At 38.5% G+C, this 288,358-nt stretch overlaps 3 protein-coding genes and 1 non-coding gene across 12 annotated transcripts; 1 reads left to right on the top strand and 3 right to left on the bottom strand.

The window, feature by feature from the left end:
• Positions 1–30,441: 30,441 nt before the first annotated feature.
• PSAT1 (phosphoserine aminotransferase 1) lies at positions 30,442–48,718 on the bottom strand. Its single transcript, XM_054054766.1, has 9 exons — positions 48,577–48,718; positions 46,410–46,470; positions 45,189–45,258; positions 43,878–44,083; positions 42,120–42,292; positions 40,947–41,116; positions 37,393–37,521; positions 33,047–33,184; positions 30,442–32,438 (listed from the first exon to the last, which is right to left on the bottom strand). The coding sequence occupies exons 1-9, from the start codon at positions 48,634–48,636 to the stop codon at positions 32,333–32,335; spliced, it is 1,113 nt and encodes a 370-aa protein (XP_053910741.1). The 5' UTR covers positions 48,637–48,718; the 3' UTR covers positions 30,442–32,332.
• A 4,670-nt stretch (positions 48,719–53,388) lies between these two features.
• CEP78 (centrosomal protein 78) lies at positions 53,389–83,179 on the bottom strand. 9 transcript variants are annotated; one of them, XM_054054544.1, is made up of 18 exons: positions 82,992–83,052; positions 80,589–80,675; positions 80,154–80,426; positions 79,752–79,927; positions 79,089–79,161; positions 78,511–78,614; positions 77,574–77,748; positions 76,054–76,167; positions 75,762–75,826; positions 69,520–69,628; positions 68,871–68,888; positions 67,689–67,824; positions 66,689–66,734; positions 65,394–65,537; positions 59,848–59,925; positions 57,934–58,100; positions 55,766–55,919; positions 53,389–54,254 (listed from the first exon to the last, which is right to left on the bottom strand). In XM_054054544.1, the coding sequence occupies exons 3-18, from the start codon at positions 80,404–80,406 to the stop codon at positions 53,703–53,705; spliced, it is 2,364 nt and encodes a 787-aa protein (XP_053910519.1). In that variant the 5' UTR covers positions 80,407–80,426; positions 80,589–80,675; positions 82,992–83,052; the 3' UTR covers positions 53,389–53,702. The 9 variants fall into 9 exon arrangements, with proteins under 9 accessions (XP_053910519.1, XP_053910520.1, XP_053910522.1 ...); XM_054054545.1 differs by lacking the exon at positions 82,992–83,052 and adding an exon at positions 81,872–81,886; XM_054054547.1 differs by lacking the exons at positions 80,589–80,675; positions 82,992–83,052 and adding an exon at positions 83,089–83,179.
• Positions 83,180–109,693: 26,514 nt separating this feature from the next.
• On the top strand, positions 109,694–247,761 carry LOC104058397 (guanine nucleotide-binding protein G(q) subunit alpha). The gene is made up of 7 exons (XM_054053895.1): positions 109,694–109,882; positions 148,143–148,327; positions 210,889–211,043; positions 222,636–222,764; positions 223,675–223,804; positions 236,863–237,016; positions 240,144–247,761. The coding sequence occupies exons 1-7, from the start codon at positions 109,747–109,749 to the stop codon at positions 240,332–240,334; spliced, it is 1,080 nt and encodes a 359-aa protein (XP_053909870.1). The 5' UTR covers positions 109,694–109,746; the 3' UTR covers positions 240,335–247,761.
• Positions 185,820–185,931, bottom strand: LOC128850571 (U4 spliceosomal RNA). Its single transcript, XR_008448019.1, has one exon. It is a non-coding gene; the product is annotated as a U4 spliceosomal RNA (small nuclear RNA).
• Positions 247,762–288,358: the final 40,597 nt, after the last annotated feature.

The raw sequence follows: 288,358 nt of genomic DNA, 5'->3' as shown, positions 1-288,358 counted from the left end.
TGGTTAGTATGGAAAAAACAAGGAAGTATGTTCTACCTATAGTAAATAGCCTTAGTACCGAGTATCATCGTGCTGGAGTGTTGATATGCAGGGATATTAATTATGTCCACTTGATGTACAAGCCTTTAGGTAAATACAATTTATAACACCCTAGTACCACAGTTTTAACATTTTGCATTACAGCTCTTCAGTGTGGCCATAGGACAGAGTGACATCTGCAAGGCACTGACTGTGAACCACTGGGAATTCTCAGGATGGCACTCTTATTTCCATGATTCCAAACAAATCATTTTTGTGATTCAAAAAATATGCACGAGAGAAAGGAAAATATCTTCGATGAGTTTATTCTGACAAAATGATCTAGTCATAATGCTCACTTTTGCCCTCTGAAATCTGGAAATGTCTCAAAATATGCAAAATCAATCACATAAAATACAAAACCCACAGGCATGCATTTGTCTTGCTCTATCCATAGGAATCTGTCACTGAACAAAGGAATCGAAGAGAGGGGAAGAGGGAAGACAATATGACATTGGAAGAAAAAAAAGGCGATACAGACACACAAACCAACAAAAGCAAGGAATTTCTGAATCCAGGTCACTGCAGAGTCCTATACACAGGCTTATTGTGTTTTGATGCAGGAGCAGCCCATATGGTCTTCCATTAGAGGGTCTCAAAGCAGTGGGCAATGTTACCATACCATATGTGCTGATTGGAACAAGTGTGATAATTTATGTTTGCATGCATAAGGATTTTTTTCCCTTTCCCATCTTGTTTCTTATTCATGTTTTGTTAGAGTCCTAAGAATGGACAACATTGTCATTATGGGTTTCCAGCTTTAGTTCTAAATTTGTCTCTGAAAAGAACTGAGCAAAATTATTCTTAGGCCAACACTGCAGGAACATGTGCTTAAGAGCAAGATCTCTATCCTGGAACTACATGTTTCCACCAAATAAAAGATCCCAGTTTCTATTTTGGCTTCACACTGCTTCTAATCAATTTTCTGCTAGGAAACAACAAAAAGGCAATGGCCAAAAATGAACCAAAAGTGAATTGGCAATCTACTCTCAGAGGCTGATCTTGACAATGCAGGTTTGTTTCTCAATTTCACCTTTTAAAACAAAGCAACTGAAAAGAAAAATCAATCAAACATTAAAAGTTATATCAGTGAGTAAAAAAAATCTGCAAGCAACAAACAGTAATGTAGCTCAACAAAAAAAAAAAAAAAGCCAGCATCTTCTCTCATTTCCTCAGGAGTACAAACCAGAGCTACCCATGACTGTGTTACCACGGATCACTTCTGTATATAAAAATTGCCACACAACAGCAGACAAATGTGCCACTGAGTCCTATATCCTGTTCTGCTGAGTACTGCAGACATCAGGGAAAGACCATAGAAAAGACAGAACAGCCCAGTAATGAGGAACAGATTTCTTTTTCCTTTCCATACTGTTACAGTTCTACTACCCCACCACATTGAATGTCTTTGCTAAGTGTATGAACTGCAAGGTGTGGATTCAGGTCACTATTTACAGACTAAACTAGTTGAATAATTAATTCAGCTAACAATTTTTTAGTTTCCATATTTATAAAACATAAAGGAAAAAATGGCTTAGGAGGAGATTTCAAGGGCACAAAGTCAGGAGATACTCAATCCCTTATAAAAGGTTGGGCAACTGCCAACCAGCCATAGCAATCGTTCTCCTTCAACTCCATAGGACTCAATTTTCCCTACAGTTTTTTAATGAATCTCAGAGGAAAACTGGGTGCTGCAATGTCATATGATGCTCTAAGTCATTAGAGCATCATGTGATCTAGAACACACACACACACAAAAAGTACTTTGACAAAACTCACCTGGTCATATGTACATACATTTTTGTCTACAGTTGTTTGTGGACTCTATGTATATGCATGCTCACATAAGTATATGAGTTACTGGAAGTTTCACAGATTATTTCTTTATCATCACTACATTTTCCAATTTCCCATACACGATGGAAATTAAATCAGAAACTAAATAAATATATTCAGATATGTCCTGGAATGGGATAGCTAGAGCAAAAGAAGGCCTTGTCAAAAAGCCAGTGGCCAAGAGAGCCCAGACAATGAACCCAAGAAAAATCATGGGGGTCTCTGTTAGAAGCAGGTGAACTGAGGCTGGGCAAAGCAGAACAGACAGTAATCAAAAAAAAGGGATAAAGCTGGAAAAGAACTGGTCACCTAGGAACCTAGAAGCATGAAATGCTCAGGGGCAAAGTGCTGGCTATAAAGTCAGCCTCCTTACCACAAGCAAAGAAGCAGATTCACCTCATCCGGTGAAGTAACTTCATGAGCCTTCCATGTAAATAATGTCATTCCACCAAGTAACACTGAACCTTCCAACTACTGCTCTTAAAGGGAGCATTAACTAGTTGTGTTTTGAAGTTGTTTAAATCTTGACCATGCGGTCTTCGAAGTGCAGGATCTCAGGAAGCACAGAGCTTATTTTCAGTACACGATGGGGGATGACGTGCTTGAGAGCAGCCCTGCAGAGAAGGACTTGGGGGTGCTGGTCGATGACAAGCTTGGCATGAGCCGGCAATGTGCGCTCGCAGCCCAGAAGGCCAACTGTATCCTGGGCTGCATCAAAAGAAGCATGGCCATCAGATCAAAGGAAGTGATTCTGCCCCTCTATTCCTCTCTCCTGAGACCTCATCTGGAATAATGCACTCACTTCTGGAATCTTCAATGTAAGAAGGATATGGAGCTGTTGGAACAGGCTACAAAGGAGGATTGGAGCACCTTCCCTATGAGGACAGGCTGAGAGAGTTGGTCTTGTTCAGCCTGGAGAAGAGAAGGCTCCAAGGAGATCTTATAGCAACCTTCCAGTACCTGAAAGGGGACTACAGAAAAGCTGGAGGGGGGCTATTCATAAAGGCTTGTGGGCATAGTGTGAGGGGGAATGAGTACAAACTGGAGAGGGGCAGATTTAGACTAGACGTTAGGAAGAATTTCTTCACTATGAGAGTGGTGAAACCCTGGAACAGGTTGCCCAGGGAGGTTGTGGATACCTCATCCCTGGAGATGTTCAAGGCCAGGTTGGATAGGGTCTTGGGCAGCCTGAGCTAGTGGGACATCCCTGCCCATGGCAGGAGGGGTGGAACTAGGTGACCTTTAAGGTCTCTTCCAACTCAAACTATTCTATGATTCTATGATCATTTACTGGGAGAGTGGAGGACAGCACCAGATGGATGCAATGAACTCAACAGAAATATCAAAGCATGGCTCCATGACTTATCAAGCAGTCCTTAATTTGGCTACCCATTAAGTAGAGTCAGTCCAGCCACAAAATAATTCTTTAATCCATTTTCATATTATGACAGAATGCTTTACAGGAAGGCCTAAATAAGCCCATTTTATGTGTTCTTAAAATACAGTCAGATATCATGCAGAAGTTGATGAACCAAGAAAAGAACAGCAGTAACCAAGCTGCAAAAAAAAATTTTTTTTTCCCCATTTTATTTTATACTAATCACTCTTGTGCTATAGCTGGTCAGTAAACATAGGATTAGAAGATAAATAAATGCATTCAGCAGCCACTGTGGTACTTTCTGACACATAATCACAAAACAAATGGCAGATTACCTTAATAATATTCATTAGCATCTAATTTCGAAACCGAGAGAGTTTCCTGTTCAATGTTGAGCTGTTAGTAAATTTTGTATTTCCACCCTTTAGCTATGAGAAGAGTGGGGGGTGGGGGAGACCAAGCAGTTAACCCTTTCTCTCTTGGCCATGTCAGAGATTGATATTTTGTTCCCAAGTCTTTCTTCTAGTCCTCAGGGAAGGAATGATTAATGGAAAACCAGGGCCTCTTTTCAGGCATTATTGTTCTCCTCACCCCCTCCCTTCCTTTTTTTCAAATTATCCTAAGTAAGGATTTTAATGATATTCAGAAATCATAGCTGTCTTGCTGAATCGCTGTAGGACTGACCTCCCTTGACAGTTCTTAAATTATTCAGCTATCAAGGGCCTGCTAAACATTAAATTAAGCATCCTCTCTCCCCTGTCCTAAACCATTAAGTTATGCAAATGCACAGATAATGGGGCATATGACAGCTGGAGGCATTAATCAGGCAGCTCTGTCTCTGGGCTGTTGTTATGTAGAAACCGCATCTGCCAACAGACAGAAGAGACACAATTAGATCTCACTTAATGGAATAAGAAGAAAGTACAGAGCTCTCTACACTCCTGTTATGTTGTAGACCTGAGAGGGAATAAGACACTTGGGAAATCTCACTCGCTCCCTGTTTCTCTCACTCTCCTTTTTTTTTTATACCTGTTCTTCCAATTGAAATGAAAAATTGCCTGTAATTGTTATCATTTGCAAACAAAGCCTGTCAGAAGACCCACCCGCTGTTTACAATAGATGTTTTCTTGTTCCCTACTAAGGTTCTTTGGGGAATTTTCCTTCATTTGTTTTTTTAACTAATGCTCTGTCTTTGGAGGGCAGGAGGAAGAAGCAAACAAACAGATTTCCCTTTACACCATTAGAATTATCACTTTAAAAATGAATCTGCATGCTCAGTCATAGCAAAGAAGTATATTGTTGAGGCACGAGTCGGTTTGCCATTTGTCCATATGTGACTATTTCTTCCCTATTACTTGCTAATTATTGAAGACAAGTGTTTGCACTCAGTCTCTTTTCTCCTGTCACTTTTAGCATATTTCTTTCCCCTCTGCTGGGGGGTTGCAGAGTGTATCGCCAGAAATTGTAGGGTGTCCTATGAATTTCCTAAAGAAGTTTAGAAAACAGTCTGAATATTTTAAAGCAGTTTACCTCAAGGCTGGCTTCAAAAATTCTTGTTATTCAAAATTTGGGTGGTGGCAGAAGGTGCAGAAAAATACTATGCTGGGGTAAGTATGCAAATACTCTGTTGGAAAGCAACATTTCTCCTCTACAGACTGATTTAATGTTCTCTGTTGAAATTTCTGAAAGCCTTCATTAATTAATCAAGTATCTTGTGATAGAATTTTCTTTTCACAAAGTTCTTCTTTCACATTCTCCCTGAAATAATACCAACTAAAACAAATTCGATAAAACCTTTAGACGAAATCTGTAATATAGGCTTTTTCCTGTGGAGAGGCTTGGCTTTTAAATCAGGTGATGCATTAACTTGTTTAATAAAAGCAAAGAAAATCTATCTCATCTGATACCATATTTGATGGTATCATTTTTTGGAAGACAGTGTGATAGGAAGTTCTGGGCCTTACGTTAAGAAGAAAATGTTTGTGAAGTAGTGGAGCAGATTAGGGAGCATAAATAAGTTTGCACACTGCTACTCCAATAAGCCCAGTATGTGCTACGCACAGTCCACACTACAGATCTTTTTTTGCCTAGCTGCTGTGATCAGAACTTCTGCTGAAAGTTTCACAATTCAGACTGTTATCTAAACATATTGGTTGAAATCACACACACACACAAGCAAAAAAAAAAAAAAAATTGCCCTTCAGTGGCCACTGAAAGCCTAAGACCCGATGAGCTTAACTGCCACCTACAGCTGAGCAAAACTAGAACCCCATTATCAAGGGGAAGACAACAAATCGCAAAGCCTCCAGAGCACTGAGCTATTCCTCAGCCATCCTCATTGAAAAAAAAAGGAAAATACTAGGACAAACATCCTAGATGCCCACAGCTGCTGCAATTCCACATTTCGAGAAAGCAGGAATGATAGGAAATGCAAGCTGCTTTTATTATGCCTGTGACCGTGCCTATGACAGACAGATGGAGACCTTAAGACTGTGTATTGTAAAGCATTATTAAAGTAATGACATATATTTTCTAATGACTTTCAGTTAATTTTACCTTGCTCTGTTCATACTATCACAGATATACTGGGAATTTGGCCCAATAGATATACTTCATCTCTATGCCCACATTTCAGGCAGAGGACAACTTTTTCCAGTGATACTAAAGGCAGGAAAATGGAAGCCAGAAATAACACTTCCAAATCTTCTTCATTGCATTTTGATTTCTGACAAACATGCTGCTTCAGACAAGACTTCAGCTGCATGGATTTGGTGATATGCTTGTTCCCAATGATCATATTGACACAGCTATATTCTCTCTTTGTTTCCAAAGTGCTCCTAGAAAGCTCTTCAGAAACTTCCCAGACAAAATATCACGTGCAAGCTATATAACGCTTTCGTCATTGTTGAGGTGTGTCAACCCGTTGATTTGGGTTGACAAATCTTCACTGGCATGTTTTACTTTAAAGACAAGTTATTTCTAACTAACACCTTAGCTCGTTTCTAAGTCTGTAAGTATTGTGACAAATCAGCCATATATACTATATGTATAAATTGCATTAATTCCTGAAACTTGCACTAGGGAGGATGGGACAGAGGCAGATAACCAAACCCACTGTTTGTTCCAATTATACACTTTGTGATACTTCCTACTGCCACTTTGAAATTGTGCTGCCTTTGAAGCAACCACCCATTAGCAACAAATGCCTTTGTCAAGTTCCTCCATGCCAAATCACACTAAGGTTTTATAACCCTTCTTCAGTTTTCCAGTCATATTTTTTGGAAAAAGCTAAATAGAGGGACCTGACCAGTCTGAGCTCTTGTTCTAGGCTAGGGACATCCCCATCCCACTAGATCAGGCTGCCCAAGACCCTATCCAACCTAGTCTTGAACATCTCCAGGGATGGGGTATCCACAACCTCCCTGGGCAACCTGTTCCAGGGTTTCACCACTCTCATGGTGAAGAAATTCATCCTAATGTCTAGCCTAAATCTGCCCCTCTCCAGATTTTAGCCATTCCCCCTTGTCCTGTCACCACAAGCCCCTCTCCAGCTTTTCTGTAGGCCCCTTCTCTGCAGGGCTGCTCTCAAGCATGTCATCCCCATCGTGTACTGAAAACAGGGATTGCCCCGACCCAGGTGCAGGACCTTACACTTGGCCTTGTTGAACTTCACGCGGTTCTTACAGGCCCACTACTCCAGCCTGTCCAGGTCCCTCTGGATGATATCCTATCCTTCCGGTGTGGCAACTACACCACTCAGGTTGGTGTCATCTGCAAACTTGCTGAGGGTGCACTCAATCTCACTGTCAATATCATTGATAAAGATATTAAGCAGCATCAGTCCCAGTACGGACCCCTGAAGGACACCACTTGTCACAGATCTCCATCTGGACTTTGAGCTATTGACCAGTACTCTCTGAATATGACCATCCAACCAGTTTCTTAGCCACTGTACCGTCCACCCATCAAATTAATATCTCTCCAGTTTAGAGACAAGGACGTTGTATGGGACGATGTCAAAGTCTTTACAGAAGTCCAGACAGATCACATCTGTTCATTTACCCATGTCTACCGCTGCGGTTACCCTATCATAGAAAGCCATCAAGTTGGTCTGATAGGACTTGCCCCTGGTGAAGCCATGCTGGCTGCCATTAATCACCTCCTCATTCCCTATGTGCATAGCTTCTAGGAGGATCTGCTCCATAACCTTCCCAGGTCCAGAGGTGAGGCTGACAGGTCAGCAGTTCTCGGGGTCATCTTTTCTACCCTTTATAAAAATGGGCACAATGTTACCCTTGTTCCAGTCACCAGGGACTTCTCCTGATTGCCATGACTTTTCGAATATCATGGAGATTGACTTGGCAACCACATCTGCCAATTCCCTCAGGACTCTGGGGTGGATCTCATCAGGTCTCATAGACATATATGTTCAGGTTCCTCAGGTGTTCATGAAACTGATCCTCCTCTAATGTGGGAGGGAGTCTACCCTCCTGCACCATCTCGCTGTCGCATGATCCAGGAGGGGTGAGGAGAGTGGTTATCCATGAAGACTGAGGCAAAAAAAGTTATTGAGTACCTCAGCCTTTTCCTCATTTGTTGATACATAATCCCCATTTCCAGCCATCAGTGGGGGTACGTTCTCTTTGATGGTCCTCTTTTGATTGATGTACCTGTAAAATTATAACCATTCAGAAATATGTCTAAAATAATCCTGGCCTATGGTACTGCTTACAGTTTAACATGATATTTAGACCACAAACTTATTTATAACAAGGTATTTTTCTCTGGTCACTGCTTATGTGTTACTTAATATTTTGACCAGTATATGTGGGAAAAATTTCCTGCTTGAACTCTGTGCAAAAGATAAAAGATGTGTACAAAGACGTATATATATTGGATTCTATTAGCAAAGTATTAAGCAAATCGAAAGATAAAATATTTAATGAGGCAAAAATATTTTCATACACACTGGCATCATACAGAAGCTAGGCATCATATAGAAGCTAGACATCGTAGCATACATCTGTTGTTATAATAAATAAGAAAGTGCATGCACATTTTATTATTGTTATTTGTAATGGCAATTATCAATTTTAAACAACACAAAATATTAAAAAGGAGTTAAGGTTGCAGCAGCCAAAGACAGACATTCAAGCAGCCACCTTTGTATTCATTCATCCCTGACAGAGTTGAAACCACGCAGTGCTCTCTGACTGCTTCAAAAAGGAGTGTGATAGCATTGTCTTTACAGTCCCTCCTAAGGAAGAACTTGTATTCAATAAGACTTCCTTAAGTGAAACTAAACAGCGAGGAAAGCAACTCTAAAATTGTTGACATGATTTGTGGAGCAGCTATCCCAATGTTGTTCAAGAAAGCTTGCCCTGACAAGTTATTTTATTTTGTTTTCTTTGATAAGCACTCTTAAAATCAAGTATTATGCCAACATCTGTGAACATTTGGCATTTTTAGTATTTAATATGTAAAAGAAAGCTGTACTGCCATGTGCGTTTTGCACTACATATATAGCCACATTTGTTTTGAAAAGAATTAAAAGTGTAACATTCTTAAAAGGGGCAAGTGCAAATAGTTAGTTTCTTTAACTATTGTATGATAAGAAACAGTGACAAACATGGAACTATTAAGGTTTGATTTGTAATTTATATCAGCAGAATTACTATTTTAATCTTCCATGATAACCTTCTTTCTGATTCTAGTTGTTTTTTTCTCACAGGCCACTAAGGATAACCTAATACTGCTTTCTGTGGTGCTTTCCTTGATTGCTTTTACTGATTACCTTCTTCACTGTTCAGTACAACCTTTTCCTCAAAATATAAGAAATGTCTCTTTGTCTCTACTCATTTTGCACGCTTTCGGTCCTGAACATGATACTTGTCAACTTAAGTTCATTTTCTATTGCAGAATATTTTGTCAACATTTCATGCAGGTTCTTATGTCTATTAGTAATCACTGATGTATTTGGTTTTATTGTTCTGAAAGGAAATACCTAGTTTTGCCCACATCATCTGTCTACAGCTGCTCTTGGACTTTATTTCATACCGCTCATGTACGGTATTTTCTTTTCAAGTCTGCTTTTAGCTTGGTCTTACAAAAAGTTAGAGGTTGAAATCCTAGTCCCTGAACATTTTTGGCTATGTTTTGATGAAAGGTTTTCTCAGCATCGCTTATCAATTTACCTGAATTTACCTTTCCATGAGTCCATTCTGTCCTCACCTTTACACCTCCTGTCAAGGAGCGTATTTCCAAAGTGTCAGGGAATGGCTTCCTTCCTTTGTCCACTCTTTTTGGGGACTGAGCCCTCACCTGAGTACTCGTGACCCATCTGCTTCCAAATGCATGTGAAGTCCAGACTAACCCACAGTTTGTTATCCAAAACAAGACAGTATTGGGCATTGCCCAGTTTGGACAGGAAGAACAAGATTGTCACTGGTGCCCAGATCTGTGTACACAGACACTGCGCCCAGGTTTGCCTCAAGACTTGCACAGTGTAAATGCTTCCCAGATGCCCTCCAGCAGAATTCCCATCGCGTCAACATCTGCATCCTTCTCAGGATCATGTTGTTGCTGGCACTCTGCTTTCTCTGGTCATCAGTCAACAGAAAAATCCACTGGACTTCTGCGTATTGGCAATCCTTCATCAGTCATTCAGATCAAACCAAACAGATCAAGCAAGACCAAACACTTTTTTTCTGTCTCTAATCAGGAATGAAATTTGGCCATGTAATTAGCAAAGTTTTATTATACCTAATTTCCAGTGACAACAAGTGAGTTCTTCACGTCTTCTACAAAATATGACTACTTTATGTCTTTTGTACAATTCCTAATATTACTCAACAGTGAGAACTCTATCACAGCACCTTCAGAGCTGCAGGGGATTTTTAAAATAGTCTGGTAGTCTACTCATGTATTTAAGGACAACTTACTCAAGTGTCATTTTGTAGAATGTGATGAGTGTATCTTTTTGCAATTGGAGTGTAAACTTACTCAGAATTATTTTCAGAGTCTCTAGGTTGTCCATGAAACTTTTACAAATTATTTAAAGTATCCAGCAGTCTTTCAATTTCTATTTTCACCTGTCTGATTGATTTTTAGAACACCTCAGGCAACAGCAGTTTTCTAGTAAAAGCAAACTAGGTTATATCATTTATTTCACTCACTTCCTCAAGACCACTTACTGTTTTCCCTCCTCGGATTGTTTAATTTCTGATCATATCAGAGGTTGTGATTTTATATATACAGAGATATATATAAGATATTAATATAATTTATATAATAGATATGACTTAAAATGTATATATTTCAGATAAGATGTATCATATATATACTTACATTATGTATATGAATACATTTTGCATCCTGACACTCAAGGTCATTAGATAGATATCACCACTTCTTTTGTGAAGAGAGGTTGAACTCTAAGCCCCAGACCTTCCTAAGTCCTGAGGCACACTGAAAATTATAATAACCCACGGTTTGTTTTGCCGTATTATTTAATTAATCCAGCTGCTCTAGAACTGCATTCTTCTTTCACTGGATATTAAACCAACTTGTCAATTGTAATTGCAGAGCTCCCTTTTCTCTTTTGATCTCATTTAGAGCAGTTCTATTGAGTCTATCTTTTCCCTGTATTCTGTCTCTTTATTTCAGTCATTTTTAGTCTAAAGGAAATGCATGTTATAAAGGGTTGAAATAAAAAAAAAAAGGCTATTACATTTATGAAATCATAATTGTAATTCAAAAAGAAACTTAATGTTTTAAAATATTTTCATTATAAGTATTGTAAAAGTTATTTCCTTAGAAATGTAGTGGAAGTCTTCCACTCACACAATAGCATATAGTCTGCTGTGTTGTACAGATAATTCTAACATATGAATAATAAATAATTTCAAGTTGTAAATAAGTTTACACTCCATTGTGTAAAAGATGCATTAGCCTGTTAAAATGGGCTCAGTGTAACTGCTACATGCACAGGAAAATTAGTACTTCTGAGGAATATCAGGTAACATTAAGTACTTACAATATTGCTTATTTCTCTGTGCACAAGGACACACAAAGTTACTTTTTAAAATGTAGGTGCATAGCTTTCTTTTCTCCTTTTAATTTTGCTTTCCCTCTTCTATTGACACTGAACAGGAAAATAGATGGAGAAGGTGATACAAAGAAAACATGAGCAGTGTTATAACGAAATAAAGTAAATTAAGAATATTTCTCCCTCAGCACTTAAACCACAAGAACTATCTAACTTCACTATTCCTGCCCTTCTGAGAGATGTAGTCTTATCATCATTTGTGTTGTTTTGCCAAAAAAATTACTCCAGAATTGAGGGCTGTGAGCAGCTCCCTTATAGTCCACAGAAGTTCAGCCTTTACCATTACTGAGAGTGAGACCAGGCCCAACTGAACAAGCAGACCTATACACACACAAATTTGCCAGCTAGAGACTGTAAATGACCCTCAGTTTTTCCTGTCATTTTCCCAAAACAGTCTCCATTTTCATATCTTCTTGAAAGATGTGGGCCTCACATGTCTTTTCTCTGTATGTCTCTATTTGTTTGAAGTTTTACACAGTTAAGTTTTTGTTCATCTCCCAGGGAGCTTAAACCTGAAGACTACTGAATGAATATGATCTTTTCTTCTTTATCTCTCTGCACATTTGTTTTTATTATTTTCTTAAGGATATTTAGTGTTGTGTGTCTGTGTGGAGTATTATATTTTTTAAATAATGCAATATTGCTGACATGGGTTGCATGTTGGAATCATGTATATTGATGTGACAGCCTTGATGTCTCTCTGCATATTATTATGACGTATATCTGCAGTGATGCAGAAGGCAGTATTCTTGATCCCCTCTTCACTTTACATGATTAGTTATGCTGACCTAAACCAAATCTTAATTCACTCTGAATAGTGACAGTGATCTTGACAATCATTAACATTCATCCTCAGCATGAAATCCATTCACAGACTTTTCCTTTCAATCTCATTTTTATGAGGCAGTAATCTGGTCCAGGCAGATACCTGCAGTACATATTTGAATTGTCTGTCATCCAGACAATATGCATGCAGCCAGGGTACCCTAGCAGTGCAGAATGAGTGTGCCTCCACCAGGCACCAGGAAGTACCAGAAAGGATGAGAAATAGACTTAAGCATCAGCAAAAGGAGAGAACAGTTAGGTGCATCATACAGAGTTTTCTTAATACATCTCAGGTGTGCCATCTCAGCTACAGCTCAGAGCCATTCCATCTAGCAAGAGAAAATTCCTTGTCTCAGACCAGACAGTACAGCTGTTGGGAGTGGTTCTGATCCTGTGAAACAGCCTTCCTGTCTAGCAAAGAGCATGAGAAGGCAGCAGTTGTAACTGCTGTAAGTGTAGCTCCAGGAAAGGAGTTGCAGGCGTTGGACTAATAGCCCAGAATAAAGGGCTCTGCATCCTCTTGTCCATCTTCTAAGCCATCTAGTCCCACCATCTCATCCAACAGCACTAGTCTTCATTTAATACTTTCATTTCAGCCATCTCAGTCTTTGAATACTGTTCATCGCCTTGGGCATTGAAATAGGATGAAATTCTTAAGAGACTTATGCTGCTGGAATCCCCATAACTGTCTTGACAACTGCTTAAAGAACTAACAGAAAGAGTCTAAAGCTGTTCCTGCCATCTTCCAGAGATGATGAACTATGCCATACACAGTTCCTGCACAGGAATTTATAATAAATCAAGCTAGTAGTCTCATGTCTGAAGAAGGCTGTCTCAGCCTGAGAGCACAAATAAAATTTCGACACCAAGTTTTTAAGCTATGTTTCAAAGTTGCTACCAGTGAATAAGCTGCTGTACTCCATTCTCAGCCTCCTTGTTAAAAAAATAAATTACAAATGCATGTACTTAACTAATTTTCAGAGCAAATTAAAATGTGTTTACAGGTAGAATTCTCATTTCTATCTGAAAGAAGGACCACCTTCCACTCTGCCAACCTCTAAGGCACATCATACACACAGAGCATAGAACCTAAAAATGAACCTCAGTGTATTTCTCTTCCATTTTCTGAGATGTTCATGGCCCTGAATTAAATTTAGCCTTTTTCAGTAAAACCTTCTTTTCTGCTTCAAGGCAACAGAATTAGTGGCCACAGAAACACAGAGCTAGAAAAGCAGGCCACACCATTGTCATAGGTAGAAGAATTGCAGTGAAGAACCTACCAACAGCCACTAGCTGTGTGTATAACTACATTTTCTTAAGTTGTCCGAGTGATGCAATGGTCTTGTATCTCTGTCGGCTTGTCAGCGGCTAGGTTTTTTGAGCTGCTTAGAACTACCCAGTTGACTAAAACTCCAGTGGTTTATGCTGTGCCAATCACTATTGCCAATGAAGACCTATTGCAAAGCTGGCATTTCAGTCACATCATTTTAGAAAAAGGGCAGTAGAGAGGAGAACACCACACAGCCCAGGTGGCTTTTCCTAAACCGAGAGAGCTCCTTTTGGTGACTGTTTTAGAGCTCCTTTCAGTGACTGTTTTAGAGCTCTGGCTATGCACTGTTCCAGCAACAATAGTTATTAAATAGGTCAACAACACTCCTTGTTTGTGCCTATCAACTTACAACCAAAATTTTTCATATTTAAGGAACAATTCCTTGCTGGAGTACAATAACTTTCTCTACAATAAAAGAAATCATTTTCATGTGGTTTTACTGATCTAAAGTCACACAGATGCTGCATCTGTATAGTCTAAGCACATACTTTCATTAAACATGTGGTTTGCATGTCCGTTTTAATAGCATAGAAGTTCACCATGTTTCATGAGGTTTTAAATGCCTGTTATGGTATGCCTTTATTTTATTTCTGTATATTCCTTGCTACTTTCAACAGCGTAGGAGTGAGACAGCTTGGATGCAGTTTGGAAATATTGTTTATCTAGTTACAACCCATAATAACGTGAAGAGAGCTGGGTGATTCTAGGTCTGAGAGAAGGATATAAAGTCATCTACTTCTAGTTATCAATCAAGATTTGGGTTCATACCTAAAGTACAGAGAAGTACTGACCAATTTACTCAACTCATCATCCCCTGAACTTAATTGCACTTTAAAGTATTAATTCCAAATCACATGGAATTACTTTTGCGCATTTTTAATCTGTCAAAACATAAGGATTAATTGTTGTTTTCATTTTAAAATGTTGCAAGCATGTATAAGACACGAAAGCAATGTTACAATGACAGGGCAGCCAATGTGGTAAACCCCGCATGGCTAACTACTCCTACTGCTCAGAAGTTCATCCATATTATCACTTTGCTGCCTTACCATATTCAGTTCTTTCCAACCATCTTTAAGACAGATGATAGCATGCATTTTTAGACAGCTTTATTTTCTTTCCTGTATGGTTCCAACGCAAAGTCCATCCACTCAGTCTTTGATGGCCAGTGTAAGCAGCCTCAGTTCACCACTCAGCAAGTAGGAAGCCGTATCAGCTACCAGAAAAATGAGCAGATTTTTAGTCTCAGCAGACAGGCCTCAAGAGTAAACGGAAAATTAATGGCAGGGAATCTACTTCAGAGCTTCAGTTGACTCATATTGGCAAGGCCAAGCACTTTTTTGTACTTCCACTGTAGAGAAAGAGGGCTTCAGTCTACCAGCTATCAACCAGCCAGCAGGTTTTCTCAGCTCTGCTTTCACTGCAAACTACAAAAGACTTGCAAGGGTAGTGCAGTTGTGGTTTGATAATTTTTTATGTCTAGAAATTCTGGAAGAAAATTATTTAAAGAATCAATATCATGTCTGAGAGTACTCGAACGAAAGCACTGCAAAACTATATAAGCATATGCCAAATGGTGTTACATTTAAAAGACAAGAGAATTAAAAATAAGTGAATCTTACTCCAAACATCAGTGGTGCAATCTGCAGTGAAAGACAACACAGCTTTTATATGATTGAATATTATAGGTACAAACAGCAAGGGAAGACTCTCCGTGATACAGCTTCCAGAAACAGGCTGAAATTATTGTTCTAGCAGCTATCAGTAAAGAAAAAACAAAAAGGGGGAATTGTTTCTCAATGATTAATGTTAGGTGGCAATTTAGAAAGCAATACAGCATGTAAGAAAAGAAATTATTCTTAATAATATACAATACATGTAAATCACCGGCTGTATTAACTCTACATGTTTCTTTCCTGAAGCTTAGTTTTTAAACAGTTCTAGCTGAAAAGATAGAAAAAAGACATCTGATACCTGCGTCTAAGTCTGTCATATTAACCAAGTCTTTGTCTCCCTCCTGTGTTCACAGCCTATAGTTAACACGAAATGGAAAGAACCATGAATGAAGATCTCTTTCCTGTATTTACAGGTACTGCTTTAACCTCTTTTTTCAAGTCATAAGCGAAGCAACACAAATATTTCTCAGATAAAGTAACTACTTTCTAGATAAACAGAAGTTCACATCTGATAAAAGCAGGTCAGAAAAAATTGCAAACTAGACTGAACAAAATAAATGTAGTCCCTTTTTGATTTGTGATTGATTTTTTTTTTCCCTGCTAAAATAATGCATCTAACATTTTTTGATAACCTGCAACACAATATTTCACAAAAACTTATCCAAGACCTCTAAACCTTTCTTCGAACTGCCAGGCTACTGAATTTACACGATCTCATCAAGCAATGACTTTCAAAAGCATTAACCTCAGAAGGAGGAGAAATGATTAATGCACAGATGAAACATACCATTAAATCTTAAACTAATCAACTATTAAATTCTTCAATATCTTAGTAAAGCTGCCTGGTTTTATTTCCAAAGGAAATATATAGAGCTCAGGTGGATATATATCATACACTTTTGATGCACATACACAACTATGCCTCAACTCATTAAGTGGTGCGAGACTCCTTTACTGATACTACCACATGGGAAAGACCTTGAAACACATGATATAAAACCTATCCTTTCATCTATTTTCCTCTTTCCCATATTTGCAATGACCAAGACAACCATCTCTGTGAAACACCTACTATGCATTTTATTGCTATATTTTTAAGTTTTCCAGCACTGAATATGTTCCCCTTTTTAATGCAATTTGTACAGCAGAGACTTTGGCTTTCTCTGTAAGAGAACAAATTTGCTGTTTAAATTGTCACATTTCTTGGAAGTCACATCATCTGATACATAAACATTTGAATCTCTGGGATAGAAGACTTTCTTCAGAAGAATATGTATATTTTTGTATGAACCTTAGAAATTTGTAGAAGGATGTTCCTAGCATTTCCAAGAAAAAATATGACACACAGAGACATCTGCTATGGAGTCATTTGCAAGGGGAGAGGGAAATGGCCATAATTTTAATCAAATAGAAGTCTGGAACAAACCCACAACATTTCAGCTGTTGAGTTATGTCTCTTACTTGCTATAAGCATATCTCACCAGTAACAGCTTGTAATCTTCCATTTCTCTTTGCTGCTAGCTATCTCTACCTTTCCCAGAGGAGAACAAAAACCTTAGGCCAAATCCTTTTCTCATGTATGCTTTAGTCACACTTATGTCAAAATCAGGCCTGGTAGACACCTTTCAATAAGCTGAGGTAGATGATCCAATCTTAGCAGTATTCAAAGCGTAAAACCTCCACCTTTTTAATGAGAAGAATGTCTTTTGTAGCTGTTTTGTAGAGCTTGCATGTATATGCTATGATTTTTTTTCCCTGTCTCCTCAAAAGGTTGTAAGTATCTTCCAAGTAATTCTTGTTGTGGTTTGATAAGGTAAGTAAGAATTGAATACAAACTTTAGGCAAAGAGTCTTTTAATTTAGCTATGAGTCTATAAATAATTTGATATTACATAACTAATTATCTAAACCAATTACACGTTCTTACTATTATTGTGAGTCACTTGGAAGACATTAAATTATTATAAAGCTTTTGTGGGTTGTACCCTAAAATGCTACCAGGTGCTTGGTTTTGACCAAATGGAGGGGTCAAAATTTTTCTTCTTTTTCTAACTCTCAGTTACCCTTATAGAAAATATTGGAGGTTTTCAAATCCTCCCACAATTTCCGTTACAGGAATTCTCTCTTATTTAGCAGCCTGTTATCTGATTTGCTATAAACCTCTACTTCCATTGACTTCAGCAGCACACGGCTCTCTGAAGTTGTAACACACCACCCTGTTACATTCTCACCATCTTTATTTAAGGGAAAAATTAAATAATGTTATCAGTTTTATGGCCCTGAAAATCTCTCCAATAAGAGCATAGAGAAAACATCAAAGTATGCCTCATAATAAGCTTTTCTCACTCTGCTAAAGATAAAGGCAGTATAGTAGAGCTAGAACAAAGTTGCTTCACACAGCTTCTTCGGCAGTTATCCTCTTTGTCATACCTGCATTTCAGTATTTTCTGTCTGCCCAGCTCTTTGCTTTCCTCCTTCTCCATCTTCTTTTATTCAGACAGCAAATACAACCATAACAGTATTTGTAGGATTTGTAACCTATTCTGAGGGTGCTAAGTGATATGCAGATCACAAGAAGATGCTCATGGTGTGATTTGTCTGTGGGATGAGGAAGAGCTCCCACAGTTGTGTCAATTCTCCTTTCTAAAGCAATGTGATCAAATTATCTTGGGCCAAAATGTAGTGTCAAGTCAAATTGTCCTCAACCTTCAGTGAGGATTTTGCTGAAGTGATGAAGTACTTAGCCCACAGCTCAATAGTTTCCAGTAGGAACATTACTGAAAATTAGTTTTGAAATGGCAGTAATATTAGTGCTTTGGCATTAGATGCTGCGTGAATTCAGCTGCAGTTAGGGAAGTCAAGCTTTCAGTTACCGCAGACACGATAGTGGAAAGAGGACCAGCATGTGGGCAGTAATTTCCACTGTTTCTTTTACTCCTGTATCCTTTGATAGCTAGCTGGTGATGGATGGGAAGCAGTGGAATGTTGCAGCCTCCTTCTGAAAGGTCTTTTGCAGCAATCCAGATAGTAATAAAACCTTGTGAAACACCACATTTTTATGAACCGCTGAAGTGATATGACTCTTATATGCTGATAATGATAAATTGAAGGGGTAATTTGCAATAATTTATTGCCTTTTTCCTTGGAAGGAAATTACTCAAATGGCTAAATGCTACTGGTATATTATGAAAATTAAGTTATTTCTTCCCAGGGCATTCTTCTTACAGCTTGAAACCACGTCTGCTACTTTTATATCCTTCACTGTGTCCAATTCTGAACTCCATGTGAAAAGGACTCTCTTCTTTTTGTGGTATACATAATGCTATGACACAGACAAGTATCACAAGATTTAAATCTTCTAGCAGAAATAGTAACAACAAGGAGATTGACAGGAAACATTTCTTTATACAGCACATAAAGATACAGGATAATTTCCTGAACAGGTCGCTGATACAAGGTAGTAATGCAACAAATATCTCACTGAGAAAAAAAAAATATAAATTAATTAAATATGTAGAAAGAGAGAGTGATCTGAATATTTAAAAAGTCATCCTGAGTTATACAAAGCATACAACAGAACATCTTCAGACCTCATTTCTGAAAACACATCAAAGATTACCTGCTTGGGATGAGAAGGAAATTCATTAGATTAGTAGCCATGCAGAGGAACCATTCACACTAACAAAATTTGCCTACTGTCAAGTCATGATCAGAGACTTGCATAAAATACATAAATAGCACGCAATATCCTTCAAAGAGCCCAAGGAAAGGCATTGATTGCCACATGTCTATTGACAATGGCATGAGCTCCTGAGTATTCTTTTTTATAGGCAACATTTAATTGCTCTTTATTGAGCAGAACCTTCTGCTTGTAAAAGAAATTATTGCTTTCCCCCTCTGGTTCAGTCAGAGGAAGTTAATAGTCCCTGTTTCTTCTGGCAGCAGAGACAGTTAATGACTGGGAGACTATCATAAGCAGGGTTTATTGCCCAAATTACAATCCAGTTCCTAACCAGCCTTCTCTGTTTAGATTGCCCTCCTGGCATTTTGGAAATTTTCTTACTTATTTTCTGGTTCACAAAGGCAGTTCTCTGATATTTTAAAAATTTAATTTGTCTCTTTTTTTTTACAGTATTCACAGTATATTGCTGAAAATCCTTAAGTGGATTGTGATGTGTGTATTTATTAACTTCATTACACTCGCCAAAATGGTTCTCAGCAAAGGTAATTTTTCAGTGTGCAGTAAAACTGATGTTAACATACACAAAATAAACTTGTTCTTTCTCTGCCCTCCAGTTGTTCCTCTCACTGTAATGTCTAAGTGCTATTATTAAGACATAGGTATAAGCAATGTATATGCACATATTTGCAAATTTTTAAGGCACAAAAATTAATACAGTTCTGTATATGTGATAATTGTTCTTAGTATGACATCATAAACGCACATAGAGATTTGCTGTAAAAAGACTAAACTCCTCCCTTTATACTATGATCAAAGGCATCTAACATAATGACCAGGTGCAGCTGGTATAGTTGGAACACATCATGGAATGATGAGACTGAAATAAATTTTAAGGTAGATTTCCTCCAATTATTTAGCACTTTAGAAACCAGAGAAGTGGTATACAAAACAGAAGTTAAGAAATGGGTTTTTTTGAGGGTGAGATTTCAGGAAGGAAGATGTAGGGGCTACATACTTGAGAAGTTCTTTGCTATTATGCTTCATAGTTATGTCCCAGATATTTGAAACAGTTAGATATGTAGCAGACACTAACTCAGAGTGAAATACAGCAGCAAGAAATTTAAAAGCCAGCTTCTTACCAGGACAAGGAAATCAATTAAAACACTATAAACTCAGCCACTGACTTACAATATCCTAGATGGTCAGCAGGAACAAACTGTGCCAAGATTGCAAGCTTGAAATATGAGCAAGTCTCACCATGAATTCCAAATGCTATTATTGTCATTGTATCCAACAAGTGTCCAAAATTTTGCATCATCTTAAAAAAAAACAGAATACACAGAAAATTAACTAAGGGATAAAGGATGAGTCTTCCAATGTTTGCTTCTTTTCAGCTGTTATGACAAGCAGAGATGTTAAAAATAAATACAATATTTCTAGAAGGCATGGAGCTCTCTGAAATACAGGATTTTGTTTAAGTCCAGTTTCAGCCTTGCTTTATTCTTTCCTTAATGTGCCAGTACTCTCTTTGGCTCAGAATCTCATTTCTGAAAGGGTGAAGTACAGAATAATAATGCAAAAGACTGCAGCTGATGACAAATCCCTGAACATTTTTATTTCATGTTAGCAGTGTGCTATGAAACAGGTGATTTCGTGAGTCAGGTACAATGCTCTTCAGGGACCAGAGTACATGTAAAAATTCTCCAGAATTGCTGCCCCACTCTCTAGTTTCTTCTTGGGACCTGGAGGCTTTTCCACATCAGCAAAAGTTGCACTCCGTCCTACAACAGTTACATCAGTCTGTGAGAGGAACAGCACTTTAAATTAGCCCTGCTGAGTGGCACAACTTTCAAGGAAGCTCTCCTAATAAAAGCCATCAGACATGAAATTTGTGGCTCTGTATCTTCAGCAATCAAGTGCTATCATTTCATGTTGACAGCAGACAAAGGGATTAGTAGCCTCTTTAAAGAAAATCAAACTGACATCCCTTAAGTGGTAGATGCAAGTAAAATTGAGGGCTGAGCTGTTGTCTGCAGCAGTTGCTTATTTCGACAATTCCAGCAATGGGAAAGAGAAAAGGGATTCAGAGCCCAAAATTAGAGCCTTATAATAAGACAAAGCAGCTACTTCAGCATTCCTGCTAATGTGTCATCTTAAGACCTTCAATCTTTATTTCAACTTGACTGAATCCTGAGTGCCTTCTCCAAGTGACAGTGAAAGCCACAGCCCTCCTAGGAGTGGCCATCATTTATTTATTCAGAAGCCAAGAAGTACCAGTCATGATAAAAGCAAATAAAAGATGAGTCCTTGTGTCCTACAAAGCCTACATGGAAAGAGAAACATAACTGAGGAAGAAAACAAGGGGTCTATTCATGGAATAGAGAATCAATGCTAAAATGGCAAGGTTTTGTTCGCTTTGCTGACTGTACATACAACTCATGGGTTTGAAGGTGACTGGCCTTGCATGACATGCTCCCTGTCAACCAGAGCTTCACCTCTCTTCATTTTTGCAGGTTCTGTCATCACTAAGCTCAGTGACAAGAAATAAATTTCCTAACTTCATCCTGCTCTTTCGCTAATTATCAGTTCTTTTGGGGGCAATGCATGTATTAAATATCATCAACAATGAAAGTCTCATATTTGGATTACAGGTAGATGATAGCATAACCTGGAAATCATAGCCTAACGTGGGAAGGAGCATGATAAAATGTGGGCACCTGCAGAGCACCGCTCAGGACAAAACAGCATTTTTCAGATTCCACTGTCTGAGCATGACATTCGTGCATTCAGTCCCATGTTATGCTTCCTCTACTCTCAAAAAAATATACTAACATTCCATGCACCTGCAACACAGGCATCTGATAATTCTCTCATGCTGCAAGCCTGTAATATACGAGAAGGATAACCTGAGGTTGGAGGGTTTGCCTCTGCTTAAGGGGAAACATCCACTGGAGCCACCTAGCATCTCAATACCTGTGCTGGCAGTGAAACTCCCTATTATGGTCTGGGAACCAATAGGTTGTCAACATGGTAAACTCAGTAGCCACGACCTCTGATCATAGGTTTTAGAAAGGCAGACCATATCTTACTTTGTACAGTTGCTTTACACACACTTTTTAATGGGCTCTTTATTTTATAAGTTAAACAATTTCAAAACATTAATCTGATCCCTGAGCCTCATAGGTACCATCTGTTGAATGAGGAGATAACTGGTTTTGAGTTCCAAGAACCAGATAAATTCAATTTATATCCTCTTATTCCCAAACCAAAAGGAGATGTACAGTTTAAAAAATAAGATATTACAAAGCATGCTTTAATGGGCTATTAACAGAAGCATGGTATAACTGTGTGGCAGACAGCATTTACTTTCTATCACTAAACATACTGCATTAATGACCAATTAAAGAATCCCCTGAACTGGCTCATTTGCTGATACAGTTAAGCTTTTAAACTATATTTTAGAAAACTAAGTTGTTATCTTGCAACATATTGGAGAACAGTGTGCGGCAAAAAAAGAAATATGCCCGTCGTAATAAGACCGTAAGGTCCACAGCCATTCACTCAGTTATACTTCAAACAGTACCCAACACTACCTCAGGAAAATCAGATCTGGAGAATTAAATGCTCCCATTAAAGCAAACGACAGAAGCATTACAGCTGTGGATAACAGGGGCACCACAGTGCAGGCTGCTAGGGGATAGCGGACTATCTGTTATAAGGAAGAAACTGAAATAACTTTGTGCAATAAAAGCCACTACCTTTTCCAAAGCCTCACTTCACTGAAATAATATCACTTACACTGACATGCGTATGCTTAGACTCAAGATTTTGGCTGATTCTAGGGTACTATGTCAATTATTGTCCAAGTGGCAGGGTACAAGATGGGCATCACTGGTTAGATGTAGGACATGGACACTACCCACCTCCACCTCTCCACAAAACAATGGCAGCCTCAGCTGTAAAAGGGTCTCAGCTGGGAAGCTGAGCTATCTACCCTTTGGCCCTTTTAGCTTATCTGCAATTGCCACAGATGAAGAAAGAAGGATGAGAGCAAAAGGAAAAATGCATTCTTCAGTCTGTTTTGTTTCATTTGATCCAAACCTCTTGGCTCAAGTCCCACCAATAAGGCTGCTGGGCTACAGGCTTCTGCAGGCCAGGTTTCTTCCAGGAGGGCCCCTCAACCTAAAGGTACATGAGCCGTGGAGGAGCTATGGGAAGTAGCCAAGCTGGAGTCTGCTGTGTTCTCACAGAGACATCTTGACTGATGGGAAACACCTGCCATCTTAATGCAACCCTGCAAAGAAAGATATGTAAATTTTCGTCCTTTAACACAGAGCCTCACCACCTCAGCCTGCTCATCAGCATTTGGCTTGTGAGCATCTAGTCCACCAGTCAGCAGCAGCAGTGGCATTTGTTGACACTAGTGCCCAAGCCCTGGCTTCACACCCATCCCACTCATGCCTTCTCTTTTATGCTTCACTGTTCCCACACCACAGCCATCTAGCCTTCAACTTCCCACACTGTTTTGATCTACCGCTTTGCAAAGGGCAGACTCTCTGGGGAGTTAAGACACCAAAACCAACTGCCTACTAAACATGTGCAGGTGTGATTTCTGGGAGATTTATAGCATGGCCAAGTTCAGGTAGGGGGCTTGAGCACATCGTTGCAAGAATTCTTTAAACTCCTGCTCCAGCATATGGGATCCTACCAGTTAAGTAATTCTGATCATGTCTTCTTCCTCATTGGTGACAGATCTACCTTCTTTCAGGAACTTAGAAATGGCTGAACTATTTTCCCAGATTTTTGTTCCTGAAAGGTTAGCTTGAGGCAGGTATTTAAGAAGGAAAATATCTACCTATAAATTTAAGCACAAGTACAATGTTAGCGAATGTGAGCTTTTACAATGGGAAGTTTCAGGCAAGTTTGGTACTGGTGGTGTAACCATTTCTGTTCATAGAATCATAGAAAGGTTTGGGTCAGAAAGGACCTCAGAGATAATAGAGTTCCAGTCGCAATCACCACCTTGTTTTGGGGTTAATGGGAATGACTTCAGAGGAGGTTTAAAAATGTGTTTGCCTGTGAATTGTTTCATGCTTGAGCAGTGGACAGATACAGAGAAAGCAGAACAATCCTGTCCCCGGGACATTTTCTCAACAAGGATCACTTTCCGACTGGGTTACAAAAGCAGACATGCTACCCATATGAGAAGTTTGCCTGTGCTCTTCCTAGCAAAAGGAGTTTGTGTCACCATGAAACAACTTTCCAAACAGAGTACAACACCATCTGTGACATGTGCACAGTGCTGTCTGCACCAGGGCCTGAGTGTCCACATTTGTAACATGCCCAACCTCCGCCAATTAGAGGGCAATGATTGAAAAGACACTTTTTACTCTTGCATTCTCACCCGTGCTACTATTCCCAGCTCTATCTCTCACTCCCTGAATTTCTCTTGCCCAGAATATTTTCTCTGTGTGAATCCAGCTAGCTCTGTTTTCAACACCTCTTATTGAATAGTATTTTTGTAATAGGATGACAAACCAGTGCACCACATTTTGTTATAAACAGCATGTGTTTCATATTAATTGTCCCTCAGCTAATGCAAACTACTTTCCTTTCTACTTTATACTAGCATGGGACACATAGATGGCCAGCCAAGTTCTGGCTCACTTGCTCTCCTTTTGTCAGTCCTTTCATCAGTCCCACTCAATAGACAAAATGGTGGCATCAGCAGCGTTAAAAGCAGCTGCACAGTTTCTGGAAGCATTGTCATCTATGTTACGAACTGTGGAGCATCCTGCAATACTATAACTAATAGCCTGCCACCTTCAATCAGCTAACCTGGCTGACTGAAGCTTTGAACGAGGAGAGATTAAAGAAGTGCCATTACTCAGAATGTGCCTGGAATAGTACATATGAGGGCCCACTGGCAGTGAGGTCTCTGGCTTAACTAACATAACTTGTTGCTCTAACTATCTGACACCACTTCTCCTTAATAGCAGTGTAAAACGGAAGTAATCCCAATCAGTTAGCTGCAATAATAGAATAAGGGTCACAAAATCCCTTTTTAGCCTACATTTTCACAGTAATTATATTATTTTCAAAGAATAATCACTGCTTTCTAGAACAGAGCTTTTAATAATACTGCAAGATTTAAATATAGGATCTGGAATTTTTGAGACTTTAATTTAGATGACAGAATACCTCTTACACACAGAAAGAATTTTAAAGTAAACATTGCTTTAAGAATAAACGTGAAGCAGCCCCCACACTTGGGAGCTTGGGAAATTTTGTCCCATAACCTTCTGTAGATCACAGGTTTTCCAGGGGTGTACATGATGTATATAATCTGTAAAACAGCCTGAAGATACTCTGAACATAGTCAGTCAGACAGGTAACAGCCTATTCACCGCTCTTTAAATCCTTAAATTAAATCAGTTTCTCTTTCACAGTTCCGTGCTGCAGTATCAGGAACTCATGATTTCTCAAATATGTACTGCAAATTGTCCCCAGTTGCCTACGGGAACTGGAGCCAGTACGCTAAGGTGAGGCAAAAGATTAAGGCCTTGCAAGTCATATCAGAGCTGCAGCCATCTCTGATGGCCTTATTCAAGTAAAATACTGCTCATCTGGCTTTTCACTCTTGTGCAACTTAACAACTTGTTTCTGGTTTGCATTCTCTGATCTCACCTCTAGATGAAGCTAGATTTCTTACTGACCTGATCTACAATTTGCCCTCTGAAATGAAAGTGTGCTAATGAAAGTTTGTTAAGCCTTGTAACATGCTAATGCATTCACTTACCTTTTATGATCTGGCCTGGAGTTGAACTTTCCAGACTTACTTACACCTAGGAATTGATGATTTCCTTTTACATTTAATAGGTTCAATGTTTTTTGCACACAGACTCACAAAGTGCTAGCGAGCAACATGGGGCACTCCAGAACAGTGAGAAGCGCAACACCATGGACGACTGATCCTCTGCCCTCGGGGATCTTTACCATCATTATCTCCTGAGATGGCGAGAAATTTCCGGCCTTTCATATTTTCTACATGGCTAGTCTGTTTGATTCACTCAATACCAAATAAAATACAGCTGGCTGAAATACAATGTTATTATTTGCGTTTAAAAGACATAACAAGGAGCCTTTCACATTCTCTTGGGGTTAACACAGAGAATAATGGGTATCAGCTGGTATCAACTCTGGATTGTTTATTTGCTTCTCTTAGAGGCATCTTGCTCTGCAAATATAGTTTTAGTCTTCTATAAAGAATATACTTCCTGTCTACTTCTGACTCAGCCTTATTGCAGGACTAAACCTCTTAACAAGATGCTTTTGTGCAAAATATCCTCCCTTTCACAGACAGGGAGAGTCACACAAAATGTATGCTCCTTCGTATCGCACCCGCTGACACCTGAGCCTTTAAGTAAATTCCTCAATGCCTTTCATTGTGCATAAGCATTCCTAATAAAATAAGCTCCACATTTTCTGTAATCAGGAATGAGTATCTTAAGTAAACACAATTTTTATGAAAGTGAGAATTGGAAGCAAATATACTGGGTCCAACAGTCTTCTGATGCTGTTCTTTTAGCTTCAGTAAGGATTTAGCAACACTCAACAGCATTTTGGCTCAATATTTGCAGGTGCTATTTCAGTATCATTACGCAAGGCTATTCTGATCAGTGAAATACACCTGTTACTCGTTTATCCCCTTCTCAGCATGCATTGTCCATCTTGCTAAACTTCTACCATTTGGCAATGTGTAGAATGGATTCAATGCTGGTACAGATCTTCACTTAAAATTTACACTAGCTTTACTCCAAAATAAAAGATTTGTGTCATCATAGAGTGGTTGGGTTGGAGGGGATCTTCAAAGATCAACACCCTCTGACACAGGCAGGGACTGCTTTCACAAGATCGTTTTTGTGGCTTTCCTCTGGACTCACTGCAACAGGTCCACGTCTTTCCTGTACTGGGGACTGCAGAGCTGGATGCCGTACTCTAGGAAAGGTCTTACAAGAGCATCATTTCATACAGGACCAATACAGAATTTTTTGTTATATGGATGTTAAGCTGACCAAAATGTCCATGAAAGAACTAGAGCTGTATCTAATCATGCAAATCAACATAATCAGAACATAAATTAGAACTTCAAAAAAACAAAGGTACCAAATATTCACCCATACATTTTTTTTAAAACTCAAAGGATATGTGTCTGATTTGGGGATGTATTCCCTCATGTGTGTAGAAAATAGGGTGGGGGGGGGTGTCCATTCAGATATGGTTTAGAGCACCTACCAACCAGTAGAGATCAAGCCAAACAAAACTCAGCAGAGAGCTAGTGTCAGAATCTTGGATATATGGGTTGCCTTCTTTGTGCCAAATGCAGTAGGAGTAGAAGTAGTATTCTGGCTTAGTGTACACACATAAATTTGTGTATTTTGCATGAAAATGTTAATGGTTTGCTGGTAATACAGTGGATTATTTTTCCACTTACTGAAATGTACTCAACTACCAGTTAAAGTTTGGTTGGTGCTGTAAAGCAATTTCCTTTCAAAGAAATGCTTTGAAAGAAATTAAAACTAGTGTTAGAGGACATTTGGAACACAATGGGATTGTTTCTCTGATTGTAACAGAGATGTAAAGAAGTAATTGAACAGATCATTTTGTTCATCTGCGGCTATCACTACAATATGGATCAAGTAAATTATGCATTGGGGATACATTGTGTGGTTGTGCGTGCAAAGCAATAGTGTAGTTCTACCCTCACATTTAGTTGACATATATGGGTGTGTTCTGCCATGGTTCCTGTTCTAGCCACATTTTTGCTACATCCCTTATGGTGACATTGGTAGTCAGGGAGCCACAGAATAAGCAGTAGAGGGCAGGGAAGGAGGTAGAGGTACCTCTTGCTGCTCCAAAATAACACCTTTATCTTTTCTTACCCTCTAAGCATTTTTCTTCGCTGTTTCTCTCCTTTAGTTTTACACAACTTAATTCCAAAGCCTTGCAATATATGCTCCTATAAACCAGCTGTCACCCAGCATTTACCACTAACTTCATTCAGTGTTTCCTACACAAGTCACAGAGCGTACGGCTCTGCTGTCAGTGTCTTTCACGCCTTTTCTTGCCACACCATAGGACCCTTCACACTAGAGCAATATCCTGTCTTACCTCAAACTACTTCACATCACCATGCAGATTTAGGGAATTGAAGAGAAGCTTCCATGCCGTATCAAGAAGGTGGGGTTACAGTTTAGATGGCTGATGGAAATATCTATTCAGCCAAAACCTCTAATTACAGTCCTGATAGAAGGACCAGACCTGACATACAACTTAAGAGTACTGGTACAGTATGTGAAGCACAATCACAGCTGAGACAAGGATTAACATGCCTAGGACTGAGGCAGAAGGCCTGTTTTCACAATACAAGTGTCCAAAATCAGCATGAATGGGGCTGCCCTAGTAGTGAAGAAAAGTCACGAGTCACTGTGACACTACCCGGGCAGGGCACTGCCATCTCAAAAGATTTTCAGCTTTTGTAATTCTTTAGTTCTGGTTTGCCCAACTCCAAAACCTAGCACCTGACTTTGAAAGTCTTATACAATTTGTGTCAAGTCTAAAAACTACTGCTTACACTACAGAAAAATATTTATTCAGTTATATAGCAAAAAGTGTTTCTTACTACCATCCCTAGTTTCAGCAACATGCCTCTCAACTGTCTGTTTACATCATGGAACTGTAACAAAGAATTACACTTGGATTTGTTCATTATACTATAGATTTTAAGCAGTTTAAAAGCAATTTCTAATAGTTTTAACAAATTTCAACCTTTCTCAAATGATTTCTTCATATCTTTTGTGTAATTAATCCATTTCTAAAATACTCAGTTTTTGCTTTTTATGCATACTGCAAAGCTGGAGATTGAATTCAAATTTCCTGAGATTTCAGAAACTGTACAGATTTGGTTTTGTCACATCAAAGACACATTTATTCCTTAGCTACTTAAATAAATACATCTTCACAAGCTACCAGCTCTTCTGTATATATCCTTGCATCTCTTTGATCATGCTCCTCCAAACATTCAGTAATCCATCCATAATTATAACTTCTTAGCTTCTTTAGCCTAAAAGGGACCAATTTATCACAGACTGTCATGAATCCTGGTTTTAAATTATCTAGAGTCCAATTACTAACAGGGATGGGGATACCTCTTTGCAATTAAAGTGACTGATTTCATGTAAAACCTTGTAACATTTCACTTTTTAATTAGGTACATCCTTATCAATTACAAAGAGATTCACCCTCATTTTATTTCCTATCTAGAGAATGAAATACAGCAAACATTAATCATACACCAATATAGTGCCAAATCTAATAAAGCTTTCAGCATAGACAACTTCTAATCCATCAGTGTATGTCATCTTTTATTCCTGTTTCATTCCAAATGCTTACTTGCAAGTGAAGAATAGGTGTGTAAACTGGCACAGGCAGGACACGGGGGCAATCACAAAACCACAGATGAAATGCAAAGAGTAAATTTATTTTTGTTACCTCTCCAGACAGGGGATCCCCAAAAGCAGCACCTGTGGCAGAGAAACACAAGTGGGCATGCAGACACTGCGGAGCTCAGACCACGCTAGACAATCACCAAACTTGCTGTTTTCACCTGTATTTCAAGGATTCACGCAGGCATAGTTTACCACTATGCATAGTTTACCACTAAGCATGTTCCATACGGTGCCTCTAAGTCTGTGTTATCTGCGCATAGATATCACAGGCCTGTGTTATCTGAACACAGATGTTCTACTTGTCCAATACAAAGCTAAATAACAATTAGTATGATGGGCGGTTTTCTACACCTCAGCTGCAGGTCACTGTCTTGCCCATGGACTCCTGTCAGTGGCCAGGGACTTCTATACTACAAACGAAAGAGAACGCTAGCAACTGCTTTTGGGAAATCAAACACAAAGGCTAAGGAGGTATAATAAGAGACAACTCGCCAAAAGAATTGAAAGCACTGTTCACCAAAAAAAAAAGCTCATCTTACAATTCACTCTCTAAATGCACAAACTCGGATGAGACCAGTATTTTACTTCTGTTTTTCAACAACTCTGAATGCCTCAGGATATCACCAAGAAAAGCCCTACTTCCAAACATGGTAATTATTGACCCAGTTTCGAAGTGTTGACACAAGAGAAAGACACCAGGACTCTGAGCAAGCCCTTTCTGAAATTCCTCCTGCTATTCAGATGAGGGGAAGTGGAATTTCTCTGTCCACCATGGCTCAATACCCCTATTACACCTTTCAGGGATGTAGCCTGGAAGGATAGAACCGTTGCATGGATGAATCTGAAAGTAACTTCAAGTAACTAATTAATTCAGCATATGTTCCAGTCTTCCCAGCGTTCTTGTGTTACCCTCACAATAGTCAGTCAGTCACTGCCTGCTAATGTAGTCTTCACTTCGTATTTTGCTATTACACGATTCTTCCCTTCTGGGTAGCGGAAAAAAAAAAAACAAACAAACAAAAGAAAAAAAGAGTCTTTAATTGACAAGATGTTAGGCACAATTGAGAAGCAGCAAAGAGATCCCTTGTTGGTATCATGCATCAGCTGCATACAGCACTACATGCTTTTTTGTAATCACACACAGAAGTGTGACTGCTAAGGGGAATGCAAGGCTATTATAAAATAGAAAGGTTTTCTACCTTTTTGAACAAGGGATAAGCCACAGTTACTGTTGAAAACAAGTATGCAAAAATTCAGAGGAAGTAGAAACTTAGAAAGTTAAAAAGCAGATCCAGAACTGAATCTTCTTGATTGGCAGAGCAAAAAGAGTTTTCAAAGCCTCCCCACAGTAATGCTTTTGTTCCCATGCTACTTGTAGGAAAGACTATTTCAAGAAAGAAATAAGATATAAATGAGGGAATCTTACTTTTCAGGGATAAGAACGATACTGGAATTTAAAATTATAATACATATTACGCATGACTTTTCATACTTCTGAAACCAACAAAAACACAAGCTTCAGACACATTGGTATTTCACAGTACATTGCGATCAGGTTTTATTTTCTTCAACTACTTTGACTTACAAAGTGGACAAAAGTTGTCAAAAATCTCAAAACAGTAGTCATAAAATGATGACTTTTCAGATTGGAATGTAACTCAGCCCTAGTAGAACTCCATTGATTTGCCATGAGGTTCCACTAAGAAAGGGACAATCCATCATTATCATTATTAAACTTTTGCTACACTGCTGGTGTTACACCAAAATCCAAAAATCCAAGTCCTGTACCAAAGAGTTTACAGTCTGAAACCAGCTGCAGTAATGCTAAACACTATGATTATATGACACTACTGTTAATATTTTGTTATCACCAGTAAATTTACAAGCTGAGAAGGAAAAGTAACTGAAGGGTACCATTAATAGAAGATCTTCTGTTTGCGTAACCCGTTCCTTCTCTAGCCCAGAGTATCAAAGTCCAGAATAAGCCAGAAGGATCAAGCACGAAAATTGGACCAAAAGTGTGATGTAATGTCAGGAAAAGGCAGAAAAGTCAAGGCTTCTACCTACTGCAGCTGGGCAAATCCACACATACAAAAGACTACAGAACTGAAGCAGTGAGAAAGGCAGAGAAAACTAGATTGAGCATGTTAAGAAATTAAAAACTAGTTTTTGGCGGCAGCAAACATGCACATTCTAAAATAAGAATATAGAATTAATAACCTAGAAAAGTGTAATAGACAAAATGCACACTCGTGTATCTTACCTTTAAACCAATAAACAATAATAGCAAAAAAGGCCCAGTCCTACAGACTAACTACAATGCATTGCTGCATGGAAGAGTTATGACAGTACTGCAAGAATGGGAGCAGAAGTCTGAAGGCAACATCCTCAAAATAGGAATGTAGATATTAACTCCCACATATTGCTGTTGGTATACTGCTTGAATATATCTAATAAACCAAACAGATATCCCCAAAGAACACTTGGCATTAGTTCTAGCTTTACTGTGCAGTCACAGAATATTTGTTAAGCATTACAGAAAACTTATGACAAAATTTGCCTCCTGAAGTTCACTGAAAACAAGGCACAGCTGAACTCATTTGTGAGTAAAATCAAGAAACAGACTCTGATCAATAGCACCTTACAATGATACTCATGTTTTAGCTACACAATTAAGAATACTGTTTTGTGAATTTTGGAACCAAATTTGATCAGTCTAGACATCCTCATATTCAGTGAAGCCAAGACTGCCAAGCCATTGCAAGATCAAGCCTCAATCCCATGCAGTTAACTAAAATAGCTACAGGAACTAAAAGAAAATGTTACTTGTGCGCTACAGCTGTACACAAAAGCTGTGAAAGCCTTTTAGCTTTTATTTCACAGATGTGCAGCATGGTTCTAACCAACAGGGTTTTATGACTGATGCATCTGCATGAAGCTTCTCATGAATGTTGCAAGCTTCTGAACATCTTCTACAGTCACCGCATTATATAAAGAGGCACGGATTCCTCCCACAGATCTGCATTGAAAAGAAGAGGTGAGAAAAATAGAAAATTTTTTAATATTCTAAAAAAATACATTAATAACACTCATAGACATTTAAATTACCCCTACTCCAAACAGGTAAAACTCACATTTATGTGAATGAGAAGCAACATTTAATACTTCAAAGCAAGCTTGCAATCTAGATAAACTCAGTACTTAATAGTTATTTACAGCTCCAACACTGTAGCCCTGTGACACCAAAAAGCTACCTTTTTTAATCCCACACCACCACTGAACACGGGAAGAAACTGCTGCAACCAGGCAGACAAGCCATTTAATGGAAGGCTTTATACAATGACAGAATCAAGAGTCATCTCTACATTTCAACAGAGTCAGAATTATCAAACTGGAGAAGATAGTAGAATTAAGGAAAACAGTCCCCAAGTCCCACCACACCTAAGCAGCAGTTGAGCCAAGAGCAGTCTGATTATACCCTCCAGATTGCTATTGCCAACTGATGCCAAACCAAAAACAACTTGTGAGTGAGAAAGGCTGGTAAGTCAATGGACAATGCCTGCTGCTGTATCACTATAGTAAGAGTTTATTCTGCACAGGAAAACAATGTATGTGATTAATACTTACCGATGGCCTTTCAGAGATATCATATTAAGTTCCACAGCTTTCTCAAGAAATTTCTTTTCCAGCGCTTCATCACCCTTGACACTGCCAATACGGAAAGGGACATTCATTCTGCTTCGGTTGTTTTTCTCCACTGGGCATCTAGAAAAGTTGCAAAATTTAATTATTAACCTATTCTGTGCTAAATTTATATTTTCAGCTATACACAATTTCAGAAACTGTGTAATTACATCTGTTTAACACCAAACCCATTCATCTATAATTCAAAAGATCATTATGTTCTGTGAAAGAAAGCAACATTCCTTTTTTAAACCAAGTATAATAGGAGAAACAGTAAGTGGAAGATCAATTAACCCTTCCTGACACACTCAAAATTTTTTTTAAACTCCTGTTTACAGGAGGCTTATACACAGATTAAATTTGAAAAAAAATGTAATAAAACCCACCACCCCACCCACACCAGTCTCAGTTACATTCCATAGGGTGAGGTTAGTTACAGCAAACTTTGACTAAATCTCAAGCAGTTTCTTCTCTTTACCTTCAAAGACTGACAGACAATTTTACTCAGCCAAGTGCTACCAGAATTGAGCTTAACTCAGCTAAACAGAGCTAAAGGAAGTATAAGAACAGGGCATAAGGAAATTTCCATTTAAATAACTGTAGCTACACTATAGTTTTTAGAATATTCAGCTGCTATTACACAATCTGATGTTACTGAGCTAGTGCACAGGCTCTGAAAAGCAAACTGCAAGTGGCACACAGCGCTTTACGGAAGAAGATCTCCTTTTGCTAAATCGTTTGTCACACTTCTTACCCAGTGAAGAGATTAGGTGGCCATTACAGTTGGGAAGGCAGCTTCAGATAAGTCTTCCTTTTAGTCATAGATACAATTAAAAAAAAAAATACACAGTCTTAACTGTATTTCTTAGTAAAATGCATACAGCTCAGTTAGGGAAACTTGCTTTGCCTTCCCTACTGACTACTTACCATCCAATCTGCATTTCATTTCCCACGCACGGCCTTACAGATCAGCTTGCCAGAAACAGATTTCTATTTGTCATAAAATATTTTTTCAAGGCTTCATTTGCTTACTGAGGTTTATGAAAACCCTCAGGACTTCAGTAGAGTATGATCACAATCGTGATCTTGACAACAGTAAAGACAATGTTCATTAACTAAATGGATAAAGAATGCATTAAATATTACAACGAAACTATATCCATGCCAATTAAGGTTGCAGCCAGTTTAATTTAAAATCCAAATTTAAGTAGTCCTATTCTAACTTAGACATGAAAGTTAATTCAGTCCCAAAACTGTTGATTTCATACTGAAGGTGAAAGAAAATATTCTGCACTTTCATAATCAATTACTAGTTTTTGAGCTTGGCGAGTATTAGAATTATTCCAAAATACAACATCAGCTTTTAAATATACATATTTTGAGTCTTGTGAGCTCAAAAATATCTTCCAACAACATGTAAAAATCAGAGGGTTAAATCTCTTTGGAAAACCACGAAAAATAATTGAAGACAATAAACTGGTGATCATCAGTGCAAGTGAGTTAATCATTGACAGCAAGACTGGAGGCAGCCTGGGCTGCAGTGATCATGCAGTGGCAGAGTTCAAGGTTCTGAGGGATATGGGATAAGGGAGGAGTATAATCAGAACCCTTAATTTTAGAAAAACAAACTTCCAGGTCTTCAAGGAGTCAGTCAGTAGGACCCCCGGTCCTCTGGGACAAGGGAGCAGAACAGAGCTGGAAAATATTTAAGGATGCTTTCCATAAAGTGCAAGAGCGCTCAAGTCCTCAGATGTAGGAAATCAGGCAGGGGAGGGAAGAAATCAGTGAGGCTGAGTCAAGACCTGCTGGTCAAACTGAAGAGCAAGAGAGAATGGCACAGGCAGTGCAAGCAGGGACAGGGAACTTGCGAAGAGTCTAGGGATGCTAACAGTTGTGCAGGGATGGGGTAAGGAAGCCCAAGGTGCAGCTGGAGCTGAATTTGGAAAGGGAATTGAAGACCAACAAGGGGGCTTCTACAGGTACGTCAATCAGAAAAGGAAGGTTAAAGAGAATGTACCCCCACCGATGGATGAAAATGTTGACCTCCTATCAAAAGACAAGAAGGCTGAGGTACACAACAATTTTTTTGCCTCAGTATTCACTGACAACATTCTCCTCACTCCTCCTGGGCCAATGGACAACAAGAAGTGGGCAGGGGGGTAAAGCCTTCCCACTATAGGGGAGAATGAGGCTCACGACCACCTGATGAACCTGAACATATATAAGTCTATGGGACCTGATGAGATAAATCCCAGAGTCCTGAGGGAATTGGCTAATGTGGTTGTCAAGACACTAAGATATTTGAAAGTTATGGAAGTCAGCAATCCCTGGTAACTGGAAGAAGGGGAACACTGTGTCCAATTTTTAAAAAGGGTAGAAAAGGAGACTCAGAACTACTGACCTGTCAGACTCACCTCTGTGCCTGGGAAGATCATGAAACTGATCCTTCTAGAAGCTACGCTAAAGCACATGAAGGTGATTAGAAGAAGCCAGCATGGTTTCACCTAGGCTAAGTCCTGTCAGACCAACCTACTGGCATTCTATGATGGGGTAACCACATCAGTGTACATGGGAAAAGCAATGAATGTAATCTATCTGGACTTCGGTAACGCCTTTGACATGGTCCTCCACAACATCCTCCTCTCCAAATTGGAAATATATGGATTTGATGGGGTTTGACTGTTCGGTGCATAAGGAATTGGTTGGATGGTCCCATTCAGAAACTACTGATCAATGGCTTGATGTACAGATGGAGATCCATGACAACTGGTGTCCCTCAGGGATTCATACAGGGACCAGTGCTGTTTAATACTTTCATTGATGATATCAACAGTGAGATTGAGTGCAGCCTCAGCAAGTTTGCACCAAGCTCAGTGGTGCAGCTGCCACACTGGAAGGGTGGGATGTCACCCAGAGGGACCTAGACAAACTGGAGAAGTGGGCCTGTGTGAACCTCATGAGGTTCAACAACAACAAGTGCAAGGTCCTACACCTGGGTTGGGGCAATGTGTGGTTTCAGTACAGGATGGGGGATGACATGATTGAGACCAGTTTTGTGGATAAGGACTTACGGGCGCTGATTGATGAGAAGTTCGACATGAGCTGGCAATGTGCACTCACAGCCCAGAAGGCCAACCATATCCTAGGCAGCATCAAAAGAAGCATGGCCAGAAGGTCAAGGGAGATGATTCTGCCCCTCTACTCCACTCTCGTGAGACTCCACCTGGAGTGTCGTGTCCAATTCTGGAATCCCAAACATATGAAGAATATGGAACTGTTGGAACAGGTCCAGAGGAGGGCTACAAAGATGATCAGATTGCTGGAGCACCTGCTATGAGGACAGGCTGAGAGAGCTGGGATTGTTCAGCCTGCAGAAGAGAAGGCTCCAACGAGACCTTATAGCAGCCTTCCAGTACCTGAAGGGGGCCTACAAGAAAGCTGGGGAGGGACTTTTTACAAAGGTTTGTAGTGAAAGGATGAGGCGGAATGGCTTTAAACTGGAGAAGGGAAGATTTAGTGTAGACATAAGTAAGAAATTCTTCATGATGTGGGTGGTGAGGCACTGGAACATCTTCCCAGGGAAGTTGTGGCTGCCCCATCCGTGGAGGTGTTCGAGGCCAAGTTGGATGGGGCCTTAAGTAGCCTGCTCACGGCAGGGGGATTGGAACTGGATGATCTTTAAGGTCCCTTCCAACCCAAACCATTCTATGATTCTATGAAACTGTAAGTAAAGAACATGTGTTACATTTTGACCACGCCTAGGTCTGATCTTCCTCCTCCTATTTCAGAAAGTGTTTCAGAACTTAGCACAATTAGCTAATAAAAATGCTTTGCTTGACAGAGACAACGCATAGTCTTTGTCTACTGAAAGGGATGGTAGGAAAAATACCATGCAGAAGTGGTCTCTCCAACTTAACTACTTAAACACTTTCTCTGTTTTGGCCTGTACTTCCCAAAAAGGTTAGTAAGTATACAAATCATCTGCGTATCTGATTCTTGTATACTCTTCTTCTAGGCTCCTGAGCTTTATTAAGTTTAGAACATATGTTATTAATATGCTTCATAACTGATCCATACAGGGTGACTTGAATTAACTTCCCACTGGAATGAGACTCATCCTCGGATAATTACCAAGGAAACAGTTTGCACATATAACTCCTGTAAGACTGTATAGACTACATACTGAAAAAAGTAAACTAAAAAATATGCTGCAAACAGAGTTTTAAGGGTTATTAAGATGCGGCTCTGCAACAAACATTGAAACAAATAGGAAAAGTGTAACAACTTACACATAGAATCCATTAGATTTGTCTATAATATCATAAATCATTCGTGACTTGATTAAACTAAGTCTATCCATAGCTGCAGCTCCACCATTATTCTTTATCCATTCCAGTACCAATCCCATGATATAAATACTGCAACAGGAAAGGAAATTTTTCAGTCAGGTTATTAAGAAAAACCCAAACAAACAACAAAGCAAAGCAAATAATAGTCCTGTTCAACAGTTCAGAAAATGTTTCAGCAATATAATCTTCTGTTTGGTTTTAGGGTATTCAAGATGAACAACCCAATCTGGACAATTTTACAAATTATGAAAATTTGAGGCAGCTAATGATCCTTGGACACAGATGAAGTCTTCTGAAATTCAAAAGCTACATAAATATGTTGGACCAAACTTAATCCTTCGTATCACAGAAGGACAAGTCCTGCATGTTTCTTGCAGTCCTACAGGGCTCCCAAGGATGCTCCCAGACACACTGCATGGACTGTCAGTTCATCGACCACACAACTGCCTGTCAAGTCCTAGAAAGAGCATGAGTTAGCACAGAAGTTAGCAGTATCCACCCAGTTCATCTGCTTTAGCAAAGATGCAGGGGTGATACTCAAATGTATGTACATTAATAATGCTAGAAATCTAATCCCTTTTTCACAAATGTTAAAAACTACAATTCCCTTTCTGTACCTAAAAAGACCTTATTCCTAGTGACGTCTGGCAGAGCAAACAATGATGCACTATACTTATTCACTACCATCAAGTGCTAAGTAGAGATCTGAAAGCTTACTGTCATCATGTGGCTTGCTACCAAGTATTTCAATGCTAGTTACTAAGTGCAACATAAAAAAATCCACACACACACACCCCCACCACCACCACCCCCCCGCCTTCTGCCTTTGTGCTTTTGCTACAGAGCTCTGCCTGTTCAAGTTCAGGTTATTTCCCACACTACAATACTTTACATAATAAACAGTCCACAATTTTTTACGGCATATTTCCATCATTTTGCTTTTATTAATCCCATCATTATAGTTTCCAAGGGAGTGCTTTGAGAGCATTACCCTGCTAGTTTCCCTAAAACAAGTCTTATGGGAGGTGGTGTAAATTTTGCTACTTTTAATTTCTCAGGGGATGCCAGCATCAAACCTTTGAACATTGAAGAAAGACTACAAAATAACTAAGGTTTCATATCACCTTTTATACAAAGCACCTTACAGCTTTGAGAGCATAATCTTGCCACATTTATTATTTAAAGCATTTAAGTGAAACACAGGCTAGGCCCTTGCCAATTATAGAGGGTCACATTCACCTCTTGCCCTCACTTTGGACAAGTAACGTTTCAAGAAGCCAGCCTTAAAGTCATCCACAAAACTGGCCAGCTAAAATCTTTTATCCTTCTTTCATATCAATCAAAATAATGTTTCTGAAGCAATCTTAAATGTAAGGTAAACCTTCGGAGCTTGAAAATGAGATTTTTATAGCAAATTCACTGTCAATTTTAGCAGAGCAGATTAGGGTCAAAGAGTCAAGCTCTGTAGCACCAAGAGGCTAAAACCATTAGCATCACCTTAATTTAATTTAATATCCTGCTGAAGTAGCTTTTGCAAATTCAGTTAATATTTCCTGCCTGTTTGCCAGCAAACCATTAGAGAGAACAAGGAAAAGAGCAGAGAAAGAGAGAACTAAGAAGCTTTGCCAGTTCCTTGCGAAAACTGGAACAGGCATTTAGAGCTGAGCCAAACAGATGTGCACCCTGCCAACATTCTGGTCTGTGTTACATTCTGCATTCTGGAGTGTACTCCAATGTAGGTTTGTAGCACGAAGTAAAATTTGGCAAGACAGTGACTAGGGAGAAGAAAGATTGCTAGTTCGACCATATTTTCAGCTCCCTTAATTTCCAACTACCCTATTAAAGTTATTGGCAGATACCAAGTTACAGCTAAAGCAGCACCTTCTCTTCAGAATTTCTCAGTGGCTAAAATAAAACTGCAGAATTTGATCTGTTTCACTTTTCATACCAGAGGAGCAACACTGTTATAAGTGTTGAGACTAAGTAGAGCTCAGGTTTTCAAATGGAAATAGGCTTGTACTTGGAAGACATGAATGGCTGGATTTAAAACTTGGCACATTCAAGTACCTAGTGACTAGGCAGTGAGGAAAACAACCAGTCATGAAACAGAGGCTTTTAACAATCACTAGGAAAAAAAACAAAAGGCACACCTATCACCTGTTACAAAGCTACACTGAAAAAGAAGATAAAAATCTTGAAACACTGTAAGGTTAGTTCTTGTCTTTTAGACATGCATACTCCTCAGGAAAACTAGTTGAGCATTGTAAAGTCTGTAATAACCATACTCACAAGATTCACTGTTCTTTTGATAAATTAAGATAACTGCCTCTGTCATTGCAATAGTACACTCCATCGTTAAAATCAGCAGATTCAGAGATACAATTAGTATCACTTAAAATTCTACTGAATTTAAGCAACTGATTGCATTAAGACAGGCTCTATACACGGGAATCACTGTACTTTACGCCAATACATTGCATTTCATATCAGCTGGACATCATTAGTTAACTTAAGTTTTGAAAGTCTAGCATGTATGGAAAAGCTAAAAGACTTCAGATTAAACAAAAATAATACAAGATAGCATTACCAAATTACCTAAATCAAGAAGAAATCCTATCTTTAAAAGTAGAAATTATTCTTTGCAAAATAATTAAAAAAAATGTTGGGGAAAAAAAGGGTACCTGGTTTGAAGATTTTGTTTTTCAAAATAAGCATTTCAGTGGATGTTGGTATGAAAATGCTCAACATTAGGAACAGGTAGGTATTACTTACTCAACATCTGAATATTCTAGTAGCAAAGCATCATTTCACTATCTATAAGAAGCTAAGAGACAGTAATTTTCAAAAAAGCAAGCTGTAGCCTTTTGTTTCTTGCACATATGAAATCAGCAGGTATAAGCCAATTTTATAATTTTGATTGCTAGCAATGCTAATGAAGCTAGGCCAACTTTATTTTTGGATAACAAACACTGAGGCAGAAAAATGGAAAATTTTACTAGAGAATAGAAGGACAGCAATAAGTGAAACACCATTTTTAAAAAGTTATTTTACGGGGGCGTGGATCTGGAGGCTCAAATGCTGAGAACAACCTCAGGAAGATATTAAATCAAATTGTACTGAGTGGTCAAGAAGCAAGACTAAATGCTAAATTACCTACTTGCAATGGTAGAAGCATCACCACTGAACTGACTAGACTTGTGTTCATGTAAGTCAGAGCTGGATCCTGAAACTTCTACAATGATACCACAACATAAAATATTTACTTCTAAAAATACTATGTCCACGATGGCCGAGTTCTATTAGGCAACACCAAAGCCTAGTACAGTCATGTGGCTGGACACTTCCCATGCTCTCACGCGAATCCTGTGAATTACTCCAACATATCAGTGAATTGAAGGCAAATAAACAACTTCTGAAACTTTTCTCGATAAAAGCAGCAGATAGCAGTGCAGTAGCTTTCTGAGTAAGAGATACTGAATACGGGAGTAAATTACCTGTAGCATGGTGGAGTGTTATACAAAGAGCCATTCGTTACTTGTGTCTTGTAATCCAGTACCACAGGGCACTCCTTCAGTGCAAATCCCAGCAAGTCCTCACGTACTATTACAACAGTAACTCCTGCACAGCCAACATTCTTCTGAGCACCAGCAAAAATCACACCAAACTAACAGAAAGAAGAAAAGAAGGACTTGCTTACATGCACTCACTAGTAGACCTTATGACTGAGTAATAAACCATCATTATACAAGAGGCATAAAACTCAGCTGAAGAGCTTGGAGCGTGTCTTGAAAATGAGCAAGCTGCAGGTCAAACAAGAGTTAGAAGAAGTTCTGATTTCAAAGCGCACTTACAGCTACAGTTATTATCCCATGCATGCCTGTTATCAGAACTATGTATCTTCATTCATCTGCGGAAGATCATCACAACAAATACCCTAATGATTTGCTAGATACTTATTTATGTGTCACAAATAATTCTCAAGGCAGGCTCTCCCTATTTCACACTGCTCCAAGCAAGCTTACCTTAAATTAACACAGATTGTAGTGTTTTCAACCAATGTGGTAATTCAGAACAGATATCATACAATCCACCAGTTTAAAGAGGCACATAAGGAAAGCCCAAGATGAATGCACTAGCAATTGCCCCTTCTTTATGCCCCTTCTCAGATAAGAAAGGTCAAATATGCTACTTTGCTAGTCAGTAACATCTCCCACTGGTAACACATTTTACAAACATAAGAAAGTACTATGATCTCCTTGTGTAATATACCTATGAAACAGACACAGTAATTGTGAGGCACAGGAAGCTTTAGCAGCTAAAAAATGGTTACAGATTTTCCATGTAAGAGGCAGGATCAAAAATTCTCCTTCATAGTACTCCGCTCTAGACATATACACTATCTACAGACTAAGTAGGATTCCAAACATATCTTTCTCAGATACAGCATCAGTTAAGAACAAATTAACAATTTGGACAACAGACAGACATTGAAATCTCAAAAGCTAAATCTCAACATTTCATTTCACTATCAAACACCAAGTTAACAAAATATGATTTTCTTCATTTCACTGATGCAGATTTCCAGTCATCCTGACATTTCAAACTGCCTAAATCTACACATTCAAGTTTGAAAACGCTTTGTACAGCCACTGTGTCTAATACTGTACCTTCGAAACATCCACAGGTCTGGACAGGAAGTTTGATGACATATCACAAACCAAGACTGCTCCTTTGACATCAGGTACAAAGTCAAATTCCACACCATGAACAGTCTCGTTAGCACAGTAATAGACATAAGATGCATTTGGATCAAGATTCCAAGTGCTTGGGTCAGGAATGTCTGAGACAGACAAAAAAAAGGAAAACCAAAGGTCACTGGAGACAAGTAATTTCCCTGGCGTGCAATTTTACTTAACATGAGACTCGAGTGCAAACCCAGAATGATTTTTGCCGTATGAAGTACTAATCATACAATTTTTCTGCAAGGGAAAAACACAGTGCATTCCCAAACTATGTGGTGAACCATCATTAAGCTGGCATACAGCCTTCTGGCTTTCACCTCATATTCCTCAAGCAATTTTCAGCAGGTTTGCAATCCCAGACTACAAACAACTCTATTAACAGTCCAAGGCAGCATGTCAGAGGAATTCAGGCACTGGGTGCAAGAATCCTTCTGATGCCTTTAGAACCGCTGAACCATCCAAATTCTCACAGGCAAAGTTCTGTAACGCTGCATTTCTGTGCAGCTCATGAAGTCTTGCACAAGCTGAACACAAGTTTACCCACCTACGTCTCCTTTACACTTTGCAATTGATTTACAAAACTAAGATTTCCTGTCAACAGGCAATATAGAGGCATGCTCTGGCAGCTCAGAACAGGTTTTGCACAGAACAAGTGGTTGTTCTTCCCTTCTTCTCTCCTCCAAAACATGAGGGGGAAGAAGTGCTGCTACTGCCTCCACCATTATTTGCTGCCTCTGCCCTGATCTTCAGCTGCCAAATGGTGAATACACTCCCCTAGACTGGGAGGTTATAGGTTCAATTCCTCGCTTACATACAATTTATCTTCCAAGCTACAGTCCTAACGACCAGTTAATATACTAACTTGTACTGGGATATTCTTCATCTCTTCTGTCCCCACTCCTCCCAGCTCAAATGCTATTATTTGGGTTCTTTTGAAAAGAAAAGTAATCATGACTAGCAGGAAGAGAAACCTGAACTCAGGTGTCCCTGCTCTAAGAATTATTTATGTATATCTACTGATCCAGTGACACTTAAAATGTTCTTGAAACAGATTCCCTTGTAGAAATTCCCAATGCCTCAATCAAATGTAACGTTTTTCTTCCTTAAGCATTGTGGTCATTCATATTATGTCATGTCCAGTAACAAGCTTAAAGAGGAGGAGCTGAAAATGGCTGTTTTATTTGAGAGCCAGCTGCCTGACATGAGTGGCAAAGTTAAGCATTTGGGAACCCTTGAGAAAAAAGGTAATAGAATGCAGGCCTCCCAGCCCCTGGGCCAACACAGTTAAGATTTCAGACACGCTTCTAAACTTCAGAGCAAACTCTTTAAGTATACCTGAAACTTAAATACCCCTGCAAATAACATAAGAACTCAGTTAAATAACAAAAATAAATAAAAATCAGAGACCCCAGACCATTTCCCTACCAATACATTCGCTTCTTGCCACTTATTTTCTCAGTATGCTCAGTCTAATTTCACAGTTCTTTCCCGGTGGAAACTTTTAAGCCATCTAACAGATCTCCCACTGATGAACATTGAGAGATGTGGCAGGCAATCTTTTGAGTGCTAGGCAGTGAACTCTAACTAGTTAACATTCAATAACCCACTAGTTGAGTTGGAACAATTTTTAGCGTGATTCAAAAAGCTAAGTATTCACATGGATGGATGTAATCATCAACTTACGCGTATAGGATCCTAGTTTTGGATGAACAATATTCACTTTGGCATACTTCTCTGCTTCTTTAGCTGCTTTTGCTGACCAAGCTCCAGTAACCACATAATCTGCATGTCTTCCCTCCTTTAAACCAATAAGATTAAGTGGGATTGCACTGAACTGACCAGATCCACCTCCTTGGAGGAAAATAACTTTATAGTTTTCTGGTATATTTCTGCACAAAAGAAATAATCATTTGTGTTATTCTCAGAAGATACATGATGCATATTACTTGATGTTACACATTTAACAGTAACTCAGGAAGAAAACTCTCAGTTCAGAAGACAAGTGGTTAGCCTAAATCCCATTAACTTCGCTCAGCACGGGTCTTGAGTAACAAGTTAAGTATTCAGAGTAATGCTGTACATTTAATCAATAAAAATTTCCTGAAAGCAAACTTTTTTCCCCCTTCAGATAGCATTAAACAAATTCACTCCTGAGTGGCTCTACTATCACAGTGCACAAACTTTAAAGATAATACAGCAGAATTAATACTCACTTTAATTTTGTCTATTGGTATCTTCATGGCTTTTCTGTCATGCTATGGACTTCACATCAAAGTGCTCACAGGAGAATTCAGCTTTTAGACCCTTCAATTTAAAAGTGCAACTGTATGGTAAATGGTACTTGCAGTGCAAGTGCCACAAGGAGTTGTTCAGACAGTTGCAAAAATTACTTGTTCAAATTATTCATTAAAACCCCTCCGTCAATCATTCTGGCAGTACCTGAGAGTCAAGCTCTTATATGACATGACCGTCATTAACTACAATAAGAACATTAATTCTTATTCATACACAATAAATATATCTCAAACATTTTTAAATGTGCTTTCAAATAGGAAAAGGGTTCCTGATCAGCGTTTCCAAAACACATCCACAGAGCTTACGGTAATAAAATCAGATCAATAAGTAATGTACAGATCACCTCTGTGCCATTAGAGAAAGGATTTCTCTTCTCATTTATTTCTTCAAGAAAGCTCCTGCCCTTCATGAATTGTATGAAGGTGATAAAAATTAACATTTCAGAAGGAAGTCAACTAGTCAGTGTGTAGTAGACACATGAAAAGCAACTTAACCTAGTAAAAGGCCTTAGTCATATTCAAATGAATCAGCATCAGACAAATGGAAGGCCAGTGCTCTCATGAAGATTATTACTCTATCAGACATGGCATCTAAACAAAAATCCCTACACAAACAGCTGCTTTCAAGGAAAGGTCTCCACATCAGTCATTATTAGTGTAACAAGCACAAACAAAAATAAGTAGGATGTAAATCACTTACAGCAATTCACGCAAGAGATTTTCAGCTGTATTTAAAATTTTTGTGAAATCCGAGGTCCGATGGCTCATCTCTGTGGTGGAAAAGAAAGAAGAAATAACATGAAACAAAACGATAGCACATTAATGCAGTTTAAAAACTGTGTTAAGCTTAAAATGTCTTACACTATAGGCCCAAAATGCCTGGAGGCTCCCATTCCCAGCTGCAACTCCTATTTTTTTTTATGAGCCTTCCTAAATACCCCCATAAAATTTATACCTCCAGGTTTGTACAGATCCAGACAAATCCAGTCCATCCATATTTGGCACCCACATGACCTTACTACTCCCAGGAATAACTAAACCTCTGTGAAAAATACTCCCTAGGAAGGTGTAAGTTTTCCTCACTCTGAGAGTGCTCTCTGCTACTAATGCTGTAGCAAGTACAGAGTAAGATAGAGTGCTTTGTCTTCTTTTATTTTTAACAAGGCTTTTTCATGCAGTGATCCTAACTAAACATTAAGGACACTTTAATACTAACTCCTTTTATTAAATCCACATTGTTTCTTCCATTTGCAAAAGTGTACAATTCAAACATGAATCTCAACCCAGCAGAGACTGCAGCACAGACTACTTTTAGCAAACAAGCAGTTTCACAGCACTAGTAAAATGGTGACCACCTTCTTGTGTAAAAGTTCTATGCAACTGGGGCTGAAAAGCCAGTTACTTATCCATTATGGCAGAGAAGACACCTCCTCTTTATGACAGGACAGCACTGCATTCCCAAAGGGAAGGATGCTGTATATCAAATACATCTGAAGGGGGTTGCCCGCAGTATGTAAGACACTACATGTGGTATCTACATTCATATATACACACATACAGAATGTGTGTACCTGTGTAGAGTATGTGTATGCTTTTTTATATCACTTTTATACATATATATACACACACGCACATTCATCCCTGTCCAAAGACTCAAAACTACTAATGCTTTGCATACGATTAGTTATGTTTTTTGTCTCTAGCCCTTTGGTTTAGATCACCAAACATCTGGCTACCTATCATTTTATGGGCTCCTGATAAATAGCAGAAAAGCAGTATGAAAACGTATTCCTTGAACATACATGTTACCAGAATAAGGTATTAGAAAAGGAGCTGAAATACCAAGATCAACAATTCTTATTATAAAACAATCTAGTTAAACATCTAGATTACAAAAAACACAGAATTTTCAAAGTCTTACCAAGAACACTTATACCAAGTCCTTTATAGTCCACCAATTCTTTCTGTGCTTCTAATAACACCTGACAAAATAAAAAATCCACAAATAAGGGAATTTTCCACTACTTAGAGAAACTGATGTATCATTCACATTGCCGGCAACTCCGTATTGTAGTAACCTCACACTTGTCAAGTGAGATTAAGAGAAGTACAGTCACCAATGTAATATCATTGTACCTAGCAGCTGAAAGCTTTTCTTAAGACAGCATAAATAAGTCATATGCTTACACTCAAGACCAGGTTTTAAGTTATTATCTCAACAGTTACATTTCCGGATTTCAGAATCATTTATAGGTGCAGGATGGAAATCCCGAACTTTTACAGAACGCTTAATGTTTGCACATGTACTCTTTCTAATCAAGCATCTTAATTTCCCACACCTGCAGCCTGGGTTCTTTCACTTGACTTGTGCGAACAAGACAACCAAGGTATTGAGTAAAACAAATTTTAAAAAATCAGCCTAGGATTTTGGATACCTCAAACTGACCCAACAGGACAAGGCCCAGTTTCACAGGATGAAGTCCCTTACTTATTGAACACGAGCGCTCTCTATGTTATTGAAAGTTAAGAAAGAAATTAAGCAAAATTTGAGACAACTGAAAATTACAGGTCACTCCTAGGAGCTCTAGCAGAGTAATGTTGCTTCAGCCTTCCATTCTTCTTTCTTCTCCCACAGCTCTCGTTTATCAACAAAGTGGAACGAGATTCTAACCTGGATCTGCAGATTCTGATTTCAGTGAATTCTTGCATGAGAGTGAAAAGATTGTTATTTCCTCCCAAAGGAAGCAGGAGGAGAGGGAACCCAGCAGGAAAGCCAGCAAAAGAAACGCTGTATGCATGTGCCTCAGAATCTGTGAACAAGATGCAGGAACAAGAAACCTGCTTTGCTGACAGGGCACCTGCATGGCCTGCCAGCTGTAACAGCTGGTCACAAAGAGCGCTGCTTCTGATGTTAGCGATCCTTAAGTTTTAAACACTGTTTCACATGCAAACTTATTCATGCCAGAAAGGGTGAGAGAGATAAACTGAACACACAGACTCTTAGAAAGTGCTTGTTATAGTGCTTGATAAAATCCAATTCTGTTAGTAAGTCTTTAGCTGACAATCTGCACACAACAGTCATTTAGGAAACGCCTTATAACAGCCGTGAAGAGCTCTCTCCATCTTCTTGCTTCAGTGAGTCCAAGTGATTCATGTGTAGTATCAGTCCACAATCAAAGTGAAACAATCAAGTTGGTACAGCGGCCCATTGAAGAGGAGTGCCGTTCAAGAGAGGAAAACAGATTAACAGTAGAGTTCATCTATGCTCTCCTCAAGCCCTGAACCCCGTTCTCAGCACTGCCTGCTGGAGAGCTGGATCCTGCAGGAGGTTTGGAGGTAAGGCTTCCAGGCAGAACAGCAAATTTCTCTGCACACAATATGCAAAGGCAGCTTCCTAGGGAAGGGGAGGGGAAAGCTGCCATAGAGCAAATCTGTTCACCTAAGAAACTGAAATAACACAGAAGATAATGAAGAAGGCTAAGAAGGAAATGGAAAAAAAAAAAAAAAAGAAAGAAAGAAAAAAAGTTTCTGTAATGCACAAGTTGGAAGCCAGATGAGTGCAGCCCAGCAGAACCAGTCCTCCCTCCATATGGAACTGGATAATCCGTGCCTCCTGATGCAACTTTCCAGAGGGCTGAGCTTAAGCTGCATCCACCGACACTGTTTAAATCAACACGGGTTTGACCCGCATAAATGACCCCGCATTTATCAGCGGGCAAAGCGCATCCCCTGCGCCCGCGGCTCCGCTCCGTCCCCAACCACATCTTGATGAACGACCACGCGCTCACATCCAGAAAACAAAACTCTGGGAGAGCAGCCCTAGAACGAAGGTGCGTTTCCAAAAGAAACCGAACCATCGGGACATTCAACTCGGTGGGAGGCGGAGCAGGCGCGCAACCTCGCTGCCGTGTGGGCAGTGACTGCGACAGGCGCTTACCCGCGCTCCCCCCGCGGCCACAGCGCACCCCTGGCGGCACCGGGCCCCTCCCAGCACAGCACCCCCCTCATGCACAGCGCCCCCTGCCGTAAGGGAGGCACAGCCCTCCCCCGCCGGCACGGCCCCCACAGCGCCCCCCGCCGGCACTCACGGAGCGCGGCAGCTTGGCCGGTCCGGCCCCGAAATTGGCCACCTGCCGCCCGCCCTCCATCTCGCTGGCTACGGGGATCGCGAAGCCGCTGTACCGCTGCGCGCTGGCCGCGCCCGCCGATATAAACCCGCCGCCCGGGGGCCGCCCATTGGCCGCGGGGGCGCGGGGCGGGGCGGGGCCGGAACGCAGGGCAGCGATTGGCCGCGCCATCGGGTAGCGGGGGGATGGCGAGAGCGAGTCGTGTCCCGTGTGGGGGTGGGGGCACAGCCCGGTTGTGGCCGCGGCGGCTGCCTCCGGGCTGCAGAGGTGTCTGCAAAAGCATCCGACATCAAAAATAGTGACCTATACCTACGCTGGAATTCAGGCGGTAATTCCTCTTGGAAGAGGTGGTTTCACAATACCCGAATGTCTTCGTACTCGGTGTGAAATTCCTCGCGGAGGAGCAGGATCCCGGCAGGCTGCTTGGGTTCCACGGAGAGGGAGAGAAAGCAAGAGCACTGTGAAAATCAATTAACTTTATGGAATGGATGAGGTCTGCCAAAGGTCCTAGGCTAATATCATAGAATAGCTTGGGTTGGAAGGGACCTTAAAGGTCATCCAACCCCCCTGTGATTATATCTCTGAATGTTAAACCGTCCTTTCCACAATACCTTGATGTCAGTTCACTGCAAACGCAGAGTTGGTACAGTTAAACTCTTGTAACAAAGACTTAAGCTAATCCAGTTTCTTCTCATTGTTCTACTGAGAGACGTACAGCTGTACATCAATTTTCAGAAGTTAAAGGCAGTAGCAGTAAATCAGTTTTGACCAAATGAACCATTACATGTGACTGAAAACAGAAGGGGTCGATGAAGTCCCATAGTTCCCAGATATCTTAGATACGAACCATGATTTTCACGTGCAGCTGTATAAAGCACAGCTCCTTAATACCACACTCCACACAGTGCTACCTCTAATGTTGGCCATACTTTAGTCCAATGCATGTTCCCCAAACTCATCATCAACATTAATTGTCTGGATACCAAAACTGCATTTTTATCAGAAATGAAAGTGTTGATGATCTACTTCGTGGATACCAAGATTTATATAAAAGGTTGTTTTTCATTACAAATCATTTCACTGGAGAAATACTGACTACTGAAATTTGTTCCTTCTCTGGTCCAGCCAGGTCAAACCTAGAACAATAAAAAGAATGTACAGGTTACAGCTTGATCTGGTACTTAGTTAACAGAATTCAAGTTATTTTGTTTTAAAAATTGTAAACAGAGATAGTGGGTTTAGAGCATAGATAACCTTCATTCCAGGTTCATAAAGGCTATAGCTTCAGAAAAAGCTATCAAACTCGCTTTCAGACACAGAACCCTCCTCAGCTCTAGAGATAATAGTAAACTTCACAGACATTACAGGATGGATAAAATTTCTTCAAAGCACCAAGGTTTTTTTTTTTTTAAGTATATCTGAGACCACAACACCCAGAACAACTACGTTACTTCTAATTATTAAAATTAGTTCTAATTAAATAGAAGACTAAGTGCCCAGGAACAACACAGAGATGACTGGAATGTAACTGGTTTTACAGGAGTCTCAAATAGAACCAGGCTTCAGAGATGCAGGCTCCTCATATCAGCTTTTCCCAATGTTAAACTCAGATTACCAGCATCTGCCCAGAGAGACAGCTTCGAACTCCAGCCTGTTCGAGTAAAAGTATCATCAGTAGGAAAGGGCAATGGAAGCAGTCGGAGATAGTTTAGGTTGATGGTTCAGGTGAGGAAGCCTGGCCACTACTACAGGGAAGTGATTTGACATCCAAGCAAGATGAGTCTTGAATCCTGACTGTATGGCACAAACCACAAGGTAAATTAAAACTTTCAAATTAAAAATGTTATTCCGGCACTAAGAGCTAGAACACAAATAGAAATTAGGTATACTGGTGCTGGTATCAGCCCAGAGCACAGGAAGTAAATATCCAGCTTATATAGTTTTTCACTTCTGGAAGCTGCCATCATGACAAAGGATCAAAAGCAGCAGCTCCTGTAAGATCACAGGACAACTGTGTGGGAAGCCTTGCCACACAGCGCTTTAGGAAATCAGTTTCAGGTTGTGCATTGATGGGTAGTAAGTAAAGTTGGTAAGTATGCATATAAACCAGAAAGTTTCCTGGACACAGAGCAGTCCACTTTTGCTACATGCAAAGGATTATTATGCTTTTGCAGTCAGAGTGAATGAAGAGGAATAGTAAAGGTCATGTCAGTGTTTTGTTTCTATTGAACTGAGATTTTGCTAATTTTAACATTTTGCTACCAGCAACTGTAATTTAATATTTTCATTTCATCAAAACCCATAAATTCATTATATCAACATTCATGGTCACCCTATAAAATACCCAGTATAAAATATAAACCTTACGAAGCCAGAACTTCCAAAAATGCCTCTGATTTCCAGCTTTTTACAGAGAACCTGACCCTTCAAGTGCCACAAATCCCAGTAGGCAAAATGTGGGTTTGTTTAACTTACAAAACCCCAGAGAGAACTGTATTTACTACAATGCATAACAGGAAAGACAAAACAAAAAGCAGATAAAACTGTAATATTTAAATAAACTTCCCGAATGTTCAGTGAACTTTCATTAAGTTCATTGTGACTTTATGTTATGCTGGACAGAAAAACCTTCATCGACTAATACTGGGAAAAAATCAGCTCACTCAAGGAGACACAGTGCACACGCGTTCCCTGTCTGGTACAATAACTGACCAACTGACGTCATTATTAAAAGACAAATAAAGCTGACTGCATAGCAAACTGGCAGCTGTTTCAAGAGGCAGCTGGGGTGTCTGGTTCAGCAAACTACTCAGCAGCAAATTTTAGTGGGACTTAAATCGCACTGCAGGTAGTTCAGAAAAGGGCTTGGGGTCATTTTGGTTTTCAGAGATTTGGCTCCAATTATGGCAGTTACGATGTGTGAAAACTAATAATTGAGAAGCGCAAATGAAAAGACAAAAAGTGAGTTTTATAAGTAAACATGTTCTCTATCAAATAGCTGGCCTGTTGATTTCAGGCTTTTATGTCAAACAAGAACAGAGACAAAAGTGTAAAACATTAACTAATAGCAAGAGGTTGAAACAGGTTATACCCAAATTCAGGGTAAAATGGTTTCATAATCATTTAAAATGTATGTATACATACACACAAGAATACTTTTTCACTTTAATATTATTAAACTCCTTTAAATATATTTTATGCACAAAAGAATTTTTATTCCTATACCAATTTTTTTTAAAAAAATATATTTTTCGACTGTTAGTAAAACCCTTTAAGTTTCTGAAATATTCAACGTAGTCTTAGAAAATAATTCTCCCTCAGGTAACTTACATGCACTAAATCTACTGACTTCAGATCCAAAATTCAACTCTATGTAAAAGTGTGCGCTCACAGTAAGAGTGCTACACAACAGCACCAGTGATGAGATGGAGAATCCTTTATGTTTCTGATTTAAAAAAAAATAAAAGTTAAGTAATAATTTCACTGAAAATATTTTGCACAGAATTCACACTTCAAACCAAATACCAGCAGTTTTAACATAAAATGTATGCTCGTGGGCATACAATACATTAACAGTTTTAAGTTCTTTAAGGTATTTTTAAGGACAAATAACAGATTTATAATTCCTAACCTCAGAAATCTGAACAATTTTGAAGCCACCACTTCACAGTGATTAGCTTAAGAGCTGTAGTTTTAAAAAGAGAACACAAAGCATTCTGGAGAAACTGATTCACATAATTGTTCAATCAAACCAAAATTGCAAGGAAAGTTCATAAGTGAAGCGAAAGTCCTCAAATGTTTGAGAGATATAAAAAATAGCATAGATTAATATATTACCTGCATTATTCCAAAGTGACAAAGTCTGTATAAATAGTGTACTTTCATTGTGCAATTACTTGTGCAGTATTGCAATACCTAAGCTAATCTAATGCTATTTGCTCAGTAGAAAATTTCCATTTGAGGATTCATGAATTTCTTCATAATTGTCATGCAGTTGGAGTCAGCAGTTTTTACAGCTCTTCTGTGTTCCACAACTCTCATGGCCAATGACAGAGCAAAAAGGTTATAAAGGTACTACCCAATCGCCTAGAGTTGACTACTGCAATTTCAGAAATTTGTTTTAAATCAGGACTGACAAGCACATGGATGTGAAAGTCATAGAAAGAAGTTATTTGAAGGAAATAAAATTGACTGGTTCACCCAAAAGCAAAATTCACTCCCATTGTTGAACCAAATTACTTAAACTCTAAAATAGAACAGTTTAGGTGGTTTTATTTTTCCAAATGCGAATTTTATGTTGCTTATAAAATTTGCTTGGATGTTTAACATATTCATCATCTCTACAACCCCTTCTAATAAGTTTAATTTCACAGAACTCCCATTTATATACAAAACAGTAGTTAGTGACGGAAATATAACCATTATCCTAGGCTCTTCACTGATAGCTTTCTCATGGCACTCAGGCAAGCGTACAAATATAAAGATACTGTTTTATTTTTTAGGGCTGTACTGAAGTTTATCATGTTACTATTCTTGCTGCAAAATAAAATTATTTTCTGTGCCATTAGACAAATAAAAAAGGAAGAATGGCTGTATATAAGTATTTCTTTTAGAGATGTTTCTGGTTTCATTTTCTAATCTGAAAATTCCACTACTTTTGGGAATGTCATACCTATACACTGCTAGGCATGAACTGATGTTTGCCATAAACCCATTATTTCCCCACTTCCATTGCAATAAACTGGAAACAAACACTAGAAAAAAATTGTTCTCAAATTATTAATTTATTAGCTCACAAAGTTTACATTCTATAATGAAATCTGTGATACACAATAAAATCCATACACAAGGAATTGTTTGCATGCAGTACAAACTGAAAGGTGACATTCTACCAGTACATCCTGTGTTTCCAAAAATGTGACAAGTGATGCAAACATGAAATGGGCACACGAAGCAAAATGCAATGCTTTAAAATGCTATGAAGTCTACATTATTTTACAAAAAAACCCAGAAACTCTACTAAGGCATCCAAAACTTATTTTTAATCTTGCAAGCATCGAGAACAGACTAAACATTTTAGAACCATTTCAAATGCTCGTAACACTTTGGATAATTTCTTGTATTTCTGAGGCAGTTCCTATAGTATCAGTTCCAGAGCCACTTATTGTCTGCAGTATACATTGATCTCCTCTTGCTCCATCATTCAGAATTGCCATTTCATTTGCTCGAGGAATGTATTTCTTTGAGGAACAATTTTTGCTTTTTTCACCAGAAGCACTAGTGGATGTTCTGCTACCACTACTTTTAATACGTGCACTGGAATCAGAAAATGAATGCAGACTGTTAAATAATTGCCTTGCTGAGGGATGTCCTTTTGCTTGTTCATTTTGTTTGACTCCCCTCTCAGAAAATGTTGGAGTACTACTTCGAGGCTTATCCTCTTTAGTTTGGTTAATTGTTTGAGCCTCATTTTCCTCCCATGAGCCTGGTTCATGATGCTGCCCAGCAGTCTGAAGTTCCTTTATTTCTCTAAGAGCAGAGAAGGCATTATTCATAACCATCTGGGATTGAAATGTGCCAGGATGAGAAATCTGGATGTCCCCAGCTCTGTTCTGAAATAAGAGATTCCAATGCAGATACTGATGTAACAGAAAAAAAAATCATGTATATACTAAAAATACACCAAAAAAAAGTACTAAAATACTTAAAAATACTTAAATCTGCAGAGTAAAATAAAGTCTTTATATAACATAGAAAAAATTGATAGATAATAGCAGTCACACAACCTTTATTACCTTTCAAAGCAAACAAGTTTCAGAAGATTGTTAAGGTAATAATGACACAGAGTAGTCATCCTATGGTTTCATATCTAGCTTGAACATTACACTACAGAAATGCATCAGTTATACTGAAGCAGTCAAAGCCTAATCATATCTATCATTCTGAAATACCTGCAATTTACATTTGCTCACAGTTAACAGTAGCGTGGTCCCAACACTCTATCCCACAATATGTAGCTGCTACAAACTAACCAGTACTAGGAGGTAAGTATGAGAGTAGTGTTAAGTGTTAGTTGAAGATTTTTGTAGTCATCATTTTCCAAGTGTACTTAAATGACATTTTAAACTCAGGCGTCTAAATATAGTAAATTACACAAACAATGGCTCAAACAATCCATGTGAACAAGTTAATGTCGTAGTGCAGAAGACTGAAAACACTGTGGCAAGCCAAACTACAACAAATGTTGAAGAACCTATAACAAGAATTGCTCTAGCACTACAAATAATTTTAGCAGATTCAAACTGCAAAAACTGTAAACTGTTTTCTGCACCATTTAAAACCCACCACGCTTTTTACCATCTTGTTTTAGAAGCTCATATTGTTCTTAAGGAATTTGGAACACGATGTGGAAGACATTGGATATAAGAAATACACTGGAATGCAGAATGATTCTTAGCATGGCAGTTTCACCCAACCTGAACAACCATTGTAGGCTGTCAATATCTTAATTTTTAACTGCCTTAAAAACTTACAACTGGTCTTTTTTTTTTTTTTTTCCCCCATGGAACTTTAGTCTCCCTTGAAAAATCCAGAAGGTTTTCTATTTATTAACTTTGGAGTAGAAACTAAAACCTTGTCTTGATAATACTGAAGATTTGTAGTTGAAATTCATGGCTTGGCCCATGTAGAAATCTAACATGATTGGATACGTACGGAGAAATTACTTGGAAGAAAAATTGTGCGTTTCAATAGGCACTTTGTACTACCCTCTACTATCAGACTAGGTTTATTTTAAACTATTAAAACCATAATTAAATGCTTCCAAAAAACCTAGTCATGGCATTTTCCATTTTTAATGGATGCATATCACTACTGGAACTTCATATTTCAAAATAAGAAACATTATTACTACCGACTCTCTCATAGTACAAAATACTATGGTTTCTGTTCCAAACGGTAATCACTTAAAAAGCTTACATTAACTATTTAATTATATGATCTGTATAAATACAGCTACAACAAAAGATTGCAATAATAACTTTATGGATTATTTGGTAATCATTACTTTCAGTCAAGGGGGGATAACAGCTGAAAAATACATTAAATAGCATGAAGTACATTGCCACTAGCATTCCCTCTATAGACTTACTTTGCTATTCTGGGTATGTTCTTGTCTTTCTTCTTCAAAGGACTTCTCCTTTAGCATGTTAGGAGGGTTACTGAGAGTAGAATTCATTGATGGATGCCCCAAAAGTCCAAAATCTGACTGGTCTATCCCAGCTAACACAGCAAGTTGTCCAAGTCTGTAAAATAATTTTTAAGAGAAAATGACACTTGTTAGCCGTGTGAAAGACCTAAATGTTCAAAACCAGAAGAATAAACAGAATCTGTTTGAAACTTTGAAGACAGTTTTTCCATTATACACAAAATAGCTTAATAAAGATGGAAACAAATAGCTAAAAGGTATTTTCCTGTCTTTGCACAAATTAGTCTGCAGGTTCAAAACTGTCTGTCTTCACTTGGTATTATGAGGCTAAGGATTTAGTTCTCCCAGTTAGCATTGATCTCGGAGCAGGATGTTGGTGAGTGGATTCTCTGCCAGGCAGGGAATTAAATATTAGAACAGAATGGCAGAGGAGCCGAATGGCAGGGGTTGGAAGGGACCTCTGGAGATCATCTAGTCCAACCCCAGCGTTAAAGCAGGTTTACCTAGCGTAGGTTGCACAGGATCACGAGAAGGCAATCCTACAACCTCTCTAGACAGCCTGTTCCAGTGCTTTGCCACCCTCAAAGTAAAGAACTTTCTCCTCATGTTAAGGTGGAACTTCTTGTTTTCCATGTGCTGCCTCTTGCCCTGTCACTGGGCGCTGCTGAGAAGGGTCTGTCACCATCCTCTTGCCCATTAGATATTTATAAGCATTGACAGGATCCCCTCTCAGTCTTCTCCAGGCTTAAACAGACCCAGTTCACTCAGCCTCTCCACATATGAGAGATGCTCCAGTCCCCTAATCATCTTTGTGGTCTTCCACTAGACTCTCTCCAGCAGTTTCTTGCCTTTCTTGAGCTGGGGAGCCCCAAACAGGACACAGTACTCCAGATGGGGCCTCACTATGGCAGAGTGGTTGGGGAGAATAACCGCCCTCGTTTTGCTAGCAGATCGTTCAAGCACAAGACCAGTGCCCATCTCCCAATCTAGCATAATCTATAACAGCCAAATCCAACTACCTGCTTCACAAATACAGTCACGTTGTGTCACCAGCCAGCTTACAAGTTGGCCAAACCTACCATTTGGATGAATTAAAGCCTCTTATAAGAGTGGGAATTTGCAGGCATCAATTGATAGCACAGCACACTGTATATAGAAACTTATAGAAAAGAGCAGTCTTTGTGACTGGGATTCTGTAACTTTCATAGCAGTTCCCTATTATCATGAAGGTGTAGAGCCCATTTGAAAAAACGGGTTTTGTGTAGTGAAAAAGCATTTTTCCTTTCCTCCTATGTTTGAAATTAATTTTTAAGTAAAGACATTCTACCAACTGATTGGCACAAAATTAGAGATCACAGCCTCAGGGTGATGTTTACGTTAGTTACATTATTACAATTCAGAAGTGGATAGAAGTACAAGGCAGGGAAAAACTTTCGTGGTTCTTTCTGAATATGCAGAATAGACTACAATATATGTTTTTATCACTCCTTCATTCTCCTGGGCAAGATTCCTATGTCTGTTTACATAAGCTTTACCAAACAGGTCTAAGAACTTAACTCAAAATTCTTTGAAAAATGAGAAGGATGAACCATCCTTTAAGAATCTGCAGGTACAGTGGTAGAGCCTTCAGACAAACTTTAATCGATTCTCTCTAAAATATTTGAATAATAAAATCCAGAATTTAACTACAGAGGCCAGATACATCCATTTACATTTCTTCACTTTAGTTAGTAACAGGGAACCCAAAGCAACAGGACACTTCCTGAAGCCACTTCAAATGTATTTTAAGCCTTTTATATCAAGGGAATACTAAGAACTACAGAGGATCCGATAAAGACTTGGAAACATGCTTTAACAGAAGCTTTCTCCTCTTTTTGGATGGGCTTTTTGAAAGCCTTTCCCGAGGACAAATACCTGAATTCAGTTGGGCAGTGCTGGATCATGTTTTTCTTTCCCCACTGAGAAAAGACTAAACAGTAAAGACATACTTATGCTCCTTCTATAGAGCCCTAGAAATCTTGTGGGGAGAAGGTAGCGTATTTCATTGGGAAGATAATTTTGGAAAGAGAACTCAGTAGAAAGAGTAAGACTTAAGTAAAGTGACAACCTACCCAGCATCTTTAAGGAAGTCTAAAAATGCATGAAACTTTTGGAAGGAGTTCTCAATGCTGCCTAGAACACTTTCATCTTCCAAAATCATGTTGGTTACTGACTGTGCACGAAGAATCTCAGACAGGGAGATATTTAGATTCCTTAATCTTGCGTTTTCAGTTTCCAGCTATGAGGTGGGGAGGGGAAGGAGAAAAAGGTAAAAGTGATTTCCATCATTGTCAGTTAAAAAAATCCTAAATACTCAACCCCACCTTTACCTATACAGCAGTATCTCAAAGATAAATACCCAGGTAACTGATATAGAGCTTCCTGTACCATAAATATTCAGGGCACAGTTGTGAGCTCTGTGCAGGTTTCTTCATCCATGGCTGCAATTCTACGCTGCCATAGTGAAATCGCTGCAGGCACTCAAAACTGCTGGCTCAGCACTGTCTTCAGTATGCGCAGAATGTTGCAGGGCAAGTGCAAGCAAAACATTAGCTTATATATCATGTTATTTTGCATGTATTGTATGACACATTAATTGTTTTACTTGTAAAAAACCCTAATGAAGGCCAATGCTCTATTTATATTCACCCCTCTCTATCAGAGAGCACACATACTACCATCTCTCTCCTTTGCACTGTGCAAAAAGTTTAAGATGATCTGATTTTTCTCCACATTGAACATTAGTGAAATTAATGACAAACTGAAAGCTGAATGATAACCGTGGGATATACAGGGGGTTGTGTTTGACAGAAACATCAATTCAGACACACCTTTAAGATTACAGGTATGCAATCACTGCTACCACAGGCTTTCCTTCTTTCATCTTTTGTGAGAGAAGGACAAAAAATTATAGATCTGGGTAGTGCACTGTAGCTGTTAAACTAGCATCAGAAAGAACATTTTAGAGATCTACTGCTACTTAGTTTATCCCTTCTCCTCAGACAAGTTGCTAAGTGCAAGGAGTCTAGCATGACAGAGGAAGATTTCTTGCCCTGGTATTTAGCCTAGAAAGCATTTAAGTATTCAAACAACAAAAATCTGCAGCAAAGTCCACTGGCGCACTTCACAGGAGGATGGGGATGGCTGCACCAGAGGACTACAATGAACCTTGTAGGGTGCAGAGTCCTCTGTGAGCATCTGCTCCCTGTACTGTGGGCACCACTCGCTGCTCAAGTTCCAAAGGGTACCAACACTTTCATTCCTCTCCAGATCACATCTAGGAAACAAGTCAATTAGTTTACACTATCTTACACTCAACTCTATTACATGAAATTCTGCTTACGATGCAAAGGGCTCCTTTCAGGTCAGCAACAATATACGGAGGGGAAATAGACCTTACAATTTAACTGTGAATGGTTGGTTGTTAGGTCCTGTTATAATTCAAAACTGTTTCTCAATAGCTGACAGCTATGGCCAACATGCTATGCACAAAACCATCCAACATTTTTATTGCCTGCAGAAACAAAACTTAGAAATCAAATGGAAAGAATCAGCAAAATTAAACAACATTTGCAACAGGCAGCTTTTTCAGTGCAAGTCATAATGAAGAAGGTGGGAAAATTCAAAGAACTACCCATCTGCTGCAAACTGCAAACAGATTTAATCATTTTCTCAAGAAAAACAAACATCAGGATGCCCTAGATCTTAAGTAATATGTAAATTCACCAAATGAATGAAACACATTGAAACGGTAGCTTGACCTGGAGTTCAAGGCTATGGAATAGTATCAGGAGAACAAACACACATTACTAAATGCAGATTTCATCACTGCACTTGGGCTAATAGATGATTCATATGACTTTGAACTGAAACTCTGGAAGCTACCACTTTAGAGGTCATCGCTAATTACTCCTAACTAAGCAAGTGCACAGTTTATTTGGTGCCTCCTTTAAAAGTAAAGATGATTAACAGTTAATTATCATTACCTCCATTACCCGTTCCTCAGCCTTTACTCTGGCTCTTTGTTCTTCCTTAAATTTTTCAATACATTCTTCCAGCTCCAGCTATCACAACATAGATAATTATCATGAAATTTATCTCAAAATGTCACATCAACAAGAAATATTATACAAAAACTCAACAGGTCCAATTAACAACTACCACACAGCATTCCAAGCAATAACATACCTTCTACAAGAACAGATCACAGGTGTACCAGTACCTAACTCTAGCATGTAAAAAATTAACACAGGAAAGTGGAAATAAGTGTGATTCACTTAACAAATCTGCTATACAGCAATATGTAACATGAGATTATAGAAAAAGTCTCTTGGGCCTATGACATTAGCATCATGTACATTCTTCTCTATTTCTCCCTCTTCAACTTATCAAACCTCATTTTGAACTAAACACAGCTAACCTTTTATACACATCTTACCAACCAGTTCTACAGAGTAGCAAAGATCCAAAAGGTACTGAAAATCTTTGTTTACTATCAAAAGCTTCTTCAAGAGCATAGTACTGCACTTCATACAAGCAATCAACTGAGAAAATTGATGTGGAACAGAATGCATAGTAAAACTAATCTTTCTACAAATGCAAAATGGTCTTCACAGGTCTTGTAGGATGCAAGGGACTTCTGCATCTGATTCTGAGACACGGGTTCTAAAATATTCTAGATATAGCCCTTTCAGTGACAACCACTCAGGGTGAAGATGCTGGGTCTGTTACTACTATCCAGTGAGGCCCACTCCTAAGATCCCTAAACTAGCATCAACCAAGCTAACCTTCGTACTAGAAAGCTAGTCATATCTTTATCACCTGAACACACAATAAAGACTGTCAGATGCCAGGAGACACCTGAAAACCACACTTCAAAGACAGCATTTGGAAAGAGATCCAACAGCATCTAACTCCCATGGTGTAACAAAATCACTTCCATGCATGGGGTGTGTGTGGAAAATCTCTAAGGAGAACCCTCACAAACACAACAATTGTAGTCTACCTTAGAAGGCATGGAAAACCTTAGAAGGCATGGAGTTAGAAATCTTTTTATAGATACAGAAGCACAGCAAAGAAAAAAGACACAATAACATTCTATATTCACAACTTGACATTTAAGCTGGAATCCTGTAACATAGCTTTGAAGAGCAGTCACAAGTACTATATAGACTTCAGAATTCTTACGGTTCTATTTATAGTGTGTGTGCACATATGTATATAGGTATTTTAAAGTTTCTAGGGTGTAGGTTTTTTTGGCAAGCAACTCTACTTTAAAAATCTTAGTTATGTGTTATATTTGTTGTGGATGTATTTTAGACAATTCTAAAGATGACAGGGCTGACCTTTTTCTTAAAGTTGCTAGTTTGTATTTTCAAAGGGCAGACTTAGAAAATAGTTAAAATATCAAGATATTAAAGAGAAATTCGGAAGTTTTGTAGTTTTGTTTAAACAATTTATCACACTGTAGATGTACACAATATTTGATGGTTATGGACTGACTTCACAAAAAAAATGACAAGAACTACAGCTTCATTTCCTCATAAGCAGTATAAGAAGCCCACATTTAAAGGCCGCTACCTTGCATTTGGTACTATTAAATTACAAGTGTATGTATGCTTTATTCTTGTATTTGCTTTTGAGAAATTAACTAGCTTACAAAATCTTCTAGTATTTCTGCAGAAAAAAATGATTAAAATGTACATCCAAGCGACAAGACTGAGCCTTCTAGTAGTGTTGTCCAGAAAGATAGCACTGACAGCCTTCAAGATGAAGTTGAATAGAAAATCTGTCTGTAGTCCTTAATTACTATATGCAATATCATAGAATCATCAAATAGTTTTGGTTGGAAGGGACCCTAAAGATCATCCAGTTCCAACTCCTTTGTGATGGGCAGGGACACATCACACTAGATCAGGCTGCTCAAGGCCCCATCCAATCAGGTCTTGAACGCCTCCAGAGATGGGGCAGCCACAACTTCCCTGGGCAAGCTCTGCCAGTGTCTCACCACTCTAACAGTAAAGAAATACTTCCTTATGTCTCGTCTAAATCTGCCCCTCTCCAGTTTATACACACTGCCCCTAGTCCTATCACTACAAGCCTTTGTAAACAGTCCCTCCTCAGCTTTCTTGTAGATCCCCTTCAAGTATTGGAAGGTTGCTATAAGAGCTCCTCACAGTATTAATGTGTAGAGCTACCCTGTTTATTACATTAAGGATGAACTTCACCATTTATATCCTTAGTTAAAATTTCAAAATCTGGGAGTTTCCTAAACTACATTCTTTGTCAGGTAATTATGACCTTTCTGACTCCCTCTAGTGGACAGAAAGAATATTTATCAGTTCTTATTTTTCATTTAAGCAGAATTAAGCTTTTTGTTAGCCAAGGGAATTTTTTTTTTAAAAATGAAACCACAACCAACATTATCAAGTAGTACACCTTTGAGCAAAAAGGTGCAGAGAAATTCTTAATTCTTAACCTGCATACTTTAGTTAAAGTCTTCTCACTCAGTGACATCAAGAGATGTTTGGAGAGCTTTTCTGGCACAGTGACAACTGAAGGAGTTCCCAGCTCTTACTGTTTATTCCCACTCTGCTATCCCATCATTGTTCTAGCACAGCTAGTTCCAACACTTTACTGAAAGGCTGTGCCAAGATTTGCTACAGCCAAATATCCTGGATTACTTTTCAGTTAGATCAGTTCCTCAAGTCAGCTCCTTACTCAAGCAGTTCCCTACTCAGCAGGAAGAGCTGTGTAACCACTGTACCTAAGCCCAATTAACAGAGATAAAAAGTGTCTTCCACTTCCCCCCTCACAATATCAGCCATAGACTTACTGTGCTCTGGTTCTGGAACTTACCCAATTACATCAGCCAATATGAGTCATTAAGATGGCTGAAAACTAACTTGGAAAAATACTGCATAATCACAGAGTAGTTGGGGTTTGAAGGCACCTCTGGAGGTCATCTGATTCAAGCCCCTGCTCAAGCAGGGCCACCTACAATAAGCCACGCAGAACTGTGTCTAGACGTTTTTTAACTATCTCTAAGGAAGGAGACTCCACAACCTCCTGGGGCAACCTGTGGCAGTGCTTCAGTCACCCTCACGGTGAAAAGGTGTCTCCTGATGTTCAGAGGGAACCTCCTGTTTTTCAGTTTGTGCCCACTGCCTCTTGTCCTGTCACGAGGCACCAATGAAAAGAGATGGGCTCTGTCCTCTTTGCACTCTCCCTTCAGGTATTTATATACACTAATAAGATCACTCCCTGAACCTTCTCTCCTTCAGGCTGAATAGTCCCAGCTCTCTCAGACTTTCCTCACAGGAGAGATGCTCCAGTCACTTAACCACTCTTGTGGCTCTTTGTTGGACCCCCTGCCAGTATTCCCATGTCTCTTGAACTGAGGAGCCCAGAACCAGACACTGTACTCCAGGTGTTGACCGATCAGCACTGAACATAGCTTGTCAACTCCCTAAGCCTACTGGTTAAACTCCTCCTAATGTAGCCCAGGATGTCATCCACCTTCTTTGCCACAAAGGCACACCATTAGCTTGTCCACCAAGACCCCCAAGGCCTTTACTGCAACACTGCTTATGAGATGGTCTGCCCTCAGCAAATACTGGTGCATGGGATTGTTCTTCCCCAGATGCAGGACTTTGCACTCATCCTTGTTGAACTACATAGGTTTGCTCCATATTGCCTTACAATCAGATAAACATGAAAACAGACACAGTAAAGAAAAAGACTGAAGCAAAAAGTGGAAAAGTACTAGTGAGAGTAAGGGAAATAGACCTTATAATTCAATGGTGACAAGTTGTCCCTTCTGTTCTGACAAAATGTGAAAGTGTAACAAGAAGGATGGGTAAGGCACAGAAACAGTTCCAGGCCGTAATGTCAGATACGTTACTATGGCCTAAAAAAGGATTTTTGCTTTAAAATTAAAAAAAAACCAAAACAAAAACAAACCAAAAAACAAACAAACAAAAAAAAAACCCAACCCAAACCAGGGATATCAGGACCTTTACAAACACAGGAAATTTAGAACCACTTTTGGGGTCGGGTCCTAAAATCTGTATTTTTACCTCCCAGGAAAATAAAATTAATCACAAATTACTCCCTTCTTACAGTCACCCTATACATAATACTACAGGTAACACTAACCATACAGGTCAATACGACAATCTTTCCTCAAAGCACAGAACACTGTCTGCTCCTGTGGTGTGTCCTGAAAGTAATATTCCTCCCTCTCCAGACTGCAAGGATAAAGATACTGAGTGTTTCCTGAAAGCACCATACTTCCTGCACAGAAGTTTTTGGCACAATACACACATGACATAGAATTCCATGACTCCAGATGCAATGCTCTTGATGAGAGCATTGAAGCCATTGTACAGCACCATGTCAACACACTGCACATAAACAGTAATACGAAATCACCCACATAAAATTGCATAGCAACTTTCTTCTAAGTCCCAGCAACATATCAAAACCTTGGAAACCTTCCTGAACAAAAGTTATAGAGAGAAGAAGTATAGCCATAAACAAAAAGTATATACCAGCTCAAAAAAAGGCAGGTAGTCTTTTATACAGTATTTGTACAGTCCTCTTGCCCTTCAACAGTAACCCTAAGCCACCTTAACTCTCCCATTACATCGAGAGCTGAAACAAGTTAAGTTTTGACTTAATTTTGCTTACACAAAGACACATATGTGTCTTAACATTTATACACATGAACAGTTCATTCACCCTGTGCAGTGCTCTCATGACCACCACAAAAATCAGACTGACTAGAGGTATTATTTCTAGTAATACTCACTTGGACACAGTGCAAATTGTCCAAACAAAATTCAAATTGCAACACTTCAGAAACAACTCAGCTATTCTGCCTGAGGGCGCAATGCTACATTACCTCAGCACTGTTACTGAGCCACCAAAACACACCCTTTGTCTTTCATTCCTTTTATAAGAACATTACTTGTCAAGACATTTGCAAGTCTCACCTCTGCCAGCTATTTGGAACTATCAAAGTAGGAGAGGTAATAATAAAAAGCAAATTAAAAGAGTTTGTTACCAAGGTCAATTATAAAATGGAGCTTTAACACACTATCAGTTATTTTTAAAATTATTTTCATACAACAATCATTACAATATTTAAATTATATATATGAAATATTTGGAATGAAATACTACAGGCAATAACACTGATCATAAGATTTGTGAACCATGATTCAAGACAAGAACAGAAAAATTATGTATATTGCAGCTGTGTGTATTAAGTGAATTTCTTCCTTACTACGGTCCTGATTCAACGGTACACTTACAATGTACACATCTTTAGAAGTATTCAGAGACTGGAAATCCTGTGAATATTTGACACACACCTTTTGAAACTGAAGTCTGTGTCACATAATGGAGGATAAATATAAGTTATTCAGAAATCCTGCTCCATAACTGGTTATTAGCCTAGTTTTCCGAATAAAATATGATTTAATTGATTTGCCTTTATGAAGTTTAATGAACACAACAAGCTTCTTACCTGTAATTGTTTATTCCTTGTTACATTAATCTTATCTGATGATTTTGCCAAATCAGGATGATGGATAACATCATCTAAATCTTCTGTGTCTCCAGTTTCAGATGTAGAAGCACCTTCTACTGTCACTTTCACAGGACTATCTGTCTAATTACATCAGAGAAGAAAAACATACTCACTTACCGCATTACACTGTGCAATAAAATCAAAGATTAAATAGTACCAAAAGCTTAAATAAAATGTGTTTCCCAGAGCCCATTACAACGCATTTGCATTGTCAAGCTATACCATTTTGAAATAAATTTGCATAAAACTATATAAAAATGGCACACGTGCTTATACTGGGTATACGTGGGAAGGATTTAGCAGCAGGGCCTAACATATAAGAAGCAGCCAGGGCTGCCCGGTGCCAGACATGGCTGGTTCCAGCCAGCTTGAACTCGGGCCCAGCAGCCAAGACGGTGGTGTCTCAGAAGAAGCCCATTTAAAACAGGGCAAGAAACACAAGACAGGCAGGAGGGGGAAAAAAAAGAACGAGAAAGAGCAGAAGAAACACCAGGTTCAGAGGAAGAGTTCCACGTTGGAGTCGACACTCACACTCCAGCCCAGAGAAGACACCGTACCAGAGCAGAAGGACAGGCCGAAGGAACTGTGGCCAGTGGACGGCCTGCACTGTGGCAGGTTTTCCCAAAGTACTGCTGCCCATGGGAAGTCTATGCCAGAGCAGGGGATAAGTGTGCTAGCTTCAGCAACCATCAGATCCTTCTGCGAGCCAATTTAGTTCATTAGTACACACTGAAACAATTTTCCAGCTTTTCTCTGGTGAATGGGGTGGGTTCGGGGAGATGGAAATGAGATGTGGAAAAGAAGGAAGAAAGACAGCTTTTTTTTTCCCCCTGCTGGTACATTTACCACAACGGTTCACAGGTAGGTGCAAACACAAGTATGTAGTCCAAAAGCAAAAGGAGGAAAGAGAGGAAGGGGGAGCAGAACCTTTCAGAGAAAAAAATGCTGTAAATTCTCCTTATTGCCTCAGGAGGGATTGTGCCCATACTCAAACTGAGCTTGCTCCTAAACCTAAGAAACCAAAAGACAGGAATACAGAAATGCGAATAAACTAAGTTACCAAAAAAGTTTCAACCAAATGCTGTAGTAAACTACTATTTTGCACTGCTACGAAAGAGAGACTTTAAAAGTATGTTCCAGACTTAACCTTCAGACAATAAGATTCTAGAAGAATACTTTGATCTTTTTTCAGGCATTCATCTACTAAATAAACCATCACATGAGAGGAATACCTGAATCTTCACTGGTAATTCTTCAGTACTATCCACTGGCCCTCCTCTGAAGTGAAAAAAAAAAAAACAAAACAAACCACTTTTGAGGAAAGTAAGCTTATAACGTAACCACTGCTACTTCCATTTCCAAACAGAGGATTCCAGGAGTAAGTGTAAAGAAGCAGACACTGCATTGCATCCCTTTAACATTCCTTTTATGTCCTTATTTTGTTCTGTTAGTACCCCTACTTAATCATGAATTAGAGCATCATTACAGTATGTTAATTATTTCAATAGGCATCTTGCTTAGTTAATTATTATGAAGATCAACAAGAGAATATGGTGTTTAGCATTTTGAAAAACAAGTTTAATAAAAATAGTTATGATAAAAGTAATTTTTTGTTTTAAAGTTTATATAGCCTCCCTTTTAAAAATCCAGGGTCTATGGAATACACTAAACCAAAACCTGTTTCAAAAGGAAGCACGATAATAATACAGCTCACATATATAACAACTTTTTATTATTTTACCTCACAGGGCTTAGACGATCACAATAATCCTGTTGGCATTAGGGGAAACAGCAGAAAGGAGAGGTGGAAAAAATACCTAGGCATCTCATACTGGATGCTAAATTAACTATACAACAAGCTTAGAAAACTAAATTGCATCTTCAGCTATAAGTCTGATAAATCATTAGTAAGAAAAGAACTAGCAAGCAAGATGGGTTTGGTTGTGTGGGGCTTTTTTTTGCTACAGCTGGATAGTCCTATGGCCATCAAATTGGACCTTTCTATGTATTTTAAAAACTTACTGGATTAGAATTTATGTAACAGCCTCAAAATTTATAAAACCAGAAAAAACTACAGATCCAATATGAAATTCTGTAACTTTAAAATATCTGTGTTAAAAAAACAAATGCTGCTCCCCACTACACTTATGCAGGTTTTATTTTTCTTTATGCAAATTCCTTTGTATACAAATTTATACACAAATTTCCTTTTAAATACTATGAAAACCGCACCTGCATCTCTTTGCACGTTCTGCAGTTCGCCAAGGCAGGAAGCCTTTTGTGCCTGGTGGTAGTGGTTTTGGTGAGTAACTGTCTTTCACTGATGCCTGTTTTCCCCCAGGACTTACAGACTTTTTAGATGTTAATCCTGCATTGAACAGCAAGGAGAAAAGATAATTCCTCATACCTAGATATTTACATATAAATTAACAGCTTACTGTTCACAGATAACATCTTGTATGGAATAAAAGGGACTGCATGAAACCTACCTTTCAGTCTAATTTTGCTAAAAGGTTCAAAAACTCTTGCTTTGCTTCTCAGAAACGCTGAACAACTTATCTTCTTGCAAGTATAAACTGATATACTTAACTGTTAGGTTGATGTAAGTAAGACATGATGTTATTCAAAAAAAGGAAAAGGTTTTCTAGCTAAAGAGGTATATTCACATTATTAATTTCAGATATCTAACTCTTGTCTCAAGTGGGAGCTTAGACAGTCCAGGAAGACAAGGCTACCTATGTGCTTCAATTTGCCCTCTAGTGGCTTCGGTTTGAAGAATGTGGGTTTTGTAACTGGCAAAATGAGTCCCAGCTCTAGCTTCAAGCATGTAGATTGCTTCTACAGAACACCAGCAATATCTTCGCTTAATAGGAACAATAAAGAAAAGTCATGTTCACTAGTCCAGTCTTTTGCTGTTATTTAAATCGTACACTATCACTTAATGTAAATTCAGAATAAATACCTAGTGTGGATAATCAATCTGCCCCAGATTCTCTGAGTCAGAAGCAAGCCCAAAAAACTGTTCACTTAGTATTTTATACAGTTAAACTAGTGAGAACTCAGGTTATTGTTTCTCTGAAGTCAATAAAATAACTAATTTTATAATGGCAAAAAAGGATAACTGTAGTGCTGGAATTCTAGATTTTGTTCCATTCCCAACAAGTAAACAGGATATAGAATAGTTTTCACCTCCTGATTCCCTACCTCTCTTCAAAAACGCCAACCAAACAAAAAAATCCACACACAGTATCACAGGAAAAAAAAGAACCAAAACCCACCACAAACACAGAAACACACCAAAAAACCCCATAAAACCAAAAAACACCTCAACTATACTTAAGTCATGTATTTTCTTCTGCCATCACCCTGATCACAGCTTATTTGTATGAAGACTTCAATTTGACTTATGCTTACCTCTCTGCCTCCAGATAACTAGAGCAAAGATGAAAGACAGTAAAACATATTACAGTGAAAATTTTAGGAACTTATTGAAAAATATATAGTGTTTCACAGGTATCAGTACTGAACTACAAATATTTAAGATATCTACATTATTTCAAACATACTATTTATAATAGGTTTACATGAAGTTAAAAAAAAATACAACTTAGAACATTTCATACATAAGTAAAAAACGTATGCTTGTTTGCTCTGGCACAGGACAGTCTGCTACAGAAAGGTTACAACATTAGAACTAGACAACTTACTACCACCAAGCTTTCTAGAAGTGAAAGCCCAGGGGGAAGATGCACTTAGAATAAATATGTGCAATGCTGCCATATATTTAAGTCAGCATATCCAACCATTTTTCCAGCCAAATGAAATGAAAGGAAAGGAAATTAAATTAATTAGCACTAAAAAAGCAAGTTTCTTAGAGACACCACTGATGGTAGAAGACACCTCACTGAACTGAGAATAAATAGGATTTCTTTTAAGACAAGTATTCTGCAAAACACTGACATTCAGACAATGTATATTTTATAATTAAAGCTCTTAAACTTTAAAAAAGAATATTTTGTAGACAGAATTTACTACAGTCCGAGAAAAGAAAAGACAGTATTACCAATACGAATAGTAGCTTTTCCTTTTCGACCACTTCCTAGGACAATAGTTCTTTTCTTTGGTCTAGTTTTCAAAGCATCCTTAGAAGACGGAGACGTCAGCCACATATACTGGAGGTTTTTTTAAAATAAAGACAAATTGGTTTAGTGACTGGCATATAAAAAGGAGTTCATTTAAGGTGAGAAGGTTTTTTATCAGGTATACGGAGAACATTGCTAGTTTCAGAAAGCTTAATAATAACACGTAAAATTAAGGAAAAGCAAAAATCCCACAAAGCCCCAATTCAAACACAGATTCAATGACAGGCTGAGTGCTACATTATCAGAAAATGTTCCCAGACTACTATTATAATATCCCATCCAACACTTTCCTTTCTCCTGTGCAGAACAGTTCTCCTTTTATAGTAAAAACAGGAAAAAAAAAAAAAAAAAAAAAAAAAAAAAAAGGAATCAGCCCTATAAAAAGGAAACTGGTTCTTGCTTTTCATTCTCAGGAAGTTGGCTTGCTAGGAATGACTGGCTCAGGCCACAGTTCTCCAGAGTAGTAAAAGCTTCCCTAAACATGACTTTGTATTACCAATAAAGTTAGTATTTCAAAAAAATACAGTTTAATTTTCACTGCCTGTAATGAAAATTCATCCTTACACAGTTGAAGTCTCCAAACTAAAATTAAGGCATAGTGATAATCAAGGGCAATTGCTGTACTTCAAACTCCATTTCCTTACAGCAACAGTTCTATTCTTAAAGATTTCCCATTCCCCAACAGAAGTTATATTTTTCAGGCAGATATTCTTAAGTTACACTGTCACATATTTTTCAGTGTGCATCAAGCTATAGCTAGCACTGAAGCAGCTGTCGAAGAGAATGCAGTCAATTTTAACATAACGCTTATCTCAGACAGCCCTAAACTCCAGATGAGAGTACTAGGAACAATTTACCAAAGTTATTCATACCCAACACACATGTAAGAACCATTGCTGTGCTCTAAGTAACCAAACTTAGTCCAAGTTTATCATTGACAAGAAAAACGGGTTTTTTTCTTTTTTAAGCTTTGGACTCAAATAATCCTCGTGCAAATTTTGCTGGGTCTCAGGAGCTAGATTCAGCTGTAGACAAGTGAACTGTTCATTTTAAACTAAAAAAAAAAGTAAGAATAAAATTAAACTATTAACTTTAAAGAGCAAGAGTATCTCAATTTTGCTTTACTACACACCTAAAGGAGCAGTTGTACTAAGTTAGACCTAAAGTTTATCTAGCTTAGTAGCCTGCCTCTTGTCCAAGTGCCTGCTTCTGTTCTACAACATCTAAGTATGAATCACAGAATCACTTCGTTGAAAGAGACCTCTGAGATCGAGTGCAACCGCACCTGTCCACTACTAAACCATATCCCTGAGCACTTAATCTACTTGTCTTTTAAATACCTTCAGGGACAGTGACTCAACCATCTCCTTGGGCAGCTTGTTCATTCCAGTGCCCTATTACTCTTTTGGTGAGGAAATTTTTCCTGATGTCTAATCTCAATCTCCCCTGGCGCAACTTGAGGCTATTGCCTCTTGTCCTATCACTTGTTACTTGGGAGAAGAGGCCAACACCCACCTCACTACAACCTCCTTTCAGGTAGTTGTAGATAGTGACTAGGTCTCCCCTAAGCCTCCTTTTCTCTAGGCTAAACAACCTCAGTTCCCCCAGCTGCTCCTTTTAAGAATCTTTTCTCCAGTCCCTCCACCAGCTTCATTGCCCTTCTCTGGACCCGCTCCAGCACCTCAATTCTTTCCTGTAATGAGGGGCCCAAAACTGAACACATTATTCAAGGTGTGGCAGACATGAAGACAGGAAACATTAAGAGAGTTGAAAAATTACTAATTCCCAAGACCAAGCAGAGACTATGAAACTAACTTGTTTTATAGACACTTTCAGTGGATTTTTCTCTTTAGTTGTTCAGTGTCTCACAGAATCTGCACAAGCTTTCACCACCTATTACACCCAATAGTATCTATGACTACAATCCACCATACAAGCTACACAGTGCTGCTAGGGTAATACAACCTTTCTGTGTTTCAGCTGCCTATCAAATTTAAAGACATCAATTAGTAGCAGGCACCTCTTCTTTCAAACTTGAAACACAACCCAAAAGGCAAGCACCTATACACACTATTGAAAATCAAAGCAAAATAATCAGTTTCTATGCAGAATAGGATGAAAGGGCTACTGTGACTTGTACCCAGTAAGTAAGTGGTGATAGTATATTAGAGGCTATTTGTGGCAGCCAAGACATACTCTTCTGTAGTTAGGGCTTATTATTATGAGGCTATTCAAAAGCCCACCAAACTTTTCTTTGTAAAACACCTTATCATATTCTCTGCATAAGCAAAACCATAGAGTTAATACAAGAGGTGCCATGATGAGATGGCACAGGTGTAGCTCTGCCACTTCTTAGATATAAACAAATTTGACACTTTGCTGAGTTTTAATGACAGCCTTTGGCAGGATAAAAATCTGAAATGAGGAGTAGATGAAACTGGAAGAAGTAGTAGGGATGATGATTCATGCAACTACATTTATCTGTGGGTCAAACATAGTATTTACTAGGTCACTTGCTTCAAGAATGACAGTTGAAAAACAATCCCTACTACATCAAATAATTTCAAAGACAGATATCCATGCTTTTCTCCACTACAAAAAATGGACCAGTAAATCCTTTTAAAACCTCAAAGGTTTGGAGGCAGTACATAGATGACAAAAGAAAGCAAAGTACATGCTAAATGACTGTATTCCGTTGACAAGCTTGAGCTACAAGTAATAAACATTGCTTCTTCCAATCTGTGAACTCAGTCAATAATGGATGCTCCATAAAAAAAATCATGGAAGATCTGGAAAAAAATACACTGAAATTTTTTAATTATGCTAAAACTTGTTAAAAATAGAAAGAACCAATGTTAGTTACATCCATAATTTAGAGTACGTCCCTAGCACTCTCGCAAATACACTCTTAAATTGTTTTTACTTATAAGCTGTTGTTTTGGTTTTTTTAAATCATACAGCTGAATTTTGACTAGTGACAGAATAAGGAAACAGTTCTTGCAACAGAGTATAATGACCAACTGTTTGTCATCATTAATTTGTCCTCATAATTTACTCCCCAATTTTGAATTTCCTAAAAAAAGCCAAGAACCCCACCCCCCCAAAAACAACACATTACCAACACCCACACATAACACAACAAAACCCCACAGGGCTTACTTTCACTGTAGAGCACATCAAGACACTACCTCAAAGAAACTTAACTGAGGCTTTTTTTAACTGGGCTCAAAAAACAACTCTAAATCCTAGATCAGGGTAGTGAATGTTTCATTATTAAAAGAATACTAACCTCAACATCAAATGTTAGGATTCATCTTGCTAAACAGGTGGATTATCCCTTTTTTGAGTGTCTGCACTGTTCCCATGATAAAAAAAAAGTGCTATTTACAACAGTCTACACATAGAGTTTATGAAATAATGTATCTAGGCTGTTTTTATTCATGGAAGAATTTATTTAACAAACTAATGCCGGTCCTTTTTCATTCCTGTTGTTAACTAAGTACAGTGAATTACTACTATAATCAATAAGACACAGGAGACTGCACTACCCGGATATATATAAAACAAATGTCTCAAACTGAGAGATCTCAGCCTATGGGAGCTGCTTCTTTTCACAGTTCAACTTTCTAATCATCTTGAGCATTCACAAGTCTATGGGGCCAGATGAGATCCACATGAGGGTATTGAAGGAGCTGGCAGACGTGTTTGCCAAACCCCTTTATATCATCTACCAGCAGTCCTGGCCGACTGCAGAAGTTCCACTTGACTGGAGGCTGACTGATGTTCCACCCATTTACAAGAAGGGTCATAGGGAGGATCTGGGAAACTACAGGCCTGTCAGTCTGATCTCAGTGCTGGGGAAGGTCACGGAACAGGTGAGTGCTATCACACATCACATGCAAGATAACCAGGTGATCAGGCCCAGTCAACACGGATTCATGAAAGGCAGGTCCTGCCAAACTAACCTGATCACCTTCTATGACAAGGTGACCTGACTACTGGATGAGGGAAACGCTGGGATGTAGTCTTCTTGGACTTCTGTAAAGCCTTTGGCACAGTTTCTCACAGCATTCTGCTTAGGAAACTGGCTGCCACTGGCCTGGACATGTGCACGTTCTCCTGGATGGAAAACTGGTTGGATGGCCGGGACCAAAGAGTGGTGGTAAATGGGAGTTCCCCAGGGCTGAGTACTGGGTCCAGTCCTGTTCAACATCTTTGTCAATGACCTGGAAGAAGGCATTGAGTGCACCCTTAGCAAGTTTGCAGACAACACTAAGCTGGAAGGATGTATCGATCTACTGGAGACTGGAGGGTAGGGAGGCTCTGCAAAAGGATCTGAACAGGCTGGATCAATGGGCTGAGACCAATGGCATGAGGTTCAATAAGGCCAGCTGCTGAGTCCTGCACTTGGGGCATAACAACCCCAAGTGCAGTGCTACAGACTAGGGGAAGAGTGGCTAGAAAGCTGCCTGGAGAAGGACGTGGGGGTGTTGATTGACAGCCGACTGAACATCAACCAGTAGTGTGCCCAGGTGGCCAAGAAGGCCAATGCCTTCTTGGCTTATATCAGAAATGGAGTGGCCAGCAGGTCCAGGGAGGTTATTCTGCCCCCGTACTCGGCACTGGTGAGACCGCACCTTGAGTACTGTGTTCAGTTCTGGGCCCCTTGCTACAAGAAGGATGTTGAAGCTCTGGAGCATGTCCAGAGAAGAGCAACAAAGCTGGTGAGGGGCTGGAGAACAAGTCTTAAAAGGAGCAGCTGAGGGAACTGGGGTTGTTTAGCCTGGAGAAGAGGAGGCTGAGGGGAGACCTTATTGCTCTCTACAACTACCTGAAAGAAGGTTGTAGAGAGGTGGGTGCTGGCCTCTTCTCCCAAGTGACAGGGGATAGGACAAGGGGGAATGGCCTCAAGCTGCGCCAGAGGACGTTCAGCCTGGATATTAGGAAGAAAACTTCCACAAAAGGGGTCATCAGCACTGGCAGGGGCTGCGCAGGGAGGTGGTTGGGTCACCACCCCTGGAGACATTTTAAATGTCGGGTAGATGAGATGCTCAGGGACATAGTTTAGTCAGGAATGGTTGGACTTAATGATCTATGAAGTCTTCTCCAATCTAGTGATTCTATGACCTTGGGGAGATGCTATTTTCCTGTGATCCCTGCAACATTTTGCAAGAATTGACTGGGTCTACAAAGGAGAAATGGTATTCCTTTATAACCAACCTCAATTTCTCTCAAAGAGTTTTCAAGAAACTGAAGTGGGGAACTGTATTAATCCTCAAGCAATTCTACACACATGCTTCCCAGTTTATTAGACAGTCCCTACAGATCCACAGCTCCAACTTCTAAGCCTGTTCAAAATCAAAAGAGCAATCAGTAAGTACCAGAACAAGAAACAGGATTGTCACAGCTTTGTAAAAGCATGAACAAGAGTACACTGATTTGTTTGCTGTCTCTTTTGGGAGTTGAATCTGATTTCTGAGTTGTAAATAAAAGACTCAGTATTTAAATTGTGTATATAATCATAAGTGGTCCAGATAGTTTATGCGCACTTCTGTAAACTCTATCTATTAGATAACGATGGCAAGGGGTACTGTAAATATATTCTGATTTCTTAGATGTATAGTATCAGAAAGGACAGTCTCGAGTAACTTAAAGAAAACTTAACATTGTACATTATTGGCAAGTAAATAAGTTCCAATATAAATTAAGTTTAAAATTTTAAATTGCAATTTCCTTTGCTTTTTAATGAAATGTTATTATTGCCTTGATAACAAGAAACTCATGTGTAGTAGAAAGCCTTCCAGTAGTTCAGCAGCAATATTTACTTGATTTTCTATGATAATGCCCAAGTATATAAGCACACATTTCCATTTTTCTTTTCATTAAATGGATATCCTGATTTTATGATTTATTTCATCTTAAATTAAACAAGAAATCATACAAAATGCCCAATACAATAACAGGTTGCTGCTCCTGTGTTTAGTTTTTCCCCTTCACAGTGTTTGTTTTCTAAACTGTCGAAGAGTCAGACTTCTGTTTATAACCAGAAGAGCTGTTTCAGATTTATTCTGAGCAAAGCTGTCCTTTAAAAAAAAATAAAATAAAAATACAACAGCAGCTACAAAGAGAACTCCAAATTCACTCCAAAATGGCTAAGACATACCTCTGAATTAGCACTAGTTCCGTTCATAAGAACTCTTTCAATAACGTTTTTCATCATAACGTGATCTAGAATAAATTAAAATAGCTAATTAAGAACTTCCTGCATAAAACAAGTATTTATGCAAACAGAGAGTTGAATAGGCTTTACCTACCCTGCTCCCTTCCCCTATTTTAAAAATATTTAGCTAAATACTGTTGTGGGTTTTTTTCCTTAAAAGCAGTTCATTTTTCCCCCCCGGTTACTGAAAAAAAAAAAAATCACAAAGAGGACAAATGTAGATACACATACATACCGACTAATGGGTTTTTTCTTATGTCAAGTACCACTAATGTTGTATTAGTTTGAAGAGCATCTAATAATGATCTTGCTCCTTCATTGGATATTCCACACTGCTGCAAATCAAGTGCTAAAATGTTTAAGGAGGTAAAAAAAAATATTCAGTGGCACATTCGGCAGTCAGTAACTAACACAGTTAATCCACACTTGCTGAAAACATCCATTTTGTAGACCATGAAGCATGAGAAAAAGAGGACATTATGATAACAGCCACGTGTAAAGACAAGAACACCACTTTCAAAGAAGAAAACTAGAAATTTGTATCAGTATTACTGATGAACATTAAGAAACAACTCAAACAACTGCAGAGGAAGGAATATAAAAATCACAGTTAAAATCACTGTTATTGACAGAACCTAGTAGACATACTATTTCCAGACACCAATTAATTTAACTGCCCAAGGTAACATACACAAAAACACATGACTCCAGTAAAAGAAATCCAAATTAATGCTTCTAGAAATTCGTTGTTTGCACATATCAGTTAGTTACGCGGTCACCATGAAACAGTACTATCATAGCTTTGGCATTTATTTCATGTTGTGCAGGCACAGTATCACAAAACGGCTGAGATTGGAAAGGACTTCTGGAGGTCAGCTTGCTGAATGTCCCTGCCCAAGCAGGCTCTCTTAAAGCCCATGGCCATGTCCAGACAGCACTTAAAGACCTCCAGGGATGAAGACTCAACAACAGCTTTAGGAAATCTCTGCCACTGTTCATCACCCTCACAGTTAAGAAAACGTTTCCTGAGGTTCAGAAGAAATCTTCAGTGTTTCAATCTGTGCCCATTTCCTCTTGTCATGTTACCAGGCACCATGGGAAAGAGCCTGGCTCCATCTTCTGTACAGTCTTCTTCTGCTTGAGGAGACCCACCCTGAGCCTTCGCCGGGATAAACAGCCCCAGTTCCCTCAGCCTCTCCAGTCCCTTCATCCTGCAGCACCTCCAGGTCTCCTGTACAGAAGAGTCCAGGTGTGGCCTCGCCAGTGCCAAGCAGAGGGGAAGGATTACCTCCCTTTCTCCACCTGTTTGCAAGTCTCTGCCTACTTGTTGATGCATCCCATCAGCACCTGTGGACTTCTTGACATTCTGTTTGCTTAAGTATTGTCTAATCTGAACCACTTCCATCAATATGGATGTTATCTGTACACTTGGCTCAAGCAATAAAACAATTTCAGCAGGTATTTGATTCCATGTACAGAATGCTATGACTTACACCACCACCATCAGTCATTCTGTACAGATATACTATAGAACAAATTACTTCTCCAAAATACTAGTGGACAATACTAGACTACACAATAGTATTCAGACAGTTACACAATTCGAAAGAGGAAGAGATATTTTTTTTGAAAAAAACTATTACACTTTTCTAGCTAAACAGTGAGTTACCCTTCTGACCACATTTGCTATAACTGATGATTTTAAGTTTTCTGCCTCCCACTGCCATTGTCTTAAGAGTCAATATTTCACAATACCTTTTAGCCAAAGGTCCTCTCCTAGACAGTCTGCAAAGGCACTCGCTCCTCCATCTCCAACAAGCATGTTGCAGTTGAAAGTAATCCGTCTCAAGCCAGTCATATAGTCAAGGTCAGGTCTCCTGTAACGCAGGCTTTCAGCCCAAGCTTCACCATGTCTTTTCATTGCCTGATGCTTTGCAAACAAAGACGCTGTTAGGCAATTGCAAAGGCAAAGCCATTATTGATGACAAGATCACAAGTTATTTTTGTTTGAAATTGACGTTTAATAGCTTGAGTGCTGATATAAGAAGCAGTTATACCAGTTCTAAGTTCAAGAAACACAAGTAATTTTTAAACATTACAGTTCAGTCATGTTTGTTCTGATCATCCAATATGCAATTAAATGTCTACAAAACATCTTATTATGTTCTTTCGGCAGATAAGACACTTTCAATGCATCTAGAATAGGGAATAGACACTAGGAAATAATGTGCTTTCATGCAAACTAATGTTAACATTAGACTATTGTACTAGTCGCAAGCTTACTGATCAGTTAATTAGTAGCTTCTAAATGGTAAACTCAAGTATTTTTAACCAATGCTTAAGAATACTTAAGACATTCTTTCAAAATCTGTGACAGTGAAAGAAGCCCTCCCCTAAAGGTTTCAGACATTTATACCCCAATCCCCATTTATAGAAATAATATTAGTCCAAATTGTTATTTGTTTAACTGATATTTACTAAGAAATACCACATTTAAATTCCACACCACTAAACAAAGCTACTTTTGGCACACAAAGTCACAAAATTTAGAAGGACTGCTCACATACTTAACTGCAGTACTCACATATGCTGCTCACAAAGTGCTTTGATTGATTTAAAGCTTGAAAGTAGCAGAAAAAAATATATTTAAGTTCTTGTTAAGATTTGTTTCTAAGAAAGCTGATTAAATTACCTTCAATACATTTGCTATATGTTCTGCCCCTCGCCATGTGAGGTTGCATCCTGTGAAGTTTACGTATCTGATAGTAGCTGAATTCTTTATACTCTGACAGATTGCTGAAAACAAAAGCAGGCATGTTATCTACACACATCACAGCCAGACTATGAGAACACACTGTTTCACTGCCACATTAAGAAGCTGAATCAGCTTTAACAGGCAAAAGCCTTGACAAAGAACTTGTTATTGAAATACAAAGCATGTTTTAGATAAAGTTCTATAAGACCATGTATATCTAACTCAAAAGTTCAGCAAACACTATCTGAACAAGCCGGAACATATTTTATTTCAATTTGTTGTTTTAAATAAAATATAAACATCATTATGAAGTAGTATGGCTATTTACTAGCACCAAGTGAGAAATCCAAGTCTCTATATGTAGTTAAGTCATGTACAATAAAGTGATGATTATTTTAATTATTTTAATCACTATATACAAATTTTAAACACGAATGGAAATGCTGAAAAAAATAACTATCTAACAGACTGAAAAAGAGAAAAGCATATTTACACACTTTCAATTCTGAACTTACTTTCTAATCCTCCATCTCCAATCGGACAGTGGGCTAAAGAGACACTCTGTAGAGATGATGCTGTGGCCAAGCCCTTCGGAATAAAAAAAAGTTTGTTAAGTGGCTTGAAAAGAAAAAAAACCACAAAATTAAAGATCAAGTCATCAAAACTATTCAGAACTCTCTATACTCCCTGCACAAAACTCTAGAAGGTTCAGAGAAAGGTCAAAACAAGCCAACCTTTCATCTCTTTAGCACAAGAGGAGCCAATGCCTATGGGCAACAAGCGGCAACCTCCTTTACCAGAACCCACTCACAAATGAACTGCAGTCTTCCAATAACACATGTTGAAGACCTGGTTTTACGTCCTTGCTGTTTCAAAACCTTCCTTCCGTCATGTACATGTACAGTAGTTTCAGTCACAAGTACAAGTTACACAGCCCAATCACATGGCAGAGATATTGCTAAGACCCTAACAATAAAATTCTTCACGCATCAGGGCAAGAGAGGGTTTTGACAGGTTCAGCAAGACTAGGTTATATTAGATCTCTCAGCAGAGTCACAGTACAAAGATATCTTAGTAGAGAACATTCTCATCGGTGACAAATATTTATAAAATGAAGTTCCTACTTCTCTACATTCTAAGCATATTTTCCATTTATTTGTATACTAATATACTCTCACCTTTGTTAAAAGCATTAGATCTCTCTCCCTCAGAAGCAAACCCTGCAGTTCTAATTTTTTTAGTACATCTGATATACTAAGACAGCACTTGAGAGCTTTGCACAGTTGGCCAGTCAAGTCTTTTGATCGAATTGCTGGAATTCTTCTTCTAAAGTAAGTTTTGTATCTTTCAACACCTAGTAAGCAATAAAAATTACACATCAGTAAAATCCAGTCCCTATCAACTTAAAAGCCATCATAATCACTCCTTGGTTTTTTGCTGCTTTTTGAAAACAGAAATATGTGATTCCTCAGGTAATACCATTCCTTCCCCCAGTGTATGCTATCACACAAAACTTTTCTGCAACAACTTCTGACATGCATACATCAACATACTTATATTTTACAGCCGTGACTACAAACCTGATTCTCCAAGACTCTGTTGATGAAAACTTCTTATTCCAATAGAAATCAGAGTCTTATTAGGCCTGATAGCATTCAGAATTGGCACCCAATCAGCAGCTTTGATGCGATCTACAATTATATCAAGAGCACCCTGAGTCACGTTAGCCTTCACAGCTTTCAGTGGGACAGAGCCTTCAAGAGCACAAAGATGTTCATAATGCGAGTAGAAATCCAGCATGCACTGTCTTCTTATTTTTACAGATTCAATCATTTCTTTTATGCGATGTCACTCTAAAATGAGGGGGGGGAAAAAATTCCAATGTAGAATTGATTTTGCAATACAGTCTCAATTCAACATGCATACCCAAAACACAAATAACGTTCATGTGTATTGTATAGCATTTAAACATCTTTGATGTGGCAGCTAAAACATCGATGCCTTGTGATGCTCACCACGTGTGCAAGTACAGCTGGATGAATAAGGGTGTGAAAGCCAATCAACACACCTGTATTTGTATCCTCCAACACAAATAAGTATACCTAAAAGACAAAAGGCCCAACGTTCAAGCATTAACTGCTGTAAAGTTCTTGTTTTCCTTGTAAAATTTAATTTTGTAGTATCAGGGTTTGCAAGCTCCTTAAAGCCTTCAGCACTCCCGGATGCAACACCAAGGGATACAATTGACTATTCCATACAGAACTAGTTGTGAGTTTCTCTTCTACTTCAATGTAAAGTCTAAATACTCATACTGAATGAAATATGCATGTTTTCCTAAATATTTTTGCTATCTCATACTTTATATACTTATCCTAGTAAATTTAGGAAAGCACTTCTCAGGTATATGTTTTTGTTACACGTTAGTATCCATGCAGCAAAACAATACTAACTCCCAACTATAATCTCTAAATATTGCTATGGTACAACTATTAAGAGTAAATAATTCCATGGTCTCAATAGGAATATTCACCAGTATATTTAGAGGATCCATTTATTTATCTATTTATTTATTTACTGCTCAAGATAACATGAAGTATCTCATATGGGTATCAAACATTGTTCACATTGCAAACAGTCCTTCACATTGTCACAGACTAGAAAGCTTCAGGTGATCTTCTGAGACACTCTGTATGTCAACATGGGATAAGAATTACTGGATATGCGCAAATATGTGAGGATAAACATTTTTAAGAATTTAGAAAAAAATAATCACATTATTCATATTTGGATTACTGAAACTGTAGTAGGAATTGGAATAGAAACTCTAAATGGTTCTTCTATGCCCTTTTATTTCATTTATTTTAGCTCTGATTTACCAGCATTAGATAACAAACATACTGTGGCCACAGGAACAGAAACTACTAAATTAAAATCCAACATGATTGATGGCCATTTTCTGAAGCTGAAAAGTGCCACTGACATCAGGGGACGTATCAATGCACAACACATTACCCTTTTCTCTCCAGAACTTAAGCAATATTCTTTCACAGTGGTTTTCACTACATCACCAGAATACCACGCCTCCAAATAAAGTAAAAAAAGCAGCTTCTAGCCCTAGCACTTAAACTTAACACACTTGCAACAAGAAAGGAAAAGGGCCAAACTAATCAGACCCATAAAAACTTCCAGTTGAGAAACAGCTATGTAAAGTAGAACTGTTCCACATGGAAGTTCATCTGGTACAACCTCAGAATACCCAGACTGGCTGTGTGAACTTACACAGGGGATGATAACTTACTATCTCATTCAACACAGACGGAAGGAGACATCAAATGATATTACCTGGTGACTAAACTATAAAAGTATAAAAAGAAACAAAGCACATAGCAAAACTGAGAAATCTAGTTCCATGCTAGGAGTTTTTAGAAAGCTGTAAGTTTATAGTGATTAAAAAAAAACCACCTGCTGGGCAAATTTACAGGGCAGCAAAAGAACTCAGATCACAGAACAGCATCCTCACCAGAACAGCTAGACACATGCAGAAACCTTTGCTGTGCACCGCTTGTACACTTAATAAATATCAAGCACAGCTTGGTGCTATGCTGAGTCTAAACACAATTTCATTTAATCTGCTGGCCCACTGTATTTAACTGTATAACACAAGCAAATAAACAATTCTCGTTATAATGGCGGTAGAACTAGGTTTTTACATTTCACCCACTTGGTATTGCCACCAACTCAGGGACCTACTTAAGCACTCTACTTCCTCAACAACGCGCACCACTGAACCGGCACCAGCTGGGCATTGTGCTGCTTGCCATCAGCCACCAGAGAACCACAGAATGACCTGAGTTAGAAGGGACCCATAAGTATCACGAAGTGCAACTCCTGTCCCTACACAGGACACTCCCGAACTTTACAACATGGGTCTGAGTGCATTGTCCAAATACTTCCTGAATATTGTTAGGCTTGGTGCCAAAACTGCTTCCCTGCGGAGCCTATTCCAGTGCTCCACCCTCCCTCTGGGTGAAGAACCTTTTCCTAATATCCAACCCAGACATCCCCTGGCACATCTTCCTGCCATTCCCTCAGGCCCTACCGCCGCCCACCAGCGACATCAGTGCCTGCTGCTCCCCTTGTGAGGAAGCAGCAAAATGCTATAAGGAGCTCCCTAAGTCTCCTCCAGGCTAACCAGACCAACTGACTCCACCAGGCCACAGAGAAGCCTCCCGGGGGGAGGGAACGGTGACACAGACACACACAGTCTCTCAGTCACACGCACAGACACACAGTCGCACAGACACACAGTCGCACAGACACTCTCTCTCCCCCCACCGCCCGGTCCCACCTATCCCGAATTGCTCTCCCTCAGCCCCCTACTCGCCCTCCCGGCCCTGCGGTGACTCCGCTCCCCTCACCGGCCGCTACCACGGCTCCGCGCCCCCGCCCCCCGGCCTCCTCCTGCCTTCCCACATTCAAAATGGCCGCGCCAACAGCAGGGCAGCCCCGTCCTACCCCAGCCGTCGCGCGCCGGAGGCGCGGCGTTGGGCAGGGGAGCAGGCGCCGCGCGGGAGGGGCGGGGCATCCCGCTGCCGGGCGCCCCGCGCGCCCAGGAGATGCCGCTGCTGTGGCGGCGGGCGGGAAAACGCTGGGTTCTAAAACACGCGAGGAGAGGTGCTCCGGTGGGGGGCGGCGGGAAAAGGTGCCGTTTGAGGCAAAACACCGCAGGTGTCCATGCGCTGACCCCAGAATCATTTGTGGATAGGGACATCAGCTGCTTAAGAGAGGGGTGGCTGCGAGCTGATGAGCGAGTTGGTTACTTTAAAAGTTCTCTTTTCAGAACTTCTAGGCACGTCCCTGTTTTATTTGGAAAATTAATCTAACATGTTTGGTATGATATTTTAGAAGCAGTAACTTGGCTGTACATTTCAAGCTATGAAAAGAAGCATCTGTGAAGATTCCAGGATGGACAGACCTGGTGTTTGCAGACATCGTATATTGGAGACTCTCCATCCTTGCATTTTGTTGTCAATTTCAGTATCAATTATGCTGTTGTCTGTAGAGACCAGGATTTCAAGATGAAGTTTTAATTACAGCAGCAGTGTCACTGCCATGCAAATGAAACATTTATCCGTATGCAATTGATTAGTCATGTGTTGTGCACCAAGAATAAGCCTGAAATAAAAGCAGGATGAAGAGTGATTAGACTGTTAATATAGCTTTTGTTATTTTGTGGCATGTCAGGACTATTATCTGTGTTCTTTATTGGATATAGCCTTGAAACAATCACACTGGTTTTCTAAAACAGCAGACTGCATAGATCACAATTACATTATAATTAAAAGAGAATTTGTCTTGTCAGCAAATGGACATCTCCAAAGCTGAAATTCATAATATTGCAAAAAGCCTGTGGCAAGTTGTTCGCTACTGGACTTTGTTTTCTTTGAAAAATAATACTAAGTGCCCCTTTCCTGAGCATTGACTCATTGGTTTTGCTCTTGATTCTATTTACTCCTCTAAAGTTTAATTTTTTTTTTTTTTCTAAGTCAAATTTTGGTACACACAACACAGATCTGCCAAAAGGGCTGGCTACTAAAGAAGTATAAAAAATTTTCTCTGCATACGAATCATTGCGTAAGCTATAAATTCAGGCTTTATGCAGTAGGCAGCTGTAATATGTGTAATGATGAATGTATAGCTGATGTATTATTCTTCATTCTAGTCTTTGTAGGGTTTTCACAGCAATTGTTTGCTTTGAAAATAACATAAAAGTTTGGATATTTGATCAGTTGCTAAAATATTTAATAAAATATTATCATCCAAGAATTGTACTAGATTTCCAGGAAAAAAAAAAAAAAAAAAAAAAAACAACAAATGAGGAAGCTATGACTACTTCAGCCTGAACCACACTGTTATGTGAACAGGGTATGTACTACACTCTCACTTATTTTGCAAATGATAAAAAAGACATGTTATCTTTCTAACATTTGAAAGGATTCCATTCTCATCGGTGCTCACAGACTTTCAGATAGTTACACTAGTCTCAGGTATTCAATGTAGAAAGAAGATGGAAAATAAATGTATTGGACAATTAACTGTTTGCCACAGTTGAGATTTAACAATACTCAGAACACTAGAAAAGGGGCTGATTTACTCTATTAGTGGCAGACAAGATACTAATACAATGCATTTTTAATAGCCTTTCTTCATTTCTTGCATCTATTTGTTGCTCAGTATAGAAGCAATAATTAATACTCTTTATTTCTTAGTAACTCTCTACAGTTAAAATAGGATTTAAATATTTTTAAGCATGTAACGTATATTAGATGCTTGTAAAAACATATATTTCAGGGTATGGAATAAGCCATTTTGCTGTATTTCATTTATTCATGTTCAGTCATTCTCTGCAGAGCACTTCTGACAGTATTCTGACAACATTTTGAAAGCTATTTACTTAATTTTGTCAGTGAAGCCTTAAAAAATGAGATTTGTACTTTTTTAATGTAGTGATCTATGTTTTCTCTTTGGCTAGATTTCTCATTTGTGTGTAAAATATCCTGTATTTTGTGATCATGACTATGACCATTTCTTGCTTTCCCAGTCAGAAACAGTTGCCATTACTGTTTTAGATCTTCAAAAATATTAAGTGATTATGTGATATACCAGCTGTCTATGCTTTAGAGAGCAGTTCCGAACCAGACCTAATTCTGTCACTTTGGCAAATGCCATCTTCCTCACCAGTCATCATATTGCTGAATTTCTTAAACTAATTCTTGTTCTCACTGTTTTCTTCCTGTATCTTTCTAGGCCATATGCTCTTTGGATTTTGTTTGTTTAATTTTAACTTTTTTTTTAATTTTTTTTAAATTTTAATCTAATTTAACACTAGAAGCTTTTGTCAGTCTCACTGTAGCCAATGTTAGCTTTCTTAGAGGCATCAGTAAGAAAAAAAATAAAGGGCTCTGCCCTGTACCCTATCAGTGAGCAGGCAGCAGATATTTTCTCTTGGCTTTATGAGTACGCCTAGCAGATATCCTGCTTGGCTGGTTTTCTTCCACGTTATCCCCTACTGCAAAGAATATGTTAAAGGAACAGCTTAACATTTTGTCGTTTTGGTTTGGTTTGGTTTAAATTTCTGTATCTAGCCTTTTAAAGTCTGCTTCCAAGACTGAATAGCTAGCAATTTTCCTCTGTTATGCAGAATGCCAGCTGGCGTTGAATGCTAAGTGGAAAAAGGACAAAACCAAAATTTCCAAAACTATTTGGAAAAGCTTTAAGAGCTGCTGCTAAGGCAGTTCTTTATAGCTTTTGTCCAGAAGCCTGAGAGGATACTTTGTTGCTAGGTGGCAATGTTCCTCGAGCAAATACGTATTGGTAGAGCTGGTAAATCTTTTGCTTAAGGCAGGGAGGAAATAATTATTTAATTGTGTCATCAGGCAGTTTTATCATATTTTTCTTGGATGCATATGATTGTATAATGGCAAGTGCACAGTGTTATTTGCACTATACTGTAACAGGACATGGCTCTTTAGCCCATATGAAACATGTACAATGAATCACAAATTCTGAGTGTCTGAGTCAGGGCACTCCAGAGGCATGTCAGGTTAAAAAAAAAGAGTCATTGTGAATTTTCACAGTAAGGCACACTAAGAGATCCAAAGAGGTACAAAGCTTGGTATAAAGAAAGAAGTTCTTCTGATAATAAGCAATTCCTGAAAAACTCTTGAAACATGGAGTGGGCACTGAGGCTGAAGCAGTATTACAGAAACACACTTTGGACAGCCTGAAAGCAAAGGAGAAAGTAGGCTACAATGTAAGCATAAAATACTTACAGACTAAGGAGGGGAAAAGAAAAATGCTGAGAATGCAAGAGTAAATATTCTTTGGTTTAGAAGTCTTGAGCTGGATATAGACCAAATAGATTCAGTTCTTTTCTCCCTGCAATACCCAGCCAGGCCATCCATTCCATGGACTGGCACCCTTTTTCAGTAGAGTGCAAGCTCCAAGTCCATGTGCTGAAGTCTGAATGCAAAGCAGAAATTGTTTAGTGGAGATGGGGTTTTTATCCTTTTGCCTACCACTAGCTTTCTTTTGTGTTCTCAAAAGCTCAGTTTCTGGCCTGCAGTATAATTTTGTTACTTCTTTCCCTCTCACTGTCAGATATGTACAGAAAACCTTTTCTCTGTCTCTACTTACCATTCATTGTCTCCCTTTTAATTTTTTTCTTTTCTGTTTTCAAAATTGCTTTTTAACAAAACCAGCCATCTAGGTACAAAAGTCTTAGAAAATAAGTCATTATTCCCCTCTAAGCTGCACTGACAATCATGTAAGATCGGTTAATCATATACATACTGACAGTCATATATTACAACTTTAACAAGAAGCTACAGTGTAAAAATACTCTGAAAATTAAATGCCCTAAAGTTAGGAAATAACTAGAAAATGAATGTGAAGGATATAAAAAGATAGTGTGAACAAAAATAGCAACATCATTTCCCATTTTCTGAAATATATGACATATTAAATAACACCTATTTTATATATATATTATAAAATACATAACATATATGTGTATAATTATACAATTGTATCTATAAGAATATAAATAATTGTATATGTAAGAATATGAATTAAATATGTAAAATAATATATGTTAAATAACATCTTTTTTTTCCTGTTGAAACATAATTAACTAGGTAAAAGTTATGATACAATGAATGTGTGAGAAAATAATGCACTTTCAGCTGACTGTTACTGACCTTAGTTTGTCTCCTAGCCTGAGAACCATTTCCTAGGCTTCATTGCACAAAGCCAGTCATGCTGTTTTGATTCACTATAAAGACCTGCACAGACTGAGATGCCGGAGTAAGTTATAGTAACAGCAGTAATTACTTTATACTAATTTTGAAATATATATTAATTCTGAATATCAGTGCTGAAGAAGAATAGAAAACATAGGTTTTCATTAGAGTAGTTTTCAGATATACTTTCTATCTGCTGATGAAACGTCACTCAACACTCAATCACGTAGAATTAAGTGGTTGAAAGGAGGAATACTGTCTATCCTCATTCCTACTTTGCAGTATTAATGCATGAGATAGTATTGCAAGGGGATCCTAATGCCTTAAGAACATAGAATTTTCCAGATAAAATGTCTCCCAAGAGGCATAGATGTGAACCAAGATGTCCAGCTAGCTAATGTACTTGGCACTGCTTGGCACAACCAGATATTCCCGCTGAATGCCTGCACACCTTTACCTGAAGATCAGGCAGAGAAATCTAGGAGCAGCAACAGGATGAAGCAGGATGTGGTTCTTACGTAGCTTTCATTGCCAGACATATACTTAGCTATACAGGGATTAAGCCAATTAAGCCAATGAAATTGAATTAATGCATCAAATATTTAATGCATGATTACAATAATAAATGTGTTCTGTTCAGCTTTCCATCATTCCTAGTTTAATCACTTCTGACATTTTACTCAATATATAATGATTTTCTGATTGTTTGTTAATGGCAAGTCCCCATGTGACATTAAATGCAGCTTGCTCAGACTCTGAATTTTTGCATACTTGCATAGTTCCTCTTTGAATTTGACAGATTTTGTATCAGAGTAATCCAAACCATTTTATATTTATAGATACAAATTTCTATCAAAAGGAGAGATCTAAAAGATCAACAAAGGTATTTGGAACTGGATGAATGTGCACTTGGTTTTGATCTGAAGTAAAGTTGTAATGTTAATTTTATTAAATTGCAGAAGGCCTGTATTGAAAGTTCATAACAAAACAATGAGACATTCAGAACTTCTTTAGAAAATATTGCCTAATCTTCTGAAACTTCATGAAAACAATTGGAAAGAGTATCTATTATTTTGTATTGAGGTAATATTATATACATATTTTACTATCATTTCCCATGGATGAACTAAAGTTTCACCTTATTAAGTTTTTATTTAGTTTTATAGATATCCATCTATACTTGCACATAAATTTTAAAGTTTAGAGAAATGTATATTTATGGCTTTAGATCAGGATCTTTTGGGGAGACAACCCACTGTAAAATCTGGATTATATTTTTTCAACAGGATTCCATTACATAGTCCCAATTACGCTAAAAGTTACATTGTTTTAGTGAGCATTTGCTGTTATTTTCCTTTTTTGTTTGTTCTTACATTTTCCTTGCAAATCACTTTGTGTAAATAATTCAGCTAAATTGGAGGTCATTCTTTGAAAACCTTGGATGAAATCCAGTGAAAGGACAGGAAGTTTTCCTTGTTTTAATCAAATTCTAGTGTATCTCAAAAGCATTGAAATTGTCCTAATCTAGACATTTCTATAAAAACAGTTCTTTCAGGTAATGCTTACGAATTTCCACAAGAAAGTAAATTCTCAAGGTACATTTTTCTTCTAAATTAAAGATAACATTTGCGCTGTTTTTACTGGGTTTTTAAACTATACATTAATTTCTTAATAAGCATATTTTTTATTTTGATTATTTTTAAAGGATCTTCCTAAAGCAGCTTTTGCACCTGTCATCTGAGAAAAATGGTTTGCTAGTACATTATACTTATGAATGTCTCCCCAGATATGCATCCTCTAAGCACCAAACATGTAGAAATTCACTCAACTTCATAAATATCTAGCCAAGGCACTGAATCAGGCACTGAGGTTTCTAAAATGCAAATAAGAAATCGGTAACTTCCTAATGGTTATAAAAAAACACAAAAAGAAAAGGAAAGAAAGCGTGATAATTCTGCAAGGCCAAAGAGAAAAAATTACATATATCAAGGAACCTTTTATGTTTTACAAAGCCAGTTTTCTTTCCCAATATAAAAGCAGTTTAACTTTCATGATGTGTAAGACATAAAAGCAACAAAAGAATGGAATTACGTACTTTTAACCCAAATTTAATACATTGCAGACTATATTGTAATGACAGGGAGAATATTACTTCCAAATATAATACTCAGAGAACGAGCAAATCTTCAAAAGGCAAAATTAATTTCACTTCTTGAGAGAAGTTGTTTGCTAACAAATCATAGCAAGTCTATCTAACTTAGAGCTAGATTCATATTTTTTTTGGCACAGTAAGTTCCAGCTAAAATTAGGTAAGGTTGGATAAGTAATGGAAAGATAACATTTTAAGATAGGATTTCAAGAACAATGAAGCACATATAAAGCAAAACCTAAGCCTGTTTCATACAGTCTACTCGAACTTCTAAAATCTCCAACTGAGATTTCAGTACTGTCAGGGATCAAATATTTTGAAAATTGAATAAAATTTATCTTCAGAAATGAATAAGAATCAATAACCAGTCATCCCTCACGCTGAGAACACAATTGTGTAGGCACAAAAGCCTGTCCCTTGTCTGTAGTCTTCTCCCCTTGTACTCTCCCAGCATCCACAGATGTTTTATTAAGCATGTTGGGGAGAACATTTCACACCTTGCCATTTTGCTGTCCATTACTTACCTGTTGCACAGTACTTTGTGTAATCCATTTTCTGAAGTTGTTCATGTTGTCTGCCTGTACAAGCCTCTGGGCAGCAAGTTCCACAAATTCAATACCTGCTATGTAAGAACTTTCATTTTATACACAAAATTTCCAGGTTGTTTCATAAAATGTCCCTTAGTTCTGCAAATGGGGGATTTAGTACGCAACAGTTCTGCATGCACTTGGGCAACCACCTTTGTAATTTTGTAAAATGCAATCATACCCTCCACCACGCCTATCTTCTTCAAACTGAAGTCCTCATCCTTCTAATTTGTGCTTGCAAAGAAGCTGTTCCATTGCATGGCTGTTTTAGTTGTCCTTCTCTGAGCTTTCTCTAACTCCACTACTTCCTTCTTGAGATGCAGAAAACAGAATTGGACATGGTGCATACAACCCACAGGCTCACCTAGGTTTCAGCCACAAGGAGATGCCTCTACCCTATTTTCAGCACCTTTTGGTGATTAGCAGCATCCTGTTGTACTTTCAGCTGCAAATTCGCTCTGGTCCAGTGATTTCAAAGAGATACCTGTGATGACTCTCAGAACTCCCTCCTGAGTTGTAAATTTGAGTTAAGCGTTATAAAAGCATTTGCATTTAACTTGTGTTTTCGTGTATCAATCATTCTGTGTTTTCAGTGCTGAATTTTCTTATACTTCTGCAGTCAAACAGAATAAAAGTCCATGAGTGCTAATTTTAAAGCAGAACACAGAATAGGAAATAACCTACTCTGTGGCAGTCTGCACCATTGGCATACATTTCATAGAGAGCCATTTGTATGAGTTCAGTGGAACTGGATTTGCAGAAAGGAAAGCACAAAATGACAACAGAAAAGCTTCTAATATATTATAGAATGGGGTTTCTTAGTATAAAAGTTATTCTTATTATTTTTCTTTTTATTTGCCATGAATCTCTGATATTGTGCTGGCTGCTGATTCAGAGGCCAGACAGCACTACTCAGTGTATCAATCTAATATATGTAACTATTTAAAAGAGTCTGAAACAGCACAGTTTTGGATTCACTTGGCTAGATGAAGCAGTTTGGATGAAGTAGAAAATTAAGGAAGAAATTTAATATTATTAATGTTCAAGATCCTCGGAGGGGTTAAGTTTTTCGGAAGCCAAAGCTGGTATTATTAGTACTTTACATATATTCAATACAATCCAAACTGAAAAACTGAGCACAAAATAGATAAGGAGGCTTCATCTGTTACAGTAAGAAAAGGAAGTCTGGAGTTCTGCTTGAATTTTCTCAAAATGACTGTCATATAGGAAACTGGAAGACTGGGACTTTAGCAATTAACTGCAGTGTATATATGGTTGGTGGCATTTAGAAAACACTAACAGAAACCTCCCATTTTCCCAAAACAGTTACATTTTTCAGAACTGTAGCCAAGGACAAACACATTTTCATAACAGTGACATATAAAGACACAGTAACATTTGCTTGATTCAGAAAAAATAGTAGTCTGGCAGCCAGCCAATCTTAGGCTCATTGTTTGACAGATGTTAAAGGACAAATCCGGCAGCACAGTCAGTGCACGTGGAAGAAAGAGGGGGCTGTAACAAATGAGTGGGTGTATAGAAATATGAGTCTAGGAGTAAAGAAATATAGGAGTAGGAGTATAGAATATACTGTCCTAGTTTTGAGATGGTGTTTGTTTGATCGTACCTAAGAATTGCCTATATAAATATTTTTGATCAACAAGTAAATATTTTTTCCCCTGGATTTCGCTGCCAATACTGTCTCAATTTGGAAGTAGATTGTTCTGTTCTCACAGATTTTTCCACTGTTTTCCCGAACATCAGTTCATGCCCTTTTCTCCTGCTTGCAGCTCCAACCCTCTATTTCAGTTTTCTCTAGAGAAGTCATAAATAAATCATTGTACTGGCAGAAAAAATAATCTAACACAAATGGTGTTTGTGTTTTCCAACATGTGTTAGCTGCTGAATATAAATTCACTATATAATCATGTACCTTCAGTGTTTTTTATGCTACTTTATTAACATTATTGAGCACCAGCTTGTAGTCTGCAAGTTCAGCTCCCCTACCCATAAGGAACACTGGAGATACAAACCATGCTGACACTGTTTCTTATGCAGTTTGATCATATAGTGACGCAGGAAGTTTTAGCCATTATTTAATTATTTAGTTTTTATATACAGTGCCGCTCATTTTGCAGTATCAACGGAGAAGTCTAATAAAGACCTAAATTTTACTGTGGCATGTGGCCTAGTGCGCTATGCTGTATGTAGTGGGTTGACCTAGGCTGACTGCCAGATACCCACCCACCCAGCTGCTCTTTCCTCCACAGTAGGACAAGGGGAGACAAAATAAGAAGGAAGATCTCATAGGTTGAGATAAAGACAAGGCAATTGCTTGCCAGTTACCATCATGGGCAAAACAGACCCAGCAGGGGTAAGATTAATTTGCTGCCAATTAAAAAAGAGTATGAAAGTAAGAATCAAAGACAAAAGCTAAAAACACTTTCCTACCCACCTCTCCTTCTCCCCAGGCTCAACTTCACTCCTCCACTCCCAACTCGTCTATGTCCTCCAACCCCAAGTAGCACAGGGGAATGCGGGTTCACGGTCAGTCCAGAGCAGCTAGCTCATGTCTGCCACTCCTTCCTCCTCATGCTGTTCCCCTGCTGTGGCAGGGGGTCTCTCCTACAGGACACAGTCCTGCATTAACTGTTCCAGTGTAGATCATTCCATGTGCTACACTCCTTCAGAAAAAGACTGCATCAGTGTGGGTCCCCCACAGGCTGCAGCTCCTGCCAGAAGCTTGCTCCTGTGTGGCCTCTCCACAGGTTGCAGCTGCCCTCAGAGCACAACCACCTGCTCCACAGACTGCAGGTGGGTATCTGCTCCACTTTCATCACTGACAGTGATGAACAGAGGGACAACCTGCTCCACTGTGGTCTTCTTCACAGGCTTTAGGGGAATCTCTGCTCCAGCTCCTGCTTCACCTTCTCCCCTCCTTCTCCACTGGTCTTGGTGTCTGCAGGGCTGTTTCTCCCATGTTTTTCTCACTTCTTTCACAGTTTTTATGCAGTGTTTTTTACCCTTTCCTAAACAGGCTTTCCCAGGTGTGCTGTTGTCTCAGTTGCTGTGCCCAGACCTGCCCTGCAGGGGTTCTGTTGGAGCCAGCTGGAACCAGTCATGTGTGGCACTGGGCAGCCCTTGCCACTCTTCACAGGAGCCCCACAGGCCCCTGCTGCCAGCACCTGGGCACTGAACCCTGTAGAACATGGTGTAGCCCCTGCCTCAAGAAGTGACGTGGCACAATACACGTACAATTTGTGCCTCGTGGATTTGGTGGCCTTTTATAATGGGGATAGAGCATTGGCGGATAAGGGAAGAGTAACTGACATCATTTACAGACTTGTGCAAAGCATTCACCACTGTCCTGCACAACATTCTGGTCTCTAAATTAGATAGGTCTTTAAATTAGGGACATATGGATCTGATGGATCCACTCAGTGGATACTGAATTGGCTGGATGGTCACACTCAAAGAGTTGTGGTCAATGGCTTGATGCCCAAGTGGACGCTGGTGAGGTCAGTATTGGGACTGGTGTTGTTTAACATCCTTGTTGGAGACATGGGCAGTGGGATTGATGTACCCTTAAGCAAGTTTGCCGATGACACCAAGCTGTGTGGCACAGTCAACACACTGGAGGGAAGGAATGCCATCCAGAGGGACCTTGACAAACTTGAGAGGTGGGCATATGAGAACCTCGTGAAGTCCAACAAGGCCAAGTACAAGGTCCTGCACCTGAGTCAAGGCAATCAAGCACAAATACAGGAGAATGGATCAAGACAAGCCCTGAAGAGCAGGGCTTGGGGTGCTGGTGGATGAGAAGCTCGATATGAGGCAGCAATATCCTGGGCTGCATCAGAAGAAGTGTGACCACTGGCTCAAGGGAGGTGATGCTGTCCCTCTGCTCTGCTCTTGTGAGAACTCACCTAGAGTACTGCGTTCAGTTCTGGAGTCCTCAGCACTGGAATGACATGGATCTGTTGGAGAGGGTCCAGTGGAGGACCACAAAGATGATTAGAGGGTCACAAAAATGATCAGAGGCCTGAAGCACCTCCTATATCAGGACAGGCTGTGACAGTCGGGCTTGTTTAGCGTAGAGAACAGAAGGCTCCAGGGAGAATTTATAGCAGCCTTCCAGTACCTCAAGGGGCCTATGGGAAAGCTGGGGAGGAGCTCTTTATCAGCAATTGTAGTGATAGGACAAAGGGTAATGGTTTTAAGCTGAAAGATAGGAGATTTAGATCAGATCTTAGGAAGAAATCTCTTACTGTCAGGGTACTGACGCACTAGAACAGGTTGCCTGGAGAAGTCAAGGATGCTGCACCCCTGGAGATGTTCAGGGCCAGGCTGGATGAGGCTTTGACCAGCCTGGTCTAGTGGGAGGTGTCCCTCCTCATGGCAGGGAGAGTTGGAACTGAATGATCTTTAAGGTCCCTTCCAAACCAAACCATTCTATGATTCTGTGATTCTAACTATCAGGATAATAAAAAGCACACAATGCTTCTCAATCTTGAATGGGTTTATTCTGAAAACTAAGCACAAATTTGGGTTTTTTTAACTGGCCATGTATTCTTAAAGATAACTGTTATTACCTGAATAAAAATTAGCCTAACAATATTCAAGAAGCATTTGGACCATGCACTCAGATACATGGTGTAAATTTTGGGGCTGTACTATGCAGGGATAGGAGTTGAACCTGATGATCCTTGTGGGTCTCTTCCAACCCAGGTCATTCTGTGATTCTGTGAATAACAGACACAAATAGATAGCAGGAACAGTGTTCCCAGAGACAATATACAGCAAGTGGTAATAATAATGTAATTCTCTCTGAAAGGAACAGGCTTATTGAGAAAACAGCTATTGAGCATTGTATTTCTAGCCAGGTCAGAAGAGCAAAGCAAACTTAGAAATACAATGAATGACCAATATAGAAAGTAAATAGCAGTAACAGCCTGATTTTTTTATATAAAATGCTCTTGACAACAAGGTACGTACAGTTGCCATCACAGTTAGTTCTAAGAGATTGTATTGCTAATGACTCAGTGAGTGCATATCCAGAACAGTACAAGGTAAGGATATCCTGCACCAAGTACTAAATAGAACCTGGGTGTTTTTCAAGTGATGGTTTCATTAAAAAAAAAAAACAAAACCACAACACAAAGCAAAGATGGGAAAGATGGGAAACTGCATGTAGAGATAGCATGCAACCCTGAGAAGAGTGGGAGAGAGCAATGCGGGAATGAATCAAAGCACCTGAAAAGTGGTTTGAGTGAGATGGCTCTTGTCGCGAATATATAGCTAACATGGCCTCTTCCACTGTAACAGCAGGACTTCCTTGTGAAGTCTAGTCCCAGCAGTCACGGACCCAGGATCAACTGCTCTAATCTGAGTGTTTCAGAAACTCTTGGGGAAACCCAACCCAACTGTGGGGGAAACCCCACAGGCATGCCTGTTTGGAACCATATTTGCTCAATACTTGTCTTTCAAATTTGTCTTTCATCCTATTTCACTCTTTCTTTAATGTTAAGTTTTCTTTCTAATCTTAGGCTCTAGTAATCAAGTTAGTTGAGAGACTAGCATTTGATTTTGTGGCAAATCAAGAGCTTTACCCTGCTTATTTATCGGACAGCTGACAGTAACTGTTCAACTTTTTTTTTCCTGAGGTCTGATGATAAGAAATATTCCTTTTGTTTTTATGCAAATTAATCAAACTTATTATTTGTTTTGGTGCTGCAACTGTGATTTACTATTTTAAAAAATGCCTTCCTGTACCACCAAAAAATAATGCAAGCAGTATCAAAAGCAGTATGTTCACTGTGTTCAGACATTTTCCTGAACAGCAGAAAGATGCAGAATTGGGGATTTGGCCAATATTTGTCCAACACTGGAGAGCTAGTTCTATTGATCCAAATAACTGCCTTTCAAACAAGAAAATAAATTAGTAGAAAACAAATACTAATTAAAAGTTATAAGAAAGTACCTTAAAAATGGATCCAAAGGAAGGTTCTGGACAAGAACCTGGAGTAGAGTTCTGAGGAATCCCCATGCCCCCTATGTGGTGAATAAGCAGCCAATGAACAAACACATTTAGGCTGGAACCTTAAAGGAAGCCTCTGGCCATTCAAGCAGCCAGATACTGGAATCTGCTTCCAGCAGTGGAGGCAAAAATTATTTGTTACACATTGGAGCATCAAGTACTTATGAAAGGGGTTACACTGAATCCGCAACAGCAACAAGAGCCTACATTGTGATCCTGTGACTGATGTTCCCAGGAAATAACCCCTATCTACATCCCTATCTCCATGTCCTTATATTCAGAATTAGCCTAAGGAAAGAAAGGTATTTTCAGATGAAGATTTACTGCCTGCTTTTTAAACTATCCAACTTGCGTTTTCTATGATTAGACTCCTGTTTTTCAGAGTACAGCTAGATTTAAGACCCACAGTCAGGCATTTAATTTAAATTCTTCTGTATCTACACGGGATGAGTTGATTGAAAGACAAGACAACCTCTTTTGCTTTGGCTTTTTTTTTTGCAGCTGTACTTCTTGAGCTGAGTGAAGTCTACAGCTAAGTGCTTTGCAATTTTCACATTGTAGCTAGTACTTCATATTTTTATGAAGAGACAAAAAAACAGAATAAGTGAGATTAAGAATAGCAGCTTTATCATATATAATAAAATAATTTTAAAATACTGAAGTCCTCACATTTCCATATTAATATTTTAAAACAAGTTTGTGCTGCTGTTCATTGCTACTTAAGGAATAGATCGTCAGGATTTCTGAACAGACATATCAATTAGTCCTTGTTCTTAGTGGGAGAAAAAAACCACATTCAGTTATGGCTTGCATTGAAGTAGTTTATAAAATGCTCCATATTTTGGGGTACAGAACATGTTCTGAACATATCTTAAACTCTGAAATCCTAAACTGTTCATGCTATTACAGGTAGCAGGAAAGACACTATTGGTTGAATCACCTGTTTTCCTAGGTTTCAAAATATTTTTTTTTTATTTCAAAGGTAAAGCCTTTGTGAGTCTCTGTGAGGCTTTAATCAAAAGGTAATTCAGCACACTTGAAAAACTGGTCATTGTGGAGAGTATTACAGAATGTGTCTACTGAAAATGCTCCTTCAAAGGAGAGAGCTTGTTAGAGAGAGTGAAGGCGGTAGGTGCTAAAAGGAAATAAAAAAAATGGGCAGCCAGACGTAAAATAGATCCTAAATGCCAGCCAGGGAAACAATGTCCTAAATCAAACAAGTCACGTTTGCTTAGTAATAACAGAGCTGCTAACCAATGGCAACATTTTGCTGATAGTGATGCTTTTATAAATCTTAGAAGATTTACTCTGTTCTTATTTGTAGCATAGATGAAGTTTTCTCTGAATTCAGTCTGTATTCCTGTTGAGGTGGCATACATGAATAAGACAGGTCTTTGCCATGTCAGTGAGAAAGAAATGTACCTGTTAAGAGACCTCATATTGTTAAAATACCTGTATTAGCAGGGAGGGCTTCTCAAATGTGCTGCTCTTACACCTACTACCAATTAGGGCTGGAATCCCAGTGTACTAGACACTAAATACAATCACAGAGAAAAGGAAATACACTCCTAAACTGTTAATTGCTGTCTATCCACATACATTACAAAGCAGATCTGCTTACTAACATATAAAATGATGTAACATTAACAAGACAGCCAAATGGGGCAATGAAGACAAAAATGGAACGTAACAGAGATTAAGCAAACTGTACTAACTAGGGTCTTCAGTTCATAACACAGAATTCTAGTAACAAACAGTACTCTCAGCTTACAGCTATAACTGGCTGTTCTCAGCATGGTCAGCTGTTTAAGTGGTATATCAGTTCTAAAGCTCAAGGAAGGACTTGATAAAGCTTTTGTGGAGACTGGAACTGGGTTTTTTTCCATTTATAAAGGGAAGAGAGAAAGGGATAGCAATCATAAACGTAAAAGAAAAAGATTAACTAGGTACTTCAGCGGCAGAAAAATGGAATTAAAACTGCAGTTAAATTGCACTTTAAGTAATATAGGGAACCAAAAAACTGTGACAGATCTGAGGTTAAAAATAAATGTGTTCATGAATCTTGGAGAGCTAGCTCTCTAGTAAGACCACAAACTGGGAGCAAAATCAACCACTTTGGTTTAGCTGGTTTATTTTTTCATTTAGTAGCACAAATGACTTGAAGAAGCAACATGATGGCTTTGGAAAGAGTGCAAGAAGGTACTGCATTGGAGGCCTTGTGGAAGACATTGTACTTGAGGAGTCAGTGGTCTTGAACAGGCCATGTCTGCTGTACTGCAAATTGTACTTGAGAAGCCCGTATGTTATCAGTATCATCTGTGAGTTATAATACATATTGGGAAAGGTAAACTATTTGTGGATCAAGGGGTAGAATGTATTGATGCCAACTGGATGGTGACTGGACGCTGCAGCTACAGTGGGCAGTCACTGCACAGCCAGCATGGCCTTGAGTCTGCACTGTGCCATGCTGCATGACTCCCTCGGCCACAGGACAGACCCAGCCCACATAAGGCACTGGAGCAGCCTGCAGGCAGCTGCTGCTTGGCATCGTGGTTACACCCTGTGCATGGCTCTTGCCCTTACCTAACAGTGCACAAGTTGTGATGAGAACACCCTTTAGGGACAGAGTTGTTTTCTCATAAGGAAATTATACATAACCTTGAATAGGTAAAAGGTAGATTTTCTCCCCACTGACAGGATTTGCTCTGTGCAGCATGCCATGTGAAAATCTATCGGGGATCATTCGGATGCTGAATGAACACAGAATGCCCATCATTTGAAAGGATGTAAGATGTTACTCACTACCTATACTCCTCTACTTTGTCATTTTGAAGCAGTTATCTTATGAAGTCATTTGTTGTGCCTTTCTTACTGAGATTCAGAAAGATCCCTGCACCAGCTCACTCTCACCTCACCTCTCACCCCAGTACAGAACAGGTGGTATTTGGTGTTACGCGGCATTTGCTGAACTGTTTCTTGGAAGTCAGAATAGTAAAAAAAGGAAGGTGATTTCATTATAATAATTTTGAAATGCACAGAGAACCTTCAGCATAATTCAATATGTGTGATATACTAGAGAATTTTAACTCATTCTTTTTGTGTACACACTACCACCTTAAGGTCACTTAAGAAGAGTCTAGCAGAAACTTTATGAGGATGGGTAGAGTAACAATGCTTGAGATAACCAGCACATCAGTATTTTGCAGCTGTTAAAAATCATGAAGGCACAGAAACCCAAATAAAGCTCAGTCTACATGAAAAGATAGGTTAACCTGGTTTTGTTACAGAAAAATTAAAATTAATTCTTATTTAGCAAAGAACATTCTAATAACCAGACAAACGTTCTTTCTTCGTGACTGCTGCTGATGATGATCCTGAACTCAGAAATAATGTTGTAAACAAATCTGGCCACTATGAGATTACAAACTTAGATTTAGTGAAATGTATTTTATTTTTAATGTGAATAAGTATATGGATCAGATGTCTAATTGTTATGTATACTCTTGGTTACTTACCATGACAATAACATAAAGGACCTCAAAAAGTAGATTTGCAAATAGCCATTTTATTACAAATTGCACTATGTGGGTGTCCCCCAGTCACTTCTCTGAAAAAAAAATATAATTCTTTTCCCTGGAAAGTGCCAATGAATGCTTGTTCACTTGTTCAAGTGTTTACTATTCTTTCAGTAAAAACTACACAACTGTGAGTTTAGGTCTTGCAAATTAACAATTTTGAATATTTTATATTAAAATATTAACCACTGCTCCTCTTATTCAATGACTACTTAGTCTTTATTCAAGAAAGTTTGATCCAGAAAACAATGTCTATGCTCATTCATGTATCAGGACAGACAGATAAGTAATACTCTTGTCGTTTGTCTCTTTAGCTGTTTGTAATATAATTTAACACATACACAGAGTGACAATAATTTGTCTGTTTAAATCCCTATTTGTTTTGATTTGATTTAATTACATTAAATTGTATATTTGGTTAGAGTTGTTTTTCAGACAAGGGAAACAAAGTGCGACATCTTACAGAAGATTCAGTTGGGTCTTACTAAGCGGCTGGTATTAAGTGAAAAGAGGAAAAAAAAAGTTTTGGCTTCAGGATTTTCCTTTGAAATATACACCAAATATTTTTTCTGAATGCTGTTGCTCTACTAGGCATTGTACACAGTTTGCTTAACATATTGGATGGCACGTTTTATTTATCAAGTGAAAAAGAAAACTAAATGGCACTATTAACATAAAAATTATTTTTTATCTGGATTTATATTACATAAATAATTTCTAATAGTAATGCTGATGTTTCAAATTAAACCCACCCACTGTTCCCTTCCCCAGACAGTTAATCTACTGCAGTTACTTTGCTGTACCTTAGAACAGTTTTCTCAGAATCTGGTGTTGCTGGAAGAAAATAATGATGTGACTTATACATGTTATATTCTTTATATCTGTAAAAAGGCAAAACCTTTAGGAAAGGATAACCTCTTTCATTACAACATCTGATATGTGCAGTTGAAAAAAGGTAAGTTTTGGGCTTAGACTCTAAGTTTGAGCATGCTGAAGATTACACTGCTTTTTTAAAGACAATGTAATACAGGGCTTAACATTTGCCAAATAAAGTTGCCAGTGGTGGTTCAGTAAAGCAAATACGTACCATGATCTCCTTTACAACAGTTTAAAGACAAATAAAAAAAAAAAAAGCTGACACACAACTTCACTACTGCTTACATTATTTCCTGTCTTTACCCATAATTTACACACTGAAGAGCTCAATTAATAAAAAGATAAACAGTCAAGAAATTAATAAAACAAGGCAAATTGAATAGAAAAAATCAGTGTCTAAAGGGAAGAGTACTATACAGTGCTAAATTGTGTGTCCCCTCCTCTTTAAAGATTCTGAATTTAAATTCCACTTATTTTGGTTAGATGATATGTTTCCATTTTGATGTTTCAGCATCCATTGTTTGGCTACTCCTAACAAAACAAACAAACAAACAAAACTACCTTAAAACCTAATCATGGTGCATAAAATCATGAATTGGTATTGGTATCACTGATATGCAAGCCAGAACATATTTAGGATAATTTTAAGTCACACTTTGGGCCTTTTTCTGTGTGCCAGATCATTCAAGGTCATTAAAAACAGAATTTGACTCAAGAACATGAGGAAGTAAAGGGGAAGGGTAGCAGTTTGTAATTATCTGAAACAGGGTAACACTGACACTGCCACTTCTGTGAAAAGAAATGAAATATGATGTTTCTTAAAGGCATTGAATTAATTCTTACATGTGTCTTTAGCTTTTTCCAAGCAAGGTGCGAAACTACAACACAAATGGTTGTTGAACTGTTGAACTAAGCCTTAAAAGGCCAACATCAAGGCCACTGGTCTGACGCATTTAGATTTCCAGGCTCCTAAGGACAAGTTAATTCTGAAGATGTTTATGTAGGTAAGCAATTCTACAGAAATTCAACTCACATTGTTTAACAGTTTCCTCATGGGCACGCATGGTATCCCTGCCATATGATACTGGTGTCACAAGGCTTCTGATCCTCTCTGATTTCATTTGAGTGTGCATCTAGTTAGAATTATGCAGGGGAATGAAGGGAGGAGAAAAAGAGTCCCTGTTTAGCAATGTCCAGTGAAACATGTACACTCCCATGCACACAATTCAGCAGTGCCTTTTCCTTTCTTATCTGTATGTTTTTCTGTGTCTTCCATGCATCTGTGAAAACAGATGTCAGTGCTGCATACACACAGAAAAATACTGGCTTGCCTGAAGCAAAGGAAGTAGCAAAGGAAGTCTCTATTGGTGTTTACTTAAATTTCTGTTTTCGTTCTCTGATTTTCTTGCAATACCAAAAATACACCCATGCTGCTTTCTTGTTGTCCGTATAGCTGCATGACATAGCTAAGCATTGATTTTGGAGGAATAAACTCGACCTTGTTCTCAGTCAAACCCAATGGTTCAGTCTAATTTATTTGATTTCTACCCAAAGCATCTGTAGAGAGAACAGCATTAGTGGTTTATTAACTAATCAGCGTCCTTCAGGCATGCATGTGCACATACATGTTGTCAGATTATTATTGTAAACCAGAGCTTATCACAAACTTCAGAATTTACAATTATTAACATGTCATTAATTCTTAGAATAATTATCTATTGTAAAACTAAAACTTCATAATAAGATGCATCTTTTTCCTTTAGCATCTAGGATTCTCTTCATGGACATGTAAATGGAATAAGATTATGTATGCATGCACAAACATTAAATTCTATCTTTGCACAGGGAACTTGGAAAAATGTTAAATGCCAGAATATACATGCTCATGCACACTATGCTGTAAATGACAAAAAAATGAGAATAGTAAATACATGGAAAACAAATCAAATACTGTAGTTCTCTCCACTGTTAATAGCAAGTTACCAGAAACTGGAAAATAATACCTCATTATCGTTAATTTTTGGTTTTGACTGATATTTTATCATCGGAACAAAATTCAAGTTTTCTAGTGACTTGTATGCAGTAGAACAGCAGAGGGAGCTCAACACCGTTTTCCTGGTAAATCTTACAGAATCATGAATACTTTCCTAGCATAAGCAGATATTAATGGCAAAACTTCTCCCCTCACCCCCCATAAATACAAGAGGTTTGAATATGCACTGTAATTCAAATTATAGCTACAGTTCTCTATCCAATGTAAAATTTAACCACTGATTTTTCTGAAAATTTTCCAGTCTCTTCAATGTTGTAGATCCATTAAACATTGTTTACTTTGAGGTAAAAAATTAACTTCTTGCAGTTTCTTTAAATATATAACCACCAAAACAAAGCCAAAATTTCAAAGCCTTTTTGTTCAGATTCTACGTAAGGTAATGCAAAACAACATTTCAAAATATAACTCTATTAGGAACCAGGCTAATAGCAATAGAGCCCCCATAAAACCTGCACCGTTATTATATGACTACCACAGTAATAAAGCAGGCTTTATCCAGATATGTATTTAAACCATCTTAGAGTCTCTGTATATGTCCAAAGCAGCATTTATAAGTGCTGAAAAGTCTCGTTTCTCTGTCTTTTTCTAACATGTCATCCTTTTCCCTACTCATTAATTTCCATAATCCCCCAAATATTATTATAGATTCACCAATCTTCAATAAGCAAATAGAGCACTATCTAAATTCAATGTTAAGTGCAGGGGAATTTGACTAATATGCAGCAGTCATTATGCTACTGCCATTAGCTCTGCATCTCTGGCATGAGATTTTTTTTTCATTTCTGCCCATATTCAGGTTCACAAATCACTCCATACTGGCTAGGGCAACATACTATCTGGCTATCTTATAGACTGGGGTTTTATAGCTATAACTAAAGTTGTATAATTAAAGTTATAACTATAGTTATAAACTGAGGTGTACAAGTTCCACATTTTTACTTCAGTATGTAACTGAGTGCCTCAATTCCTGCATATGTATCAAATGGAAGCCAGTTATTTGCTACCTTCTAACTCAGTTTTCTCCACTACTTGAAATACATTTGCAGGAATCCTTCTTTCCTCAAGTATGTGTGACGGCTCTACATAAGACTAAAGGAGAATAATTTTTTCTCAATACTACAAGCCTTTCTAATGGATTGTCATATACAGATCGGAAGATACCTACATTGCTACTGCACTTCCACTTAAAGGAAGTCACTGATCAGTTGCTATCTTCAGATCCTCCTCTGCACTCACTTTAAAACAATAAAGTCTGGAAACAGTCTCTTGATAGACTTCAGTTATTATTTCATAAAATTATATATAGCAATAAAAATCACTTAATTGCCTATCAAAAAATGCAATTGAGTAGGTCATATTTTTAATCCTTATGTCACTTAGACATTTGCCTTTGTTTTACATTGAGAGATTCGGTAGTAAAGTGCAAAAGACATTGATGCTCCTGTTAATACAAGACATAAAGCATATCAAAGTACAGGATTCATTGCTGAAGCTTGCAGATTCTTGCAGTGAATTTCTGTTTGAATTGCATACTGAAAAGATGATTTTAAGAAGTGCTATGACATGAAAAGGAGTATTTATTTTCTGTTCATATTCACTGGAAAAATATCACAGATTCATGATTTTACATACTCTCACTAGATGTGTAAATTCTGTGGAAAGAAGTATTTGTAGTTTTCTAGCTGTGAATTGTCATTTTGCATTCACATATTAATTTTTACACTGAATTTTCTCCATTTACATTTGTTTGTTTCTATGTTTGTTACCATTTAAGACCACCAGGTGAAAATACATATATAAATGTGAGAGAACTCAAATGCATTGTCTCTTTAAATCTTTTGCTAATGCCAGACTCCCTTTGATTGTGGAATGGCACCTGAATCTGTTATGACAGTGTGTGGTATCTACTGGAATTGCAACAAGAATATCTAATTATTAGTTACTTTGCTATGGAATTATTCAGGCAGAACAAAATACAAGTATTTTTACTTCCAGTGTTGCTACAGTGGTGATCACTTTATATACACAGTTACATAAAGTATATTCTGTGCTATTAAGTACTCAATCCCAGCTGCAATGCTTTCTTTGCACTGAAAAACAAAATTACTTTTGAAAACCCCAAATCTTACTGTATACCCATCTTTTGAGTATGCATTGCTCAAGTAATGCAACTGAGGAAACAACATAATGCAAGATGAGGATTTTTCACTCCACATACTAAATTTCATGTAAGGTTGTGAAAAATATTGTGGTGTACTTTGGTTTTAGATTCATCTTCCATTATAAAATTACAGCCAATGAGATAATTATCCACAGTCATCCAATGCCGTACTTTGGACTGCAAAAAAGAAACAAAAAAACCAACTTCTGCAGATACACTTCTTGGATGACGGAAGGAATTACGAATAATACTTTCCAATAAAATATTAGAACTACTTCCATCTGCGTACTGTGTAAGTCTTCTCTCCCCGTCTTGTGACACAGAAAGGAATAAAGTTCTTTCTTCCTGGTTCTTCTAGGAACCATGGCCTACCAGACTATTCTAATGGTTAGGCTGCTTCTGAGGATGTATGAAGAAATATTTGCTGAACGAACTGGATGGTTTGCCCCATTACAGTGTATATTTTTAAGATCTTAAAGGGAGTTCAGGGTCTGACACTACTGTGCATGATGACGAATAACGACATAACGCCACTGGAGATGACAGAGTTATAATAGCATATACCCAAGAGCAGACTGTAGCAGAAGAGTAAAAGTCAGAATAGGAAAAGAATGCTTGAGGTCTAGACAAACAATCCAAACATCTAACATTATTAACACTTACAACCCAGCAAAGCATCAGATGTCCTCGTGACTGGAAATTAACTAGGCATTATACTAAGTCTCTGGAAGTTAGTAATTATGCATGATGAAATAGTTAAGAGTAACTTATTTCAGTGTTGCATAAAAAGAGAAATGCCATAAAGAATAAAAGCTGTCTTGGAAAGAAAAAAAAAAAAAAGCTAATTCACGAAGCTGAAAGAAAAGTGTGCTTGATCGTGAAGAACACAAGAAACAAGCATAAAAGGTATCTTGACTGAAATAGCAGTAATTCCTGTGCTTCCAAAATACAGATTAATAATTTAGGCTACAGAGGAGGTGTATCCCACAGACTGGGAGGAAAACTTTGCTGAAACTTTTTGGAGATTTTCATCTATGTAGTTAACAAATAACCAAAATGCAAATACAATAGCCTGGATATGTAACAGACATCCACTTCATGATCAAAACAGTAGCAAAGAGAAGGTCAGAAGTCATTGCAGAGATAGCAGGTGCTAATATTCAACACTTTAGTGTCCGATTTTGCTGATCTGCTGCACTCACACTCTACCAATGCAATAATGTAATTTGCATTATACGGCTGTGCCGAGCGGGGTTGTTCTGGGCTGGAATTTACGATGCCGCTCGGCCAGGCCTGTGCAAACTGTGTGGGAACAGCCAGTGGAGCTAATCCTGCAGTTGGATCCTCGCCGTCACACAGGTGGCCTGGACCACCCTGGCCGCTCCCCTGGAGCAGGCTCCAAGTGTCACCTCAACCTTTGGGAAGCCAGTGCGGGTTTTTAAACAAACAGCAAGCTCATTCAGGGGTAAAAAACCAAACAACAGAACAATCAGAGCAGTTCCAGCCAGAGTGAGGGAGCTGGATCAGCTGGAAGTGATGCTACAGGCACTGCATGTCCCTCCACTAACACTGAGAGAAAAAATTGGTAGGATCCAGAGAGCACGTGAAGAAGAAAAGGGTATCAAATAATTCTTGCATTTCTATAGAAGTAAGTCATCATCAAGAACCTTGATATGAAAACAGGTAAAAGGAAATATTTTTTAAAAATTTTAAGTCAAGCAAACAAACAAATAGGCTTTTCTAACCTAGTCATTAGTTTACACCTTAGGACCCTGGCAAACAGCTTTTGCTTTGAAATAAATAATACTGTGAAACTTTCAGAAGATGATTCGTCAAAGCAACACATACTGGAACAAACTGATTATATCAGTTGATGGAAATTGCAGATACTGGGTGTTATTCATTTAACAGTTAGAGAACCAGCAGACAGAATTTGTTTGTTGTTTTTTTAAAGAAAAACCAAACAAATCCCCGATTAGGAAGGCATACTGGAATGATAATTTGCTCTACTCAGACATACTGATGGCCTGTAAATTAACTGCAAGCACTCACACACAAGACTGAGATGTACTTGTGCATAGCACTATGAAAACATCTTCCTAATACACAATGGCAATCAAAAAGCACTTGCAAGATACGCCAGTGCCTAAGATAGGGTGCTGACTAAGAAAATCCTGCGATATTGCTATACATGATCTGCTGTTCTACTGTCATGTCAGTACCAGTTCATGCACTGCTGGGAACCTGTCAAAGCATTGCGGAAAACATATCCTGAGCAGAAGAGACAGAGGAGAGTGACAATATCTTTGGGCATACGGAAAGAAGAAATTAAAAACTGGGATAGATTAGTGCAAAGAATGATCGAAAAATGATAAAATAGAGCAGTGGTTTCCCAATCTTTGCTGGCTTCTGAGGAAGAACACCAAAGGTACAGAGTGCTGAATGTCATGCTTTGCTCCCTCTGTGAGTCTCTTTTAACATTTAATTTCCAGTGGCAGTAAGCAGTATTATAACATCTCACAGGCAACGGGTTGCTATGAGCCATGCACTGGTGAATACTTGGACAGAGGAATATGAGATTATTCATGCAACAGAGGAGGCTTATTGGGAAGTATCTGTGCAGGATTAGATAACAGTACCTATGGATAATAATTTTCTGTATGGGCAATAATGGTTTCTGTCATTTACCGATAGTTCTTATTAGGATAAAATATTTATAAAGGATGTTTCATGATTCAAAACAAAAGCTGACCATTATGGAGATGAGGTCTGGAAAGAAAATTCCTCATAGGTTTATTATCCTGTAATTGTCCATAATGGGGGTTCTTCTGACCTCCACTAAGTCACAAAGCAAATGGGTAAAAAGGCATGAAATGGCTACCTGCTGATCCTAGATTCAGGACTAGATGGCTCATCCATTAAAATTCTGAAGATATTTATTCAGTGGAGATTTAAAATCCAATGATGTCAATGGGAGCAGTACATACAGATTAAATTTACCATCCCTGGGGTGTCTTTTCTCGTTAAAAATGCAAAATTAAATGACAGTTCTGCATTTGAGGTACACGCTGTGTTCATGCTTTCTACACCGAGTATATGAAAGAATTCGTTAAGAAAGTTCAGTCAGACTTCATCTACCAGGGAATGTTACAATGCAGTCTGAGGTATGTAGTTTTCAATAAACCACTGTGCCCTCAGTTTGCAGGAGGACTTTGATCTAGTTCGCCCAAAGGTCGTAAATTCATTGACCCATTAATCCCTTTTCTTTAGACATAAGATGAGAAGTTGGTTGCTGCAGACTTGAACTCCATATACCAGTGTTCTAGGCACAAAACAGTTGTACATCAGTTGAACATCTCTTGTGACCTGTACCCTACAGTCATCTTCACCCTAGCTCTTCGACGAAAACTCTGGTAACTCTGGTATGCTGAGAATTAATTTCATGAAGAAGCTTCTTTCCCTCTCGTTCACTTACTTGCATTTTTATGTAAACCATCCCTTTAATTCAGTCCTTAGAAAACTTGATTGGATTTCATACTAACGCATTAACCTGGGACCAGAAGATACATAGATAGATAGATAGATAGATAGACAGACAGACAAACAAACAGATATACCTACCTACAACTTTTAAAATAGAGAAGATGGTTGGGACAAATTTTTTTTTTATATTAATAACTAGGAATACATAATTTTGTCTAAAACTCGTGTATTGATTTCCTGGAGTAAAGAAAAGTAATTATAAAAAAGATTCCAATTTCTAGTAACATTATACACAAAAGTCCTCTGTAGATCTGTGTGGATATCAAGCATTTTTTACAGTAACGAAAAAAAATTTCCTGCTCTAAAACTTGATTGACTATTTTCCCAGTAATTTCATTCTCACATTTCGGTTCCTTCCTAGTCTTATACCTAATGGTGGAGCCTGTTGTCATACTATGAGTACGGATGAGGCGTTTTAGGAGCGAGGCGATAAATTTCGGTGCAGATGTGGCAGGTGCTGGGAAGGGCACGGCACCCAGAGCCGGGGAGCACGCGGGTCGGTCCGCGCTTCCCAGCGGATCCCGCAGCATTCCCAGACACGAAGCGATCAATATGGAGGTGGCCAGGCCGAGGGCAGCTGCGGGGGTTTTGCAAGGAGGCTGCGAACCCGCTTGCAGCAGAAGCCGCGCCCGTGGGTGCCGCGGGCGGAGTGGGGCCGGCGGCTCCGGCCCGGCCGTAGGGAGACGCGGCGCTCCGGCTCCTCCAGCCCTTTCGCTGCCGCCCGGGGAGGACCGCCCGCCGCGGCCTCGTCCCGGTGGAGGCGGGGGGCACCGCTCCCCTTCCCTTCCCTCCCACCGGCTGCCGCGTCTCCCCGCAGCCCCACTCGGCTCCGCGCGGGCGGCGGCGATGCCCGTCCCCAGCTGAGAACAAAGGGAGCAGCCCCGCCCCGCGGCCATCGGCTCGGCCATCCCTGCGGGCGGGGCGGCTCCGGGGCCGGTCGCCCCCGGCACGCGGCGGCGCGGAGGGGGGGCGGCGGCGGGGGAGACGCGCCGCCATTTTTGCGCCTCACCACGCCCGCGGAGCCGAGCCATTGAAAAGCCGGGCGCGCCTGCCGCCTGCCCGTTCTGCTCCGCGGCGCCGCCGCCCTCTCTCTCTGTTCCTACGGGGCGGCAGCGCTCCGGCAGCGGCGCCGGGACGCGGCTCTTCGTGCCCAGACCGCGGGCGATGCGGGGCGGCGCGGGGGTCGGCGGGCGCTAGCGCCGGCGGGGAGCGGCCGGGCTCGGGCGGCGGCGGCGCCGCGGTGGATGTTCCCGCGCCGCTCGGCGCGCGACTGAGCCGGCGCGAGGCGGCGGGGCGGCGGGGGGCGGGGTGGGGGGGGTCTCGGCGGGGGCGCCGCGTGCGGGAGCGCGTGCGGGGGGCGGCGGGGGCCGAGCCGGAGCCGGGCAGGAAGAATGACTCTGGAGTCCATCATGGCGTGCTGCCTGAGCGAGGAGGCCAAGGAAGCCCGGCGCATCAACGACGAAATCGAGCGGCAGCTGCGCCGTGACAAGCGGGACGCGCGCCGGGAGCTGAAGCTGCTGCTGCTGGGTGAGTGCGGGCCCCCGTGGGGCTGCGGGAGCGGCGCCCTGCGCGGCGGCGGAGCGGAAGGGGGGGTGGCTGTTTCCCTGTGCTTGTTTAATAAGGGAAGCCGGGATGAGGGGCTTGTGCTCGGATTGCAGACTGGCCGTCAGGAGGGAAAGGGAACCGCAGAGCCTTAGGTCCTCAATTACACGCGTGCATCAAGTGTACGGGGTAACAAGATCTCTGACGCCTTGGAATCCGCCCACTGGTCGGGAAATAAAGTCTATCTTATCGTTTAATTAAAACGGAGGTTGTTTTGGAGCCGCAGGTGTGCAGAGGTAGCGTTTATCTAATATAAATTCGGCTTGGGTTAAAATAAGCCTTCTGAACTAGAGTGCCTCTGTCCCTCTCCGGCGCGCTCTGCGATGCCGTGTGGATCCCGCGGTAACGCGGCTTCTGCCGGGGACTTGCAGGCCGTGAATGTCTGCACTGCTCTCTGTGGTGTGCGGATGAGTGGGGACGTTCCAAGTGAATGTGGGATGTTTGTGCTGGAGATTTTTTTTTTGTCTTGGGTCGTGTATATGAAAGGAGTGATTTATACTAGGAGAGTAAACTGCCTATTCAATGAGGTAAGGAGAGTTGAAAGGAAAAGCCACAGTACATTTTAGTGCTTCCGTAAGAATAGGCTATTTCCTGCGAGTTGTATTCTGGGTATGGAGAAAGGTGTTGGGGTCCTTAACTGCTGTGGGAAAAGCGAATGGTGGAGACAGATGCGGTAGTAACATTCTGTCCTGTTTTAGCCTGATTTTGGTTGATGAAAGTGCATGTCATGACTATTTCAAGATTCACAGGGGAGATAAAATAGGGGAATAGATGGCTTGCCTTTGCTTAATTTTGTGTATGTTTTAATACTTAATGAAATACATTTGCTTCATTTGCAGAGACATTTGGCATGTTTGACTTTACTGGATTCCAAATTGTTTCTGTATTTCCCTGATTTTTCTAGCAATAGCACTCGAGGTTTCTCCCAAATGTTAAAAAATCTATGAAATTTACTGAATGAGACCACTACACATTACTCAGAGAATCAATTCAAAGATCCATCTCTGCAGTCAGTGATGCAGAGCTTGTACTGCTTTGTAAGTCCTCCCACTGGTAATGTGAGGAGTAGGGGAAGGGGATAGTAAATTGGGGACTGATTGTGGCATCACTTTGGATCAAAGGGGGTACGGTGACTTGAGGAAGAACAGGGAGAGGTGCTGACCTGTAGAAAGTGTTGGGGAGAAACCCTTGGGTGCCTATATGAAAGGTATATGCATTTATCAGCAGCATCAGTGCAAACCAAGAGTTCTGAGACGCTTGTGAGGACTTAAGTATGGTGTACCAGAGATCAAGAGCTGTGGACATGCATAGTAAAGAAACCAGTGCAGTAATTGTTACTGTGCACAGTTACAATTGCTACTGGTCTTTTCCTTTGTCAGCCTATGTCTTGTGTCTGTGTGTGTAGCTGTTTGGATTAACACTTAAAGATCTCATCTTGTAAATTGCACTATAGTGGTGAACCACTGTTGGAATTGTGGGATTAGGTGGCGATTCAAGCTTCAATTTATAAATAAATTTTGAGGAATTTTTTTTTATTAATGGGTTTATTTTAGGTGTCTGACAGCACTTTTTTTATTTAGTCACTCTTGCTGCTTCCCCGGCATATTGTTGCTTGGTTTGTGTGGGTCATTCACATGATTATGAGACAATCAAAACCATTTTAGAATAGAAAAGTAAGTAGTCACTCAAAACAGTGGGACTGGTAGCATGAAAGCCATCTGATATTGCTTAAAATAATTTATTTTTTTAAAAAAAAAGAATAGGTCTTTACTGTCCCATTGCATGTCTTTCTCTCTCAAAACTTAAATTACTAGTGTTAAAAAAATAAAGTTTTATTTTATGTAAATATAGGCAAACATGGTTTTGGTTTGGTGTGGGGTTTTTTCTCTTTTTTTTAGAAGTGCTGACTTTTCAGTCCTACCTTGTAGAGCATTGTGGGACTTTAAGTGGGTTACAGGCTTTTGAATGTGCAACTGAGGCACATCCTTCAGCTCATAAAGAGAGTACTAACAGTTTAAACTAAGCCACTTTAAATGTTCTCCAGGTCTGTTGCAAATGCAAAGTGGAAGGTATTATTAACTCAGAAGGTCTTAAGGCACAAATAATTTTATCTTTGTCAGATAGTTCTCTTATATTTGTTTAAAAATTAGATGTGCATGTATATGCGAATATGTAGCAAATATAAATATAAAAATTTTTCTTGAAGAGAGAGTTTTTTCCATTAACTTGTGGAAAACGCCTTGCTTCGGTGGGAAGTGGGTTAACTTCCTCCTAACTGTTACTGTGTTAACACCTGCACACACACAGTGTTTGATGCACCCTTTGTGTGTTAGAGATCTTTTTGTTTTTTCATGGGATCAAAGAGTTTAAAATGCTAAGTCATTTATGGATAACTTTTACTGCATGCTAAGACTATTTTTACGTATTAGTTTAAAAATAAACCCTCTCTACGATTAAACATCACATATCACTTTTAGGTACTCTTTTGGACATCATTGCTTAATTTATGAAACAGATTAGAACAGAACAAAGTGGTTTTTTCCAATTGTAATTCTGAAAAGCCAGAATTCGGAAATATGCACCAAAGCATGGTACAGGCACCATAGATGTAGTAGTGGTTCAGCTAGCACAACTTGGCTACAAAGATACTTTGGAAGAAATTTTGTCTCCCTCTGAATTTGGTTTTAATCTCGTGTATTTTCCAAATTCTTCTGGATTTCATTACTGCTGAACACTTTGTAAAACCCTATGATTGTTCTCCAGAGCTTGCAGTTGTTAATATCCATCCATTGTTTGCTGTTAGCTGTAAAAAACATTTGAAATATTTTTATATGACAAATAAAAATATTAAAAAAGAGGCAATTTAATGTTTTATATTCATATATGCCAAATAAGATACACTGTTTTCTGCATGCTTGTATTTTACACATGTATGTACATATTTATTTTTAAGTGGTAGGATGTGTTCTGTTTCTTACGTATGTCATTTTAGCTGTCATTCGTAGAGTTTTTTGTGGCTTCAGAAAGCAGCATTTGGCCCTGTGTGATAGATTGTGGCCATAAACCTTCAATCCTGGATGTCCTCTGCCTGTGCACTCTAATTATACTCTATTTTTTCAGCGGGAAATGCCTTAAGTATCTAAGAAAATAATCTAGCTTGTCATGCTAGATGCATGCCCTGTGCCTGCATGTCTATAAAACTTGGCCAGATTAAATGCTGGAGGTGTATGACAGTGTTTGCTGTTTTGTAGTGTGTTTATTGGTGTTGTCGTGTGCAAAACATGTTTTTAAGAGGTAGGTGTTTCTTATGGTTGAGATGGCAGATATGTCACTGAAGAAAGCTGCTTGATGTGAATGTCCTTTCATTTTCTTATGTGTTACTGAGGGAAACAAGTGGAAGATAAGACATTTGAATTAGCATGGGGCAACCGCTCTTAGGTAGAAGGAGGCTTTTGAACATGAGGTGAGTATCCATAAGCATGCAGCCTATATATGTGCTTGTATTTTTTTATATCTGTGTCAGCTGCATTGAAGACTTGCATGCAGAACTTGGTGAATTAGCAGAAACTCAGACTTTTGTAGATAAATTGAAGAGGAAGTGGATCCATTAACCCAGCAATGGAGCACATTTGGTTTTATAAAACTTTTTCTTTAGCTAGAGAAACAAGCAATCTTCCTTATTTTCTTGTGACTTGTATTTATATCATTCTGTCCTACTCACACTGAAGTATTTAAAATAATTAGGTAGTTAACCACAGCACATATTTACAATTGTAAAATGAACAGATAGTTAATATGTGCTTGATGTGTATTGTGACTGCATTGGTAAATATCTCTTATCTAGCAGAAGTGTTTCTAGGGAAATATCATTTCATTCAGGATGCAAGACATTTTTATATATTCTTCTCCAGACATATCTGCCTCTATAAAACTAACTTTTTTTTTGGAGGAAAACACAAATAATCATATGGATATCAGTGTGATAACATATGAAGAACGTATATTTAGAGCATATTTAACTACATATTTATTTTTATTGCATCACAAAGAGATATTTTGATTGCAGCCATTATATAGTTTGTTGCTGTTTTGGTTTTACTACTGTAGAAGTCACTACACCCACTGAAGTTAGTAGGAACTAGGCGAGGGCCTGAATAGTGAAAGCATTCTGACTAATTTAATCTTATTTATATGTCAGAAGAGCCAAGTGACCTCAAATTTGTATCTTGTGTTGGTGAACAATATTTAATTAGTGCAGGAGAGAAATGTGTATGTTGAACAGAAGAATCTGTTGGGAATGGGCATTTGAGTGTATGCTGCAAAGTTAAGAAATAATAATTCTGCTTTTTTTAGCTATTTTGCATTATTTTTGTTGGTTTGTAATGGGAGTGGCAATTTCACGGGGAAAGCACTTCTTCTTAAAGAATATGACGGTCTGTACAAAATTAATCCCAGGGTGTTGTGAGCTAACATTCTAAGATAGATGTGTGATTAGTAGTAATTAGCTTTGTTGCAGTAATAGAATAGTTTAAACACCGAGCATTTTTTTTGTGGCCTACTGAATGGTATAAAACTTGGGAAAAATCTGTTCATGCACTTAAAAGCTACTGTGTGAACAGCTGTTTTTAATAAAATTATGGAAGTTTTTCAGTGTTCAACCTTTATTTACTTTAATTATGGAACCTTTGGCTGGCAAGAATGAAGAGCAGGAAGAGTACAAAGCCAGGGAAGAGTTAGAATGTAGGAAGTATTAAGAAGCCAAATATATGATGTTCTCAGCTTCAAAGAAGGAAGCATGCAGCAGGCTTTAAGTTTTGCTAACTGTGCAGGGAAGTTAGACACATTAACACTGGAGGGCACAACTCTAAGATACCATGGTTTTTGAAGTTAAAAGTTTTGAAAGTTACTGGGAGAATTCATGGGACAACACAAACATTTTTTTTTCAAGCTAGATCAAAGATAATTTATTAAATGTTCTGAAAAAACTTTGTTGCCCCAATAAGTAATATTGATACAGAGACTAAACTGAAGGGTGATTGCCTACAGATTTTTGTCTGTTGTGGGTTTTTAAAGGACAAATGGAGTAGAATGGTCAAACTGCTAAATTTGTACGCCATGCTTAGTGTTTACCAGTACTGTAGAGTTTTATCCCAGAACCTCTGTGCAGGTGCAGTTGCGAACAGAAGAGTGCTGTTATTGATTTCATTCTGTATTTGAGGAGATGGTGTTGCTACTCCAGAAACAGAAATAAAATCCACCAAACAAGGTTCTTCTTTTGTCAATACATTCAGACAGAGTCACCAGCAGACTACTGATGTGCACAATGCAGTTTAGGTTAGCCCCACCATGGTGGTTCAGCTCGTCTGTCAGTGAAGAGGAGGTGGTGTGCAATATGTACATAGCTTAAATAAAGCAACCACACATCAGAAAGTTTCTGAAAGTGGAAACCCGTAGTGGTTCAGTAAATTGAGAATATAAAAACTGAATCACTGTTGCTTTTGCACAGCTGAGCTGTGTATCAACATGTTCATTGCAGAGCTGTCTATAAGTTAGGTTGACCTGCCCTGTGTGTGGAAGAGGCATCTGTTAGGAATGGGACTAGACAGTTCTGTTGAACGCCTGGGTCTGGTTTTATTTTGGAGCAAACATGGTTTAAATGTCTGACCAAGGTCTTGTCCTCATTGATTATCTGTGCATTTTGTTTTGTATCCAGGAGAATGCTGTGAGGGTCCTTGTTAAAATGCTCTGGGACTCGTCCCCAGCTATTGAAAGTCTGTTGAAGGAGGATTTTGTTTTCCCTGAGGGAAATTGTGGAAAGAGCAGTCAGCATTTGAAATATGTTACTTTCCCTCCAACACACACATCCTTTCCTCTGAAGAAATCAATGCACTTAAGACCTTACCTGTTTTGGAGTTAACTGAAAATACAGCTCTAGGCTTGGTAGGTATGACTAAAGGTGGACCAGAGCACTTCTGTTTTTTAGGTGGTCTTTTTTTTTTTTTTTTTTTTTTTTTTTCTGAATGGAGTTAGTCACTTTCAAGTTAAATCCAAGGTAAGAGCTTAGGTTTAGTATGTAGGAATTTGGTCTCAACGGGTGTGATGGAAACCCAACCTGTTACAGATTCTTTCAGTAAACAGGAATCTAGAGCTTAGGAATTAATGGTTTAGTTACGATACAGCCAGAAATGAACTAATCCTGAGCGTATAAGCTATATAAGCTGAGGTACTATGTAATGAACATGTCTCAGGTAGGTTTTGAAAATCTATATTAGGTAAAAATATCTTAGATTTAACAATATTTGCTGTTATGGCACACACTATGCAATACTGCCTGGTCTCGTTAGTAAGTCTGTCACTGTACCTGAGCTATATGCTTACTGGCTGCTAACGTGCTGCTTGGTCCTGGGTGAGTCGATTGCTCTACCAGCTGCAAAGTCAAAAGAAATGAGAATCTTTAGCAAGAATTGTACTGCCTAAGCACATTTATGTGAATTAAGGAAAGTTATTTTTCTCTTCTTGTCCTATAGCTAATCGCATATAAGCATCACAGGAAAGTTTTTAACTCTGAAGTCTTCAATGTTAATGTTAATTGTCTCGCACATATTAGAGAATCTTGGAAAAGAATGCTTAAAGTTATTCCAGCCCATGTTTCTGGATGAATAGTCACGCAGAGGCAGAAAGTCAAATGAAAGGTTTCTGCAGCAGCAACTGCTAACTTATAAGGCCAGAAAAACTTCAAACACATAGAAGCTGGGAAAGATGCCATCATTCCTTGTGCTTTTAGGAACTGATTGGACTTGGGAAACTGAGGATCAAGTCTGGGACATTTATTTTACTCTGATACTGGATTTATTAAGCACTCTATGTGCCATTTCATCTGGTGGACCAGAGTAGTAAAAAGAGTTGGAATAAAATGCTGAGAACTAAAGTCATCATTCTTGTGTCTTCAACAGGTTCTTAAATAGCTATCCAGGGTACTTGGATGATTTGGCATTTGCCCTTTTGGACTGTGTTGCCTAGATGGCATTGAAATCAACATTTATGTTGATAGTGAAAGCCTTTCAAAAGTTGTTTGGGAAAGGAACAATTAAAACAAACAAACCCAAAAGTACTCCTTTGTTGGAAGCATAATTTGCTTTAACTCAGTTGATATATTAGGAAAGAAAATAATGATTCTTACAGTACTTCTACTTTTTTTTTTTTTTCCCCTTGTTTGTTTGTAGAAAGAAATAATGGTAGCCTAGAAACTGAGACACTGTACAGTTCTGCTCAGGGGGGAAAAAAGGCCCAAATAATAGAACAGATGGCTTTATACATTTTTAAATAGTTCTGGTTAAATTCTCTTCTTTTTCTTTTCATTTCATGTTTGTGTGTTGTGTGTTGATGGAACCTGACACTTAAAAGATTTTTTCAAAAAGGGTGACAATGCTGACTTAATCCTTCTGTCCTAAGGCTACCAGTTTCTGTTAGGAGTGGTTATGATGTATGCACTCGGTCATCATTAACAGTCATGAGATTGGTAGCTTATCTCGGAGTAGGGGCCACTGAGCAGCTGTCTGACTTTTGAAAACTGCTGACCTGGACCAATATTGAAAGATTTAGAGATCAGAGTCCCGTTAACTTATGACCATTCCCCTAATCCATCAAGTTTCCTTTTAACTGTTATTTTGTGTTCATCTGGGGAGTTGTACATGGTGGACGTCATGTCAAAAGAATTTAATGTAAGTCCCCCATGAGAAACACTTCTGATGTGTGAAACTTTTTAAACCCCAGAGATGGGGAAACACCTTTGACAGTGCTGAAACCCAATCCAAAATTTAGGCTGTGGCATAGCCTCAGCCTTAAGATCATGAAACAGAACCTCTTCAAAGATATGTTCAAACATATGGAAGACTGGAGAGACAGATAGCATGCCCTCATCAAGGATGAGTTGTACCTAATTAATCTAGTGGTCTTCTACCCTGGAGTAACTGCATTGGTGGACAAAGGAAAAGCTATGGCTGTCATCTATCTAGGCTTTTGTAAAACCTTTGATATGGTCCTCCCCACCATTCTTACAGTTAAATTGGAGAGAGATGGGTTTGATAGATGGATAAGAAATTGGCTTGATGTCTGTATCCAAAGAGTAATGATCAGTGGCTCAGTGTTCAAGTAGAAATGAGTAATGAGTAGTATCCCTCAAAGGACTGTAGTATTTAATAACTTCATTATGACATAGACAGTAGGATTGAGTTGCACCATCAGCAAGTTTCCAGATGACACCAGGCTGATTGGTGCAGTTGATGTGCTTGAGGGAAGGGATACCATCCATGGGGCACCTTGATGAGCTTCAGAAGTGAGCCAGTATGAACTTCGTGAAGTTCAGCAAGGCCAAGTGCAAGGTCTGGGTGCATTGGCCCTGGGTTGGGGGCAATTCCCAACAACATTACAGACTGGGGGATGAATGGATTGAGAGCATCCCCATGGAGAAGGATTTGTGAGTCCTGGTAGATGAGAAATTGTTCATGAACCAGCAGTGCGCACTTGCAGCTCAGAAAGCCAACCATACGCTGGGCTGCATTGAAAGAAATAGACAGTGAGAGTTTAACTCTGATATGGTTTTACTACTTATTACAAGTACAGGAGTAAAATTTCTCTTCTTGTAGTCAGTATACCACTGTTGAAGCATGTTCAAGGAATGCAGCAGCTTCCTGAGCCATGACATTAAATGTTTGTGTTCAAATGACTATCTGCCCTAACCTAAATATACTTCTAAGTAATTATTTTCAGAGTTGAGTCATTGTTTGACAAGCTTACATATATCGAACATTATTTAGATGCACAATCTTTGCCTGTTTCTGGTTTACAGGTTATTATAATTACTTTTCAGTATCGCTTCCTCCTCTTAATTTATGAGCTATTGTCTTCTACAAGTACTGTCAGTAGTACTTTCATGTTTTTATGCTGTCTTATGTGTGAAGATAAAATTTAAGTTTATTACCCCAATCTTAATATCACTGCCATCCTGTTTGGAAGACAGCTGCCCGTGGAGGACTTCTGCCTGTGTAATTTAATACTTGCTGTTTAAACAATTGTTATTTAATGTGTGCTGTGTTGGTCTGTTGTGTGACACCAAATCAGTTGCTTACCACATACCTAGTTCCTGAAAACCACGTATTTGCATAGCAAACCATCTGAAATATTCTAATTTCATGGCTTTGTTATGCACTCTTTTCCTCGCCCCGCCTCCCCCCTCCCCCCCTTTTTTTTTTTTTGAGTGTACTTCCAGACTTACAAGGCAGGATAACATCCTCCCCAGTCCTTCCGCCCCTTTCATAGGGGGTGTCTAGACCTGGTGAGTGACTGTGTTCTAATTTTACTAAATCCTCTGTAACATGTATCTTTATTGGGTGCTACAGTGGAAACTCTTTGATTGTCATTGCAGATACCATTTGTGTTTCCCTAATAACAGCCCAGAAACGTTTACAGATTATGGAAGGTTTTTCAGTGTTAATAAATACTAGGTGTTCTACTGTGACAGTTCAGTGAGAGACCAAGTGGAACACTAGAGTTCTTAATTTAACTCTTTGTATTATTAGTTTGTGACATTTCCCAAAAATTTGGCTTGCCTATTCCAGTTTTCTTTTTACCTCCCCTCCTATCCATACTGCCTTTTTAATTTTTTTTCTCCTTTTTCTGTAGAACTGAGGTTCTCTAGGCTACTTCATTAAGTGTTCTGAAATGAATCCCAGTTGTTCTTGCTTTAAGTCTAAATCCAGTTATTCACAATTGTAATTCTGTCATCGTTTGCTAAAGAAGCTCTCATGAAACATAATGCACCTATAGTATATCTCTACGACTAGCGTTGGAATTTGTTTACACGTTGCAAATGGTATTAAGTCATAGTCACATGCTCCCACAGTTAGTTTTGACTAGTTCTGTTGCCTTCTTTTCTGAAGTTCTTTGTGGTGCTTTTCTAGTTTAGAAATTATGATCTCTAAACTTGCAGAAGTAAAGGTAATTTGCCTGAGACCTTTAGCATCATACATGGCAGTGGGAGAACTCCTCCCCTTCTCATTAAAGTCTTTATGGTGCTCCACTTGATTGTCTGTCACATTAGCTGTGACTTAGTTGTCTACTATAGTGGCAGCTTTTCTATTTTTCTCACTTATAATTTAAACAAAAAGTATTAAAGATCACTGTCTGCAAGCCAATTTTGAACTATAAAGAAAGCTAATTACTGAATTTTCAGTTGTGTAAATCTGTACATCAGTTATACCTACTTCTTCAAATCTACGTATGTACATTTGGAATTCTTTGGGTTTTATCACCAAAGCATTGCTACCACTTGATGTCTGGAATGTTTGTACAAACAGCTTAATTCTCTATTTAATTTGATGAGCCATTTAATTTTAATCTTATTTTGATTTTTCTGCTAAGTAAGTGTACTTCCCCATTCCTCAATTTCAGTAACGTAACAATACGTGATGTCTCTGGCCGGCCTTACTTTCTGCATTTTCTTTCCTCTCTTTATAACAGGAAAACTGTCCATATTCTGCTGCTGCATCTTCACAGAAATCCAGTGACTAGTCTACAGAAGGAAACTGTCATGTGTTCTTTACCTGTCTAGGAGTTCACCTTTAGGTTGTTCTGTTTCATTCTAATATGGAACAGAAGTGTTCAAACTGGGTGTCAGGATAATTGGTGTGGGGTGTTTAGTTGTTTACAATTTGGAAGAGTAAGCATAATTTGTCTCAGGTAGTGTACTTTAGACAAATGTACAATGTTGCTGTCATTACTGTTAAATACAATTGAGCCATGCCTCTTCATGTATACACGGGAACTTGCTTACATCCAAATAGAGTGCATTCTGATGGAATAGCTGTCGCTGCTGTCTATGCCTCAGGGTACCTGCAGGCTTCCCTTGTGTACTGTATGCATAGTGGTCATGGCTCATCCACCTTTTGAACTCTGTATAGCTGCATGCCAGTGCTTTTGTGTAAGGTTTAATGCTCGGTGAATGCTGGCAGCAGCTGCTTAGCACTTCTGTAAAATATGAAAACAGCTTCAGGTTGCACCCTGAGAAAAAATGCTGGTAGAGGCCTGCTATAAGGAGTTCTGCATCTTCTGCAGAGGTGCTGGGTCAGTCCTTAGAAGTGTACTGTTCCTTGTTTTCAAGAAGGAAGTGGAGATTACAGGACTTAACTGCAGTTGGAAGAGTCAGGGATGCTTACAGGGTACATTCTCCCATTTATCATCATCTAGGTTTCAGACTTTCATGAACAGACTTAATCTTTCCAAGATGAGGATTTGAGGCACATGGGACTACTATTTACTTGTGGCACTGCATTGTCTTATGTAATTGTGGAGACGAGTGGGTTTTGGCATAATTTTCGCTAACACAGCTGAAGCATGGTCTGGGCTTGACTCTGCTAATGTGAATGCAGGCTGAGCTCCTGTATGCCCTGGGAAAAAAAAGCTTTTTTATCTAGTAGCGCACTTTAGACCTCTTCTCATTCTGCGTGGTGGGCAGTAAATTTAAGACTAGGCTTCCCAGTACAGGAGAGAGAGAGGCATGGCTCTTCTGGAGAGAGTGCAGCAGAAGTTACCTAGGATGATGAAGGGACTTGAACACCTCCTCTATGAGGAAAGGGTGAGAGACCTGGAACTGTTCAGCTTGAAGGAGAGTGATCTTATCAGTGTATATAAATACCTGAAGGGAGAGTGCAAAGAGGACAGAGCCCATCTCTTTTCATTGGTGCCCTGTAACAGGACAAGAGGCAATGGGCACAAACTGAAACACAGGAGGTTCCTTCTGAACAACAGGGAGTGCTTTTTCACTGTGCTCTGAGCACTGCACGGGTTGCCCCAAGAAGTTGTGGAGTCTCCTTCCTTGGAGAAATAAAAAAAAACCCCAACAACATTTAGACATGGTCCTGGTCTCCATAATCCTCATTGTGTGATTGTGAAATACAGTGATTGTGCTGCAGCGTCATCTTGCAGATACACATCAGCTATGTCCCCCGTTTACCTAAGCCTTCAATGAGTGTGAGGGGAATCTGTGGGATTCACACTGCACTATGCTGCCACTCACTTTTCAGTTGTTTACGGGTGGGCAAAGAATCATTTTGTAGACAGTCTAGGCCACTGTGACCTCAGCAGAAATCTGTGAAAACCATTTGCAGTTTCAGGGATTTGGCAAATCATTATAAACTGAGTAGACACAGCAGGATTGAAACTCCAACCTGTGTATGCACTCTGGCATTGCCCTAACACCATGTGTGAAGTACATGCATGATGCTAGCTGGGCATGTAAAGTCAGACTAGTAACAAAACGTCCTCTGAAGTGACACTGGGGTGAGGTCAGAAACCCAGTTGTTTTTCCCAGTGCCCAGAGATACCTCATCTAGTGCCAGCAGATTCCTTCTGCATAAGACAAATTACTTATAGATTGGAAAAAATACTCTGTTCTCCCTTCTCAGTGCTTATCACTAACAAAAGTGTGCTGCAAAGTCAGATTATTTGCAAAGATGAGAGTCAATCCTCATTGTGTACTCCATGAAAGAAAGAGATGTAAAAGACCAGTGATTCTCTGCAATGGTACTGTGCAACAGATATGTATATTGTAAAATACATAAAAATAACTTTTTAAAACAGCCAGTTTGTCCAGTTGGGGCTACTCTGAGCTCAGGTGGAGAGGATGGGAGTAAGGAAGAAGTGCACAGGCTGCTGGTCTGTAGCCTTGTCATGCTTAAGTAAAGTGCTTGGAGTGGCAGAGCGCAGAGCAGCTGACTCCTGCCTTGGATCCTAGGAGTAGAGACCAAAGCTCACAGGACTTCAGTGTGGAGTAAGCAGATGCCTGCTAGAGGGCTTGTTGGCTTCTCCTGAAGGACTTGTGGTGAGGTGCGTAAGCTCAGGTGCAGAGAGACGCAGACAGACACACACTTCCAAAGCAACAGGAAGTGCTAGTCCCACTGTTTTATTGCTTTTCTTAGGAACACCCTTCTTGGCTACTGTTTGAAGGTAAGCCTGTCCCCTGTAGCTGACTGGTGTGGAGCACCGTATCTCTGATGTCCCATTTTCAGTACCCTAATGCATCTGCTGCCTTGGTGTCCACTGATGACCATGATATTCAGGAGAGTGAAGTATGACTTATGCACAGTGTAGCTCTGTCTGTTATTTGCTGTGCTACAACAAGAATGAAGGTATTGCTGTGGTCTTACGGTAGAACATCTCATGCAGTTAATTTTTGGACAGAAGGGGAATTTGTCAGGCTGCAGTGGAATGGAAACCTTGGCCCATCAATAGGTCTCTGTTGTAATGTAAAACTGCAGGTCACTGCTCCCATAGTAACTATGCAGTGAAATCCTTGAGGAGGGCTGGACCTCAGCAAATGAGAGCTGGTTGTTTTCTAAGAACAGACTTACACTTTTTCCTTTTTTCATAATCCCGTGTGGGGTTTTTTATTTCTTTTATTCTTTTCTGTTTTCTTTTTAAGTAGTCTTGTGAGCCCTCAACTTGTAGAATTTCTTTGCATCTTGACCTGAAAAAGGAAAGGATGGCAAGTTGTTTCCTAAAGATAATTCCAGTAACGGATATTAGTTGAGTGGCTGTTCAGGGTTATACTATTTTCTTTCCTTTTTTTTTTAAAATTTTTTTTAATTTTTTTATTTTTTTTGTGAAAACCAGTAACTGAACGGAAGGCAAAAGGCATTTGAATGCTGGATTATCTTTTTGGCTGTCCTTTCTTAGTAGCCTGCTTTAACAGTATTAAGGCCTTTGCTTCCTACAAAGACTTATATTTCGGTCTTAGCTCTTCCCCTGCAAAAATAAGGTACGTTTGGGGAAAAAAACCCAACAACAACAACAAACAAAACAACCGAGCCAGAACGTCCTCTCTGAAAAAAACTGAAAACAAAACAAAACAAGCTCCCTTCTACAGAGTACAAGTGGAGAAAGCCTTTGAGCTTGTGCAGTCTTCCTGCAGCCAAATACAGTGAACTTGTTAGTTTTCCAGTGTATCTTGCTCTGTGATCAAGTACCTTGAAATATCTTGATTTCCTTAATGAGAAGACTATAATGAGAAAGTTTAGAAATGTGGTTTTATGTTCAGGTCTGCAGTTGTAAATGAAGGTTTTACCTACCTGTCAGTCTCCTTTCTGACTCAGTTGCCTTATGAATGAATCTGTTTTCAGATGGGGAAAATTATTCTCTCCCTGAGTCTTCTTGAAGCAGAAGACCTCGTTGACCAATTGATAATGCAAATTCTTAAGTTTATTGCTTTCACAATAATCTTGTTCTGAGTTTTAGGCAGCCCTTTATGTCCATCAGCAAGCAGACAGATTTTGTGATAATGCAGATAATTGCAATTTTATGTTGTGACATAAATGTCACCCAGGAGTGTTTCCTTTTTCTTAAGCTGATGGCATCTCTGTAATAATGTATCATGAGCTGCATTCTCTTCCCAGTAATCTCACTATGATTATAGCTCTGTGAGTTACATTTCAGAGGAAGGCTGGAAATGACACCAGGCTTTATTCCTGGATCAGTTAATGAATCCACACTCACCATAATTGCTCAAACAAAATGATGATTCAGACTGATCTAGGTTTGGTTTTGTTTGTGTGTTTTTCTCTACATTTTTGTGCTTGTGATGCTGTAAATTAGTGGGAATGACCGCATCTTGCCAACTTTGCTGTTTTTCTGCGATCCACTTACAGTAAGCATTACAGTTTGGATCCTGATGCATGATTCTGTTTCTAAATGATAGGGAGTTCACCTGCAACTGAGGTTGGATCATTATTTTACCTTCATGCAACAGCTTTTCTGTTTGGAAAAGTGTCATACTGAAGCTAAATTTTCAAGTAGGGGAAGGAGAGAGATAGGAGCTGTTACTCTTGTTCATGACGCTGTTCCCCCTCTAGCACATCATCCTGTGCTGAGATCGGAAAAAGACTGAGGCACTAAAGAGGCATATTTTAGTTTACACTGGACTGGAAATGCTTGTCTAGGAGTAGTAAGGTTTTCACTTATTATCTAATACTCTGAGCAATATTTCATGTTTAAATGTCTAGGGAACATCATCTTGTTACAATTCCATAAAAAATTAACTATTTATAGAAATTCCTTTGCAATCTTTTCTATCAGGTACCAATATTTCTGGTGGCATCAGTAGTTTATTTGTTCTAAAAAAAACTTACTGTGAGATGTATTTGAATGTGCTGTTATATTTAGTCTAAACTGTGCAGTCATACTGGTATTTGGAAGTAATTTTGACTTAGATTTTTGAATGTGTATATGAAGGATTCTGTCACTCTTTCCTCTAAATGTCTGTTTAAAGGCACTAAAATTCAATAACTTATTTGCAGTACATCTAGTTTCTTTTGTTACTGGCTTCTCACACTGCAACTCTCAGCAGGCCTCTACGCCCTGAGAAATCAATTAAGTTTTTCAATGTCCTGCCTTACTTTCTAAACAGTAAGCTGTTTTAAGTAGAAGGAACTATTTCCTCCTTTGTATTTTGAAGCAGAGAAAATGTCCACATGTTTTATGCCAGGCTTGCTTTGGTAGACTAGCTAGTCAGATGAGCCCCTCTGGGAGGTAAGGAGATGTTTAGTTTACAGACTTGACTGGTGCTGATGTACCGTGGCAACCACTCCTTGGTTTTGCCAACAGCAGGGTGCTTTTGGGTAGGTCAGAAGCAAAATCCTAAACAACTAGGGATCTTAATGTCAGAAACTGAGGAAGTACCGCTTTTGCTCAGTAGAAATATGAAGTAGCAGAAGCACAGATGTAAAATCTTTGCAGTTGTGGAGTTAGGCCTAAATTCAGAGTCATTTTTTCTTCTTTTGTGGTGTGAGGAGAACATGTCTCAGCCATCCATGAAAACTGTGCTGAGGACAATCAGTGAAATTCCCACAAAGGGCAGTGGAGTATGTATTGACAGCCTGAGTCAAAGCTGTATGTCAGAACCGTAGTTTCCAGGTAGAAAGTATGTTCTCATCACATACTTAACAGATGAGCTTTTGTAATAGCGTGTGCATTGGCCTATCATCTTCTGACTGTTGCTGTACTGCTAAGCCTGACAGGTAAGGAACTTTGGAAGCTTAAATATGGTGTCAAAAGGATACATTGAAGACAGTAATTAACAAAGTTGCTATCTCAAAAATCCGGGAATTTCTTATGTTATATTTGGTTCTGTTAAGGAAGAATAAATAAGTAGGAGATGCACAAAAATAATGGCAAGTACTTGTTACTTCTGTTGTGTGTAGCAATGCCATTGAGTATTCAGTTAATTTTTCATGGGTTTTGGTTATTTTTATCCTGGTTAATAAATATTGAATAACCTCTTAAGTCCTATAAAAGCTCTTACCATAGAAAAGGGCAGACTTCTTCACTGCATCCTGCCTAAAATCAATGCATGTACCTTAAGTAGGCATGTCAAATTACTACTAACTTTTATGAAATAAACCTGCTTAGACCTGTGTTTGGAGTGCCTTAATTAGAGTGAAGTTTTACTGTAGAGAAACCAAGGATGTTCAGGATTTGATTCTTATTTGCACAGTACTCTCTTTTTGGATAACAGCACAAGAGTATTTGTAATAGGAGGGAGTAGTTACATAGCACTGCATGTTTTCAGAGTGCTGCACACTTATTAGCAAATTGGTCATTCTGTCACTTCTGTGAGGGAGGAAGTAGTTAGTAATAGTTCTCTGTGATTGTAGTTGAGGAATGAAGGCAGAGGCTGTGTCCAAGTTAGCAAATAGTGTAAACGGGAAAGTAGGCTGAGAACTTGTTGTTAGTGTTCTAGGGTATTTTTTTCTTTAAACTAGGTCTAGGCTGATCCTGGGGACTAAATGTCTGGTTATGGCTAGAATGCGTTAGATGTGGTCCTTAACTTCTGTTTTTACTGGTCTCATTCTAAAACCAGCTTCTTACTTGGAGACACTTTTATGATAATAAAGGAGAGCACAGTGAGTAACGTAGATGAGAAAGTTAATTTTGCAAGTGTTCTCCTGAACCTAGCTTTAAGACTAATGTATGTCTGACTAGAGAGATACTCTGGTGAGTGGTTTCAGGTGGGAATTTTGCCATGCCTACAGGTTAGTTGTTTAACCTGGGGGAAAGGAGGCTGGGGAGAGACTTTATCGCTCTGCACAACTACCTGAAAGGCGGTTGTAATGAGATGAGTTTCTCCCAAGTAACAAGTGACAGGATGAGAGGAAACCACTTCAAGTTACACCAGGCAAGATTTAGGCTGGATATTAGGAAAGATTTCTTCATGAAAAGGGTTGTCAAGCATTGGAACAGGCTGCCCAGGGAAGCTAGTTGAGTGACTGTCCCTGGAGAAATCTAAAAGATGTGCATCCATGGTGCTTAGGGACATAGTTTAGTGGTGGACCTGGCAGTGCTAGTTTGAGGGTTGGACTGATGATCTTAAAGGTCTTTTCTAACCTAAGTGATTCTGTGATTCTTTTCAGAGCATCTGATTACAGATAAATTAAGAAAATGGCTGATATTTTCAGGCATCTCCACACCTGGCCGTGGTGGTTGGCTACTGCTTTGCACAAAAGTGGTGGAAATGGAATTTCACCTCAGAAATCTTCCCTCCCTGCTAGTTTTGAGTGATAATGGAATATTAATCCTTTTGGAATAGGTTGATTTAGGTTTAGAAATAGCTTTTAATTGTCTGATTTTCATGATGGACATGAGCTACTTTTTCTCTGTACATCATTGCAGTAGTAATTTAAAGTCATTAGTTCATTATGTGAAAAAAACCTTTGAATATGCTGTCCTCTGTATAGTATTTTTTATTTTAAAGTGTCGGAACTGTTAATGATACTTCACTTGTCCTTTGCTTTGCTTTACATTTTGAACCCTTCAGGCAACAATATTGCAACATAGTTAATTTATCAGAGAAGTGTTTATTCTTTGATTAGGCATTGTCAAAGCTCTTTGCTCATTTGTCTTTGTTGACGTCTAAATTGCCAGTCTTTTTGTTTGATTTGACCTTTTCTTTCAGTTAATGGTTACAGCTACTGTCAATTCACATCGATGTTCTTCAACAGAAGCATCAGGAAAAACGAGATAATGATATTTCTAGAAATAAGGAATTGAGCTGGGAGAAAATACAAACAACCTTTCAGGCTGCCCTTTTGTCAGGAAGAGATGAAAGACAGCTCTCCTTATGCCTCTTTTTGCATGTGCAGGTTTATTCATACAGCCTTTAAAACAATTGATAGTGCGTGTAGCTGCACAATAGTTGTTAAAATGAGAGATTTGATGCTGGCTTTTTCATTTGTCCCTTCTGTGTCTACTGAAATGACCATGACTTGATCTCTTTTATGCTTAAAGTGAGCCAGATGCCTTTTAACTTCATGTATGATTACCTCTTACACATTCATAGAAGGTTTTTGACCACCAATGAAAGCAGGAAAGAAAATTTTAATTTAATAAAGAGATGGGAAGATTTTGATCCAGGTGGTTGATAGAGTACATTTAAAATGTTGCAGATGTACATCTTGGGAATTACTCCTACGCTAACTAGGAGGTAAAAAAGAATCTTAGTCCGTCGGTTGAGTTTATAAGGGAGCAAACTGTTACACTGCAGCGTTACAGGAGTTGAAAAGCTGCCCTAATTGTGATCTTATGCGATACAGACAGCAAAAAGCTTCTGACCTTATCTCTAGGATATAGTTCACCATCATGGACCTTGTGTTATTCTTGGTAAGAAGAAAAATAGTTTTTTATTAAGTAAGATAAAGATGAGGAAGCAAAACTTGTAAAAACTCTTTGAGATGAGGTTGGACTGGGAGCTAGGTAGACTGCTAACTGAATTCACAGGACATAAAAAATTAAAACATTAACTTCATTGATTTCTTGTCTGTGAAGTTGAATAAAGATTCTTTCATGGCCTTGCTGGAAATAAATCTCATAAATTTGATTAGAAGGATGATCAGTTCAAGTAAACGAATCATAGTGTAGTTATATGATGCATTAGCTTCTAACTAAGATTGATAGTAAAATACATAAAAAGACACGTCTCTTCATGTAGTGTTTTGTTAGCAATCCTTCCTTGACAAAGCCAAGACAACACTTTTGTTCGATTACAGTCTGTTTTGTGATTGTACAGTATTGCTGTGGGATGCGTGTGAACCAATTACTCTGTGCCAGTTTTGACATAAAGAAATTGTCTGCCATGGGAGGTCATGTTGGTGATTTAGTAGCTGTCAGTAATGAACTGCTGTTGCAGTATGAAAATACCTAGTGCTACAGGTGCTTCGAACAAGATCCCTGTGATTTGACGTAAAAATGAGTGGGTTACAGTATATCAGTGTGTTATGTATTTAGGTTTATTGATACTGAGGTTCTGACGAGGTTCCAGCTGAGATGGTTAAGCCATTTGCTTTTCTGCAGACTGCTGGTTTAGTAGGTTTTAAAATGCTTTACACATGGTTACTTATTGCATAAAACAATGCAATAAATAAAGATGGAAAACTTACACAAATATTCTATTTGCCAAAACTTACTTACCGAGACAAAAGAGGTACCAGAAGTAGAACATATTGCCTGGATCTGAGTCCAGTTCCTTTTTGAGTCTTTGTGGTTCACAAATCAAAGCAAATAATTTATGGCTAGTTAGTGAATTGTGGGTGCTCCAAGTTTCACAACCCCTGGCTACGGGAAAGCTCCAGGACATCTCCTTCCCTACATATCTGATTAAGATGGCATTTCCCAGCCTGAGATACATTACTGTTTAGTAGTGCAAAAATTTAGGAAGCCACTGTCCCTTCCACTTCTTTTAACCTGTAGAACTTCAGTAGGGGTATTGTATTCACCTTTTATGCTTATTCAGAATATGAGTGCATTTCAGCAGTGATGTGATTCAGGGCAGGATTATGTCTGTAAAAAGCCTTTGGGTGAGCTATGAAAAAACCTTGTATTTTCTCATTGATAATTCATAATCATTCTGGCTGGAATAGCCAGAAGTAAACATAGCTTAGAACCGTTCAGTGTGTGCTGAATATAATTTTTTCCTTTTCAGTGTGCAGGTACTTCAGCATGTTAGGGCATATTAATCTGGACTCTTGCAGAGGCAGCCCAGGAATAATCAGTGGCCAATTAATTGTGGTGCAAGTGGCTGCAGCCCTCAAATGTCCTTACAGGGCCTGCTCACATGATCAGAGTAGTAGTGGATACACATACTGTGCTCCCTGTGCACGTGAGTAGTAAAGACAGTGCTTTCTAAGAGTGCCAGGCTTACTGCATGCATGCCATCAGGGTGGTTGCGTTGTGATTGTGGAGAAAGCCTAGTGTTTTGGTTTTTTTAAAGTCTCAGGTATGGGGACTACCTGGTGTATACACACCTGGTAAGTTACAGCCTCTGGGAGGTTCGGCTTTTACTGCTTAGGTCCTTCCCTGCAGGGGGCAGTTGTCATAGCTGGCAACTCTGTACCACCAGTTAGTAGATGGCCCTCTATCCTAAGTTGAACTTTTGTTCATCTATAGAAATAAGGATGGTTGATTTTCAGTCTTTATAATTCAGAAAACTTGCTAATTCCCTGTGCAAGGGAAGTGAAGAATCTAAGAGTCTTATCTTGGGCTTTAGACCACAGTATTTGGGGCTCTAGAAATGCAGAGCTTTCTCAAATTTCACATACTTTCCAGAGCTGGTAAAATACTATATTGCCTGCAGCCATCCATTGCTTGAAGGTGTGTAATTAGAAGCTATTACACAGTTTAGAGCACAAATCACTGCACCTGCATTATTTTGTCGCATTGTTCTCACAGCCTCTGTGTTTTACTGCAGACAGCTGATGCACCTTCTGCTGGAAGGTATGTCGTCAAAAGGGAGCATGTATGGTTGTGGAGCACCAGTAAGCAGAGTTCTAAGTAAATCTAAATGACACTGTGTGGAGATGTAGTTTGAATGGAGTAGCTTGTCTGCCTGGAAACTGTCCTTGATGGAGAATTCTGTTTTTAAAAAAATCATAACAGCACAAAGCAGCAACGTAGGTGACATTCTATTAGCTGTGATTTGAAATGCATAGTTCATGTAGAAAAAACTTTTTTTAGAAAAATCTCATTAAAATCTGGCATGTAACTTATGTGGACTTCAATAGAGAGAAAAAAAAGCCTTGGAAAAGGTTTTAAATGCTACTTATTGGTTAAGTAACAGTAGCCTTTAAAAGTAATGCAGAAAAATGTTGTTGGTACCTATTCTTGATTTGTTTAGAAACAAGTAAACAGTTTTCTGTAATGAAAACTAACGACAATACCATAAACTCATCAGTGAGGAACTCTTTCTGAGGTCTGGTAAGTCGCATATAATAAATGTAACCAGACTGGGTTCAAATGTGTTCGTGTCCAGGTAAACTTGTTTCACCTCTGTGTTGAGAAGGAGTATGATCATGACCTGTACACCTACTTTTGTGATGCAATGAAATACCTTACAAAGAATTGTTTCTCAAATGGAAGTTAAAAAGCACTAGAAATGGTTAATAATAAACTTGGAACAGCAGAGCTGCACAAGCGTACATGTGAGGAATTAGCAGAATATAAAGTGTTCTGTTGCTTTCATTTGATAGTTCAATTTAAAAATTCAGTTGTTACTAGAAAATTATAGAGTGAACTCTAAACTTATCTTCATCTGTTAATATGCTGTAACATAGATGAAGTAACTTTTTAGGGCAGTGTTTTAACATGTTTAATCTTCTCATTAACTACTGAGTCCAGCAGGATATACTGAGATAAAAGAGGACTAATAAATCAATTTGCCAAAGTTTGACATTTGCACATAATTGAAGAGGCCTGTGCAAAACCACTGTGGAGCAGCTGATGTATGATAACTGCTCACACCATGGTAACTGTTCTTAGACTCCTCTCCCATGTTAAAAACTACTTGGGTACTTACATTACTAACTGATGGGCATAGAATTTTTGAAAGCATGTAATGCTTTTTATTCCTCATTTTTCGAGAATCTCTCTAAAATTCTTAGTATATACGTTGCAGTGTACTCTCTTTATGTCTACTCTCAAATTTTACCCTCATGCGTATTAATAAGGCCATGGCTTGCAGTAATCTGTTGGGACATCTTAAAGAGTAAGGATGGAAGTATAAAATTCTTAATAAGGGTCACCAAAAAAAAAGGTTTCATGATTAACCTTTCCTGAGGTCATTATCACTTTCTTTAATTTCTTTTTCCAAGCTGTTCTGTAACTTAATTTTTTTTGAGGTATCACTTTACTACTTATATCAGTGGAATTGGTAAAGGAGGAGATAACAATTACAAAATGGTGTGTGTTCCTTTTTTTTTTCCCCATTGTGTTCTTGAAAGTGGCCTGAATGTATCTTGAGTCTGCTTAATTGTAGCAATGTTTGCAATTTATTGTCATTCTGATAGTAGAACAGTACTATTTTGACCCTAAACCGTGTACTCTAAGAGCCTGTATTTTTATGCAAATAGAACATTTGCATAGAGTTTTCTCTTTGTTTTCTCTTGCAAACATAGATTGCAGAAATAACTTTCCGCCTAAGACATGGAAATCTATCTTGTCAGGATTTCCACATTTTAGAAGTTTCTTATTAAAGTCTAGAAAACAGTCTTGTTTGCTGACTTGCCAAATTACTTCGTTGGGGGGGGAAAATGTACTTGGCAGGTTGAAGTAAAGCTATATGATACCTGACAAAAGTGCTTGTCTTTGGAAACTTGTGCTGAAGCCTGTAGAATGTTTGTTCTTCACCTTTAGAAAACAGATGAAGCTGTGAAGTACAGAGAGCTGTGAAGGTGTCACAAGAATATTTGATCGTCGCATTTTAAAACTTATCTCAAATGACAATCAAAAAGGACAGATGTTTATTTGAATAGAAACATTCATTGTAAATTTTATATTGGGGAACATCTGTGATTCACTCATCTGTTGTCCTCTGCCACAGTGAAGAAGTAGTCCTTAACTGCATAGCTTGGTCAACTAAGTTGCATTGTCAAAGTTGACAAACCTACTGTTGTTTACTAGGTAACATTTTTGTTGAACAGTTACAAATTTAAGACCATCCCAAAACACTTCAACTCTCTTTTATGGGACTGTTTCCATGTGCCAGGCGTTAGAGGAACAGTCCCGGGCTATAAAAGTCAGAATGTAGATCATGTTAAAAGACAAAATCAGCTGCAGCTTCTTCATGGCAAATGTTTTTGGGGAGGTAATCACTAACTAGCGTGAGGTGTTGATTATATTGGATGTGCACGCATGATTCAGCAGCTTCTGTATACTTACCTGGGAGGATGCAGTCCTTAATTTTTACTAACACAAAGGCTTCCAGGAGTGTTTGGGCCTGTAAGGCAGTAGTGTTGGAGCAACTGGACTTTTTCTTCCTTTTCTTCTATGACAAATGAGACAGCTGGGGTCAGCAAAGTGTCCCAAAAACTGGCAGCTGACAAGAGGAAAAAGGAGGATAGTGCAGAACTACCTGTCTGTAGCAGCATCTTCTGCTTCCCAGTCACTCTTGAACACAAATGTTGCGAAGCATGGCATAGGGTTGACCACCACTGCTGATGAGTGGAATCCTAATCCATTTTCAGTCACCTCTCGCTCACCATTTGGAAGGCAGCCAAATGGCTCCATGTTGTTTATGCTTGAAGGCTTTGGGTAGAGTTTAAAATGCTCCAGAAATCAATTCTCTGCCATGTCCTTCATAGAGAACTGTCTTGCCTGCTTCTATTCTGTGAGTAGAAGAGGGGATCCTTCCTCATACTCGCTTGCTAAGGGCAAAGCCATGCCTGTGCCAGGGGAGCTGGCTGGCAGCTCACACTGAGATGTCACAGGTGGAGATGTTTTCTTCCACATGCAGCTGTCCTGGCTTTCTGCAGGGAAAGGTTGGACAGCTGCTGGTGGGTTCACGAGAAGTCCTGTCCAAAAGTCACTGGCAGAAACACAACAACCCCTGTCTTCTGTGGTGGCTTTGAAAATTCTGCAGAATGCTATTGAAAGCTACATAGAGGGCTCTGTTGGTAAGAAATTGTGATGTTAGTGGAGGAAACAATGTAACAATGTTTGTCTCCATAAGTTTCCTTGTGTTGAGACACATTAGTGCTTTCAGTATTTGTGCTTTCCATAAAATAAACTTTAATTTTACAAGATTTAAGACCTTCAGTGCAGTAGTGGTGTTGTGCTAGGTTTTTATATATCTGAATAGTCCAAGATATTTTTTTAATCATTGTAAGCTATTATCTGTAATTTCTTTCTTTCTTCCTTAATTCCTCCCGGAGCAAGCCTGAGAGCAAAGAAAGCATTTTTAATAATTTCTGTTGCATTTTCCAGGTGTTTTCACAATACATTTTTGGACAGTCCAATCCTACATAAAAGGGAATTGGAGACTACAGTGTATTAAAAGAAATACAAGTCTTTTAATTTTTAACTTGAAAATGGTTGAAATTTCAGATCAGGTGTTTCCTCCAACATATTCACACACAGGGGCCTCCTTACAGTTGCAGGCCTGGTGTACCTCTAAATGAACTAGGGTTTTGCCATTGTTTCTGTTGTTATACTGCAAGGGTATAACAAGAGCAGTGCAAAATGGAAGGATATACAGATGTGCCAAATATAATCACCTTTTGTTATCGTGCTGTTGTGGTTGTTGGAATCAAATTCTTGTGTAGTCTTGGACAGTTAACTCTGGTTTGTACTGACAGTTGGATGCGCGCTTGGTTTTTTGGTTGGTTTTTTGTTTTTTTCTGAACTGAAATTATAATACAAAATATTTGTAAAGAATGTTGATTTCTGTGGATAACATTTTAATAACATAAAACATAAAGTAAATGCCTGGATTGGAAAGCCTTTCATTTGACTACTGTGCAAGGGAATGACTTGTAAAATAAATGTGTACTTCCTGGGAGTAAAAGTTTCCTCTAGAAAGAGACAAAATGGCTAACAGAAACTAGAAGTTTTCCCCACTACCACCTCGTGGCTGTGTGAGCTGCAATTGTGTTATGGTTCTTCTCCCTGACAGTTTGTATATATTTTGGTGTACTAAATAAGAGTAGTAACAGATTCTCAGCATAATCATGCTCTTGGCTGTCTTGCTCCATAGCACTGAAGATGGCTAGAAATATATGCAGTGTAATCTCTGTGGAACTACATGCAAGTATTGCTAGTGAAAATCAGAATTATGTGAATGCCCGTCCAGTAGAAAAACAGGCCCAAAGAAAACTTGATTACACAGGAACTTAAGTGAATTTAGAACTGTCTCAGACCCAGAGGTAAACCAGGATTAATAATGTCGATAACTTATATGTCAATGAACAGCATGTGGACTTGGATTAAACAGAAAGCCACGACATTTCAAGAGAGATCAGAACTATGAAGAGGCTTTAGGAGAGAAAGGAATTATCTTAGAAAAAAGTTAATGGCTCGAGTTGATGTTTGAGTAAAACGGTATCTGTTACTCAAAATGCATCTATTCATGCATCTCTCAGTATTTCATCTAATAAGTGTCCAGCAAGTGGATACTTTCTCTGAGAGGCAGCAAGGCACATTGCTTATCTGTAATTTTAGTTGTGTTCTCATTGATGTTATCTTAAGTTTTTCATTAGATATTATCTTACGTTTTTTATTACCTTTACAAACAGAAAGCAGTTATTTATTAATCTAGCCATTCTTGGTTGCTATTTTGTTTATGTATGTGAAATAAATAACATGAAAAAATAGTAAAAACTTCTAGAGGAGGTAATAATCTGGTGTATACAAGGTGACACAGTGAGGTGTAAACAAATATGTACCTTAGCCTAGAACGTAGTAATTATAAAGAGGGTTAGCAATTTCTCTTGAAGGGAACACTGGAGTTCTGGGATTGTCAGTTTTGACATGTCTGAGACGTGTTTGTAAGCTGTTTTCCTTTGACCTGCTGAAGTAGCTTAGCTGAGAAGGTAAGTGGCATCGGAGCTGGATTCAAGCTGGCCCTCCCTGAAGGGGCACGAGTGGTGGGTGCTGTCCATGAAGCAGTATGGTGCTCCACCATGCTGCCTCCTGACTTTTCTCCTGGAGAAGTGGAATATTAAAATGTTAATTCTCTTCAGCCGTAGTAAAGCAGTGTGCTAAGTGGCGTGGCATGCTAGTGCACTGTGCTGTTAAAAATGCAAGTGCAAAATGATGTGACTGGATGCATTGACCAGTAAAATCTGGCTGCATATACCTGGTATCTCCTCGTATTGTGTTCTTAGTGACCTAGTAGTAGCTTTCATCCTTCACTTCTTCAAGCTTAAAATTGTTCAACTTTACAGTTATTTTCATGAGCAAATGAATGTTGTATTTCTGTAGTTGTGTACTTAGCATGAAAATACTTATATGGTGTGGTGTGTAAGGCTAGCAAGGATGTCCTCATAGAACTTAGTTATTCAATCTACTTTCTATTTTTTTTCCTTAATAATCCAGAATTTTTTTTCTGTGGAGAATCTAATTATATTTTTTTAATTATGAAATTGTTCTATGATAATATTACCCTTGACCTGATTTCTTAAACTCTGAGAGTGCCTGTAGTATATTTGCATCTGTAGAGTCGTCTTCTGGGTGTATGTGTGCATACATGTAAATGCATACATGTAGATCTACTTCCATTACAAGAAACAGGTAACAGGATCAAAACATTAATTCAGTTCTTTTATTAATAATATTCAAATCTTGGTAGATGAAAAATGTGTGAGATCAGACGTGGACTGTCTTTCCTGAGATATGATAATATAGCAGTTGTGTCACTCCTGTCCAGCTAGTGAGCCGGCCGGCCTTTGTCCATTCTGCTTCCAGGGCAAAAAGTTGTGCAGAGGGACTAGCTTCATTTTGGAGAATCTGCCTGATTAGTGTACAGTTCCTTGTAATGGCTGAAAAGATGTAAATTCCAAGAGGATGTCAAAAAAAAATAAATAGTGACTCTCTCTAGGCAAAGTAGCAGTGAAAAAAACACTGAAGTTAACGGTGATCTGCCGTAAGCGGCAGGAAATGTGCCACAATATCAGGAACTGTGCTTCCCTCTGGGTGGATTTAAAACGTTCTCAGTCTTGGATCCAGCCTACATTTCGCTGTGTGTTCATGCACACACCCGTGCCCATGTGTGTGTGTGCCAAGAAACACATAAAGCTATGACACTGTAAAAGTAGGAAGAAGGGGAACACAGATCCCACACTTGAACTTCTTAGATTATTTGAGGGATGAAAATAAAAATCGAGTAGTGTGTTTTTATTGTATTGCTGCTGTGCCAGGACTCCTTATCATGGGCTGTCAGCTATGCTGGGCTCAGCATGTGTCCCTAGAGAGAAGGGATAAAGGAACACTGCTTATTGTAAGGGACAGGTCTGTGGAGGACAGAGCCTCTCTCTTGCTCTAAGAAGCTTCCATGTTGAAGGCTGTTTTGAAAGTGGTGTCTGTGTTGGCCTTGCCCTCCTACCACCTAGCCTTTGCTTCCCTGGCAGCAGTTTTGTCTGCTGAAGCTCCATGCCCTGTTCTGTTTTCTCTAGGAAGTTTCTTCTTTGTTTTTCATAAAATACTGAAACCCACTTCTTCCCCCCGCCCCTCCTTCCCCATATCAAGTTTAATGCTGTGGTCAGCCACAGACAGAGTGGCCAGAGTGGTGGTGGTGGTGTCTGGGAGTGAGATGGATGTTTGGTATGAGTGGGTGTGGGTTTGGGCAGCCGCCACCTCTTTGTTCTCCCTGGGCAAGGAGGAGGGGTGTGGAGGCATCAACTTCACACAGGTATGAGGGGAAAAGGGTTAAATGTGAGACAAAAAATACTTGCTGGAAGACTTCATGTTTTGTTTACACCATTAAGACAGTATTGCCTTTATGACACTCTCAAGATGTAGGGTTTTTTTGGAAACCAGGGAAGATAAACAATGTGTAATACATGTTGTAAAGTATGTTATTTTAAAAATCGTGCATTGCCTCCGGAAATTCCCCACTGTAGACAGTGCAGAGCTGTGCTTGCAAGACCCTGCACTTTGTGCTTGTTTGTTTGTAGTTGGACTGAAGCAAAAATTCCATTATTGTTTTAGTGCGAGGAGTATATTTGAGACTTAAAAGCATCCTTCTTTCTGGAGTCTAGCACTGGGTGAGTGAATGGATTAGGGAACCTGGTCTGGGAAGTATCTGCATACCAACATCTGATATATAGTTCCTTTATGTTTATTATGTAAGTTTGATAATGATACTAGTAGGTTGGCTCTTGTCTAATTACATGTTAAAAAGAAGTGGCTTATTATCTTATTAGTACAGAGGACATAGCGTGCTCTGAAGGATGAACAACGAAAAAAGCACCAGCACAAGAGACTGAGGGGACAGCTTGAGTATCTTCCTCAGGAGCATGTGACCTAGTACAGTGGGACCCGAAAGAGCTTATTCTTAACTCTTCATCTGTTAGAAGAACAAGCATGATGTTTCTTTTTTTTGAATTTTTTTTTTGTCATCTAAATACTTATGAAAATGTTTTTTCTTTGGCATGAATGAAGGACATAAAAGAAATTTGGAAACCAAAGAGAAGATTTTTTGTTCGTTCATCTGGCTTTTTTTTCCCTGGAAGGAGTGTTCCATGATATCTAGGCTAAAGCCCAGGATTTGAGTGACTGTCTCTTCTAGAAGCAGTGGCCAACCACTTTCGAGGAAGAAATTTGCCAAAGCACTAAGAATGTTCCTAGTCTTTATTGTAAGATAGCAGTATTTAGTAATATCGTTAAATACAGCATAATAACAGAAGTTCTACTTTCTCCCCTCCCTCCCCCTCCACCACCCGCAATACATTTATGCTAGTTTTAGTATAGTAAAACCATAAGACAATTAATTGTGAAATATTTTCACATTCTAAGAAACAAAATGCTCTGCTGTATCCTTTCAGCTTCTGGATGGTGCCCTTTTGTATGACTGGTAGGTCACAAGTTTACATGAGGCTTGCAAAATATTGGTCACAAACATAAAATAAGCTAAATATTATTTTTTAAAAACCTTTTCGAAATTGTGTTTTTGTGCCATTTAACTTAGTTGTTAACGTATTGTTAAAGATGAAGAAATTAAATAACAGTGTTTTTATTGGCATTTCTGATGGACACAAATGAATATCAGTCTTAGCGTATTACAGTACTACTTAAAAACAAATTAGAAGATAAGGAGTCTAACTGCACCTCATGAAAGCAGGACATGAAAAGTATAAGGCTTTATGGGCATGGTAAATACAGCTATTGTTTTGTAGATGTGTTCTTTTACGTGATAGTTACATTTGGTAATAGAACACGTCAAGAGGTCCAGATTCTCCTTTTTGATTTACAATGATGTCAATTTCATTCAGATAGGAATGTTAGCCTGGAGCAGGGAACCCAACAGAAAACCTTTCTGCTAAATTTTAGACACGACGATCACTTTTTCGGAAGATGTATGTGTTTTTTTTTGAAGTAGTAAAGTTATGTTATTTTCTCCTGTGGTAAAAAGAAAACTATTATGATTTTGAACTCTCACAGTGTTTGTCCTTGTAATCAAAGAAAAATGGTTATAATGTCTCTGAAATGGCATCTGAGTTACTAGGAATAGGAACTATGTCTGTCCATAACCCTCCTGAGTAACAAAAAATAAGAGACTTGAAAAGAATTTAAACAATAAAGGTCCTCATGTGAAGTACTCAAGGCCTTTTGAGACATCATCTTGAGGAGTGGGTGCTATTTCATTTTAGAAATGGATGTAATGATAGAAGATGCAACATTATTAAAATGTCACTGTAGGTTTTTATAACATAGTCATAATATCTCATTATTTACTATCAAATCACCCTGCTGCTTTTGATAACATTGTTTTGGACTAAGTCTTAAGTCAATCACATAGTGATTTCTTTCTCTGCCCCCTCCTTTAAGAAAACTTTATTTGAGGTATTAAGTGAGTATTAAGCAACTTGTGAACTTATTTTTTTTCAACACACAGTTGCATTTTTTCCCCCAAACTTTATTTTCAAACCTTTTATTCAGTAGACTTACTTAATGAAAGAGTACGTCCTTTTCTCCTACTTCTTATATAACTATCTTCCTTAATAAAGTTTAGAGCTAAGTCAAGACTTATCCTTACAATGCAGGAAACTAAAGTCTCATACTGAAATCCAGCTCCCGAAGACCTGCAGGAGCTGGCCCTCCATCGTTTTCAGTCTAATTTACACGTACAGGTGAAGGACTGGGGGGGAATAGAAAAGAAAGTGAAGACGTTTAACCTCAATTCCTGTTCTTGTCCGAATAGTTAAGTCAGTTTTCACAGGAAATCAGGTGGTGGTGAGTATTTTACTACAATTTTGTAGTAATAAGTAACTTACAAAACCTATTCATTTTGACTTGCAGGTGAATGTGTATGATACTGATCTCCTCAAAGAAAATATATTTTAAAATAAAAAGGGAAAATAAAAGATGGCTCTAGAATTGTGAAAATTATCTGATTACAGTTTGAAAAAATAAGGAGGTTCTGCTTTTTTTTAGGTGAGGGTATAGAGGAGTACAGTAATGGGTTGTGCCTGGCTGCATGGTAGTAGTATGCTGTGGTTTTCATTCTCTCACAAAACTGTATTAGATTAACTAGATTTCTGGTGAAGGAGTTTGAGAGGTTCTGTTTCAGTGAAAAGCTTGATTTAATATTCATTTAAGAAGCTGCAGAATGTCAGCTGAATTTTAAATTTTAATTCTGTCTTCCCAATTATTAGTGATTCAATGTGTTATTTAGGCTTTATTATAGTAGTCACTTGGACTGTTTTAATTGTGTTACTGGTACAATGAGGATGAGTATAAATTTTATGTCTCAGTTTAGTGGCTGTACTAGGGTGATAAGCAAAGTTTATCTGCTCAAACACAGCTAGATTAAATTTGTAAGAGGATTTTTTTGCTTTAGAAAGCATTCAAAGTGTCTACATATTGGGAGATCTTCTTTCCCTTTTTTAAGGAAGTGAGAGAATTCAGCTCCTATACTCTGCTGTAGAGACGTTAATTAGTACAGTGTTATATTTATGCATATCATAATCAAAAAGAGGAGAGTATCATTCTTGTATAGAGATGATACAATTTTTGTAGTCTAGTTAAGGAAAAGGTGCAACAGTTTTAGTAATATTTTGTCATGGGTAACATTTGCATAGTTTTTCACGATCATTTAAGACATTCAATACTATTCTTGAAACAATTAACTCTAGATGTAGATGTTCTGCAGTACTTATTTGATACAATTGTCCACATCCTGAGCTATATTCACAGACTTCTACCTGTCCAATCTTTGGAAGGAATCTTTACTTAACTTACCAGGCTTTCTTTTGTTGTTATGTGAGTCGTTCATGAAATTATATTTTGTTTTCTTTCATAAAATATAATCTTAAATAAATGTTTATAAATTACTAAAATGACACAGAGGAGGCAGCTTAGTGAATGGCAAAATGATTGTATGCTTCCTTTTTTGAAACCAAATGAAATATGCAGATGTGGGTTATGAACAGAATAATTATGATTATGTAACAGTTTAAATTAAAGAGACTCTGTCAGTGGAACAAACACTTGACAATAGTGTTACATATACTTGACAATAGTATATATATGTCTCCCAGGTTTTTTATTAATGCCTCTTAAATTAAATCTGTGCTTTGTTAAATCTCGAAGTCTGTCACTCAAGTTCTCTCCTAACTTAGCTTTTTGTGGTCATTCCATCTGGTTTTTAACATGAATACAAAATGGTATGCTGTTGGTGTAGGAACAGACATCAGGAGACCTTAAGATCCCTTTTTGGCTTGTTTTATAGCCTTGAAACTACAGATGTGTTCCTGTTCCAGAGTCTTTTCCATTAGTCCAAGTGATACACCATTGAAAATGTTTCCTAAGTGACTTTTGTGAGATGTAATCTTATTAATATATATTAAGGATTTTGGTAATCACAGAAGGAAGATACTTCAGTACTACTGTTCATTTTATGGAAAATATAAGTATGTGTACTATTTTCATTATCAGAGCTCATAATATTTCCTCATAGGAATTCCACTCATGTCTGTGGATGAGTTGTCATTTGAATTCATTGGTGTTATACTTCAGGTTTTTTGGGTATTTTTGCATTCAAAATAAATACATTAAATAGTTGGAAGTACAGATTGCTACTTAGATGTCTTTCAGGAATTACGATAGAGATACAAGGTGTCATAGAGAATATTTTTTAAGCAATGGACTAAAAAAATGCATAGAGTACTTGAGTCATCATTTAGAAAGGAGTGCTAGGTATTAGCTGTACCAGTTTGAAGCTGATGGGCAGCTCTCTAGTTGTAGCCACTGTTGACAGAGGTGATGGTCAAGGCTGTGGAAGTAAGGATTCATTCATAAGGCATTGAAATGAGGAATCTAGCTGCGTAGGTGCTTGATCATGTCAGATGGATAGATTTGTTGGTTTAGGAGCCTGCTTGCTTCACTAACCTCGCCTTCTTTTGGTGGGGAAAAGGTACTCCAGTTTTGCTCCAGAACTTGCCTGGAGGTGTTGCAGGATGATCTTGGGAAGCTTCATCTTCACCTCAGTTTTGCTGCAGTCTTTATTAGCCCAGTGTCCTGCCTGACAGCTGTCCTGAGTGGTTGGATAGACTGACTCCTTTGCTTCAGCTTCTGGGATGATCTCATGCATTCTGTAATATGTTTCAGATATTTTGGCACCTACAAAGCTGGTCCAGTCCAAGGCCTGATTTCTGCACAGTTTGTGTTTTCATATAGTGCCATACTTGGTTTCAGCAGAAATGTGATCCTGCTGCATTCCACTGTGGAATAGCAACAAAAGAAACCATATTTTTTTGGTTTTTATGTAGCTGAATTAGTAGTAGCAGAGAGGACAGAAAATTCTTTTCCAAGTGAAATATAACTTTATAGTTAAATATTTTTCTTCCCGTGTGTCACCTCTGTATTACTATTTAGGTACTTACTCTTCATAGGGGTTCCTCTACTCCTTTAATACCTGATAAGATTGATTTCTGCATTTTTCATTAAATCTGGGAGGCAGTGCACAAGGGACAGCTTTTTTTTTTTTCTGTGTAAACGTTCGATGAAGCAGTGTAGGTGTAATAATATTGCAAATAGAAAAAGGGTCCACAGATAAGTGCCAGGCTGTGCCTAGTCTGCGCTGGATGTTGATTTTACTCTGCCCATGAATCTTCACTTTCCAGCTACCTCTGGACTTCTTTCTGCCACTAAGTCCCAAGAAAAAAGTCAGTCTTCTGCAACCATATGCACTTCTGAGTTAACAGTTCTTAGTAAATACATGTGGATAGTAACTAACAAGGTAGTGGATTTCAATGACTTTTTTTTCCTTATGTATTAAGAATATCCTTTTCTATCTATTTTAAATATTAAATCTACAACATTAAAATGTGGCCTTTTTCTTCCTTGCTTTTCATAGATCAGACTTAAGAATAAACACAAAATCAGGCATAGTTCAGCAACATTTCTTTACTTAGCAGATATCACTATGGATTCTGCTTAGAGAATGGCACTTTTTGTTTTAGTTTAAGAACAGCCTTGTATTTGGTCATTCAAGGTATTATGCTTCAGACATATCTAAGTTACCCTGCAGAGAAATGTGAAGACATAGGTATGTGTTGCACACCCATGTGAAAGGAAAGTTTGTTAGCCTAGGCTTCTAGTCTTGAATAACTTTAAAATTCTACTATCTCTTCCTCATCTGCCACCACATGAGTTTTAAAACCATTAGCTGCATTGTCACTTATTTAAAGTTAACCATGTTTTTCCATTAAGTTTCATAGGGCAAAGAATGTTGTGTTTCACCACTTGATATATCGTTTCTTTTTTGCAGGATGTGCACCAGGTGTAATAGTAATTTTATACTAAGTTGTGCATGATGTGTATGCATGTGTGCATGCAAACATGTATGTAAAGAGTAACTGCTGTGTTTAAGCAACCTGACTTCCTTCCTGGTTCTGCTTTTGGAGATACACCTGATGGTGGGACTTTTAGATCTCTGGCTGTAAAGTTCTTGATGATGTAGTGATATTTGTTGCTACTCCCATTCAGACAAAAAAATCTGGGGAAATCTTCAAAGATTTGCTGATTTGTAAGATGATGTCATGCTTGAATGAGAGTTCATGACTATGAGGTATTTCTTTAGTGCTTGTAGAAGGCACTTAATTCTTTTCATTCATCACTTGGGTGTGGTTTTTATCCTAAAAGAAATTTTTTTAAAGTTAAATGACCAGCCATACTGTGTGCTTGAATCAGGAAATTGTTGATTGGTTTTGGTTTTTTTCCAGTCATGCCATTGATTCTTCTCTACAGTAATACTCAAAGGTTATGGTGGTGGTTGGTGGTGGTGTTATTTAGATTCAGGTATGTTGCATTTTCTTCAACTATCTTGTGACAGACAAGAAGATTCATTTGGCTTCAGAGAATTGATCCAAGTCTTGACTAACTTAAATGTGCAATGGCAGCCAGCAGAAAACTGATCTCACTGTCCACCAAGGTGGGATAAGACCTTGGTCCATTCTGCTGATTTGCTTTTCCAATTCATCTTTGCTCTCTCCTTGTATCAGCTGGAGGTATTTCTGGGATGCTGGCAGTAGAAGCAGTGGTTAGAACCCATAAGGTGTTCATATCCTCTCAGGAAATATAGATGTTTTCATCCACTTTCAAGTTTTCTTCTTTTCACATGGTGAAACAGGCCTACTCAGGAGGCTGTGCAGTTTGTTACCCAGTGTTGATTTTGTTTATTGTGGCAGTAGGTAAGATTTGAGGCATGTATTGACAAGCTGTGTTTCTTAACTTTCTCTGTTATAAATGAGGTTGTAGAAGGCAAGGTTGGTGGTGCATCAGTCAAGGTCTTTATCTTGCCAGTCATGGGATTTAAAAAGCCAAAAAATATATATAAATATGAAATTTAGATTTGACTCAGTGCTGTAATAGTGATAGTTTAAAATCCCATCCCACCAGGAGTAATGCTGTAATGACTACAGCTTTGCTTAGCTAACCCTGGTAATTCATTATGCCAACTTTCCCCTGTATCTCTGATAGTAGATAACGTTGGTTGCTTTCTTTCTAATTATTTTAGTTTGGAGAGAGGTATCTAAGCAAATCCATAGTGACATGCTTGTAAATGGTGTTCTATCACTGTTAAGCAGTTTTCACATGAAAGTTTTCTGTTAAAATAAAGATGTGATGCGACTGTTAAAAAAAAAAAAAAGCCGTACTTGAAGTCATCTTTGTATGCTTTTCTTGTCAGCAACAATATGAAAATGTTTACTTTCTACCCTTGATTGTAACAAGCTTAAGAAGAACCATCAACCTGAAGCTTTTGTGAGTTCCTGTATATTGTGCTGAAAATGAATTTTTTCACTTCTTTGTGATTTTGGGGCAATTCTTTGAATTTTGTTATTATCTGTCATTGACGTTCTTTTATGCCATTTTCATGCATTCTGTGCTGGAAATCTTTCATTATTAAAGTTTTCACCAGGATACTTTACGCATATTGCCACTGCACTTGTGATGCTCCATGTAGTTAAGGAGAACTAGAAACGATGTAATTGTTGCTCCTGACTTAACCAGAAAATGAGTCTGTGGCCAGGCACAGGAAAGTGGTTTTAAGCATTGATGTGGGGAGGAACAGACTTGAAAAAACTTTGAGATGGCCTTCAAAAAGAGAGAGAGAGCGAGCGAGCACATTTTCATGTATATAGGGGTGGTTATACATATTTTATGTCTTTACAATACACATTTTTCATACACATAAATTATGAAGAACTAAATAAAAATACGTACAGTACTTTAGTGTGTATGTCTTTAGATCTGCAAGAATAATTTGTTACTGGTCTTTGGCAGACAAAGTCTCAGTATAGTGACACCAAAATACAGAACTACAAAGCTAAATAAGAGACAGGTTCTTCTTTGGAATTTAATTTTGTTTCCCTACATGTTGAGGGTTTTGTACTCACTTACAAGGTGTAAAGAATGTGAAATACTGTCTTCCCTAGCATGCTTAGAGAAGAACCTTCTCTAAGATTGCCTTAGCAATATGTTTTCTTGTATGTGATTATCATGGGTGATATTAATTGCTATCTATTTCTCAATAAAGGCTTAAAGGAATTAGAAGGTTTTGTTTTAAAACAAAGTTGATAATATTAGCACTTTTTTTGTTGCTGTGCAAAATTGCATTTCAGGGTTCAGAATGAATCTGGATTCCTGTGTAGGTAAGCATCAGGACCAGAACTGGAAGTCACTTTTTATTCCACTGCTTCAGAGGTGTTTGGTGGAGATTATTTTCTTATATGTTATTAAAGCAGAATCTTTAGGAAAGGAATTAATTGTGTCAAAAAGACATCTCAAATTATTGTACAATCTGTAGGTTTGTGTTGAACAGATTTTTGTACTAAGCATGTAACATCTTGCAGAAAAGCTGGACAGCATTACAAAATTAATAAAAATGTATAGTATGGTACTTTCCACTTTACATAAGGGTATGGCTGTTTCATAGGTTTCAGAAGAAGAGAAACTGTGGTGATCTGAAGGGCAGCCTAAGTTATTGCTGTGCAATAGTTCTGTTTTGTCTAGGTTTGTAATTTTATATGGTCTTAATGTAATGTTATCCCCCAGTGGTAAATTGCAGAAGTGTAAAGATCTCACCTCTGGCTGAACTGGAAGACAGGAAGATGTCATTGACCGAGGATGGCCCATACTGTGTCACCCTTTCAGCAACAACTAGTTCCTGGCTAGCCTGAATTGGTCAGGTTGTGTGGTACGTTATGCTTGGCTAGGGTGTGCCCTGCAAAGTTAGCCTGCGCATGTGGTGCCATGCTCCGGACCACAACACAGACTAAGGATCCCTGTTGAGCCTGAGGAGGGAAGCAGGCTTGGTCTCAGTTTTCAGCTTCTGAGCATTGATTTTCTTTATTACAGTAATAACCACTTTTTCCTCAGAGAAAGTAAAATTGGTTGGTATGTAACATTGTGCTTGATTTTCTGGAATAGTGTGTTTAAGAACTTGTGTTGGAATTTTGTGTATGGGAAATGGGAGCAAAGATTTCAAAATGATGCTTACAGTAAAGGCAAAGGTTTCAGAGGCTGTCAGATTTTTGTTGTGTGTTCTCAGAAATGCTTAAGGGTTGCTCTTTTAATCTTGCAGTGCACTGCTGTGAAACACATTTCTGACAGAACACCTAAGACATTACGTAAGGGGCATAATGGCTGCCTCTGTGCTGCAAGATGGGTATTATGGTATAAGGTATGAAAGCTTTACAGAGGTGATGAAACTAAAAACCCAGGCTGAAGAGCACAGCACTGAGCAACGTGCTCAGATGCATGTCTTTGGGCTGAGTAGCGGGGTGAATACAGGTTTTATGTGGCTGTGCAACTGCTTATTCTAAATTTCAGCTCCTCCTTTTAAGCAAGCACAGGAATAATCTAGATAAGCTCTTCTTACTGACGATGAGCTCACTGAATTGGAGTAGAGGAAAAATGTTATGTGATATGTCCTGTATGAAATTTCCAACAAACAGATCTTCACTTTAAATTGACAAATAGTTAGAAAAGTTTATTTACAAACTACTTTTGGTACAAAGTAGAGAGATACAAAGAAATTTAAAGTAAGGAAGGAATGACTGTCAATTAATGAGTATGAGCCACATTTTAATTAACTGTGATATCACCTTTCTGAGGTTAAAGTTTGCAGGGCTGTAATTGTTACACTACTGGCAACAAAAAACTACTGCTAGCAACAAAAAAACATCAAAACCAAAACAAACAACCCCCCCAAACCATCAACTGAACCAAAATACAAATATATATAGTGGTTGTATGTGGCATACCATGACATCCTGAAAGATGACCAAGGAAGATAATTTTTTTCTTAACTTCCTGAGTTTTCATGATAAGATGTCTCGTAGTAATTACATGAAGTTAGATGTTTCAGACAATTATTTCTTCAAGAATGGAAGATTTTTAAATATGCAGTCATATGTCTGTGTTTTGGAGTTTTCTCCACCCAGTTTAGTTGTTAAATCAAAATACAAGTTTTAATTCAGTAGTAATTCAGTTGCCGCTGATGCTGCTATTTGACACCGAGCTCGTCCTTGTAATTACCTTGCCAGCGCTACTTGATGCTGTTCAGCCCTGTGCTAAGCAAGCTGTCCACATTGTGCAAAAAGTCATGTTTGTATCCAGTGGCTAAAGAATATCCTTCTTATTTGTCTTGCAGGCACAGGAGAGAGTGGCAAAAGCACGTTTATCAAGCAGATGAGAATCATTCATGGATCAGGTTACTCTGATGAAGACAAAAGGGGCTTTACAAAACTGGTGTACCAGAATATTTTTACAGCAATGCAGGCCATGATCAGAGCCATGGATACCCTCAAAATCCCATACAAGTATGAACATAATAAGGTGAGATTTTTGTTTATTTCTGTAGCAGAAGCCTTTTACCACTTTTTATTTTAGGGAATATACTGAAAGTATAAAAAAATTGTCACACAATACTGGCTTTAGTTCCCTGCCATTTAGCTGCTTTGACGACACAAAGGTGCAGCTTGCCGTAAGAGACCTGCTCTTAACAAGACTGCCTGGAGGGTTTGTCACAGGGCAGAGGTTTAATGGCAAGCTGCTGTTTGTAACTTCAGTTACCCTTTGTCTTTTCCTCCCAGGCTATTCTCTGGCCATGCACAGTTAAGCTATTCCTCCACTCTGTAACAGAACCTTACTGCTTAAGGTCTGCCATTAACTATTACCTGTGGGGAAAAAAAAATCAAATTATTAGAAAAACAGGTGAGGATATCTGTGTGTGAATGTATTGTGAAATAAAAGTCGATAAAAGGCCTTATTAGTGATATTCAGAAGGGCAAAATACATTTGAAAAGTTTGGAAGATTGGTCTCAGAGTAGCTTGACTTCTTTGCAATTTCTTTTTTAATATTTAGATTTTAAAAGAAAGATAAGTAAAATAATTTAAGCATTCCATGAAAGAGAGCAGAACACTTAGTGTTTACTTGAATACATGGTAAGGCAAAGGCTAGCGTGGCTGTATCTCCCACTTCTTGTCGCAGGAGCAGTATGAGTTTAATAACTGAGAACTTGTTGTGATTTTTAACGTTGAGCCATTATCAGGAACTTTATCAGATGAAGAGTTTAAAATCTCTCACAAGTGGAGGGCTTACCTTTCTTGCAGTCTTGTGAAAGAGCATTTAATGATACTTTAGTAATCTTGGATAAATACAATTATTTACTGATCCTGGATGAAAAGAATACTCTGAATAACTCAAAAGTTCTTTTATTCTAATATTTTTTTTCAAATATCAGCTATCAGAGAGAGCAACATCTGCAATAAAAAAGTAAATTTCTGTTAATTGGGGAAGACAGGGCGAAATAAACTTAAGATGAGAATCTTTTGTGTCTACATATATGAAGTTCCATTATTAAAAGTGATCTGCTATATATCTAATGTAGAAGTAGAAAAGATAAAGCTTATTTACTAGGTTAAAGAAGCATTGTTTCTTCAGAGTCATCGATGGTCATCATTTTGTTGGTTACATAATGTTGCAATAGCAAGAGTCTTGCAGGAGTCAGTGTTTATGCAGTGGGAAGTCAGGAGGATCCTGTCTGTCAAAAATCCATGTTGTTATCCTATTTTAGTGGTGGGTGGGGGATTTTGTCCACTAGAAAAGTTTGAAAAACTTGTCCTAATCGGAAAGAGACTGTTGGACTTCCTAGTCTGACTACATGCCAGCATCCTTCACAAAATAAATGTGCAATTCGTATTGAAGAGAGCCGCATTTGCATGTGTATCTTAGCCTTTTGGCTGCTTTTGCTGTTTGCAAAGCATAGAGCATACTGATTAGAGAAGTTAGTTGATTATGGAGCCCAGTAATTTTTTTCTTCAAAATTGATATTGATTGTCATTTTGGCTTAGTATCTGGAAGACAGGATTTTTTTTTTTCCTTGTGTTATGGTATGGAGTATATGTTCTCTAGTTATTGTTTAAAGTAAGAGTACGGAATTTATATAATGTTGTTATATAGTTTGAGTGAGTTGGTTAGGTTTGGCATAGCTATATATGCATGGCCAGTGCTGTTCACTTTCTGTATTTAAAATAACTTCCCTGAAAGTGAGGGTACTCACCTCCTTCATAAGCATTCTTATTGATTTCTAGTAGGGCTACATGTAGAGTAAAACAGAAGTTACCAACTGACAGGGTCTGGAAGCAGTTCCTGTATGAATTCTTTTGGAAATAGAGGGAAAACTAAACTTGCTACAGCATTGTGCCAGAGCAGAGAAGATTGCAATCTTCTTTGTGTATGCTTTGTATGCAAAGTTACTTCACTTTAAGGCAGTGAACACTAATCAATTGGTTAATCTCCATTTTTTTAAGGACTGTTGAAAACAACCTCATTAGCCTAGCAGTCTAGAAAACACAGGAAGGGCACTTCCTAATAATTTTAATCTCCTATCAGGAAGTCCTATCTCTGGAGTGAATATCTCAAAGTTTGAGTAACAGCTTATTTTTAGAACAGCAGTTGTTTTGCACAATAGTGCAGAAAACTGCAGTTCAAGCTGTGATGTGGTTGGGTCTAAAGAGAAGTGACCTATTCTCTTTTTTTGTTTTCGGTCAAATTCTTCATGTTCTCTGATAGACTTTAAGACTACAGTGGAAGTGCTTTTCTCGTTTTGCACGAGTATTCTTACCTTTAGCTGGGAATTATTAAGAGTGGAGCGCATCAAATCTCTGAATGCTGCTGGAATTTGAAGTGAATCATAGCATTGTAGCATGGTTTGAGTTGGAAAGGACCTTAAAGCTCATCCAGTTCCAACCCCCATGCTGTGGACAGGGACACCTCCCACCAGACCAGGCTGCTCAAGCCCCCATCCAGCCTAGCCTTAAACACTTCCAAGGAGGGGGCATCCACAGCTTAGCTGGGCAACCTGTGCCAGTGCCTCTCCACCCTCATCATGAAGAATTTCTTCCTAATATCTAATCCAAATTTTCTTCAGATAATGTAGTGTCCACTTCTCTTTTTCTATCCTTTCAATTGTTTTCTTTTTTACATGTCTGATATTGCTGAAGGTGGGGAGTAAATGTGGGTGGCTTTTTCTCGTTGTTTAGAAGCTCTGCCAAATCTATTACTGTACTAAACAAACGAATCTGTTGCTATACTAAACACCAGCTACTGCTGTTACCCTGTACTATTCCCTTTCAGTGTAACTTGAAAAGACAAGTTGCTGCTCTGCTCTAGCAGGCTGTATCAGGAAGGTGTCACTCCGTGGTGATGTAACAGGCAGAAAATCTTACTTGAAGTCCTATGCCTAAGTCTTCATGTAAGACTCCGTAAATGTTCATGAAAAGATAACTAATGCGAGTAACAGAACAGTCTATAGAGTTTTTAAAAAGGTGGAAAACATAAAAAGCAAGTTTTATTGTAGACCTAGGTGTCTGCTGTTAAAAGCTTTTTCTGCTGCAGTTGTTTCTGTTTATGCCTGTTCCCTTTTGTGAATGTTTTGTATTAAAAATAAGCAGATATAAGAAATGTTTTCAAAGTTCAAAATCATACCGGCATTATCTTCTAGTCCATGTTAACCTTGTTAGCTCAATTCCAAGTCAGACAAATCCACTGGAGCAAACAAAGGAAAATAGAGACAGAACGGGTCAGCAGGAGTTGGTATGGAGTAATTTTTGACTCTGTTTATTGCATAAATTTCTATCTCTGGTAAACAGTTGGAGGTGTTAGTCTTCTGAGTCTCTTTGAAGGTGAACAAACTTAAATTGGAGGAAAAGGCCTCCTGCATATATTTTGCTTAATACACAAGAAGTGTGAAGGAGTGAATCTGGAGCAGTAGTGTGCAAACACTGGGAAGGTTATTGACTGTGAGATGATGCAGAACGTGTGAGATTTTTGGCCTTTTACGAGGCATGTGTTTTGGGGTTTTGTTGCTTTGTTTTTGTTGTTTGTTGGGCTTTGTTTTGTTTTCTCTTAAAGCAAGTACTACATTCTTGGGGTGGTGAAATGAAATGCTTATTGGTTTGGAAAAGGGGTAATCAAGTGACTCTTCAAGCACATGGAGGAACCTGAACAATGCCATCTGCAGAAACAGTGTTTTACAGTGTCTTAAACCTGGAGCAGTAGGCTTAAAGCAGGTTAGAAGAAAAAGATTTATACTAATAGTGTTAGTATTTAATGTATCAAGGTGCTCAGTTCATGAAGTACCCTGAAGTGTTCTTCTTTAACCACTCAAACCTAAAGAAGTTGTACGATAAGTAGGAATCTTGCAGAAGATGTAAATGTTTCTAAGGCTGGGAAGCACCAGATGCATTATTTTGGCAAGAAATAGATTGATGCAGAACTGGCCAACATGGAAGAGAATGTAATTAGATTTAAAGTTTGGTGGTCCTTCAACAACATGGATTCAGATACAGGAAGTGAAGATGGCTTTTTTCTGGAGCAGTAAGGTGAGGTAAAATCCATCTCCCTGAAAGCTGTTTCCTCCCATGATGACAGTGATCAGGAGGCTTTAGGGGCTCCAGTAAAGTGAGGAACAAGTGCTTCCTGAGTGTTTTGTATAGAGGGTCCTTTGTGAGGACTTTGACAATCCTAAGCCTCTCCCAGCTGTGGTTCTCATCTTTTTATCAGTCTCCTTCTGTTAGTCATTTATCCTTCCTGTGCTCTGCCTATCTGCCTGGCACCTCTCTAGCCTTGCATACATTTAACCTCAGGAGGTCTTTTCTTTCTTATTTGTGGCCTGAACACTTTTTTTTCCTACTCTCTACTTTGTTCTTTTCCTTTATATTTGAATAAAAGTAAAAACAAAAAAAAGCCCCAAAACAAAAGCTCTCTACATACAGTAATTTAAAATCGTATCCTCTTTCTACTAATTGACTTCACTCAATTGCTTGCTCTCTGTTCATAGCAGAGCTCTCTTACATTTGTCTGTATTGCTTCAGTGGATTTATAAGTTGCTTGTTTCCTCTGTTATATTCTGCATGACTGTTTTCATACTTTATGCCGAAAGAAGTGGGAGTTTTAGGTATTTTTCCAAGTGTAGGGGGAAAAAAGGATTATATGTCAGAAGTAACGTAGAAAGCAGGGTTAAATCTTCCCATGAAGACCTAAGAATATAGTTACTTAAAGTAAACATAAAGGCTCTTTCTTTCTGCAGTAAAATTATAGGTAATTTGACTGACATGAAATGAGGAAGCTGTCTTAGCCTGCAGTTCAACATAAATTTGAAAACTAAATTTACTGCTCTTCAGAAATAGTATCTAAAATTTAGTTTTCAAATTTATGTTGAACTGCAGGCTAAGACAGTAAAACTAAATTTACTGCTCTTCAGAAATAGTATCTAAAGATTTCTTCATTCCTCCTTTTATATTTCATATTAAGTGAGGCTCTTTATTTTTTTTTTAAATATGACATTTTAAGTGATTAACTGCCCTTTACTAATGGGAAGTGATAAGTCATCTACAAAAACACAGACATCACGCCCCACAGGAGTGTTTTGTATTTACAGTTCCATCATCTATCATTAGAGCATACTGTTCCTGCTAGTGTGGAGAACGAATGGTTGATAATGCTTGCAGATTCTTGTAGATTTTTTGATCAGTTACACACTGGATAAAGGAACGTAAATACAGGAAAATAGGCTTCTAGCATTTTATTTTTGTTTCCTTTCTTCCTGACTATTTTACTGTAGGTGTTTTTGTTGCATAGTTACTTCGTTTGCAGAGCATATTGTGTGTGAAAGGAAAAACTTCTGTGAGCGTGTTCTCTGACAGAGAAAATGTGAAATACATACAGAAGCTGCCCTGAGTATAATAGGAGTTTGGTGTTTACTTTAAGGTAATGATATTCTATACTCTTATTTCATTCATTTCTACAGAAGAAGTGCTAAAGTTATCCAGCATTTGTATCTGAAGCCATTTTAGATTGATTTGTCCAATTTCAGAGGAAAACTTTTTGGAAATATTTGCTTTCTACTGTAAACTTTTCTGGGGAGCCTGGATCCAGTTATTTTGCAGTTATATTGTCTTGAATGACTAAAAATTCTTGAAATCACATGTGTTCCTTGTTTATTTCTGGTAACACATACATTGCTTGAAATCAGGTTTACTGCAGTGGATTAAGAAATCTTCACCTAAAATGAGCCATATTTTCTTGCAGGTTTTGTCAGTCTTTTGTTCAGTTAGCACTTCTGAATTGGTAGAAGTTATAATGTCAAAATGTTATAACGTCAGATGCAAGAAGGCTCTGTGTTATAATAAAACTCAGCTCTGGCTTAGAAAATAAGCTAACATTAAGCAAAAGATTAAAAAAAAAAAAAAACTACAAAAAACCCACAACAAAAAACCCCAAACCAACAAAACACAACTCCCCCCTTTTTTTTCCTCAAGAGTGGTTGTTTTGTTGATGTGGGATGTATTGCCCAATAGAGTTGTACAGAGTGTTCCTCTGGTGCTCTGTTTTTTCTGAAGGAGTGCTTTGTTGTTTTTTTTTCTCCCTGGCTAGAGTAAGCATAAAATCTGCAGGTGAGGAGGTGATTGCGTAGTCACACTTGTATCAACCTGATCACACTTCAGACTGTGGGCCCATGTAGCTACAATTTTAGACTTTATTATTCACTTTGACTAATTGCATAGAGGTGAGACATGAGACAAAAGTCCAGTGTTTTGCTTCTGGAGGAGGACATTGACAAAGGCATATCTAAGCATGGTTTTAGTTGTGTTTGTTTTTTTTTCTAATAGCTTTTATAACAATCACAGTCAAGGCTGTGGCTGCATGCTTGAGCTTTGTCAAAGAAGTGTACAGACCTTGACTGTAAGCTACTTAACGTTATGGTGGATCTAAAATACAGGGTAGGTAGAAGGATCATTTATCATGAGCAAGTCATTTCTGTGAACAGTCTTAAGCATGTTGAGGGTGGTAAAACAGTGGAACAGGTTGCCCAGAGAAGAGGTAGATACACTGTCCCTGGAACCATACAAGGTCAGGCTGGATGAGGTTCTGAGCAACTTGATCTAGTTGAAGATGTCTCTGCTCAGTGTAGGGGGATTGGACTAGATGACCTTCATGGTCCCTGCTAACCCAAATCATTCTGTGCTTCTGAGAGAGCTTAATATTGAGTTGGAGGGATAGTAACTACCAAGAGTTGCTTTTAATCATTGCTAACAATTCTCTAACTCTTATGTCTCTTTCCATTTCCTTAGTCCCTACCTTATAGAAGAGTTTGTGGGCACTTGGCTAGAGCAGGTGATACTGTGCGAAAGCTGTAATGATTAAGTTTTTTTTCTTCTTGTGAAATAAGGTTGTTTTACTGCTCTACAAGAGCTCATGATGTGTGAAGACATTCTTTGCATCTGGTCCCCAGTCTTTATCCAGCTGTTTTTTCAACTGTAAACTAAATACTACCAGTTGTACAAATTAGGTGAAAAGGTAACTGCCTATCACTAGAGCATATAGAAGCCTTGGGCACACTGGCCTCCCTCCTGAACTTGAGCACAGTCACCTATTGGGTGGTAGAACAGAGAGGATTTGCCACCAAGGAAGAACCGTTGGCATGGTTATTATATAGGCCTCATAAATCTAATTATGGCATTCAGGGTTAATTATACCACTTCACGGCTATTTTGATGTTTGATTCTCTTTATCCAGGGAATAGAAAAACACAGGCATAGTATTTAATGTTGTCATTATGTAGTATCTGTAATCTACAGAACTTTTACTCAAGTTGTAGAAAAGCATCATCTTGATTAGAAAAACAAGTCTCCTGTGAGACTTTCCAAAGTCTACCATTTCTAGAAACACTATGTCACATTGCCCCCTCCCACACCAGCCTGTGCCTCTGGTACCGCCTACAGTAGTGGGAGCTGTGCACGAGTCGCAGAACTCCTTCACGTGGTGGCAGAGCTGAGGGAGGAGGTGAACAGGTTAAGGACTATCAGGGAATGTGAGAGGGACATAGATCTTTGGAGCAGTGCCCTCGCACAAACCCGGCAGGCTGCTGGAGCCAATGCGGCGGAGCAGCTCAATCCTATAATCTGTGAGGCAGGGGGAACAAGAGATGGGGGATGGCAGCAAGTTCCTGTCTGGCGCAGGAAACCTGCTCCCCCCACCCAAACAACTAACCCCCAGATAGCCCTCAGAAATAAATATGAAATGCTGCAGGTGGAACCTATCCCCCAGGAAGAAGCAGAGGAAGAAGGAGATGGTCCCCACAGCCTAGAAACATTCCCTAGGCTCCAGCATCTTCGGAGGGCCCTAAAAACATCCTCTGTCAGGAAAAAGAGGAGAGTGATCGTCTTAGGGGATTCCCTTCTTAAAGGAGTGGAGGGACCCATCTGCAGACTGGACCAGCTCCACAGGGAGGTCTGCTGCTTGCCGGGGGCATCAGTGAGGGATATCAATAGAAAACTCCCTTCCTTGGTGAAGGAAACAGATTACTATCCCCTGTTAGTATTTCAAATAGGTAATGGTGACTTACAGCGCAGAAAGCTGAAAGCCATCAAAAGAGACTTCAGGGCTTTAGGGAGGATGATGGAGGGCTCTGGAGCACAAGTGGTGTTTAGTTCTATCCCAATACTAAGGAATATGGAACAGGAGGTCAGGGACATACAGCTGATTAATGCCTGGCTCCGAGCCTGGTGTGAGGAGAGAGGCTTTGGCTTCTTTGATCATGGGGTGACCCACCCACCCTCAGGTTTTCTTACTAGGGATGGGTCATACTTGTCTCCAAGGGGGACTAAAGTTATCTCTAAAAATCTAGTTAGGCTCTTAAATAGAGCTTTAAACTAGATGTGAAGGGGGAAGGGGAGGAGACCAGGCTAGTTGGGAATGAGCCTGGAAGTGGGAAACCGGCGGCTGAGAAGTGGTGTGCTGGAGAGGACCACCAGTACACCACAACAGGCAAGTGAGGGCGAGTACAAGTGGGGACAGTAAGGATGAAACTGGGTCTGTGGAATTAGTTATTCCAAGGGCCAGTCAATCGAGAATAAACTCTCTTCCCTTTACGAGGGCTGAAGGTTCATCAGCCCAGCTGAAGTGCATTTACACCAATGCACGCAGCGTGGGCAATAAGAAGGATGAGCTGGAAGCTGTTGTAGGGCAAGGTGACTATGATGTCATTGCCATCACAGAAATGTGGTGGGATGACTCGCATAACTGGAGTACAGATATGTTGGGATATAAACTCTTCAGGCGGGACAGGAAGGAAAAGGAGGCGGGGTAGCCCTCTATGTTAAAGAGTGCTTTGATACTCTTGAAGTGGATTACGGTGAGGATGGGATCGAGTGCCTATGGGTTAAAATCAGAGGAGCCCACAAGAAGGGGGACTTCGTGATAGGAGTCTGTTACAGACCACCCAGCCAAGAAGAAGCAGCTGATGAGCTCTTCTGTAAACAGCTGGGGACAGTCTCTAAATCTCTGCCTCTTGTCCTTGTGGGTGACTTTAACTTTCCGGATGTCTGCTGGGAGTACAATACAGCAGAAAGGAAACAGTCTAGGAGGTTCCTGGAGTGCATCGAAGACAACTTCCTTGCACAACTGGTTAGCGAACCAACAAGGGAGGGTGCCTTCCTAGACCTGCTGTTTGTGAATAGAGAAGGTCTTGTTGGGGATTTGACGGTTGGAGGACGCCTGGGATTAAGCGATCATGAGATGATAGGGTTTTCAGTTCTAGGTGGGATAAAGAAGGGGGTTAGCAAAACAGTCACATTAAACTTCCAGAGGGCAGACTTTGGCCTGTTCAGAAGGTTGATTAGCAAAGTCCCGTGGGAAACAGTCCTTCAGGGCAAGGGAGCCTACGAGGGTTGGGCGCTCTTGAAAAATGAAATCCTAACAGCTCAAGAGCAGGCCATCCCTGTGTTCCGGAAAAGGAGCCGGCGGGGGGAAAAGCCAGCTTGGTGGAGCAGGGAGATCTCAAGAGGTGTCAATAATAAAAAGAAGCTCTTTGTGCTTTGGAGGAAAGGACAGTCATCTTGGGTGGACTACAGGGACGAAGTGAGATCGTGCAGGGAAAAAATCAGGACGGCCAAGGCCCAACTAGAAATAAAACTCGCTAAGTCTGTGAAAGACAACAAAAAGTCTTTCTACAAGTACATTAACAGGAAAAGGAGGACGAGGGAGAATATCCAGTCTCTATTGGATGCAGAAGGAATAACAGTGACAGGGGATAAGGACAAGGCTGAGGTACTTAATGCCTTCTTCGCCTCAGTCTTTAATAGCAAAGAAAGGGGCTGGAGAACAAGTCTTACGAGGAGCGGCTGAGAGAGCTGGGGTTGTTTAGCCTGGAGAAGAGGAGGCTGAGGGGAGACCTTATTACTCTCTACAACTACCTGAAAGGAGGTTGTGGAGAGGAGGGAGCTGGCCTCTTCTCCCAAGTGACAGGGGACAGGACAAGAGGGAATGGCCTGAAGCTCCGTCAGGGGAGGTTCAGGTTGGATATCAGAAAAAAATTCTTCACAGTAAGAGTCATTGGGTACTGGAACAGGCTGCCCAGGGAGGTGGTGGAGTCGCCTTCCCTGGAGGTGTTTAAGGAACGGGTGGATGAAGTGCTGAGGGACATGGTTTAGGGAGTGTTAGGAATGGTTGGACTCGATGATCCAATGGGTCCTTTCCAACCTGTGATTCTGTGATTCTGTGATTCTGTTTACAAATCCAAGAGTTAGAGGGGCAGATTGAGGCTCCCATGATCCAAGAGGAGGCGGTTAGAGACTTGCTTGCCCAGCTAGACTTCCACAAGTCTATGGGGCCGGATGGGATCCACCCAAGAGTATTGAAGGAGCTGGCGGATGTCCTTTCCAAACCCCTATCCATCATCTTCCAGAGGTCCTGGCTGACTGGGGAAGTTCCACTGGACTGGAGGCTGGCTGATGTTGTGCCCATATACAAGAAGGGTTGCAGGGAGGATCCGGGGAACTACAGGCCTGTCAGTCTCACCTCAGTGCCAGGGAAAGTCATGGAACAGGTAATCTTGAGTGCTATCATGAAGCACATGCAAGAGAACCGGGTGATCAGGCCCAGTCAGCATGGGTTTACAAAAGGCAGATCTTGCCAAACTAACCTGATCACCTTCTATGACAAAATCACTCGACTACTGGATGGGGGAAAGGCTGTGGATGTAGTCTTCTTGGACTTCAGTAAAGCCTTTGACACAGTTTCTCACAGCATTCTGCTGCAGAAACTGTCAGCCTCTGGTCTGGACAGGCGCACACTCTCCTGGGTTGAAAACTGGTTGGATGGCCAGGGCCAGAGGGTGGTCAATGGAGTTAACTCCAGCTGGAGGCCAGTCACAAGTGGAGTTCCTCAGGGCTCAGTACTGGGTCCAGCTCTGTTCAATGTCTTTATCAATGACCTGGATGAAGGCATTGAGTGCACCCTCAGCAAGTTTGCAGATGACACTAAGCTGGGTAGAAGTGTGGATCTGCTGGAGGGTAGGGAGGCTCTGCAAAGGGATCTGAACAGGCTGGACCGGTGGGCCGAGACCAATGGGATGAGGTTTAACAAGGCCAAATGCCGGGTCCTGCACTTGGGGCACAACAACCCTATGCAGCGCTACAGACTGGGGGAAGAGTGGCTGGAGAGCTGCACGGAAGAGAAGGACCTGGGGGTGCTGGTTGACAGCTGACTGAATATGAGCCAGCAGTGTGCCCAGGTGGCCAAGAAGGCCAACGGCATCTTGGCTTGTATCAGAAATGGGGTCACCACCAGGTCCAGGGAGGTTATTCTCCCTCTGTACTCGGCACTGGTGAGACCGCACCTTGAATACTGTGTTCAGTTCTGGACCCCTCACCACAAGAAGGATGTTGAGGCTCTGGAGCGTGTCCAGAGAAGAGCAACAAAGCTGGTGAGGGGGCTGGAGAACAAGTCTTACGAGGAGCGGCTGAGAGAGCTGGGGTTGTTTAGCCTGGAGAAGAGGAGGCTGAAGGGAGACCTTATTACTCTCTACAACTACCTGAAAGGAGGTTGTGGAGAGGAGGGAGCTGGCCTCTTCTCCCAAGTGACAGGGGACAGGACAAGAGGGAATGGCCTGAAGCTCCGTCAGGGGAGGTTCAGGTTGGATATCAGAAAAAAATTCTTCACAGAAAGAGTCATCGGGCACTGGAACAGGCTGCCCAGGGAGGTGGTGGAGTCGCCTTCCCTGGAGGTGTTTAAGGAATGGGTGGATGAAGTGCTGAGGGACATGGTTTAGGGAGTGTTAGGAATGGTTGGACTCGATGATCTAATGGGTCATTTCCAACCTTGTGATTCTGTGATTGTGAAGAGCTTTAGGACACAGTGGAAATTAGATTTTTATATATGCCTTGTATTAGTGCCTATTTAGTAAATTTTGATTATTTTTGAGGTAGCCCAGTAAGTTCTTACTTACCACTGGTTTGACTTAGCTCTGTGCTTGGAACTTGAGAAACGTGGTAGCACCTACTACTCGGGGCTCCTTTAAGGATCATTTAAAGCAGAAATCTCTGAAGTATGAAACAGACATTCAAAAGTTTTCAGACCCACAAAATTTTCCTGAGTATTTTCTCTGACTACACTAGTGACTTGTAGTTGTGCAGAAACCAGACTCGTGGCCAATTTAAGAATATTGAGAGGAGTTCTGACACAATAGCACTATCTGCCACTTACTGAAATATTGCCTCTGAAGTGAGTGTAGATGCAAAGGTAATATCAGTTGCCAGTCCACTTTTTCAGTAAAAGAAAAAAATATATAGTTTGGATTGAGAGAGATTTTTTGGTTGTTTTTTTTTTTAACTGTTCGTTTGTGTTTATTAAGGGCACCAATTCTATTAAAAAGTACATTTCTGTGTCTTAAGCCAAAACAGCATGTATAGCAATATCACTTGGGTTAAGGCCAGACTAATTCATTGCGCCAGCCTCTGAAAGCTAAACTCAGTTCTAATGGGCACCCATCACAAGCAAATAGGGAGATTATTGTGAAAGCTTTTTTTTTTTTTCTAACCCTCACTCATAAAAACATGTCATCAGATAAAACTGATCTCTGGGACAGAATATTTTTGAGAAACTTCTAATGCACATTTTCATTATTTCTTTGATCCTGTGCAATTTTTAAAGCTGCATTTCTTCAAACTTTGGAAATCTTTTCCAGTCAAATTACTTTTTTAATTACTTTTTCTTATAAACCTAGATATTTCGAGTTTCCTTCCTTTGGTTATTTTTTCCTCCCTTCATTTCTTTTGCTTTTTCTGTCTCTCGAAATTTTAAATAGTGCCTTAACCTCTGAAAAGTAGAAAGAGTAAAAATAAAGATTGAAAATAAAACCATTCAAAACAGTGCATAAGGATTGTACCTGACACTGTAAATTCTCTTGGAGGAAGTAGTCTGCAAGTAAGAAGGCGGCACAGGACAGAATGAAATATGGTGACTTTTTTAAAAAAAAAAAAAAAAGATTTTATGCATGTTTTAGTTTCAACGTACGGTAATAATTTGGCAATTAACTTACTTTTGGAAAAGTTGGAGTTTTTTCAGTGACTTGCCACTTGGTAAGCAGATCTCTTCTGCAGTAAAAGAAATTAAGTTTTTTTTTAATTTTGATGATGGGGTAGCCGTTGATATTAGGCAGTGACATCACTAAAAGACATGAAAAATATTTGAGTAGTGCATGTATGTACTATGCATATATATACACACTGTGGTGTGTGCAGTATAAAATAGATTTTTATTAAAGTTGAAATTCCTTGTCTGATTCGAACTTGGACATAGGAGGAGAAGGTGTTTAAGGATGCGTGTAACGAAATTGGAGAATGCATGAATGGATACATTTCTTGGAGGTTGCAAAGGGGGCTGCACACTGAGAATAAGTGAGGTATTTCTGGAAGGGAGAACATAGACCATACGGGTGGTTTAAAAAGTTTTTGGTCAGGGAATTTCTAAGGACCCTTTTGTGATTTACAGGGTATATGTCTATTTGTGTAGGCCTGTTACTTTTCAGAAGAGTGTTCTTTTAGAATTTGTGTGATGATACTGTGTTGTGTGTAGTTCATGTACTGCTTGCAGCCCAGGCCTTCCCAGTCTTGGAAAGGAATCTAAACACCTGTTGGCATTTTTTCCAAGCTACTAATGGATAGTTATAGTGCCATGGACGGAAAAAAAAAGAAAAAATATTTTGTGACCTCAGTATCAAACTAATTGTGACTCGCTTTATTTCAAACAAGAAGTTGTTCTGCAGGGCAATATTTATAAATAAAACAATCCTAGTCAGAGATGGGCATGGCAGTAGAGCCCTGTAGCTCATGTCCTTCTTGTGTGATAAGCAGTAACTTGCTCTCACTGCCTTGGCTGTAGTGGAGTGCTCATTCATTGCATTGCAAAATGTTTTAAACAGCAGCTCCTTCCTATGAAAAATTACATAACTTTTTCTCATCTCTGTTTCAGAAAAGAAATGTAAATTTTAAATAAGTAGATTTTTGTGAATCTAATATTAATGAAAGAAGCTGTAGCTCCATAGTTTCCTGATTCCAGTGGGGCATGCTTGTGGTCTTACTGGTATGTTTTTGCCTATCTGTCCCTTTTTGGACATTCATAGTTTTCTGTTGTCTTCCTGTAGAGCTTCCTGTGCACTGCTGTCTGATGGTACGTATGAATCAGCAGTGTCTGTGGTGTCTTGCCTGTCTGACAAATACAACAGTTGCAACAACTGTATTTTTAATTTTTCTTTGCTGAAGTCAGTACCATTCAGAGTTACTTTTTTAATTCTTATTGGGATGCTTTTCCGTGATCCAGTACATGTTTTTGGATTTATCATCTACTGACTAGGATATGCACTAGAAAACAACCTTTTATGAACATTTCACAAGTAGATATTATAACCATCTGGGTGTACGGAAATAGACATCATCTGTGGAAACCTTGCCAACATAAAGTGCAATCATATTCTGGCGGTTCAACATTTCAGTGCAATTCTTCATTGTGCCCTGCATTACTGGTCCAAACTGCATGAGAGTTAGATTTTAAAAATCCCTTTCTCTTAGGAAGGGAATGAAAATTATACTTCTCATATGAAGCTACTACAATGAGAGGAAATTTAAATAAATATGCCTTGTAGGGGAATTGGTAGAAATGTGTTTGAAGGCAGTGATATAGTTGGTATTTAGTTGTCATATTGTCTGAGTTGTGAAGAACCTAATTTTAAAGTAAGGGTTAATCCCTGAAGATAGTTTTGTTTAAGTTTTGTTTAGTAATGCCACTGCAGGTTCAAATGGTCATTTTAAGTCATTATTCTTTAAACAGGTTTTCCTCAGTAGGGTACCATATAAGCTTTGTTTGTTTTTGCTGTTTCTTTGGGGTTTCTTTCTCCATTCTAGATGTACTGGTTAGATCACTTTATTTGTGTTTTCTTTTTTTGACCTTGAGTAGTCTTCCTGTCAGGTCTTGTGCAATTATATTCTCTGAAGAGTGTAAGAGGAGGGTAATAAGCAAGAACTGTCATATGGCTGTGTTTTTTACGTGGTTCCTATATTCGTTTCGAACTTCTAAACTTTGTGAAATTTGAGTTTCTCTGAGGAGTCTTAGTCTTCTCTAGCTGTATGGATCATGGAATTATGAGAGGATCATTATTTGGCAAAGCTTTTTATGGCTGGTCAAAATGTGGTTAAGATAGCTGTGGAGTTTTGGCTTCCTGGTTTAGTTGCATTTTCCAGCATCCACTTCACAGAGACAGGGTTACACCCGCTGTGAAGTTCCAGAGATTTTTACTACAATGCTTCTTAAAAATAAGTATTCCAAGCAGCTGAGGAACAGAACAGAAAACAATGCTGTAATTTTGGGTCTCCAGTTGGTGGCATTGCACAAGATAGAAAACACCTCTTCTAAAAGAAAGAAGGAACAGTAACCATCTCCTCCTTACAACGAGCAACACTGTAATGCATGCTTTTACTATGAAATAATTTTGTCTTAGCAACTGGAGTTCATAGATACTTTGAAAAGCTGGGTAAAAATGTGCCTAACCAGAACCACACCACACCCAAAATTCAGACATGTCCTAATTATGCTTCACTGCATCAGCAGATGAATGTAATGAAAGTAATAAGGATAAATTTTCACTCTTATGTTAGGGATGTTAGTTAGCACTGTTAGTTTATAAATAAAATCGGTAGCTAAGCAAAGCATTTTCCTCTGTGCTTCATAGAATTTTTTTCCTCAGCACAGCCAATTATAGAATAAGGGAAAGGCTGCCACCCTTTAAAATGTTACTTCTGTTTGGAGGCAGTCTTGCCATTCTAAGCATTATTATTCTTCTGTATTGTTTCATCTCTATGCAGAGACCCATGCTGTTAAGAGACCAGTGGGTAAGTCTGAAATGTTAATAACTAGACCTTATAGTGGAGAACAGTGCAGGAAGAGTGCTCAAAACTGTTACTGGGAGACTGCTTGAAGGTAGAGCTTTTCTTGCCTACTTTCCAGTGTGCTGGACTATAGCTCCATCCAGTGCCCCAGTCTCTGCACCCCTTGTCGTGCTTGCAATAGCACTCTTGCCATGAGCTGTCCCAGGATGACCCCACAGCTGATTTACAGCACAGTCATGAATGGAGAGCAGTGGTAGCAAGCCCAGCACATGCCACTGTGGATCCCCAGGAGCTACACAGCCCTTGAGCTAGGTTCTCTTGCCTGTGTGAATTAGCTGCAGTAGTCTGTAGAGATCCTGTCTTCAGTCCCTCTCACTTTCACTGGCTCGTGTGGCCACCCGAAAGTCAGTTTTACCAGAAGTGTTGAGTGTACCTCCTGAATCTGGGTAATTTGATCTATGTATCCTATAAGAGAGCCTTAATTTGTTTTACTTGCTTAATTTACTTAATTTTAATAGCTAGCATAGCTGCCAATAAGTAAATTGGAGCAGCACATCTATGAACCCAAATATGAACTTCAGATAAGACAACACAGCATTTAAATTAACTTTAATGTAATTTATTTTAAAGATGGAAAACTTTAAGCAAATTAATTTGAATATGCTGATTGTCTCTCTTTTTCTTCCTCTGATATCTGTATGAAACAAATTTTTTTCTCCCTTTGTAATATCGTTCTGTGAAACTGTTAATCATATTAGTTTGGGATTGCTTCAAAACCTGTAGGATTGCAGAAGTGAATACTGGAATCATGTTTGCAGTTCACTGCTTTGTGAAGGCATAGCATAGTGAAGTTCACTGCCACTGTGCAGGCATAGAGAAATACTTGCTCTGCAAACATGGCAACTGGTTTAAATAATCAGCCATGTGGGTTTGGGTTATGTTACCTATGCCCAAACCCAGGATCTCCACTCTTGCCTCCAGGCCTGTGTGGTATTCGTGCTGTGAGTGCACAGAGATGTGATTAGACCATCATGGGCTTTGATGAAAAAGGGAAATCGGAGTAGAATCCACCAGATCCATTATCAGCTGATGAAACATAGGTCAGGCCAAAGGATGTACTAGCTTAACTTGGAACAGTGCCTGAAGCTAAAAGCTTCAACAGTCAAAAGGTGATACATCACCACTTTATGCTTAACTCTTAACTCTTTTTGGTTTAGTTGTTTGGGGCTTGGGTTTTTTTTCACATCTTTTTCTTCCCCCACCCCGGCCCCCGAATCACTAGGCTGGAAAAGACCTCCAGGATCATTGAGTCCACCCCACACTGTATTAATTGTGTTGAGTGTGTTTTTCTGTATTGCTTGGCTAGCTTTCTGGGTTTGACCTTAGACCTCACATGCAACAATAAAACATTCCAGAAAATGTCAGTGAGTCAGTACTAGAGCCTTTGAGGGGCTAGTTTTTGATGTGCAGTAATTCAGTGGCTTCTCAGATATCCACTGGTTAAAACAAGGAACAAATGATTTCCCTATGCCAACTCAGAAAGTGCTCTACCTTAAGCAAAAGTAAGCAGCAAAAGTTTTGCTACCAGGTCTCATTTCTTTGAGACTTGTTTTTTTGTTGGAGACTTCCTTTCTCTTTAATGTAGAGGTTGATATTACTTATTTATCAACAAAAATAGGCTAGAAAAATCCCATTTTTTTCATCATAAAAAGTTATGTATATTTTCATCTGTGTTCTGAGATTGAAGGTATATACTGTTGCTTGTTCAGAAATTTTCTCTGCTCACTAATCTCTGAACAGGAACTTCATACATTATCAGAGACTTCATTGGTTGAGGGTTTTTTTACAGTGGTAAGATTACTTTGAAGAAGTGAAATTGCATATTGCGGATATGAAACAGCAGTGATTTAACTACAGTTCAACTTGTAAGGCAATTTATAAAGAACTGTTTCAAAAATAGTTTTATTGTAGTATTGACTATAAAAAGCAGGAGAAGAGATGCTAGCTTTAACAAATACAATTTTTCTGTGAATAATCAAAAGACAAGCTCCTGTAAATTTCCTTTAATCTGATGTGATGAATCTGATCTTTAATCTGGTGCTTCTTCTGGCATCACTTCTAAATATTTAAAAAGAAAATCTCCACTCTTTGCTAAAATATGTCTGATGGCATTTTAAAGCCTGTTTTTTTTTTATAGGCTGCCAATTGTACGGCCAATAGCAGTGTCTAGTCCCAGAGAAGGGCTTTTAATGTCAGTGTTTTTATTCCTTCATCTGGATCCAACAAGAGATAGAGCTGCTAGTTTCTCTTTCAGTGACTCTTCTCTCCCTTTTTTTGTTTCTTTCTTTCTCTTTTAGGGTTAGCAGGTCTGTCTTCAGTGAAGTTGTAACAAATGAGTCCTACTTTTGGAAACTGCAGAATTGTGCACAGTCAACTTGTAATAAATAAATGCTAATGCTTTCTATCATCATCGTGTTATTTTCTCTGCCTTACCACCTCTTCTTCTCTTTTTTAATGCACTTTCTTGCTTTTTAACCTTTCACTGTCACTGTTTCAATTATGTAAAAACAGAAGGTTGGGTTTTTGCAGCTGAATAGAAGTCAGACAAAAATTAGGAAGGCAAAGCTTGTTTGCCTCTTCCAGCGCTGCTATTTGAATGCTGTTAACAGAAGTGAATTTGTGCCCAGTAGATGGACAGTGAAAATGCAATGAGACTTCGGGACGATATCCCTTTTTAATTGCACTTCAGGAGGAGTCTGACTCAGCTAACTAGTGTTTTCCTCCACACCTTCTGTCTTGTCAGTGATATACGCCAGGATGTATTGGTAGGGCATCTGACATCCTTACAAATAGTACACAAGCATCTGTAGTCCATAGGTCAGCTAAGTTGGTTATACTGACAGTGGGGTGCACAAGGCAAGCAGACCAGGCTACCTCCGGCAGGAAAAATCTTGGTTCAAGAAACACCCATTTTTTATCTCTTTAATCTGCAATTAAGTACTCATCGTTTATGGGCCTCTTCAACCAAGATGCAGCTGCAACCCCAGACAGCAACCTGTGTTTCAGCTGTCATGAGATTTGCGTGTAGTTAACAGGAATGGGTAGTTTACTCCATAGCTTGCTGTCATAAAAAAACCTTTTCCTCTGATTTTACACAGATGATCTGCTGTAGGAGTTACCTGTGGCAGTTAAGTAGTATTTAGTCACTTATCCAGGAGCTGCAGTACCTGAATTTCAAATTGGGCAGAGATTGTAAAAGGCTTTCATATGCATTTTCCTCAACAAAGCAATGAAGATAAAAGATGTAGTTGAAATCATAACCAAAAATTTAAGAGCTCTTTCCCATTTATTTTGCCAGCATCTTGACATCAATTGTCCTTCCAAGCATGCTTTACAAGTCTAGTGCAAGTCATCGTGAAAAAAATGTTTTGAAAAAAACAACAACAACAACTAACAAGTATTCAAAGAAATCTTCAAAATTTGTAGTATTGAATGACATCTGGTCCATAATTATTTTTCTTCCCCAACAGTATTTTATGACTTAGCAGTAATTATGAGAGTCCAGTGGCTCTCCTCTTAATCATGTTATGAGCACTTACTCAAACTAATACCGGATTATTCATGTAAGAATACGTCAGCATGAATGAAGGCTGCATAATTAGGCTCAGTGTATTTGAAATGCTTAAAAGGCTGATCTCTAGCTGATTGGCTTCCTCTCCCAAACTATGGGACTTATTAAAGCCCTCTTTACAGGACAAGTGCATCTTTTTTAAGCTTAGTGTTACTGGCTGAATCTCTATCCACGACCACGATATGCAGTGTACTGCCCATGGTAAAATCTTTGCTCAGGAAACTTGTTGATTTGTTTATTTCTGTAATCTGCTTTTATTATATAGAGGCGAATTAAAATTGAACTTCAGCTTATTCTTCAGTATGTCATTTGGTGAGCTGCATGAAAACGGTTTTTGTAATACCGAATTTGCCCGCTCTCTGAAGCTTTACTTTGTAAAGCCCGTGAGGAAGAATTGTTAATATTACTGATTGTCTTACTCACTGAAATGAAAAGTAAGGGGAAAAGAAATATCCAGACAAAGGTTGCCAGTAATAAGTAGCTGAAATTGTTAGTTTTGTCTTTGGCAGTGGAATATTCTGTGACCTTTGTTTGAGTTGGTATACTTAATGCTTCATTTCCTTAATTGTATAAATCCATGGCATGATCCTCATGCTTGTGCTACCTTACTCCCTCTTTTCTCTAGTTTCTGCTATACTCTGAGGGGGGAAAAATTAGCATGTCATCATGTTGCCTGAGCTGATAAATTTTAGTCTTCTTCCAAGGATGTAACTGCCGAAATATTGTTTCCCTTTTAATTAAGGAGTAAAAAAGAAAGTTGATGCTTATGAACACGACAGGGTATTTTTGCTTACAGTCTGTGTAGACAGGAGTGTTTTATGGGGATTCTTCTCTAGAAACACATTGCTTCAGGAATAATATTGTCCCTTCTGGAACAATACTCGTATCCTAGAGTTTAGGTTTGGATACTTTATGGCAAGCAAACTAAGAATAACATTACTTAATGCATAGTTGTGTAACTGATGAGTCGCTGTCTACTTAATTACCTTGGGCTTTTTAAGTTTTATTCATTAATTTTCTGCAGGAATGAGTGATGAGACTGACTCCGTAGGGATGGAAATCAGAGACCTTTATTGCTCTTAGCGAGCTCCTTATATACACAGTGTTATGTTGTATCTAAAACTTGATGATGTATTGATTCAGGATGATCTGATAAATTCATGCAACACATTCCTTCAAATTCTTCACACCCATGTCCTTGTGCTAGTACTAAAAATCTATTGCAGCTCTATTTTGTGATGTAACATGCCTGACACTACTAGCGTCAGCTAACAAGCCACTCAAAGCAATCGAAGTAGCATTAGTGTGCTTACTCAACCAACATCCCAAATTTATCAGCTTTGTCAAGGCTGCTGCAGTTGATACTCTAGAGGCCAGTGCTGAGGCAGCTACAATTTCTCCAGGCTCCCAAAAATGTGACTGTACTCTCACAGTCAGCCCCAAATTGATGGATAGATCGTTTTTTTCTTTACTTCATTTCTTGTTATAAGTCATAATGAGATTGGGAGTTACTAGCGTAAGCCATCCAAGGCTACATGGCCCACCATTAAATTTCGACAGAATTCCTCCTCATACTCTGTCTCCATAAATCAGAAAAAAATTCTACAGGCAAAGCAACTGGAAAAGAAAAAGAACGTAACACTTCAGGAGAGGTATAACTATACCGGACTATAGGATTTCTATACACAGGTAAAGTAGCATTTGCATTCTGACCTTTTCAAGTGATGTTATAGGTATAATTATACATTACACAAGCATCCATTATTACTGAACTATTTAGCTGGAACCCATCTTGGACCACTGTGTGTAATGACACAAGCATATCCTCATCCCCAGGTTAACAATGGAAATGGACCTTCCTAATTTCCTTCCCAAGTTCTTACCATGACTTTCACTTGATTTTTATCTTCAGTCATTCCTGTTGACATGGTTTGCATATGTTTCACTATTGGAGGGATTAAAGTATCTCCCGGCAATTGTAAAAAATTCATAACATATTATACGTCAGCTAACCTATTTGCTGGTGTTTCTCCCTGTTCCCCCTGTTTTTGTTTTTGCGAAAGAGTTTTGATGGTGCAATGCATTCATTCTACAATTGCCTGTCCAGTTGGGGAATGTGGAATGCCAGTAAGGTGTTGCACTCTCATCTGTAAAAACTGTCAGCCCATTTACCGGTGTGGTACTACACTTAGATTTTTCCTCTAGACATTATTGTTGCCAAAAGGTTATCAACCGATGGCCTGGATGATGAGTTTTAATTTGTCCACTATTGGAATGACTGTTGTTTCAGGCTCTTTCCCATTTAAATCCTCTATCCAATCTCAACCTTTGATGATTAACTGTGCAAACATTTCTGCTCTTGTTACAATCATATTTGATGGCTGATTAGATAAATACTGCCATTCTATAAATTTTTAATTTGTCCAAATCGGTTTCAACCCATTGCGTTATTAACCGAACAGACTGATAAGTGTTATTGATGATCAAAAAACCGACAAGCCACCTGTATACTACACGATGTGCTTGTCTGTTTCTTACTGCATTTTCTATTTTTTTCCAACATTTGTTCTGCTTCCTTTGTTAGATTCCTTGGTGCTAACATATCCGTATCTCCTTTTTAACAACTCAAACAAAGCTAACAACGTTTGATTATCTACCTCTATCAAATTCCTGATCCAATTGATATTACCCAGCAAGATCTGCACATTGTTAAGCATTTGGATGTTAATTCTAAATGATGCCCTTTGTGGTTTGATGGTTTTATCCAAAATTTTTCACCCCAAATACATCCATGGTGCAACACTCCCCACCTTTTCTGGTGCGATTTGCAAGTGATGTTTTTGGAACATGTCACATAATTCCTGTTTATACCTTTCCAAGTTATCTTTCCCCACCACCAGTGTATTATCCATATAACGATACACTAATAGCTGTGGATATTTTTTCCGAAAACCTTGTAAGGCTTGGTCAACATAAAGTTGACACATCGTTGGTGCATTTTTCATCCCTTGTGGTAACACCACCCATTGATATCTCTATACCGGTCTCTGTCGGCTTGTTGTCGGAACCAAAAAGGCAAATTTTCCACTATTGCTAGGGTCAGTAGATATGGTAAAAAAAAAAACAAACAAGACTTTAGGTCAATAACTAAAATGTTCCAGTCTCTATAAAACCTTGAGGACTGACTAATCCTTCAGGCCAGTCTCTTTCTGCCATGACGGTGACATCCGCAATGGTGTCCACCAACATAGTTATTTGAATTGTTTGATTTTCTAATATCAATGTCACCTCATTGAGTTTCTAATGCCTATGCTATCTGTTTTTCTTGTCCTGTAGATCCTAAGCCTCCACTTGCTCTTTCTTTGTTTTCAGTTTGGGGAGCTTTACTTTTAAAGGTACTAATTGTGCTATTAGACTGAATGCCTGACACAGAGTAACAAAAACAAACATATTGGATGACCATCAAGTCGTCTATGGGCTTTTCTCTGAGTAATGGCTTTTTCAGTGTTGCCCAAAATTTGTTGTGCATCACTCCTGAGAGTAGGAGGTGCTGTTAAAGCCATGTCCCCCTTAAGAACATCAAATAATGGACTTAGTTCTGCATTAGTAATACCCAAATAAGGTGTAACTCGATTCATTGTTCCTAGGAGCTTTTGTAAATCGTTTTAAGTACTATTTGCAATTTGACTCGCTGAAGTTCAATTGTGGCATTCATAATTTTCCACTCAAGATATTTCCAGGTTTGAATTTTTTCAGGTGCGACTTGAAGGCCTGTTTTCTCTAATACAATCTTTGAAATGGAATTAATGGAGCAACATAACTGCTTTGAGTGATATACACAGGTGGGAAAGGAATATAACCTGTAGCTTGTATTTGTTGAGTAAAATCAAAATTAATAACATCAGGTTACACAAAAAGACTTTGCAAAGTAACATTCAAATGACCCACTAACCAAGCACTTAAACCATTACTGATAGGACCAAAAGCCTGGAACTATACCTTGTGAGTGCATTAATCCCTTATTTTGGTTTAGGAGGCTGTGGAGAAGATCGAAGCAGGAGCATTTACTGTTGTCACGTGTCTCCACCGCGCGCTGGGTTGCTGGTTTCCTTGGTTCTTTAATGTTAACGGTTTACCCCCAATATCGTATTTGGAACAGCATTGATTTGTAAAGTGACAACCGTTTTGACATTTATGGTAACGGTCCAGGCGTTGTCGAGTTCTTGGCCCCTTTTGTCTGTCTTTACCTGTATGAGAATTCTCAAGGCTGCAAATGCATTAACTTTGCTATTCCTTTGCAGGTTTTTAATCTCAGAGGATACTCCTTTTGAACTCTTAAATCATGCTCTCATTAGTGTCTGACTAAAATCCCCTTTATGTTTGTCTGCACTAGGACCCAGCAGTCGCTGATCTAAGAAGGGACACTGGAATGCAGAGTGTTCTTCATAAATTGTTACTCCCCTAGGGAGAGATAAGGACTCCCAAGCTGAAAGAAAAAAACCTTCAGATTCAAAAAAAAATAAAGGGGGGGGGGGGGGGGGGGCGGGAGGAGTAGGGAGGGGAAACTCAGACACAGCCACAGGGCTGGCTTTTTTTCAATTTTCTTTTTCTATTTTCTATGGTTTTTTCTATTTTTCTCTTTTCTATGTTCTGTTTTCTATTTTTCTCTTCTTTTGAGAGCTAGCTTAATATATACCCATACAATGTTGTTTATGACCAGTCAATAAGGATAGCACGATGGTATGAATATTTAAACTATACACGGAACCAAACACATACAACACTTAAAATATGCACATGTATTATAAAATAAGGTTTGTATCAATTGTTTAAGAGGTAATAGTCTTTGGTTGTTACAGCATTTTCGTGGCAAAGGACTATTCTGTGGCGGCTGTGAGTTATGCATGCATGCGATGGAGCCGGAGGCTGCTTAAAGCACTGGGGTGGTGGGCAGCTTGGTGGCGAAACAGTCAGTACTTTCTCTTTTTACAGCTTTTCGAATTTCTTTTATCGCTTCATAACTAACTGATTCCCAGCGAAGATCTGCACCTCGTAATAAATCATGGGAAAAAATTGCAACAGTTCAACCTGTTCCCGCAACTGCACTTTCCTCCTCGAGGAGGAGGACTTGTGCCCATCTGAATTACTTTCATCCTCAGATGTTTCACTTTGTAGTGGAGGATAGAGGAGTGGATTAGTGGTATTCAATGGAGATCTTACATCGGAAAGAATTGGGGCAGAGGATTGTACTACAGTTAATCGTTCGCCTTTACATTGTGGCTTGGATTCGCTCGCAAGTTCAGTGGGCATCTTATAAGTCCTGTCTTTAGTTGGATACTGTTGTCTCTTAACAACTTCCTCTTCCTCAGAATTGCTTCACAATGGTGATCGCTTTTTTATTTTCTGTGAAGTCCTTTTAGAAGTCATCTTTAGGTCCTTCAATACTGGACTAGGAGGGTCAGGATTATTTAAGGCACTAGCTTCTGCTAGATCTTGTTGTGCTTTAAAATCTTTTGGTGTTTCATATAGCAGTCGGCATGTTATTAACACACGAGTAGCGTTTAAATCTCCCTTTGTGGCATGTTCAAACAGTAATTCACCAGCCTCCTTCCAAGTCCCAGTGTCAAAAACATGTGGTGATTCCGTGGGCACATTCTTACTTCTTAACCATGCTGATAACAGTTCCAGTTTATGTTTTTCATGATGAACGCCTTTCCTTTTCAAAATATGCTTAAACATCTTTACTATTGCCTTTTCTTCTGTCAATTTCCTTTTCAAAATATGCTTAAACATCCCATATCTTGGATCGAAGACAAGTGCTGCATCTGTTGGGGCGCCATTATTACGGAGCCATTTTAATAGAATGCTCACTTTAGTCTCATCATATTTGAATCCTCTCTTTAGGAGGAGCTGGAGCAGGAGTTTTGCGATTGCCTCTTGTTCTGATGATGCCCCCTGCCCCATGACTGCCCAACTCCTCACCTTTTATGATAGGTGATGTCCTGGGGTTTGCGAAGAGCCACAGTCCAGCTGATGATTCTGAGTTGAGTCGGGGTTCCTGCCGGCTGCTTGGAGCAGTTGTACACCTCAATAGCCAAGTGATGGTGTTATCATGTCAGGGTCACCATTTGCAGGAATGAGTGACGAGACGGACTCTGTAGGGATGGAAATCGGAGACCTTTATTGCTCTTAGTGAGCTCCTTATATATACAGTGTTATGTTGCATCGAAAACTTGGCATCATTTGATTGGTTGCAAACAACTGTTCACGCATATAAGTTTATGCTACTATTGGTTAGTTGCTACTGTCCACGCGCCTTAATGAAATGCTTACTTGGTTAATTAGCTTTGCATATTTTACATGCTTTTCCCCTAAGTTATCATGATTTCTACTTTTTTAACTTACACCTCCCTCTCAGCTTCTGGGCACACAGCCATAGGTTACTGTTGCTATCTGTTGTTTCCTCTTACCGCACTGTTCATGGTCCTTCAAGGGCATTGTGGCCTTTGTTAATATAAAATGTTTCTGCACCTTTCCATCTCCTAACTGTGAAATTGGAACTTGTTGTTGACCTTGATTGAATTAAATATTTTAATGGTGAGTAAATTGTATAATTTCAGTACATTGATATCTCTTTTGTTGTTTCTGTTGTTGCTTTTGAGGATCAAAAGTAATGGTGAACCTATGCAGCCAGTAGCTGAAGTAAGCAGGCACGATTTGCTGGTTATGTGGTGTAGTCATGCACTTTCTGGTAGTTGATATAACTTCTATGTCACAGTCATTCCCTTAGCAGCTCATTTTGACTCTTGTCTTTGGAGACTCTTCAGCACCTATTCCACTTGGCAGAGAGACTCAACTTAGTGAATCAGAATTATATTGAATAATAGTTGTAATAAGGAATAAAACCCCCACAAAACGACTTGCCTAACTTATCTACAGTGGGCAATACTTTCCTTTTTAAACTCTTTGAACACCCAGTGAATAGTTGCTGGAGAGGGTATTCTTTTAATTATTTGTTATGTACCTAAAAGCGCTGAACTGCAATTTCTGGGATTGACCTTTATTGACCTGAGGTGATGGCCTCCTCAGTCCTGCTCAATGTAGGAAGACAAGAAGGAACATTTATTTCTAAAAGCCTGTGTATATGCATCTCTTGATGGTTTTTTCAAGCTGTGTTTTAGATTTTCCTCCTCCTTAAGAACACAAGTCTAGAACAACATTTCTGTATTTCCTAACTTCCTTTCGTCATTAGCAGCAGAATAGAATTGGCATAGTATTTTAATTTTATGACTACTGCTGAAAAAATGATTATACTGATAGTAAATTTGTTAATTGTTTCTATTGGTGTTTGACAAAGCTAGGAACAGCAGCACAAGCAACTCAGTTTTCTGGCCATTAACTCAGGAAAACAGTGCTGTTTCAATATGCATGTGAGTCCTGGGCGTTACCCCTGTACAAATGAAAGGAGGAGGCAAGCAAAGTAATAATACTTAACTTAGAGCTCAAGCTATTAATGAAATAGCTGTGAAAACTGAAGTAAAACAAGCAGTTCAAGGCAGTTACGGAAATGGCTGTTCCCTGTTACAAAGCAAGCAGGTGTTCTCTGCAGTAGCTGGGCACTGTTATGTAAGTTGTGAGATACAATCATGATGGGGTTGAGGAGGTGAGGGGAAGACCTTGTCATTGTTCCTCTTGCTAATTGTTTTTACAACAGAATAAATTAGTGCAACTGTCTCTGCCTAATATATTGCTAGTCTCAATGAAGAGCTTCTCTTCTTGACCACTTCCCATTCACTGTAAATGCAGTAAGCAGAAGATGCTTCATCAAGAATGTTTCATGAGTTACCTCCTTAGTTCACAAACTCCATCTGCCTTTCTATAAGCTCTCCTTGTTCTGTGTTTTGGATTCAAATAAGCCTTTAGATGCTAGGCTTTCCTTATTTCAGTGAGAAGCAAGGAACCCTATATAGATCAGAAGCAGCATGTTTCTCTGAACGTATCAGAACGTTGCCTCTGATATTTGTGATACTGATGTGAGAGGCAGTAATGTGGAAACTGCAGTGAGCTGTGTGATGATTAGGTGTGACACAGGACTGAAGGGATTTATTGCAGTGGTCTGTAATGTTTTACTTCTTAGCTTTACAAGAGCTTGTAAATCATTGCAATCAAGTTACACAGAGGTCAGAAAACACTCTATACAAGCAGTCATTAGGCTGTAATAACATAGCTCTTCTCATGACTGGAATGGATTATAATGGTCACCTGTTAGGGTAAGGCCTGTCTCAGTGAGTCTGGAGAGCTGTACTGTTCTTTGGTTGTCCTGGTTTGCTAACGCAGATTAATAGTGGTCTTGAAGACTTGTAATGTTTGGCTTTATTAGTATAGACATTCATGTGTGTTTTTTAAAAGAGAGTGTGATACTGCAGTGTTTACAGTCCTTTCATAAAAAGCTACATGCTTTTTAAAAAAGCTGTTCTAAAAATATATATGAATGATTGTGTATCTTCAGACAAACATTTTTGTGGGAATATTTTATTGCCATACTGCTCTAAGTACTTGTGGTTAAAGTAATTTTGAAACAGACTAGATAAAACCATGCCAATCCTAAATTGTCTGTGCTAAAATAATCTTCTATTAACATGTTTCTAAATGTGTCACAATTATAATAAAAAAAATCAACATCTTGGATGATATCAGTTAAAAGCGTAGAGAAGGCTTTCAGCACCATATGCTGCATGAGAAAGACTATAATGAAAGTAAAGTTAGGCACAAATTTCCAGTTGATGTAAAAAAAAAAAAACACCTGTGTGTTGGGTCACACAGGAGAACTATATACCAAAATCTTCGTATCTTAGAGCATGGGTGATTCGTATGTAGTAGTGCTTAAGGAATTTGAGTAAACATTAAGAAGAAGAAGAAAGTAATCATTGGTCCATATGAATTAAGACATAAAATTCAGGAGAAAGTTTCAAATTTGTTAACTTTTACACACTTCAACAGCTGTGTGCACTCACTACTGTTCAGACCCTTATGAAAATAAGCCTAGTTTGTGGTGTTGTATCTTTTGAAATGTTAACTAAAGAGAAAAAAAAAATGGGTATAACTAGGAGTCTTACAGAAATTTCTGGGCTTGTACTGTAAAATACCATATAGCTAGAAGCTGTCCTGCATGTCCCATCCCTGTGTTGTCTCATCCCTATTCACTACCCTGTAGTGGAGTAGAAATATGTACAGTAAAAACCCTTTCCATGAAAATTTTTTTTCCTGATGTCCAGTCTGAACTTCCCCTGGCTGAGCTTGAGGTCATTCCCTCTTGTCCTGTCCCCTGTCACTTGGGAGAAGAGGCCAGCTCCCTCCTCTCCACAATCTCCTTTCAGGTAGTTGTAGAGAGCAATAAGATCTCCCTTCAGCCTCCTCTTCTCCAGGCTAAACAACCCCAGCTCTCTCAGCTGGTCCTCAGAAGACTTGTTCTCCAGCCCCTTCACCAGCTTTGTTGCTCTTCTCTGGACACGCTCCAGAGCCTCAACATCCTTCTTGTGGTGAGGGGCCCAGAACTGAACACAGTATTCAAGGTGCAGTCTCACCAGGGCCGAGTACAGAGGGAGAATCACCTCCCTGGACCTGCTGATCACACCATTTCTGATACAAGCCAAGATGCCATTGGCCTTCTTGGCCACCTGGGCACACTGACTCATGTTCAGTTGGCTGTCAACCAACATCCCCAAGTCCTTCTTCTCTAGGCAGCTTTCTAGCCAGACTTCTCCTAGTCTGTAGCACTGCACATTGTTGTTGCACCCCAAGTGCAGGAACCGACATTTGGTCTTGTTAAACGTCATGCCATTGGTCTTAGCCCAGTGGTCCAGCCTGTTCAGATCCTTTTGCAGAGCCTCCCTACCCTCCAGCAGATCCACGCTTCTACCCAGCTTAGTGTCATCTGCAAACTTGCTAAGGGTGCACTCAATGCCTTCATCCAGGTCATTGATAAAGACATTGAACAGGGCTGGACCCAGTACCGAGCCCTGGGGAACCCCACTTGTGACTGGCCTCCAGCTGGAGTTAACTCCATTTACTACCACTCTCTGGGCCAGGCCATCCAACCAGTTTTCAGCGCAGAAGAGTGTGCGCCTGTCCAGGCCAGAGGCTGACAGTTTCTGCAGCAGAATGCTGTGAGAAACTGTCAAAAGCTTTACTGAAGTCCAAGAAGGATACATCCACAGCCTTTCCCTCATCCAGTAGGCGGGTCACTTTGTCATAGAAGGCGATCAGGTTAGTTTGGCAAGACCTGCCTTTCATGAATTCGTGTTGACTGGGCCTGATCACCCGGTTCTCTTGCATGTGCTTCATGATAGCACTCAAGATCACCTGTTCCATGACTTTCCCTGGCACTGAGGTCAGACTGACAGGCCTGTAGTTTCCTGGATCCTCCCTGCAACCCTTCTTGTAGATAGGCACAACATCAGCCAGCCTCCAGTCCAGTGGAACTTCCCCAGTCAGCCAGGACCTCTGGAAGATGATGGAAAGGGGTTTGGAAAGGACATCCGCCAGCTCCTTCAGTACTCTTAGGTGGATCCCATCCGGCCCCATAGACTTGTGTGTATCTAGCTGGGCAAGCAAGTCTCTAACTGCCTCCTCTTGGATCATGGGAGCCTCATTCTGCTACTCTAGCTCCTGGGTTTGTACACAGTGGGAACAACTTTCCTTACTATTAAAGGCAGAGGCAAAGAAGGCATTAAGTACCTCAGCCTTGTTTTCATCCCCTGTCACTGTTGTTCCTTCTGCATTCAATAGGGACTGAATATTCTCCCTAGTCTTCCTTTTCTTGTTAATGTATTTATAGAAAGATTTTTTTTTTATTATCTTTCACAGACTTAGCTGATTTGGTTTCTAGTTGGGCCTTAGCCCTCCTGATTTTTTCCCTGCAGGATCTCACTTCCTCCCTGTAGTCCACCCAAGACGCCTGTCCCTTCTTCCAAAGCTCATAGACATTCCTCTTCTTTTTGATGCCTCTCTGGATCTCCTTACTCAATCAAGCTGTTTTTTTCCCTGGCCGGCTCCTTTCCCAGAACATGGGGATGGCATGCTCATGAGCTGCTAGGATTTCACTTTCGAGGAGCGCCTAGCCCTCGTGGACTCCCTTGCCCTTGAAGACGTGTCTCCCATGGGACATTGCCAACCAGCCTTCTGAACAGTCCAGAGTCTGCCCTCTGGAAGTTTAATGTGACTGTTCTGCTAATGCCCCTCTTCATCTCACCTAGAACTGAAAACCGTATCATGTCATGATTGCTTTGTCCCAGGCATCCTCCAACTGTCACATCCTCCACAAGGCCATCTCTTTTCACAAAAAGCAGGTTGAGGAGGGCCCTCCCTTATCGGCTCATTCACCAGTTGTGTGAGAAAGTTGTCTTCCCTGCACTCCTGGAACCTCCTAGACTGCTGCCTTTCTGCTGTATTGTACTTCCAGCAGATATCCAGAAGATTGAAGTCTCCCACAAGGATAAGAGGTAGCAATCTAGAGACTATGCCCAGGTGTTTATAGAAGAGCTCATCAGCTGCTTCTTCTTGGCTGGGTGGTCTATAACAGACTCCCGTCACAATATCTGTCTTCTTGGGAGCTCCTCTGATTTTAACCCACAGGCACTCAGTCCTTCCCTCACCGTAATCGAGCTCTGGAGTTTATACACCCCCATAGCTGCACTCCACTTATACGAGTCATCCTACCACGTTTCCGTGATGGCAACGACATCGACATTGTAGCCTCCTTGCCCTACATCAGCTTCCGACTCCTTATTGCCCATGCTGCGTGTGTTGGTGTAAATGCACTTCAGCTGGGCTGGCAAACCTTCAGCCCTCATAAAGGGAATAGAGTTCATTCCCAGTTGACTGGTCCTTGGAATAACTAACACCACAGTGCCAGTTTCATCCTTACTGTCCCCAGGTGTAATAACCCCCACCTTGCTCTGTGGTGGTGTACTGGTGGTCCTCGCCAGCACACTATCTCTCAGTCACTGGAGTCCCACTTCCAGGCTCACTCCCAACTAGCTTGGTCTCATCCCCCTCCCCCTCCACATATAGTTTAAAGCTCTATTTAGGAGCCTAGCTAGATTTTTAGTAAGGACTTTAGTCACCCTAGGAGACAAGCGTGTCCCATCCCTAGTAAGAAAGCCTGGGGGTGTGTGGGCCACCCCATGATCAAAGAACCCACAACGTCTCTCCTCACGCCAGGCGTTAATCAAGTGCTTCTCTTTGACTTCTTGCTCCTCATTCCTTAGCGTTGGAATGGAACTAAACACTACTTGTGCCCCAGAGCCGTCCATTGTTCTCCCTAGAGTCCTGAAGTCTCTCTTAATGGCGTTCAGCTTTCTGTGCTGTATGTCGTCATTGCTGATTTGAAATACTACCAAAGGGTAATAATCTGTCTCTTTCACAAAGGAAGGAAGTTTTCTAGTTACATCCTTCACTGATGCCTCCAATAAGCAGCAGACCTCCCTGTGGAGTGGGTCCGGTCTGCAGATGGGTCCCTCTGTTCCTTTTAAAAGGGAATCCCCTAAGACAATCACTCTCCTCTTCTTATTTACGGAGGATGTTTTTATGGTTGTCTGAGGATGGCGCAGCCTAGGGAATTTATTAGTTATATGGAGTGTATTTAACAAATCCATGAAACTTCACATTTAGAGTCAGCCTGCCTGAACAGAATCTTAGTGACTATATAAACTAATAAATATTAATAGACGTCCTGAAGCAAAATGACGTGATTGCAAGTATGGAGGCTTTTTCTGGTGAAGTATATGCTCAAATGTTAGATTAAATAGGACTGCAGATGGGTTAGAATATGTGTGAAATTATAATGATTTCTTTTTTTTTTTTTTTAATGTATTTGAAAGGTACTTGAGAAGTGTAGTATTTCGTTTGTTTGTTTTATTAGGTTGTGTCCGCAAAAAGCGTAATCTCCCAGGGTAGTGCTTGAAGCCCCTGATTTCTAAGGTTCAAATATACAAGGAGTGGGAAAACCACAATCTTGAACACAGATGGAGATAAGTTTCTTATGCGTCCAAATTTGCTCTTTGAAGTTCAGTGATAAATAAAGAGTAAGATTTTATGATATCACAGCAGGCTCATATCAGTTACATGTATATTTACTAGTTAGATTTCTGTTTTCTCTGTTCCTAAGCTGCACTCACCTTTGGAAGCTGGAATGTTTGTAGGTAGTATGGGGACTACATAAACTGTTAAGCAAGTTTTAGCAGCACCTTGCAAGAATATCCAAGGCAACAGGAGTAGAGGGTGAGAATGCAAGAGGAAATGCTTGGAATGGAAAATACATGAAATGATAAAGAAGAATAGAGAGGAAAAGCAAAGGTTGTGGAAGTAGAATTGCAATTTGTGTCACAGCAGCATGTGACCCAGTATATAATGCTATTTAGTTACTTTTTCTGCTCACAGATTTGAATAAGACTTTTGTATTAAAAATGGGATTTTATTTTGTAAATAGATCTAAAAGGGGATCACAATAATTTCATCAGTGTTTATGTAGAGTTTGTTTGTCAGTTGTGGAATTCAGTTGCTAGTAGTGTTTTGAAAAGGATAATAAAAAAATAAAGGAAATGCTATCAGATGAGGGTTGTAGTTCTAAGCTTTCCTTCAGTTTTTTTTTTGTTTGTTTTGGCATTCAGGGTCTCCTAGTTCTTCTGCAAAACTTTTAATGATCTGCTTTCCACCAAGGTGTTACTAATGTTTGTTTCTTTTTTGTTGACAACAGACTTTGTGTCTCCAGAGAGTTTAAAACAAGAGCAGTTAGCCTGTACATAGTTTAGGATTCAGTACATTTCTGTCATTTTTCTCTTACTGCCAGAAGATATCCTTCCACAGCAAGGAAAGATCCTAATAGAGAATAAAATTAAAAAATTAAAGAATATAATTCTAGAACTGCCTCCAGAATTAGTTCTGTCTTGTTCTAACAGATTATTCTCTCTCTTCATGTCCTGATTTACCAAAAGTCAGGTAGGAATTGCTTTAGGTTTTTTCTCTCCTTATCAAAACCGTGAGTTCAATCTAGCCCTTCTGCTCTTCCATGAGGGATTTCATTCTAATGGGGAATTTATACTTGGTTTTATTGTTCCACTGATGTTTCTGAAAATGAAATCTCAGGAAAAAAAACCCACAGCATTTCAGGCAATTTAATTTAGGATTGTAGAATTGTTGCACTTTTTTAATGTTGTGTTCAGAAATTGCTTGGATCATATCTAATATGCTGAATTAGCTTATCTCTGTGCTACTGTGTATACCTGCGTAGGTTAAATATCTGCTATCAGCAGGATTAACAAGTAACTGGAACTGTAGAAACTCTTCATAGTTTATTTGTCCTGTCTGGAGATTTGCCTAAATGCTTACTGTACAGAAAGACTAACTTATTTATTATTGACATTTAGCAAGTGTGATAAGCACTAAGATCATAGATGCATAGCACTCTTTTCTAGTTTCTGAAGTTGTGATGCAATGCAACAAAGGCTAAAGGAGTGATATTCTGTTACGCATCCTCTGTTTTTTTATTTATTTAAGTTTAACTTAATTTCAGTTAATTTAAGATACTTACAAGTGCAAAACCGTGCAGTGTTCATCATGAGTCTGAAAATAGGGAAGTAATTAAATCACATATAATGAAGACGATTTGAAATAAAACATTGTTTTAAATGGTCACTGCTGCAGAAGCAAAAAAACGTATCTCTTCTGGGAAATTTAAATTCAGTAGGAAAGAAACAACAAGAACTTCTAGTTTCAAGAACAGGTCATGTTCAGCCAAGAAATGTAATGTAGGAAACCAAATGTAGCGATAGTTATACCAGTTAATCTTGTTGCCTTTATATATATATGTATCTGAATTTTATATATATGCACACACACCCCTTTTTGCTGAGCTTTAGTTTTAATCTTTGACTACTTAGAGAAAAAGCTGACTAGAGGAACTGCATGCTAGTTTTGTTGTTTCATTCTCATAAAATAGAACTATCAGACAGGATATTACATGGTGAACCTTTTTCCCCTTCTCTTTGAAGAAGTTAACATCTCTAGCACAGTTTAGAGTTTGCAGTGTTTTTCCTGCAACATAGCTAATTCTATAGCATCACCTGTAGCAGTATTTGTGAATGGTGACATTGTGCTGAACATGTTTTTGTAGTTGTATTCTATGCATTCTTGAGTACTGCTAGTTAGTTCTGTTTTCAAAGATTTGCAGTGGGTGAACAATACTCCTACAACTTCGTGTGTTGGCTGTTTTGATAACTGTTTGGTGAGGACATTGAGATAAATAACCCTTTTTTTTGCAGATTGGATTGTCTGTTTTGGCGTGATTTTTTGTAGGATCAGGTTACCTTGATGTAATTTGACTGTGTTACAGGTCATTAACAACTTTAATTTTCCTCAGATCATTTGTCTAATTTCAGAGTCTTGGTGGGATAAAGATAGCTTTGTTTGTTGCCTTTACTTGGGGCACTGGCACCATTGTATCGTATTTCAATATCACTATTTTTTGAGCATGTTTTTAGTATTTGTTTTAAATATGTTTTTAGCAAATAGGAGAACACATTTGAATTCCAGAGTGTTCTTGTTGTTCAGGAAAAATCACTTATCCTAGGTATTTCTTCTGTTAGGTAGTTTGTATATACTGGAAAAAAATCAGATTTAAAAAAAATCTGTGTACTTTGCACTCTATAAAGACTCTGCCCCCTAACTGATTGAGAAATTTCTAACAACCCTCATGGATCATGAGACCATTTTAAGACCATCACCTGGCAATTCTCAGAAGAGCCCCATTTACCCTCCTGAGCCAAAGGTCTTTTTGGTTGCCTTTCTTACTGAAGGTCTCTAATGCTTCATGGTTATATTTGCTTTGTTTGCCTTCCCCTCCCAACCCTCCCCCGCCCCCCCGCTTTTTTTTTTTTTTTGGTTCACATGCACTTTATGCATCAAAGCTTTCCCATTGGTTGTGGGTGGAATTAAGAACGTCCTCTGTGGGGCTGTTCAGGCAATATGATGTTAGCTGTAGGACCCCTACCTCACCAAGAACTCTATGGAAATCATAATTTATGTGGAAACTTTATTTTAGGAAAAAAGTCCTCTCTTCCCAATCCTCACTAACACGTTATGCCTGAAAGTTCTTGGGGTGTGCATTCCTCAATAAATTGTCCTAACAGGAGGGACTGGAGGAAATGAAATGGATTAGTTTTTCTTTGTGGGCAGAAGCAAGAAGGCATTCCATGGGAATCCTAAGAAACTTTAGTTACTACTTTTCCCATTTCTTCACAAGTTTTGTATTCTGGTTGCATTAGCTAGCTCAGTATGTTTTTGAGAAAGGAGAACAAAAGACAACTCACTAACTCTAAGTTATGTCAGTCTTAAAGAGATTTTGCGCAACTTTTCATATGTTTTGATGAAGCTAGTGGATGGTTTATTTCAATCTTAATTATAATAAAATTACTTTATTCTTTCTTTAATTCTGTTCTGCACCTTTCCTGATTGTTTTGGTTGGGTTTTTTTATTTGATTTTTTTTTTCTGTCCCTCATCCAGCAAATTTATTTTGTGTTATTTGCCCATGCATTTGGAGGGATGGTGCAGAGAAATCTTTGTAAATCACAGATTAATCTAAAAGGAATTCAGATGGAAATGCACGTCGTCATATATAATGCTAGCCTGAACTATCTTCTTTTTATGCTCTATATTCTCAAGCAAATCTTTTCAAACCATCTCTTCTCTGGCTTCTCCCCCGCTCCTGGATTTCTCTTCCCTTAAAACATAAAATTTTCTATCAAACTTCTCCTAAAAGTGTTACTGGTCCAGGCTTGATATGCATGCAAGAACATCCAAACTCAGAAGACAAAATAAAACCTGTTCTCTGAAAAATTATTTTTCTTTTCTTGTAATCCCACTTATCTAGCTTGGAACCAGAAAATACTTCATTGGGAGTACTTTTCATACTAGTTTGCGGAGAAGTAGCAGAAGACTTTAGCTTGTTGAGTGGGACTTCTTAATGGAGCTTCTCCATAATGTTGTGTATAGACTAGAAGACCAAACCTGCTGTCCTCTATGTTTTTATTTTAATTGCATCACCTGTGTAAGAGTTCTTCAAAGAGAGTAGATGCACTCTGCTTGAGCACAAAACTACTGATAGAATAAATTGAGAAGTATGCAGAGAATTATGTAAGGAAATCCAAAACAATGCTATTTTCTTTAGCTTCCTTCTGAGAATGTCTGCGCTTACTGTGTATGAAAATATCTACTGTGTATCTGAAGCTAAAAGGTAAAGAGAGGTCATTATATACCAAGTAAATCTTTCCATTAAAGGGTATCTACTTTGTTATTGATATATCTAAATTGTGCTGGGTATGAAATAAATGCCGATTAAGAGACTGGTCTTCAACACAGTTAAGACTGATTTCATATTAGGTAATCAAAAGGTGTATACTGTGGTTCACAAAAATGGATTCTGGATAACTTTATGAAATAATTAAATCAGGGTGACATGCAAAGTTATAGTGGAAAACAAATTATTAGCCTCCTCTTGGATGAAACACTAAGAAAACAAATAGGGTGTATTTTTTCAAGATTACCTCAGCAGACTATTGCATCATGGAGACAAGAAGTTTGAACGATGTGAAAAGGATTTTTTTTGAAGGGAAAACATAAAATCCGTAGAAAAGAATAAAATATAGGAAACTGACTCCTTGTTAAACAGCTGTATTAACATCTTAAAGAGTAAGAAGTGTTATGTATAATTGAAGTAGTAAATAGATAGTTTATAGCAAAGCAATTATATTTGATTAGTTATTAATGCTAGAAGAGACTAAGTGTGCTGTAGAGTAAGCTTTGCTTCTTGGCATGCATCTAAAATGAGAGAGTAAAAATTGTTGACAATAAAAATTGTCGCTGCTGTTGGATCCATAAATCGGGATAACAGTCGCCAGACTCAGAAACAGCAAATCAACAGAGATCAAATATTCTACGCAAATAAGTAGAAGATTGTGTTTCAGTTGGCAATAATCACACTTCGGATTAACCTCATTGGCTACGATACTACCACTGTGCAAAGCTACAGGACCGAGAGAACTACAGACCTGTCAGTCTGACCTTGGTTCCAGGGAAGATTATTGGAGCAGGTCATCTTCAGGTGCCATCAAGCAGCACATGCAGGCCCAGTCAGCATGGATTCAGGAAAGACTAGTCCTCCTGCTTGACTAACATCATTTCCTTCTATGACCTGGTGGCCTGCCTAGTGGATGAGGGACAGGCTGTGGGCATTGTCTACCTGGACTTTAGCAAGACCTTTGACACTGTCTCCCACAGTGTTCTCCTAGAGAAGCTGGTGGCTCATGACGTGGGTGGGCATACACTTCACTGAGTAAAACACTGGCTGGAAGGCCAGGCGCAAAGGGTTGTGGTGAAGGGAGTGAAATCCAACGAGTGGCCGGTCACAAGTGGTGTTCCTGAGGGCTCGGTACTGGGGCCAGTTCTGTTTAATATTTTATCGGTGACATGGACGAAGGAATAGAGTGGACCCTCAGCAAGTTTGCAGATGATACTAAGAGTAGGGAGGCTCTACAGAGGGACCTGGTCAGGCTGAATCAGTGGGCCAAGGCCAATTGCCTGAGGTTCAACAAGGCCAATGGCTGGGTCCTCCACCTGGATCACAACAACTCCATGCAATGCTGCAGGCTTGGAGAGGAGTGGCTGGAGAGCTACCTGGCAGAGAAGGACCGTGGGGTGTTGATTGGTAGTCAGTGGAGTATGAGCTCAGCAGTGTGCCCAGGTGACCAAAACCAGCAGCATCCTGGTCTGTATCAGTAATAGTGTGACCAGCAGGAACAGGGAAGTGACCCTTCACCTGTACTTGGCGCTGGTGAGGCCGCACCTCAAATGCTTGTGTTTAGTTTGGGGCCCCTCACTACCGGAAGAGCATAGAGATGCTGGAGCGTGTCTAGAGAAGGGCAGTGGTGCTGGTGAAAGGGCTGGAGAACAAGCATTATGAGGAGCAGCTGAGGGAACTGGGGTTATTTAGTCTGCAGTGAAGGGGACTGATGGGGAGATACTATCACTGTCTACAACTACCTAAAAAGAGGTTGGATTGAGGTCGGTGTTGATCCCTTCTCCCTGGTAGCTAGTGACAGGATGGGGAAATGTCCTCAAGATGCCTAAGGGAGATTTATGTTGGATATTGGGAGAAAATTCTTTACTGAAAGGGTTGTCAGGCATTAGAACAGGCTGCCCAGGGAGGTGGATGAGTCACCATCCCTGGAGGTTTTTAAAAGTAGATGTCATACTTGGGGATGTGGCCTAGTGGCAAACCTAGCAGGGCTGGGTTGGTGGTTGGAACCGATGATCTTAAAGGTCTTTTGCAACTGAAACCATTCTATTCTATGATTCTGAGTTGTTAGAAAACAAATTTGGGACATGAGCATGCTATGTCTGTGTATATTGACTGTACTTAGTACAGTTATAAGGACCAGATGTAAATATAGCCTGCAACTTATTGGAACTGGAAATATTGAACACTATTTCAAAACAAAGTAAATTCATTCAAATTACACATCAGTGTTATTTTGCAGGGCTGCAATACAGGAGTAAGAATTTAAAAATGTATTTTTCTAGTTAGTATTATGCTTTCATTGTCAGAATATATGTCATACTAATGATGCTTCCTACGTAACTGATGTGGTAATACATAAAAACAGTATAGCACTATTTCTTCCAGCCTAACCAGGCAACAGTGGCTTAAGTGTCTTATGTAATTGGTAACGTGATGAAAGAAATCACTGTTGCCACCAAATGATCGCTTTCTAGGAAGGTAGTTCCAGAGTTAATTTTACTTCCATTTTGCAATTTTATTAAGGGGCTAGCACACACTGTCTTGAAAACATTTTTTAATTTATTTGGAACTCACAAAATAGAGCTATCTCAGAAGGAAAGAAACAGTGTCAGAAAGATGAAACTAGGTTGGAGAGGGTTCTCAACTCATCCAGCAGGTTTCACATTTTTGAGATGATTTTCAACTGTATTTTAGTAATATGCATACAAATGGTCAAATCTAAATACTGTTGAATGATTACAGAAAGCTACAAATAACTCAGTCTCCCTCTTTCTTTGTTGTATAATGCACCATAAAGTGTTTATGGTATATAGAGGCAGAATCTATTTCAGTTGCAGAATTTTCTGAAGAGATCCTAGTAACTGCTAGGAATACCTCTACTTTGTTTCCTTCTATAAATAACATCTGGAGGGGAGATGTAGAATTCATGAGGCTCTTACTGAGTTAAAAAAAAAGTTTGTCTTAAATAAGTATATTTTGCTTCTAAACAAAACCATTCTATTGAGCTATAATTTACACTGTTATCTTCTAATACAACAAACAATAAGTCTCCGTTTAAAATTTTCTGGTTTTAAAAAATTGATGTTCATATTTTAGGAGGCGAGTAAATATATAGCTGTTGTTCTTTGTTTAGTGAAGTAGGAGCAATATTGGCATAACAATGGATCTCTCTTATAAGACTGCAAGGAGCGTAACTTGAGATTGACTTATACAGCAGATCTTTAGCCACAATCAGCTTTAGAAAGAGGTTTTATATTGTGCATAAAAAGCGGTTCTATGGTATATCTCTTCATTCAGATATTGTAGTTTAGGTGTTGTAAATCAGAATGCCGATGGAATTCGAGTAAGGATTGTGCATTTAGAATACATATTAGTCAGTCCTATAGTACTGTAAAATATTTTACAATACAAGCAGCCCAATTGCATTTCTAGAATAAATCTGTGAGATTTTCATGGGCGTTTGAAGGCAGGATTTCTAGCAGATATTTCGTGAATGAAGGATGTGGACACCAAACAAACTTCTTAGTGTTTGGATCATTAATGTTCTGTACAGTCATTTTTGCGTCTTTCTTTTTTGCTTATCATTGGGCAGGCAAGGATTATTGCTGTAGAGGTGACCATGAGGGCTCACAGTACACCAAATATTCCTGGTTACTTGCTCCTTCCGTGATTTTCCATAGTGAAACAGAGTTTGAGGTGTTTTGCTCTTGGCCCTCTCTACTTGCAAATGACCTACCTGTGATCTCCTGTCTGGTTGATTCTCCTTGGGGACAATCTAACTCAGGACTATATATAGTCGTGTGAGTGATAAATCTAAATTACCTAATTTAGCTACAGGCTTATGAACATTTATTGTAATGTGCTTCCCTAGAGAAATAAATCTAGTACCTTTAAAATTGCAGTAGTACATCTTATTCTCAAGAGGCCAAAAATCACCCAGAAGGCATTTCCAGTCTCATTACGGGTCTGAGTAGTTGAGAAAATGATAACTTCACAGATGACATGTGTTGGTGGGGACTGTTAACATCTCAAGTGCCACACAGGCAGGGTTTAAACTAGGGCAGAGCTTACAGATGAGCTTGTGGGTGGGAGGTCTGGATACAAGCCAAATATCCATTCTAATACAGCCTTTTTGTTGTTTGTTTTCTCCCCTTACTTTTTCTCCTTTTTCCCCTAACTTTAATGAGCAGACCTAGTTTCCAAAGTGAATTAGGCTGATCTCAGTGAAGGACTATTTTACTGAATGAATATGTCTACACTTAGCAGGATTAACTGGAATTAACTTGAGTGTTTATGTGTTTACATATGGAGAAGCCGTTGGTTTTCATAGTTTAAGGTGGAAGAAAAGCATAGGAACTATTTAGTATATTCTTATTAAATAATATGGCCTAGTGCGTTATTTCTCACTGTTCACAAAAGCATGCACAGAAATAGAAAAAAAAAACATAATAATAAAATGTTCCATAAGCAATAGGCTAAATTCATATACAAATTAATCGGTGAGTATAATTCCATCAAGCATAGCACTTACCTGGTGCTATGTCTGTGTTATAAAACAGGCTGTATAAGGTTTTGGAGAGAAACACAAAGCAACTATTTCAAACCCAGTTCCTCAAGAACCGCATGATAAATGCATGCAGCTTTAGAGTCCAGCAAAGCTTGTGAGTCAGTAAAAGCCCTCATACTGCCAAAGAGTGAGCTCAATTTAAATTTCCGTTTCTTATGCCCAGGAAAAAAAAGCATCTATTGCCATATAAGTCTTTTTTTATTATTTTCTGATTTTGGTATTACAAACCTATGTTCAGGACCATAAAAGCTAGCTAGCTTCCAGGCTTTCTGAAGGAACCCAGAACAATTTTACATCTTGAAAGGAAATAAAGCTTAGATGTCTGGCTCTTAAACTGTCTTCCAACAGAAAGTGAAAGAGTCTTAATTTTGCAGTGCATTAACAAGTGTAGTTTTTATTTGTTGTTCGGTTTGGTTTGTGGGGTTTGTTTGGGGTTTTTTATGAAATGGGACAAATTCATCAACCTCAAATTTATCAAATTCACAAGGCCTTCAGCAAACAGTTAAAAAATTAAGAATTAATCAGAGCAATTTATATGCAGTTGTTAATGTATATGTGGATACATTTTAAGTGCATAATGTGGGATAAAAATAAAGAATGACTAGTAGAAGGTTGTCTTGAGAAAACAATAACAGGAGCATGTCGTGTGAGAAGTATGAACAGTACTGGTAAGGATTCAGTGGTGAAAGGTGTATGAAGGAGAAGTTCATGGGTTTTCTTACAGCTTCCCATTTTGATGGTTTGTCTGCTTAATAGTTATGATTTAAGAAGATTTATGTCTAGCTCCAAAGTAGCCAGCATGTTGTCTTCCTACAGCAGCCTACTGTTGCATTAACGGAATTACATATGTTTTCTTGGTTATTTTTCATGGCTATGTCTTCTTTTCACCAGCTGAGTGGTATTAATGATAGACACTAATCTCCAGGGTAATTGAGATATGAGCAATGTGATCTGTTTTGAATGAGTGATCACTAATTTCAGATTTTAATTAAGGACATGATTTATGTAATCAGAATAGTGAAATCATATATTCTTTTTACAAGATGGAGAATGGCCTTTCACCCATTTTACATGGTATCAAAGAAAAAAGCTTCTCTTGGAGGTTTTTCTTGTCTCTTCTTTCCCCTTTCACTACTTTTTCTTTTCCCTAATCGTCCTCTTTAGGCTGTAAAAATGCATGTTTCTGGAAGTCAGTAAGTACAATACACTTTCAGGTCCTTCTTCAAGTCACTGTAGCTTCTTTCTGTCTTCCTTTTGGCCTGTTTGATATACTCTAGTGCAGATACTGAGACATGATGTACTTTGTGCCTTAGGTCCACTTCCACACCATTTCTTCTTCTTGTTTCCTGACATAGCTACATGTTCTCTTTTCAGCTAAGAGTTTTTCCAACTACATAATTTTAGAGTAGTGGAGCACTTGAGCTGTGTCTGGCATTTATTCTCAGTGTTAAATCTTTCTCTTCTGCTTTTCCTTATGGCCGTTCTCTTATGCTGTTTCCTTATGTTCAGCACTTCCCAAACCCTTGCTTTTAATTCTGTAGTTACTAAGCCAGTACTGACTTTTCTGATGACTGTACCAAAATCCTAGCAAACGTCAGCCAGATAAATGGTGTTCGGAGCAAGTGATGTCCATGACATATGAATTTTGAAAATTAAAAAGATTTGTAGAAGCACAGAACTATCAGCCTATTTTTAAATTTGGAGAACAGTCCACAATATTGTAGTTTGAACAGGGGTAAGAACTGTTTTGTTATTTGTAATGTAATTAATACAGTGACTTATTAGAATTGGTGTACAGCTGAATTACCTTTTAGTAAAATGAATTCATGTAGTAGTTTTATTTTAAAATGTTTCTGAAATTATGTTTAGGTCATGCTGACTTACTTGTTTCTCACTTAGTCATATTTCCGTGTGTGAAGTTAGCATGTGACTGTGTAACCAAATTGGTGATGCATATGTCTTGACAGTCAGCTGAACGTAATACGTATCATCAAAGGCAAGCAGCTTTCTGCTTTTTACTTAGAATTAAGTAAATCTGTTTGTTAGCATGAAAACTAAAGATTTGGCATGTGCAGTGCCATTGTCAAAGTTTTTTAAATAACTTTTAAGATAAGAACAGTAATGGTGTATTTAGTTTTGGTTTAGGATTTGTTTCAGACTTATTAGAAAGGCAATGCAAAGACAATGAAAGCAGGAATGGGAAAAGGAAGATTTATTCTCATTCATCAGTTATCTTTTCATCTGTTGACCTGCTCACGGGTTTCTTTTCTGTGGTTATTAACCTCACCAGGTTCTTCAGTTTCAGTTTTTCTTTTGCAGCCTGACTGAGACAATATGCTTCAGGGATTACCAAATATAGTCCACAATCAAATTCAATCACCAGTATTCTTCAAAACCAAGTTAGATCTTAGTTACGAAGGTGTAGAATGTATAGATATGCCCAGCTTCTTCTGTTGTCTAGAAACCATTAAGCATCTCCACCATCATTATGCAGTTATGAGGGGCAGCTGTCTCTTGCTTTGTTTGATGCCGTTTGTGTATGGTAAGCTGCCACTATGACCCTCAGATGAGTAATTTAGTTTCTCCCAGAGTATTTGTTCTGGTTGTTGCTTGTTCCAACATCTTTGCTCATTTACTCATGTTGGAAGGAAAGATCAGCATTAATCTGGCCGAGAACCCTCGATGAAGAGAAAAGGGCTACTTAGACCATCTGTCATTTTTTTTCAGGAGTATGAACCTCTAGCAGTCTTTAAGGTTCTGCAGTCGCATTTCTGTGTTGATGTGGGTGCTATTGGTACCTCATTTGAACATTTACTTCTGAAACTGGACTTAAGTGTAATGAGGTGCTTAGAGGGTTGTAAATGAAAACAGTCAGTATGATCGTGCCTTTACCATAAAAAATAATAGAAAAAATTCTATAGTAGTATAGCTAGAGCTGTGTTTCTCAATTATTTTTATTAAATAATAAGTTCTTTACCTTACCCACTGAATCTCTGGATAAAAGCGAGGAGACCTGTATAGCTGTATCCATTTAAATACAGTTCTAAAATACTCTTTTAGAAATGTTTTTAATACTTCCTTTAACTTCTGGGTATACAGCCTTGTGTTTATAATTGTAAACCTAGAACAGTAGGAGATGGTGCTGCCCACAGAATATAATCTGTAAAGTTGTCATTTCTTTTCCATGTTTTCCTTCTTGTTGCCATCACTTTTGGTTTTTTTTTTTTTTTGGGGGGGGTGACACATGCAACAGGGAAATGCTCTCAGTAGCTGTACTTTGTATTAGCAAAAATAGATTTGTTGTAAATTAAGCCCACTGAATTCACAGTAATCCTCACAGAAAGATTGCAGGTCACTTCTAACTTACAAAACCCACAGTCAGGCAACAGAGCCTTTGAACCACTTATCATCTATCATCAAATATATGCAGTGGTTAGATTTCCAGTCTGGTCTGAAACCAGGAAGACAAGGCAAGGAGAACAACACAACTTTCAGGTCTTTTTAAGACCCTGGTGTAGTTTACGCAATATATCTGGTTTGTGAAGGTATAGTGACTTCTGCATTCTGACTATTCAGTAGTGACTGCAGGATTTATTCTCCTTTGGATTTCAGTAGAGAGAAGATGAGACTGATAAATAGTTTAAAAGTTGGGGAGGTCTTTTTTGTTGTTTATTTACTGTGTTGTGTTTTTTCTTCTCTTCTCATTTTTTTCTTGACATGGAAGTATTGGTGCCAGGCTGAAGACAATTGCCATTGATCCTGTCAGTTGTAGAGGTGAAGAACGTTGGGTACATTTTGAGGTTGATAACAATCAACCACTTTTATTAATGTTATTGTTATTACTTTCTTGATGAAAGGCTTTGTTTACAATTACAGCAGTGGAGTTACAATGAGTTACGCTACATAGGATGATGTATCAAGACTTACAGACAGCTGCAGAAGCATGCACAGGCACAGCCTTCTGTTCTTATCCAAACTGTTTTGTTCTTTGTGTGGTTTTTTTCCAACATTGTACTTCAGTCATGTGCTGACTCTCAGGAGGAAATACTGAAAACATATCTGGCTTTTTGCTCATTAAATTGAAAAGAGGGTGACCTAGAAAGAGCAAAAGACTTGCTGACCTCAAATTGTTATCTTACTTTTTTCCCTGATAGAATGGGATGATTTTGCTGCTCTATGATTAGCAGTTTGTGAAAGGTAAATTTGACTGCCAATTCTAATTTGCCTTCAGATAAATATGTCTTCTGGTGGTGAATTACTCGGGCCTCTGGATGTACTGGTAGCTTTCTCTGTCATAGATTTCCTAACTAAGGAGATTTTTCTGTGTTGTGAAAGCTGGATTCTGAAAAATAACAACTTAAGATAAGACTATTTGCAATTTGTGGTGAAAGAACAAAAGAACTGATTACGGCATAGAATAATCTTGTAGTAGAATTTGTTATCCTGTTTTCTGAGTTGTTGTTTTTTTTCTTAAAGCCATATTCTAAAATGTAAAACAGTTCAATATGCAGTATTTTAACAGTTACAACATCTGATGTGCTATAAAGGGAAATTACTGGAAGAAAGGAGATGCCGAGGAAACAGCACTGAAATCTACAGGAAATCATGGATTCTGGGATTCCTTTGTCCTGTATCACAAATAAGAGAAAGTTTAGTATTTTCTTTGAGCTGTACTGTGAATTTACTAACTTTCCATTAAGTGATTTTTATTATTTTATTATACAGTTAAAAATAATTCACCAATGTGATACCAGTGCTGTGAATTGCTCAGCTACTGTTAATCTGTTGTAATCCACAGCCAGTGGATTCTTGGTTGAAATGAATTTTGACTGCATGAGAAAGATTGCAACTGAGCACTTCTAGAGAATAGGAGGTGCTTGAACATCGTTAACTCGATGTCTGAACCAATATATGATTCTGTTTTGATCATAATATTCAGACTTTGATTTTTAATAAGGGACATTCCATGCTATGTCCTGTAATCACATGGTTGGCATACATTGTTAAAGGACCCTTCTGTCTGCTCAGTGTTGACTTTTTTGAACTAAATCTGTCATTTAAATCAGTAATTTTTATGTTGGTTATAGCATCAAACTAATGGTGTGAAGAACAGTGCACAGCATACAAAGGAGGTGGCAAAGCCATGTGTCCTTACCAGGTATTCTCCAGCTTTCCAGCCCTGCAAAATATATTGTCTTCTGATAACACTTCTGAGTAGAATTTGTGATCATGCTGATCAAGGCAGAGCGTCTTGTCCCATGCAAGTCTCCTGCTGTATTGTATGCTTTGTATGACTGCAGAGGTTGTTTAAGGACAGCAGTGGTCACATATCTGAATGAGCAGACTGCCAGGTGCTGACTGTGTCATGGGCTCTCAGGTCACTAACCATTGTAGCACATTTGAGTAACTGTGGGAGCTGTGGTGCTTTTGCAGTAGATTTAGTGATCAGCACTTCCAAAGAAAGTAATAAGCACTCTGGTACTACTTGTGAACTGGGCAGATAAAGCCTATTAATAAGTATTTTTTCTGAATAGCAGAATGTAACATAAACAACCTGTCTTTCTTACTCTAACAGCTTCCCTAAATTAACGTCATAAATTTGTCTTGAAGTTTTTCTGGGAAGCTGCCTTGGACATTTCTGAAGAAAGTAGTAAGGGAGTAGATTTGGAAATCTGTGGCTAAGTAGAACCTGTTGATTGCAAGAAACTTGGTATGGTACATCGGTATGCACTTGTTGCGTTTTTTCCTAGGTCATCATCTCCTTGCTGTGTCCTGGAGTATATTGCACAGCAGGATTAGGTGACTGAGTGTGGAAACCTTGCTATACTACTAAAAAGGGTACCCAGTTTTTCTCAATAGACTGTACTGTCACTTTCTTAACCATCTTATTCAGTTCACAGAAGCTTTCTAACAATTTAATGAAAATTAATCTTGACACCCCCTCAGTTTTGCTTTCTTTCACATAGACCTCGCTCACAATGAGAATATGGGCTTTTATAAACCATTCAGATTACTAAAAACATGCTACAAGCAAACAAACAAATCCCTCCAGAGATCTTGCTCCCCATACTTGATGACTAGTTGTAGATTTATAAGGACAGTGTCTTAGTTTGGCTAATGTCTTCAGAGAGTACTCTGTTTGTGCTTTGGCAGATAAATAAGCCTACTGTGATCTCTCTCTGTAAATACTGAATAGCTGCTAAGCAAAATTATTCATTTAAAAACATATATCAATTAGGTTGTCAGATTACGAATCAATTTTACACACACCAGGCAGCAAAGGAAGAGCTTTTTAAGCTCTTATTTGGTGAAACTTGATTCTATGATTCCTGTATAGGAACGATGTTGTGCTTTATTGTTTTTTCATCCTCCTTCTTAATGATAGAAGTTGGCAGTGTGTTTCATGAGACTTGTATTTTGCCTGAAGCCTCAAAAGAGGAGTCAGCAGTGCTTTGCCATACTTCTTTAAATAAGCTGTTCTTGGCATCTGATTCAAAACAGCAGAAATATGGTATATTTCCAGGAATGAGAAGATTGCACCTTATTTATAAAGAAGCTATCACTTTTTTAGGTCACACATGGCATAAAGCTTTTTTTTTTAATTCTTCCTCAAGGCTTATTTCTGATAGTTACTCATCAGTGTGGTATAATGTGTCTGTGGTTTTTCTAGAGAAAATAAAAGTTGGGTTGCTATCTTTAACGTCTTGGGATTAAATAAATTATTTTGTGACCCCATCCTAAACAGCAGTTTTTCATCCAAGATTATGTTTTGCCCCCTAATTCATTATACTAGACATGAAGGGATTAACAAAAGCACCCAAAAGAAGTAGGTGATAGGGTATCGAGTAGCTTTATGTGCCCCACGCAAAGTCTGAGGGTTTTTTTCAGAGTTCACTTCCAAGAAATGAGGTAATTGTTTAGAAAGACAGTCTTCTTGGTTGGACAACACACAAATGCAATTATTTAAAAAAAGTTAGTTGCAATTTTTGTAGAGAAAAATCCTGCTGGAAACATTATTTTGAAAGGGAACCTCCCAGTCCTCTGATACCTGTAGAAATAATCACAGAATCACAAGGTTGGAAAGGACCCATTGGATCATCGAGTCCAACCATTCCTAACACTCCCTAAACCATGTCCCTAAGCACTTCATCCACCTGTTCCTTAAACACCTCCAGGGAAGGTGACTCAACCACCTCCCTGGGCAGCCCGTTCCAGTAGCCAATGACTCTTACTGTGAAGAATTTTTTTCTGATATCCAACCTGAACCTCCCCTGACGGAGCTTCAGGCCATTCCCTCTTGTCCTGTACTCTGTCACTAGGGAGAAGAGGCCAAGCTCCCTCCTCTCCACAACCTCCTTTCAGGTAGTTGTAGAGAGTAATAAGGTCTCCCCTCAGCCTCCTCTTCTCCAGGCTAAACAACCCCAGCTCTCTCAGCCGCTCCTCGTAAGACTTGTTCTCCAGCCCCCTCACCAGCTTTGTTGCTCTTCTCTGGACACGCTCCAGAGCCTCAACATCCTTCTTGTGGTGAGGGGTCCAGAACTGAACACAGTATTCAAGGTGCGGTCTACCAGTGCTGAGTACAGAGGGAGAATCACCTCCCTGGACCTGGTGGTGACCCCATTTCTGATACAAGCCAAGATGCCATTGGCCTTCTTGGCCACCTGGGCACACTGCTGGCTCATATTCAGTCGGCTGTCAACCATTACCCCCAGGTCCTTCTCTTCCGTGCAGCTCTCCAGCCACTCTTCCCCCAGTCTGTAGCGCTGCATAGGGTTGTTGTGCCCCAAGTGCAGGACCCGGCATTTGGCCTTGTTAAACCTCATCCCATTGGTCTCAGCCCAGCAGTCCAGCCTGTTCAGATCCCTTTGCAGAGCCTCCCTACCCTCCAGCAGATCCACACTTCTACCCAGCTTAGTGTCATCTGCAAACTTGCTGAGGGTGCACTCAATGCCTTCATCCAGGTCATTGATAAAGACATTGAACAGAGCTGGACCCAGTACTGAGCCCTGAGGAACTCCACTTGTGACTGGCCTCCAGCTGGAGTTAACTCCATTGACCACCACTCTCTGGGCCCGGCCATCCAACCAGTTTTCAACCCAGGAGAGTGTGCGCCTGTCCAGGCCAGAGGCTGACAGTTTTTGCAGCAGAATGTTGTGAGAAACTGTGTCGAAGGCTTTACTGAAGTCCAAGAAGACTACATCCACAGCCTTTCCCCCATCCAGTAGTCGAGTGATTTTGTCATAGAAGGTGATCAGGTTAGTTTGGCAAGATCTGCCTTTTGTAAACCCATGCTGACTGGGCCTGATCACCCGGTTCTCTTGCGTGTGCTTCATGATAGCACTCAAGATTACCTGTTCCGTGACTTTCCCTGGCACTGAGGTGATGTTAATGATGATGATAATGTTTTGAAAACACTGCTCTTGCTGTTATGTGTTAGTCAGCAGAGGGCACTGTACTCCCTTAAAAATAAGAGAAATTATGGCTTAAAAGTACAGAAGTGAAGTGCTTTTCTTTGCAGTGCCTTTTAAAAAAAAAAAAACACCAAGTTTCAAATTATAATTGTGAAAATTGATCTGATGTAATTCAGTACAGTTTTATTTTTCATGTAGTGCTTCCTCTCATATGAGGTACAAGATGACATAGAGATTTGATAATATGATTCCCTTTAAAAGAAGCTGCTGTTCATTTTCATGCGCCCATCCTGTGTTCACCAGTGGTTCTTCTCTAGATCATAACTGCACTGAAACTGCTGCAGTTCCTCTGTGTAAGCAAGCGGATGGCTGATTTCTAACCTGCCTGAATCAACTGGCTGTAACATCTACTTTGTAAAGAGACTTACAATCTTTTCAGTTCTAGCTATTTGAATCTCTGAAGATGAGCAGAGCTGTTTTTCCTCTTATCCTTGAAACAACTGTAGTGCAAGACTCATTGAGGCTCAGCAGGAGTTCTGTGCATCTGTCTCTTAGGTGAGAATTCACATACTGAAACATTGTACTTTTTTTTTCTAATGGACTTACCCTTGTATTGCCATGGTAGTGCATTCTTGCTGGTTTGTGAAGTACAGCCAGTTATTCTGCTTGAAAATGGAATGAAAATTTCAGCATGTCCCTGTTTGCATAACATTCTTTTCCATAAATTCACTATACCACTGTACAAAAATATTACCATATAAAAATTTGCCATTTGCAATGCTGCTCTTGAGCACCATTCTTGAAAAACAGCTGTTAGGGCATGGACCCTGCGACGGGTGAGGGAAGCAAGCACTCAATATGAGTGATAAAGCAAGCTTCGACTTTATTCAAAATCAGCCTGGATTATATACCCTAACATTCAAAAGAAGCTTTGTGCTTTGTGCTTTATGCTTTATGCTTTGTTACAACTTATACGTGATTAGTTACTTAAAACTATTTGCTCTTTATTGATTCATTGTCTTTTGTTAATTCATTATTGATTCATTGTCCTTTGTTAATTCATTATTACTATATTGCTACTTCGAGTTTCGTTTATCTTCTTGCAGGTATATTACAGTTACAGTTGGGCTCAGTGCTCCATCCTGTTCCCTTGGGAAAGATTCACTTGTCCTTCAGAAGTTTCTTCTTAGAGATTCCTCTTTGCATGCCTTCTTGTTCTTTTAGTCCATATCCACACTCAGAGTTTAACAAAGTTTCCATTTATACAATATGTGTCTCACAAAGCTTTTCTATTGAATCATGTCCTTTTTCACTTAACCACTTCCCAACAGACCCTGCTATAATGGTCTTAAAGCTGTAATACGTGTTAAGTAAGAGAAGAAATAGTTGAAAATTTCTGATATTTCCAGATCCTTTTTTAAAAATTATTTGCCTGTAGACAAAGCAAGTGAAAGATGCTTTTCAGGAAAGACTGTGAGAGGGAATGTTTGGGTTGTTACTGTGTGGTTCAATACCCTGAATAATGTTTCCTGATAACAAGCTTGTCAAGTACATGTTTTTGAACCCTGTGCTTGATGAGAAACTGTGGTGAAATGGCAAATGCATCCCTGACTGTGGGATTGGCATTGTTCTTTGTTCACTGCTGTTAAAAGCAGTTTTAAGTTTGCTGCAGTTTACACCAGCTGAATATAGAGTTGTTTGAGTTTGTCAGATGCGAGTACATCCTCTCCCGCCTCTGTATTTACTGTATGTATGTACGATGTAGTATTCTAGTGCCACTGATCTGGAGTTCCGAGTGGAGAAACGTTAAGAAGCAATCCAATAGTTCATATTTTTGCTGTGTGGATGTGAACTGGTTTAGCTATCTCTAGGAACAATGGCATATTTTGCTATGTGTGTGCATACAATAATTATTTGAGGGATTACTGTGCAACATTCATTTGAAGGCCTTAGTTTGAAAGTGGTTCGCAGGGGAGGAAAAACAAAGAAAAAGGCTTAGGACGTGGATATTTTTCTGAAAACATGGGCTTATCATGATTGAAAGTGGGTTTAGAAGCATTTGTTGATAATACTATTGTTATATAGGTAGAGCAGTAATTGTAATAGTTCATTTTCACTACAAAAACTGTTGTGAGGGGCGATCTTGTTTCTAGTTCTTGTTTAAGCTGATTCAAAACAAATGTTTTTGTTAGTTTCTGTCATTGAAGATTTTAGTTACATTTGAAAATAAATTTTAACTCTAGAAAAATTTTACCGACTTGGGCTTCTCAGTTATTACTTGTGAGGACTTCTATGAGGATGTAAATTGTTGCTAGCAACTACATCCAAGAGAAAACTTTTGGATAAGTGTTTCTGTTCATATTAGCAGTGTTAACTCAAATACTCAAATACTACAATCCATTTTGAAGTATTTCAGTACTTCAGAAGGTATCTTGCACTACTCCCTTGCGAGTTTTAAGGATTTATCTGGATTAAGGTGTGAATCCCAGAATTACAACACCCACTGCAAACCTTGGAAAATTTGACTTTGTTAGAAGTAACATTTGGAAAACTAGTCAAAAAATGATGTTTTGGGACTATTTCATTTTTAAACCTAGTAGAAAAGTAATTTTGCAATCCACTGCCCTGGATCTCTCTTTGTTTATATGGCCTTTAATTTACTTGTTGCTCAGTTTCCTTCAAAGCAAGATTAGGAAAAACCTGGAAAACAAGCTGAACTTGCTGAACTAATGTAATGCAGTCCTATCAAGCAGTTAGGTGTACACAAAAACTCTCTAAACAAATGGAAGCTATTGTTAACAATTAGAATATGCTTAATGTAAATTTTAAAAAAGGTATTATAGCAGAAATGAATGCATCCAAGCAGAATGTTTAGTCAGATTATCTTGAGCAATTTCAGGGTAGAATTTCTAGCCAGCCAAAAAGATAAACAGTTATTTCAAGGTGAATTGCTGTAACAGTTGGAAAGGACGTGGTAGTTGGTTGATTCATAAGGAGGTCGCAAAATAAAAGTTATCCAAAGAGTAAAGCAGTTTCTGGGATCTTCAACAGCAAAATTGACAGATCTTTACAGCAGGTGTCACGAAAGTATTTGCTAGCTACACAATTTCAGGACCAGTGTGTAACAATATCAGCTAAGATGTTACATATACTACCAGCAGGAGATGTGGAAGTGTCTAATTTATAATCCTTTACAAATATGACATGCACCTCTAGAATAATAATTAAGTATGATTTTTTTTTAATAGGTCTTTGCAACCTGCTGCTCAGGCTTTGGACGCTGATGTCATTGTCCAGCTCAGCTTTCCTAGCCATTTGTAGTATTTGCAGAGTGTAACAGTCTATGGAGTCATTAACAAGTAAAGTTGAAATCGTTAAAATTATCTGACCTTATATAAATGTTACCTGAGAAAGCAAGTGGCCCCTAAAAATCTTTAGGATTTCTAAACTGAAGAGCTGGTGGAGTAAATCCTTTAAAAAAAGAGGATAAATGAGGTTATCACTTTTGTTTAACAGATCTGATACTATATAGAGCGTATTTTATTTTATATCTAGAAGAGAAACAACTAGATCTAGTGAAAAAGATAAGGAGAGAATGAATAACTAAAGTCTGAAGTTGCCGCTTCTATCTCTCTTCATAGGGCAATTGCAGAGATGCTGAGTTATCTCCTATAGAGCTTAGATCTTGTGTAGTCAAGAGAAGTGACAAGTTCCCCATCCCTTCAAATGACAGATTTTTTTCGTTTTAGCTGTTCTTCTTCCTCAGGACAGGGCACAAAAACTGCTTAAAAATGCTTAAAAATCACTGTGATGTTAGTCATTAAATGCAGTCAAACAATTTCAGAGATTAGAACTTGTTTTAATTTCATGTTTCTCTTGAAAACCAAATTTATACCTGTAATTTTCATCAAGTCTGAAGTCTCTGTAGTGCCACTATATCTGAAATGGCACTCCTGGTAAATTGCCTGGCATAACAGACTCAGGCGAAGCATTGGAGATGGTAATTAAGACTTCTACAACAGAGAACGAAAGGTTCAGCATACTACAATTATGTCCCTTCCTAGGCAACCTGAAGCTGTAAGATTTTTGAGCAGTTCCGCAGAAATGTTATACAATTTCCCTTCTTCCTGAAGAAGTTTGCCTGCAGATCCACACTTCACTTATGCATCTTACTTCTGGTGGTTTATTGCTTTTCAAAATACTTGTTGCAAATCATTAAAGGGTGCTTCAGTGATGAAAAGCCAGTGAGTGTTGTGTAATATTATTATCATAGCATGTAACATTTATGCCCTTATTTTCATTTGAGGGTTTGTGTTGTGTTGTAAGCAGCTGATCAGCCTAGTTGAGAGCATTACTATGTAGTGTCCACAGTGTCTAGTAATTAGGCAGAGAGGAGCTAAGATTGTTGGAATAATTATGTCAGGAGTATAGCAAAACTTACTATAGTGTAGTATATTGGCACTATATTGATGATCTTACGTATCGCGTTACAAGCTAGAACTCTCTGTATGCATGTGTATTTGCAATGAAATGGCTCTGTGTAAATTAGTCTGAAATTCTAACAGATTTTAATTAATCTAACTAAAGTTTCAGCCTTTCACGGTGAAAGAACAAAAAACCTGTTACACCCTTATTTCTCCCTTGAGTCAGTATAGCTGTGTATATCTTCACATTGCAAGTTGGGAAGCGGAGCCATGGTGAGGAAGGTGCTACTTGGAGAGGTTTTGTGAGGCTCTGGCTGCCTTTTATGTAAATGACTATAGCCCATACTGCCATAAAGCTGCACCATTCTCACTCTTTAAGTATTACAATGCACATCTTTAGTTTATGCATTTAGGTTCAACCTACCTGAAACCATCAAGATTGCTGAAACTTGCTGTGGCGTTGTCTTTCAGTAGCTGAGATATTGGAGAATGTAGGTGAAATAATTGTCTTAGTATGATTTAAAAAAATGTAAAATATTCTAAATTAGAGATGTTTAATGTGAATTGTGGCATGATTTTTAGGCAGGAACATCTAAGGCTTGTGTTAATAACCACAATTGCATCTGCAATTTAATATAATGATATAAATACATGAGAAATGCATGGTAGACTGGGCAGGGAGCCATTTATTTATCAGTTACGTTATAAACATTTTGGATCAGGAGCCACTTCAAATCTGTTCTGAGATTTTCCACAATTTTTGCAGATTTTGATAAATTTGGACATTTGGCCATCTAATTCTTAGAAATGGATTTACTAAATATGCTGTCCAGGTAGATCCCAGCTTTTTTAAAAATGCCATGGTAAAATTGAACTGGCCTCATGCAATTTTCATTCTTTTTTTTTTTTTTTTTCTCGTAGAATGTCTGTGATTGATATTATATGGTATGATCCTGAAGCTAAAGATGTTGCTTAAAAAAGGGGATACTATTAGGTCTGTTTTAGTATTTTCTCCATTCTAAGTATGTTGATAGGGCTCCTTTTCCCACTTTGTCTCATGACCTCATCTCAAAAAACACTGCCATCAGTGGTTTTTAGCAATAAAAATAACAGCATTATGAAACATAAGGTAGTTCTTACTGTACCTTACCTTCATTGTCCATTAGTCCACTCAAATGAGTTCAGTCTTATGGGTGCTTCACAGAAGACCCACTGCTCGCAGACATTTAGCTGCAAGATGAGGAGTTATTTCTTAAAGTTTCTGCTGTTTAATCTGTTCTTTTCACTATCTGATTGTCAGCTAGGTATGAAATCCTGTACCAGAGTTTTTCTCAGAAATTTCAGACTAGATAGCATCCTTCTAATTCACTTCAATAATGAGACAACAGTAGCCTGTGTCAACATCAGACTTCTGAGATGTTTATCCCCTCTATTCCATTTCCTAGGTGGTGCCTGCTCTTCACAGGAGAGTCACGTGAATAGTAATCTAACAATACGGAGGAATAGGAAGGTCTGTCCCTTTTCCTTTGGCATCCTTTATGTACCCACAGTTTGTACCGGCTTCCCTGACCCTCTGTTTATCATGAACCAGGCAACTGAAAAACATGCTATGCCTTTTGGCTGTTCTATCCTTCCATTTTCTATGAGGTCATGAGTTGTACAAGAGAAGACCACACGGCACTCTTCTAACTTCCAAGATTTTGCTTTGTGGACATTCTTGATCTATGCATAGGCTACAGAAAAGAGAAAACTTAATTACTGTTTTGTGCCTTTTTGGTTGGTGGATGTTTTCCTCAGACACCTGGCTAATGTTTCATTCTGAAGACGGGTTGCTGCCTTGCAGAGAAAAGATCACTTACTTAATTTCTCCTGTAACTGGAAAGACGAAATGGATATTTGGCATCAGATGGTTCTTTTCCTGAGTTATTCAGCTAACTGCTACTGTTCTCATGGATACCAACTCTGGTACCAATTCAGTAAAATACTACTTTGAGTAAATTAGTAAAACCTAGATACGCTTAAACATACAAAAATAACTAAAGAAGGCAAGTGTTTTGTTAATGTCAGCTCATCGGCAGAAAGGAAGTCTTTTGCAAATCCTGACCACCGTTAATGTAGTCCTACAGCACCAGAGAGCAGTGTCTTGAAGTTGTGGACCATTTTCTTAATAATAGTGCTGAATTACAAGAACTTCATCAGCAACTGTTTCTTTCTTAAAGTAGATTGGGTAGAATCAAGTATCTCCAAGTACCTTGGGAAATCCCATCATTTTCTGATCGCTGGAAAAATATATTAAAGAAATACTTTTTAAGCCTTCAGTCCATTCCTTCCTTACCCTGGCAATATCAGGTTGTGAAAGTTGTGTGGCTTCATTGATACTCTTGTGACCAGTGCAGGTTTCAAAAACATGTGGCAATCCATGTTTTTCGTATACCGTGTATTTAGGAAGAATGAATGTCATATCTTTACCTTATCTGCTGTGTGAATCTGCTGCATTTTGGCTAAAGGAAGGGATGGGAATATATAATTCTCCCGCATAATTACCCTCTTTCCCATTCTGAAGGCATATTATTCTAAACTAATTCTCTTAAATAAATTATAGCAAAACTAAAAGCTTCCTTGGCATAGAGAAGAACCAAAACTGAAAAGCAAAGAAAAGGAAAAATTAAATTTTAGTGAGATAAAAGACAGTGTTGTTTCTGTGCACCCGGGAAATATGATATGATGTGCTATTTAGCAGCTGGGTGACTTATGATGTAGACGCATCAAGTTTTGTACTCTGTCAAATACATTAGAAATACTTTCAGAAGGGTTGTTACCATTTGTGGGTAACAATTACTTTCTCCTACAGGTCTTAATCTTAGTCCCACATGTAATCATAATGTAGTGGTAAATGCTGTTAGTTGAGCACTAATATGATAACCCTTTCACTGCTGGAAATTATTGGCCTATGTTTTGTGACTGTTTTATGTTACTGTGCTTGGAGGTACTTACAGAATCACAGAATCACAAGGTTGGAAAGGACCCATTGGATCATCGAGTCCAACCATTCCTAACACTCCCTAAACCATGTCCCTAAGCACTTCATCCACCCGTTCCTTAAACACCTCCAGGGAAGGCGACTCGACCACCTCCCTGGGCAGCCTGTTCCAGTACCCAATGACTCTTACTGTGAAGAATTTTTTTCTGATATCCAACCTGAACCTCCCCTGACGGAGCTTCAGGCCATTCCCTCTTGTCCTGTACTCTGTCACTTGGGAGAAGAGGCCAGCTCCCTCCTCTCCACAACCTCCTTTCAGGTAGTTGTAGAGAGTAATAAGGTCTCCCCTCAGCCTCCTCTTCTCCAGGCTAAACAACCCCAGCTCTCTCAGCCGCTCCTCGTAAGACTTGTTCTCCAGCCCCCTCACCAGCTTTGTTGCTCTTCTCTGGACACGCTCCAGAGCCTCAACATCCTTCTTGTGGTGAGGGGTCCAGAACTGAACACAGTATTCAAGGTGCGGTCTCACCAGTGCTGAGTACAGAGGGAGAATAACCTCCCTGGACCTGGTGGTGACCCCATTTCTGATACAAGCCAAGATGCCGTTGGCCTTCTTGGCCACCTGGGCACACTGCTGGCTCATGTTCAGTCGGCTGTCAACCATTACCCCCAGGTCCTTCTCTTCCGTGCAGCTCTCCAGCCACTCTTCCCCCAGTCTGTAGCGCTGCATAGGGTTGTTGTGCCCCAAGTGCAGGACCCGGCATTTGGCCTTGTTAAACCTCATCCCATTGGTCTCAGCCCAGCGGTCCAGCCTGTTCAGATCCCTTTGCAGAGCCTCCCTACCCTCCAGCAGGTCGACACTTCCTCCCAGCTTAGTGTCATCTGCAAACTTGCTAAGGGTGCACTCGATGCCTTCATCCAGGTCATTGATAAAGACATTGAACAGAGCTGGACCCAGTACTGAGCCCTGAGGAACTCCACTTGTGACTGGCCTCCAGCTGGAGTTAACTCCATTGACCACCACTCTCTGGGCCCGGCCATCCAACCAGTTTTCAACCCAGGAGAGTGTGCGCCTGTCCAGGCCAGAGGCTGACAGTTTCTGCAGCAGAATGCTGTGAGAAACTGTGTCAAAGGCTTTACTGAAATCCAAGAAGGATACATCCACAGCCTTTCCCCCATCCAGTAGTTGAGTGATTTTGTCATAGAAGGTGATCAGGTTAGTTTGGCAAGATCTGCCTTTTGTAAACCCATGTTGACTGGGCCTGATCACCCGGTTCTCTTGCATGTGCTTCATGATAGCACTCAAGATTACCTGTTCCATGACTTTCCCTGGCACTGAGGTGAGACTGACAGGCCTGTAGTTCCCCGGATCCTCTCTGCAACCCTTCTTGTATATGGGCACAACATCAGCCAGCCTCCAGTCTAGTGGAACTTCCCCAGTCAGCCAGGACCTCTGGAAGATGATGGATAGGGGTTTGGAAAGGACATCCGCCAGTTTTTTGAGATCTTTAATTTAAAATACTATGTTATAAAATAGAGAAATCTAGAAGTCAGGATTAGTTATTTAGAGATCCAAGTTCAGGAAGATTTTTGTCTTGTTAAATCTGGAGTTATCAATTTTTCTATGAGATTTTTCTTCTAAATTACTTTGTTCAGTATTGCTATGAACAAAATTAGAGTGAACCTCCAAAACCTAGCCTTATTGATAGAGGAAGTAATGGCAAAGTCTTTAAGAGTTGAATTTACCTAAAATCCCTGCAAAACTGATTCATTTCATTTAATCTTCCTCTTTGTTCATTTTCTTCGAGAGAGAATTGCTTAATTTCTCTTCTCTCCATGTTTTTCTCTTTTCTCCTTTGTTTCGGAAGTCTGGTTTGTTCTGGAGAGTTTGATTGCCAGAAGTGTTTCCTGGAGAAGTTGTTTCTGTTGATGAAATACTGCAATAGCTATAGGGTTTTGTGAGAGTAGGGGTAAATAGTGGTGAGTGGTAATTCAGGCCGTTACATGGAATTAGATATCTAATCAAAGTAAGAGTAATGCTAATGTTTGTGTTTATGTTGATTTTATTTGTTAGGTAACAGCTTAACAGTGATAGCCAGGCAACCTAAAGTTTGTATATGCAAATAGGAAAGCTAAATAGTAAGTAGAAGAATGATCACATCCTATGATTTGCCTGGGCTCATTAGATCTATTTACTTCTAAACAGTATCTGCACTGTGCTGCTATAATTGCACTTTGCCATATCTTTCCCTAAGTAAAAAATGTGAGTGTTCCATTCCATGGGATGGCATCTCATGTTTCTTGAAGGGAAACTGTATTTTTATATACTTCATTTTCTAGCTTGGCTGGCCATCTAACAGTTATTGACATTGGATGAATTAGGTATCAGAGAGGAAGGTAACTTTTTACTTTTCTGTTTGACATGAGAAAGATTTTATTTTCTTGCTATCAAAACTTTTTCTTTATAAAGGGAAGATTGGAAATGTCAGGATGAAGTAGTAGGATAACTGTAACAACATACATTTATGAAGATCTGGATTCTGTATTTAAATTGTATACCTAACTTCCCGTCGTCTTTGCCATAACTCAAGCGTCTCTAATGTTTGCAAGAGAATCTACTAGGGTGACAAAAGTTGTTTCAGCATGTTTCTTTTCCTGTGTTGTTAAAAGAGGGGTTCTTTTTTCGAAGAAGGGAGTATAATGATAATATGGTCTTTAACATGTGAATTTCAGAAGGCATTTTTATTATCTATATAGACATTTTGATGTAATCCTCAGTAAAAGCTTGCTTGAATGTTCTGAATGTTCTCTTGGAACTAGAAGACATAGGTTAGAATTAATAAAGATTTGAAATCTCTGTTAAGGGGTAAAACTTTTTTTTAAGAGAGGCAGTGCTGATGTGAAGTCCTATATGTCAGTAAGATGCAACCTGTCATGAGCTGTAATTTTGCCTAGGCAAACTCGAGGGAAGCAGAAGCAGTGTTCACTGAGGAGATGCTGTTTCTTTAAAAAGTTTAATCAGATTTTTGATTAATGTAACTTACTGGCTTATATTATGGTTTATTTTATAAGTTTTGTCACATAGTGTAAAGTCACATGAATTGTATGGCAGAACATACAGAACTGATGAGTAAAGCAATGCGAGATCTTGGACAACTTTATAGTGATAAGTCTAGATACATAACTGAAAGAAGTAATTGCCTTTTAATATTTTATCTTCTACCAATATGGAATACTTGAGCACCTCTTAAAGAATGTTTAAGGAACTGTTGAGAAATACTTCTGTTATGATGGATTTCAAATGAAAGCTGTTGAATAGTAAGTTAGTCTTTGTCTCTCAGCATTTTGATATCAGTTGCCTGTAATTTCAGAGCTCAAGAACAAAAAAAATCATACCTGAATATAGTCTTTTATTAGACTGTCACAACTTATGGTAAAATATTCAGGACATAATTCTTTCAGAAGTACACAAACGCAATAGAATACGGAACTGAGCTTGATAATATATTAAAAAATTAAAATTCAATTTAAAAAATACAATTAAAATTGTAAAAATTACAATTTAATTTTTACAATTAAAATTGTAAAAATACAAAATACAATTAAAAAAAAAATCAGTTTTACACCTTGGCTTGTGTTTAGTAAAGTACCATTTCTTGTTATTTGCTTTGTAATTTGAGATTCATCTTCATGAGTTGTCCAGACATTTTGAGGATGCACGAATATGATCCAGAAGAAAATACTGTTTGTTAAAAGCTTTGGAGATTTTTGTTCCGATATCAGAGTATATGTCCTCCTTAGATGTAAGACATGCATTTTTCAAACTGAACTTGGAGGGTTTTGTTTCCTCTTGAGTAAATGACAGTTGCAGGTTAAGTAATAAGCAGTAATATCATTCTCCTGGACTACTCCTGGAGGTAGGGAATGTGTGTGTGTAAACAGAGGATAGGTTTATTAAAAAATGCAAGAATTCTCGCTTCAATATACCTTCACCTAATTTAAAGTGGAGAGATGTTTCTTTCCTCACCGCAGATGCAGACTGGAAATGAGAATTGAATCCCCTGTTTTTTAGCTTGACCAAGTTTTTTTTTTGTGCGTATGTGTGTATGTTTGCCCGTGTATATATCTCCATACAGATATATACACTCATCTATTTGTAACTGAAATGTATTCCCCTGCATAACACTTGCAGGGGAAAAAAGTTGAAAACATCCTGCTCTATTTATTTGGTAGTTCTGCCTCCACAGACAGTAACTAAATTTTAAACATTTAGCAACTCACACTTTTAGATGCTACTTTTTAAGAATCTCCATAATTTATAGTACAAATTAAAACTAGAGGCTATTTATAGTAAGTCTTGCTTTTCTTTTTTAGAAGTAACTTCTGTTGCGTTTGTGGTAACATTAAGAACTTTTTAATCAATCTCTCTGAAAGGCTAATTCCTTTCCCTCGTTTCCATTCTTTGAGTTACCATCAGAGTCTAGATCTATCAGATTGGTTAATTAATCATCATTTAAAAAGCATGTTTTATGTAGTGTTGATTGTACCTGAAGAATTAAAAATAAAAGCTTTTTTTAAAATAAGCCTAATTAAATAAAAATTTTAATGTGAATGCTTCATAAGTTTCATCTAAATAGTACTAGATTGGAGTAAACATAGTCTGACATAATGACCTATATGTATTTTTATTAATTCACTTTCTGTCATAACATGTTTAGCACTATTTATTTGAACACACTGCATCATCATTCATTTATAAATAACTCAGTGCTTTTCTTTATTCTCACTCATTCAGCATTTACTTTTAGATCTTCTTCAGTAAATAAACATTATAGTTTCCTTCTTACATCATCACTAAGTTCATTCACATGAATACAAATTTTGGTAAAACATCCATTTTTTAATATTTTGAGGGGTTACTGTCTTTTCTATCTATGTTTTCCCATTGTCCTGGGTTCAGTTGCTCCAGGGGTTTGCTTGGAAGTATGAATGGTATGTATTCTGTTTTACAGTGTCTTTTAGCCTGAAAGGTAAACAAAATGCTGACCACATTAAAATCTGTACAATTCCCATAAAAAAGGGAATTTTTTTAATGTTGTTCTTCTTTTCTGGAAGTCCCTATAGTGACTGTTTCTTTTTTGCATCTTTATAACCACCTTTATGATACTTGATTTTTCAAATTATATATACGTAGTGATATAACCAATATGAAAAATTGTTCCTGTTAATCATCTTCACTGTATATAAGCTATCTACAAAACCAGAAAATTAAGTACATTTTACTGTTTTGGTTTTTTTTAAATCAGGCTCACGCACAGTTGGTTCGAGAAGTCGATGTGGAGAAGGTGTCAACTTTTGAGAACCCATACGTAGATGCAATAAGAAGCTTATGGAATGACCCGGGAATTCAGGAGTGTTACGATAGACGACGGGAGTATCAGTTATCAGATTCAACTAAATAGTAAGTACCTGGTGGTGACAAATAATTATATATAATTTTCTGTTTCTAACAAAATAATTCTTACTTTTTACTTTATTATACTATGTGTCTGTGTATATGTTTGTATGCATATGCAGCACAAACATACCTGCATGTAAACTGGCTAAATTGAATTAAAAGGATAGTTAAAGGAGCAGAGTACATGTAGTTTATGATTATATCTGTGTCTGTTTCACAGAATGACAGTGTGTCGTCATTTGAAGTCTTAAAGTAAGGTTCTAATTAGGGATAGTTAATAACTGATGGGTTTTCTTTTCTTTTGTTACCCCTGTTCAAGCCCTTACTCTCCTCTGATGTACTCATAAATGCCAGCTGGACAAAAGTACTTTAATGTAGTATGACAGTCGTGAACACTGGGAAGTAAAATAATGTAGACCTCCATTCAATTAATAAAAACTATAATTCCCCAGAATGGCTGTTTCCCTCATAGATTGCTTTTGCAGTCTTGATGGTGAGGTAAATAGTACTTAGCTTCGGTTCCTGTGTTTTATTGAGCTGCATTTCTTTCATGGAAACAAAGCATACACTTTAAAAAACATGATTTGAAGACAACAGGAAAATGACTGAAGTTAAACCTTATTTGTTATCGATCAACAATAGTAAAGATGCTTATGTGACTAAATTATGTCTGAAATGTTACGCCTTTGGTTTCTTTCGTTTAGGGCAGGAATCTGACAAAATAGCACTGTGAAATTTAATATTGGAATCTGAGGACTGCCTGAAGATTGACTCCATGAAATTCAGTTACTCGTGACTAATGTAGCATCTAGCATAGTGAAAATTTCTCATCTGTTTTGAAAGAAACGGATGATGGTAAAGCATGCTGACCTTTATATGTTGACCAGCATAAGAAAATACAGCATAGTTAGTTATTAAAGCTGTGGCAAAACCCTTTATGGTCTCCAAATGAATTTATGTATTAGCTGTGATGTCATTCCAGTCTTCATATGTCAGGTGTACATGAATGAAAGCGTCTCATTGAGGAAAGCACTGAACAGAAAGACACCATGAAGCTCCTGTTAACGCTCATTATAACAGGGCTGTAGACATGAGAGGTCTGGGATGACATTCATCTGCACAGTATTCTGAGGATTCTTACCTATCACAACACTTTGATTTAGTCAAAACAAACTTATTAGTATCTTGCTGGTGCAATTTAGTCAGCTGAAACGCTACAGGTGCATGGCATAGGTCTCCTCGTTTCTCCTTGAATGCTACAGCCACACCATGTTCTTCAGCCGTATTTACCCCATGCATGTAGTTCTGTTTGTCCTGTGCATTTTCCTGTCTTGTGGGGCTGGTTATCCCTATGCCAACCTATTGGTTTTATCATTCCTGTGTGTGTATTTTGGTGTAGCAAAAGCACAATGGTGTCTCTCTTGTCTTGTTTGGATTCTCACTGTCCGCAAAGATACCATATGGTGTTTTGGTTTTTTGTGGTAAGAAAACAAATCAAATAGTACATAAAGTGAAAAAACCTTAGGGTGCATGAACTGTGGAAAGAAAATTTCAGAGGTGGGTTACTGATAATAAACTTCCGTATTGCTTGCATACACAGCAAGCATACATAGAAGATGAAGCAGAGCTTGTCTCATACTTTGGATTTCTTGTATTTGTAGGTCCTGACTTTGTTTCCACAGCAGTGGAAACAACCAGTGATACTGGTTTTAAATATTAAATAAATATATGTACTTAATGTGCTTGCCTTTACGGGTAAAAATAGAATTACTTGCTCTCCAAAGTAGAAAATAATAATGTGATACTACTTTAGATCAGATTGTACTGAATACCATAGTTTTGACCTAGTTCTAATGAAATTGTCACCGTAGTGGATCTTTTGAGTAGCATTAAAAATAGTAAGGAATGATTCATTAAGTAGCTATAGAAGCAAATTGCAAGTACATTGCCTTGCAAGAGGCAGGTGTACTAGTTGATTGGTTATTTTCACGCTCAACATGTTTAGCAATTTAACATGAGTTTTTGCAAATTTGGTGATTTTGTTATAGTTCATACTATGGATTTCTGCAAAATCTGTTTTAAATTAGGACTGTGAGTCACTGTATACGAGTCTTCAAAAGAAACTCTGGTCAATTTATGCTTGCAAGTGGAGTTTTTTCCTGGTAAGTTGAGTGAAAGCAACTAGCAAAAAACTAGAAAAACATTGTTTACAAAGTCCAGAGAGTATATTTAGGAATAAAACGCCCAAAGAGAATTTGTTATCTTTAAATCCCTGTCACAAAGCAAGAAAATAAAATTATTAAATTACTACTGGATTCAGAAGGCGGTAAGAGAGAAATAAGCGCCCAGTGCCCATTGACTTGGTGAGTCTTAGTAATTTCTTCTGAGGTGCTGTATAAACCAAAATGGTTTGCTGTCCACTAGATCTCTTGTAAGCATGTGTCAATATGTCTTGTATGCATATATGTCAGTATGCCACATATGTGCTTCATTCATCCTTTGCATAAGCCTCTCACATTCTCAGTAGTTTTCCTTGTGTTTTTATCATAGTAGTATTTTTCAGTCTGTTGCTTGTATTATTTTTAGGTTTTGCCTGTCAATGTTATTACACATTGTCTTCCTAATGGTCTTCCTCCGTATTTTTATCTAGAAGCTGTTGTTTCTAGATTCTGTTTCCAGTTTCTAATACATCCTGTGTGTTTCTGCACTTCCACTTTCTGTCATCTTTTGACCTGCTTTGTCATTGTTAGCTACACTTTTGATGTTTTTGTACCTACTGCTGATAGCCTGGAAGAATACATCAGACGTGTGTTTAGCAGGAGTGATGTAGAATCTAAGAAAGAAAATTTCCTGCATTGTGGTAGTTAATTTGAACCTTTTAGAGGCTCAGCAAATAAATTCCATTCTCTTCCCTTGCCATCAGATGCTCCAAGGTTTGGGTGTTTATGTTGTTCTTAAAAGAAACCTCTAGACATCTCTGTGGTAAAGTCAAGAGCACATCAGGTAAATAGGGATTCTTAGCTTCCCATATACATGACAGGGTGACTTAGGCACTTGCTCGCCACTAAACCACTTCCCTTCAAGATCCTGCTCACACTGTGAGACAAATGTAAACCACCACCACATGGTAGATTGCCTTAAGTAATGTGTGAGGTGAGATGAGATCATTCACTATTTAATGTATAACCAGTCAAGACCTTAACCCAAATGTAAATAGTTTGATAGTCAACAGTCTGATGTGCATCACGGCTTTTCAAAGCTTAAAGAAAGGAGAGGCGAGTAAGAGGGACAGTTGTAACATGCCACATCTACACGCCAACTTATAGAATTTGAGTTGCAATTAGAATTTGGGGAGATTAGTTGCTGTTTTCCCCACAATATGACACTAAGAGGTTTCCCTTCATGATGAAAAAGTAGAAAGTGTTTAGAATTGGAAAGTGTCCAACAGACTTGCTGAAACATTTAGTCCTTCTCTGGCCCTGTGCAAGTATTATGTCATTGTGTGCTTTCAACCAGGACTTTATAGTTACTACATAAGCACTGAGGGTATCTCTTTTGTTTCCCTTTCCTGGCTCTGTTTTCTAACACTTCAGATAATTGGATACAATTTTCCCTCAAGTTCCTATCCTACTGCATTAGCTATGCCAGTGGTTAGTTAATATCCCACTTTGTTATTATGTAATGCTCTGCTTAATTAGTCCTACATGCCAGGCATTCTCATATATATATGAGACTGATATATATATCAGTCCTTCAGGCTTTTGTGTCTGCATTTGCTATCTCCTTCAACAGCTTGGTTTCTACAGTTAATCAGCCATGCATATGCTTGTGATCATGTTCGTTCAGCTAGCTGGACATTCAGTACAGAAATGCAGATTCCAGTTTTTTACCATGTAGTGAGAGCTTCTGGGTGTGACTTCAAGGACATCTTCAGAATATCACTGATTGTTAACAGGGAAGGAGGAGAGGAATCCTGATGATGTCTAGTTGTTAAGTTCATGTTTCACCTTTTATGAAACCATTGCATGAATTGTAATGCTTGGTCACCTACTAATTTTTGTATGACCGTATTCCATCTGAGTTTGAACAATTTTGTAGCTTCTGCTGAACAGTTGATTCCTTTATACGTGTCCTTTAAAAATAACGTTTTGCTTCCGTCTTCCACTTCTGAAACAGAGTGTTTCAGTGGAACTACTGTGTGCTAGGTAGGATGTGCTTAGGGGCATGTAAGGAGGAAGATCTATGTATGAATCTTAAGATTACCAACAGTTACTCTGTTTGCTGGTATTGCCTCTAGCAACTAGAATATTCATTCTTTCTATGATTCTTTTATTTCATAAAGCTGTAGGGAATTCTTAGAGCATCATGGGTCTGTGTGAGCCTTTTCAAAAGAACGAATATTGTCCTAAATTGAGACCTGCTATGTGGCCGACACTGGTATAGCAAATTATGAACAACTGTCTATGTGATATCTGTGTAGCAATCTCTTGTTGGGGGCAAGAAAATAATATAGTTGTAATTTATAAGATACATAAGCATATCATTACTTAATAAACTTTTTAATACTGTTCATGTATTCTTTCTTCAATTGTAAAAATGTATTTGAAGGTTCTAAAACTATGCTGTCTGCAATTTTTGTTACAGAATGGTAGATTCAGCTTTTATGTATTCACAGGTTACACAGGCTTTCTTCTTTGAGGTTTCCAGTAAGATGAAAACAGCAAATAAAAAAAATCTGAAGATTAAGTACTAACAGCAGAACCATGCTAACTCTATATTTTACCTTAGATATAGTCCCCAAATATAAAAGGAAGCTCTGAAGAAAATTACATGTAATCTGCATAGCAAAGAACCGCATCCTATTGAAAAACTGGAGATTATTCAACAGAACTAGGGAAATTCAGGAAGGAGTGTGGGGTTATATAAAGCAGTATAGAGGATGTATGTCTTCCAGGATGTTTTTTTCCTTGCAGTACTGAATATGTTTTTAGTATATGTATAATTTTCAATTTCCTATTAAGAAAAGTTTGCACAAGCATTTTTTATTTGATTACCTATTTTTTTAGCCTTTGCTAAGGTTGGGATTAAGCCATGTAGTAAATTGAGGGAGACAGCTAGGTAGGATAATGGCAAAAAGAACACAGTGCAGACTTCTTCCTTCCTTACTGCAGAGATTTTGGTTTACAGGGTTTACTTTAGATTAAAATTTGTTAGTTCTGGAAACTGGTAAGCATGCCTCAACTTTTCATCAGTAGTGCGCAAACCTCTACACAAATTCTGAAAACATGGCCAGTACTTGTTTACACTTAGTTTTGTTCACAGCTCGTGCTTATACACTGAAAATTTATTCCATTTAATGTGCTGTTGCTTGCTAGCAAAGAGGACACTTATGTCATTTATTCTGGCAGTTCTGTGATGTAGGAAAAATCTTGTTGCAGCCAGTTTAACACTTTGCATATGTGGAGTTGATAGACAAGCAAGTTATATTTGTTTTCAAAAAAGCAGAAAGGATTTTTTCCTTTTGATGCTTGTTTTCCACTGAATGGTCAAAATTAGTGGTAGATTGGGGTAGTACCACCAGCCAGTTCAGAGTTTTGCAAAACAAATTAATAAGTAAACTCCTCCTCCCCCCCGAAACGACACCAAACTCCACTAACAGTATGGAGTGTAGCACCATCCTATTCCACTCAATATCCAGGCTCCAGAGGACAAATAGAAAAATCTTAGTAGTTTGCCTAATTAGTCTTGGTCATGGATTTCAGTTGGGGTTTTATTTTCACTTTTACTGCCATTGCACATGCATGAGAGAGAACATTTTGTAGATGGCCATACCCATAAACTATCCTAACTTTGAGGAAAATACAAGTATTTTGTTTTGTTTTAAACATGAGAGCTTTAGGATTCAAAAAAGTGTAAATGTTTATGGTTACTATCATACCTCAATCTGTCTTACATGTGGTTGAACACAGTGAAAGTATTTGCATATAAAATGTTGCTGGTAAGCCTTGTGGTTACACTGAAATCACCCAATGAACTTTAACAACCAGCTTTGTAGATTTTCTTGAGGTTTGTCTCTTCCGTCTTCCTCTGTACTCTGTTTTACCTATATAGATTAAGAAGCAGTCACGTTGTTTGCTGGCTGGGTGATAACAAGTCATGTTTACTGCCAATAATTACCTGTGTCTCAACACGTTTGGTTTTGTTTTAGGGAATTCTCTTGGACTGTTTCAGGTATGCTAGCAGTGCATTTCAGAGTCACTCTGCTCTCCAGGGACTTCCTCTATTCCCTTGAGGTCTCACAGGCAGACTTCTCTGTATAGGGTTTATTAGTGTGCTAGTGAATGTTAATTGACCATCTTGCTACATAAGTTTCGCCTGCTGAGTTTGGGGAGAGTTATTAGGCAGTACTAATGAACAGAGCAATCTTGTTTTTTAACCTCAGAAAGAGAAACAAGTATTCTAGACAGATGAAGGCTGTAGTTTTTCTCCCTTTTGTCTGCCCATGCCTGAATATCTTCTCTTCATTAATTAGACTATACACTAAACTTAGTTTAAAGTTGCAGAAATTCATCTTATGGAATTATTCCTGAGAAAAATGCATATCTTATCACCTGATTGCTTGCAACAAAAATCCAGCCTCAAAGATGCTGGAAAATTGTAGCTCATGGCTGGAGGTCAGTGCTCAAAGTGAGCACTACATGTTTGTTCACATTGAAGGTGCTTCAAGACCTCATTCACTGAAACTAAATTCAAAATAATTTGAATTGGATAAATAAATAAATTGAATTCAATTTGGTAATTGGATAAAATAAATTGGTCTTGAATCCCCAACAAAAGAGGAGTATGGAACTGTTGGAACGAGTCCAGAGGAGGGCTATGAAGATGACCAGAGGAATGGAGCACCTCTGCTATGAGGACAGGCTGAGAGAGTGGAGCTTGTTCAGCCTGCAGAAGTTTCTGGGGAAACCTTATAGCAGCCTTCCAGTACCCTAAGGGGAGCCTACAGGAAAGCTGGGGAGGGGCTCTTTATCAGGGAGTGTAGTGATAGGACAAGGAGGAAAGGTTTTAAGCTGAAAGAGGGGAGATATCGATTAGATAGTAGAAATTTTTTATTGTGAGGGTGGTGAGGCACTGGAACAGATTGCCTAGGGAAGTCATGGATGCTCCATCCCTGGAAATGTTCAAGGCAGGGCTGGATGAGGCTTTGAGCAACTTGATTTGGTGGAATGTGCCACTCCGCATAGCGGAGGGGTTTGGAACTGGATGATCTTTAAGGTCCCTTCCAACCCAGACCATTCTGTGATTCTGTGAGAGTTTAGTCTAGCATTTGACTGGAGAACTGAAGGCTCTGGGGAGACCTTATAGCAGCTTTACAATACCTCTATGAAAGGGGGCCTACAAGAAAGCTGGGGATTACAAGGGCATGTAGCGATAGGACGAGGGGAAATGGCTTTAAATTGGAGGAGGGAAGATTTAGACTAGACATTAGGAAGAAATTCCTCATGATGAAGGTGGTAAGGCACTGGAACAGGTTGCCCAAGGAAGGTGTGGATGGCCCCTCCCTGAAAGTGTCCAAGACCAGGCTGGATGGGGCCTTGAGCAGCCTGATCTGGTAGGAAGTGTCCCTGCCTGTGACAGGGGAGGTGGAACTGGATGATCTCTAAAGTCACTTCCAACCCAAACCATTCTATGATTCTATGAAAACAACTCTGTTCTGTTAAGGTTAGGAGTCTCACTTCTTTGCCTGATTTCTGTATTAGGTAGGCATGACAGAAAGTACAGAGCCAGGTAGTCTACTCTAATGATGCCACTTCTGTTCTTTATTTTGAAATGGTGACAAACAGTACCTTTGAAACTTGCTGTCTTTCAAAGGCGTTGTTAGCACCTCCATAGCCCAGCAGCTTCCCTGAAGCTGGCTTTGAGCTTGGACCTTGTTACATACAAATAAGTACTTCTCTCTAGTGCTGACTGGGTAACAGGTTTCCTCTGCTTCTGGTCAGTACGTGGATGTCCTGTGCTGTGAGACAATGGCAGTTTCTCCTGATGTCAAGGGAAGGTCACTAGTAGCAGCTCATCATACACATCACGTGGGTAGTACACCTCCTGCCTGTTGCTGTAACAACATCCTGGAAATTACCTCAGCAGCCGCTAAAATTCACTTCAACTAAACTAATTACGAGTATAATTAACTTCTTAAACTTGGTTTGTACTATAGATTTACTCAGACCTATATGGTTTGGCTTTTTTTATACGTAATTTTATGCAATTTTTCCTTTCTTATTCTGTGCATGTGTAGCCATTTCTAGCACACACTGAGCAGTTAGTTGCATTGCAAAAGCTGATGGCAGTATTCCCAGGGAAGCTTTGGATGTCCCCTCCCTGGAGGTGTTCAAGGCCAGGTTGGATGGGCCCTTGGGCAACCTGATGTAGTTGGAGATGTCTCTGCCCATGGCACGGGGGTTCGAACTAGATGATCTTTAAGGTCTCTTCCAACCCAAACCATTCTATGATTTTTGAGTTAGGCCCTTATCCTAAAATACTTTGTGGATATTTCTTACGTGCTGAAATATTTTGTACGTGCAGAGGGTTTGCTTGCCCAGGTGAGTAATGTCTCTGTCAATATGCTGTTTAGGGCTGTATTAGATAAACTCTTTAAAGCTTTGATGAATTGGTTTTTTAATAAATAGCTATACAAAAAAGTCAAAAGTCTTCATTTTCTTTCACTCTTCACCTATCTGAATTCAGAGACTCAAGACATTTCACATAGCCCTGGCTTGGTAAGTCCTCTTCAGATTGCAGATAAGCCAGTGGAGGAAGTAACTTCACCCTGCTTTCCTGCTGGAGTTTATGGACTTCCCACAGCCTACACTGTATCCATTAAATAAACTAGATTAATTCGAACCAGTTCAGTACTGTTTCTTCAGTATTCCAAATAATTTTGACATAAATCTGTTATTGAGCCATTGCACAAATGAAAGAGCTGGCAAGTGTGCATGGGCAGAGGTGCAGCTAGACTGGGGCTTGAGCCAGCACAGTTGAAGGTGGAAAAGAATTGGCATTAGCTAGTGTATTTTGATGTTTTTATTTAAAGTTGCTGCTTGCTAAATTAATTTAAAATTAAATGAATTGTTAGTTTAATAGGCTGTAAGATGCTTAAAGGCTATGAATACAATGCTGCATTTCCCTGGTGGTTGGAGAATTTCTGTAAGCTCCAGCTTTCGTGTGCAGGAAAAAAAGGTTCAATTTCCAACCCTTTTGGAATAAGGAATATTTGGAAATATCAAACTTTATTTTGGCAGTGCATTAAACTGTTAAGCCAAATAAATGACATTCTAAATTTTCAGTGATACAAGAACAGCTGTAACATTAAGATGTGAAATTTTTTTGTGCTGATTATGTGTTTTTTAACATAGTCTAGTCTAGTCTAGTTGTAGTAGTCGTCTTTTAGTTTTATGTAAATAGTCACCTGTTATTATTTACATATACTCTCTCAGTATTTTGAATTAGTGTCAAAACCAGCAAATCTATTACTCAGAGAAATCAGACTGTCATCCCACACTTTTTAATGTAATACAAAAATCTTTTCTTGTGCTTCAAGAAAGTGTCTTTGGTTTTGTCTGTGTAGTACTGTGGCTGTAGAAGTATGTTGTTATGCAATTAATACAGAAGTCATGATAACACATTGAGTATAAGCGCCTTCTTATCCAAAGATAAACTAATGGAATGAATTTAAAATATCTATTTTTTAGATGTTACATGAGTTTTAAGACACTTAAGGAGTTTTTAGTGTGTCACAGATTTTCTTTTTAAAATATTTTGTGCGAGATAAGTGTTTTTTAAGATTAAATTGATGCTTCTTTAAATTATTTTGATGATTTGTGTTATGACAGAAAAAAAATACTCATCTGTCTGTTTAATGGTTTGCAGTAACACATATGAGATTTGACTATTTCATAGAATCATAGAATCGTTTGGATTGGGAGGGACCTTAAAGATCTAGTACCAAATCCCTTGCCACTAGATCAGGCTGCCCAAGGCTGCATCCAACCTGGCCTTGAACACCTCCAGGGATGAGGCATCCAATTCCTTGGGAAACCTGTGCCAGTCTCTCACCACCCTCATAGCGAAGAAATTCTTCCTTATGTCTAGTCTAAATCTGCCCCTCTCCAGTTAATAGCCATTGCCCCCAGTCCTATCACTACAAGCCTTTGTAAACAGTCCCTCCCCAGCTTTCTTGTAGCCCCTTCAGGTGTTGGAAAGTTGCTATAAGGTCTCTTCAGAGCCTTCTCCAGGCTGAACAACCCCAACTCAATAATATCTTTTTGCATTATTACCTTTCTAAAATCAGCCAGACATGCATTATAGCATAGTTTAGTAACGTTCACTGTGCTGATGGTGCAGAGGTGCAGTAACCAGGCTAGTGTTGGGAGATGGCAGCTGAAGATTGCCAAAGGAATGCTACACACAGTTGTGTAAATGAGCTGCCTAGTAATTTATTCAGTTAAATAAATTTTAACTCATTAATACCACTGTAGCATGGAATGACCTACAGTTCTTCTTTATACCCTGCTAAAATACCGTAACGAAACAAAAACAAAACCAGATTGGGGGTAGCTGGGAGGGAAAAGAAGAAGTTAGTTCACGGTGTCTGCCATTTTCTTATTGTGGCATTTGTCGATTTCATTCACGTATACTTTTTTTTTTTTTTTACCAACAAATTGACTATGTGCTTGTTGATTCTGCTTTTTGTATAAAACAGCTGAGGGTGGAGGAAGTGCTTGGGTTCTCATGCCTTTTTCTTACTCACAGAAACTCACAAACTAATCAGCGTTCTCAGAAAATATTGTCAGAGTAGTAGCTTCTGGATGATCTGAGATATATGTGGTTCAATATATATATATTTCTAACTGTAATTTTCTCACATTCAGTGTTTACTATCAGATTAATATTTCATGAATAAAATTGTAGTGGGGGAGATTTGGTAATATTTTTGGCTCCCTCTCAGGCCTAAGAAATTAATTCTTCTGTATTTTTACTCTAAGTTAGAAATTAAACTTCTTTGTTCAGGATAGCTTGTTCTCACTATTTCATTAAGAAATTATGCAGAGCATCTAGAAGTCTATTCTAGTCTCTTCTTTCACTAATAGCTACGTTCAGAGCTTAGTGACACTTCATCATCATCATCCAATAAGTTGCAAGACCATTGCTCTCCTCCCCTGGGATGCATTATGTAATCCATAGGTTAATTTATCTTCTCGGTGGCTCTAGGTCATTCTTGTACTGAGAAGTAACCAAATACTCAAGAACTTCAGTTCCTACAGCAGTCTTTCTCCCAGATTACCACAGGGAAAGCCCAAGCCAGAACAATTATGCTACCTTTTTGCACAATTCACTTGAAGCTATGAAAGTATACAGGAAGGAAGGATGGAGCACATTTAAATACCTTGTCACCTCTTTTATGCCGATAATGATTTCTTCTGTTGTGCTTCTTCCAACCCCACAGCCCATTTCCATTCCCAAGTCTTCCTTTCTCTTTTCCTCAGTGGGATGATGCTGTCACTGTCTTGCATTCCTGTTGTTTCTCCCTGTCTATAGTTACCTTAACGACTTGGACCGCATAGCAGATTCCACCTATCTGCCAACTCAACAAGATGTGCTCAGAGTTCGAGTCCCAACAACAGGGATCATTGAATATCCATTTGACTTACAAAGTGTCATTTTCAGGTAAGGAAAACATTCTAACACCCACTTGGTTTGTTTCTTTTGTTTCCTTTTACATTAGTAAATATATATCCACATATAGGATATTAGTTAAAGGTCCATAAAAAGCAATTATTCTCTGGTTTTAAAATTTGTGGTTGGTTATAATATTTTCATGTAATTGTCCATATATTCTGAGGAGCTAATGTTAAAGATGTCAGAAGGATAAAAGACAGTTAGGTTCATCTTTTTCTGAAGGTAGTTATAGCTGATAGAAACTCTGCAATTCATCTTTTCAATAATATATATCAAAGTTTCACTATTAATAACAATATGAAAATATAATCACATGTCCTTGTAATTCGTGTCAATTATAGAATATCAAATTACCACTTGTGTGGTTGATTTTTGGAAAGAAATTACTCTCCTTTAGAGATAATCACCTTATTTGAGTGCAAGTACAGTTGTTTAAAGAAAAAAAAGAATGCAACGGCGGTTGCAGGTTAGACACCTGTGTTTAGTTACACTGAGACACAGGGTGAAGGGGGAATACACGGTGAGCAAATCCAGGAATTTTTATTGGCAATTTTGGGCAAAAATGACAGGCCACCAAAGTCTATTCAGTTCATATCTCTTTCTGCGGAATACACAGAGCAGGCATACATTTCCGAATCATGGCTCACGAGACCTTTGTATCAAAAATCTGAGGAGATTGAGACCCACAATAACTTAAATACAGAAAACACATCAGACTTGAAAGCAAATATAATTAACTGTCTACTTAAAACAGAATCCATTAAATATACATGGAAATTAAGTCATTAAGAAAAGCAATCTTGCGTTTTTAGCTTAATTCTTGAATTTTGTTGTGTGTGTGCTTGTGTGTTTATCTGTTAAGGTGTTCATGGAGTTGATGTGGATGTTAATTTTGCAGAATGGTGGATGTAGGAGGCCAACGATCAGAAAGAAGAAAATGGATACATTGCTTTGAAAATGTGACTTCTATCATGTTCCTAGTAGCTCTTAGTGAATATGATCAAGTGCTTGTGGAGTCAGACAATGAGGTAAGCAAGCATCGGCAAAAAGCACCAGTTTTAAAGAAAAAATAACTTCACATGTCTAGCCCTAGATGTTTTGCAAATGCATCTACCAGCAGTCCTATGCAGTGGCACCTGATGAATTGAGAAGCACTACAAGGGCTGAAAAAGGGAAGAGGGGCTTGACCTTCAAATACGGCAAAGTTTATCGCCTTCATTTAGGGTTCAGGGACACCTGTCTGTTTGGTGCTAAAGTGGAATACAGTTGTATATAAAGAAATATTTTTCTTGTATCTATTTGCGCAGTTACTGTTAACATAGCTGAGCCATAAAATTGGAGGTGGAAATGAAGATAAAATTAATAGATTCTTTGCTAGAACAGACCCTAACGTAGTAAGTAAGCATCACTCCTTTGACTTAAAGCATACAATGTACAATGCATTTTTATTTTAGAAAACAACAGAAGTAAGAAAGTGGTTGAGCTGAGGGGGGCAAAGCCCAATAGTATCCAGATTTTGAATGCAATTTTACAGCTAGGGAGACTATTTAATGTTTAGATGGTTTTGTCTTTCCTGAGGACTAAATTTTAAGTTATTCACCAAACTTTTGAGTAGCTCAATGCCACTGTCCTATGCAAGTCTTTTAACACATACTTAACAAAAGTTTGGTGAAGAAGAGAAACCATTTGAATGTTCTTCATACCTGTTGATTTCACTCTTTAAGAGAATGGTTGACATAAGGTAAAGCAGGTGTCCCAGGACATTCATGTGTATATAGCGAATTTTCTTCTTGATTAACTTTTTATTAAAAGCTCAGAAAGCTTTTACATTTATAGTTATTCTGTAAAAGAAAAGTATTGTTGTGGTTAGTTATATAATCAATTATATTATTCAAAGCTGAATTTACAAAAATGGTGATGTAATTTGCACCAACTTCATCTCATGTAATTTTCAAAGCTAGACACATGTAGATTAAAGGAGAACGAAGTCAGATTTGGCTTATTTAAATCCAAGCCAGAAGTGTCTTTTTCGCATTATTCTTTATAGCCATAAAGTCAACACAGAAGTATTACACATTTTAATTATACAAGTGAAAACAAAATACATCGAAAATCATATAAAGAAAAATTATTTATGATAGTTTTCAAGTGCTATTCTAACTATCTAAAATGAAATTCCAAACTTCCTACTTATCACTGGGCTCTGAAATGACTGTAGTGATGCTTAAAGTTGTGATGGCTTTCATGTAGCTACTTTTTTATTATAAAGTCCACTTTACTCATAAAACTGTTCTGATTTGTCAAGTTTTCACTCTCAAAATACTTCATGGAGCCAAAAGCTGTAAAACTCATTATCTTGCATGGCTCTTCCGCCTTGCTGCTGAGCTATTTGTTTCTTATTAGGAAATGTCTAAACCTTTTTGTCGTTCAGTTAAAAATACAATCGTAACTTCAATTCAAAACAGTTTTTGTTTCAAGTTGTGTATACATACCCTGTTAGCGCTTTCCGCCAGCCTTAGGCCTGTGTTGCTGTAGCTCTGGAATGGATCCAGGCTGTCATAGAGCTAAGCACGCATCTATGCAGCTTACTTTGGGATTTCAGAAAGCTGTAGCCTGGCTGCCTAGATGTTGGTATACCAGAGCAGTGCTTTTTCCTCTTCCTTTTCCCTCCTCTGTATAGCTGAACATTGAAGCTGCAGAATGCATGGGAGAAGAATAGGTTTATTTATTATGTATAAAGCAAAGCATAATTTGTCTGATTGTAGGTATGGCAGAAATATGGGAAAAGGTTAAAAATTTAGCCCCCGTCAAGAAAATTTTTGTTCTTTGCTGGGATGTGACAAGCTCAGTAGATAAGACAGTAATTTCATTTGCAAACTTTGGTAATCAACCAAGAAAGTTTTCTCACTTATATTTTTACTTGTGAAACAGTATTAAAATTTTAATAAAGTGTTTGCAAATGTCCTGCTTTCTTTGCATGTATGCACCAGTGTGATACCACGATAAAATCTGATCCTTCTTTGATTTATGTGCCTTATACTGAAATGAAGAGATCTGAGTCAACTTGCAGCGTTCTGCTACTCTCTTTGTATTGCTTTCATGGCCTGATTAAACAGTATGATTTTTGTAAGATGGCCTACTTTCTTTTTCTAACTAGTCCACAGCATGTTATTGCCTGAAATCCTTTTCCTCATAGTATTTTTTTTACAAAAAAAAAAAATATATACTTCTAAATAATCTGTGGCACTCTTTTTAGTTAATACATCTTTTCATTAATGTCATCTTCATAAGTAAACATAAAACTCTAAAAATTATTATTTCGCATTCAGTGCATGTGTGTTTATATGACCCTTTATTATTAAACTGATTTAGAGCCATTACGACTCTTCATTTGTATTTCAAATTGTGGTTCCTGATAGACTCTCAGTTGTAAATCGATTTGGTCTGTTGCTTAGATTGTTCAAGAGAAATACATTTGACTTATAAATCAGATGAGGCTATACTGAGTTCACAGGTTTTTGCTAATGTCTGGCAAGAGCTTTTACCCTCTGGGTATATGTGAGATTGGGCTAGGAGCTGTCTCTGTCTTTATGCCCTTGGAATAAGTTAAGTATTAAAAGATCTGAGTAACATATTATAACTAGTCTGTAAGGGGACATCATACAATAAGATGCCTGTTATTCAGAGTCCTGTGCAGGATGACTGTCAAATGGTATATCAATGAAACTGCACTCCCATGACAAAGTTCTGCAGCTAAAGATTTGAGGGTTTTAATCCTGAAGAAAAGCACACGTGGCTGCCCAATTATATTTTAACAATGATTGCTCTGACTGACAATACTCAGAAATAATGTCATCTCTTCTGTGTGTGTGTATAGACTGTGCATAACTAAGCATCTCATTTTGGTTCATAAATAAAAAATGAGACGAATTGATAAGGACTGTATATTTAAAAATGTCAACATTTCAGATGATGTACAATTTTTGATGCCTTTCTCTTCTTAAATACATGTAAAAGAAGAGATAGCTAAGTGTTCCAAATTCTGCCCTTAACAATAACAGTACATCTGTCTAGATTCATTGGTGGAAGTGAGGATAAAATTGGATCCAGAGGACATAAAATTCTAATCACATTAATAGTACTGTAAATTAAGTAAATCGTCTCTCCATCTCATATGATGTGATGAGAGTGTATTGTAAGTTAAATTATCAGATGTTTGACCTTTTCATTTTTTCAGAAAAGTCCGACAGAATTAGAGGTGAGATAAAAAAATGAAGGAATCATCTCTTTGGTAAATTAATTTATGATGTATTATGTCCTGTAGTTCAGGCTTTTGCACCAGCAGATCTGTAGAAATGTGCAGTTTTATTAAAAAAAAGCACAGCTTAAAACTTTTCCATTTTTAAACTTTTTTCATAAATAAAGAATGGAATATTACTCCATATTCCAGGATAATCTGCCTTTAAATACGTATCACAGGTAGCTCTTCTAAACATTTAAAATTTTACGGTCCCAGTGCAGTAAATGCAAAAAACAAGTCCCAGCTTTGCAAGTGGTTCTGGTTCTCTTGCAGTTATGGAAGGACTAGAGACAACATGTTATACCCATAAAATACAGTTTCATAAAAAGTGGTTTTCATTATCGTTGCAGAGCTTGTTAAGTACTTGGAAATGGCAGAGTAAAGGACAGTGTTTGTTGATGCTTGTACATATTTTTCTTCTGCAGTAGCACACTAAATTCTTTAAATATATGCTTTCATATAGCTTATCTAGGTCTCTGGTGGTTATAAAAATGTGGGCTTTTTATAGGTAGAGGTCTTTCTTTTTCTGTGTTCCCAGAGGAAGAACAGAAAAGATAGTAGACTCTTCAGCTAAATTAATGAATTAATAGGCAAATACTGTCTTTCCTTAAGTGTTATCAGAGGCCACAAAGCTACAGAAGCATTGGACAGCATAAGTATTCATTGATAAAAGATAATGTTTAGAAGTAAACATCTATCGCACAAAATAAACTAGGTGGGAAATGCCAGTTTAGATTATTTTAGTCAGAGCTGATACATTTTGGTTTAAAAAAAAAATGGAACTACCATTGTAGAATGTGGTAGTTTAGCAGGATTGGAGGCAGATGTTGCTAATATTTACAACTAATGTTTTTTCCACTTTGACTTTCATGTGAGGAATTTCACTAATGCACAACATTATTAATACATGCTATGTATCCCATATATGTACAGATATCTTACACAGGCATCTCTGAGCCTTAAGAAAACAATATTGTTTTCATTAATTTACTTACCAAGCAATTTCTTTTTGTTGATGAATGAAACCGTGTATAAAAGAGTCATTGAAGAGTCTCTTTTTAAGTTAGAACTGCAGCATTAATATAACTTTATAAACATGCTTTTCATAGGTGGTTTATTTGCTGGGTTTCCACTGACTTTGGATAACAAATCAAGTATAAACAGTTTTACTCTTAAGGTCTATCCAGGCGGGTAAATTGCAATCCTTTTAAGACGTTTATTAAGAGCCATTACTAGTTCGTTTTAAACAGAAAAGGGGGAGATTCTTTTCAAGTAGAGTACTGCTCTTTTTTTAAAAGGCTTTTGTTGTAAAGCCTTTTTTTTTTTAAAGTCCTTGTTTGCCTTTTTTAAAGCTTTTTTTTTAAAAAAAAAATTAAAAACAGTTTTTAAAAGTTTGCTTCTACCTCTCCTTCAACACTTTGTGTTCGTTATTCACAGACTAGTTCTACATGGCTTAGCATGAAGGCTGAAAGAAAATAACATTGTTATCAAAGCACTTTTTCTGCGTTGTGAATAAATGTAATACTTTAGTTGTCTGGGTTTTTACATCAACATTTAGCAATCCAGAACAATTGCACATAGGGCAGAGAGATAATATGAACTCCCAAACAGAATTAAAATCCTCACATGGTCTTCACAGTTATTTAGCAATGTTATTTCCATGGGAAATAAAATTTCTAGAACTCATTGCTTATTTGAAACTAGAAAACACATTACCCCCTTGTGCCAGACCTTGTTGCTGTATCTGTTTAAGCCTGTTCACATATATGTGTAGGTACTTTTTTTAAAGTGGATGGTTCATAGTGGAAATGGGAGGTTGGATGATTGTGAACCCGCTTGCAGAGGCTGCCAGAAATGCTGCTGGTAAATGTTGATATTGGCAGCAATTGCTAGCAAAAACCAACTGAACAACTGACTTTTTTTTTTTTCAACAACCAGTGTCAAAAGTCTCCAGAAAAGGACTTTTTTCACTGACAGTTTAATTTTAAAATGTCACCCATTTTTCTCAAAATTACATAGGTATTAATGAAAAAATAATTATCCTGGAATTTGTGTTATTTTATCAGAGTAAATTTAACAGTCATTTTTTAATTAAAAAAACATTTGACAACAATATTTGGACATTGCTTTTGATCACTTTTTTGGACGTTATTTTTGTGCTTTGGTTGTTGAGCAGCTTGATTTGATGGATTTTACCTGAAACTTGGTTCATCTGTCCCTCTGCTGTGCACATAAAATTGCCCTGTATTTGCAAGTACACTCTTGTAAATTTAAGTTCTTGGAGAGGTGAGAGTTCTTCTCCCAGTTGATTTAAAAATACAGTTCTCATCTAAAGACATGTCTTCCCAACACTCTACCAGCAGCTTTTTTTTGTCAGGCTAGTTTGCAGAGACTCAAGACCTGTGAGGAAAATAACAGAACTATTCCTGAGTTTTTCATGTGAAGTTGTATTTACCGCATTTGAGTTATTCATCAAAATACGTGTACAACTGCTGCAGGTTTTTCTTACGTGGCTAGTTACAGCAGCATAGATCAAGATTTTACTTCATACTGGTGGCAAAAATCTGAAGCACTTCCAGTTTTGATACTATATTTACATTTTTTTACACAGTGGTGAATTCCGCACTTGCCAACGAGTTCTTGATTTCTTCTGTTATTTCCCAGTTTTCATGTAGCAGCTCTATTAAATTTCTAGCCAAGGAATACACTGTAGGTTTTTCTGTGCAGGTAGACAGTGCTTCTACCTAAATAATTGCTGGAAGTCTAATTTGGAGAATGGTGACATTCCTATCTAATACAGACTTTTGCACAAAAAACATTCATAGTATTTTGTGAAGTATAATAGAGTCCATTACTGTGATACTAAACAACTTCTGAAGTATTAACCTCTGCTTTTTTTTTTTCTGAAGCTGTCTTGCATGAGTAACTTCTACAATTACCATCTCTGAATGCCTTCTCCCTCAAACATGTTACTAGCATAAACTTAGTTATATACACAGTGCAAGTTGTTGACTGAAAAATTTCGTTTACCTCCTCACCACCTTTTCTTTCATCATTTCAACAAATTTCAGTCCCTCAAAATTTGTGAAATCCTATTTTTTACAGACACTATTTAAATTGTTAACAATTTTTTAAGACAAAATTTAATTCCTGTGTTTTATGATTTATGTGTAAGTTAGAGTATGCCCACTAGATGCCACTCTAGACAATCATAAAGACAGTAACTGGTGAAACTCTGCTACTGCTTCTGTATTGTTTCAGATTAAAATTGTAGTTGAGTTTTTTCTCGCAATGCACTATGTATGTTAGCTGAGCAATGCTGGTTTTGCTTCACTGGCTAACAGCTTTTAAATGCTATTTTAGTGGTCTTTGGATATTTTTCAGGATTTGACTTCTTAGAGTCAAATGCTTATAAATTACACCAATTCTATAATTTCAGTAATTGCAGGAATATTTGCACATTTTTTCCAGTGCAACTGACAGTGAAAAGAATTTCAATAAATAAATTCAAATTAGAAGCCCATCATTTTAACATGAAAAATGAAAGTATAGGATTAAAAAAAGTGGAAGCATACTTTTTTAAATTATTAAAAAATGAGGAAGAGTAAGAGTTTGCATTTGGATAAAAATGTGAGAAAATATTGTTTGTATGTCCTATGTATGTTAATGTTTAACTGGCATACAGAAACTTAACAGCATAAATTCCTTTATATAGCAAGAGGTACATCATAGAAAGAAACTGCAACTTTTGCTGGCATCTTTACATCATAACATAATTATAACATAAAATGTTATATATAACATATGTAACAGTATGTTATATAACATGGTGATATCATCATGTCTTGATACAATTCAGGAGTGACTGCAGACATAAGCAGAATAGGGAGGTTGCCTAGTCCAGCAGATCTTAGGGGATGGTGAAAACAGTGATACCACTGCTCATTTTCCTTGTGCCAGCTGCCTGCAAAGCAAGGGAGGACATGATAAGCTTCTGCTGCTGATGGAGGGGGATTGCTGTGAAGGCTGGCATCTCTGCAGAGAATGGCTGTCAACTACAGAGAAAGCCTTGAGCCAGCTCCAGCTGTACATTTTTGCACATTCATTATTCACAGGTTTCTTTTTGCAACCTTTTCCATTGAAGCCGAAATAAGATTTTTCTGGAAGCATTTTGGTGAAGTAGAGCTGGCGCAGAAAATCAAACCGCATGCATGAACAAATTATTAAATACTGCCTGCTCCCGCTGTTCTCTTTTCAAAGATCCATACTGTCTTTCTTGGTTTGGCAAGGCTTCCTTCACATTGCACCTGACACAAGGTCAGGTCCTCCATCTTGGCCCTTTTGTATACTCTTATTTCCAGTGTAAGTACTGTAGCATGAAGCGGTTTCTTACATAAGAAAAAGTGCATCCTGTTAGTGACGAGTGTTTTTCAGAATGGTGAGTAATTCAGCAATTTCATCTCTTCTAACATTCTTAAGTAAACGTCAAAAATATTATGGCAGTAATGTTGTATGTATGTTAAATTAAAGAAAATGGTGAGCATGCAATAGTGCAAGCTTTCATTAGCAACAGAAAACCTGTCTTAAAACAAATTTTAGAGAATAATAAGCAGTATTTCTGGAGAAGTTACTTCTGAAGCAAAAATAGGTTCATCTGCCATGACCTTCATAAAAGCTGATTTGCTCTTAGACATTAGATAAACAGAGAGATGAAAGACTGCAGAAGGTTAATGAGATTAATTAGTCAAAAAATGAATTGCTTCATGTTTTCATTAACCCTTGAATCTTTCTAAAATTAAATACTAAAGCCATGTTAGAATGTTTAATCTCTTATGCTAAGCTCTGGACCTATATTGGTTTATCTGCTCAAGCAGATAAAATCTACTTAAAAATCTGTAGGCCATCATCTTTCTATTCCTGCAAACCATCTACAGAGCACATGCCTGACTGACGAAATATCAAAATGTCTGTTCACCATCCTTAATGCGATGCCTTTCCATTTCCCTCTGAAATAATTGCAGAGGGCTTATAAGTACAATGTCATGGTGACGTAAACTACTGGGAAAGGCTTGAAAGGCTTACAGCCAGTCCTATGAAGGAAGGGTGAAGGACCTGGGCTTATTAAGTCTAATGAAGAGAACACTAATACTTGCAAACAAGTATTTGAGGAGTTGGAAGTGTACTGTAGAGCTGAACTTTTCTAGACAGAAAATATAACAGATATTAGTTTAGCAGTGTGACAGGGAAATCAGAGAGGTATTTGAATCTCTGTACAGGTTTTCAAGAGTTACCAAGACAAAGCCATGACTGATGCATTCCTGTGTTGTCAGTTGACCTACTTGAATGAAAGACTAAATTAGATGAACCCTAGGGATGTCTTCCAGCCAACACATCAGAGTTAATACTCTGCTGATATTTCAGTGATGTTTCAGTGGAAGATGTGCGATAGTCACTGTGACAACTTAGAGATATTTACATTTAGAGGTGGGGTTCTTATTCATTGATGTTGCATGGTGCTTAATGGTATCAGCAGTGCAGCAGCATCCCTCCTGGTGTGTATGTACATAATCATGCTCTCTATGTACTCTTGGGTTGTAGTAGTAGCTGGTGTCATCTAGTTGTAGTGTTTTTACCACTGCTAGACCTAGCTCTCACTTGGAAGCCATCGAGGTAGCCAGACCCTGAATGTGTGTTGGTTAGGAGCATTGTTGTTGTTAATGAAGAGTCTGATTTTGGAACAAAACTGTAAATAACTGTTTCTAATTTTATAATGAGTAGTTTCTGATTAACAAAAAAGCAAAATTCCTCTGCATATAGAATCATCTCAGTGTCTTAGTGCTGAGAATACAGCAGGTTGCCTTTTGGGAAGAGCTTGTTAGAAATGGAAGAACATGTAGTGTTACTTTCCTGCTTCTTTCCTAATAGGGCACTTGAAAGCAAGGTCCTTGACTTAAGCCTGATGATAAGCTAAGGAGTGACTTCACAGAAGTGCATGCATATGTATCATTAGAATTGTGCTAAAATACTTCGGTGAATCCAGCTTCTTTACATAAGAAGATACTAATTCTTCTCTTAATGTTCATCTTCAGAGCTTGTGTTGGATATTTACCAGCTACCCACACATAAGTTGGCTGCACTTGCTCTTCCGTATAACTGTGCTGAGTTCAAATGCAACAAAGAGAGTCCTTGAAGTAAAGTCTTGTGTGCCAAATGGTAGCTCTGAGGAAAAGGAGCTATAACAATAATCTATGTAATATGTATATAATAATTCTACTTTAGTGGGCTCTGGCAATGTAACGTGAATATTTTGTAATTTCCACAATTCTTCCATTTAATTTTCTTTAGGACTGAATAATTTGCTATAAAATTAGCAAGGGTAGCAGTCTGCTGCTGTTGTTCTTTGAAACTTATTCTTCTAGAATCAGGAATAGGTTCAGATTTAGCCTGACTCTTCCTGGAAATAGAGTTACCTGGATGGCTTTTGGAGGCAAGTGGCTTCTGTATGGAATGAAACTTTGACCATACTTAAGAATACAGTGAAGTGACTCAGAGTGGGATAATCTGGTAGTGTTCTATTGACTTCAGTTACTGATATCCTGAACTATGTATTTTTTCTAAAGCAGTTGAGCATTTCTTCCGTTTGTGTTAGACTGCAAATATTGACTGCTTCTGTAAATTTCTCAAGGCTGTAATTATTTCCTTTGAAACAACATTTTTTCTGAAACAGCTCTTTTATACTGCCTTCTTAGTATCTTTTTTATGGCATCCCAGATTGGGTTTGAATTCATTGAACTATCTTTGAAATCATGGAAACCTGCTTCATGTCTGATCTATCTGAGTGGAATCCTTAGTAGGTACCTCATCAAGGAGAAGTTTAAGCCAGATGCCTCAAATCAAGTCTGGAAGGACTTGAGACTTAGTTATAATACAAAAAAAAAAGACACTGTGGAATACAATTCATAGTATATGTAAGTCATAATGAATATATAATACAATACCTACTCTTCTTACAGTGAGAACATACTTTGTTCTTTATTATATATGTCTGTTATGTATGTCTCTTTATTATGTATTTTCATGATACACAGCATTTAAAAATTAATGTTATAGAAGACAGAATGCCAGAAATTCTTTTAGGCATCATAATCAATGTAGATTTAGTCTGCAGTGCCTTTTCTGCTTCATCTTGTTTGGTATCCTTTCAAACAGGAAATGAAAATGTACTCTGGGTCTAATAGCAGTGTTTGCAAAACATAGTTTTCTTAATCTTTCCTGAAAGAAGGGTCATAAATTGATCCAAACCAATTTATTTATTTTGTCTTTGCAGTATGTATAATGAAAAATTACCAGCATTATAGATTAAAATATTGCAGCCCTCTTGGAGGGTTTTTATGAAAAGCAGGAACACTTACTCTAGATACATGATTTGTCTTTTCTATGCACTCTACAAGAAAGCTGAAGAGGGACTATTCTTAAAGGCTTGTGGTGATAGGATAAGGGGGAACGGTTATAAACTGGAGATGGCCAGATTTAGGCTAGACATTAGGAAGAATTGCTTCACATGAGAGTGGTGAGACACTGGAACAGGTTGCCTAGGGAAGTTGTGAATGCCCCTGGAGGTTTTCAAGGCCAGGTTGGGTGGGGCCTTGGGCAGCCTGATCTAGTGGGAGGTGTCCCTGTTCGTGGCAGGGGGTTGGAACTAGATGATCTCTAAGGTCCCTTCCAACCCAAACGATTTTATGATTCTTCTTAATGAGAAGTTTTCAATAGCTTATAAATTTACTGTGAAAGAACACTGCTAATTGAGTCTAGACATGCATCCTCAACGTTAGAAGGATATAGAGCTGTTGGAACAAGTCCAGAGGAGGGCAAGAAAGATGATGGGGGCACTGGAGCACCTTGCCTATGAGGACAGGCTGAGACAGTTGGTGTTGTTCAGCCTGGAGAAGAGAAGGCTTAGAGGAGATCTTATAGTGACCTTCCAGTACCTGAAGGGGGCCTAGAGGAAAGCTGGAGAGGGGCTATTTACAAAGGCTTGTGGTGATATGATGAGGGGGCATGGGTACAAACTGGAGAGGGGCAGATTTAGACTAGACATTAGGAAGAATTTCTTCACCATGAAAGTGGTGAGACACTGGAACAGGTTGCCCAGGGAGGTTGTGAATCCCCCATCCCTGCCCATGGCAGGGGCATTGGAACTAGATGGTCTTTAAGGTCCCTCCCAACCCTAACTATTCTATGATTCTATGACACTCTTTCACCTTCTAAGTGTCACATTAGAAGGCACCAAGTGTTAATGAGTTAGGTGGATATTTGTATTTTAGTAGTCTGTAAGTTTATATTGGTTTCTTTTTTTCATCAGCCTGTGAAAGAGAAAACTATCTGATGTAGTTCCCATTGTTTAGAGAAGAAGGCTTTGTTTAGAGAAGAAGTCTGTATAGAATGTTGAGAAGAAAACATGTTCTGATTAACAGGTGCTCTAAGAACTTGGGTTTTACGCTCAGCTCTGTTGACATTTCAGGTTTTTATGAATGAAATTCTGGCACCATTGAAATCAATGTGAGTTATAAGATCTGGCTGCAAGAAAGCAGAGGTGTATTCCTCTGCATTAGTTTCTTAATCTGTAAATTCAGTTATTTATTTTCAGCTGCCACTCCAGCATACAGTGAATTTTTAGAAATTGCTAGAAAGGTTCTGTGGTGACATAAGGACCAAACCATAAACTTTTACAAAATGGAATTAGGGAATTTTTTAGGATTTGTTTTGGGAGGGAATTGTTGTTCAGAAGGGGGTGCCTGTGTGTTTTTACAAGTTCCTATTCTTCATATTTACGTTGGATTCTTTAAAATGCAAATTAATGCAAGTAAGGATACTCTTACTGCAAAACTGAGTTAGCTGACAGATTGTTGTATGGCTCAGCAGCAGCAGAGTCTGCAGAATCTGCTCCTCACTCTTGTCCTCTGAAGCCCCATTTGGGGGTAAAAGGTGTTTTCTGGGGGCTGAAGAGTAGATTACTTCCTTTGTTTTGAACTCAGTTTGTTCTGATTCAGTATTAACCACGTCATGTCAGCCTACCAGTTATTCAGAACTGTTATCAAATCATGATGAAATTTTACAATGACAGAAAAGTGTTACAAATAGAACTGTATGTTTCACTTATGTTTTAGCTATAGTACAAAGTGGTTTCAGGAGCAGTTAAGCAATTAAAGTACAGGCTAAGCAAATGATGGTAGAAACAAATTTAGCAATTTACAGATTTTTATGATTTGATGTCATAAATCTTTGGTGTTGATGAAATGTTCTCAGGCTCCAAATTTACTTGCAACAATTTTAGAGCTGATCTCTAAGAATTACCTAACTTTGGCATTAAAGTTCAGGAAAGGCCTGTAAAATAATGTTTTAACCCTTGAATTGGCTAGTATGTTGTGGGGTGCTTGTCCCTGCCATGAATCACGTGCATTTCAATACCCACCAGTTCATTGGCTGGTCATAACTATGTGTACTCAGATTTTAAAAAGGTAGCTGCTACAGCTTCCATGTTCATGACCTGTGTTTTAAAGAGTACCTGTGCTTGAGCAGTTGAATTTGCAAAAGGAAAATGACTGTGTATTTAATTAACTGCTTGCTTATTAATTGTTACAAAATTACTTGAGCCTTATGTATTGCTAGGAAGGTGCAAAAGATTAAATGGATCTGTTTACCAAATAAAGGGAAATTGCATGAATTTCAAAAAACTAAGAATTATTTTCATGAATACCTAAATTTTACTGTCTGTCTTTATTCCAGAATCGAATGGAAGAAAGCAAAGCACTCTTTCGGACAATTATTACATATCCATGGTTCCAGAACTCTTCAGTCATTCTGTTCTTAAATAAAAAAGATCTTTTGGAGGAGAAAATTATGTACTCGCATCTAGTTGATTATTTTCCAGAGTATGATGGTAAGTATATGACAGCAGAGCACAAACTCTTATGTACACAGCAGTAATGACAAATTTTAATAGCCTTGCTGTTAAAAGCAAGCTCTCTTCAAATGCTAGAGAGAGAGATCCTTTGATGTATTTTGCTCCTTAAATAAAAAGTACTTTGCAATTTTTAATGATCTCAATTTCTAAAGTATAGTTGAAGTCTTGTGGGATTTCTTAGACTGATAGGGTTTTGTTTAATACTTCTAAGTTAAACTGTGGGCCGGGTGTCAGAGCCCTTCATGGGAAATGGTTTACGTTTAGATCAATATTGCCATATTAGCAGTGAAACACATTCTGTCCTTCTCCATCAGCTGGGCTGAGGGTATAAAAGAAAAAACCCAAAAGCTAAAAAGAAATAAAAATGCATTCCTCACTTTTAGACATTTTCTAACGTACTCTGGGTTTTTTTGAGGCTTGGTTTTGTGTAAGGTAGAATGTCTGAAGGGAAGTGTCATAAGCTTTCAGAGGCATTCAGAGAAAGCAATAATACTCCTTCCACTCTTTTTATTGTACCACTTTTTTTTCCTTTATTTAATTTACATTATTTGTATGAAGCCCAAAGTACGTATCTGAAAAAATACAGTGTGGAAAGTACAGCTGTTTCTACTAAAACTGTGCTTTCAGAAAGTTCTAGTTAGGTAAGTATTTTGAGGTAACTGAGTGGAGACCTTGGTAACAGAGACTAATCACACTCATGCAGTAAGAGGTATGAAGAAAAGAATTTTTAAGAAAATGATGTTTTTAAGGAAATCTGTCCCGCCTGGGAGTTAATAGGAGATTTGAAAGATGAATGCAAAATTAAATCACTCATGTTCAAATATGGGAAGTAATAATAGGAGAAATGTTTATTCTGTCTCTTGTGTAAGAGGAAGGAAATGCTGAACAGCCTGCAGGATCAGACCATATTATTTATGAGTCAGTATAAATTTAGTTTTGTAGTTCTATACAGAAGAACTGGCAGTTAAATAGAAATATGCTTGTTCTTCCAAGTTAAATTTGTATGGCAAGTCCCCTAGTGACATCCTGAAGGTGAAAAGATACTGCAGTCTGCTCTGTTACCACCACTCCTGTGACAACAAGGCCTGTGCTGAATGCTCATCCAGAAAAAAATAGGGAAAAATGAACTGCTTAGCTTTGAGAAACCCTATTTTTCCAGACTTTGCCACTGGTGAGGGAAAAAGAATTATGCACTGCTTGGGCTCTTGGAGTCAAGACCTAGAAGTCTTGGAGAGTCAGTCTCCTAGTTCTGTAGACCTTGCTGGACAAGGCTATATATAGACGTATGTTGCATAGACAAGGTTATGGCTTTATTTCTTCTGGTGTCAGGGTGGGGTCTGTGGCTTGCTCAGGTGACCACATGATCCCATCTGCGGTCTCACCACACTGAGGTTGTGGGAAGTGGGAAAATCTGAGGAAAGGGTCAGAATTAGGTTTTCTTCAGCTGTATCAATTCTCCAATGCATTTTCCTGCGTGAGGGAGGAAGTAAAATAGGGATGAACACTGCTAGCCAGGATGGCAGGTTGGACTCATTGAATTAAGTTAGGCAGTTCTGCGTGGCATATTGTAACAGCATTGGAGAAGGACTGAGGCATGCTCTGTGTGTCGCATAAACACTTACTTGCATGGATACTACTAGAAGGCCGACTCTTAGACTGGAATGAAGAGCTGGGAGAGGGACTGAGGACAAAGACAAAAGGGGCCATAGTTGAGAGGAAAAGAAGAGAACAGCATTGCTGTAGTATTCCTTATGTAGCTTTTGAGTGTATCATGGAAAGACACTCTTCCAAAACTGCTGATTAGGGAGCAGTGAGCAAGAAATTATTTTTATGGCAGTTCTTTTCCAAGTTTCTATGTTATTTAGGTCACAACCACTTTGCAGTCTAAATTTAACTGACTCATTTTCCTTCTCCACATAGATTTGCAGCAGACTAGAAAGTATGCATTCTTTTCTATGTGTTTCCTACCTATAATTTCTAGAGTTCAAACAGAATATCCAATTAAAAATGTTAGCAGTTGTAAGCTTTAAGGTTTATTATCTAATTGTTGAAAAGTATGTGGGCATGTGCTAACCCTAAAGTACATATTTTGTAACTCCTGAAGGACAGAGCTACATGTAGCAGCTGAGCATGCTGGTATTTATAGTACCATGTAACAACAGGACTAATAAATAGAATAGGAGGAGGAGGCAGAACAGGAGTCATGCATGTTCTGTAGAAAAACACATTCCAGAAACAGGAGAACAAGGGAATAATGGCCTTCAGAATTGGCACTGGAATAATGTAACAGAATTCAACAGTTTGTGGCTAATATTCTTGCTTCTGCACTGCTCTTAGGACTGTGAACATGAATGAGTCCTCAGTGTTCCAGGCTGAAAGTCATTACTTTTTAACCTTCTGTCTTCTGTAAAGCTGAACATGTGGTTTCGTTACGTAGACTCTCTGCTTTTCTGAGAATTACAATCTTAATTTAGTCCTGTTTATATATTTTTTATGCCTAATTTAGGTAGCAGGCAATGTGTTAGAATACAAGCCTTTTGCAATCAAACAGCTTCATCTGGAGAGCATGTGTATTTTATTATTACTAAAGTAAAAGAAGTTCTGTTGGTGACAGTGTCAGGCCAGTTCAGGATACAACTTTGATATGCTTCCTATTAAAATCCTCATAAAACTAGTAAATATTGCAGTGCTAAAAGAACTTGAGTGTAATTTAAATATATTAGGAGTAGACTGAATATTCATGAATTCTATTAAAATTTTTACAAATTTATTAGTATGGCTGATTTTTCATTTTTCATTCTGTGCAGTTATAAATCACTTGTTTTGAACTTTATCTTACAAAGAAAGAGGATAGTCAGCTGGAAAAGTGCACCTTTGACATGATAGCTTTGCCTCAATGAACTTCTGAAATTTCCTTCCATCTTTATTTTTCATAGTTCCTACCAGGACGGAAGTAGCCAGTATATGATAATATAGATCAGTAAAAACTTCCTCATCTTCTCTTATGAGAGGACCACAAACTGAGGCTTTCTTATATTCTGTTAAAGAAGTTCAAGTAGTAAATCAACTTAAATAAAATTGACTTTCTCTTCTTAATTATCAGGACCACAACGGGATGCACAAGCGGCACGAGAGTTCATCCTGAAGATGTTTGTAGACCTGAATCCAGACAGTGACAAAATTATCTATTCCCACTTCACATGCGCTACAGACACAGAGAATATCCGTTTCGTCTTTGCTGCTGTCAAGGACACAATCCTACAGTTAAACCTGAAGGAATACAACCTGGTCTAACTGTGCCTAGGAGGCCCTCCAAAACCAACTTTACGTGATTGGAGATATACGAGAGGGACTGTATTATCTGTGAAAACAATTTGCATAATACTAATTTATTGCCGGCCTGGACTCTGTGAATGTCCACAGAGTTTGTAGTTAATATTATCATTTTATTTAAACTGTATGGAGGAAAACCAAAAGATGCTGAAGCACAGTCACGGCACATTTCCTCATTTTTTTAGGCAAAACCTTGTGACTCAATGTGTTTTAAATTCTCAGTCGTACATTTGCAAAGGATAGCAGTTTTTTGCTATTGAAGCAAAGTCAAACTGTTTTCCTCTTTCCCTGACCTTTTCTCTTTCCCTTCATCCTCTCTTCCCTTATCTTTTACAAGGAACAATGGCCTTTTTTTCCCCAGTTGCATTCCTGGGTTAATTATTTTCACTGCAGTTATTTAGTCAGGCAAATACTATCACCAGAATTTAAGTCATCAGTCATTCTAATTTTTCAGTATGTACTTTCTCCGAAGGATCAGAAGTATCAATACTGTGATTTTTAAATACTTGGGTGTCTTCATTCTGTCTTTGCTTTGGAACTAGAATATTGGGATTGCAAAATAGAATTACAGTTGTCTAAAGGTATTAATATTTAACCATATTTTCACAGTTTTAAAGGGTGTACAGGAGACAGTAATGAAATAATTAAGACACAAACTGGGATGTACATGGAATATGTTAGAATCTCTTTTTAATTGCCATGTGCCATTTTTTTTCTTTCTTTGTTTGTTCACAAATGCCAAATAGAAATGTCATAGACACTACATTTTCCCGAGTGGCTACAGCCTGAAACAGTGTGGGTTTTTTCAGTTATGTGGGGTTTTTTTCTTAAGATAGAGCTTTTTTAAATGTTCTTTTTCCACAGTAGAAAATTATTTTTATTGTATAAATTAATGTTGCCAAATCTGGCTTTTTACAAAACCAATGCTCTTGAAACATAAGATACTGATTGAAATGCCAAACTGGTGGGTTGGGAACTGACCTGATAGAGTCAACTGCCAAATGATGAACACTGTTTCAGCTCACATGTTCCCTTTTTTCAGAAAGTGTTCGAATTTCTGTTGCCAAAACCAACAGTCTTGAGTGAATAGGCTACGAGGTGCACCACGCACACGCATGTGGTCTACTAATTTAAAGACAGTTTAATCTCTCCTTATGTCACATACAGTGTGAGATTATTTTCTGTAATAATATCAAGGCACCTTTAGTTCTGTAACAAGAAATTGTTGATGAGGGATCACATTCAGGAACCTTTCTTGATAATGTCGTTTGTTAACTAACTGATTCACAGACATTTGATAGGCTTTCATGCAAAATAGCCTCTCTCAGTTTTCTTTAGAAAAGATATTAATGTAAATGAAACAGTGAGAAGAACCTTCCTGAAGTTTAAATGTGCATTTTTTTAACAACAGAAGTGCAGCACACGTTGATGAGCCTTTATTCTGCAGCTAGGTTGAAAGATGTTTTTTTACCAGGTGCATGATTGCTAGCAAGCTATAGAAAACTCAAAGTTCAGACAAGTAATTGGATTGATTATGTGCAATGCCAAGTAGCACTAGAGTGCACTTAACACTGAAATTGCTGCTCCATAGCAGCAGATGGGAGGTGGAAAAAAGAATGGCTTATTAGTTGATTACCAATGTTAACAGTAAATACTAATGAGACGTTTTTCATCCTTAACCCTCCCAACTCAAAACCAACAATAAGAAGAACAGTTGCTATTTTTGCTCCCTCTTTAAACACCTTGTAATTTAAAACTGGTTGTAGGTATAGTGCAATTATCAATTCTATAATCATTGTACATACATCTATCTATATATATGGCAGCATCCATATTGGCTTTGTAATCATTAATTTTTGGCAAATTGAATGTGCTGTATTGATATGTATCTATGTAATTGTATTGTATGTCTTATAGCTAATTCACATTTTAAATAATGTTATTTTATTTACTTTTTTAAGAGAGAGAAGAATGTAAATTTTGTCAGTTTATTTCTGACTAGGGATTTGTTGTTGTTTTTTATTTACAAAACAAAAAAAAATTACTATAGTACACAGCGGTACTAGCATTGTGCTGTACAAAACCATTTGCACATTCCTGAGTAGAAGTAAATTGAAGATGCCCAGACAGAGGCCATTCATGTTCAAAATATTGCTTAAATCTTGTCAGGGCTTTACACAGGTGTAGAAACCAGACTTACTAGAAGAACTTCCACCATTATATCAAAAATTGGAACATAGGCTATTAAATATAAATTCAATTTATATTTGGCAGACTCATGTTAGGTTGCTTTTACTTTTCTAACAGGCTTTTTTAGAAAAGTAAATTTAGAGATATTTCAAACCATTTTACCTAAGTAGTAGTGAGTATCTGCTGTTGCCCTAAAAATACTATGAAAAAATACAGAACATTAGATCAATCAAACAGTCATAGGGAAACTGCAGAAACCTTAGATAGAACAACAACCGCAAAGAAAATCACTATTGTTTAATGATTTTTAAGGAGTTAAAACATTTTATTTAATAAAGCTAAAGCTGTAGCTAAAGATCTAGGTATAAAAAGCAACACTGACATTCTGAATTGGGGATCAGCATGCAACTCTTACATGCAACTTTTACATGCAACATAACAAAATTGGTCCTGGTCTTGCTGTAAAAGCAACAGAGCTTCTGTTTTCACAATTCCACTCTTGAAAATATTCCTTCCTTTAACCTGGGAATACATTGCCTATGCTGCATACAGTGCTACAAATAGAATTGTATCCGAAAAAGAAAAAAACAAATTGCCCAACAAACGAAAAACATCACCAGGCAGTGGTGTCTTAACAAAGATTTGGGTTCGTTTGGGTTTTTTTTCATTTGGTTTGTATTCTTATAGGATACTGGGTATGGGAGAAAGAAATGTGATTATGAGTTTTGTATAAAAACAAAACAAAAGTTTACTCATGCTTTATAGTAATATTGTGATTGAAATTTTTCAAGAGTGTGTGCCACTGGGCTACTTCTGGTGTATTGTAGGTAAGTTGAACCTGTGGCAATGTTGAGCATGTTCTGAAAAAAAACAATATTCGGCATGCCAAGGCAAGCTTTACATGAATCACTTAACACAACTTGCAGTGTGACAGTTTACAAAAACATTTCCTTTTTAAGTGACACAGCTGTTCCCACTTGCCGTATATTCCATTGTGGTGGTGATGTTGCTGTTGTTTTAATTGGTGGTTTCTACTATGCCTTATAGTGCTTGAATCCAGAAGTTTGTGCCTCTAATGTGAAGCTGAAGGCAAAAACATCAAGACAGAAACCCTTTCAACTTTGCCAAATTTATGTGATTTTTCTGAACATCAGAAATGGGGGAGGAGGGGAGGAAAATGTCTGGGGAACCTGTGTATACTAGATGTTCACTAGCACAAGAAAACTATACTATGTGTTTTACAGAGACCTTAAACTTGCCTTTTTCACAAATTAACTGGCACTATCCTGGTATATATAGGATGATGCAGCTATAAGGGCAGTTACTTTTTATAATTCAGACTCTTTTGATTGTCAAGCTGGATAGACTAATTTTTAATCATACTGCCACATGATTGTGAATCACTTTAAGTTTGAAAGTGAAGAGATGAGACTTATGATGCTGAGTAACAGTCAGAATTGACTGTATCATTTGCTAAAACTGTAAATGGGGAGAAGAGGGCTGCATATAAAGATATTGCTAGACTCCCAGCCTTTGGTTGCAAGGTGCAGAAGACTCGGATTACTCAGCCTCATGACCCTTTCCTCATTATACATTCTTCACAAAAGAATGAAGTACCAGGAGGAAACAAAGAGATCTTCACCCACGTGAAAAAAAAAAAAAATTAGCCAAATAATTTCTGTGTGCTGCTGTTCTTGGAGCTCTGTGCATGGTTATCCTGCAGAATATTATGGTAGTGAACTAATGAAGAGTGCACAGCAGATTAACAAGGCCTACAAATCACCTACCTCTAGTTAAGAGACCAGTAAAGTAAATACATTTTGGAGAGACCATCATAACTTAGGAAACTGAAATGTCCTGGTGTAGGTAATTAATTATGGTATTTTAGAAATTCACTTCTGTAAATATGGCGTATCTTTTTGACATAAACCATAAATTCTAAAATTTAGTACACATTAAACAACTAAATCCATCTGTCCCTGTCCAGTTTGTTAGTTTAGCAGAGATCTTGCAAAACCACATGTTTATTTTGAGAAGAGGAGCTACTGGTATTTCCTCTTTTTTTGGCTTTTGGTTATCCATAACATTTTGAGATTTATCAGTCAAACCAGAAACATTTCTACATAGTCATCAATACATGGAGGGTCAGTATTTAGCTACTAAAAGGGATTTTACTGTTAAATTTCACTGAAGCAGTAGCCATGCTGCTGTGGAGAAAGGAATGGAGAGGGATTTTGAAGATGTTGTGAAAAACACAAGTAAGATCAGATCGATCTTACTGTAAATCTGTTGGTTTGTTTTTTTCCTCTCAAAGTATAGTCTAAGCTGAAGTCTGTTGCTGGATTCCTCATTTACCATGCTGAAGGAAATCCTTATTTGACCAATTTAGATTTTTGTTTGTTTGTTTGTTGTTGGGTTTTTTTCGATGGGAAGGGTGGGGGGTGTCAGACACATTTTTAAACTTGGCAGTATTTAAAATAAAGATCATATTTGATGTTCTTAAAGTGTCATTTAAATGCATGTATTGTGTGTTGCTTGAGGGACAGGTACAGTTTTCTGGGGAAAAAAAACCCTAATATTGTACAGTAACTGCCCCTCAGAAATGTTGCTGGTTAAAAATACAGTATTTTTGGCCATACATTTGTCCTGTAGTATCTTCATTCCTTGAAATTTAGCTTTTCTGAAATACTACTTAGGCTTAATTGTTTTCCCAAAATGCTTCTTATTATGATAAATGTTGGATAGATGTATTATTCCATTGTTACTTTTTAATGCTCTGCTGTCATTGCCTAAATATTAAAATTTCTAGAATATCTATGTTGCAGCCAGAACATTCAAAACATTTAAGTTTTGTTACAGTAGAGACAGTCATTTGACACCGTTATTAGAAGGTTTCTTTGGCTTGTGTACATTGGACGCTCAGAAACTTGGAGGAAAAGATAGCCTATATCTCAGTAACAGAAAACCTTCAGAATTTGCAGATGGTGAGGTGAATTTCTTAAATATTTTGGCTGTAGTACAGCAAGAGCAGATTGTTTCTTTGATCTGGTTGTTCACCTGTGAGATTATAGGAATAATAGAAAGATGTCTACATGTTGCTATTCCTGAGTCTGGCTCATATCTGAACAACAGTTAGTGGACCTCCAGTCTTCATCACTGAAGAAATAAAACTTCACACTAGTTACAAACGTATTTTTTCTCTATTATGGAATTACAACAGTTTAAGATTTCTGGAGTCCTGAGCAAGGAGTGAATGGTTCCTGATTTTTCTTTACTGTTGCAGAATGTAAGGCAGAGGGACCAGTGGGGATGGATTTTTTTTATCTTTATGTCTCAGTGAAGATAACATCAACAAAAATAGAGTGAAGTGGTGATACTTAGATACTTATGTGAAATAGATGTAGAAATTACCTGTGTGATAAATTCTGTGTAATTGTGATAAACCTATACATCACATACATATGGTCATATCACCCAATTGCAAACCACTTTGTAGAATACTGTCCCATAAACCTAGAATTTCGAGAGTATTCATAGATTGCCACAAAATACAGTTGCCAGCTCCTCAGGAGCACATCTGCTATCAATGTCTGGTAGCAAGGCAGCAGACCCTTACCAAAAGGAAATACCTTCCAAGACCACTCAGTTCCTATTTCTCAGCTACATGGGGTTTTCCTTCTCCCCTGTGTCAGCCTTACCACTTGGCCAGCCAATACAATGGATGAAAAACCACACTCATTTTGTTCTTCTTGATCGGCTGGTTTGCTAGTCTTAAGTTTCAGGGGTTTCAGCCAATTTGGCTAATCAATGATTTAGACAAGTGCTAAGCTGACTAAATAGAAGACAGTGGAACTGTGTGGCCAAAAGTCATAGAAGTAAAAAGGGATTAACTCCCCTCCATTTGAAACCTAGTCCAAACAGTGTAATGTCCAAAATGTTAATCTTACGCACTTCATGAGCTATTAGCTATTCTGGCTTGGAAGGATTGCTCTTTTTTACTTCTAATTATTGATTTCATTCTTATCCTTGATCCTCTTTTCTGCTCCCCTTTAAAAATAACAAGTTTGTATAAATGTGGACTAAGCCCATCTGTAGTCAGACTGAAGCCATCAAGTAACGCTTTGTGTTAGGGGTGGAAAAATACAAGAGTTGGGCTTGCCGTCATCATACAGAAGAAAAGAAAAAGGAAAATTAGTTCTTGTTCACTTCCCGTATGATCTTAAAAAACAACTGTGTTCCTTCTTAAGGTTAATTTAAAATGCCATGTCACTGTGCATGATATTCAAAGTTAACTGTATCTTGTCCAAGACACTTCTTCCTTCTCCATTCACACATGTCTATCACATTAATTGCTTCCTGCCATCTGAAGAAAATATTTTTACAGTATTGCTTTATGTATGTACACTCTGGAAGGCTTTCTGATCCTTGTGAATTAAATGTAAATCTTTCTGCTAAGACTGAACAATTGATGAAGTGTAATACAGCTGAAAAAGACTGCACTTTTTCTTTATTCTTATTTAATGTACCTTCTACCGTCTTATTCTGATCATTTTTCTCTATCTTTTCTTTATCATGTTTACCATAAAGAGAAAGTTGCTTGACGTATCAGGTTCAGTTCTGGTAATCGTTACAAAATTGATTATACTGGCCGAATTGAAGACAAATAGTGAAGGAGAATATCTTCAGAAACTTCCTGTAATTGGAGGCAGATCTAATTAGCCTTGTGGACAGGCATTTCAGAAAACAAAACTATAATACTATAGGTTTTAATACAGTTGACTGAAGGATATAGTAGGCTAACATGGGGCAAATTGGGCTGGAATACCCATTTCAATGTCATTTTGCATTGTTAATAGAGAAACGTGGTTGTCAAGATGTTACTGAAAATTTGCTCTATCTGTAGTCCTGTATGAGGTGGTAACACAATGATCAGACTGGCACTCAACTGAAGAAATGTATTAATTTGACAATAAGTTCAGATGTGTTCTTGCAGAGATAAGTTATTGCATAAGATTACTTTATATGATGCTAACAAAAAAAAAGATTAATTGCATGCAGTAAATATTTAAGATATTGCACTTTTATACATTTATTATAAAGAGGACTCACTCTCCCTAGAAATAAAATTCCATTTATCTTAAGATGAAGTATCTGGAGTCTCTTAATAACTGTTAGTTAACTGTGCACATAAGTGTGATTATTGTATGCTAGGGGTTAACTTATTTGTGATCAAGTACTGTAGAATATTTGGTTTATTCTAAATGCTGATGCTGGAAAGGCAGAACAATGTTTTCTACCAATATCTTGATTGCTCCTTTCCTCAGCATGTCTTAGGAGAACCTTCACAGTGACTGATCAGAACTGATTTATTTTAGTTCAAGAAATTGACTGCCATTTAGATCCATTATTGAGGTTTTTCTTCAGGTGCTTTAGAACTTCCACTGTTCTATCTGTCTTTACCTAAGCTAAGCCAACTGAGTGTAATTCAGAGGCAACAGGCCAGATAGAAATGTAATTATAATTGGATCAATCCCTTACGTAGTAATCCTTTTTTTTTTTTTTTGACACATAAATTAATAGTATCATTAGAATTCAGGTGATGGAGCTATTCTTCTAGAATTGCCGCAAGCTACTGTGGTACTAAGGCAGAAGGAATCAGTTTTCCTCATCTATGTAATTATATTATTAAGATTCTTTACCAGATATCAGAATGTTCAAACTACGTCATGACTAATATTTGTAAAAAGAGCTTACTTGATTTTCAGTATTATTCCACACAGTCTAGAAATTTTTTGCATCTCTTTTGCGAAAGAATAGAAATGGTGGCACAAGTAGAAGATTTCTAAGGTTATGGATTAAATTATTCTCTTTTGATATATATTCATGTTCACACATGCTGATGTCATTTCTGTTCATATGAAACAAAAGCAACTCCACTGAACATAGCAAAATGCAATTCTCTCATAGTTCTAGAATTAGTGGTGGTGCTCTAAAGAGCATTTGTTGTCCTTGGACTTTTTCTTCCCTCTTTGTTCGTGTAGAAATCCAAACATCTAGTCATTGATCCAGGATTTGAGGGCTGCAGTTCATTATGATTATCCAATGACTTTGGAGACAATACTTGCCACTCACGGTGAGTGAACCAGTAATCAGATACCTTTATAGAAGTGTAGAATATTTTCTCATTTTTAAAAATAAATAGCCAATGCACCAGTTAATGAGTCACCCAGAGAAGACCCTGACCATAGCTGTACATAACAGGGTCCTCATAAGATTCTTGAAAATTCACATTTACTGAATTCCAGTGCAAAAAGTATTTTCTACATTCCCCTGGAACTGTATGGACTGGATTGTTGTGAGTGAATGTTCCTATGGGAAGTAAATTAAACATGCTGTTATGAAGGTTGTTTTGGGCCTTGCCTTCAGTACCGTTTTTCCCCACAAATTTTCCCAGCGGACAGAAATTAAATGTTGAGTAATTTTAAAATTTCACCAGTAGGTTGCAAGTTAATGGGTATGCAAAAAACTGGCAGTGGTTATCTACCAGGGTGATGGAAAAATCATGTCAGAAATATGGAATTTTTTTTCCTGGCAGAAAAATTAATCATACAAACCACCAAAAGTACTAGATATTTGGGAGTTAATCAAGCACCTATGTCTCATAAATACATCAAGATAGGCTTTTTTTATTATTATTATTTTTAACTTTCCAGTATATATTTTGATCAAACTGGGTATTTAAAAAGAATGTACGTATTTTATGTGTCATTATAAGGACAGAATATTGAAAGTCTATAAGTTTTAATAGATGTAGAATGTCATTCATGTCAGAAAACCTCTCCTGCGCACCCTTGCAGGCTCTTTTGATATCTGCATGAGTCTTATGAAGATGATTCATGAACACTCTCAACAGAGACTGACCATTTAAATTCATGACTTTAGGACAATTCTCATTTCCTCAGTTCCTAAAACCTGTTAATTCCTTATGTGGTCCCATTTTAAGGCTGCATAGACTGCAGAAGTATCTTACCCGTACAGCATATGTATTGGTGTGGTGTTTCCATGCAGTATGCCTATGAAAGGATCTAACAGACTGGCTAACTAGCTATCCAGCTACACCTTCCTCTCAGAGAGTAGCCAACAGGTCTAGGGAGGTGATTCTGCCCCTCTACTCTGCTTTTGTGAGACCCCACCTGGAGTATTGTGGACAATATACTGCTCCATACTTCAATATAAGAAGGATATGGAGCTGTTGGAATGGGGCAAGAGGAAGGCGACAAAGATGATCAGAGGACAGAAGCACCTCTGCTATGAGGACAGGCTGAGAGAGTTTGGGCTGTTCAGCCTGGAGAAGAGAAAGCTCTGGTGACACCTTATAGCAGCCTTCCAGTACCTGAAGGGGGCCTACAAGAAAGCTGGCGAGGCACTTTTTACAGAGGCTTGTAGTGATGGGATATGGGGGAATAGGTACAAATTCGAGAAGGCAAGATTTAGATTGGACATTAGGGTATGAGTGTGGTGAGGCACTAGAGCAGATTGCTCAGGGAAGTTGTGGATGCCCCATTCCTGGAAGTGTTCAAGGCCAGGTTGGATAGGGCGTTAGGCAGACTGATTAGTGGGAGGTGTCCCTGCCCACGGCAGGGGAATGGAACTGAATGATCTTTAAGGTCCCTTCCAACCCAAACCATTCTATGATTCTATGATCTTCCAAAAGACTTTCTCCACTTGTTAGTAGCACCATGTAATTCCCCAGCGAATTCTGGAGGACAAATACTGAAGGCAATTGGAAACCAGGAAGAAAGCCTCCTTGACATCATGATGCACGCCACATTCTCGTTAGAATTGCCAAGCACCATTAGCTGTCAAAGACTGAATCTTTGTGCTGTCAGATGTATAAAATTCAACCGACATCCTGATACTCTGACATGGCAAATACGATGTGGTGAATGCCATACAAACCATTAGTTTATCATCTGCCTCTAAGTTAATAGTTATCCTAAACTGCTCCATTTTACTCAAAAGGATTATGCTTTTTGGCATCTGTAGCTTGATAATTCACTGTAGTTGCTTTGTCCAGTGAGGAGTACCTCAGCTGCTGAAACAGGGTTCTGACAGGCAGACCAGCCTGGGCAGGTGAACTTAATGTATTTCTTATACCATCCCTTCCAGAGGTTTCAACTAGAGTGACATTAGGGTATGTATTGACCTTGAAAGAGCAATTATCTAAGGCACATCTGGCAGACTGAAAAATGGTATTCTAAGTTGTGTAACATTAAGTTTCCTTCCTGAAGAAAGACCCCATTTTTCAGTGGATTTCTCTTTTTCCTCCCCTATAAGCTTTTCTTTCCATGATTAATCACACATTGAAAGCGTAAAATTCCAAAACTCTATAGAGTTTCAGGTGAGTACATCAGTAACCCTGCTAAGGAATATCTTAATTTTGAACACCTGTGCATCATCTGCCCCTAGCACTGCTCTCACATATACCAACTGATGCAGTGTTGGGGAGGTTCTGTCTGTTGCAAGGAGTCCCAAGTTGACATCCAGTCTGAGGGACACTTAAAATCTATCTTCAATTTCTTATTGTCATGGGAGAAGTGATTCCTTGGAGTTGCTCGATATGACTGTATGTGTGACTACTCCACAAGAAGAAAGGTACTCTGCCAGTAGCCAGAGATATTCAGGTTATGAAGAACACACATGAATGTTCACCCCTTCCTCCATCAATGTATGATATGTGCCATTCTTTCTATGAACCAGGTGGCAAATGAGGTGGGGTGGGATGTGTGCATGGCCTGCAGATGTTGTTTCAGCCAAAATTTCTCTACTTGTGTTAATAAGTTTGTGGACAACACATTGCAAACTATAATTTCATCACCTCTTCTAGCTTGTGTCACTAAACTAATTTTTCACATTCTATATAACTTAGCAAAATAAAATTGTCTGTGTTTTCGGCTCATGCAGTACCCATTTCTACTTGGATTCAGAGCTTTTAAATGAAAGTTTAAAGTTTATAAGCAGAGGACACAATGAAAAGGAGGGTCAAGTGTTTTGCTCTAACATCACTATTTTTGTGAAATGTAAATGAATTCTACAAGTTAATAAGAGAAGGTTTCTTGGCAATGATAGATCAAGACCTTGAACATTAATGCAGGTCTTTACTCAGTAAGGTATTTAGTTTATCTGCAATACTTGAAAAGTCACACTCCCAAGGAAACGTGTCAAGGAATGATAAGGGAAAGAGCTATGAGAATAAATGAATCTCACAGGAAAGCTCATTGTGTAAAATACAGGCAGAGTGCCAGTGACCTCCTAGTTCTAGCTCTGCCACACCAAATTCATTTATGCCCCAAGACCTTGTGCAGCTTTATAAATACTGTGATAAAACACTTTACTACTTCAGACTTTTCACACATCTGTGTCTCATTCTGACCTGTTCCTTCACCACTTAATGGGTATTCTGTCAGACCTGGATATGTCTTATGATTATCTATCCATCTCAATTCTTCCAGCCCTTCAAAAACAAATCTTAAGTTTCTGAATACCACTATGTCAATATATTTTGCTTACAGAGATTAGCAGAAAGCAGTTGTTGCAGAATTAGAATGAGTGGAGAGCATGGATACAGACCCTAGGAGAATGCCATAAACTGCATTCACAATGGTTTGATTGGTTGACTTCATAAATTTTAAGATTGCTGTTGGATATAGAGTTAATGAAATGCTTACTGGAATGAAAAATTTCCAGAAACCAAAAGCCTGCAATTCTGAATAGAAGAAGTAACAGACTGACTTACAGCTCAACTTACTTTCCTTTCAAGGAACAGGGAAAAAAAATAACTTTTAGATGCAAGTGTATAATTTTAATAGTTTCTCTTTAGTTTGCAGGATAAATAATCCCAGAAACCCACTCACATCCTGGGCTGCATCAAAAGAAGTGTGGCTAAGAGGTCAAGGGATTTGATTCTCTCTACTCTGCTCTTACGAGACCTTACCTGAAGTACTATGTCTAGTCCTGGGACTCCCAGCATAAGAAAGACATGGACTTGTTGGAGTCCATGAGGATGGAGGGCCACAAAGATAATCAGAGGGCCATGAAGATGATCCAGAGTGACTGATGCATCCCGGTGAGGACAGGCTGATAGAGTTGGGCTTGTTCAGCCTAGAGAAGAGAAGGTTTTAGCGAGACCTTATAGCAGCCTTCCACTACTAAAAGGGGGCCTACAAGAAACCTGTGGAGGGGCTCTTTATCAGGGAGTGTAGTGACAGGACAAAGGGGGAATGGTTTTAAGCTGAAAGAGGGAAGATTTAGGTTAGATAGCAGAATTTTTTTTTACTGTGAGGGTGGTGAAGTCCCAGCACAGGATGTCCAGAGAAGCTGTGGATGCCCCATCCTTGGAGGTGTTCAAGGCCAAGCTGGATGAGCCTTTGAGCAACCTGATCTAGTGGAAGGTGTCCCTGCCTTGAGAGTAGTTGGAACTAGGTGATCTTTAAGGTCCCTTCCAGTGCAAACCATTTAGTACTCCTACGATTCTGAGACAAGTAAATAGTAGGAACAGGTGTAATTTTAGAAATGTTAGATCAACACAAGAGAAACAAAACAGTAGCAATAATTCTGAAATGGCATATTTAAATATTTTACATACAGTATTATAGGAGTATAGGCCTCTTTCCTCTATGCTTTCCTCCATGATTCTGCGTTAAAATAAGTCTTTCCCTTTCAGAGCCCTTTTAGTCAAGCCAAGGATAGGATCAAAATTGCATTAATGATACTTATGGTAGCATATCTACAAAATGGACTATGGAGTTCATTAGTGGGCATGTAATGATGATAAAGTCTACTGAACAGTGCCTTTGAGCTCCTGGGTTAGAACACAGGCAAAACAGGCAGCATGTTCTTATGACTAGACAAGAAACTGTCTTTGATAAGTATGTACTTGATGTTTTCTGTAATTAACTTTTTTGTAATATTGAAAATATTTAACTTTTGTCTGGATGGGCAATCATGCTGAGTGGCACAAAGACATTAAGGAGACACCAGAATGTTCTCCTAATTTTATTGTGATTATACATTTCTTTAAATATATTATGTTGGGGTTTTTTATATCCTGGCTTTGTATAATTCTATGCACAGAGAAAGAAGTTTCCCAGAATACATATAAATTCACATAGCTCACTGTAAAATATACTTGTCTATTATTGGCCTGAAAGCCTCGAAGGACTACTCTGGATCTTCCTTGAGTCACTTCCCAAACAAAACGGTAATTCAAAACACCAGCTTTTGTGTCATCAAGGTAAAAAATGTGAGGGAAGAGCCAAGAGCATTGTGCATATTATTCTATTATTTTATGAAACACGCTGATCACCATCAGATGTAGTTTAAATCTGATTTTCACTTGAGGGACAACAATTTAAATATTACTTAAATGTGTTTAATTACTGATATTATTAGCCATAATATTTAGATATTGCAAAATGTTATGGGCAGAACTTACAATCACTTGACTATGACTTTTTTTAAACGTCATCAGTCAATCTGATAGGGCATATACTTCTCCAGCTTCGGCTGCCATTATGATAATCCAGTTCCCACCTGGCAGAATATTTTTTTTTTTACGTACAGGTAAATTAGCTTTTTTTCCCCAGAAATAAACAGCACGGAGAGGATTTGGCAATTGCTACTGACTTTATCGGCAGCTCTAATGTTTCCAATAGTACAAAATAATCACTATGTATTTTAATTAATTTTATCTGTCTGCCAGAAGTCCAGCCTTCTTGCACATATCATGTCTAATACTTGTTGAATACTAATTAGAATATTTTCAGAAATTTTGTTACTGATTTTCCAGAGTGTTTGTTTTCTTTACTTTTTTCAGCTGGAGGAATCCAAAAGCTTGTCTTCATTAATGTTTCACAATCTTGTGATAATTAAGATGGGTAAGCAATTATCTGCTCTATTTCCATTGTCTGGTTTGCAGAAGTTCATATATTGAATGCTTGATTTTAAATGCATCAATGGTCTTTTAGAGACAAGGCTGTATGCTCACAAAATGCAGCATTCATTTTTGACAAAATCTGTTCACAGCTGTTGAACAGTATTGTAAGCACATTAATTCATGCCTACCACTTCCCATACAATTAATGTAATAAAAACAGGATTCAAATTCTTTTCCCAATATATTATGTAGTTTCTATTCAATAGAAGTAGACATTCAATTTGCTTATGCCAAGAAAGGTAACAATACCGGTAATGGGTCTGAGGTGCAGCTGAGGGCACTGGGGGTTGTTTTCTGGAGAAAAGGAGGCTGAGGGGAGATGTTATCGCTCTCTACAACTACCTGAAAGGAGGTTGTACTGAGGGCAGTGTTGGTCTCTTCTCCCAAGTAACAAGCAATAGGATGAGAGGAAACAGCCTCAAGTGCCAGGGGAGGTTTAGATCGGTTATGAAGAAAATTTCTTCATGGAAATGGTTGACAACACTAGAACAGGCTGCGTAGGGAAGTGGCTGAGTCTCCATTCCTGAAGGTATTTAAAAGAGATGTAAAGGTAGTGCTTAGGGACATGGGTCAGTGGTGGACTTGGCAGAGTTATGTTAATGGGTGGACCCTATGATCTTCAGAGTCTTTTCCACCCTAAAAAATTCTGTGATTCTTTGACATGATCTTGTTTTGTTCCTAACCTGTTCCTTCTGAGTCTGAAAATTTTTTGGAGATAGAATTTAAATCCTACTGTGCTATAAAATTTCAATATTTCCATTGATTCTGGTTGCAGCTTAGACTTTGCCAAAAATTCAGTCACTCAATAACTCAGACTCTATTTCAGCTTTCCAAATTTGACTCCTTTGAGTGCTCTTCTTTACCCCTATCCACAAATTCGATTTTATAATTAACAGAGTAGCTTTCAGAGCTCTTCATTTAGTGTTGTTTACAACACATGTTCATTTTTTTCAACTTGGCTTGTACGTGTCTCAGTGGTTTACGGGAATGGGGCAGGTATATGTGATTACAACCTCTGCACCAAAAAGAGCACATTGAACAGGCTGCTTGGCATTCTTAAACAGACATTTCCTCTGTCTTTAGTACCTGATAACTCAAAGCTTTGAAGACCTTAAATGAACCAATGTACTAACTAAAAAAAAAAAAACCCAAGCTGCCATAATTAGAAAGGGGGAAGAAGGATATTCTAAACCAATTAATCAAACAAGAATACAAATAATTACTCTTAAATCTCCTAGCTGTAATGCAGTAGAAAATGGGATTCTGGGCATATGAACCTAGCCAGTAAGAAAACATAATTTCTTTTTCTGTAAATTATATGCAGGAACAGTTAAAATACAAAATCTTTGTGCAATATGTCAAGTGGCCTTTCTAAAAACTGAATTATGATGAAGAAGATTACTTTTCACACCAGAAGCCAGTTACTGCAAAGAAGCCTGTAATAAAAATCTGATTAGAATCATGTAATCATAGAATCATTTAGGTTAGAAAAGACCCTAAAGATCATTGAGTCCAACCCTTAACCCAGCACTGCCAAGTGCACCACTGAACCATGTCCCCCAGTGCCACACCTACACCTCTTTTAATTACCTCCAGGAATGGAGACTCAACCACTTCCCTGGGCAGCCTGCTGCAATGCTTGACAACCTTTTCCATGAAGAAATTTTTCCTTAAATCCAATCTAAACCTCCCATGGCACAACTTGAGGTCATTTCCTCTTATCCTACTGCTTGTTACTTGGGAGAAGAGACCAACACCGGCCTCAGTACAACCTCCTTTCAGGTAGTTGTAGAGAGCGATAAGGTCTCCCCTCAGCCTCTTTTTCTCCAGACTAACCAGCCCCAGTTCCTTACACTTATTGTGAGCAAGAGAGGAGAGTTCCTGGAAAACTATATGCATGTTACTTCAAAAATGCAGCTTTACAAAAGCTAGAGAAAATTATGGGTGAAATGTGGAGTAAAAATAAGCATGGAGTACTGTGAAGAAAAACAACAATTTTTTTTAAAAAAATTACTAGATCAAGAAAAAAGATTCAGTAACAAAATGTTACTGAAGATTTGGCGTAAGTTCATCTTGATTCAGTAGCAAAGGGAAGGGAAAGGCAATGCAACATACAGAATAAATTTAAAAGCTAGTAATAAATTATAGGAATACAACGTAGGGAGTACAGAAAGTGTTAAAGGGAAGTTTAAACAGTAACAGCTCTCGAGGATAAGGTGAAACTAAAAAGTTAGATGTCTTGAAGTACATTAGAATATATTGGCAATGTTGTAAGTCTGATGAGGTTTTACTGAAATGATAAAATGTGAGAGTGAAGAAACTATGAAGCAGTCATACCAGACACTGATATCTGGTGTATGTCTGAAGGGAACACAGTGAGGTGCTGTCATGTGTGCATGATTAAATACTTTTTAATCCATTAGTAACTGGGGCTAATTGTGTATAATACTAAGCAGGAATTAAAACAGGCCCAGATAACTTGCAGCCAAAAATTCTGAGGATGTCTCGCTCTGTTTGATGTGAAATTTTAATAAATCATGAACTCCAAGAGAAATACCAGAAGACTGGAACAGTGCTGCCGTTGTGCTACTATCAGCTGTGGTTTAATTAATTAAACATTGCCATCAGTCAGCACAAGTAAACATCCTGATAAATTTTCAAAAGCATTTGCCTGAACATTACTGAACGCTTTATGATAATTTGAAGAATAAGACAAGAAGTGATGTAATCAGGCTTCTTATTCCAGCTCTGCCATAGTCGTGGCGTGATCCAGTGGAAATGGATTGATTGCTCCCTTGCCTTTCCAGTAGGGGTGGTGAGGTGCAGTAGGTGAAAACAGTCCCAACACTCTTTTGTGGGAAGTAATGCATACTTTTCAGTTAAGCTTATACTACACAATAAAAGATAATACAAAAATGCAAAACTGTTTTTTATTCACCAACATCAAAAACATGTTTTTTTTCCAAACCATCTTTTAATCCAACATATTTCTAAGTCTCTCATTAAACTTGCAGTTATTTGATGTGTTTTTATCAGTACTGTAAAATACGTGAACCTGATAGAATTTAAAGACTGCTGTAACAGGAGATGGTGGTTTAATTCGCCTGTAGATATTAAAACATTTATGTAACTTTAATTGCAATTAGTGGCTTTAATAGTCAAAATATGAGATTTCTCTCCTCATACAACAGGATTACAGGTTTGTAGTTAAATGTGCATTAGCTCCTTTATACCCGCACACCATAAGGCTTTACAAAACACAACATTAATAAATATTAAAGGCAGCATGCATGCATGGAGTCATTCAGGGAAATTCTCCTACATGGTCAAACCTTTAGGATGTAATAGACGATTCTTTCTCTTATGCTTCCACTTATGAGAATGGTAATCTGAAAGTTCCTTTGCTTCCTCATTTGCTCATCTTCCTTAATGTCTTAAGTTTGATTTTACCTGTAGTTTGATTTTACTATCATAATTTTTCCTTTGTTTGAAATGTTAGGACAGTGGGTAACATCACACTGCAAAAATGAGGTTAGCCTACCATGCAATTAAATTAGTAAAATTCGGCTCCGCTAAGTCTCAGACATCTGTTAGAAAGAAACCCGAGCTGCTGCTGCTGCTGGTTGTTTTCAAAGTATTCCTACTGCAAGGACCAGTTTTGCCTTTTGAGAATTAGAATAGTTTGTGATTTTTATCCAATTAATTGTTTGCTTGCTAAGTGCTGCTTTAATCCAGACATTTTTGTTGAAGGGTAAGAGTATATTAAATAACGTGTACTTGAAAGTTGATTGAATCTGGGTTATTTTTTACTGCATCAGTATTTGGAGTCATTGAACCTGTCAAACTTGTTTGGGCCAGTAAGAAAGTTCCTCCGAGCCTATTCCTTTTAAGGAGTGCAGCTACTGTGAGTTACTGAGCAATGACATGCACCAAGTATACAGAGTGCCAAAGAAAATAAACAAGTCAGTGGAGTGCGACTTTATCACTGCGTAAAATAACAAAACAAACAGAAACTAAACCACCCACCCTAAAGACAAAGACTCACATGATTGTTAGTGCAAAACTGAGTTTATTTTAATCTCCCAATTTTGAAATATGCCTAACATTTGAGGTCTGTTTCTCTTTGAATCTCTGTGTCTTACATAGCTGTTTACTCCTAAGGAAAGTGGATATAAACCACAACAAAATAAAAATCTGGTAACCATTTTTCAAAGGTTAAAATGACCATGCTTTGTAAAGGCCCAAAAATCGCAGATTTCTCTTTTTTTCCAGTACTTCTCGAGTGACTGACAGCAAAATTTCCATTGCCTTTCAACCACTGCTCTTGCTCATACTCAATAAAAACATATAGTTAGCTAGAAATAGTTAAGAAACATGTATCCATAACTAGAAGTAAAACTGAAATATTATTGGTATCAAGTGCTCTGCCTTGAAGTTCTTTCTTCACATCAACAATACCCAAAAAGCCACTGTGACCCACTGAAAAAAACCCCCAACTTTTTAAAGCAACAAAACTGAAATTACTTTCCTCACTGAACCTACATTGATACATTTTTGCTCATGTTCTTTCTAAAGCATGGTCTGTTCCACTTCTATACCCATTACCCTTTTTATTCAACCAACTACTTCCATGTAAAGCACATCACAAACCATGAGGTTATGAAATATCTCAGTGTTCCTTTTACTGTAGATACTCTTTAGCTTCCTACCTCTTCCACACTATCTACTCTCTTTCTGGTTGTTACAGAGTGCCGTCTCTCAGTCCTTTTCATCAGTACCCTCCTGATTTGAAGATGTTATTCACCCTTAAGGAAGCATAACTACAATGAAAATGTCATCAGCGGAAAAGAGCAGTATACAATTTTGTGTGCTTTGCTTTTGCAGAATAATGAAGTGCAAGCAGAATGTAGCTGTTTTACGTTGTTGTTGCAAGATATTCACTTTTGACTGTCCTCCATGAGATCAAACTTAAGTACTACCTTACTTCAGAAAAAGGAGTAGTTTAAAACTTCTCCCAGCTGCCTGTCAGCACAGCTTTTTCAGCTTCTTTTCAGCAATATGGGAACATTAGACAATCAGATATTTGAGTTCTATGCATTTTGACACCACAACAGATTTTTAAAAATCTCCAACCACCCCTCAGCAAAACATACACTTCTTTTTAGCTGAAGGCACTGTTATTTATATTCTAAGCTTCTCTCAAGAAAAATTGTACTGAAACCAACCTTTTATGTCCACCTTAGATCTTACAGCGACCTTCCAGTACCTGAAGGGGGCTACAAGAAAGCTGGGGAGGGACTGTTCAGAAAGGCTTGTAGGGATACAACAAGGGGCAAAGGATATAAACTGGAGAGGGGCAGATTTAGACTAGACATGAGGAAGAATTTCTTCACTCTGAGAGTGGTGAGGCACTGGAACAGGTTTCCCAGGGAAGCTATGGATGCCCCATCCCTGGAGGTGTTCAAGGCCAGGGTGGATGAGGCCTTGGGCCGCCCGATCTGGTGGGAGGTGTCCCTGCCCATGGCAGGGGGTTGGAACTGGGTGATCTTTAAAATCCCTTCCAACCCAAAATATTCTATGATTCCACTAAATAGTTAAATCTCATATGTGTTACTAGAAACCATTAAATAGATAGATGAGTATTTTTTCTGTCATAACACAAATCACTGAATGATTTAGTTAAAGAAGCATCAATTTAACCTTAAAAAATACTTGCACAAAATATTTTAAAAGTAAAATTTGTGATACACAAATCATAACCAAAATCTACATCCTGCAGAATTCTATTACTTGGCTACAGGATAATCAAACTGTAAGCAGTGCAAGTATATTCAAGAAAGAAACAACCAAGCTGGAAAAAATGGCACTGGTAACTGGAAGAAATCTGAAGCATATCACATAAATTTTAGCTCCAGGAATACACTGATTAAAGGATTTCCTACAACATTAACTTGTTCTTAGATACAAAACCACATTGAAATGCCTTGGGAACAGGTCTTCAAATTCTTAAATAAATAACAGCTAGGGAACTCCATAGTCACTGAGAAATTGTTTAGAATTTGACTGTGTTATGGCACAAAAAACCCCTCATCTAGAAGCCTAGCCCTGCCATTTGTAATAGGTAGGAATCTGTGTAGCTTCCCTTTTCCTTTCTCTTTATTTATTTGTTGCCTTATGCTTTGTTGTTGTTGTTGTTGTTGTTAAAGAAACACTGATGTGGCAATTGGAATCCTCCATTGTAAAAAGAATTTTTACGGGTGGTCCTCGAACAAGCTGATGCACTTCTCTGCAACCTTGGAGGAAAAACTCATATTATACAACCCTAAAAACTCTTCTGTAGATTCTTATTTTTGCTTTTGAATAATGCTAATTATCCATCTCTTACCTTTGTAAGAGATATTTTGATACTTTGAATTTTTTTCTTAGCCAACCCTAATGTGGGAACATACATATGGTGTGAAGTTGTTAGCATAGTGGGTTGCACTGCTGTGTACACCTTTCTGTACTTCAACAAAAAAAACCTGCGTCTGACATTTATCTCAAACTGTGTACACTTGTCATCAAATTCTATTAGACAAGGCAAATATTAACTTGCACTATCAATGAATAACATTATTCATAGAACAGCCACATTTGTATGAAACTCCAGGATCAGCAAACTCCGAGGACCCTGACTCTTTAAAACCTGTCTGCATTCCTTACTATGTCAGGAAGGTATTCTAAAAAGTAACTAGCACTAAAAACTACAAATATACTTAGCATTCAAATTATGAAGTAATGGCATTGTAATTACTTACTCTTAACATATTTAATTGGTAAAGGTGGAGACAATTGTTTCCTATGGACCTAGAAACACTAAGCTTTCATTTTGAAAAATATCTTATATTCAAAACATAAATACATTCTACTGCCTTTGGGGAAGAAATCAATGAATCAACCACTTATGCTTGTTTAAATAAATATTTGCTTATCTTTATTTTCTAATGGTTTCACCTAGCACTTGCATAAATTTTGAGTAAAAGCTTGTTATTAAATGCATTTAAAACACTGCGAGTTCAAAAGTTCAAGTATCATTGCAAGGTTTGTTTTCTTCAGAATAAATCAGTAAAGAAAAAAGCAGCAGGAGGCTGACAAAGTAAAGAATTGAACTCTAAGGAAACTGAGTACATGCACAGAGAAAGCAAAGTTGAGAACAAACATTTCAACAGTTTAATTTTTAATGCATACAGAGTGTTATTACAAACCTGGGGATCAAGCTCCTGTGCTATGAATATTTCTTCCCCCACCTCCCAAAGAAAAACCAGCCAACCCAGAAAAAAAAGGTTTTTACACCTGAAATAACCTTGAAAAGAGATTTAAAAAAACATGTGCTCATTTTGCAGACCTCAATAGATTTAGAAAGTCATAAATATAATCTTCTACATTGTTTGCAAACTTGTAAATGAGTCTCAAATTCTGGGACATGGAATACGATATAGTTTTATGTTAGCAGGTGTTTCCTACAGGAAGATTATTCTGCACAAGGAACAGAAGAGATTGAAATGAAAAAAAATTCTGAAGCCTTGGGATCATTAGCCTGCAGGAGTTCCCACCTTGACCACACTCAGCACAGAGTTATATTTGGAATTTTAGCACAAGTGACTATGTAGCTCTTCCTCCTCTGGTGAGTAGTTGAGCAGCTTGCATGCAGTTTTATGTCCTCAAAGAAGATGGTCATGGCTGTTCTGTAATAAATCAGTATTTTCTTTATTAAGGGATAGAAAACATGCCTTTTCTAATAATTCTGCTAACTGCTACATACCTGTATTACCACAGACCTTGAACTCCTTGTAGCAGGCAGAAGCAAAGCAACTGAAATATGAAGGGCTCCCAGGAGATCAACAGTACACCTGAATCAGCCCTTTATTAAAGGGTCAGTGAGATTGAGTGCACATCCAGCAAGTCTGCAGATAACACCAAGCTCAGTGGTGCAGTTGCTGTACGGGAAGGACAGATGTCATCCAGAGGGACCTGGACAAACTGCAGAAGCGGACCTGTGTGAATCTCATAAAGTTCAACAAGGCCAAGTGCAAGGTCCTACACTTGGATCTGGGCAATCCACAGTTTCGATACAGAATGGGAGATGATGTAATTGAGAGCAGCCCTGCAGAGAAGGACTTGGTGGTGTTTATTGATGAGAAGCTTGACATGAGCCAGCAATGAGGGCTCACAGCCCAGAGGGCCAACCATATCCTGGGCTGCATCAAAAGAAGTGTGGCCAGCAGGTCGAGGGAAGTGATTCTGCCCCTCTATTCCTCTCTCATGAGATTTCATCTGAGTATTATGTCCAGCTCTGGAATCCTCAATATATGAAGGATATGGAACTGTTGGAACAGGTCCAGAGGAGGGCTACAAAGATGATCAGAGCGCTGAAGCACCTCACATACAAGGACAGGCTGAGAGAGTTGGGGTTGTTCAGCCTGGAGAAGAGAAGGCTCTGAGACCATATAGTGACCTTCCAGTACCTGAAAGGGCCTACAAGAAAGCTGGGGAAGGACTTTTTATAAAGGCATGGAGTGATAGGACTAGGGGGAATGGGTATAAACTGGAGAGGGGCAGATTTAGACTAAAGAGGTATGTCTGCACTATGAGACTGGTGAGGCAGTGGAAGAGTTACCCAGGGAAGTTGTGGACTCCCCATCCCTGGAGGTGTTCAAGGCCAGGTTGGATGGGGCCTTGGGCAGCCTGATACAGTGGGACCTGTCCCTGCCCATGGCAGGGGGGTTGGAACTACCTGATCTTTACGATTTCTTCCAACTCAAACTATTCTATGATTCTATGATTCTATAAGTCTGAGTTCCTCTTAAGAATGCCAGATTTACTACTGCAGGCATGACGCAGATGTGATATTCCCAAACTGTGTTCCTTACAAACTCAAAGCCAGTAAGTCTAATGCTAGATTCAACTATCATGGAATTACAGAATGATTTGGGTTGGAAGGGACCTTAAAGATCACCTAGTTTAACCCCTTGCTATGTGCAAGATTGCTCAAAGCCTCATCCAACACTGCCTTGAACACTTCCAGGGATGGAGCATCCATGACTTCCCCAGGCAACCTGTTCCAGTGCCTCACCATCCTCACAATAAAAGATTTCTTTCTACTATCCAATCTTAATCTCCCCTCTTCCAGCTTAAAACTATTACCTCCCATCCTATCACTACAATCCCTGATAAAGAACCTCTCCCTAGCTTTCCTGTAGCTACCCTTAAGGTACTGGAAGGCTGCTATAAGCTCTCCCTGCAGCCTTCCCTTCTCTAGGCTGAACAACCCCAACTCTTTCAGCCTGTCCTCACATGGGAGGCGCTCCAGCCCTCTGATTATCTTTGTGGCCCTCTCCTGGACCAGCTCTAATATCCTTTTTGTGTTAGGGATTCCAGAGCTGGACACAATAGTCTGTGTGGAGTCTCACCACAGTGGAGCTGAGGAGAAGAATCACCTCCCTCAACCTGCTGGCCACGCTTCTTTTGACGCAGCCCACGGTACAGTTGGTTTTCTGGCCTGTAAGCACACATTGCTGGCGCATGTCCAGCTTCTCATTCACCAATGTAAGCAAGAAGTGAAATACAGCTGATTCCAAAGAAATCTCAAAATGAAATCTAGCCCACACTGATACAATATGTGAAAATTTCAAAGTGGAATACTTTGATTTAAGCTAAAGTACAGTTAGGATTCATCTAGGCAGTTGTGGTTTTTGAAAGTTAGACAGAATGTCCCTCTGATAACATGTTTTCTTTAAAACAGTGTTTTTCCAGACATTGTTCCTTGAAGATGATAATGCCTTGTGTGAAGTATGGTCTGTGCCGAACAGATGTCTCTTCTTCTGTAATCACCTCTGTTTGCAGTATTTTTCTATCTCAAATCCAAGGTCAAGCAGAGAGCTGGAGACAGCTCCAAATAAGCAAGAGTTTTGGCTGCTGCAAAGATTCATAGCATTAAAATTAGACTTTGTAAAGCAATATAATATGTATAAGATTTCTGGGAAAAATTTGTACATATGCATGTAAGTGGTAAGTATATTCTGTAAGTAGCTTTTGTCTCATTGCATATAATGGATGGAGATCGCTCCTGCATGTTGGCCAGGCCTGATAAAGGATGCTTGTTTTCCAAAACTCCAAAACGAGCTCTTGTTTTATTTGAGAGCATTTTCAGTATCAACACTAAAGGCAGGGACGTTCCTCTCCCTTTCACTGCTTCCATCCTCATTGAGAGGCAAAGGCATTAGGAAGGAGAAGTGAAATAAAGCCCCGTGTATGAGCTTTTACAACGCCATCCTCACAAGGCTCGATGGGGGGACAGTGGGCACCACCTTGGAGCACCAGGAGCACAGCCAGTACCCACCCCGGGCAGCCGGAGCTCCTCAGTAACAGCCAGCATCCCCTCCAGACTCCTAAATTTCACCAATGGGCATCTCCAGCTTGTGTTTACTTTTCAGGGACGCAGGATGCGGGATGTGGGATGCGGGATGCACCTATGACAGAATTCCTGCCACTCTGATACCAGCTTGGGGTATCTAATCTAACAGTAACTAAACTCACAGCAGCATCTGAAAGTAAACAAGAAACTTGAAACCATCTCATACAAAATCTTAAACTAAAGTGAAGCAGCCTCAGTCTAGGGAAGATTTATTTTTCTGTGGTAGCTGTTCATACCCAAAATGCTTGGTGGAGAAGGTTAGGTGTCAAATCCCCTCGTGTGGGAACAGCTTCTCTTGCTATAACTGGTACCAGAGGAGAATCGTAGATTCATGAAATCATATATCTAGAAGTCTGTGTTTGTAGCCCATTGAGTGGTGAGCTAGCACTACCCTCTACTAGTGCTAACAATTGCTTGCTGGAGACCCTGCCTTCATCTCTGCTGTAAAAGTGTCAAGACAAAACAACTTGTGTAAAGAACCTCAACAAATATCCGATCAGGCTTCAGACAGTAAGTTTCTAGGAAATCTGAACAAAACTATCAATCAGAAACTAAGTCTAAAGAGACTACTCTCCATGTTGAATTACAAAATTATTTTGACATGAAACTTATTTAAAAGACAATGAAAACACAAAATACTGGTTCACCTTCAGTGCCACATGTTCTAGTTTGCTATTATCTTTGCCTGTTACCCATGTAGAAATCTGTGGTTGACTGATGCAACAGTGTAAACTGATGTCTGTTGGATTTCTGGTTTTGCAGTGAATATTTATAAGAATTGTCTGTTAGAAACTCCCCTTGTGCAATCTTTTATCTGTGCTGCTAATGTCTTGAAAGATTGTGAGGTAACTTTTATTCCAGTTTGCTTTTCCTTAGTATAGTGTTCTTGCTTTATAATGTTCTTGCTTTTAATTTCAATGTTGTATTGTTTACTGTTTTCACGCTCTGTCTTCTCTGTGCAATATCACATACTGTGTAGTCTTGCTTTGCTTTACCTGAAAATATCGTGAACATTTTTCTGTGTTCATTTTCCATTTTTACCAGTAAAACGGGTAAGCATGAGAACAGTTTAGTTTGCATTCAGAAACATAGGACTAACAAACCTCCCTCAAAACCAGAAAATGCACATTATCACTCTGTATTTTTTCTTATTGAAATAATTGTAAAACACACCATCTCCAGCTATAAGCAGGACTGTGCAGCCATGACTATTGTATGTTGTTTACTTAAACAGGGTGGCTGTTTGAATGTAAAGAATAATATCAAAATAATGGAATTTGGGGTCAAGCATAGTTTTCCAGGTTAGTGTGACTTTAATTATGGATACGGGAGAGTAAATGAAAATATAAGAGCTAGTAGGAAAACAGTAAAGAGCTCCTGCATTTAGAAACTGAGTTTTTATACCTTTACATAGGAGACAAGATGAAATTTTTAACTGATGATGGTGCTCTTGAGTGTCCTGGCTGCATTCCTGTGGACAACCTGATCAACATTGTTGAGTCCTGGTGGAGGGAGAACACAGATAACAAGCCCTGAGAGGCTTAGTTCTGGAGTCCGGATTTCTCTAACCCTTGAGTTATTTTGATGAAAACATTTTTTATAGTTATCTCAAAAGAAAGCTTTTGGCTAGCATAAGACTTCGGTTTGAAGGAGACATCACAGTAAAATCCCATGTCCCTTATAGCCAAATGAGCCTTTGGGTTTTTTTTGAGGGCAAACCTGTCTATTACAATGTTGAAGTCCAAGGTTAAAATTGTAAGTAACTGTACTGTTATAACCTTAAAGGGCAAAATGTAGTTTGACTACTGTCTGTTCATCCACTGTTTTTTGTTGCACCATTGTCAACTTCTTTAAAAAGTACTCTATTTGCTTGTTGTAGTCCAAAACCATCACAGAAATCTTAGGGTGGAACAATAATATTAATCACTCATACAAAAAGACTGCAAACCTGTTGAAGAAGCAGTATGCTTTCAAAGAAGAGACCTTTCAAAAGCACTTATCTGTGGCAGTACTCATGGTTCTTGGGGAAATACTGAGCCTTTCTTGAAACTGTCTGCTGCAGTAAACAAACTAAAACTTAGTTCTGATCTAGGTGGGACATTACCAGTATATGTAATGCTGTAAGAAGGGTAACTTGTTTATGGTAGTAATTAAGGTGTTTTCTTCAGTACGGATGCAACCATGTGCATCCAGATATTGCAAATATACTTTAGAAAGTGTAGTTCTGTTCAATGAAAAGTAAAAATGTTTATTCTTGTCTGGCAAATCTAGCAGTTCATTTAGTCATTTACACAATAGGATAAAAGGTAGTTATTCTGCATTTCTACCCATCCAGCAAGGTTTTGTTGTCAAAAAGCAGATCTTCAAGGAATGATACTAGAGTTGCATAAACGTGACTTTTTTCCTTTTCCTGACCTGTACTCTCAGCTTCTAACTGCTTCAGCCTCTGCTTCCTGAGCCATATAAGGGTTTGGAGTTTTTAGGAAATCTCAGTGGATTCCTCTTTCATGTGTTTGTCTAGCATCCTTCTGCCATCCACAGTATTTTGTGGCAGGAGATGGTCAACTTGCCTGTATTCTGTGTCAAAACCCCATCCTTTTGGTTTTTTGTTGATTGGCCTATTCCTCTTATTTAAAACCTCTTAATATTTATTTTGAAAGAGATGGCACAGTGTCAGTGCATATTCACTCATCCCCATGCCTCTTCTGTTTTTACAAAGCACTTGTTACCCCTGTTTTCAGCTGTCTGTTTTCCAAGTGGAAGCAAATAAGTGATTTTTCTTCTTCATTGTGCTCATGCACATGCATAGCAGTTGTGTGGTTATAAAGGGGGGTATAATATATTTTGAAATCTTGATTCTTCTTGAGAAATATAATGGGATATGGCTAGTTTTATTTAAAACAATTTGATTTTTATTGTTACCCAACCCATGAATATCTGTTTCCTACTCACTTTTTCTCTTTTTCTCACTTTTTTTTTTTTGTTATTAACAAAGATATTTTTTCTGGTGGAAGTGGGCATTTTTTTAACAAAACCAGAACAAAATAAATTTATAGGCTAAGAGAACTCATGCTGTATTCTTTTCCTGGTAGCTAATTATTAGAGGATATAATAATTTAAAAATAAATACTTCAATTATGATTGTGAATAAAACACCAGTGGAAAACCTCTAGGTATGGGGAAGATAATACTGCTTATGAACACAGATGTAAACTTTGGAAGTAACCTCAGGTGGTCCTGCTGAAGGCCCAGTGAGGCAATCCCAAGTGGTATTTCTTCCAGCCTGCATCATTGTAGTGGCCAGTGTGGAGAGGGTCACGTTTGACAGACAGAGTTAATTCTCTGTGATAAGCTATGTTAAGATAGAACAGCTCCTCTTTCTAGGGCTGGTATAATGCAGAGAGATGCACTTGGGCGCAGTAAGCCACAGCATTTTAAGAAATGATATGAAGAAGGTAGACTGGCAGTACATTGACTCCTGATGGGAAGCAGGAAGATCTCCAACCAGACAAGACCATGACAGGTTTCAGTGGAATAAGACTTGGTAGACATGCTGTCATAGGCCTTCATTTTCTTTTAAGCAACTGGAGAAGTTTACATTGCTCATATCACACGGGGGTTGTTTATGAACCATTTTTTTTTTCCTTCTAATTTTAGGCCACACTTCGGCAAGGAAAGACAGCAGAAAATAGAATCAGGCTTTAGTGAAATCTTCACTGTCATGAGAAGATGACACTGTGATCACTTAAAAATTTTCCTACTTAAAACATAAGGCTAACAGAAGAAATGCTGAAGCTGTAAGACTGAACCATGAGATACCATCACTCACTTCAGTGACAGCAAAGGAATTGACCAGCACTGCTTTTTGCATTTCTCAGAGGAGTGTTCTATATTTAGAGAGAGAGTGAGCACGAGTGTGCAGATTTTGATTGGCTTCTAATTGTAGCAGGAGGTCCTGTGGAGGCTCATTTGATTCTGCAGATCGGACAATGGTCTGGAATACACGATAAAGTCCTGTGGTATCTGTCTTCCCAGCTATGCTGAAACAGAATGAGTTTTAAAACATACTCAACTACAATCTAGTATGAAACAGTTCAGTTTTATGTTTTCACTTATGTTTGGGTGTGTGAATAGAAGACTGTATTCAACCAGGAACATCCGTACAGGTAGATTAAATGTTTTCTGGAATTCATTGAAGTAGCAAGACATCTCTTTGGACTTCTTGCTTCCTTAAAAGAAGTAATTATATTTCTACAGGAACCACAAATTAATCAGCACTCTTTCAGCCTACAGGTCTTCCTGTAGTGTGCCTCTCCCTTCCAAAGCGTCCACTTCCCCACTCAGTTTGGAATCATCAGCAAGCTTCATCAGAGTACACTTGATCCTGTCTTCCTAATCACTTACAGAGATAAACAGCGCTGGGCAGAATGTTGATCCCTGGGGAACCCCACTTGTAACTGATTGCCAGTTTGAAAAGAAGCTGTTCACCACCAGCCTCTGCGTGGGAAGCTGTATCAAAAGCCTTGGAGAAATCCAAATAGGCGATATCCGTCACTTGCTTCTCATCAGCCCAGCAGGTTACTTTGTCATAGAAGGCAATCAGGTTTGTCAAAAGCTATTTGCTTGTGGTGAATCTGTGCTGGCTTTTTCCACTCCCATGCTTCGTTTGACTTGTGACAGCCCCTGGGGGATTGATTCCATAGATTTCTCAAGGTCTGAAGTAATACTGGTGGGTTTGTAATTTCCTGGCTGCTCCTTTAGGCCCTTCTTCTAGACAGAGGTGACACTAACTTTCTTCCAGCCTTCTTGGATGTCCCCTGATCTCCACGACTTCTCAAAGATTACAGACAGCAGCCTCACAATAATGTCAGTCAGCTCTCCTAACACACTTAGGTTGATACTGTCAGAGCCCATTGATTTGTGGAAGTCAAGATCATGTAAAAGTTCATATTGAATATTGGAGGCATACATTGGAGGACTATATTTTTTTTTTAATTTCATTCTACGTGGCCATGTTTCCCAAGGAAATAATATCATTACCGGGAAGGGAAAACTAGAAATTCTGAAATTATTTTTTTAATTAAGAGGGAGTTTAGTGAGTCGTATAATGTAATCATCTTTACCCTTCTGAAAAAGAATGAAAAAATGAACAATTATATTTTTGTGACAGTGCTTCTGCGTCTTCTTTTAAATAAGTGATTCTTTTTAAGATTGCCCTCGGATCACTTTCTTTTGCTGTATTTGCTTCATTGTTCTTTGTATGTTACTTTTCCTACTGTTAATGGAAAGAAGTATATTGAGTAGTGTATCTTTCTCCTTTGAAACTAAAATATGAGGACTTGCTTAAAATAACTGCTCGGCATTCCACAACTGCTCTGTTATGTGGGAATACCATGTGTAAACTACTGGACGCTAAGCTAACGCAAATGAATGTGGAAGCTTAAATATTGCAAGCTTTGATTTTGAAGTACTGAGGGATTCCAACTTAAACCAAAGCCTTACTCTTGGCTTAGTTTGTCTCTGCGCAATAGCAGCTGGGTAAGCTAAGCAATAAATTGTTTTATTTGCACAAAGCAAACCAAAATAATGCATGCGTACATTTAATCTAATTTGCTGTGAAACATGCAGTCTTTCCTACGACTTCAGTACTAACCTTTAGCAAGTGAATGACCTTTTTGACTGTTCCACCATATTAATAAATTGATCTGTAATATCTCAATCACATTTTGCTCATACAGTTTAACTAGCTATGATAAAGCTATGATCTCCTGCTTTTTAATGATCTGAGTAATATTCATCAATATATGGAGCTGGCTAGCTTCGCTCCAGAATAACGCAGTATGAATGAAAACACCCAAATAAGACATGGACTGCCACGTGCTGTTCCTTTACTTTCTTTTCATGGTTTAAGCATGGCTGTGTATTGATTCATAGCTACCATTTTTTGTCAAAAACAATTCAGCAAAGTCTGTCATGTGTCACCAAGTCACTTCTTTTTCCCACTACAAAACCTAAACACCTCTCCAAGTAATAGATGCTGATTTTATGTCTAACAAGTGCTTATCCATGACAGATTAGTGCTTGGCTTCCACTTCAGTGTAAGAATCATGCATAGCCGCTTCTAATCTTTGTTCAGTTTCAATTTTTAAGAGCAGATGGTCAATTTGAACAAGAAAATGTTTCTGTTAGAGCACACCTGTTAGAAGGAATAAAACATAAAAACTAAAATATTGTCCTGGGAAATAGGTTACCTCTAGGTATGCAGTGAAACATGAAATATAGGCTTTGGTTATTATGTTTTCATTTCTCTTTTTTCCTTTCTCTACATCAATTCAAGGCCTAATGATTTCCTTCACTGAGGAATGCAATTCTGATATTTTTTTACCCGTAATAGTATACAAATTGTTGCATCATAGGAAACTTTGAAATGATTTTTCTATCACTTGTATTTGCAAACTTTTCACTGATACAAGTAGAAAATAAAGCATGCAAAGGGAGCGTTTTGCATGTTAAACACATACACCTGAAGTGTATCTATCTAAACATAGAATATTCTGCTGGTAGGAGAGGTGACTGTGTATTTATTCCAAGTAAAGTAAAATTCTTTTTTTTTTTCAAATGTATTTACACCTGTTATATTTAACCTTCAATTTTATTGGCCAAAGCCTGTAGTTATGAAAAAAATTGTAATAGGAACAAAGTTCTGTAGCTCTGGTAGGTATCATTTTCTTCAAAAACATTTTCTGTGTTTTTTATTTCAGTAGAGGCAAAATTGTGTGAATGATAATGTGGGAGATCATGCTATCATATTGCATGTTCACTTTTTTTCTCAGACTTTCAAGTACTGATACTCTTTCTGCCTGCAGAGCTTTCAGCAGAGAATGCAAGGTTCCCTCTTGAAAACTGTCTTTGCCAGATGGTTAGGATTATAGGATGTTTTCTATAACAGTCATGTGGGTAAGCAGATCTTTGCAAAAACCTTTGTGCACACTGATGCTGGCTGTTCTTTATGATTCATTTCTCTCATCATTGTGAAACTTCAATGTGATTAAGTTAGGAAATTGGCTTTAGTTTAGAGAATTGCTTTTTGAAACAGTATTCCAACTTTTTAAGAGAAAATAGAGTGGGCTTGTAATGAATACTAAATATGAGTTAACAAAACTTCATTAAAGTTCAGGAATACATTAAGGTATTGAATTATTCTAGTTCTATGGGGTTCTTCAGTAGTAATGCTCCTCAGTATGAAAATAACTACTCCTGTTATGAAAGTATTGGTTTAACAGCTTTTTGTCTCTGAGTTGAGCTAGAGATGAAGTAGCTTATTGGAGATATCTTTGCTTGCTCTCTTCAAATGGAAGATATTCCACAGAAGAAAAAAGTTCTTGCAAAATAATATCTAAATAAAAAGGAAGAATGGGTTTCTAGACGTGTTATGTACTTGCAACGTTTTGGGTTCCACTGCTAGTCCCAAGTCTCTTATAGTCATTTTCTCTTAAATATGATCACTTTCCAGTGTTTGTAATTGTGCCCATGTTTTGCTGAAAAAGCATTATAACTTTATGCAAAGCATCTTGGCTATATCTGTAGTTAGCCAGTGGTTGGCAATTGCGTGGAACACTGACTGGAAAGTAAAACATTTTACGTAGATAAAATTGTGTAACAAAATACCCCCCTCCCCTCTTTTTCTTTTAACTTACAAGTGAGTATTCTTTGGACTTGAATATTTCCAAGGTAACTGTGCCAAATGCTTATCCATAAACATTATATATATTTTAAAAAGCAAATAAGTTCCTAACTCAATCTATTTGGTTTCATAGGAAAGGTCAAGCAATTAATTTTAGCCCTCAGGACATATCCATTTAAATTCCTAGCTTTGTGTTTGAAATGAAAATGTGTTTTGTATAAAAACTTGGCATTCATTATGCAAGCAGGAAGTTTTCATGCTTAACCTTGTTTTATTGTTACTTAACAACCTGAAAGACACTGGTCAGCCTGTGTTTTTCCTGAGGTAGCACTTTCTGTGACACTGTGCTGTGTAACCTCTGAGAAGGAGCTGTTATCTCTTAATTGACAGACACATAAGAGTCCTCACTTCCATCTGAAATTCTTAAATGCCAGCATAACAGATGTTAAGACAAGGAGTGTGCAAACCTATGTTTGGGACAAGATAGTAAAATTTCTTTTATCCCTTTGGTAACTTCTGCAGCGTCAAGCTTTTTAAAATCTTTCCCAGTGCTTCACCTGTGACTTCTGGGGATCTGCATGTGTACAGTCACCTCCCAGCACAGCTGTATGGGCAGGTTGCTGTAAAATGACACCTGAGAAGTCCAGTTCTTATTGCCAAGAGAAAAAAGAAAGAGAGGAAATCTGTTGCTTAGAATTGTGAGCTGACCTGAGCACTGGCAGTCTGTCCTCAAGATTGAATTTCCCATGCAAAAGAATTGATGTTCTATAAAACCTCAGGATTGCAATTAATTTAGGACAGAGCTGCCTACTATCCTGTTACTGCAGGAAATAGAGAGATTTCAAACCTCTGTTCTTGTTTTGAATATTTTTACATTCTGTAACTCCAGATAGTTTATTAAAGTCAGTTCTAACAGCTCTAGGAATATGTCTTCTACATAATGCCAGAAGACCCAGTAAAACTTAAGGGAATTTATATATTCAGGTGATGTGAGAGCTTTTTTTTCCTTCAGGGTACATTTTTCTAAATGAAATGAGTCATTAAATGGATATTTAAATGGACAGCAGTTTCTTACAAAACTGTTTTTCATTTTAACATAAAATAAGCTTTTATTGTACTTGGAGTAGAATATGCTTTTAAAGTTAATGCAGCAGAAATTTACTTTCATAACACGCACTTACCTCTCTGAGAACAAAAAACTACTTTAAAGTTTGAAGTTGTTCTATTTTTCATTGTTGTGTCTTGGTTTTATTCTTGCTATAAATCAGTGCAGTCTTCAACAATGTTGAAAGCAATTAATTACCAAAATATGGTAATTAATCCTGAGTGCCCCTGATAAACAGTTCCTTTTCATACTACAGCTGTATTTCTTGGCTGAGGTGCAACTTTGCACAACACCCTCTATCCTAGTATTCCCTTAATAAACACAAGTATTCTGTCAGAGTTTTCAGCTGTTAAAATTCAACTATTGCAATACCAGTAGTTTGGTTTTGGCTCCAGCTTAGGTTCTTAGTATTAAATTCTGATTCTTACTTATACCCTACAAGATCCTGGATTCTTTGAGACTTGGTAGAGGTTGTAGGTTCAAAGCCTAAGCCTGAACTTAGAAGTTTGAACCTAAACCCCACTGGATAACTGTGAGTTTGGTGTTAGCAGCTGTGGAGAATAGTGTAAGGAACACTTAAACCTGAAGCAAGGATGATAAGTGTTAAATAAACATGTACAAGTGTTACATAATTTCACAATTTAATATAGTGAACAAACTTGCCATTGTGGCAGTATCTGTTAGGATGTAAACCTCAAATAGTCTGTTAAATGCTGTGGGATATTTTGGTTGTAAGTCGTTGCAGATAGTTTTACAGGCACGCATCAGTGTGTGGCTCTGAGCCTTTAGAGAAATCACAGTCATTGTGAAGGGACTGAAACAGCAAAAGCCAGTGAGTAATGTTAGATCCACTGAAAAAGCTCTGATTTTGATACCAACATGCCTATAGAGTCTCATTGAAAGACTGTGTTGTATTATTCAGTGGAGACTAGCTGGGACTTGATCACTTCTGGTAACGGATGCCATTCTGGATCTGATCTGCTGCAGTGCTGTACTGAGACCAGCTTCATTAGGTGCAGTGATGTGGACCTCTGAGACTGGCAGAGTATTCTGATCTCAAATTGGAGAGTTTGAAAGTAGAAACAGAAGGTTGGAGAATCACGTTCTTTTAGAGTCAAATTTAAGTAACGTCACAGAAACGAAGGCATGACAAAAAAAGAGGCACTTGCATGTATACAATTGTATGTTTTGTGTGTATGCATATGTATAAATACATACACCCCTCAGACAATGGGTGCTGGTCTTGGAGCTTCTCACTTTAAAGCTGTATCAGCATTGTCCTAAATCTTCAAGAAGTGGTTGGAGAGCTTGTTTGTGTATAGTAAATAAGTTGTCACACTGAAACCCCACACAGGCATGAACTACTTTTGTATGTTCTGATGCCAAAACTTGAACTGCAGTAGGGAGATCACTAAGTTTCTTGTGTGGGAGCAACCTCGGCTCTGGAAGTCGGTTCTGTATAGTATCTGAATGGTGGTTTATTAGTTGAGGCATAGTGGCATTCAAACTCAACTCTGCTACTTCTGAATATGGGGTACTAAGTCAAAACCTCTTCCAGTGTGTTCACTTGCTGGATGGAGCCTCCACTATCTTGGTGTGTTTTTAACAGGTTCGATTATTTGTAGCAGCAACAACTTGCTAATTGAAGAAATGGGATTTGTTGAAGAAGCTGCAGATAGATTATCGGGCTGCTACAGATGAAATAGCAAGAATACATTCATCACATTTTCTGGGCTACTTAAAAATAATTTGGGAATAATTGCTTTACATTTCTTCACACCTATAAATGACTACCAAAATTTTTAAATTCCTTATGGGAAAAATCAGCAAAAAGTATTAATTCTGAAAGCAGATTTTGCTAGGATTTATTATTGCTGGTTTCTAAAGCTTTCTATAACTCAATGCAAAGACTGTGCTCATCAGCTTATGGCCACCATCCTATGATGTTAAAGTTTGAAGTTATGTAAGATAGCTTTCAGAGCATGCTTTTACCTCTATTAATGTGGTGTGAGTATGGATTTATCCCTGTTTTCCCCTTCTTTCCCAAAGTGTTTAAAAAAGAAAGCCATGGAGCTGCTGACGCAGGAAGAATAACAAAAGTGGAAGATGAGGACAGTCTTTATAAGTGGCAGTTAAGATTAGTATGTGGAGGTTTGGGCTTTCTTGTTTATTTGTTTGGTTTTTGACTAACCACAATGTTTGTTTCTGGCAGACACCAAAATACATGCCTGCTACATTTTCTGATATAAAGTCAGTACCTCTAGCCTTTTTCTGACCAGCAGTAACTAAAGAATACTGCTAATTAAAATAATCTATAGGAAAATAATAGTTGGATGTGCAAAAGTCTACACTACATTTACATGGTACCTGGAAATGGATGCACAGCAGCTGCGCTTTGATCCTATCCAGCCTACGAGGAAACTGTTTACATTTAGTCACTATTCCTCTAGGTAAGGTTCTATTCGTCCATCTTCCAGAGCTGTGCAGCTTTGCTGGACTGAATAGACTTTTCAAGTACAATATTGTTTTGGGTCAATGGAAGTTCTATATGAGGTCCCCCTGCCTCTCGGGATGGAGTTTCAGTCAACTTCCAGATTCTCCCTACCATGCTGCTATGTTCTTTTGTGTTCTGTTTTTATCCAACCAATCACAGCATCACTGAGATTAGAAGGCACCTCTGAAAATGTATCACCCTGTCACAGTTTGGCCCCACCTGGTCAAATTCAGCAGTTAAAACCGTGCAGTTGAACCTCCAAAATCCCTTCCCCTTTGACACTCTGCAGGAAAAGGAGAGAGGGAAATGAGATGAGAAAGACTTATGGGTTGGAAACTAAATCTACAGCTTTAATGAAACGATAACAATAAAATTGTTATACTTACACTGGGCAACTTCACTGTACTACAGCATAAAACTGACAAAGGAGAGAGAGGCAACCACATGTGTTGGGTCTTCAATATTTATTTGTTGTCTGCTTGGGTTTTTGTGAAGATTATGTTTCCAAAAGTGCTAGCTAAACTGAGGAAAAAAGAGGAGAGGTATGGAGTAGACTAGAAGGGGTCAGGAGGGAACATGTGTGAGAGAGATGAGAATGGGAAGTGACAGAGAAAACATGGAGAGAAAGGGAATCTGAGAGACTGCAAAGGGAGGGGGAAACTGGGCTCAGGAAGAACACTTTCTCAGTTACTGTGTATATTTTATCTTTACATTTAGAGAGACAGATCTCTTCCAATTCACACTGCAGTATAGTAGAGCCTTACTGATTTTAGTTTTGTCAGCTGCTTGATTTCATTTGATATGTCATGCTAAAACAAGGCTTCATTCTCAGCATTGAAATAAATCTCTCTGGATTCTGTATCACTCTTATTTTCAGGTCTCTGCAACAAGAAGTTTAGAATTGTTACTTTTGAATTTGGTGGTGAGACAACAAGTTAACTGCAGTATCAGCCATTTTACATGATATATAAGAACCTTCCAATTATACATTAATTGTTAATAGCACTAGCTATATGGATTACCTTTTTAATAATTATTTGACAGATTTTGCATCTCTGTATGATACTCTAGCCACATGTAACATGCTTAAAGTGGGAATTTCCTGTCATTTATTTGTCAGTATCTGCAGGACTAGTCTGGGATGAGCGTCAGGCAAACTAGAAATTCTTATATTGCCCCTGCTTAACACCAATGTTTCTTGGTCAGCAATGAGCTTTCAGACTTCCACTTTGTTAAAATATTTACAGACATTGAGGTCTATATCCTGGCCATCACTAGATAGATTAAATTTCCTTTGAACTAAGTTGGAGCCCCCCACGTATGCAAAAGACAGGATGTGGCCTTCAATGGAGTGAGGTTGCTGTAAAGGGTCATGCACATCTCAGGTTTAGTTATGAAAGCATATCTCATGCCTAGGCATGTTTTGCTGTCCATGACAGCTTGAAATGAGTGTGTGTCCTGGCTTCCATTACTGGGAATTGTGATGCAATTCTAAGTTTGATAATAAAGTACGTACATTTTTAAGGAGTTAATAGCAAATTTTCCATCTAACGTCCCAAGACTCTCAAATACACCTTTTTTTTTCTGATTGATTGTTTTTTTTAACCCAGGCATGTGTTATTTATGAATGAACATCTCTTCAGGCTCAGTACATTAATGCTGTAAGGTTGCCTTTGCTGAAGTCAGTCACTTGCAATGTGTCAGTCACTCGCAGCGTGCTTGGGAACTGTAGCCACAGTCATAAAAGCTCTTGACAAGAGACATTAAGAAAGTGTTACAGAAAGTCTGTATTTGGTTTGTGTGTATGTTGCAGTCGATTTAAAGTCAGTGGTTGGAGCATATGAATGTAATCTGAAACAGCTACTTCTGCTTCTAATCAAACATCTTTTTATATATGTAGTTTATTGCCTACTTTGTAACATCAGGCTTGCCTGCAGCCTGTTGTTACTGCTGTCTAGTAATGGCATTTTACTGTTCACTAACTACAACATTCAGTTTTTTATGAATTAATCTGGAAAAGATACTTGAACAAAACCAGTAAGATTTAAAAGGTATTGATCAGAAACAGACTTTGATGCAGAGAAAGATTCAAGAATGATAGATCAATCATTGCCATTCTCAGCTGTCTTACAGTAAGTGACAAGGTAGGGGTTTTGACAGTTATATTTTTAAGGCAAATTTTGCCCCAACTGTGATGTCTTTTAGTGCAAATAGTGTAAATTTACTTCATTCTTCTATTATATACCACAAATGAAATTGCCAGAATCTCACTTATGATGTGGACTAAGAGACATGGCTTGTACACCTAGTGAAATGGCCTTAAGCAGCCAACTTAAGTTTGAAGTGGGTGGCCTCTGTTCCATAGGAAAAGGTTATTATTTAGGGAATATTCACTGTCAACTACTTATGAGTAATGTAAGACTACTGTGATGTCCTTAAAGGAGTAACCTCTCATGAACTGTGATAAACAAAACTGTATTTCCCCCCTATCTGCAGGTGTAATTTCTGAATGTGGTATTACTTGTAGCATCAGTTTAAAACTTCAGCTAAACCACTGGATTTCTATCTTCATGGAGTTACTAAATCCATGATGAAGAGTCAGGAAAGGGACAGAGCATTCTGTCTTACTTGAAAGGAAAAGGAGATCAGCTGAGGGGAGTGCTTAGGAATCTTCATTCCTACAGAAATCTGTTAGGACTAAGGTAAGTTGTGCACTTACAGCTTTGGTATGATGGTATTTTTCAGAGGATTAATTCAGCTGACTTTAATGAGTTACTACTGAGTAACGCTGGTGTAAGAGAGAGAGCTGAGCTGAACAATTTTCAATTATGTCCCTATAGGATAAGAAACTTTACATGTTTGTCTCCCTGGAAAGTTTCAGCTGTTGCAGTTTCAGAGTCAGTTTTGCATTTATTGGATTGTAACTTCTTGTTGACCCCTACGGAACTTTTTTGAATCCTTGCTTTCAGTTTTCTGTCACTGAAAAAGGGATTTTTAAACTTTTATCTTCCGTTCTTTGTAAATGAGTTGTATGATTTGTGTAGCATCTCCTTACATAGGTGTAAACTTTAAGTTTGATTTATTGGAAATGCATAACATGAATGATCTTGCTGATATGAAAACATTATCCAAGGAGAGAATGATTAAATGATAGCTGGACAGCTAGAAGTAGCCTCATGTTTGGATGCCCTAGTGCTCAGTGGGGACCACCTCAGCCAACAGCTGGAGAGGCAATAAAGCATGGCATAAGCCAGATTAGGTGGTTACTGGAGGTAAATGGTGACGACTTCCTAGTCCAAGTGACAGAGGAACCAGGAAAGAAAAGTACTCTGCTGAACCTTATACTCACAAACAAGGAAGGATGTGTTGATGATGTGAAGGTGCAAGGCAGCCTTGCCTGCAGTACTATGGAGCAGAGCTCAGGATCTTGAGTGGAGGAAGCAAGGCAAAAATCAAGATCATAATTCCGAACATCAGGAGAGCATACTGATTGCAACAAGAGCTTAGCTTGTTGAAGATTTACTAGTTGAAACAAGCAGTATATCAAGTATTGTGAACTACATGTAAATATTGCAGCAATGATTACTTTAAAGAAACTTGTCTCTGAGAACAGGATGCTTCAAGGCCATTGAAGCAGAGCTGGCTAAAACAAAAAAACCCATTTCTGCAGCAGAAACAAAGAATAGAGACCTGAGTTCACTGAGAGAACACAGTGATGAGGAAGAGAAGATTAATTAAATACCACCAGAGGTCTCTGAAGACCACCGAGAAACTGTAATGCGCATGCAAGACTGGATGATAAACTATGATATCGAGTTCTCAGAAAAATAATTAATATGTAATGTGTTTCTGGGAATCTATATGAATATGTATGTTTAACAAGTATAAAAGTCATGCAACCACCCTCAGTGAGGGTGCATATGAGGTGGAGTTACCCTCTATGAACCCAGCACTGAAATAAAAAGGATACCTGCTCAAAGGTTCACAATCTTTGACTCTTGAGTTTAATCTCAGCTTTTCGTGGCATCAGTACTTTGGCCTCTACAGGCATCTGCTTGAGAAAGTGACATGGGATAAGGCCTTGAAGGGAAGAGGGATACAAGAAAATCAGTTTATACTCAAGTATCATATCCTTCAAGGTCAAATGTGGTCCATCCTAACAAGCAGGAAGTCAAGCAGCCTGCATGAAAGGACAAGAAGCTCCTGGTGAAACTCAAGTGTAGAAAGAGACTGTATACAAGCAGGAACAGGTAACTGGGAAGGTGTATAGAGATGCTGTCTAAGAATGCAGGGATGATGTTACGAAAACCAAAGCTCAAGTGGCATTGATTCCAATGATGGATGTCAAAGGCAACAATTATGGTTTCTGTAATTACTTAAGTAGCAAAAGGAAGACTACAGAAAGTGCAGGCCCATTGCTGAATGGGGCAGGGGTCCTGGTGACACAGGACATGGAAAAGGCTGAGGTACTGAATGTTTTCTTTCTCTTAGTCTTTACTAGTAAAGACATCAGATTTTTTTTTTCTTTCTCTGTTCCTGGGAAGATCATGGAACAGATACTCCTAGAAGCCATGCTAAAGCACATGGAGGACAGGGAGGTGATTGATGGCAGCCAGCATGGCTTCACCAGGGGCAAGTCCTGTATGACCAGCTTGGTGGCTTTTTATGATGGGGTAACCACAGCAGTGGACACTGGTAAGCAGACGGATGCAATCTATCTAGACTTCTGTAAAGCCTTTGACATGGTTCCCCACAACATTGTTCTTTCTAAACTGGAGAGATATGGATTTGATGGTACAGTGGATAAGAAACTGGTTGGATGGCCGTATTCAAAGAGTAGTGGTCAATAGTTCAAAGTCCAGATGGAGATCTATGACAAGTGTTGTCCCTCAGGGTTCCGTACTGGGGCTGGTGTTAATATCTTCATCAATGATATTGACAGTGAGATTGCGTGCACCCTCAGCAAGTTTGCAGATGACACCAAGCTGAGTGGTGTAGTTGCCACATCGGAAGGATGGGATGTCATCCAGAGGTACCTGGACAGACTGGAGAAGTGGGCCTGTGAGAACCTCATGAGGTTCAACAAGACCAAGTGTAAGGTCCTGCACCTGGGTCGGGGTAATCCCTGTTTTCAGTACACGATGGGAGATGACGTGCTTGAGAGCAGCCCTGCAGAGAAGGACTTGGCGGTGCTGGTCAATGAGAAGCTCAACATGAGCCGGCAATGTGTGCTCGCAGACCAGGCCAACCGTATCCTGGGTGCATCAAAAGAAGCGTGGCCAGCAGGTAGAGGGAAGTGATTCTGCCCCTCTATTCCTCTCTTGTGAGACCTCATCTGGAATACTGTGTCCACTTCTGGAATCCTCAATGTAAGAAGGATATGGAACTGTTGGAACAGGTCCAGAGGAGGGCTACAAGGAGAGGTCTGGAGCACCTCACATACAAGGACAGCCTGAGGGAGTTAAGGGTTGTTCAGCCTGGAGTAGAGAAGACTCAGAAGAGATCTTCCAGCACCTTAAGGAGGCCTGCAGGAAAGCTGGAGAAGGGCTATTCATAAAGGCTTGTGGGATAGGACCAGGGGAATGGGTATAAACTGGAGAGGGGCAGATTTAGACTAGACATTAGGAAGAATGTCTTCACCATGAGAGAGGTGAAGCACTGGCACAGGTTGCCCAGGGAGGTTGTGGCTGCCCCATCCCTGGAGGTGTTCAAGGCCAGGTTGGATGGGGCCTTGGGCAGCCTGATACAGTGGGACCTGTCCCTGCCCATGGCAGGGGGGTTGGAACTAGATGATCTTTAAGTTTCCTTCCAACCCTAACTATTTTATGATTCTATGACTCTATGATTCTATGATTTTTAGAAATCTAAGGACTCAAAGATCAGGCAGAAAGTGTGGAGCAAGAAAGATACACCCTTGGTGGAGGAGGATTAAATTAGAGAATAATTAAGTAAACCACACATATGTTAAGTCTATGGGCCCTGGTGGGGCACCCACAAGTACTGAGGAAGCTGGTTGACGCCATTGTGAGGACACTCTCAATAATCTTTGATGAGACATGGTGACTGGGATAAATGCCTGAGGACTAAAGGAAGTAAATGTCACCCTCATCTCCAAGAATGTCAAGGACTCAGAGAACTGCAGGACAGTCAACCTCCCCATTTGCACATTAAGGTCAAGAAGATCAAGTAGGTGAAGTCATGCTCCACCAATGTGATAAACTTCTACAATGAAATTACTGGCTTGGAAGATGAAGTATGAGCACTGGTCATTACTTAGAGTTTAGTTAGATTATTTTTAAACTGTCTGCTGTAAGTTACTCACAGAGAAGCTGAAAAAGTATGGACTGGATGAGCAGGCAGTGAGGTGGATTTAAAGCTGACGGAATGACCAGGCCCATCAGTGGCACAAAGTCTAGTTGGAGGCCAGTAACTATCAGAGTGTGTGCCAAGAATCAGTACTGGGTCCAGTCTTGTTTAACATCTTTTTAATGATCTGGATGATGGGGCAGAGTGTTTCCTCAGCAAGTTTACTGATGACGTCAAACTGGGAGCAGTGGTTGACAAACCAGAGGGTTGTGGTGCCATCCAGACACCCAGTACCTCAACAGAAATAGGCAGACAGGAACTTCATGTGATTAAATAAAGGGAAGTGCAAAGTCCTGTACCTGGGGAGGAGCAATCTTAGACACGAGATACTGTGGCCTGACTGACTGGAAAGCAGCTTTGCAGAAAGGACCTGGGGTTCCTGAAGAACACCAAGTTGAACAGGAGCTAGCAGTGGACCACTGCAGCAACAAAGGGCAATTGTACACTGACTGCACTAGGAGGAGTGTTGCCAGATGGTGATCCTTCCCCTCATGCACGTGTCACGCACATCTATCCTACTTTCCTCTTTAATAAAATTATTTTCTATATATTGCTGGTATTAATATTTTCAAAAGTAGCAGATGGGTTTTTTTTTTTGGTGGGTGGTAGCTTTTGCATGTTAAAGCATGTAAAATCTTTTATAAAGCTATGTGCAAAACCATGGAGGATTTGACTAGATAGCGGAGTGTGTGCAGCAGATGGCGCTCCGCAAAGACTGCTCTTAGGATACGCCTGAGGGTCTTGTGTGAGGTGCAGATTTCAACGAGAAAGGACGCGCAGGAGTAAGCACCGCTCCCCGTTGCTTGGCCGGGCTCAAGGTCCTGAGCTAGCTGCTACAGTGGGAGGAGATGCAGTGGCTGCCGCTGCCTCCCCCACTTCTTACACCCACCTGGCTGCCCTGGCCGGGCCCTCCTGAAGGAGCTTCTACACACAAGTGAGGAGACCACCCTTCCCCACCCAATGCTGATGCGGCACAGACTGGGATTATAACAGAACGCGCACGGAGCCACGCTGCACGCACATGCGCATCGCGGCAGACAGGCCTGGACCGCGTGGACTGGAAGAAGCTGCTGTGGCCATATGTTCCAGAGCTGCTGTTGCCCATTGCTGTGGTGATGCTTTCTTTTTTCCCTTTGATGCTGTCAAAGTCTGAAATTAATATCAGTATTCAATTAAACTATTAAGCAGGTATTCTTTATTACAGTGCTGGGCACACAGGGGATAAATCCACCTAATGCATGTGCTGTTCGATTCACTTCCTAGAACTTATATACAGTAAAAAATGTGAATATTCATTACTCTTACTGGAATAGGAGTAATTACTATAATTAACTATCAGAATTAATTTACATCCTCTGGTGGTCTTCCTCTGGAGTCTTTAGATGAAGGCTCCGAGTCTTCCTCAGTGTTGAACTTTTTACCTTTTCCAGCTACACATGCTCTTTGGGCTCTTCTTCAAGGCCATCATCTAGTTCCAACTGGTTCTCTTCCTCTTTATCTGGTTCTTTTACCGTTATCTGCTTAATTAGGTATAGTCACATTCTTCCTATCCGCAAGCTGGCTAAGATTTATTGTTTAAGGTAATTCATTTCCTTAACTCATCTAGCATAATGACTTATTTCTTCCTTCACCTTCTCTCTCTCTTTCTCTCTCCGCTCTCTTATATATATAAGGTATATATATGATTTACCTTACTGTTTTTTTGACTGGGTATCAGTGCATGTGTTGGATCGAATCTGAGTGACCTTGACTGTGTTCAGGGGTCAGATTTCCACTTTTAGACTTGGTAGTAGAAATAACATTGAATTTGTAACTTACGTAGGCATCAAACGTGTGGTGCTAGTGCAGAAGAAGACATTCAGCTGTATGCATAGTACTAGTCCACACAGACTTACAAATAATTTTTTTTTAATTTTTCTTCTCTACAGAGCTTTTGATGGTGATTATTAAACAAATATTATTAAACAAAATGTTTGGAGCCTTTCTCTCTGTTAATTTAACTTCAGAAATTGCAAAACTCTTGTTCTTAATCATGCTACCTGTCATCAGCAGGGGAAATATCAGCAGAATGTGCTTTTAACATGTGGGATATTAGAATGAATAAGAGCTATGTCCCTGGTAACAGGATTGGAAGATGGTTCTGAGACCTACGGAATATGAATGGAGTATGTGAAATAGCTGCTGAGTTTTGGAGGGTTGTTTTTGCATTGCTCCCCCCTGCCACTCCCGCTAAATTTGTTTCTTTATACATTTATGGAGGGCTTTTTTTTGTATTGTTGTTTAGTAAACAGCAGCAGATAATAGTTCAAAATATTGCTTTGCACAGATGTTAGGAATGTTCATTGGTAAACAAACAAGAGACGTGTAAGCACTTTATTTTTGGGTTACATCCCTATTGGGAAACAAAAACTGAGTGTGTATGAGTTGTAGAGATGAAATCTGCTTTGGCTTTCTCCCAGGTTGTTAAAAACACTGTCTTATCCCTGTCTTGTAGTAGTGGATACAGTTGAGGCTTTGTTTTCGTGTAACTATGTACATTACATTGTGAAGCTGCTTTCAGCATTTAATATGGTTTGTCCATGAAAGTAGTTAACAGAATGGGCAGAGTAATCCTCCAAGATTGCTGAATGACTCTACTTTCTGATAAACCTAAAAATTTTCCTTTCTCCTGCCTTAGGTCTCCACCTTGAAATAAAGAAAATTTTGTTTTGTATAAATTTTCTGCCTGTGCTGCTTTAAAAAAAAAATAAGTTTTTATTGCCCTAACCATATAAATTTTCAGCAAGTTAAGTTTATCTCAAAGCCATATTTGTTATGTTCGCATTTGTGCGCAAGCAACTTTTAGTTCCGTATTTCAAACTATTAATCCTACAGTTATAGAAAGATGTTTCCTTCTGTCAGTTAAACAAGCCTACCAACTGCCATACAAAATACTGCAGATCCTGTTTAAATATAGTTTATTTTTTAATGCAAACACTGAATTTCCTTATTTAATTATTAAATGTTGGTATCTTTATTCTCGTAATTATTTCTGCACATATTTTTTCTGAAAAAAGAGTCAAAAATGTGGCCTATTGCAAAGTCTTGAGTACAAAGTCTTGAGGCTACTCAGTTTTACAGAGCTGGTAAGTCAGCTGTAGCTATAAACATGATTGTGTCAGTGAGAATTTTCTAGTAGCCACTCGTAACTGGAGAACACTTTGAATCTAAATCTCTAGTTGCACACACAGAGGCCTTAGGAGAATGAGAGCCTAGGGTTGTGTTATTTGTATTTTTTTGTTTGTTTGCTTTAATAACTTGTTGCTTTCCTCCCTAAAGTTGAGATATTTGACTTGGAAAATAAAGCTGACATTCAAAGGAGTAGTTAAGGACAAAGCAGACAAAGACCAAAATAGATACAGTGTTTTATTCCTTGAATTAACTGGCAAAATTCCAATATTTCCATTAATTGAGAAAGTGGATTTGAGTAGATAGCAATTACCTATGTGGCAGTCAGTAGCTGGAGACAGAGGGGAAAAAGATGAATTCTTTAGGTGCCTGTAAGGAGGGTAAATATGTGACATTAACTAGTGTATTTACATCTCACCTTTTGAGAATGTTTTGTCTCTTTACCTAGTTGGTAGATCATGTATTCCGTCTTTTGGCAGTAATGATTCAACAGATCATTTCCTGAAAGTAAATACACTAAATGTATTCTGGGCAAGCACTTACCACAAATGTTGCTGAGAAGTAAAATGTACTTTGCCTGGGTTTTTGAAAGGTGTTTTGGGGATTTGATTTTTTACACAAATAGCCTTTCTAAACTTGCTCATAATAACAGAATTCCAACACTTTGAAGGTATATAGCCACATTGTAAAGACCCCCATTCTCTGATGCTTCTAGAATAGATGACATTATGACGTGATTATGTACCTCCAAGGTACAATATATCAATATATTATTGTTCTATTATCACTTTCTGTACTACCTGCTCTTTAGTACCTTATTAACATTTTTATTATTCCTGATGTAAAAACTGTACTCCATTTTCTTAAGCCTGGGCTCTTAAAACACGAGTTCCAATTTGTGTGCCTCCGTTTGTTTTCCAACTATTTTAATTAAAAAGATACTCAATCTAAATGTGATTTGTGTATGCAGTTCCATCCTGAAAGGCAATTATCTGTAGCTTAATATGTCACAAGTGTGCACAACTACTCCATATTCACACTCTTTTTGAGAGCCCTGCCACTTTTAACATGCTCTGTCAAGAGCTTTGTTTCATTTTAAGTTAATGAGCCCTGAAGATTTTTTGACATAGCTTGTGGGAATGGAGGAACAAAGAATGTGTATTGTTGGATTTGCAGAGACTCTGCAAATCTGGGTTTATGATGAGAGGCATAGCTAGACTTGCTGGAAGGAAGAGTACAAAAGGAAGACTGTGCTCTCTACTTAAGGTCAGGGCAGGGAGCACAGAGCTTTTAAATGAACTTAAGTTCAGCATTATGAGAGGTTGGGGGTAAAGAAGTATAGCCCTGCTTATTACCCATGTATTTTGTACCATTTTATAAATCACTTGAATAGGCAATTTTTGCTGCTGTAGGTTGACACAGATTGGATCAAATTACAAATTAAATAAAATATTAATCTTAATTTTTTTTTTCAAAAATAAATTGGATACACGCAGGAAAGAACTCTGTCTCAGATTACAGATGATGATCTCTTCAAACCTGGCTCCATTTACCTTTGTTGTCTGTGGGATTTAGAAAAAAGCATCTTCCTTGAAAAGCTGAAATGAGATATTTTTTTTTTACTTATTTTGATAGCATTGTTACATATCCCTGACAGTGAAGTTAGCAGCTGCATAATTTTTTCTCTTTAACTCACATATTAGTAGAGGGCATTGCTTAATATTATAGGAATATTTATTCTGAGTTATATAAAAAAATCAAGTCAACAATTAAGCTTGGATTAATCAGAGTGTTTTCCTCTCAAATATAGGAGTTCCACTGGCAGTGAAAAAAGTTGATGCTGAGGTTTTGTTTCATTTTGGTTTTAAGCTAAATTGTATTTTATATTATTATGTTTATATAATATATTTATATTATATTGACTTCTTAAAGCTGACATAGCTTTCTGAGAGCTGTGATATATAATCTCTCATCAGCATTTTACTTAAACAAATTTGTCCAGCAATTTGCATCACATGTTCCATCTATGTTCCATCTCTTTCAAGTAAACCAACACAACGCCAACAGTAAAGAAATCCTGAATATTTGTTGATAGAACAGATATATTAATCTTCTTTTTAAAGACAAAAATATTTGATTTCTTAGTGCTTCACCCTTCTTCTGATGAGTGCTATGGATTCTGTTATCCCAAGAGCAGAGCTATGCTATCAATATCCTAGAGAAGAGCTGTTGTACAACATGGGGTTGAATAAGAGACAGCTACAGCTTTGAAAGGAAGTCCACCATGGCTGATGCAAAATATGAAGGAAGGTCATAGAGTAAGAACTGATGGCACTAGTAAATGTTTCAGAAAAATTGCCAAGATATATGAGTCATACATTACTTATTACACTTCCCTAGGTTGCCCAGGTTTTGTTTGCTACTACTATTAATGGTTGGAGCTCTGAAGTTGCGTGATCTTTCATTAGAGTGATTCTGTGGTCTGCTATGGTATTGAGATACAGTGTGATGAGGTGGTAACTCATAGTAT

This window comes from Cuculus canorus, chromosome Z (genome assembly GCF_017976375.1).
Source record: "Cuculus canorus isolate bCucCan1 chromosome Z, bCucCan1.pri, whole genome shotgun sequence".
NCBI classification, from domain to species: domain Eukaryota; kingdom Metazoa; phylum Chordata; class Aves; order Cuculiformes; family Cuculidae; genus Cuculus; species Cuculus canorus.
Note: the sequence above shows the minus strand (reverse complement) of the source record. Positions and strands in the feature narration are given on the sequence as shown.

Bases quoted from the DNA above. Each gene is read 5' to 3' on its own strand.
- LOC104058397 (XM_054053895.1), top strand. From the start codon at position 109,747: ATGACTCTGGAGTCCATCATGGCGTGCTGCCTGAGCGAGGAGGCCAAG. The intron at 109,883-148,142 runs GTGAGTGCGGGC...TTTGTCTTGCAG, and splicing joins GCTGAAGCTGCTGCTGCTGG to GCACAGGAGAGAGTGGCAAA. The intron at 211,044-222,635 runs GTAAGTACCTGG...CCCTGTCTATAG, and splicing joins TTATCAGATTCAACTAAATA to TTACCTTAACGACTTGGACC.
- PSAT1 (XM_054054766.1), bottom strand. From the start codon at position 48,636: ATGGAGGGCGGGCGGCAGGTGGCCAATTTCGGGGCCGGACCGGCCAAG. The intron at 45,259-46,409 runs GTAAGACTTTGA...TTTCCACCACAG, and splicing joins ACTTGGTATAAGTGTTCTTG to AGATGAGCCATCGGACCTCG. The intron at 42,293-43,877 runs GTAAGTTGATGA...TGTCTGTCTCAG, and splicing joins AAAACTAGGATCCTATACGC to ACATTCCTGACCCAAGCACT.
- CEP78 (XM_054054547.1), bottom strand. From the start codon at position 80,406: ATGATTGAATCTGTAAAAATAAGAAGACAGTGCATGCTGGATTTCTAC. The intron at 65,538-66,688 runs GTATTCCTCTCA...TGATGTAATTAG, and splicing joins AATTACCAGTGAAGATTCAG to ACAGATAGTCCTGTGAAAGT. The intron at 54,255-55,765 runs GTAAGTCTATAG...CTGTTACATCAG, and splicing joins AACATACCCAGAATAGCAAA to TATCTGCATTGGAATCTCTT.